Source organism: Lithobates pipiens, unplaced genomic scaffold, assembly GCF_037356315.1.
Source record: "Lithobates pipiens isolate NorthernLeopardFrog02 unplaced genomic scaffold, aLitPip1_a1.2 Scaffold_16, whole genome shotgun sequence".
NCBI classification, from domain to species: Eukaryota; Metazoa; Chordata; class Amphibia; order Anura; family Ranidae; genus Lithobates; species Lithobates pipiens.
This window is the reverse complement of record NW_027507748.1, coordinates 562,076,375-562,364,732: the sequence shown is the minus strand read 5'-3', so window position 1 is coordinate 562,364,732 and position 288,358 is coordinate 562,076,375. Positions and strand designations below refer to the sequence as shown.

Here is a 288,358-nt window from a genome sequence, read left to right as displayed (position 1 = left end):
AGAACTGATAAGCTACAATATAGTTAATGTTTGATTTTGGACTGCTTTCATTTCCACCTTACCATTTCCTCATGACAATACCTGTGTGACAGACAGACAGACAGACTCAACATTTTCTATGGGACGCTATACTACAAAATACTCCCATAAATGCGAGCCATTGATTGCAACCAAGAGTTGTTAATTTGCACACACAAAAAATAGGATTTTTATTACAGCTTACCTGTAAAATCCTTTTCTTGGAGTACATCATGGGACACAAAGCCTAAGTAATTACTTAATGGGTTATGAGCCACCTTCAGGTGTTGACACTGGTATACTCAAGGAAGTTCACTCCCTATATAACCCCTCCTCCTTCCAGGAGCACATCAGTTTTTGTAGCAAAGCAATATACTTAAATCCCAAAAGAGGGGAGGGACCTCTGTGTCCCATGATATACTCCAAGAAAATAACTTTATAGGTAAGCTGTAATAAAAATCCTATTTTCTTTATCGTACATCATGGGACACAGAGCCTAAGTAATTACTTAATGGGACATCCCCTAGCAATGCTACTTGAGGGAAGGGAGAGACAACCTGCAGGGTAATCCCAGCATTTAGGACTTATACTGCTGCCTGCAGCACACTGCGCCCAAAGGCGATAGCCTCATATCTCCTTACATCCACCTGTTAACATTTTTGTGAATGTATGCACTGAAGACCAAGTTGCAGCCTTACAGATCTGAGCCATGGAGGCCTGGTGACACACTGCCCAAGAAGCAGTAACCATCCTGGTAGAGTGCGCCTTAACTTGAAAAGGGTGAGTCTTACCCCTTCTTAAATTATAACTTGCTGAATCCACTTAGTGACAGTGGATTTCGACGCTGCCTGTCCTTTCTTAGGACCCTCTGGACGAGGGCGTAACACCACTCTGTCCTCATGAATAATCAAATATGAATATCATAGAATATATAAACAGTTTAAAACCTAAAAACAAGAGTCCACTCCTTATATATAGCAGCACATAACTGTGCACTTCTGTTCAAAGAAGACTCCATCAAGTGCCCAAGAAATGGTGGTGATTGGATAAAGTTCTATTTGTGAAAAAGAAGGGATACCAAGCAGCTTCCACCTCACGATCCACCTCTTGTGTTCCAAAACGAGAACGCCTTTTGGGGGTACACTCACCAAATCACTGAAAATATGAGCCTTCACACTATCAAAACCAACTCCTCCTTGGCCGCTAGATGCCTCTGTGATAAATATGGGGGTCCGGTATATCTCATATAAAAAGAACAAAGTGTACCAACATAGCGTGATATTGCTTCAGACTTTTTATTACAAAACCACCCACAAAATAAAATATGCGTACCAAAGAGATAAAAACAATCGCTCAAAAAATATTGTGTACTGTGCCTTTTTTCCGTGTCCAGTGTACCCAAGGAGCAGCGGACGTCTGCTATGTAACCACCGGTTTACTTCCTGGTGCCTTTGTTCTCTGAAGCTCGAAGTCGGGAACGCACACGTCACTTCCGGTGTGTATTACACCCTGATGCGTTTCGTCACTTCCGACTTCATCTGAGGGCGTAATACACACTACCGGAAGTGTTCCTTTATGTACAGCAAGGACCAATAACTGTGCACCCAGGCGTGACTGACTGGGCCAAGTTCCAATCATAATCGTGTCCTTATCATCACTGCCATGAATGTGAACAGTGTGAAACATATGCATATAATTATATAAGCTATCCAGGATGTATGACATTTTCTTGTATTTTTACTATACAATCGGAGGCATAATATAAAAGGAAGAACCATAAACCAATTATTTCTCTAAAAAACACACATTAATATATATATAAACCTGTTCACCTAAACAATCGTCACAGAATTCCGATCTCACCATTAAATAAGTAGGGGAAACGTTTTTTCTGAGGATCACTTCAAAAGAACGTGTTGATCCTACCATAAAACTATAGAGTTATAACGCTTATCAATATTATAAATCCTCATATGGTTTTTTATATATAATTTTGTTCCCTTTCCGTATACTCATTATGATACAATCGTATTGGCCGATTGGATTGTTCCTGTGTGTGGAGACGATATATATTTTCATTCTGTCCTCAATATAATTAAGAAAACTACGATCTAAAAAAATTGACTATATATAGATGAACACTTCCTCATGATTTTGTTATGATATTGTTACATCCTTCAAATACCAGGAAAGGAAAAGATTATATTTTTTAAAAAAATCAATTTAAAAATAAAATTTATTTTAAAGATAAAGAAATATCTATATATAAATCTTCAATCGTGGTTTTCATATTATTTTATTTCAGACAACACAATCGTTTTACCTGTAGAAAAAGGATTTTGCTTTTAGATCTAATTATGGAGAAAACCTCCTCTATTAAGTTACCTCATTCCTTAGAATACCTTAATTAAAAATAAATAAAAATAAAAATAAAAAAAGAATGAAAATAAAAATAAAAATAAAATGAAAATAAAAATAAAAAAATAAAAATACCTCACCCGACCTCAATTCATTTATAGAAAGGCACCGAGCTTTGGAGACAAAATCATAAAAAAGGTGATTGATCCTCCTGAGCCTCCCCCTACATTTTGGGATAAAAATGTTTTTTTTGCCTGTCGTAAATGCAAAGCATGCCGTGAAATTAAGAATCCCATTAGAAGTTTGGACAAATTCACTTCACCTTCAAACAAACGTGAGTTTTCTATCAAACAATTTATCACGTGTAACAGTACCCACGTCGTATATGCTTTACCATGTCCATGTGGATTAATGTATATTGGAAAGACAAACAGAAAATTAAGAATAAGGATTGCTGAGCATATACATAACATCAAGATTGGGTACAAAGATCACAACGTGTCTCTGCATTTTAAACTTCAACATAATAAGGATCCATCTGGACTACAATTTTGGGGTATCAAACAAATTAAACCCCACTGGAGGGGTATTAACCTAGTACGGGAGCTCTCTAAACATGAAACTCAGTGGATATATCTAGTAGATGTTTTAAACCCAAAAGGCCTTAATATTGAATTGGACATAAATTGTTTTATTAGCGATACATAACAGAGTTTGCCATTGAGTAGCTATTAGTAATTTTTTATGTCCCAGGGTCTATAAGTGTGTGTATGTATGTATGTATGTATGTATGTGTGTATATATATATATATATATATATATATATATATATATATATATGTATGTGTGTGTGTTATAACATAACTTATATTCTCTGGTAATCTCCTTGAAATCATTCACTTCTGTGGTTTAATTTTAATATTAGCTTTAAGAGAGATTTTTGTGTTTTTCTTATTTTTATTTTATTTTTCATTTTAATTTTTATTTATTATGTTTTCCATTTTGTATTTTCATTTTTATTTTCCTTTTTATTTTCATTCTTATTTTATTTTTAATTAAGGTATTCTAAGGAATGAGGTAACTTAATAGAGGAGGTTTTCTTCATAATTAGATCTAAAAGCAAAATCCTTTTTCTACAGGTAAAACGATCGTGTTGTCTGAAATAAAATAATATGAAAACCACGATTGAAGATTTATATATATATATATAGATATTTCTTTATCTTTAAATTAAATTTTATTTTTAAAAAAATATAATCTTTTCCTTTCCTGGTATTTGAAGGATGTAACAATATCATAACAAAATCATGAGGAAGTGTTCATCTATATATATTCAATTTTTTTAGATCGTAGTTTTCTTAATTATATTGAGGACAGAATGAAAATATATATCGTCTCCACACACAGGAACAATCCGATCGGCCGATACGATTGTATCATAATGTGTATATGGAAAGGGAACAAAATTATATATAAAAAACCATATGAGGATTTATAATATTGATAAGCGTTATAACTCTATAGTTTTATGGTAGGATCAACACGTTCTTTTGAAGTGATCCTCAGAAAAAACTTTTCCCCTACTTATTTAGTGGTGAGATCGGAATTCTGTGACGATTGTTTAGGTCAACGATATGCAATTAGCGGACCTCCAGCTGTTGCAGAACTACAATTCCCATGAGGCATAGCAAGACTCTGACAACCACAAGCATGACACTCAGAGGCAGAGGCATTATAGGACTTGTAGTTTTGCAACAGCTGGAGGTCCGCTAATTGCCTATCCCTGGTTTAGGTGAACAGGTTTATATATATATATATTAATGTGTGTTTTTTAGAGAAATAATTGGTTTATGGTTCTTCCTTTTATATTATGCCTCCGATTGTATAGTATAAATACAAGAAAATGTCATACATCCTGGATAGCTTATATAATTATATGCATATGTTTCACACTGTTCACATTCATGGCGGTGATGATAAGGGCACGATTATGATTGGAACTTGACCCAGTCAGTCACGCCGGGGTGCACAGTTATTGATCCTTGCTGTACATAAAGGAACACTTCCGGTAGTGTGTATTACGCCCTCAGACAAAGTCGGAAGTGACGAAACGCATCAGGACGTAATACACACCGGAAGTGACGTGTGTGTTCCAGACTCCGAGCTCCAGAGAACCAAGGCACCAGGAAGTAAACCGGTGGTTACATCCGCTGCTCCTTGGGTACACTGGAAACGGAAAAAAGGCACAGTACACAATATTTTTTGAGCGATTGTTTTTATCTCTTTGGTACGCATATTTTATTTTGTGGGTGGTTTTGTAATAAAAAGTCTGAAGCAATATCACGCTATGTTGGTACACTTTGTTCTTTTTATATGAGATATACCGGACCCCCATATTTATCACAGAGGCATCTAGCGGCCAAGGAGGAGTTGGTTTTGATAGTGTGAAGGCTCATATTTTCAGTGATTTGGTGAGTGTACCCCCAAAAGGGGTTCTCGTTTTGGAACACAAGAGGTGGATCGTGAGGTGGAAGCTGCTTGGTATCCCTTCTTTTTCACAAATAGAACTTTATCCAATCACCACCATTTCTTGGGCACTTGATGAAGTCTTCTTTGAACAGAAGTGCACAGTTATGTGCTGCTATATATAAGGAGTGGACTCTTGTTTTTAGGTTTTAAACTGTTTATATATTCTATGATATTGGTCTTTAAACAAAGGCAGCAGCTGTAGTTTATTAATTTTATTTTTATGATTAGTGTTGAAAATATTTTTATTGAACATTTCAAATGAAAGCAATAATGCCCCGTACACACGAGAGGAATTAAGTCTGACAGACCTCCAAAGGAGTTCCGCCGGAGTTCCGACGGAGTTCTGGCGGACTTTTCGACCGAACGGACTTGACCACACACCATCACACCAAACTCCGACGGAGTCGAACGTGATGACGTACGACTGGATTCGACGTAGGAAGTTCATAGACAGTAGCCAATAGCTGCCCTAGCGTCGGTTTTAGTCCGTCGGAGTAGCACACACACGAGCGGATTTTTCAAAGGGGACCGGGTCTGGCGGAGTTCCGTCGGGAAAATTTAAAGCATGCTTCTTTTCTAAAGTCCGTCAGACTTTAGCTTCGCTAAAGTCCGTTGCAGCCCACACACGATCGGATAGTCCGCCGGACTCAGTCCGTCGGAGTTTGGATGTCGAAAAGTCCGCTCGTGTGTACGGGGCATCAGACAGTAACCATCATGAGGCAAAAACAAACAGGAACAGTAACAGGATTAGAGTCACGGGTGTCCGGCTAATGACTATCAGCCACAGTCGGTCCCGTCGGAAAGTGTGGAAAACATGGAAAACCTCCTGTTCCCGATCCACAAGGCCACAGCAGGGGAAAACACTCATGGGTTAATACATGAGACAACGTGTAATTAATATTGCAAAGAAGACAGAAAGAGAGAGAGAAGAAAAAAGGGAAGAGAGGAGCAAGAGAGAAAGGAACAGGGTGGTAGAGGGGAAAAATGAATAGTAAGATGAGAGGAGAGGGAAAGGGGGGGAGGGGAAGAGATAGGGATGGGGGGGGGGGCTAGGGTAGGAGAGAGCCCACAGCGTCTCTACGCGTTCTGGATTTGTTTCATTAAGGTGTCAGAGGAAGAGAAGCGGAGCCAGATCGACCATTGAGATATAAACTTGGTGTAAGTGTCATTGTCCAGTGCCAACATCTCCTCCATTCTCATGGTGTCATTCATAATGGATACCCACCGCGACAATGGGGGAGTAGTCGTCGTCTTCCAATAAGCAGGTATCAGTTGCCTAGCAGAGGACAGGAAAAAGCGGAGTAATCTTTGTCTCTGCGATTTAATAGACCCGGGCAGTATGGAGAGTAACGCAATTTTCGGGGAGATAGAAACTGGAGTATCAGCTAGAAGATTATAACAGTCAAAAACCTGTGTCCAGAAGGGGCGAATCCTCTCACAGTCCCACCAGACATGTATATAAGTTCTGACTGAGGCCTCACAGCGCCAGCAGGTGGCTGGCGTAGATGGGAAGATTTTGTGTAAAGTAGCAGGGTCTCTGTACCATCTGGACAGTAGCTTATAGTTTTTCTCTTGAGAGTAGCAGGAGATGGTCGACTTGTGCGTGAAGTGAAAAGAGGTTTGCCATTCCGGCACAGAGATGTCTTCACCCAAATCCGCAGACCACAGTCTAGTATAAGATGGGAGCTGATCATGCGCTAAAGTCTGTAGCAAGTTATATAAGGAGGATAGCAGGTGTTTGGGGGTTTCTGGGAGCGAGCACAATACCTCAAAGTTGGTAAGCTTGCGGTGTATTTGAGAGGAGGAGTGTAGACGTTTAGTAAATGCGGACACCTGTAGGGCCGTGAGCCAATCTCCAGAGTCTGTCAGGGGGACCGGGGTCCCCTGAGAGGGATGTACAAATGTGAGAGCTTGTGGCCACTCCGCACGCCTAAAGGGTCCTAGGGAAGCTGCCCCTGTACTTTGTGGCAGAGCAGGATGGTCAAAGAGGGACGTCAAGGGGCCCGGATCAGAGGAAAGGGTGGTGTTTAGCCCCGTCTTATACCATAATTTCAAGGAGGCCAAAGTCAATGGGGATAAGGATGTCATACTAGGGTAGTCCAGATTGTATCCCCATAGAAGAGCTCGGAGATCCACAGGGGAAAGGTCCTGTTCAACAGCAACCGAGGCCTTGCAGGGAGGACGGGGGAACCATTCTATGATGCGAGTCATGTGAACAGCCGTATGGTATGTCTCAAAGTCAGGAAGGCCTGTTCCCCCCATAGTCTTCGGGAGTGTAAGCAGTTTGAATTTAACTCTGGGGAGGCCCCTGTTCCACATAAATCTGATGGCCAGCGAACGCAGGGAGATGAAAAAAGATTTGGGGACTTGAATGGGGATGGTTTGGAATAAATACAGGAGCTTGGGCAGGATGTCCATCTTTAGAATATTAATCCTTCCGAACCAGGGCAGGGGAGATCCCCCCCATTCCTCAAGGTCCTTCCGTATACGGTTAAGCAGGGGAATATAGTTCAGGGAAAACAAATTAGCTAGGTTGGAGGGTATAATGACCCCTAGATAAGAGATCCCCTTGGTCTGCCATTTAAATGAGAAATTGGATTTTAGAAGGGATAGTGTGGAGGGGGTGAGGGATATGTTAAGGGCTTCAGTCTTAGCAATGTTGATCTTGAAGTTACTATGGATACCAAAACGTTGAAATTCTCCGAGTAGGGATGGTAGGGAGGTGTGTGGGTTCTGAACATACACAAGGAGGTCATCAGCATACAGGGAAAGTTTGTGATGTGCAGACGGAGTTTGGATACCTAGAATGGAGGGGTTTTGTCGTATGGCACAGGCCAAGTGTTCAATAATGATGACAAAGAGGAGGGGGGACAGGGGACAGCCCTGGCGTGTACCGTTTGCAATGTCAAAGGGGGCCGACATGGTACCATTGACTAGGACCGCAGCCGAGGGTCGTGAGTATAGGGACATAACTTTAGAGATGAAGGGTGATCCGAGGCCAAGTTGTTGTAGAGACAGCCGTAGGAACCTCCAGCTGACCCTATCGAAGGCCTTTTCAGCGTCAAAAGACAAGAGGCAAGCTTTCAGGCCTTTACGTTGGATCAGGGAGATAAGATGGATCGTCTTGGAGGTGTTGTCCCTCGCTTCTCTGCCAGGGACAAACCCCACTTGATCGTTATGAATAATTTTAGGCAGTAAAGGGGACAGACGGGTGGCCAGAACCTTCGCAAATAGCTTAATATCTATGTTGAGCAGGGATATGGGTCGATAGCTGCTGCATTGGGACGGGTCCTTGCCTGGTTTGGGGATAATAGAGATGTTGGCAGATAAAGATTCCTTGGAGGGGAGGTTAAGACTGTCTACCGAATTAAAGGCCTTCGTTAGAAGGGGTGCAAGTTGTGGGGCAAATGTCTTGTAGAACCGGGGTGTAAAGCCGTCCGGACCCGGGCATTTTCCCACTTTAAGGGCTTTGATGGCCTGCAAAAATTCAGAAGTAATTAGGGGCTCATCCAGGGATGTCGCGTCTGCATCATCAATAGTGGGTAAGGCAGTTTCCATAATATAATCCAGTGTGGGGTCGGGAGAGGGGGGGGACCGATCGGAGGGGTTTGCACGCGAAAGGTTATAAAGCTGCGAATAGTATTGCCGGAAGGATTCAGATATCCCAGAAGTGTTAAATATTTTCCTATGGTCCGATTGGACGATAAAGGGGATAGAATGTCGTGGGGGTCTAGGGTGAATAGTTCTAGCCAGGTGTTTACCACATTTGTTCGCCAGGGAGTAAAAGTGATTCCGCGCTTTATCCCTGGCAATTAGGGAGTGCGCGTCTAAAAGCTGGAGCAAGTCCCTGCGGGCGTTAGAGAGCTGGACAAAAACCACAGGGTCCAGCTCTTTTTTATGAAGGGGTTCAAGGTCCGCTATGGTAGAGAGGAGTTTGCGTATATCATGAGCGCGGGCCTTCTTAAGGCGGGAGCCGTGTTGTATGAGGGTACCTCGGATCACACATTTGAGCGTGTCCCATTGGTTCAAAGGGGAGGTTGTGTCAGTGGAGTGGTCACCTATGAAGTTTTTTATGGCTTTGGAGACATCCGCTATGCACACGGTGTCCCGCAGCAGATTGTCGTTAAGTCTCCAGCTCGCCCCCCGGCGGGCAACAGGAGGGCGGACTAGAGTCAGATAATTGGGGGCATGGTCGGACCACAGGAGGTTACCGATCGCCGTATGGATGGGCGTGTCTAGAAGGGATTGCGATATGAGAAAGTGATCCAATCTACTGTAGGAGTTGTGTGAAACTGAGAAATAACTGTAATCCCTTTCTGTGGGATGCTGGACTCGCCAAGCATCCACCAGATGGGAGGAATGGAGGAGCGATTTAATACGTGTCAAGGTGGAACAAGGTACAGAAGACTTACCCGAGGATGTGTCTGCGGATGGGGAGAGGGCAATATTGAGATCACCTCCAACAATAAAAGTCGACCCTCCAAAGGAGGATAGTCTGGTGAGGACTGAAGAGAGGAACCGAGCCTGGCCCACGTTCGGCACGTAAACGTTAGCTACTGTAAAGAGAAAATCGTTTAGTTTCAGCTTCAAAAATACATAGCGGCCTGAATCATCTATGAGAGAGTCCAGAACCTCCGGGTTGAAAGATTTATGAAAGGCAACAGATACCCCCTTAGATTTGGCCTGCGGATTAACACTGTGAAACCATTGAGAGTAATACCTATTGCGCAGTGCCGGAACAGCTCCAGCGCGAAAATGTGTTTCTTGAAGCAACAGAATTTTCGTGTGCTTTTTGTGGAAATGGTAAAGTGTCTGGCTCCGCTTCTCGGGGGTATTTTTATGATTATACTTATGTATTTATGCAACTTTTTTTTGATATATGTACCAATTTAAAGTTAGCTCATCCTGAAGCACTGAGGAGTGTGCGATTAGGTTTGGGTTATTTAATTTTCAGCACGCTGGTTTGAGAAATCATCAAATATGGCTCTTTACAAGAAAGAGCAGCCAATTCTGAAACCCTCCTTGCTGAGGATATAGCAACCAAAAATACCAGCTTCCTTGTCACGACTAAGGGACTATGCTGTATCAGTTCAAATGGCTGTTTTTGTAACAATGACAAAACTAAGTTCAAGTCTCAAGGGCTTAAAGGTGATTTAACTAGCGGAATAATCCACATCACCCTTTGCATAAAACCCCTGACTAAGAATGCGTAGCAAGTGGTCTTTGAAATAAAATTGATAAGGCTGAGACTTGGCCATTAATAGTACTCAAGGCTAACTTCATCTCTACGCCTAATTGTAGAAAGGCAAGAATTCTGCCTATGATATATCTCTGAGGGTGCCAAGCCTTGGATTCACACCAGGAAACATAAGCCTTCCAGACTATAATGTATATAGTTATGGAAGCTGGTTTCCTTGCATTAATCAAAGTAGAGATAACTGACCTGGAAAGCCCACGTTTCTCCAGAAAGTGGGTTTCAATAGCCAGGCTGTTAAATTTAGCGCTCGTAAAGTAGGATGGAATATCGGCCCTTGTGAGAACAGGTCTGGCCTTAGTGGAAGGGACGACGGACCATGCACTACCATCTTTACGATTACTGCATACCATGACCTTCTGGGCCATGCTGGTGCTGCCAGAATTACCGGTTTTCTTTCCAGCTTGATCCTGCAAAGAAGTCAAGGTAGCAATTGAATAGGGGAAAATGGTATTTCCAACGCATCTTTTCTGCATGCGAACTGATCTTTTGTTCTGGACACAAAGTTGACTAACTTTATGTTGAACTGAAATATATGATAGTGTACTCTGGTCCCCAACCAGAGAAACATCGAATGCTGGCCGCTTGACCCAGATTTCTACCGACACACATTCACCACCAATTGTCACTTAGGCACTAGTGAGCATTTCGTGACTTTACCTACTCGGTACACGTGCTAGATGGTTGTGTCCAGATCGTATTCTTTTGGGTGTTGTCTACATTGCTTCCTGGTCCCAATTAGATTATCATTTACAACCGTAAAGATTTTGGCCTGTCTGTGGCCAGTTTACCACCCTCAGTCGCCAGTTGAGACAATTGCGGTACCTGAGTACTTTAATGGGCTACTGTGCGGTTGATGTCTGTATTTCCTGAAGAAGCTGTAAAAGTGAAACTAGTCGAAATACTCCACCGCTTCTATCAGCCACTATTTTTGTACATGTGTTTTATGTGCTTGCTAACTTACTAATAAATATATAAATTCTTTTAGATTATTGTTTATGATACTTATACTAATTTTGCACCGAAATAGTCCACTTGCTCCCTTCGTGTTCGATGTTTCTCTGGTTGGGGACCAGAGTTACTATCATATATTTCATACTATTCGGATGATGGTGCAATGTATTTAGTATACTTTTGCTCTCTTCTATTTGCAGGCCATTGGTATATTTATGTTGAACTGGACGCTAGAAGATCTACATCCAGAGTCCCTCATCTTTGAAAAACAGCCCGAAAATATGTCAGAGTGAAGAAACCACTCTCCTGAGAATAATCTGCTGGCGACTTAAGTCGTCCGCCTGTGAATTCTCTATTCCTGGAATGAAGACTGCCGATAGGGACGTAATATTTCTTTCTGCCCAAGTTAGAATATGGTTCACCTCTCTCTGCGCTGAGAGACTCTTGGTGCTCCCTTTTGTGATTGATATAGACCACAGTGGCATTGACGGATTGGTTCCTGACAGGACAATCCTTTAACCTGGAACTCCAGACACACTGCTCGAATCTCCTAGAATGTTGATGGGCAAGGCTCTTTTGGTTTCTTGAACACTGTCCTTGGACAGTTGTCTTCTCTGTTGTTACCACTTTCCAGATAACTAGTCTGAAGGATTTACCTTTTAGCAGATTCTTTAGTAACCACCAATTGAGGCTTTGGGACACCCTTATTGGCAAATCCAAAGCTTGGATTGTTTTGTTCCAAGCAAATAGATTATTGTTTTGCAACAGTGTCGAATGGAACTGGGCTTAGAGAACTGCTTCGAATTAAGTCACCATCTTTCCTAACAACCTCATGCAAAGGCAAATGGAGAGATCTCCTTTTGACCTGACCTTTTGACTGGACAAGAACACCTTTTTCTGGGCTGTATCTATGATGAGACCCAAATACTCCAGTTTTTTTGTGGTTTTAAGGGAGACTTCTCTAGGTTGAGAAAGAAACCCAGACTTTTCCAGGTAACTGGTTGTAATACGTACACCTTACTCCGAACACCGATTGGTCTATTAGCAATAGATTGTCTAGCTATGCCAAGACTGTTTATGCCCTGTGCCCTTAACCCCTTCCCGCCGAGCGTACGCAGATCTGCGTACTCGGCTTCCGGGGGGGGTATACCGGGATGATGCCCGCACCTGCAGGCATCATCCCGGTACAGTTTTCTTCAGCAGGCGATTGGCTTTCCAGCCATAACAACCGATGCGGCTAAAGGCCGCCCGGCTGTTATGCCGGAGGAGCGGGAGGGGACGTCCCCCCTCCGGCCGCCTCCCGCCACTGTTACCGGTGCTCCCGTTCGATCGGGAGCACCGATTCCGTGTGTGATGCCTCCGGCCGCTGGGGAGCAACTGGAACGAAGCCGTAATCGGCTTCGTTCCAGTCTCCTTATAGTAAACACGGAAGCGACATCATGACGTCACTTCCCGTTTACTCGGCTGCCAATGGCGCCAGTTTTAAAAAAATATACGGTATTCAGAATCGCCTTTTTTGGCGATCTGAATACATTGTAAAGGATCCCTCCATAAAGAGTACCTGTCACCACCTATTACTGTCACAAGGGATGTTTACATTCCTTGTGACAGCAATAAAAGTGATCACATTTTTAATTTTTTTTAAAACAATTTAGTCATTTTAAAATAAATAAATAATTTTTTTTTAAAGCGCCCGCCGTCCCCGCGAGCTCGCGAAGCAAAGAAAACACATACGGAAGTCGCGCCCGCGTATGTAAACGGTGTTCAAATCATACATGTGAGGTATTGCCGCGATCGTCAGAGCGAGAGCAATAATTCTAGCACTAGAGCTCCTCTGTAACTCTGTAAAAAAATTTAAAGCGTCGCCTATTGAGATTTTTAGGTACCGTACTTTGTCGTCAATTTACAAGTGCGTGCGATTATAAAGTGTGACATGTTTGGTATTTATTTACTCGGCGTAACATTATCTTTCACATTATGCAAAAAAATTGGGCTAATTTTGCTGTTTTTTTTTTTTTAATTCATGAAAGTGTCCCTTTTCCCAAAAAGTTGTGTTTAAAACACCGCTGCGCAAATACCGTGTGACATAAAATATTGCAACAATCGCCGTTTTATTCTCTAGAGTCTCTGCTAAAAAAATATATATAATGTTTGGGGGTTCCAAGTAATTTTCTAGCAAAAAATATGGATTTTAACTTGTAAACACCAAATGCCAAAAATAGGCTTAGTCATGAAAGGGTTAAGTTGGCTAGAGGTGGGACTACCACCTTTGTGAACACTCGGGGTGCTGTAGCTGGCCCGAAGGGCAAGGCTACAAACTGAAATTCTACTTTGAACCGCAGAAACCTTTGGTGAGCGGGAAATATATGGACATGCAGATATGCATCCCTGATGCTGATAGATGCCAGAAGTTTTCCTCCTTGTAGGATATAAACTACTGACCTGATTGACTCCATAAAAAGGAGCGGATCTTTAGGAACTGATTTTGATTATTTTATATCTAGAATGGATCTGTTGAATTTCTGCGTGGATCTGAACATGTGCAGGAAACGCATGAAAAAGGCAGTGACGGTTTTACGGAACCTAAGAAGAAACAGAACTATCAGCTGACTCTACTAGAGGTAGTTTGAAAGAGGCACGAACCATCTCCGTAAGATATTTGTACCAGCAATCTCTCAGATTGCGAGGCTGGAAAAAGGTTCAACTCCAGTTGTCTCCTCCACAGAGGAGTAATCGGTTTGCCTTTCTTCCTGATCACCTGAGGGTAACCCCTCATCTTCTACCCACCGTTCCCTTGAAGGGGTCTAAGCTGGGGGAGGGGGATCTAACACGCTTCCTACCCTCTTGGATAGAAGATGTGGTTAAAGTCGCTAATTTTCCTTTCAGGCCCTGCAGGGCAGAGGAAAAATGCATCTTCAATCAATTATACAGGGGCTGAATGTTTTCTCCTGTAGAGTCTGACGTTGGAGGCCGTCGCCACTGCCTAGAGGCTAGAAATCATTTGGATGTATTTTACCAAATCCTCCCCAAATAGTCGCTCCCCATGAAAAGGGAAACTAGTCAGAAACTTTTTTGCAAAATGCTTCACCTGACCAACTTTTTAACCACAGGGTCCTACACATGTGTTTTAGCACAACCGCAAGGCGGGACGCTTGGTGGATAGAGTCTTTTTTATTGCGTCTATGGCAAAACATAGCGCCTTTGGTAGTTTGACTGACTCAAGGGCCTGTTGTGCAGGGACCTCCCTAAGGGCTTTTTTAACTGGTCCTTTAGGGACTGACGGATCCCTATTGCGATTGCAGGCTGAGAAACGGCCCCTACCAGAAAAAAGAGGATTTTAACAAAAATTCCAACTTCTTCTTATCTGTTGGATCCTTAAGCATTTGTGCAATCACGGCGGGCAGCGTTAGTTAAACCTTCAAAGACCGTGTGCCTTTTAATAGGGGTTCCACTCCTTTGAACCTGTATAGCACCCCTCAGGACAACTTTAGGTAATGTAGCAAGACCAAAAAGAGTCCTGGTTCCTAGGATCCAGCCCTCAAAGAGAAGTGTTATAGGCAAAACCTTGTTCTTCAATGCGAGGCCACAATGGCGTGGATGGATCCGGTTGTGGAGGTTTTTTTAAATCCAGCCTGGATCCGTCCTGGAGCTCCTCGGAGCACATCTTCACTCGTGACCAACACCTTAGACACTGGCAAAAAATTGATGTGCTCCTGGAAGGAGAAGGGGTTATATAGGGAGTAAACTTCCTTGATTGGGTATAGCAGTGGCCACACCTGAAGGTGGCCCAAAACCCATTAAGTAATTACTTAGGCTCTGTGTCCCATGATGTATGATAAATAATTTTTTTTCCTAACAAATTCATTCAAGATCATGTTGCAAAAACGAATACATCCCAATGAAAGTCTTAGGGGCAAAGCTAAATTTTGGACAAAAAAATCATAATTAACAAGAATTCAACCTCGGGTGAGTTAAATTATTCATTAAACAGGTGTCCAGTAGACAGCTGATTATAAAAGGGCGTTATTTAACAAACAAAAACCCTTCCCATTTCATGCTATCAGCAATGGCTCCACATGGAAAAGAAATGTCACAAGGCCTGAGAAAGAGAAAATAAATTTCTTTACACAAAAGAGATGAAGGCTACAAGAAGATCAGCAAAGCTTTACTTATCAGTCAGAATACTGTAGTTAAAGTGATACAAAAATGTAACAAAGATGGAACTGCAACCATCTCACAGAGACGTCCAGGCCGTTCACGGAAGTTACCACCTCGACAGGAGCGTCTTCTGATGAGAAGGGTTGAAGAAAAATCGCCATGCAAGTTCATTGCGATTAGCTAAAGAAGTAGAAAGCCAAACTGGGGTGATTGTTTCCCGTGACACAATACAGCACACAGTGCAGAGGAATGGCATGCATGGGTGTTGTCCACAAAGGAAACCTCTCCTTAAACCCATGCACGCAACAGCCTGCCTAGAATTTAGGGATGAGCCGAACACCCCCCGGTTCGGTTCGCACCAGAACTTGCGAACGACCCCCGCGTTCGGTACGAACGTTAGAACCCCATTGAAGTCTATGGGACTCGAACGTTCGAATTGGAAAGTGCTAATTTTAACGGCTAATATGCAAGATAGTGTGCTAAAAAGGGTTTGGCGACCTGCCTCCTGCCTCAGGGGACATGGGTCACTGCAAAAAAAAGTTTTAAAAACTACCGTTTTGGCGGGAGCACTGATTTTAATGACGATTAAAGTGAAAAAAAAAAGTGAAATATTCCTTTAAATATGGTGCCTGGGGGGTGTCTATAGTATGCCTGTGAAGTGCCACGTGTTTCCCGTGTTTAGAACAGTCCCTGCACAAAATGACATTAAACGGAAATAACACCATTTAAAACTGCTTGCGGTTTTAATGTTATATCTGGTTCCTGCAATATGGTTGAAAATCATTCAGAAAAATGGCATGGGTAGCCCTCCCTGCCCATTACCAGCCTATTTGGGTCTTGTACACATATTAAGGGGAACCCCGTACCCATATTAAAAAAAGGAAATGCGTGTGGCCCCCAGGCCCTATATACTCAGAACAGCAGTATACAGGCGGTGCAAACAAGACAGGGACTGTGTAGGTTTGTTGTGTTAAGTTGAATCTGTTTGTCATTTTCAACCGGTACATTTTTAAAGTGTAGCTCCAGTCAAAAAAAATATCTTTAAGCTTTTTGGAAAACATAGGGAAGGGTTATCAGCCCTGTATAATTTGTTTTGTCGTCCATCTTTTTTCATCTCACTTGCTGCTGTCTCCTTGCGTTTGCAAGTAGGAGATGTTTGTAAGTTGGATGTTTGAAAGTAGGGGCCTGCCCTATATTATAGCGGTATGTACTGGGTACAGAGCACGCAGACAGCACGCACTATCTCCTAACACTACTGACTGCAAGCTCTATTATTAACCACTTGTTAGCCCAATGTTTGCATAAAGTGAAAGATGAAGTTATGCTGAGTAAATAGATATCAAACATGTCACTCTTCAAAATTGCACATGCCCGTGGAATGGCGCCAAACGTCGCTACTTAAAAAATCCCCATAGGCGACGCTTTAAATTTTTTTTTACTGGTTACATGTTTTGAGTTGCAGAGGAGGTCTAGGACTAGAATTATTGCTCTCGCTCTAACATTCTCGGCGATACCTCACATGTGTGGCACATGCGAGCACATGGGGACATGGGCGCTTTAATTTTTATTTTATTTTTTTATTGTTCATTTACTATTTATTTTAGTTTGACATTTTTTTTCCCAAAAATATATTTTTGATCACTTTTATTCCTATTACAAGAAATGTAAACATCCCTTGTAATAGGAATATGGGGTGACAGGTCCTCTTTACAGTGAAATCTGGGGGGTCAATATGACCCCACATCTCACCTCTAGGCTGGGAAGCCTGAAATAAAAAATTAAAAAAAAGATTCTGGCTTTGATCGTACTGGCGAGTTGGTAGAAGCACCGGAGGGCGGTGAGGGGTGGGAGGCGTCTATGGCTGGGTACTTCAGGGTATCACCGAGTATGGCTGGGTATCTCTGAGTATGGCTGGGTATGGCAATTTATGGCAGGGTATTACAGAGTATTGGCGGGGTATTGGCGGGGTACTACAGAGTAATAGCAGGGTACTGCAGAGTATTGGCGGGTACTGCAGAGTATTGGGGGGTACTGCAGAGTAATGGGGGTTACTGCAGAGTAATGGGGGTTACTGCAGAGTAATGGGGGGTACTGCAGAGTAATGGCGGGGTACTGCAGAGTAATGGCAGGGTACTGCAGAGTAATGGCAGGGTACTGCACTGCAGAGTAATGGCAGGGTACTGCACTGCAGAGTAATGGCAGGGTACTGCACTGCAGAGTAATGGCGGGGTACTGCACTGCAGAGTAATGACGGGGTACTGCACTGCAGAGTAATGGCGGGGTACTGCACTGCAGAGTAATGGCGGGGTACTGCAGAGTAATGGCGGGGTAGTGCAGAGTAATGGCAGGGTACTGCACTGCAGAGTAATGGCGGGGTACTGCACTGCAGAGTAATGGCGGGGTACACTGCAGAGTAATGGCGGGGTACACTGCAGAGTAATGGCGGGGTACTGCAGAGTATGCACTGGTATTGCAGAGTATTGGCAGGGAATTGAGGGGTTAAATTCGGTGAGCAGCGATGTGGGCACTGCAGATGCAGCCCACATCGCTGCTGACACCGATCTCTTTCCCCTCCGCTGTACCGATCGGTACAGAAAGGGGAGGGAGGAACAGGCGTCATAACATTTGTTTGTTTCCAAGTGATCACTCCGTCATTTGACGGAGCAATCACGTGGTAAACGGCCGCTATGAGCGGCCGTTTACCGTAATGCGCCGGGTCCTATGGACCCGGCGGTCACGGATGCTCTCGAGTGCGCACACCTCGGGGCACGCGAGAGCAGAATTCTGGGAGGCCGTTAATTAACGGCCTCTCTGAGTTAAACAACCGCCCTGAAGCCGTTAATCGGCAATGGGCAGTTGTTAAGTGGTTAAAGCTAGATCACTAGCTATATAGGTGAGGTGAATATAGTGGTGTATACTGCAGTCAGGGCACAGACAACAACCACTACACAGCAGCAAGATAGGAAATCAGCCAAAAACGATTGGTGTGTACTGTGTTGAAGGTACACAGAACACCCACTGCTTCAGATGCAAAGTAACACACTACAGGAGGCCGCCTTAAAGGCGGCCTTATATAGTGTGGGGCGTGCACTACACAGTCTGAGCTATGATTGGCCACAGGCATCCTGCCTGTGGCCAATCATGGCTCTCCTCGCTGCCGGCGCTGCGATTGGCCAAGCATGCGGGGTCACAGTGCATGCTTGGCCAATCATTGGACAGCAATGCACTGCGCCAACGCAGTGCATTGTGGTCCGCGCGCGCGTCACTCGAATTTTGACGCGAACGGCCAAAACGTTCGGAATTCGCCGAACGCACGAACAGCCAATGTTCGAGTCGAACGTACGTTCGACTCGAACACAAAGCTCATCCCTACTAGAATTTGCCAGGGCCCATGCTGAAAAAGAAGATTACTGGGACTCTGTACTCTGGAGTCAGGCGATCAATACAAATGTTTTTTGAAACTGATGGCTTAAAGTGTATGGTGTTGTAAAGGTGAGGAGTACAAAGAAAAATGCATGGTGCCTACAATGAAACATGGTGGTGGCAGTGTCCTTCTGTGGGCTGCATGAGTGCTGCTGGTTTCGGGGGGGCTGCATTTCATTGATTTTATCATGAATTCACAGTTATACTGCTCTATATTGAGAGAAAAGATGCTACTATCACTCCATGCCCTTGGTCATCGTGCACTTTTCCAACATGACAATCATCCAAAAACACAAGTCTAAGGCCACTGTTGCATTTCTGAAGAACAGGGTGACCGTGATTCAGTGACCAAGAAATTCTGAAGAGACAAGTTGAGCATCACTCTCTATCCAGTATGCAGGCTCCAAAAGAAGAGGTCGTTCTTGAAGAAATGAAAAAGATAGATTTGCAATATGTCGCCACCTTGTTTATTCCATGCCTAGACTTAATGCTGTCATTACAAACCATGGAGCTCATAATACAAAATACTAGATGTAATGGTTTTAATTTTTGCATCAACTAACTTGAGCAAAACTGAATATTTTGTAACGTAAGTTATATTATTATCCTTACTTTCATGTAATGAGCCAAACACATGTTCTATAAAACTCAGTTTTGTTAAAGTTTTGGAAACTGTTCCTGTGTTCATTAAAGTGGTTGTAAACCCTTTACAACCAACTTTGACCTACAGGTAAGCCTAGATTAAGGCTTACCTGTAGGTCCAAGAAATATCTCCTAAACCTACACGGTTTAGGAGATATTTGCCGAAAGACAGGCACTGCTGTCTATGGCGCATGCGCCGTAGACAGCGGCGCGCAGGCGCACTGAGCGTGCCGCTATCAACGGCGATATGCCGCGAGTGGCGGCTCCCGTGCGCATGCGTGGGAGTGACGTCATAGCGGCTTCGCCGAATGACAGCGGCGGAGCAGCGAGACCCACCGAGAAGATGGATGCTCCGGACTATAGGGGACAGCGGTGACTTCGCTGGCTCCTGTGTCAGGTAAGTGACACATAATGGACTACTATGCGATGCATAGTGGTCCATTATGCTTTACCTTTGCAGGGAATCAAAGAGGAAGTAAACCCATCAGGGTTAACTTCCTCTTTACGATATTGAATAAAATCCTACTTTTCAAATGGGGTGTACTCATTTATTTTGAGGTGTGTGTGTGTGTGTGTGTGTGTATATGTGTGTGTATATGTGTGTATATGTGTGTGTGTGTGTGTGTGTGTGTGTGTGTGTGTGTGTGTGTGTGTGTGTGTGTGTGTGTGTATATGTATATATATATATATATATATATGATAGATATAAATACAAATTTAGTAAATGTCCTATGCAATGTGAACTGATTAAGAAGCAAGATCATAGAAGGGCTGCATTGTGGAACAGAAGTCTTCTCTGTTTACTGTCAGATTGCCACTTCAACAGTGAAAAGTTATGGCTGGTTAGGTTCTGCTGGATTGTGGGAAGACATTCTTTGTCCATTTGTTATCCAGCAGAAAACATTTTAACTACAAAAATGGTGGGTTCGCTTAAACTAGATTTTTTTCAACCATGGTTCCCATTGTCACCCTGGGGTGCCTTTTGGATTCTTTGTGGGTACCATGGCAAAATGCCTACAACATTTCCCATATATTGTCAATGAGTGGATCAAGCCTTCTTTTTTTCTGTTACACAAAGCCACAAGTTTTTGAGCCTTTGGGCACTGTTTGGGCCAGCTGTCACCCTGAAGACATCCTTGTTTGCCTCTTCCCTGCCCTTCCTGGCATTACGTCAAACCCTAGAATTCTAGTCAGTACCAGTGTGCAAAGGTATGTTGCTTTATAAAAAATGAATCACCTCTGATTGGATTGTCCTATGTGTGTGGATGCTGTCGCAATATGTAAAACTATTAGTTTCGTTTTCTACATTTTCAAACCATAAAAAGGTTAAAAAACGCTGATTTGAACTGTGCTACAATGCATCCCTAGAATGTGAAAATACCTAACCCTATGGTGCCATTTAACTGCTTCCCACTAACCTTACTGTAGAATCGCAGTCGGGTGGAACAGCTCTTGTTCTTGGAGGACGTTGTATTTTTTTGCAAAATTTTCTTTTTTTGTTTGTTTAGCAAAAAATAAAAACCCCAGTGGTGATTAAATACCACCAAAATAAAGCTTTATTAGTCTAAAAAAAAGATACAAATGTAATTTGCATGCAGTGTTGCATGATCATGCAATGTTCATTCAAATTGTGACTGCGCTAAAAGCTTACAACTGGCCTGGGCAGAAAAGGGGTGAAAGTACCCTGTATTGAAGTGGTTAAAGCCCATTCCACTTCTGACACACCAAAAAAAAAAAAGCTTTCCTACTTGACTTCAATGCATTTAGCCAAAAAAAGAAGAAAATGTCATAAAAAAAAATTCAGCTAAGCAAGAAAAGTCTCAATTATACTTCTAATCCCATTTTAACCATGTCTGCATGGTTCATGAATCTTGTTTCAGGAACTTGATTTGCTTTTTGGTGGTAACATGCAGAGATACTTCACAAAGTGGGCTCTGAGTGTAGTAAGCAGTGCTTAACCGCTTGAGATCCGTGCTATAGCTGAATGACGGCTACAGCGCGGACCTGCTTTGCCGGGACTACATAAATTGACGTGGTCCCGTGCACGAGCGGCCTGCGCGTCTGAGACTCGCCTGATCACAGATCGGAGCAAGGGATCGATTCCGACCCCTTACCACATGATCAGTTGTCAGCCAATGACAGCTGATTGTGTGATCACAACAGAGCCGGTAATCAGCTATTTTTCCTCCTTGCGCTGACAGCGCAAGGAGAAAAAGAAAAGCCGATCACCGGCGGCCGTGAGAGGGATTTCAGTCCCAATCACGGCGAGCTGGGGCCAGCTCATCAGTGCCCACCTGCTCCCTGCCAGTGCCACCCAAGTATAGGAAAAAAAAGTGCCACCTATCAGTGCCCACAGTGCCACCTATCAGTGCCCACAATCTGCCTCAACAAACAGTGCTGCACCTCAGTGCCACATATCCGTGCCCATCAGTGTCATCCATCAGTGCCCACCAGTCCTATCTATCAGTGGTACCTATCAGTGCCCATTAGTGCCACCCAGCCGTGCCATCTTATCTGTGCCCATCTTTGCTCATCAGTACTGCCTTATCTGTGCCTATCGGTGCCACCTTAACTGTGCCTATCAGTGCCCACCAGTGCAGCCTATCAGTGCCCACCAGTGCCGCCTCATCAGCGCATTTCAATGAAGGAGAAAAATGACCTGTTTTCAAAATTTTATAACAAACTATTATACATGATTTTTTATTTTGCATCTTTTTTTGTTTGTTTAGCAAAAAATAAAACTCCCAGCTGTAATTAAATACCACCAAACGAAAGCTCTATTTGTGGGGAAAAAAATGATAAAAATGTGATTTGGGTACAGTGTTGTATGGCCACGTAATTGTCATTCAAAGTGCATCAGCGCTGAAAGCTGAAAATTGGTCTGGGCAGGAGGGGGTTTAAGTGCCCAGTAAGCAAGTGGTTAAAGAGGTTGTAAACCTCCATTTTCAAGTTGCACCTATAGGTAAGGCTTACCTATTGGTACAGTAAATATCTCCTAAATGTGCGCCGTTTAGGAGATATTTACTCTGTACTGCGCCGATGATGCTGTGACTGGCGGATTCCACGTGCATGCGCGAGAGTGAGGTCACACGACTCTGGCCAGTCACAGAGCCGGGGTCTGTGGCCCTGGAAGGAAGAGGGGCGAACATGGATGCGGCCTCCAGCAGGGACGAAGTGGGCTTCGTTTGCAGGTAAGTAGCACATTATGCTTTTACTTTGCAGGGAACAAAAAAAGAAAGTAAAACCCATCAGGGTTTACTTCCTCTTTAGGGTCCGTTCACACAGGGGCGACACGACTTCCAGGACGACTTTGTGAGGCAACCTGGAGACGACTTGAACAGGACCTGGGGCGACTTACAACACGAATTTAAGTCGCCCCAGGCGACTTTTGCCGTGGCCAATCAGAGAATGAGCTCTGAAGGGGGAACTCCACAACAAATGTATGAAAAAAAATTGGCGTGGGTTCCCCCTCCGAAAGCATACCAGGCCCTTAGGTCTGGTATGGATTCTAAGGGGAACCCCCTACGCCGAAAAAAACGGCGTGTGGTCCCCCCCCAGATCCATACCAGACCCTTATCCGAGCACGCTACCCGGCCGGCCAGGAAAGGAGGTGGGGACGAGCGAGCGCACCCCCCCCCCCCCGAGCCGTACCGTGCCCTCAACATGGGGGGGTGCCTTGGGGAAGGGTGGGCGCTCGGCCCCCCCACCCCAAAGCACCTTGTCCCCATGTTGATGAGGACAAGGGCCTCTACCCGACAACCCTGGCCGTTGGTTGTCGGGGTCTGCGGGCGGGGGGCTTATCGGAATCCGGGAGACCCCTTTAATAAGGGGGCCCCCGGATACCGGCCCCCCACCCTATGTGAATGAGTATGGGGTACAATGTACCCCTACCCATTCACATGTGAAAAAAATGTACAAAAAAACACAACACACAAGGGTTAAAATAATTTATTGCACAGCTCCGGGGGTCTTTCCGTCTTCGGGGGTCTTCTCGCCGGACTCCTCTGCTATCTTCTGCTAGCTCTTTTGCTAGCGGAGGAGCCCGGCTTTCTTCTTCGTGGCCACCGCCCTCTTCTTCTGACTTCGGGGGTCTTGTCCCCCTCTTCGGTTCTTCTTGCCGGGCCACCGCTTCTTCTTCCAGCTCTTTTACTAGCGGTGGCCCGGTCTTCTGTCGCCGCCGCCTTCCGTTCTTCTTCTTCTGGAGATGTTGACTCGACGCTCTCTCCGGCCGCAATGCCAGAGACGCGGTGCGCGGCGAATCTCATATAGGGACAAGGGGCGGGGTCAACGGTTGATGTCACATGGTGACCCCGCCCCCTTACGATGTCACAGTCCCAGCATCCTCCGGCGGCGACAGAAGACCGGGCCACCACTAGTAAAAGAGCTGGAAGAAGAAGCGGTGGCCCGGCAAGAAGAACCGAAGAGGGGGACAAGACCCCCGAAGTCGGAAGAAGAGGGCGGCAGCGATGAAGAAGAAATCCGGGCTCCTCCGCTAGCAAAAGAGCTAGCAGAAGATAGCGGAGGAGTCCGGCGAGAAGACCCCTGAAGACGGAAAGACCCCTGGAGCTGTGCAATAAATTATTTTAACCCTTGTGTGTTGTGTTTTTTTGTACATTTTTTTCACAGGTGAATGGGTAGGGGTACATTGTACCCCATACTCATTCACATAGGGTGGGGGGCCGGTATCCGGGGCCCCCTTATTAAAAGGGGGCTCCCAGATGTCGATAAGCCCCCCGCCCGCAGACCCCGACAACCAACGGCCAGGGTTGTCGGGAAGAGGCCCTTGTCCTCATCACCATGGGGACAAGGTGCTTTGGGGTGGGGGGGCCGAGCGCCCCCCCTTCCCCAAGGCACCCCCCCATGTTGAGGGCATGCGGCCTGGTACGGCTCAGGAGGGGGGGGAGCTCGCTCGTCCCCACCCCCTTTCCTGGCCGGCCGGGTAGCGTGCTAGGATAAGGGTCTGGTATGGATCTGGGGGGGACCATACCAGACCTAAGGGCCTGGTATGCTTTCGGCGGGGGAACCCACGCCAATTTTTTTTCATAAATTTGGCGTGGAGTTCCCTCTTGAGAGCTGATAATGCTGTCAGAGTGGCCTCCGTATAGACGGAGATCCGACTTGGAGGTGACCTCCATTGAAATCACTGGGTACCGGTCGCCTACAAGTCGGATTCAAGTAGTACAGGAACCTTTTCTGAAGTCGGAGCGACTTCAGTAGTGTGCATTAAGACGGCTCTCATTCACTTACATTGATTTTTAAATGTTGTCCGACCTGAGGCGACTAGGGGCAACCTGAAGTCGGATCGGAGTTGCCCCTATGTGAACGGACCCTTAAAGATGAACTAGGGGCACAAACGATTTTACTGAAATACTGTATATTCCCTAATAGCCACAAAGGATATAATACAATTTTGTGCATCAAATGTGTAAATTGAGAAATACAGGATACAGGAGGGGTGGAGACAAAACCAGTCACTCTGCACAAGGGGAGAGAGCAACAGTGACCGGTGAGGTAATGTTTTGGCCTTGTTGGACAGAGCGATTCGGCATCAAGGTTCATATTACCACTGACTCATGGTCCAGCAGGCATGGTCAGGGACATTACATTTCCTCACGGCGCACTGGGTAACTCTGCTGGCAGCTGGGAAGGATGCAGGACAGGTTTCAGTGTTGGAGATTGTTCCGCCACCACAGCTCCAAAATGCTGGTGGCGATTCTGCCACATTGTCTGCTGCACCCCCTCCTCTTCTTCCTCTATAGCCTCTTCTGCTGAATTCTGAACCAGCAGTGTACCCTAAGCATTCAAGGGGCTATGCAAAAAGTCAGGCTAAAACATGCCATGCCATGCTTCAGTTGGTCTGTCTAGGAGACAGAAGCCACACTGGGGCAGAGATTCTGTCAGCTCTGCAGGGACAGGCTCAGAGATGGTTGTATGTGACAATGGCACCAACCTTCTCTCCGCCCTCTGACAGGGACACTTGACACATATTCCATGCTAGGCACATGTCCTGAATTTGGTGGTGCAGCGTTTCTTGACCAGGTACCCAGGCTTACAAGATCTTCTGAGGCAGGCCAGAAAAGTCTGTGGGCATTTCCGGCGGTCATACAATGCCAGTGCTCAGCTGGCTGACTTTTAATGGGAATTCAACCTGCCCACCAACCGCCTCATTTGTGACATGCCCACCAGGTGGAACTCAACATTAGCAATGCGAGTATGGCACCAGGATAAGCTCAGGGGAGTTTGGCTTCTTTTCGCCATGCCAGTGGCTACTGATAAAGGATGCATGCACTGTCCTGTCATGTCACCATCTGAGGAGACCACAAGGATGGTGAGCAGCGACATTGCATGCATCAGTGACACTATCCCTTAAGTCTTCCTTCTGGAGCACACACTTCGTGCAATCATGGACATGGACTAAAGGCAGAAAAGTGGAAGGAAGGGGAGGACTTCCTTTCCTCTCAAGGCCCCCTTTATGCAGATACCATTCTGTGGGTTTGCCAAACACACAGGAGGAAGAGGAGGAGGATTGTGTCAGCATGGATGTAGAGGATAACATGCAGCAGTCTTCAAGGGATGGTTTTCAGTCCCCAGAAATCCAAGGAGTTCTACGCGGCTGGGAGGAGGTAGTTCCTGACAATGTCATCCTTAGTGACCCAGAGGACATGTAATTTCAATATTTTTAACAGCAGTTTAGGCCGATATGTATTCTTCTACATATTTTTGTTAATAAAAATTGCAAAACCTCTACAAAATAGGGGATACATTTATGGATTTTTTATGTTATATATATATATATATATATATATATATATATATATATATATATATATATATATATATATTATAATTATTTTTTTTTTTACTAGTAATGGCGGTGATCTGCAATTTTTAATCGGGACTGCATCATTATGGTGGACACATCGGAAACTTGTTGATACATTTTTGAAACCATTGTCATTTATACAGCGATCAGTGCTATAAAAATGCACGATTACTGTGTAAATGTCACCGGCAGGGAAGGGGCTAACACTAGGGGGCGATCAAGGGGTTAACTGCGTTCCCTGACTGTGGGGGGAGGGGACTGACTATAGGAGATGACAGATTGTGGTTCCTAGCTATTAGGATCTGCCTCTCCTCACAGAACAGGGATTTGTGCGTTTACACACACACGTCCTTGTTCTGCCTCTCTGCCGGCTGTCATTGTGTCCGCCGGTCACAAGCTTCGGCACCGCTGCAATGCAGCAGGCACGCGCCTGCTATCTCCCTTAAAGGAGCCGACATACAGCTACGACGGGATCGTGCCAACCTGCCGCAGTATAACGATAGCGGCTGGTCGGCAAGTGGTTAAAATAAATTGGAAGCATGCATATGCTGTGTGTGTGTGTGAGAAATAACTTGTTATTCTGATACATTTGTGTAAAAATAAATAAATAATTCAATTTCACAAAAATTGTGGGAAAAAAAAATACAACCTCAAAAAACTCACTATGCCTCTTACTAAATACATTGGACTGTCTACCTTCCAAAAAGGTGTCATTAGGTGAGTATTTGCACTATGCTGACATTTCAGGGCCTCAAGAAATGAGGATGTCAGTATATCAGGTGTGATCACATTTTTATTCATTTGCACCATAGCTTGTAGACTCTATAACTTTCATAGACTAAATACTCATTTGGGTTATTTTTACCAAAGATATGTAGCAGTATACATTTTGGCTCAAATTTATGAACAAAAATTTCTTATTTCCCAAATTGTATAATAGAAAATAAAAAAGGTGTGTTTTTTTTTGTTTGTTTCTAAATTTTTGATCTTCTTTTTTTACTTATATTGCAAACAGGAAAAAACCCAGTAGTGATAAGGTACCTCAAAAATACAGCTCTATTTGTGTGAAAAAAGACAATAAAAATTGTGTTTGTATACAGTGTTGCATGACTAAGTAATTGTCATTCAAAGGGTGACAGCATTGAAAGATGAAAATTTGGTCTGGGCAGGAAGGGAGAAGTCAAATGTATTAAATACTTTCTTCAGCTCTGTGTATACAAAGGAGTATGGGGGAGTTCATGTCCAGATTTACCAAAACCATATAATATAAAGGAAAAACTCAGCAGAAAAACTGATAGTGTAGTTTAACTTTCTTTAGTCTGGAAAATAACAGAGAGTTTAACCACTTGCTTGCTGGGCACTTAAACACCCTTCCTGCCCAGACCAATTTTCAGCTTTCGGTGCTCTCACACTTTGAATGACAATTACTCAGTCATGTAACACTGTACCCAAATGAATTTTGTGTCCTTTTTTTCCCACAAATAGAGCTTTCTTTTGGTGGTATTTGACAACCTCTGAGTTTTTTTATTTTTTGCGCTATAAATTAAAAAAAGACCGAAAATCTGAAAAAAAACAAATTTTTCTTAGTTTATGTGATAACATTTAGCAAATTATTAATTTTTTTCATAAATTTTGGCCACAATTTATACTGCTACATATCTTTGGTAAAAATAACCCAAATTAGTGGATATTATTTGGTCTTTGTGAAAGTTAGAGAGTCCACAAGCTGTGGTGCGAATCATAAAAAATTGATCACACCTGATGTACTGGTGGCCTCTCTCATTTCTTGCGACCAGAACAAGCCAGGAAAGTACAAATACCCCCCAAATGACCCCTTTTTTGAAAGTAGACATTCCAAGGTATTTACTAATATGCATGGTGAGGTTTTTGATGTTGTCATTTTTTTCCCACAATTCTTTGCAAAATTACGATTTTTTTTTTCTCTCACAAAATTTTCAATGTAATAGGTATTTCTCTCACATGGCATATGTACACCACAAATGACACCCCAAAATACGTTCTGCTACTCCTTCTGAGTATTACGATACCAAATGTGTGAGACTTTTACACAGCCTGGCCACATACAGAGGCCCAATATTGAAATAGCATCATCAGGCGTTCTAGGAGCATAAATTACACATCTCATTTCTCAACCACCTATTACACTTTTGAAGGCCCTGGAGCACCAGGACAATGGAAATGCCCACAAAGTGACCCCATTTTGGAAAGCTAACACCCCAACGTATAATCTATGCGGCATGAGTCTTTTGAATGGTTCATTTTTTTTTTCCAGAAGTTTTGGGAAAATGTGGAAAAAAAATGAAAACGCATTTTTTTTTACGCAAAGTTGTCCATTTATAAGATATTTCCAACACATAGCATGTACATAGCAAAAATGACACCCCAAAATACGTTCTGCTACTCCTCCGGAGTATGGCAATACCAAATGTGTGAGACTTACACATCTTGGCCACATACAGAGGCCCAATATGCAAGCAACACCATCTGGTGTTCCAGGGACACATAGTATGCACATACCAAGAATTACACCCCAAAATACATTCTGCTGAGCAAAGCGTAAACAAAAGATTACCTGTGGTTTTAGCAGTGCAGTTGTCCACAGGATGATGGCACTGGTCCAGGCAGCAGGCAGGGACTTGGTCAGCAAAAGCGAACACAATTTACCAGGCAACAGGCAGGTATACTGTCCATAGTCAATATAGGCAGCAGGCAGGGATACTGTCCATATACAGTCCAAGGTCAGTGCAGGCAGAGATTGTCAGCAGTGCCAAAATATTGGTCCTGGTAGTAGGCAGGAACATGATCCATCCATGTGGTGTGGTCAGTTCATGTGACAGGCAGAGGCATGATGGTATAGGTCCTACAGGCAGCAGGCAGAAGTAGGGCCTTGTTCAGGACAGAATGGGGATAGGGGTAGAGGCTTCTCCCACCCAAATCTCTTTGAAGCCTCCGAGTCTCCAGACCCTAATCTAGGAATGAGAAAACAAATGAAATGGTCTTCTTCATCCAGAAAAACAATTCTGGAGCTCCTCACATATGTGAGACCCCTGTTATGAATCCCACTAGTCCACTGAGAGGGTACAAGATCAGTCCAAGAGGCAGGCAAGAGGCATGGTCAAACAGTCCAGGGTCAGTTCCAGATCAGGCAGAGGTATGTACAGAATCGGTAAGCAGAAGCGTGGTCGAATAACAGTCCAGGGTCAGTTCCAGATCAGGCAGAGGCATAAACAGAATCAATAGGCAGAAGTGTGATCGAATAACAAGCCAGGGTCAGTTACAGAGGAAGCAGAGGCATAAGGAGTGTGAAGTTAAATGGCAGGAAGTGAGGGTTATGGTTACCATACTTCACAAATAATTCACTGAAGTATGGTAACGTCAGAAACAGTCACCTATGCAGAGGCCTGGTTGGGAAGGGCATTGGGCACAATGATAAGTGGTGTCTCTTCTCAATCCTCGTTTGCTGCACACCCGACATTTTTTCTGATGTCTTCGGCCTGTTGGTCTGGAAGGGATTTTATCAGGAAAGTGGCGTTCAGAGAGTCTGCTAATTACATCAGATCGAATGTTTTCTGGTGGGCCGTTGGGGTATATAAGGGCAGTGACGATTTCCTCCTGGAAGCCAAGGAAGGGTATGGGTCTTTCTGTGGATTTTCGATAGATTACATATGTGTTGTATATGGCCAAATTAAAGAAATAAATTGAAATTTTTTTGTACCACTTGTATGTTCTTCTTGTGGCAAGGTAGGGTTCGAGCATCTGGTCGTTCAAGTCGACACCCCCCATGAACATGTTGTACTCATGGATACAAGTTGGTTTTTGTATTGGGCCATTCCTCCTGGTGATCTCAACTAATGTATTGTTCTGGATCGAAGAAAGCATGTACACATCCCTTCTGTCCCTCCACTTCACAGCCAAAATTTCCTCGTTCCGTAAACTCGCCGCTTCGCCTTTTCTTAACTTTTTGTTGACCAGGCTTTGAGGAAAGCCCTTCCGGTTCATCCTTACGGTGCCACATGCTGGAGTTTTCCTTCTATGGAAGTTGCGAAACATGAGTTCCCAAACAACTTTCCCACTCGATCCGATGTATTCGGGGCAATTAGGGGGATGTAGCTGGGTGTCCTTCCCTTCGTATACCATGAAGGAATATGTATACCCTGTGGCTCGGTCACACAATTTATACATTTTCACCCCATTGCGGGCCCTTTTGGAGTGAATAAATTGTTTTAGGCCCAGCCTGCCAGAAAATGTGATCAGGGACTCATCCACACATATGTGTTGGTCTGGGGTAAACAACTGGGGGAAGATCTCAGAAAAATAATTTATTAGTGGCCGAATTTTGTAACGTTTATCAAAATTTGGGTCATTTCGGGGAAGGCACTGGGTATTGTCGTTAAAGTGTAGGAATCTCATTATCATGAGATATCTGGTCCGGGGCATTATTGAGGAAAAGATGGGCATGTGATAGATGGGGCCGGATGACCAATATGCACGTATTTCATTTTTTCTGTTTAGTCCCATACAAAATGTGAGGCCCAAAAATTTTTTAAACTCCTCCACTGTTAGGGCTCTCCACTCGTAGGGACGGGCATAAGAGGACGTTGGGTTGCTTTCAATAAATTGTTGGGCATATAGGTTGGACTGGACCACAATCCATTCAAGCATGTCCTCGGTAAAAATTAAGTGGAAAAAGTCCATCAGGGAAAAATTGTGTGTCCACCTGGACTCCTGGGTTGGTAGTGAAAGGGGGAACGTTAGCTTCTCCTGAGTTAGGAGGAAGCCACAAGGGGTTCTGGAGGGAATAGGGAAGACTGGAATGGGACCTAACCCTTTGGGGCTGAGTTGACACACTGGTACTTGGCCTTTGCCGAGGTACTGTGGTGCTGGTGGATGGCACTGCGTTGCCAGTGGATGGCTCTGCGGTGCTGGTGGATGGTACTGCCTCCTCACCAGTACGCCTTTGTCTGACGGGCGGACTCTCATCTTCCTCCTCTGAGGCTGTCATTGTACCACTGCTGAGGACAGGCTCGTAGTCCACATCAGACTCAGAATCTGAATATGAGGAGGAATCCGAAGCGTAGAGCTCCCCGTTGCTCTCGTCGGCTGCAAGAATATAGTATGCCTCCTCGGCTGAATATAACCTTTGTGACATTTTTATTGATCACAAATGGCACTGACAGGTGACACTGATGTGGCAGATGACACTGATAGGTGATGCTGATGTGGCAGATGACACTGACAGGTGACACTGATGTGGCAGATGACACTAGCAGGTGACACTAACAGCACTGATCACAGGTGACACTGACGTGGCAGGTGGCACTGACGACACGTGGCACTGACAACACGTGGTACTGGCAGATGGCACTGGAGGCAGATGGCGCTGGCAGGTGGCACTGGCAGATTGCTCTGACAGATGGGGCTGGCAGATGTCGCTGACAGATGGCACTGGGGCTGGCAGATGGCGCTGGCTATTTGCTCTGGCAGATGGGGCTGGCAGAGGGCACTGGGGCTGACAGATTTTATACACTAACAATTTTACACTCACAGATCATCTCTCTCCTCACACTCTGTCTCTGTGTGAGGAGAGAGAGACAGGACAATGAGAGATGATCTCATATGTTTACATTTGAGATCATCTCCCATTGGCAGCTACGATCGCGCTGTAAACGGCCACTTGGATTGGATGTTTACAGTGATCTGTGTTTGCCTGTCTCCGGGGGACACGGCAAACACAAAACTTCCCTGATGCGCGCCCACGGCAGCGCGCATTGCGGAAGTCAACACGAGGTCGTCCAGGGACGGCCTCCCGGACGAGAGCGTACACTCTGTAGCCGTCATTCGGCTATAGGGCAGGTGGGAAGCGGTTAATAAAAGACCACATAGACGAGTTCTTACTGGAAAAAAAATATTTCCTGACGCATCATGGCAGCACACACATTGGGTTGTGACTCCGCCTCCACAACCTGATAGAACCGGTTAGCTATAAAGCCGCGTACACACGGGCGGACTGTCTGGCCAACTAAGTCCGTCAGACAATCCGACGGACAGTCCGTCCTACTTTTGAATGAACGGACTTGACCACACACGATGAACAGACAGTCCGCTGAAAGCTTGCGCAATGACGTGTACAGCACGTACGACGGGACTAGAAATACGACGTCCAATACACTGCAATGCAACCTTCGGCCGTGTAAATCCTTTCTGAGCATGCGCCATACTTAGTCCGTCCAACTTGCCTACTCACGAGCGGACTGTCCGCTGAAACCAAAGTTGGACGGACAATATTACGGAAATTCCAAAAGACTTAGTCCGCCAGACTGTCCGCTGAAAAAGTCCGCTGAAGCCCACACACGAGCGGACTGTCCGCTGAAATGTGTTTCAGCGGACTAAGTTGGACAGACAGTCCGCCCGTGTGTACGCGGCTTTAGATTTAAAGAGGAGCCCACCGTTGCATTCTCCTTTTTTTCCTCACCTGGTAGGACGATCGTTTGATCTGGTTCGGTTAGAAGCAAGGAACCCCCCTTACCACTGCACCCTAGCTAGGTTAGCCTCTCCTACCTGGAAGCCCAGTCCGTACAGTCTCTAAATAAGCTACAAGTCGGGAAGCCCCACTCTGATGGTCTCAGGGGCAAGGACTCTGAACCAATATCTTACAAACCTTAAAAAGGTTTTTTAAAAGTTTGCAGTGGTCATCCCATTCTACTCTTTACCTTAAGCCTCATACTTTAGTATTCAGTTTGCAGTTTGCATGTTGTTTCCCTCCTGTAGCTGTTTATATTTTTTCTTTTCCTTTTTTCTCCTCTCCCTTTCTGTCTTTTTCTCCGCTGGGCTCTGTGGTTCCTCTGCCGCTCTGCCTCCTCCATCATGGCGGCTGCAATAGCACTACTCAGGCGCTCAGGAAGTGACATAGAGCTATTCCTAGTCCTGCCAGCTTCCAAAATGGCGCTGAGTGCCTTTGAATGCTACGGCGCATGCACAACAGCGGCGTCATCACCCCTGCAATGGCGGGACATTTAAAAAGCGTTCTGCACCTAAAACAAACTGCAGACTGACATAAACATCTCTTTACAGCCTGGGAATTTTTCCATTATGCTGCTGCCTTGCTAAGCGCTGTCTGCCTGGTCCCTGGTAAGCAATGCATTGTTATTTCCTTATCCCAGCACCTGCTGCTCATACTCTGCTATTGTCTTTTTTTCTAAAAGAACCTTTCCCTCACAGGTACACTCCTTACTTTCCTTATGGAGGTTGCAGTAGACCATAAACAAAAAGAGGTAAGGGGGCATCTAAACTGGTAGGTAAGAAGAGGAGAAAAAAAGAGTGCATTGCCACTAATGCCATCCTTATTTCCTGGCAGCTCTGGCGGATCTTCACAATCTAAAATAGCGTTCACCCTCTAGGCATTCTCGGTCCCAGAGAAGCCATTCAAGAGCCTCCCACCATCACAGAAGGTCATCCTCTTCCCAACAACATAGGGATGGAAGGCATACACATCCTGCGCCCAATGCTTGCGGGGTTTGCGGGGCACAAGCTACAAATTGGTGTGTCAGGGCTGCTTAGAGGAAGCAACTCGTGATAAAGAGTCCGATGCAAGAGAGGCATCGAACATAATAAAAGAATCAGTCAAAGAATCAATTATGCAAGTAGCAGCCTCTGAACTGACTGGAACGCCTAATTCAGCCTCTACGGCCTACACCCATCAGGATCAGGAAGACTATCTAGAGGATGATGAAGCGTTACCACCAGCTGCATTTGATTTTGAGCTAATCGATCCTTTTGCAAAGGAGGTGATAGGATGGGAGGAGGAAAAAGAAGTCCCAGCTAAATTAAGAAAATATTTTCCTAACCAAAAAAAAAAAAAAAAAGACTTTGAAACATTTCCTTTCATTGAGGAGAAGAAAACAGGCCTAAACAATAGGCTGAGCAAACTCTATCCACTTAAGGAACCAACGGTGAATCCCCTTATTCTGGCTCCACTGGTGGATTCTTCGGTAATGCGATTGGCATGCCATGTTACCTTGCCATTAGAAGATGCCGTGACTTTCAGAGACGTGATGGATCGCAAAATCGATCTTGACCTTAAAAAAGCATATTCTGCAGCAAGAGGGGCCTGCAGGCCAGCGGTCACTCTAGCAGCGGTCATCAGAGCCATATCATGCTGGACTTCCAACGTGGAGAAGTTGCTAATAGAAGCAGCAGACCAAGAGAGAGTTATATCCGCCCTGCAGGAACTCAAGCGGGCACCGTGGCTCAAACCCTGGGTCGCTGATACGGCCTCCAAGTCTAATTGGTGTAAGATCCCCTACGACGGTACCAACCTGTTCGGTCCCAAACTGGATTCGGCAATATCGAAAGTCACGGGTGGGAAATCAGGTCTTATCCCGTCAGATAAAAGGCCCAAGCAGCAAAGGAATCCATCCCTCAGACGCCACCTGCCTGAACGGTATCGGGATGCAAGAGTTTATAAGCCAGGAAAGGAGTTTAAGCGGAATTGGCGGAATACGCAGCCATCCTTTTTGAGGGTTCAAAAGTCTAAGGGGACTACCCCAGGAGACCAATCAAAGTCCTTTTGATGTCACGCTTGCCCAGCCCACAATAGTAGGAGCGAGGCTGAGGCTATTTGCTCATGTATGGACGGAACATATACAAGACAACTGGACAATCTCCACCATCCAAAGCGGCCACAAATGGAGGTTCAAACACAAAGCACCCCAAAACCATGGCAGACTCACCAGGTTACCATCTTCACAACCAAAGTGGAGACTTCTGATCGAATATGTCATGTAGCTTCTACAGAAACAGGCGATTATAGAAGTTCCACAGGAACAGAGAGGTGTGGGCTTCTATTCTCCCCTCTTTCTAGTTACAAAAAAAGACAGGAGACTTGAGGCCAGTCTTGGATTTAAAGGATCTCAAACAATTTTAATCGAATCTTTCAAGATGGAGAGTCTGCAAACCATCCTACTAGCAATAGCAGTAGGAGACTGGATGCTCTCGGTCAATTTGTCCGACGCTTATTTACACATACCCGTACATCAAAAATTCCAGAAGTACCTACGCTTTGCCATCGGCCAGCTACACTTTCAGTTCCAAAGCCTCCCGTTTGGGATTACAACAGCACCCAGAACCTTTACAAAAGTTTTACTTCCCATTATAGCATACTTAAGGGAGAAAGGGCTAAGAGCCCTACATTAGCTAGACGATATTATCCTCCTAGCCGACAGTCGAGAAACACTCTTACGACATCGAGCAATTCTAATTTCCACACTCCAGCAGTTCGGGTGGATGATAAACTGGAAAAAGAGCAGTCTAGTTCCAACACAAAAGATCATCTTCCTTGGAGCCGAACTAGACACCTGTGGCAACACAGTGGGTCTCCCTCGGGAGAAAATCCTTCCACTCATCCGCAAAGTAAGAAAGCTCCTGTTCGCAAACCATCTAGCTGCAAGGTCATGTCTGAGTATCCTGGGGTCAATGTCCTCCACCTTCCTAATGATCCAGTGGTCCCAGTGGAATTCGAGAACTTTCCAGAACTCGTTTCTGAAACAATGGAACAGATATTCTATGAATCAGCAAATAGTGATTACTCAGGAAGTGAAGATCTCTGCTCGGTGGTGGACTCAGGTCAACAATCTAACACGTCGCCGTCCCATCGTACCCCCACCACCCGAGATAATAACAATAGATGCCAGTTTGCAAGGTTGGGGAGCACATTACCAGCATCACGGGGTTCAAGGCCATTGGGCCTTTCGACCGCAGGGCATAGTTTCAAATGTGCTAGAACTCAGAGCAGCGTGGCAAGCACTTATAGCCTTCAACCCACTCCTTATGGGGAAAAGTATCCTTCTACGAATGGACAATATAGTAGCAGTAAACTACGTCCACAGACAAGGGGGCACCCGAAGCAGTACACTCATGCGGGAGGTCCGGCCCATACTCGAATGGGCACAAGTCCACCTGGACTTGAAAGCGATATACGTGCCAGCAACACACAACCAGTTGGCAGACGATCTGAGTCGAACTTTCGTGTCAAACAACGAATGGTCTCTCAGCCATCAAGCTTTTGCTCTGATCGTGCGCAGATGGGGATTTCCAGACATGGATTTAGCGGCGACTCCAGAGAACAACAAATGACACCGCTTTCTAGCAAGAACAGCTTACCCAACAGCAGCAGGGATCGACTGCTTCCACCTAGGGTACATATTTCCTCCAGTACCACTGATAGCCAGATTCTTGTCCAGATTGAGGAGATCGACATCCACTGTAGTGGCAGTACTGCCATTTTGGCCGAGGAGGCCATGGTTCGTGACTATGCTGCAACTAAACACAGAGGAGCCACTTCCTCTATTCCCGGACTTGCTATCACAGGGACAGTTCCTACATCCATCTCCAGAACGGTTACACCTAATGGCTTGGGAGTTGAAAGGGAGAGGCGGCTAGACCAAGGGTGTTCACTCCGGGTAGTATCCACCCTACAGCAAGCCAGGAAGAAATCAACTAATAGCATATATAATAAAATCTGGGAAAGATTTGCCACGTTCGCTGAACAGCAGTCCTGGACCCCCCTTTATCCATCAGTTTCGCAGACCTTAGAGTTTCTGCAGCTAGGTCTGGAAAAGGGGTTCAGTTCCAGCACCTTAAAAGTCCAAATATCTGCTCTTTCTGCGATGTCAGGGGTAAAATGGGCCTCAGATCCTCTCATTACTCAATTTCAGAAAGCATGCCTGAAAATTAGGCCTCCCAGGAAGCCAGTATTCCCGACCTGGGACCTGTCAATTGTGTTGGAAGCTCTATCAAAGGAACCATTCTTTCCCCTACATTCAATTTCCCTATGGGACTTGACACTCAAGCTAGCCTTTTTGCTGGCAATAATGTCAGCCAGGAGGGTTTCGGAACTCCAGGCTCTTCTAATTAAAGAACCACATCTGGTGCTCTATCCAGACAGAATTGTCCTTAGACCAGCGGATAAGTTCATACCTAAGGTAGCCTCTACCTTTTATTTCAACGCAGAAATCAACCTTCCGGTTTTTCTCAATATTGAGGGGAATCCTCATCCCTTGGATGTAAAATCAGTCATTTCCTCCTACTTACAGGTCACTAGTACATTTAGGAAATCGGAGCATCTCCTGATCATACCGTATGGTGCAAGAAGGGGCCAAACAGCGTCTTCAAGGACGATAGCATCTTGGTTGATTAGAACAATAAGAAAAGCATACATAGTACAACGTCTCCAGATACCAGAAGGATTAAAAGCCCACTCGACAAGAGCAGTAGCGACCTCCTGGGCAGCATATTGTAGAGTGTCTCCAGAAACCATTTGCAAGGCAGCAACCTGGTCATCAAAAACCACTTTCATGACGCATTACAGAATAGACCCGGCTCAGTTAACTACAGCTGAGTTCGGCAGATAAATCATACAAACAAATTCATCCATACCTTGTACTTGAGCAAATAAATGTTTTGAAATGCAACCACCCATGTAGTGAGTTATTTCCCAATGTGTGTGTTGCCATGATGCGTCAAAAACGAAAATTGTCTACTCACCTTTCTGTAATTTTCCTTTCCTGACGCATCCCATGGCAGCACACAAGATCCCACCCCTCTAAGGTGATAGTTACTGAGAATGCAACGGTGGGCTCCTCTTCAAATCTTGTAGCTAACCGGTCCTATCAGGTTGTGGAGGCGGAGTCACAACCCAATGTGTGTGCTGCCATGGGATGCGTCAGGAAAGGAAAATTACGGAAAGGTGAGCATACAATTTTCCATTTTAAGCAACAAACAGCATGAAAGACAGACGTCAAATAAACCCTATTTTTTTTTATGAGGAGGTAAGTAAAACCTTGGACAGAGGGGTGTCTATGGATGTGGTATATTTGCATTTTGCAAAAACATTTGACGCAGTTCCCCTTATGCCGCAAACACACGACCAGACTATCCAGCAGACAAACCGCCGGAAAGTCCGCCGGACTTTCCGAATGAGCGGACCTGCCCACACACAACCAGACTTTTCCAGCGGACTAGGTCCGCCGGACTTTTGGTGGGAGTCCGCTGTACTTTTGAAATGAATGGACTTGCCCACACACGGAGGAAAGTCCGTTCATTTTGAATGCGGCTCCAGGTAGCCGGGACTAGCGAAGGAAGACAATGTTGCCGCCTTCGGCGGCGAGATTGACACGTCGCTGGCCCCGTCACCTGGTATGGCCTTAAAGTAGAAGCCCTACGCTAAAAAACGGCGTGGGGGTCCTCCCCAAGGTCCATATAAGACCCTTATCTAAGCACGCAACCCGACCGGTCAGGAAAGGGGGTGGGGACGAGAGAGCGTCCCCCTCCTGAGCTGTACCAGGCCACGTGCACCTAAACATGGGGGGTGCTTTGGGGAAGGGGGGCTGTGCGGCCCCCCACCCCAAAGCACCTTGCCCCATGTTGATGAGGACAAGAGCCTCTTCCCGACAACCCTGGCCATTGGTTGTCGGAGTCTGCAGGCGGGGGGCTCATCGGAATCGGAGAGCCCCCTTTAATAAGGGGCCCCCACCCTATGTGAATGAGTGTGGGGTACAATGTACCCCTATCCATTCACCTGGTGAACAAATGTAAATAAAACACAACACAAGGTTTTAAAATAATTGATTGCACAGCTCCGGGGGGTCTTCTTCCATCTTGGGGGGTCTTGTCCCCCTCTTCGGTTCTTCTTGCCGGGCCTCTGCTCCAGCGGACCAGCCGCCCGTGTGTGGGCTCTGGCTGACTTTTTTCCCCAACTTTTTTTTCCCGGACTTTTGAAATGAATGGGCTTTCTCACACACTAAGAAAAGTCAGTTCATTTTGAACGTGACTCCAGGTAGATGGGACTAACGAAGGGAGTCAATGTCGCCGCCTCCATCGGCGAGATTGACACCTTGCTAGCCCCGTCGCCTGGTATGGATTTAAAGGGGAACCCCAATGCCGAAAAAACGGCGTGGGGGTCGCCCCAAAGTCCAAACCAGGCCCTTATCCAAGCACGCAGCCCGGCTGATCAGGAAAGGGGGTGGGGACGAGCGAGCACCCCCCCTTCTCCTGAGCCGTACCAGGCCTCTTTCCCTCAACATGGGGGGTGCTTTGGGGAAGCTCTGTGGCCCCCCCCACCCCAAAGCACCTTGTCCCCATGTTGATGAGAACAAGGGCCTCTTCCCAGCAACCCTGGCCGTTGGTTGTCGGAGTCTGCAGCCAGGGGGCTTATCAGAATCCGGGAGCTCTCTTTTAATAAAGGGGCCCCCAGAGCCCAGTCCCCCCCACCCTATATGAATGAGTATGGGGTACATGGTACCCCTACCAGTTCACCTGAGGGAAAAAGTGTTAATAAAAAAACACAACACAGGTTTTTAAAGTAGTTTATTAGACAGCTCCGGGGGTCTTCTCGCCGGGCTCCTCCACTATCTTCTGCTCTTTTACTAGCGGAGAAGCCCAGCTTTCTCCTTTATCACCTCCGTCCGGGGGTCTTCTTCTGACTTCAGGGGGTCTTGTTTGTTTCTTCTGCCAGGCCTACGCTATCTTCTTCCAGCTCTTTTACTAGCATTGGCCCGGTCTTCTCATTCATCCTCTTCTTCTTCTTCCTTCTGATGTTGACACAACGCTCTCTCTGGCCGCAATGCCAGGGACGCGTTGCGCGGCGACTTATACAGGCATAAGGGACGGGGTCACCGGGTGATGCTGGGACTGTGACATCATAAGGGGTGGGGTCACCATATGACATCATCCAGTGAACCCGCCCCTTATGCCTATATAAGTCGCTGCGCAACGTGTCCCTGGCATTGCGGCCAGAGAGAGCGTTGTGTCGACATCGGAAGGAAGAAGAGAAGAAGAAGGTGGCAACAGCGATGAAAGAGAAGACCGGGCCAACGCTAGTAAAAGAGCTGGAAGAAGATAGCAGAGGCCCGGCAGAAGAAATGAAGAGCGGGACAAGATCCCCGAAGTCGGAAGAAGACCCCCGGACGGTGGCAACGAAGGAGAAAGCCGGGCTCCTCCGCTAGTAAAAGAGCAGAAGATAGCGGAGGAGCCCGGCAGGAAGACCCCCCTATGATCAGTCTAATAATAATAAAAAAACAACACAGGTTTTTAAAGTAGTTTAACACATTTTCCCTCAGGTGAATGGGTAGGGGTACCATGTACCCCATACTCATTCACATAGGGTGGGGGGCCGGGATCTGGGGGCCCCCCTTATTAAAGGGGGCTCCCGGATTCTGATAAGCCCCCACAGACCCCGACAACCAACGACCAGGGTTGTCGGGAAGAGGCCCTTGTCCTCATCAACATGGGGACAAGGTGCTTTGGGGTGGGGGGCGCAGCACCCCCCTTCCCCAAAGCACCCCCCATGTTGAAGGCACGTGGCCTTTTACAGCTCAGGAGGGGGGGGCGCTCGCTCGTCCCCACCCCCTTTCCTGACTGGTCGGGCTGCGTGCTCGGATAAGGGTCTGGTATGGACTTTGGGGAGACCGCCATGCCATTTTTTTCAGCGTAGGGGTTCCCCTTTAAATTCATACCAGGCAAGCAAGTGTGTGGGCACGTCTGTTCATTTGGAAAGTCCGGCAGATTCGTCTGATCGTGTGTACGCGGCATAAGTCATTAACCACTACTTTCTGAATCCTGTCTTTTAGCCAGTTTTCTATCCATTTACAAATTGATTGATTTACAACTTACTTAGTCATGCAACACTGTATACAAACACAATTTTTATCATCTTTTTTTCACACAGAGCTGTATTTTTGTGGTACTTTATCAGCACTGGATTTTTTCTTGTTTGCGATATAAGTAAAAAAAAAGATCAAAAATTTTGAAAACAAACAAAAAAAAAAAAACACACTTTTTTATTTTCTATTATACAATTTGGGAAATAAGAAACAATGCTGTGCATGTGTCTCCCAGGGGTATGCCTTCATTGTCTCCATAAAAATACTTTTACCTTTAGTCTTTATATGCTGTTTGGCCATACTATGTGTCACCAGCATCTACTAAGCTTTATGTGGATGGGATTAAGTCCTCTATTGGCCATCCCCATTGATGGTAATTTACTGACTGAGACTTCTTTCCTGCCCCTGCTATAAGCAACTATCAATTTATGTTTGTACTCATCAGAATGTGCCACTTGCTGTCCACTCTATCACAGTGTGGTTGACCGCTCCATATATTTGGATCTGTCTGATTTTTATATTGAACACTGTTATATATATATATATATATATTTTATTGAAAAATACAATATCATATTCTTTCTACTTTCCCATTTGCTTCCATGCCTTAAAAGTCCGACCTGTTGATATCTTCTTCGTTTTCCCTTGACACATTACGGATGTGGCATTGTGGGTGCTCCCTTCTTTCTATTTCTCAACCTCTGATATCACTTTCTGAGACAAGAGATCATCCAGAGCCAGAAAGAGAGACTTCCTTTTCCCTGGGTCTCTGGGAAAGTTTGATCTTAAAAAACGAGGAAACGTGAATTCTAGTATGTAACAGAGAAATTGAGGAAGCCACCCATCTGTCCTGACAATGTTCCTTTGAGGGAGCGGGGGTGCCCCTTCATAAAGAGGCTTTAGTATTTTGCTTTGCGGGCTTCCTGCCCCAAGTCCTCTTTTGGAGGACTCTTTTGGGACTGCCCTTGAGGTCTTCCTCTTGAAACTGATGGTGGAGGCCGTAGAGACTGCCTGGAGGCATATGCTCCTGGCACTGAAGAAGATGCACGTTCAAAGTAAACACTTTTAAACTTCTTATTTACTGGTAAAAGAGAACTTTTCCCATTAGAAATTATTTGGATATACTTATCCAGATCGTCTCCAAACAACCATTCACCATGAAATGGGAAACTGGCCAAGAGCTTTTTACATGGCGCTTTGGCTGACCAATTTTTCATCCACAGGACTCTGCGCATATATACCAGCCCTAGCATAAGCTGTGAGGCTTGAATAATAGAATCTTTCATAGCATCCACTGTGAAACATAGTGCTTCTGATATGCCAACCATCTGCTGGGCCCGCTGATCAGGAATAAATTTGAGTACCTCTACAAACTTTTACATAACTGAGTATCTCAGTCCATAGAGGACCAATCGCCACTAGTACCGGCTGAATGACTGAACCTGCAAGAGCAATGTTGTTCTTAAAAAGAAATTCCAACTTTTTATCGGTTGGATCCTTCAACATTTGTGCATTGGCTACAGGACAAGTCAGGTTTTTGTTAACAGAGGCTAGAGCAGCATCAATTTCTGGAAGCCCCCCCCCCCCCCCCCCCCCCAATTCTTATAGAACTATTCCTCCATAGGATAAAGTTTAGAAAACTTTTTTGGAGGAAAACTGTTTATCTGGGTGCTCCCACTGAGAAATACAGCTTTTTTAGCCATGAATGGATAGTAAAGGTATCAACAGATTGGGGAGGCTTTAGTGATCCCAAACCAGAGGTGGGCTCATCGATTGCCTGTGTTACAGGTTTTAAAAAAAAATTGGATTTTTAAAACCGCTTACATGTAAAATCCTTTTCTTGGAGTACATCATAGGACACAGAGTCTCAAGTAATTACTTGGTGGGTTATAGGCCTACTTTCAGGTGTTGACACTGGTATAACCAAAACAGGAAGTTGACTCCCCTATATAACCCCTCCTCCTTCCAATCAATATAAGTAATATGCTCTCACCCCATAAAACAGAGGGGCGGGAGCATTGTGTCCTATGATGTACTCCAAGAAAAGGATTTTACAGGTAAGCGGTTTTAAAAAATCCAATTTTCTTTACCATACTTCATAGGACACAGAGTCTCAAGTAAATACTTGGTGGGATGTCCCATAGCAATGCTACTTGAGGGGAGGGAGACACAACCCGTAGAGTAACCCCCCCCCCCCCAGACCTGAGGACTTATACTGCTGCCTGCAGCACACTGCGCCCGAAGGCAATATGCTCATTCCATCTTACATGTACTTGATAACATTTTGCAAATGTATGTACTGAAGGCCAAGTCGCGGCTTTGCAGATTTGAGACCTGGAGGCCTGGTGACGCACTGCCCAAGAAGCACCAACCGCTCTGGTAGAGTGCGCCTTAACTTGAAAAGGGGGAATCTTTCCCTTTGGGACCCTCTGGCAGAAGAAATAAGACATCAGTCTTACAACAATGGCAGGATCCATGGTTAATGTGGTATCTTGGAATATCCGAGGCCTGAATGACAAGTTTCGTAGAGCCTTAACGTTCCAATATTTGAAAACGATCACTCCGCATGTGGTGTTTCTGCAGGAGACACATCTGGATGGGAGCAGAGTTCTGGCTTTACGCAGAGCTTGGATACAGAGGGCGCTACATGCGACATACTCAACTTATTCTAGGGGTGTGTCTATTCTTATTAGTAACGCGGTACCCTGCACCATACATCAGGTCATCTCAGACCCGGGAGGCAGGTTCTTCATTGTTGTTGCTGATCTCAGTAATTGCAAGATGGTTTTGGTTAACGTTTACATACCTCCCCCTTTTCAGGTACAGATATTGTATGATCTATTAGGTAAATTGGCACCATACATACATCTTCCACTTCTTATAGCAGGGGATTTTAATGCCATACTCTCCGCTACATTGGATTCCTCTAATACATCTAGGGTGGCATCAGTTGACCTTTCTGTGTGGGCGGCTACGGCCTCTCTCACAGAATTATGGCGGTGGAAGAACCCCTCCACTAGATGCTATTCTCATTTGTCCAAAACGCATAGATCCTCTTCAAAAATCGATTTGGCTTTTGCTAATGAATCCGTGTTGCAGTTGGTGGGTGGAGCCAAATATTTGGCAGGGGGCATCTCAGATCACACGCCACTTTCAGTACACATTGTTCCTCCTTCGGTTCTTAAAGGAGGGGCATGGAGATTAAATCCGGGCTGGTTGGAGGTAGAAGAGGTATCATCCCAGGTGGCCCCACATTATAATAACTATTGGAATGATAATATAGGGTCTGCTGCTCCCACAGTGGTATGGGATGCATTTAAGGCATGTATGCAAGGCCACTATATTTCAGCCATTAAGCAGGCACGCAGGTCCCATAATCAGAAAGAGCAGGAGCTGCAGGATAGGGAAAGGGCTTGTGCACGGGCTCACGCCAACGACCAGTCTGATGTCACGTATGGGGCCTTGTTAGAGGCCAGGCGCACACTTGCACTTCACTTCGCTGACTTGACACATACCTCTAGGACAAAATCTGCAGAATCCCTTTTTGAACAAGGGGATAACAATGGTAAACTGCTGGCAATGTTGGTGGCAGAACAGAGAATACAAACCAATATACCCTGTATTAGGAATGCTAGGGGGGGATGTACTCACTAACCCTACTGATATTATAGACACGTTTGTGGAATATTACAAGACACTGTATGCTCCTATTCCGGTCTATGATTCCCAAGAATTGGATGCACTGTTGACGTCCCTTGAGATCCCAGTGCTGTCTGCAGGGGATAGGGAGGTGTTGGAGGCTGACATAAATAAAAAAGAAATTGAGGCAGCTATAAGGGCTTTCCCCCCTCACAAATGTCCTGGGCCTGATGGTTTCAGTATTGAATGGTATAGGCTGCATATGGAGGACCTAGTTCCTAGGCTTAAAACCCTGTTCTCTTACTGTCTCAAGCACCAATGCCTCCCTGATTCCTTAGCTGAAGCGCAGGTGATTCTTCTTCCGAAGCCGGGCAAGGACGTTTTGTCCTGTTCATCCTATAGACCCATAGCGCTGTTGAATCAGGATCTTAAAATCTTAACAAAGGTTCTGGCTACCAGACTCTCCCAGGTCATTACCACTTTAGTTGACATAGATCAGACGGGTTTCATACCGCAAAAATCTACTGACACAAATCTTCGCAGACTGTTTGCTCATTTGCAGATGGAACACGATAGGACGGGTACTAGGGTGGTGGTGTCTCTGGACATGGCCAAGGCCTTTGATTCTGTGGACTGGCAGTATATGTTGGCAGTTCTACGACACATGGGCTTTGGGGACGTCTTCATGACCTGGATCTCCTTACTATACAGTAAACCTCAAGCGGCCATAAAGATAGGCACCTCGGTTTGCCCTCAGTTTCCTGTGGGTAGGGGCACGCGCCAAGGGTGCCCGCTGTCCCCATCTTTATTTGCACTCGCGATAGAGCCCTTGGCCATAGCGTTGTGGAGGTCACCCGAAGTGGGAGCGTTGGAGGTAGGGGGGCATCCGGGAATGCATTGCACTTTACGCGGACGACATTCTTCTTTTCCTGCGTGATGCAGGGCCGTCATTGGAGGCGGTGTTCGGGGTGCTTGACAAATTTGCCACGTTCTCCGGACTCCGAGTTAACTGGGAGAAGTCCACGGTGAAGGCTATTGACTTGGGTGCCAGGGCTCTGGCATCAAACAGGGTCCCCATAGCTTGGGTGGAGGAGTTTAAGTATTTGGGGATACATATATCACCCCGAGTGGGTGACTTTATGTCTCTTAATCTTCTACCATTATTGACCAGGGTCAAAGTGCAACTGGAGGCATGGAAACATCTGCCGTTGTCGCTGATTGGTAGGGTTAACCTACTTAAAATGAAAATCCTGCCGTTTTTTCTCTACCTCTTGCGGAACACTCCGATTTGGATTCCTTGTTCTTTTTTTCGACGGGTTAATAGTCTTTTTAGCTCCTTTTTATGGGCCGCTGGGCATCCTAGGATAAGTTTGCGTACTTTACAGGAACCCTGGGGTCAGGGCAGATTGGCGCTACCTGATCTTTTCAAATATTTTATAGCGGGACAGATGGTGATTGTTAGGCGCTGGTTGACGAAGGACGCTGGGGACTCGGCGACAGTATTAGAGGCAACCCGTCTAGGTTCATATGAAAGTTTATCTTATCTATTTTATAGGGGCCCACAAACTGCCTCACCCTTGACTGCCTCAATGTGAGCAACAGTACGCGCATGGGATAAGGCACAGGCTTTGATGAAAACAGAGGCAGGGAGCTGGTCACAGGACACCCCTCTCTGGTTTAATCCCAGTCTGTCTCATTTTGGTGCAATTCCGGATCCAGTAATTTGGGCCAGAGTCGGCATCAAACAATTAAAGCATATAGTGGGGGGGACAAGGCTATACACATTTGACCAACTGAAAGAAAAATATAACCTTCCTAATTGGTATTTCTTTCGTTACCTCCAGTTGAGGCACGCCTTCCTTACTCAGTTTGGTTCTGATGCTTTGGAGCTGGGCGTGTCTCCCCTGGAGAGCATGTTGAGGAAAGAGGACCTGATAAAACCCCTCTATGCAGTTTATAAAGAACTATATGTGGAAAGGCCAAAAATGCTTAAAAAGGGTAGAGACACATGGAGTGCATTGGTAACGGATTTCGGGGGGGAGGATTGGGATGATATGTGGGATTACCCATTTAAGACGCTGGTGTCAGCCAGAGATAGGCTAATTCAATTCAAACTTTTACACAGGGTGTACTATACCCCGGCAAGGATAGCTGGGATATATGGCACAGATGCGGCAGTATTCTGGCGCTGCCCGGACAATTATGCTGACTTTGACGATGTGTTCTGGCAGTGCCGGCAGATACAAGTATTCTGGAAAGGGGTGACACACACACACACTATACAGACGGTGCTTTCGGTGCCGATTCCTGTTACGGTCGTGACATGTTTACTTGGGCTGGTGGAGGAGTTGACGCCCAGAAGGGCACAAAGAATTATGATTTCTCTTTCCTTGATCTATGCCCGTAAGGCTATTCTGTTGTGTTGGAAGAGACCAGAGCCACCCACGGTGTCATTCTGGAAAAGTATAATTAACAAATCACTACCAATGTATAAAGCTACCTACTTGAGTAGGAGATGTCCCAAAAAATTTGAGAAAGTGTGGCAATGTTGGCTAGATGCTAAAGATACTGTGAATTAATCCATTGTGATGGGGCTGGGTTTTGATTTCAAGCTTGCTATACTGGGCGGGGGAGTGATATGAGTATGGCATTTTTCTGTATGCGGGTTGGACGGTACTGTCATGGATGTTTTGGACATGTAATATTTGTTATAGTTGGGAATACGGAATGAGATTTAGTATTGGTTGGAAGGCTGCACAGGGGATTAAGGGGGGGGGGGGGGTGGTACATGTGTGTTGTACTGTATGTGTTGATAAAACTGTTAATAAAAAAATAAAAAAAATAAAAAGGACATCAGTCTTACAAATCGGAGCAGTTTTCTTAAATACATTTTCACTGCTCGTACTACATCACATGTAGTGACCTTTCTTCCCTGGAGCAAGGTCTTGGGGAAAAAACCCTGACAGGACAATATCTTCATTCAGATGAAAGCCTGAAACCACTTTTGACAAAAAAACCTGGATGAGGGCGTAACACCACTCTGTCCTCAAGAATAATCAAATATGACCCCTTACAAGAAAGAGCAGCCAATTCTGAAATCCTCCTTGCTGAGGATATAGCAAATGAAAATATCAGCTTCCTAGTCAGAAGGACTAAGGGAACATGCTACAAAGGTTTGAATGGCTGTTTTTGTAACACTGGCAAAACTAAATTTAAGTCCCAAGGGCTTAAGAGTGATTTAACTGGCGGATTAATCCGCAGCACTCCTTGCATGAAACCCTGGACTAAAGAATGCATAGCAAGCAGTCTTTGAAATAAAAATTGACAAGGCTGAGACTTGGCCCTTAATAGTACTCAGGGACAACTTCACCTCTACACTTAAATTGTAGAAAGGTAAGAATTCTGCCTACGATATATCTCCGAGGGTACCAACCCTTGGACTCACACCAGGAAACATAAGCTTTCCAGGCTCTATAATATATAGCTCTAGAAGCTGGCTTCCTAGCATTAGAGATAACTGACCTGGAAAGCCCACATTTATTCAGAATGTGGGTCTCAATAGCCAAGCCATTAAATTTAGCATTCGTAAAGTAGGATGGAATATCAGCCCCTGAGATAGCAGTTCTGGCCTTAGTGGGAAGAGCCCTGGACCCTCCACTGCCATCCTTACGATCACTGCGTACCATGACCACCTGGGCCATGTTGGTGCTACCAGTATTACCGATTTTCTTTCCAGCTTGATCCTGCAAAGAACTTGAGGTAGCAACTGAATCAGGGAAAAGTGCATAGATCAGTAAAAACTGATCCCACAGGGTCGCCAACGCATCTGTTCCGTATGCGAGTGGGACCCCTGTCCTGGATGCAACGTTGAATAGCTTAGTGTTGAATCTGCACGCTAGAAGGTCTACGTCCGGAGTCCCCCATCTTTGGCAAACAGCCTGAAACACCTTGGGGTGAAGAGACCATTCTGCTGGGAATAACTGCTGGCGACTTAGATAGTCCACCTGCCAATGCTCTACTCCCGGAATGAAAACTGCCAATAGGCATGGGACATTCTCTTCTGTCCAAGTTAGAATCTGGTTCACCCCTCTCTGAGCTGAGAGACTCTTGGTGACCCCTTGTTATCGATATATGCCACAGCCATAGCATTGTCGGACTGGATCCTGGCAGGACAATTCTTTAACCTGGAGGTCCAGGTTTCTAGAGCCAGATACACTGCTGGAATCTCTAGGATGTCAATGGGCAAGGCTCCTACTCCCCAGCCTGAAAAGGCTGGCATCTGTCGTTACTACCTTCCAGATAATTGATCTGAAGGACTTTGCCTTCAGCAGGTTCCAAGTAACCACCAACTGAGGCTTTGGGACACTCATGGGGACAGCCACATTGGCAAATCCAAAGCTTGAATCATTTTGTTCCAAGCAGACAGAATACTGCTTTCAGTTTTGAATGGAATTGAGCATAGAGAACTGCTTCGAATGAAGCTACCATCTTCCCTAACAACCTAATGCAAAGGCGAATTGAAGGATTTCTCTTCGACCTGATCATCCTCACCAGCTCCTGTATGGAGCTGATCCTTGCAGGAGGCAAGAACACCCCTTTTCTGGGCTGTGTCTATGATCAGGCCCAGATACTCCAGCCTTCTTAGTGGCTTTAAGGAGGATTTCTTTAGGTTGAGAATCAAACCCAAACCTTCCAGGTAACTGCTTGTGATGGCTACACCTTGCTTCAAGCAAGCCACTGACTGGTCTATTAACAATAGATTGTCCAAGTAAGCCAAGGCAGTTATGCCCTGTGCCCTTAACCTGACTAGAGGTGAGGCTAATACCTTAGTGAATACCAGAGGTGCTGTAGCAAGCCCGAAGGGCAAGGCTATTAACTGAAAATGCTTCTGTTCTACTTTGAACCGCAGAAACCTCTGGTGAGGAGGAAATATATGGACAAGCAGCTATGCATCTCTGATGTCGATGGACGCCAGAAGTTTTTCTCCTTGCAGGATGGAAATGACTGACTTGATTGGCTCCATGCTAATGGAGCGGATTTTCAGGAACCTATTTAGATTACATAGATCTAGACTTGGTCTGATATCCCCATTTGGCTTTGGCACTGTAATTAGGTTTGAGTAAAACCTCAACCCTTGCTCTTATTTGGGAATCTGTCTGATCACCCCTTGAGCCAATAATCGGTCTAATGCTTGCAACAGGGATTGACTTTTCCCTGGATCCTTGGGAACGCTTGATCTCAGAAAACGAGATGGTGGAAACTCTCAAAGCTCTAGCTTGTAACCTAGTGACACTGTGGAGAAAGTCCATTTGTCCTGAATCTCCCTTTGCCAGACTTCTGAGTACATCAGAAGTCTTCCCCCCACCTTGGTGAGGGGAGATGCCTCTTCATAAGGAGGTCACGTATTCTGCTTTGCAGACTTGTAGCCCCAGGTCTTCCTTTATGCCTGGTCTGATTGCAGAGGCTGAACAGTTTAAATGAAAGACGCTTATATTTTCTTTTGACTGGCAAGAGAGTACCATTTTTTTGAATGCATTTATCCAAACTATCATCACATAATCGTTCTCTCTTAAAGGGGAAACTAGTTAGAAGGTTCTTACAAGGCGTCTCAGCTGACTAACCCTTTAACCAAAGGGTCCTTCGCATATGTACAAGTACAAACGCAAGGTGTGATGCCTGGTGAATAGAATCCTTCATAGCGTCTACAGCAAAGCATAATGCTTTAGGTAGATCGGCCAGTTCCTGTGCTTGTTGTGCAGGGAGCTCATCTGAGAGCATCCGTGAACTGGTCCTTTAAGGACTGACAGATGCCTATAGCTGTAATTGCAGGCTGAGCACCAGTACCTTCTAAGAAAAAAAGGAATTTAACAGACCTTCCAACTTCTTATCTGTTGGATCTTTAAGCATAAGTGCATTGTCCACAGGGTAAAATTTTTTTTTTTTTTTTTTTCACATTGGAAATCGCAGAGTCAAGTGTTGGACCTTTCCATCTTTTAGTGAATCTTTCTTCCATAGGATAGAGCTTTGCGAGTCTCTTTGGAAGGGAAAAAATGCTTATCCAGATGATCCCATTCGGTATAAATAAGCTTGTTTAGTAATGCGTGGACAGGAAACGCATGTAAAGGCTTCAAAGAACCCAAGGGAGAGATCGGCCCTTCAGCTAACTCTGTTAGGGGTAGCATGCAAGTAGAGCAAACCATCTTTGCAAGCCTCTGTACTTCAGATTGTGAAGTAGGGATCCTTGGGAACTTCAAGTATTGTTTCTTCCGCAGAGAAATAATCACATGTCTTTCCTCCCGATCATCTGAGGGCAATACCCCATCCTGTCCCCATAATTCTCTTGGACCCTCAACTGACTGTAAAGAGTCTAAGGTGGGGGAGGGGGGATATAGGACGCATCCTATACACTGGATGGAGGATGCGATTAAATTAATCTTCCTTAGAGTCCCGGCTAGAATCCTGAACCGAGGGGGCCAACCCAGATCCATCTTACTGAAATTCTTGAATTATAAAGATAAAGCGGCTGTGCTCCGAAAGGCCAGAGAAATGGGTAGTATCACTTATAAAGGGGCCAAAGTTTCATTTTATTCTGATTTCTCCCCGGACTTACAGAAGCGCAGAGCAGAGTTCGCTGAAACCAAGCGCAGACTTCAGAAATTAGATGTTACATATGCTCTGCTGTACCCAGCCCGGTTACGAGTTGCAGCCTTGGGAGAGACTTTATTTTTTGATTCTCCTGCTGGTGTGTCAGCTTGGGTGGAGGAAAAGGGGGATCGGTTGATAAGGAGGTGAAGGGTTAGGGGGGGGAGAAAGGAAAGCCTCTTCCCCCCTTCCTCCTTTTCTCTGTTTTTCCTTTTTTTTTCTTTTTTTTTTTTTTCTCTCTCCCCTTTTTTTTTTTTTGTCCAGTCTGTTTTTTTTTTTTTGGTTTGTCCATCCCTTTACTCTCCTTGCTCCCTCCTGCTCTCTCTTCCCCTCACCCCTGACTGAGATCGTTGGGGGGGGGGGGGGGGGGGTGGGTTTGGACGGGGAGATATAGTGGGTACAATGCACCTGAATTACGGGCACAATGTATATACACATGCAACGGTGGGAGGTGGGACACCCACAGTATAAAGGATTACATGAATGAAATTAGGAAGGGTAAAAAAAATGAGGCACAGGTTGGGTTTAAGGGAAGTTGGGTTAGGGAGGGGGGGAGGGGGGATAAGGTAGTATGTGAATGGGTGGGGAAGAGAAGGGAGTTTGAAGGTATGGGTGAGGTTGTAACGGTCACAGGAAAAGCCCCTAGGGGTAACCCAGAAGGGTATGGGGAGGGGTGGGGAGTAGGAACAAGGAATAAAAAAGGGAAATATTGGACAGGAAAAGGGCAAAGATTGCACAGTAATAGAGGATAAATTAAAAATAACGTTGGGAATATATGAAAAGTTTATCTTTTCTCTTTCACTAAAGGGAAGTTTGGGACAGAATGGTATCACAATATTCAAAAGGATACACAAGGTTATTAGGAATTTTAGTTTGAGTAGGCTTTTTTTCTCTCCTTTTGTTCCCTCACATCTTGCAACTTTTTTTCAGAGGGGGCATAGAGAACATCCCTATGAGATCAATTATAATATTGAGATAATCCCTTTTTCCTGTCATTTTTTACTGTTTTCTGGAAAGGTATGCAGGATAGAGTTATGAATATTGGCTCCTGGAACGTTAGAGGGATGGGTACATCAGTTAAAAAAGCAGCGGTGTTTGATGCCCTCGAAAAATGTGATATCGGGTTGGTCTGCTTACAGGAAACGCATCTAACTGAGGACTCCAAGTTGGAGAACTACAGCAGGAAATTTCCCACTCAGTTTCACTCAGTCCACACCTCTTATTCAAGAGGGGTGGCTGTGTTGATAAGAAAAGAAGTAGCGTTTAACTGTCGGCAGACCAGCATCGATAAAGAAGGGAGATATGTATTTTTGCATTGTGTAATTGAAAATCGGGAGTATGTCATTGCAAATATTTATATTCCACCCCCGTTTAAACTGGATGTTTTATATAATCTAATGGAATTTATAGTAGGTAAATCTGGGATCCCAGTAGTAGCAGTGGGAGATTTCAACGAGGTTATAAATAAAAATCAGGATAGGTTCCCATCAGGGACAAATTTGCAGAGAGAGGGTGAGAGTCGGTTATCCAGGTTTATGCAAGAAGGGGGACTATTTGATTTGTGGAGAGTTCGGAATCCGGACCTCCTACAATATTCGTGTTTTTCAAGTTCTTACTCTTCACTCTCAAGAATAGATTTAGTGTTGGGGAACGAAGAAGCTAACCAAGTGGTAAGGGAAATAGTATACCAACCCAGGGGGGTGTCGGATCACTCATTGGTGACGGTATCGGTTAACTTAGAGGGGAGAAGTCCCCCGAAAGTATGGAAACTGAACCCAGTATGGCTTGAGATTATTGGGGATGCAAGCAAAGTACTATCCCAGCTAGAAGAGTTCATAGAGCTCAATAAGGATACCGCTGCAAGTGGAGTAATATGGGACGCATTAAAGGCCTACCTCAGAGGTATCCTTATTCAACAGGTGGCAAAAATTAAGAAAATATCTAGAGAATGGGAGAATACCGTTAAAAGTGAGTTAGTAGGAGCAGAAAGAGAATATATAGTAAATCCCTCCCCAGAGAAACGAAAGGTATGGTTAGATACACAGCAGAAGTATAAAGCAATGATTATCAGGAAAGCTGAGAACAAAAGACTATTCCAGAAACAAGTGGCGTTTGGGGAGGGGGAAAGTGTCGGGAAGATGCTGGCACACCTAGTGAAGACCAACTCCTCGCCATCCATCGTCCCCGCGATCAGAACAGAGAAGGGAGAAATCTCAACTCAGAATTCAGTGATTATAGATACTTTTAGATCATACTATGCAAAACTGTACAGATCGCAGGGGATGAGGGGAGACGAGGAGATGGAAAAGTTTTTTGGAAATATTAAAGTCCCTTCCCTTACCGAGGAGGAGAGAGAGACAATGGAAGCCCCATTAACATTAGAAGAAATTCAATCTGCAGTGACAGCAATGGCTAACCAGAAGTCTCCAGGACCAGACGGTCTTCCATTGGAAACCTATAAATACTATGGGAAAGTACTGCTTCCAGAGTTTCTCAGAGTGTTAAATAGGGTAAAGGAGGAAGGGAGATTGCCTACCTCGATGACGGAGGCAACGATAATCGTTCTGCACAAGGAGGGGAAGGATCCGTTGGAAACTAAATCTTACCGACCTATCTCACTTTTGTGCACGGACGCAAAAATACTAGCTAAGGTACTGGCGGCCAGACTGAATAAAATTATTTCTAGATTAATACATCCTGATCAGACAGGATTTATCCCCGGTAGATCAACTAGCATGAATATTAGAAGACTATACCTTAATTTACAGATACCAACGGAAAACATAGGGAAAAGGGCAATTATGGCTTTGGATGTAGTCAAAGCCTTTGATAGTCTTGAATGGAGATACATCTGGCGAGTTCTGAGAGAATTTGGCTTTGGCTCCTCATTCATTGAATGGATAAAAATCTTATACAATGGTCCTAGCGCTAGAATTAGGGTTAACAACGAGTATTCAGATAAGATATTATTAGAAAGAGGTACAAGACAGGGGTGCCCTTTGTCACCCCTGATCTTTGCCCTTGCAATGGAACCATTAGCCATTGCAATAAGATCTAATGCTGATATGGAAGGCTTTAAAAGAAAAGCAAGGGAAGAAAAGATCGCGCTATACGCCGATGATATTCTCCTCTATCTGGGGGACGTGGAGAAGTCAACCAGGCAGGGGATGAAAGTCCTCGGGGATTTTAGCAGCTTCTCGGGATTAACAATAAATTGGGAAAAATCATCTCTGATGCCTGTAGATACACTGGAGAGTCAAACTATATCGACAATCCCGCAGTTAGAAGTAGTGGAGAAAATAAAATATTTAGGAATATACATACAAAGTGATGCAAAAAGGTATATAAGTGATAATATCGCCCCCTTACTAGTTAAATTTAAAAATAAAATCGAAATCTGGAAGAAACTCCCTCTTTCGGTTGCAGGGAGATGCAATCTTATCAAAATGCTATGGATGCCACAGTTATTGTATCTGTTGCATAATGTGCCGTTATGGATAGATATAAAGTGGTTTAAAAAAATAGAAACACTATTTAGAGAACTCATATGGAGCGGAGGTACCTCAAGAATAGGCCTACAAATTCTGCAATTACCGACAAGGAAAGGAGGAATGGCAGTACCTCACCCAAGAAGCTACTTTTTAGCTGCACAATTGCAACATCTGGGGACGAGCAATGAGTTTAGTGGAGATATAAATAGGAAGTTAATGATTACTGGGACACCTCATAAAACCATAGTAGAGGCCTTGGAGGCAAACTCATTTCCCTATAGAACGCCCACAATAAAACTCGCTCTAAAAGTATGGAAGGCAGTAAAAGCGATAAAGGGTCTAGAAGGGATGACCAAAGAAACCCCATTATGGAATAATCTGAACCTACAGGAAATGGGAATGATAGAGAGGCACAAAGATTGGGAAAGTAGGGGGATTGACAGACTGGCCCAGTTGTATGAAGGAAGTATAATAAAAACATTTAATACACTGAGAATGGAATATGATCTACCAAAACACTCATTTTATAAATATTTACAAATCAGACACGCATTATCGAAACAATTTGGTACATCGGGGCCAGTGTGGAGCAAATCCCCCATCTATAATAGATTAAAATCTGAAGATAGTGCAAAAGGGTTTATAGCAGAAATGTATCCATATATTTGTGAAGGGAGCATAGAAACTCCAGATAAACTTAAAAGTAAAATAAAATGGGAGGAGGAAGTAGGAACATTCTCAGATGAGCAGTGGATGAGGATACTGGAGGGAGGACACTTGATATCTGTCTCACCAGCCCAGAGGGTGTCACATCTAATGCTGCTACATAGAGCCTATTATACACCGAAGAGGCTATACAGGTTTAGGCGAAGGGAAGATGATGGCTGCCCGAGATGTCAGGCGACAGGGGATCTGATGCACATGTTCTGGAGGTGCCCTAAACTGTTCCGTTACTGGTCAGAAGTTATTGCTGACTTGAATGAAACATTTGGAGTGTCGGTTGATGGGAACCCCAGAATGTGCCTATTGGGCCTGAATGAAGGAATAGGAGGGCCGGCCTGTATAAATAAAGCAGTAATGAGATGTATGTTCCAGGCAAGGAAGCTAATAGCGCAAAGGTGGCAGGCAAAAAACCCCCCATCGGTAGCGGAGTGGAGACAACTAATAACAGAGACGATCTGGAAGGAAAAAGTAGTATATGTAAGGAGAGGGAATTTTAGGGAATTTAATAAAATGTGGAAACCATGGTTAGACAAGTTGGGTTACACAGTATAAAGAACTGGAGAGAATGACGTTTGGAGGGAAGAAGGAGAGAGAGAATATGTGGTATAGGTGATAAGAAGTTAGTGGTATAGAGAGTAACACGGTCATAGTTTGGGTATGAGGGGCCCACTGCTTCTTCCTGTTATGTACGTGAGGGGGGGGGGGGGGGGGGGGAGAGGGGGAGGGAAATGTTAATGTGGAAAACGGAGTGTTTAACTGTATAAAGTTTATGAATGGAAAAATTATTATGGAAAATAAAGATTATATAAATTAAAAAAAAATTAATCTTCCTTCTAAGCCTTGCAAGGCAGAGGAAAATGCATCTTCAGTCAGCTCTACAGGGGCTGAAGTGTGTGAAGCAGTTGCACCACCGCTAGCTTCCAATGACTCAGCCTGGCTTGCCATGTCTGATCTCTCTGAAGAGGAAGACAGTATGGAGGCATAACTGGGAGGGATTCCCAGCGCCTGGGGGGTGACACCTTAGGTACCTTTATGGTAGGTCTGGAAGACATAGTGCAAAGCACAAGCAGAGGTTCTTTTGCTACTAAGTAACAATAGTTTTTCCTATCTGGAAATGCCTGTTTACACCCTTACGTGCCCAGCGCTCTGGTGTCTCTTAGTGTGACAGACTGCCTCTCTTCAGTTAAAAAGTCTTTCTGAAATGAGAGTGTCTGTGATATAAAGCCTCAGGTAGAACCTGATTGGCATCCTCAGCGCTTCCCCTCAGCTATGCGGCGAGTGCTGTGTGTGGACGTTACATCCATACACAGCGCCACGTGACCTTGCAGACATGCCCCTCTGCATTCTCAGGCCCTGCTAGGGACCTGAATGGCCAACACAAAGTAAGGTGAACGTACTATACACCTCTACAAGGTGGGAGGGGAAGGGGTTCTGTCAGAAGATTTATAGTTTTTTTTTTTAAACCACAGAAGCATAGGGCGTTTCCCAATGTTACTAGGTAGAAGTGCTGGGTTGTAATTAAACCATGCAGCTAAAGCAGCTGCGTCAATCAGCCACCACCCATATAGATGTTTATACACATCTCTGTATTAGCAACTGCTGTATTTTTTACCAAATCGCACAAGATCTATAGTAAGAACCCCCTCTGCCGCTGGGACCACACATGTTCTGAGACAGAGCCGCACTAAGACACATCATAGGTAGTGTAAGTTACTCCTTATAGAGGAGACATTTATAAGGCATATAAGGTATATTTAAGGAAAAAGCAGAGCTTCTGCCCTTACCTTGTCCTTGATGCAGGATACTGCTGATTTAACAGACAGATCCAACTTTCACCCATCACGGTGGGCTGCGTTTAAACATGCTCAAAGACTGGGGCCCTTTTAAAAGGGGTTCCGCTCCTTTGGGCCTTGTATAGCACCCCTCAGGACAACTTTAGGAAATGTAGCAAGACCAAAAAGTGTCCTGGTTCCTAGGGTCCAGCTTTCAAAGAGAAGCATTACAGACAAAACCTCGTTCTTGCATCGAGGTCCAGGTACCATCCTATAGCCTCAGTGGCGAGGATGGATCTGATTGTGGAGGTTTCTTTAAATGCAGCATGGATCCCTCCGGGAGCTCATCTTCACTTGTGACCAACACCTTAGACCAGGGATATGCAATTAGCGGACCTCCAGCTGTTGCAAAACTACAAGACCCATCATGTCTCTGCCTCTGGGTGTCATGCTTGTGGATGTCAGAGTCTTGCTATGCCTCATGGGATTTGTAGTTCTGCAACAGCTGGAGGTCCGCTGATTGTATATTCCTGCCTTAGACACTGGCGAAAAAACTGAGTGCTACTGGAAGGAGGAGGGGTATATAAACGGAGTCAACTTCCTGTAATGGTTATACCAGTGTCAACACCTGAAGGTAGGCCTATAACCCATCAAGTAATTACTTGAGACTCTGTGTCCTATGATGTACGATAAAGAAATAGGATCTTTATAATAGCTTACCTGTAAAACCCTTTTCATGGAGTACATCATAGGACACAGAGCCTTAAGTATTTACTTAGTGGGTTATAGCTACCTTCAGGTGTTGAAACTGGCACACCAGATACAGGAAGTTGACTCCCCTATATAACCCCTCCTCCTTCCAGGAGTACCTCAGTTTTTGTAGCCAAGCAATACAAAACTTCATAAAAGAAGAGGGACGGGACCTCTGTGTCCTATGATGTACTCCAAGAAAAGGATTTTACAGGTAAGCTTTTATAAAAATCCTATTTTCTTTATCGTCCATCATAGAACACAGAGCCTTAAGTATTTACTTAGGCTGCTTTCACACTGAGGCGGTATTCAGGCGTTACAGCGCTAAAAATAGCGCCTGTGTAGCGCCTGAAAAAAACCGGCCCCTTTCACTCCAGTGTGAAAGCCGGAGGGCTTTCACACTGGAGCGATGCGCTGGCAGGACGGTGAAAAAAGTCCTGCTAGCCACATCTTTGGAGCTGTGAAGGAGCAGTGTATTGACCGCTCCTACCCATTGAAATCAATGGGACACAGCGGCAATACCCGGGTTTAACCCTTTTTCGGCCGCTAGCGGGGGTTAAAACCACCCTGCTAGCGCCCGCAGACCGCCGCTAAAACGACGGTAAAGCGCCGCTAAAAATAGCGGCACTTTACCGCCGATGCCGCTCCCGCCCCAGTGTGAAAGCAGCCTTAGTGGGACATCCCATAGCAATGCTACTTGAGGGGAGAGAGACACAACCCGTAGGGCATCCCCAGACCTTGAGGACTTATACTGCTGTCTGCAGTACACTGCACCCGAAGGCAATATCCTCATTCCTTCTTACATCCACTTGGTAACATTTTGTGAATGTATGGACCGAAGAAAGAAGTTGCGGCCTTGCAGATCTGAGCAAAGGAGGCCTGGTGACTCACTGCCCAAGAAGCACTAACAGCTCTGGTAGAGTGCACCTTAACTTGAATAGGGGGAATCTTACCCCTTAAATCATAAGTTTGAATTATAACTTGCCAAATCCACTTAACAGTGCCTGTGCTTTTTTTTTAGGACCTTCTGGCAGAATAAATAAGAAATCAGTCTTACGAATTTGAGCAGTTTTCTTTAAATAGATTTTCACTGCTCTCACTACATCAAGACAATGTAGTGACTTTTCTTTCCTGGAACATGGTTTTGGGAAAAACTATGGCAGGACAATATCTTCATTCATAGCTTCATTTTACAAGAAAGAGCAGCCAATTCTGAAACCCTCCTTGCTGCCAAAAATATCAGCTTCCTAGTCAAAAGGACTAAGGCTGGATTCACACCTATGCATTTTTACTGCTTTTTGCAGATTTGCACTACAGAATGTGTTCCATAGGAAACCATGTTAAATGGACTGTAGTACAAATCTGCAAAATGCAAAAAGCACTAAAACTGCATAGGTGTGAATCCAGCCTTAGGCAGCATGCTGTAATGGTTCAAATTGCAGTTTTTGTACCACTGACAAAACTAAACTCAAGTCCCAGGGGGGTTAAAGGTGATTTAACTGGTGAATTAATCCACAACCCCCCTTGCATAAAACCCCAGACTAAAGAATGCATAGCAAGTGGTCTTTGAAATAAAACCGATAAGGCTGAGACTTGGCCCTTAATAGTACTTAGGGCCAACCTCATCTCTACGCCCAATTGTAGAAAGGCAAGGATTCTGCCTATAATATATCTCCAAGGGTGCCAATCCTTGGATTCATACCAGGAAACGTAAGCTTTCCAAAACTCTATAATATACAGCTCTGTAAACTGGTTTCCTTGCGTAGATTAAGATTGAGATAACAGACTTGGAAAGCCCACGCTTCTTCAGAATGTGGGTTTCAATAGTCAAGCCGTTAAATTTAGCGTTTGTAAAGTAGGATGGAATATCAGCCCCTGCGATAGCAGGTCTAGCCTTAGTGGGAGAGGCCAAGGACCCTCCACTGCCATCTTTATGGTCTCTGCATACCATGACCTTTTGGGCCATGCTGGTGCTACCAGAATTACTGGCTTTCATTCCAGCTTGATCCTGCAAAGAAGTCGGGGCAGCAACTGAATTGGGGGGAAAAGCATAGATCAGTGAAAACTGATCCTGCGGAGTTACCAGCGCATCTGTTCCGTATGTGAGTGGATCCCTTGTTCTGGACACAAAGTTGACTAACATCATGTTGAATCTGGATGCTAGAAGATCTATGTCCGGAGTCCCCCTTCTTTGGCAAACAGCCCAAAACACTTTGGGGTGAAGAGACCATTCCCCTGGTAATAACTGCTGACGACTTAGATAGTCCGCCTGCCAATTTTCTACTCCCGGAAGGAAAACTGCTGATAGGGATGGGACATTCCTTTCTGCCCAAGTTAGGATATGGTTCACCTCTCTCTGAGCTGAGAGACTCTTGGTGCCCACTTGGTGATTGATATAGGCCACAGCCGTGGCATTGTCAGATTGAATCCAGACTGGACAATTCTTTAATCTGGAGGTCCAGGTTTTCAGAGCCAGATACACTGCCCAAATCTCTAGGATGTTGATGGGCAGGGCTCTTGAGTTTTGACCACTGTCCCTGGACAGTCATCTCTAGTACCGCTCCCCAGCCTGAGAGGCTGGCATCTGTCGTTACTACTTTCCAGATAATTGGTCTGAAGGATTTACCCTTCAGCAAATTCTAGCTTCGTAACCTGAGGCTTTGAGACACTCTTGGGGACAGTCGCATTGGCAAGTCCAAAGCTTGGATCATCTTGCTCCAAGCAGAGAGTATTCTGTTTTGCAACAGTTTTGAATGGAACTGGGCATAGGAGACTGCTTCGAATGAACCTACCATCTTTCCTAACAACCTCATGCAAAGGCGAATTGAAGGATTTGCTTTTGACCTGACCATCCGTACCAGCTCTTGTATGGAGTTGATCTTTGCTGGAGGCAAGATCACACTTTTCTAGGCTGTATCTATGGTCAGGCCTAAGTAATCCAGCCTTCTTACTGGTTTTAAGGAAGACTTCTCTAGGTTGAGGATCCAACCGAGACTTTCCAGGTAACTGGTTGTAATACGTACACTTTGCCTTAAGCAAGTCACCGACTGGTCCCTGGATACGTTTGATCTCAGAAAGTGAGATGGTGGAAACTCCCGAAACTCTAGTTTGTATCCTAGAGCCACTATGGAGAGAGCCCAACTGTCCTGAGTTTCCCTCTGCCAGACTTCTGCTAAATGCAGAAGTCTTCCCACCACCTTGGTGAGGGGAGACACCTCTTCATGAAAAGGTCTTCGTATTCTAAAGTACTTTTTCCACTGGAAATTGTCTGGATGTATTCAAATCATCACCAAATAGTCGCTCCCCATGAAACGTGAAACTAGACAGTAGGTTTTTGCAGGGTGCTTCAGCAGACCAACCCTTTAGCCAAAGGGTCCTACGCATGTGTATAAGCACAAAGGCAAGGCGAGACGCCTGGTGAATAGAATCCTTTACAGCATCTATGGCAAAACATAATGCTCTTGGTAAATCGGCCAACTCACTGGCCTGTTGTGCAGGGAGCTCGTTAAGGGCCTCTGTGAACTGGTCTTTTAAGGACTGACAGATGCCTATAGCTGCAAATGCAGGCTGAGCAACAGTACCTACTAAAGAAAAAGAGGATTTTAACAGGAATTCCAACTTTTTATCTGTTGGATCCTTCAGCATTTGTGCATTGTGCACTGGACAAGTTAAACTTTTATTCACAATGAAAATCGCAGCATCTACTGCTGGAACTTTCCATTTGATGGATTTTTCTTCCATAAGATAGAGAACTGAGAATCTCTTTGGAGGGAGAAAATGCTTATCCGGATGGTCCCATTCGGTATAAAGAAGCTTCTCTACTAATGTGTGGACTGGAAACACATGCACTGGTTGTGAAGGTTTCAAGGAACCCAAAGAAGAAACCAGACTTTCAGCTGACTCTGTTAGGGGTAGCAAGAAAGGGGAGTGAACCATGTCCGTAAGGATTTGTACCTCAGATTGTGAAGCTGAAACTTCAACCGTTTCCTTCGCAGAGGAGTAATGGGTTTGTTTTTCCCGATTGTTTGAGGGTAATACCTCATTCTGTCCCCACTTTTCCCCTGGTAAGGGGTTTGGAGTGGGAGAGAGGGATCTAGCACGCTTCTTATCCTCTAATGGAGGATGAGATTAAAGCCGCTAATCTTCCTTCTAAGCCCTGCATAGCAGAGTAAAATGCATCTTCAACCCCTGTATACGTGACTGAAGTGGGAGAAGCAGTTGCACCACCAATTGCTTCCAATGACTCACCCTGGCTTGCCATATCAGGTATCTCCGGAGAGGATGACAATGTGGGGGCGGTTTTGGTGCCTTAGTAAGCCTTGAAGCCATAGTGAAAAGCACAAAAAGCAAAAGGTACTCCAAGAACTGTTCTTATTTGAACAATAGTATGAAAAACAGTGGAAGCATAGAATGATCTAATGCTAAAAGCTGAGGGCTTTCACACTGGAGCGGTGCGTTTGCAGGATGGCCAAAAAAATCCTGCAAGCAGCATCTTTGAAGCGCTGTATTTACCGCTCCGGAAGTACCCCTTCCCATAGAAAACAATGGGATAGCGCTGCAAACCTGCCTGCAAAGCTCTGCCGCTAGTGGGGATTAAAACTGCCCAGCTAGCGGCCAAAAAGCAATGGTAAAGCGCCGCTAAATATCGCAGCGCTTTACCGCCAGCAACGTCCCAGTGTGAAAGTAGCCTAAGGCCCAATCCGGGAAGCTCATAAAGCATCAATCTTCTGCCCCAAACTTAAAATGGTAGAAGAAAAAAACCATATATATATATATATATATATATATATATATATATATGAGAAGGATGCAATTTTTTAGATATGGATCTAGGTTGTCGTGAAACAGACCCTCTAGAACCCTTTGAGGTGTTCCATATCCCCCTTCCACTCATAGCCTGATGCACAAAGCAGAGGCACTACCAGACCGAATGCATACACTGCTTGGGCTATAGTGCAGCACAATTGCTGCTATTGATGCCCAGCCTGATGCAGCAGTAAAAATGTCAAAGGAAATGCCTGTGTCACCAAACCTGTTAATGCCACCTCTTTGCTCGTGTCGCTCCACAGCCTGCAGTAACACACAAATGTGCTTTTAAAAGTTTGCCTCCTCATGTTTGAGGAGAATGCCGACCCGCTAAGCTTCCCCCCCCCCGCCCGTGTTGCCTTTGGCTCTTCCCCTTTCTTTTTTAAAAAAAATAAAGGCTTTTCCCACACGAGCGGCAGACTACAGGTCCTCTCAGACCTTCAGGAAGACAACAGCATGTCGCGGGGGTGCAACACAAGCCGCCGAGCGGTGCGCTGATCACGCCAGTTTCTCTGCTCCCGTTTAACTATTTATTAAAGACCCCCAATGAAATACACTTACAAAATAAAACCGTAAAAAGCGGTTGTAACAAATTTACATTGGCTGGCTCACCACTCTAGTACACAATGGTGGCAGTTAGATGTCACAGGCTCGGCTCCGCAGTAGGTAGGGTCAATACATAAGCTTCCCAGCCACTACCATAACAACCCAATACAAACACAGCTGCAGCCATCGAATAACCTCATGTTAACACACCTGCTTCCACCTGATTAGTGAAACTGTCAAATTATCTCACTTCCTCTGCTGTGACACTGCATAGGAAACAACGGCAGTGTATCTTTACAAAACACTATGTATATTTCTTATCATACATCACAGGACACAGAGCCATAGTAGTTACTATGTGGGTTATAGGCCACCTCCGGGTGATTGCACGCCCCAAGACAAAAAGTGCCTTCCCTATATAATCCCAACTACTGGGAGTACCTCAGTTTTTTCAACAGTATCTAAGGTGTTGGTCACGAGTAAAGATGTGCTGTGCTAAGCTCCACTGGAGCAATTATAGCTGGGGCCGGCCATGCTGACTGGATACATTCAAAGTGTTTTTTCTGGCACTATTGAATGGTACCCGGGCCTCGTATCCGAAGAAACAAGGTTTTGCCTGTGAATGCTTCTTTTTTTTGTCTTAGAGAGCTGTACCCCACGATCCAGTACTTTTTGGTAGCAAGGCCATAAAGTTTTACTGGTGGGGTGCTGTTGCAGGTCCATGATAGTGGGTTTCCTGAAGATTCCCAGCTCCTGAAGGTTTAACGGAACAGTGAAGGGTGAAGATTGGGTCTGTTGGTTTACCACAGAAAACCCTGCGGTGGGTAAGGTAAGTGGAGTTTTCTCAGAGATTTTTAGAATTTCTTATGAATGTCTCCTTTAAAAGATCAGTAAATGTTGTCATGCCTATGTGTCACCACTGGGGCTGTATTGAGCACTCACCACCTCATGCTGAGAAGCACGTTGTGACAGAGAGCTGTGATGCTTCCTCCTCTAGCAGGAGACAGTTTGACTGATAATAAATGGTTTCAGCCAAACGCTAACCATGAGTGAAAGAAAAGTTTTTGTGTTATTCATATTCTCAGAAAAATGGCTAATAAATTATAAAATTATGCCAGGGCATGTAAACTTATGAGTGCGTGCGTGCATTATTTATATATATATATATATATATATATATATATATACACACACACACACACACTTGTTGCGCTGCACTATTAAAGTATAAATTGGTGTTGTGAGATCACCAAGTGTTTATTGTGCAACAATTTTGAGCTACTTATCCGAGTTTTATATAGTTTAGTAGGTTCATATATATGTTGAGATATATTTGATGGCGCTGATTGTCACTATATATCATATTAACACCCTGTGACCAAGCGCCAAGGTTGGGCATCCAAGCAGGATCCAATTCCTGAAGTGACATTGACCACCCAATGGTGTGGGGTCTGGATATGGCTCCCAAGGTTGCACTGTTTCTTTTGCTGGATTAGAAGACAATGAGTTGATTTAATAACCTAGTTTAGCATAGAACAGGGATATGCAATTAGCGGACCTCCAGCTGTTGCAAAACTATAAGTCCCATCATGCCTCCGGGTGTCATGCTTGTGGCTGTCAAGAGTCTTGCTATGCCTCATGGAACTTGTAGTTCTGCAACAGCTGGAGGTCCACTAATTGCATATCCCTGGCATAGAATGATTTCTCCACAGGGGAGAAGAGGTCCATCATCCAAGGTCAATGTCCAATTACCTGAATATAACAAAGTGTCTATGGATATTGAGCCTGTATTAGGTACTATACAATGAAGATACATGGTTTGCAACCTAGATGAATGTCAGATCACAGTGTAGGAGTCATCAAAGCCCCTTGACATCCACATTTGAATTCTGTTTGGCTTATAATTAGGAATATGCATGTTCTGAAAACAAAAAAAAACGTAAGCTGTATTTTGCTCCCGGCAGAAAAAAAAATGGGATTTTTGTACTCACCATAAAATCCCTTTCTCCGAATTTCATTGACTGACACAGCGCCTTTAATTCTTGACCTTAAGGTCATCATGCCACCTTCAGGAGAGGACTAGGCAGAACATGTAGCACACACGTAAAAACATCAAGACCCAGGGGGCAGTCCCTCGGGCTGTAACCCCTCACCCTGCTTCCTGCAGCTCAGTTCGTCAAAAAGCAGTACAAACATAAATAGGAGCAGTAGGTGGGTTCTGTGGCAGTCAATGAACTTCAGAGAAAAGGATTTTACGATGAGTACAAAAATCCCATTTTCTCTTTTGTTCATTGACGGGTACAGCACCTTTAATTCTTGACCTTAGGGACGTCCCCAAGCAGTGTCAAAAAACAAGGGGTGGAAACAGCAAAACATAACTTTACCCACAACAAAAGGGACACCTCAAAAGAGGAGTTGCCATCTTAAACGGCCACCATCAAAACCAGCGGCCAACTTATGCATCAAAAGATGCGTTTACAACAAAATTTGTAACCTAAAGTGTAAATTGCAACCTTACACAGCCGCCTGCAAAACTTTGCAGCGAAAGCAAGCATCCGAAGATGCGTTTATATAAACTTTGTAGAATTTAGTGAAAGCGTGAATGGACGACCAAGTCACTGCCTTACACACTTGGGAGACAGACGCTTGATGTCGGAAAGCCCAGGAGGTTCCAATTGCCCTGGTGGAATGAGCCGTTACAGGAAAAGGGGGCACCCGCCCCTTTAAGGCATAGGCCTGAACCACGATCTGTCTGATCCACCGAGAAATGGTGGATGACGAGACCACCAGACCTTTTTCCGGACCAGCCACCGAGACAAACAGAGTCTGACTTCCGGAAGGGAGCCATAGCAGACAGATACACCTGTAGAGCCCGGTCCACATCCAGGGAATGTAAGGCAACTTCATTCGGGTGTGTCGGTTTAGGACATAAGGATGGTAACAATGCCTTCATTTAGATGGAATGCCGAAACCACCTTTGGAAGGAAAGAGGGCTGAGGATGTAGCACCGCTTTATCTTTGTGGATGACCAGGGAGGGAGACTTGCATGACAAGGCCGCCAACTCAGAAACCCTCCTGGCAGATGTAATAACTTTCTCAGAAAGTAGTCTTTCTAGTGGCTAACAAGGGAATCTCCCTAATGTTTTCAAATGGCAGTTTCTGAAGCGCTGATGGCACCAGATTCAAATCCCACGGAAGTCGAAACCAGAGGAACTACGTGTCGAACCCCTTGCACAAAAGTATTCACCAATGAGTGAGTCGCCAAGGGACGTTGGGGGAAAAAAAAAAAAAAAAGAAAAAAGACAGCCAAGGCTGATATCTGTCCCTTGATGGTGCTTAAGGCAAGTTTCTGATCCATTCCTCACTGCAAAAACAGCAGGATCCTGGAAACTGAGTATGTTTGCGGACGCCACCCCATCTCCTCACACATGGAGATGTAAGCCTTCCACGTATGATGGTAAATCTTTTGGGACGATTACTTCCGTGGCCTCAGCGTAGTGGAATTTACTGAGTCCGACAGATCTCGGTCCCTTAGCACCTGGGTTTTCAACAGCCATGCCGTTAAAACCAGCGACGGTAAAGCAGGATGAAGTATCGGACCTTGCGACAGAAGGGCCTCTTGCATCGCAGCTACCAAGGAACATCAGCTACCAGTCGTACCAAGGACGTCGAGGCCAATCTGGGGCAATCGGAATCACCAGAATCCCCTTGGCCGCCACTCCGCGCAGCAGACGTGGTAGAAGTTTGAGTGGGGGGAAGGCATAAATTAGCTGTCTGACGCGGCCACCTAGGGGTCTCTTGTCCTGGACACAAACCTCTGCACCTTCCCATTGAGCAAAGAGGTCCACATGTGGTGTGTCCCACCTTAGGCAAAGGAGCCGGAATACAACGGGATGCAACGACCATTCCCCTGGGTCCAGCATCTGACAACTTAGGTAGACTGCCTGACAGTTTTCTACTGTGAGAATGTATATGGGCCGCCGTGTGCCGCTCTGCCCACTGGAGGATTTTCCGCGACCTCCCGTGCTGCAACTGAGCTCCTAGTTCCTCCTTGATGGTTCTAAAATGCCACTGCCGTAGCGTTCTCCAACTGGATCCTGCCCGGACGCCCTCCTGGACCATGCGGAGAGGCACCATCTGATCACCTGAAGCGCGCGCACATTGATGAGCAGTTGGGATTCTTCCTGCAACCAGAGGCCCTGGGCTGACTGTATGCCCAAAACCCCCAACCCAACCGGTCAGGCTGGCATCCGTTGTGATCACCGTCCAATAGAGAGGAAGGAACAATCTCCCGGACCAAAGGGCCGGAGACCTCAGCCACCAAAAGAAGGGCCAGCTTGTCTTATGCTTTTTACATTGCCTTTTTATGTACCGAGATCTCTTTTTATTGTCACATTTTGATGTGAACAAATTCAATTTTATGAATTAACCTACATTATTGGAGTCCTTCTGTTATTTTTTTTGCACCTTTTTTCCCTATACATTGAATGGAATTGCGAGTCTCCAGTCCTGATGTCTGCTGATCCGCAAGAGGGTTGTCATCCTTCATGTTTGGTTCCGGTCCTGGAGTCTGCTCTATCCTAGCGCAGGAGGTTGAGCGCTATAAGCCTGTATAACACATCGCTGTAGGGTGGCTGTGTCCAACGGATTTGGTAAGAGTACCTCATTATTTGCTTACTGTGATATCATCTGTTAATGTCTACTTCTGGCAAGTCTGTTCAAGTGTCTGCGCCTGACTACATCGAGACTCCTATAGACCTCCATTGAACACTTAGCACTTTATGGGACACTATTCTGTCTTGGGAGTAGTCGCACAGTACTGCAATTACCCCTCATATTTATTTATTTTTGCTTTTGTTATTGTTTTTTGTACACTTGAGAGTTTTGGCATGTATATGCTTTTACTTTAATACAATATTTAGCGCCACAATTTTGCGTTTGTATATGATTTAAGACTTTGTTAGTTTGATTGTAGGCAGCTTCCAGGTATTGTTTTGAGATATAGCGCAGTCTTTTTTTTTTCCCTCACCAGAGAAGGGAATCTCTGGCTAACTGGCTCACCCAAATTAGACAATCCAGGGATAATGGAGATTTGTTCTGTTTTGACAAAATCTCCTTCTGCAAGACTCGAGTGTGAAATTGAGCATACAGTACCACCTCGATAGTGGCTACCATGAGGCCCAGAACTTGCATGCAGAAGCTCAGCGACAACCACCTGTGGTTCACCAACAACTTCACCCCAGCTTGAAGAGTCCTACAGGTACTACAGGGTGTTGAATCGGCACTAACACCAACTTCTTTTGAAGCTCTCCTCAAAAGGAGTAATGCATCGCCATTCTTCTTGGGACTGAAAAAGGCCCATTGCGGACTTCCCCATTCCTTGTAGATGAACTTATCAAAATAAGTAAAATACAGAAAATTAGGCGTGTGGGATCCAAAAGGGACCGCCGCCCCAGCATAGGTTCCTGCTGCATCCTGCATCTTCAGGGTATCCTGCAACACAGTGATAAGTGCTCCAACTAGTGCTTTTTCCTGTGCTAACCCGGACACAGTCATTCTCACTGTCCTGGTCCGCATCCTCTGACACGTCAGAACAGGGGTCGCCAGTCACTGCGGGCCCAGAGTCTGAATCGGAGCTCTTCCCCAGAAGACGGGGGCGTGGGCGTGTTTTTTTTAACCCCCCCCCCTTACGCCCGCACACCACTTCCACCCTGGCAAAAAAAGGTCTCCAGGACCACCGACAAAGCATCCATAGGCACATTTTTTACAGGTGAGCCGGTTGCAATAGCAGGGATGTCTGGGGAAGAAGCGCCAGCTTCTCACTCGCCTGCCACAACTTAGGGACTTAAGGCAAGTTACAAAAATCCCACCCTCCTAGCTGCTCAGACTGAGGCTCCCCTCTGCAGGACTCACCAACCTGAACGAGTGCAGTGCTGCTGCTGACCGCTCTGCCCTGTTTCAGTCACAAAGTGCTTAGAGTGAAAACCTCGCTGTTTTGAGGTACACAGACCCGGCACTAGAGGTAAAAACATGCGAGGCTACAAGAAAAGGGCCGCCGGCCGTCCTCAGCACAAAAATCACCAAGAAAATGGCCACGAACCTTCTAAAAAATGGCTGACAGCCCATACACTACATAAGACTACAGGAAAATGGCCACTGCGGCCTCTCCTGAGGTAAACTTTACTCAGGCACCTCACTGCAAAGAAAAAAAAGGGACAGAAAAGTAAAAACGGACCCCCAACAGCCAGCACAGTGCCCTGCTAAAGCCCAGAGCCCCCCCCCCGGTACATACACCGCACCTCATGCCCAGTCACACAGCGGCCCCAGCAAGGGGAGGAGGGATAGGGAGAGCGGAAAGCGAGAGTGAGACCCCCTAGTCGACCTCCCGGGGAATGCAAAGCTGCTCTCTCCTGCCGACGCAGGGAAAGCTGTAATTACTCTTCCTGTCGGGATTGCTAGATGCATTCCACCACAGACCAATGACATGAGCAGTATGGGATGGCTGTTGGCCATGGTACACTGACGTGGACAGCAGTAGCCCAGTCATATGTGTGCCCCGGAGCATATAGCTCACCCGCCACCATTGGAGCAGAAGGGGCATGTTGTGGCCGACCCAGCGCATAGGTAGAGTCTGCTCACGCTCAATGGCCAGGCTGGGGAGACTACAAGGATCTATATTATCTAGCCTGTCACCCAGACCAGCTGTTGATTGTAGGATAACAGGAATCAAAAATGCAGAAAAAAAAAAAAAAGAAAAAATTCCCAGGACCAATGGTCCCCTCAGGGAGCCAGCCCCCTCTACACTAGGCAGAAAAAAAACTGAGTGGCAGGAAGCAGGGTGAGGGGTTATAGCTAGAGTGACCGCCCCCTGGGCAGTGCTGTGCAGTCTTGCTGTTTTTACATGTGCTACGTGTGCTGCCTAGTCCTCTCCTGAAGGTGGCGTGATAACCCTCAGGTCAAGGTCATTAAAGGAGCTGTGTCCATCAATGAAAGAAAAGGAAAGTCGATTTTTTTTTATTGCCTGCTGTATGGTTTCTTTCCAAACATTAATTAAAACCGGCCCCTCACGTTTTAGAAAATCTTTCACAATTCTTGCAAATACAAACCAGAAATGCATCTATTTTATGCACGGGGATTTTTGGTTGCCTTGGCCAACATCACAGCTGGCGATGCAAGTCACTAATGAAGATGGAAAAATATATAACCCCTCCTCCTTCCAGAAGTACCTCCGTTTTTGTAGCCAAGCAATATAAGCAATATACTCTCACCCCATAAAACAGAGGCGGGAGCTCTGTGTCCTATGATGTACTCCAAGAAAAGGATTTTACAGGTAAGCCATTTTAAAAATCCTAGTTTCTTTATCGTACATCATGGGACACAGAGTCTCAAGTGATTACTTGGTGGGATGTCCCATAGCAATGCTACTTGAGGGGAGGGAGACACAACCCATAGGGTAACCCCCAGACCTGAGGACTTATACTGCTGCCTGCAGCACACTGCGCCTGAATGCGATATCCTCATTCCATCTTACATCTACTTGATAAAATTTTGCAAATGTATGTACTGAAGACCAAGTTGCGGCCTTGCAGATCTGAGACATGGAGGCCTGGTGACGCACTGCCCAAGAAGCACCAACAGCTCTGGTAGAGTGCGTCTTAACTTGAAAAGGGGGAATCTTTCCCTTTAAAAACCATAAGTTTGAATTATAACTTGCCGAATCCACTTGAAGATAGTGGATTTCGACGCTGCCTGTCCCTTCTTAGGACCCTCTGGCAGAATGGATAAGATGTCAGTCTTACGAATCTGGGCAGTTTTCTTCAAATAGATTTTCACTGCACTCACTACATTAAGACAATGTAGAGATTTTTCTTCCCTGGAACCTGGTCTGGGAAAAAACGAAGGCACAACAATATCTTCATTCAGATGAAAGCCTGAAACTACCTTTGGCAAAAAGCCTGGATGAGGGCGTAACACCACTCTGTTCTCATGAATAACCAAATATGGCTCTTTACAAGACAGAGCAGCCAATTCTGACACCCTCCTTTCTGACGATATAGCAACTAAAAATACCAGCTTCCTTGTCAAAAGGACTAAAGCAATATGCTGTAATGGTTCAAATGGCTGTTTTTATAACACCGACAAAACTAGATTCAAATCCCAAGGGCTTAAAGGAGATCTAACTGGCAGCACTCCTTGCATGAAACCCCGGACTAAAGAATGCGTAGCAAGCGGTCTTTGAAACAAAATTGATAAGGCTGAGACTTGACCCTTAATAGCACTCAGGGTCAGCTTCATCTCTATGCCTAACTGTAGAAAGGCAAGAATTCTACCTATAATATATCTCTGAGGGTGCCAACCCTTGGATTCACACCAGGAAACATAAGCTTTCCAGACTCTATAATATATAGCTCTAGAAGCTGGCTTCCTAGCATTAATCAAAGTAGAGATAACTGACCTGAAAAGCCCACGTTTCTTCAGAATGTGGGTCTCAATAGCCAAGCCATTAAATTTAGCGTTTTTAAAGTAGGATGGAATATAGGCCCCTGCGATAGCAGGTCTGGCCTTAGTGGAAGGGGCCAAGGACCCTCCACTGTCATGCGAACCATGACGTTCTGGGCCATGCTGGTGCTATCAGAATTACCGACTTTCTTTCCAGCTTGATCCTGGAAAGAAGCTGAGGCAGCAACCAGATCGGGGGAAAAGCATAGATCATTGAGAACTGATCCCAGGGGGTCACCAATGCATCTGTTCCGTACGCGAGTAGGTCATTGTCCTGGACACAAAGTTAACTAGCTTTGTGTTGAATCTGGACGCTAGAAGGTCTACATCCGGAGTCCCCCCATTTTTGGCTAACAGCTCGAAACACTTCGGGATGAAGAGATCATTCCCCCGGGAATAGCTGACGGCGAGTTAGATAGTCCGCCTGCCAATTTTCTACCCCCGGAATGAAAACTGACGATAGGCAAGGGACATTCTCTCCCGCCCAAGTTAGAATCTGGTTCACCTCTCTCTGAGCTGGGAGACTTCTGGTACCCCCTTGGTGATTGATATATGCCATATCCGTGGCATTGTCAGATTGAATTCTGACAGGAAAATCCTTTAACCTGGAGGTCCAGATATACTGCCCGAATCTCTAGGATGTTGATGGGTAAGGTACGCTCGGTTCCTGACCATCGTCCCTGGACAGTCGTTTTCTCTAGTACTGCTCCCCAGCCTGAAAGGCTGGCATCCGTTGTCACTACCCTTCCAGATAATTGGTCTGAAGGTTTTTCCCTTCAGCAAGTTCCGGGATAGTAACCACCAACTGAGGCTCTGGGACACTCATGGGGACAGCCGCATTGGCAAACCCAAAGTTTGATTCATCTTGTTCCAAGCAGACAGGATACTGCTTTGAAACAGTCTCGAATGGAATTGGGCATAGGGAACTGCTTCGAATGAAGCTACCATCTTCCCTAACAATCTCATACAAAAGGCGAATTGAAGGATTTTTTTCTTGACCTGATCATCCCCACTAGCTCCTGTATGGAGCTGATCACCCTCTTCAGGGCTGTATCTATGATCATGCCTAGATACTCCAGCCTCTTTAGTGGCTTCAAGGAGGACATTTTTAGGTTGAGAATCAAACCCAAACTTTCCAGGTAGCTGCTTGAAACGGCTACACCCGGTCTTAAGTGAGCCACTGGTCAGTCTATTAACAATAGATCATCTAAGTAAGCCAGGACAGTTATGCCCTGTGCCCTTAACCTGGCTAGAGGTAGGGCAAGTACTTTTGTGAATACCCGAGGTGCTGTAGCAAGGCCGAAGGGCAGGGCTACAAACTGAAAATGCTTATTTTCTACCTCGAAACGCAGAAACCTCTGGTGAGGAGGGAATATAGGGACAAGCAGATATGCATCTCTTATGTCGATGGATGCCAGAAGTTCCCCTCCTTGTAGGATAGATACGACTGACTTGATTGACTCCATGCGAAAGGAGCGGATCCTCAGGAACCGATTTAGATTCCGTAGATCTAGAATTGGTATGATATCTCCATTCGGCTTTGGCACCGTAAATAGGTTTGAGTAAAAACCCAAACCCTGCTCTTCTTTGGGGATCTGCATGATCACCCCTTGAGCGAATAATCGGTCCAATGCTTGCAACAGGAATTGCTTTTTGGCTGGATCCCCCGGAATGTTTGATCTGAGAAAACGGGCCGGTGGAAACTGTCAAAATTCTAGCTTGTATCCTAGAGATACAGTGGAGAGGGTCCATCTGTCCTGAATTTCCCCTCTGCCAGACTTCTGAGAACTTTAGAAGTCTTCCCCCCACCTTGGTGAGTGGGGATGCCTCTTCATGATGAGGCCTTGGTATTATGCTTTGCAGACTTGCGGCCCCAGGTGCTCCTCTGTGCCTGGGTCTGACCCTGAGATCTTCCCGTGGGGTCCGACGGCAAAGGCCGTTGCCCCTGCCCAGAGGAGGATGCCCTTGGCCCTGGGGAAAAAGTCAGTTTAAACTGGACGTTTATATTTTCTTTTGACTGGTAAAAGTGTACTCTTTCCACTGGAAATAGTCTGAATGTATTTATCCAAGCTCGAAAAAGGCGTTCTCCCTTAAAGGGGAACCCAGTTAGAAGATTTTTACAAGGCGTTTCAGCTGACCAACCCTTTAACCAAAGGGTCCTTCGCATGTGTACAAGTACAAGCGCCAGGTGTGATGCCTGGTGAATAGAGTCCTTTATAGCATCTATGGCAAAGCATAATGCTTTAGGTAGCTCGGCCAACTCCTGAGCTTGTTGTGCAGGGAGCTATTTGAGGGCATCTGTAACTGGTCCTTTAAGGACTGACAGATGCCTATGGCTGCTATCGCAGGCTGAGTTAGGGTCCCTGCTAATGAAAAAAGGGTTTTTAACAGACCTTCCAACTTTTTATCTGTTGGATCCTTAAGCATATGTGCATTGTCCACTGGACAAGTTAAATTTTTATTCACATTGGAAATCGCAGCGCCTACTGCTGGAATCTTCCACCTTTTAGTGAATTTTTCCGCCATAGGATAGAGATTAGACAATCTTTTAGGAGAGGAAAAATGCTTATCCGCTGCAGGATACTACTAAAACAGATCCAAACTTCACCCATCACGGCGGGCTGCGTTAACACACGCTCAAAGACTGGGGCCCTTATAAAAGGGGTTCCGCTCCTTTGGGCCTTGTATATCACCCCTCAGGACAGCTTTAGGAAATGTAGCAAGACCAAAAAACGACCTGGTTCCTAGGGTCCAGCTCTCAAAGAGAAGCATTACAGGCAACACCTCGTTCTAGCATCGAGGTCCAGGTACCATCCTATGGCCTCAGTGGCGAGGAATGATCTGATTGTGGAGGTTTCTTAAAATCTAGCATGGATCCCTCCTGGAGCTCCTTAGAGCACATTTTCACTCGTGACCAACACCTTTAGACACTGGCGAAAAAACTGAGGTACTCCTGGAAGGAGGAGGGGTTATATAGGGGAGACAACTTCCTGTACTGGTTATACCAGTGTCAACACCTGAAGGTAGGCCTATAACCCATCAAGTAATTACTTGAGACTGTGTCCTATGATGTACGATAAAGAAAGTACTACAGGTACTTTATTCAATTAGAAACAGAATATTAAAAAAATATAAAAAAGTGATAGCAATGCTTTATAGCTCCGACTTCAGTTTTGAGTAGGGTAGTAATTGTTAGAACCCTTTGCAGAGAGATACATCTATCTCTATTTTTTATTTTAATCTATGGGTCCCCACTGGCTTCAGTTGCATTCTCCCGTTCTGCTGACAATCATAAAGCTTTGAAATGATAAAAAAAATAAAAAATCCCAAACTTCTCAAGAATAATACTTACCTAGCTAGATGCAGCATTAGTCCGATGTTGCATCTGCCCCCTGCCAGCTTTAAGACTGAGACCCAAGCGATCAAAGACCACTGATGACACCGTCTCTGGCTCTCTGCTCTACCCTCCATGCTCACTGGAGCACTCGGATGTGGAAGGGACGGGAGCGGCTGGCGCAGGCTTTCAGCAGGTCCCTGCGAGGCTGAGCCAAGTTGCCGGTCCAGGGTGGATCTCGACCATATGGTTGTGATCTATCCCCAGCCTGGACCAGCTCTGTGACATCTCCCAACAGCAGGCTTCAGCTAACTGCAAAGCTGTGATCCACAGGAGACATACAGCCAAACAAGCTTTGGTTGTACTTTTCCTTTAATGACCATAGTCACCAAGATAAACAGAGCTGGTATCTCCCAAGACAGACAGCAATAAAACATGACAGGGTTCTAAACCTACTTCGCGCTGTCCAAAACATTTTTGGCTACTGATAGTTTAATTCAAGTTTCTTAGTAGCTTTTTTTTCCAAACTGCATAGATATTAAATATATCACTACATGAATTCACACAGTACGATTTTCCTAGAACCAGCTTTAAAAAAAAAAAAAAAAAAACACACTGCAAAACTGTACTGTGTCCTTGGTATAACAGCGTCCAAACATAATGTATAGTCTTAGGTAGATGTACTTATCACTCTAAATCGAATTATACAGTGAACAGAATGCATGAAAACAAGACCATTGAAAACTTTATTTACAGAAAAAAGCATAAAGGCACTTTCATGAAAATTGTCAGTTATAAAATAAAGACCAGCATACAGTATATCTTTCCTGAATCTTTCTTGACCCCTGAAAAAGTTATGGTTTAACAAAATACATGAAACTATTTTTCAATCACCCCACAGAAAAGTAGCTGAATGTAACAAAGTCAGTCAGAAACAGTCTATTTTTTTTGCCTACAGTAAAGGTAAAAGCTGAACTCTAAACAGTTAAAAAAAAGACAATTAATGAACTTGTGCATTAAAAAAATAAATAAATTTTATAATTCAATCAGAAGAAATACTTAAATTTGACTTAATTTTAACAGAACAAAATGTACTTACTGAATACAGGCCTACCGTCAAGTAACCACAAAGAGAAAAGATGAATATTAGAGGAGGAAAAAAAATTGACCTTACATTCAGCTCCTGATGGTGGTACCTAGGCAAGGGTGATCTCCTGGGAACGCTGAGGATTACAAATCCCTTAAGATGATTCTGTATTACGCTGGAGCATCATCACAGTGTTCACAGGATGTTAGAGGGAATATGATATCACTCTAGTGCACAAGCCAGGTGCAAAGTTTATCTAACTTTTCAGCACATGCGTTTGTTTTCCACTGCTGTAATGCAAGATTACACATTTTTTGTGGGGTCAGTATATGATCTTACATGGGCTATTATTAATAACCTGCCAAAAAATGTAAAGGCCAAGTTCACAATTAAAAAAAATTAAAAATGAATGCACACTTTTACAGAAAGTTTTTTCGGGAGCCTGCGATCAGTAGGTCGTGGGCACAATACCAGGATCCTGCAGACTCTTCCTTCAGCTTCCTGCCCATACTGGAGATACGGGGGCTGGAGGAAATGTTATTGGACTATAAATGCAGGGGGATTAACACAATTGTACTGCATTGAGAGCTGCTGCAAGGAAGAACCCCCACCCAGTGTCAAGGGGGATGGGGGAGTTTGCTTAACATATTACAATTCTTCTAAAGGAGATTTATTTTTCCAGCAGTTTTCATCTATTATACCCTGCAGTTTATTATATAATTTTCACATAAAAGGCATGACATGAGCTAGCCTTTAAGCATGTCTATCCCGATCAAAGAGAAGCTTAATTTATTTAACCATGTGTAGAGTATATAAAACTCTGCAATGTGTGTTTCCCATTTTAGAAGGCGGCAGATACACTAGTCCAATCCGGTCCACCTGCCAGTTTTTCAGGTGGACCCTCCATTCTCCTCTATAGAGCGGCAGGTGTAAACAAACACGTCCATTTACACGACTTACATCTGATCTGAAAAAAGGAAGGATCGGAACCCCTTCAGTCTATTGGATCATTTACATCCAACCACCCATAGAGGAGAGCGGGCTGTGTCTGCTCTGCATAAGCAAGAAGCTACACCGACCAGCAAACAGATCCTACACTGAGCAGGTGGTCTCCGTCCCATGAGAAAGGGGCCCAAGTCACCTTCTAAAATGGTAAATACAAATCACAATAAAGTTCTATATACTGTACACATGGTTAAATAAAGCTTAGTTTTGACCCGGTTATAAATGCATATAGGTAATAAAAATGATAGGTTAAAGCCTAAATACGGGTGTAACTGCAAAAGATGGCTTTAGTCTTTAAGAATCATAAGTTGTCTGCAGCCATTACTGCCAGAAAATCCTTCGCAAGAACATAAAGTCCCCGATTGCCATCGACTGCTAGATTGTTACACACCTCTAAATATAATCTAAAAACAGCCCACAAAACTGCTTAAATTATATTCAGAAACTGTAAGCAGCAAATATAAATTGCATATTCTTCCACTTGCATGGACTTCCATTTTGTTATTTTATCAAAAACCCTGTGCCGCAGTGTATTTAAATTATAAGCGGTCTCCCCAGTGTAAATACACTTGTTGCAAATCAGAATCAATAGGGGGCACTACATAAATATATCAAACCCAAAAGTCCTTACTAGTAACAGAATTCCAATACCAAATGTATTTATGTAGCACACCCTATTGGTTTTCATCTTGGCATTACCATATTTTATTGCCATTTATGTATGAACATGGGGTTCCACTTTGAGAGAATAGATTTTTTGATTTGCAGGTGTGCATCTACCCAACTTTTTATTTGCTTGCAGAATTGTATAATACAGTCACTAGCATAAACCACACCCTGATAGCGGTAAACTATCGCTCATCACTAAGTGAAAAACATTTTCTCTGAAATTGGTTTCACTTTTTATATAAGCTTAATTTTTATACCAAGATATTGATGTCAGAGCTAAGCCCTGCCTAACTATCATCCACCATCCAATACAAAAAGGACAGGGAACAGTGGAGTGGGTCTTGTTCCAGGGGCAGACCTTCAAGTTATTCTTTTTTTATTTCACTTGAGAAGCAAGAAAACTTGGCTCGTTATATAAAAATAATGGTTTGAAATTCTAAAACGCCAAAAAAGCGTCTACAAAAAGATTGTAGTCCTTTTCTTACAGTAAGTAACATTTTAAAAGCAACATTTAAATATACCTAATGAACTATTATAAACGGTGTCATAGGTTTTATGTAAATTACAACTTCATTAAAGTTAAGCTGTCTTTTAAATTATTCCCCACCTCCCTCAGTGTAGGCCATGTGCATATACTAGGAAGGTAGGTGCTAAAAGTGCAGTTGGTAAATAAGGCCTTATAAATACATTTTGAGGTTCACAAAAAACAAAAAAATTCTAAAGTTAAAGCATGTGATCCATGGGCTTGGTAGATATCATTTGAATATGCTTCAAAATAGTTTTTGCTTTTAACATTTGATTTCAGAGTGAATGGGCCTTCCCAAACAAAAACATCCATTGTTGGAAATTAGTTCAAGAAAAAAAAGTTTCCATCCTGTTCCTTCTAATTGAGATCTTACTATTTTTCTGCACCCTCAATGTACATAGAGGCTTGCCAATTAAACTTTAATTTGGCTGCATTCCATGCAATGGTTTTGCCATGCTGATCCCCCAATTTGATTACATGCCTGTCTTACAATGGCTTGCTTAAGTATCTAACGGTGTTAAACATACAAAATGTTCCAGGTAGCCAGAGGCCATGAGATCTGCCAAGGATTTAGGTAATGTTGCAAAACTAAAATGCAGCGTTTTTATTCATACCAGAAAAAATGCATTTGCTTTGATAATGATCATACTTGTTCGGATTCACGTGAAGTCTACTCTAATGACTTGTCTGCTTTAAATTGGCCTGTCGTCTACAGTAAAGAAATAAAAGCGTAAGAACAGCATTACAAATCTGATATATTTAATAAAGCCAATTATACCACCCACTAGAATATAAAAATAAAATAACCCTTGTACTGTGTGACCTCAAAGAGCACCATCAAGGCACATTGGTTATTATGTTGATCTCCAAGGAAACCATATTTACCCGACTGGAATGAAAGCACTCCCTGGAAACAGTATTTTACAGGAATGCAAAAGAAAATGTCATATCTACTTGAAATGGCAAAGAACAAGAAAAAAACACAACAGAAAGAAAAAAACTCATGCAGCCCGTTGTCACGGTTCCAGGGTGCTGGTTCTACCCGATGTTAAGAGAAAATGGTTCCACAGATATACATGGTGGAGCTGCATTTAAAACCAAAGCAAACCAAGCAAGTAAATTATTTTTTGTGCAGAGGCAATACTAACAGTTTGAAGGCTTCTGCTAAAATGTCTGTAAATCAGACATTTACCAGTCACACGTGCCAAGTTATAAATGTGCCAGAAGCTTAACTTCAGCATTATACACATCTATAGAAGGGCATTTACACTGTTAAATATAAAAGCCCATATTAAAGTTTAACACTTTATCTCTTAGTCCAGTACTGGCATGAGTTATGTTTGACTTTTGCTTGGAAAGTAGAAAGTACAATCCTGCCCCCTCCTCTACATCTTCTAAGCACAAGTGTCCTCATGCATACTTATGCCGGCCATAGATGGTGCAATTTTCTTTTCTGCAGCCACAGGAAGACAATGACGCTGACCCTGCTGGTAGAACACAGCAATTATTGCTAGCGGCTGTAAATCTGACATGCTGGATTGACTTGGCCAATCCCTGCTGAACTGGCTTAGGTTCGAACCATCTATGATCGACTTTATAGTGCAGAGGAAGGGGAAGGAAGGAGGCTATTTGACCATATCTGACATCAAGACTACAAAGTGCACTGAACAGAGTGATCAAACTCTGGTGCCTTTATACTCACTGGATAACTACTATAAAATAAAAGTGGAGGCAAAACTATAAAAAACAGAAGTTGTCAGTAAACATCTATTCAAATAAATAGGAAATATGACAAAAAGAGAAGACCAGTAATATTATTGAATGTAGCTTATATGACTTGAACCAGTGAATAAAGCATCCGATTTCGATTTCTAATTTTGCATTAAGCCAGAAATAAACCGCTTATTAGCAACATGGCAAAATCTCTCTATATATATATTTTCTATTTATTCAGTCCATCAAAATTCTCCAGCAGTAGTTTTCAAAACACTTCAGTAAGTGGCTTCATGAATGTTGGCCAGTTTGTTGGTAAACGCTTTAAAATTAAAATTATGTTAACAGAGCTAAAAGGCAAAAAGAAATCCTTGGCCTCCTAAAATTAAAACAGAGTTTTGATTTAGTCTTAACAGGATTTGCAATACTGCAGTCAGATTATATACATCGGAGATCCTAATTTGATGTGTCAACTCTGAAGCCTTATGCAAAGATGTTTGTGACAAATTCCAGGAATCTCTTCCCATACTGGTCTGGATGAACAGTAGAAATCTCAGCTCCAGCCTAGAAAAAAAGAGGGAACATTGGTAAGATACTGGTTTGAAACCGATTTATAGTACTGTGATTTATAGTACTCTTCCTCTTTATAGCAACAAATGTTTTCTGTACAGTTTATACCTTTAAATTTTGTAGCTTATTGCATACTTTGCATGTGTAGATACTGTTGACCACAATGTCACCATTTTGCTTACTGCTATAATGACCATTCAAGCAGTGCTTTGTTCTGCAGCCTGCTTTCAAACATTCCTTTAGGTTTTCCTCCCCATTTACTCTGTTTCATCTTCTTTTCGTAATCCCTTTCCTCATCCATGCCCTCCTTCAATACAAGGGGCTTCCCTGTCATTACACCATCTGTGATGCTGTGTTCCCACACATGCTGCCATCAGTAATGGCGCTGAAATGTACTTACAATAAACAGTTAACAACTGTCCCATATGCGAATGACGGCTACAGGGCGGTTGCTTAACTCTTTTCCGCCCTGTGGCACGCACTCGGGAGCATCACGGATTGCGGTAAATGGCCGCTCATATCGGCCATTTACCACGTGAACGATCCGTCAAATGACAGAGCGATCACTTGTAAACAAACCGGCATCATGTTCATGTTATGATGCCGGTTCCTCACTCCCTGCAATACCCAGCCATAGTCGGTGATACCCTGCAATACCCTGCCATACTCGGTGATACCCAGCCATGCTCGGCTGTACTCGGCCTCTGTATGTGGCCAGGCTGTGGAAGTCTCACACACGTTATCGCTGTACTCAGGAGGAGTAGGAGAATCTATTTTGGGGTGTCATTTTAGGAATGTACATGCTATGTGTTAGAAATATTGTATAAATGTACAGCTTTGTGTAAAAAAAAAAAAAAAAAAAAAAAAAAAAAATGCATTTTAACAACTTCCCGCCTGCCGGCCGTCATATGGCATCCTTGAATTTGTGCAGGGATATCTGAATGATGCCTGTAGCTACAGGCATCATTCAGATATCAGCTTTTTCAGCCGGCGATTCCCTACACCATAAGAATGATCATAGCGGCTGTTCCTCTGTTTGATCATTCTTACAGGAACCAAGAGGGGACGCCCCCCCTCCCGCCGTCCTCTAGTGCTTCTACCGATTTGCCAATACGATCAAAGCCAGAATTATTATTTTATTTATTTCAGGCTTCCCAGCATAGAGGTGAGATGTCTTATTGACCCCATATCTCACTGTAAAGAGGACCTGTCATTCCATGTTCCTATAACAAGGGATGTTTACATTCCTTGTAATAGGAATAAAAACGATCAAAACATTTATTTTTTGGGGGAAAAAAAAAGTGTCAAACTAAAATAAAGTAAAATGAATAAAAAAAAAAAAAAAAAAATTTAAAGCGCCCTTGTCCTCGCATGCAGAAGCGAACACATACACAAGTCCCGCCCACATATGAAACGGTGTTCAAACCACACGTGAAGTATCGCTGTGAATGTTAGAGCGAGAGCAATAATTCTGGCCCTAGAACTCCTCTAACAAAAAATGTAACCAGTAAAAAAAATGTAAAGCGTTGTCTATGGGGATTTTTAAGTAGCAACGTTTGGCGCCATTCCACGAGCGTGTGCAATTTTGAAGGGCGACATGTTAGGTATCTATTTACTCGGCGTAATTTCATCTTTCACATTATGCAAAAACATTGGGCTAACTTTACTGTTTTTTTGTTTTTTTTAAAGCACAACTTTTTTTCCCAAAAAAACGCGTTCGAAAAATTGCTGCGCAAATACCGTGCGAGATAAAAAGTTGCAACGGCCACCATTGTATTCTCTAGGGTCTTTGCTGAAAAAACATATATAATGTTTTGGGGTTCTATGTAAATTTTCTAGCAAATTAATGATGATTTTTACATGTAGGAGAGAAATGTCAAAATTGTCCTGGGTGCTCCAGAACGCCTGATGGTGCTCCCTGCATGTTGGGCCTCTGTATGTGACCATGCTGTGTAAAAGTCTCACACATGTGGTATCGCCGTACTCAGGAGTAATAGCAGAATGTGTTTTGGGGTGTAATTTGTGGTATGCATATGCTGTGTGTGAGAAATAAACTGATGACAATTTTGTAGAAAACAAAAAGGAAAAAAAAAATCCTGATTTTGCAAAGAATTGTGGGAACAAATGACAACTTCAAAAAACTCACATGCCTCTTACTAAATACCTTGGAATGTCTTCCAATGTCGTCATTTGGGGGGACATTTGCAGTTTTCTGGCACGTTAGGTTCTCAAGAAATGAGATAGGCCGTCAGTACTTCACGTATGATCAATTTTCAGATATTGGCACCATAGCTTGTGGACTCCAACTTTCACAAAGACCAAATAATATCCACCAATTTGTGCTTATTTTTTTAGCAAAGATATGTAGTATAAATTTTGATCAAAATTTACGAAGATTTTTAACTGAAAATTTTATTTTTTTACAGAATTCTGTCTTTTCTTTTATAGCACAAAAAATAAAAAAAACAGCAATGATTAAATACCACCAAAAGAAAGCTCTATTTGTGTGAAAAAAAGGACAACAATTTCATGTGGGTACAGTGTTGCATGACTGAGTAATTGTCATTCAAAATGTGAGAGCACCGAAAGCTGAAAATTGGTCTGGTTATTAAAGCGGAGGTCCACCCTAAAGTGGACCTTCCGCTCATCGGAACCCTCCCCCCCTCCGGTGCCACAATTGGCACCTTTCAGGGGGGAGGGGGTGCAGATACCTGTACAGTACAGGTATCTGCACCCACTTCCGGGATAGCTCTCTGCGGAAAGGGGCGTAGATTACGCCCCTTTCCACAAGTGCCCGCCCCTTTCCGCAAGTGCCCCGCTGCCTGCTGGGAAACACACAGATCCCAGAGGCAGTGGGGACAGTCCTTATTGCGCAGCGCAACTCGCGCATGCGCAGTAGGGAACCGGGAAATGAAGCCGAAAGGCTCCATTTCCTGATTCCCATACCCAAGATGGCGGCGGCAGGACCCGAGAGACGATCTAGAGATCGGCTTCAGGTGCCGACATCGCGGGTGCGCTGGACAGGTAAGTGTCACTATTTTAAAAGTCATCAGCTGCAGTATTTGTAGCTGCTGGCTTTAAAAAAAATAAAAAAAAAATAAAAAAACGCGGAGTCCCGGCGGACTCCCGCTTTAAGGATTTTTAAGTGCCCATTGGTCAAGTGGTTAAAATCAGGGGCTAAATTGTCCTCACAAAAAGGACTAAGGCCTTTGACCTTTCCCAATTCTTTAGTTCCCTTCATGCTGATACCATCTATTTACAGGACACACATTTCTCCAAAGCCTATTGTCCTAGTTACTTTTCTGCTGCATAACTCCAAATTTAAACTGCAAGTGCATCATTGAAAGAATGAGGCATACTGAGTAGCTTTAACCTCCCTGGCAGTACGATTATTTCGGATTTTAGGTGCTAAAAGTGGTACAATTATTTTGCATGAAAATTTGATGTTTTATATTGTAGTCCTGTAATTCTTAGGAATAACTCACTTAAATCTGTCCAAACCAGAGTCTGGCAGACATCCCGGGTATGATAAAGTTTGAAAAATGAAATCATAAATTATAATAGAATATATAACTATAAATTATACCAAATAATAATATAACAATAACATTCAATAATGTAATCAAATCAAAAACACTGAAACTTGCTCAGTTGCAGAATTGTCACTGTCATTACTTTTCAATATTTGATGACGGATCTCCCCACAAATCGCTATCGCTCAATTCTGCGAGTGATTCCAATTTATTATCGCTGTTTTCTAGCTGGTCTAAAATAATTTTCGATGTAAAGGGACAGTTTTGGTTGCTATGGACAATCTCCAGTTTCCAGGCATAAAGAAGTTTCTATAATATAAAACTGCATGCAGGACATTGGGCAGACCACTAGGGACAAAGGGGATGTGAAATAATTATACAGCAATGTAATCTGTAAGATTACATTATACTGTATGTATACTGTGTGTTTTACTTTTTGAATTTGGCGCCGATCTCCATCCCCGTGCGTCGCAAAGCTCGCAGGGAACGGAGATCGGCTCCGTGATGAATGAAGCGGAGGACGAGCCGCTCGTACAGCGCGGGGACATCGCTGGATCCGAGGGAGAAGGTAAGTAAACGCCCTCCTGGATCCAGCGATGCGGTCCCAAGTCTGGCTCAGGGTTACCGCTTTTGGTACAAAATTTCCACCCTGAGCCAGACTCGGGAATACCGCCAGGGGGGGTTAAAGGGTCAATCCCATTTACTTGGTTTGTGGACATCTCTGATCTCAAGGTCACCAGTTTCTGCTTTTGGGGCATCTGGACTATACTTCCCAACTCCCACAAAGCTATCTTTTTTACTCATCTTTTCAGCTCATCAATCCCCATGCCCATGGTACACTCATATTGTAGGAAGGATGCACCAGCTACCAATTTAAACTTGCAGATTTAGACTTTTCAGCTGCTAAGCAAACCTTACTAACAGAACAAAACTTAGCTGCTACTGCAGCAGTACAAGTTAGTAGCTAATTAAGAAACCTTCAGCAATATTTCATGACTCTGCTCACATTTCAAAGGGTCTGGACAACATGGATAATGCACTACATGTCTTCAGACTTTAAATTATCAGACTCGACGAGTGAGCCCTGGAGCTTGTACAAAGGCAAGATCATACCACCTCAGGTCTTCCACCCTTAATTTTTCTTCCATTTCCTCCCTTTTCTATTAACTATCTTTGTGCTGTATGTTGACACAAACAAGGTTTCCTAAAGGTCAATGGACCATAAACTGCAGGTTCACGATTCTGCGTAAACAGGGTCTTACTAAATTTCACTGTACATTTATGATTAGTCCAGTATATTTTGTTGTGTTTCATGTACCCTTATGTCATAGCCTGTTATGTCCATCACTGAAGGAAATGTTACATGTGTCATGAAAAGCCTTGTTTAATTTCTATAAAACTTAATAAAGATCTACAGTACCAGAAAAGTAGATTCAGGCAAACAGGCTGCTGAAGTTCTATGCACAGTCTTCCTGCAAAGATTGACTTGGGGTAGACAGTGAGGCTGGATTCACGACTGTTCTACGACTGTCATCCTTCGTTGCCCTGCAACATCGGTCCTACTTTCATCCGACTTGAATGAACAAGATAAGATTTTGCTCCAACTTCGAGGTAGACAGACTTGCCTTTTGACCAATCAAAACAACCCCAGTGTGACAAAATCCTTTTCCTGCTGCTGTAATCACCATGTCGGATGCCACAGAAAAGGATCCGATTTCAGTGATATTCAATGGGCTGAAGTAGGGCCAAAGTCGGACCAAAGTAGTGCAGGAACCTATTTCAAAGTCGGACCGACTTGAGTCGGACCAGTTAAGATGGCTCTCACAGGGAATCACTGATTTTCACAGATCATGCGACATGTGCTCCCAATTGAAGTACTATTGTACGAAACATGTCGGGTACATAGCCTGCTGTCTGTATTTACCACGCTTTTTTCTTATCTATTTTGTTTGTACACATCTATATGGATGATTGTTACAAGCTTTTTATATCGATTAAATATTTTTTTTTGTGGAGGCTTTTTTCTTTAAGCTTTTTTTCTGTTTAATGCCTGTGGTGTGGATGACTACACCCTTATCGGTACATGAGCTTGGAAATTGGCTAACTAATGTATGACAACTCGGAGGTCCATCTCAGTACATATGATTTGATGTGCCACCATTCTGCTGGGAGGATCCATAGGAGATGATTGTCTTCCACGCCGGATTCACCACCATGTGTGTGTGTGGGTCCACATCTGAGGGTAAGAGTATCCACTATCTTACTCTGATGTTATTGTACACTGGGAGCTTCTTTATCTGAAGTTGTATACCTTCTTGGAAGAGGAAATATATACACTTATTTTGGGGTTGTTTTCTACACCTGGAGCTCCTTGTCTGAATTCTAACCTTGTTTTGAATTATCTTTAACCCTTTCATGACTAAGCCTATTTTTGGAATTTGGTGTTTACAAGTTAAAATCCATATTTTTTGCTAGAAAATTACTTGGAACCCCCAAACATTATATATATTTTTTTAGCAGAGGCTCTAGAGAATAAAACGGCGATTGTTGCAATATTTTATGTCACACGGTATTTGCGCAGTGGTGTTTTAAACGCAACTTTTTGGGAAAAGGGACACTTTCATGAATAAAAAAAAAACAAAACAGTAAAATTAGCCCAATTTTTTTGCGTAATGTGAAAGATAATGTTACGCCGAGTAAATAGATACCAAACATGTCACACTTTATAATTGCGCGCACTTGTAGATTGACGACAAAGTACGGTACCTAAAAATCTCAATAGGCGACGCTTTAAAAAAAATTTACGGTTACCAGGTTAGCGTTACAGAGGAGGTCTACTGCTAGAATTATTGCTCTCGCTCTGACGATCGCGGCGATACCTCACATGTGTGATTTGAACACCGTTTACATACGCGGGCGCGACTTCCGTATGCGTTTTCTTTGCTTCGCGAGCTCGCGGGGACGGCGGGCGCTTTGAAATTTATTTTTTTATTTTTTTATTTATTTTAAAACGACTAAATTGTTTTAAAATAAAAATAAAAAATTTGATCACTTTTATTGCTGTCACAAGGAATGTAAACATCCCTTGTGACAGTAATAGGTGGTGACAGGTACTCTTTATGGAGGGATCGGGGGTCTAAAAGACCCCCCACCCCTCCTTTACACTTCAATGTATTCAGATCGCCGAAAACGGCGATTCTGAATACCGGATATTTTTTTAAAACCGGCGCCATTGGCAGCCGAGTAAACGGGAAGTGACGTCATGACGTCGCTTCCGTGTTTACGATGAGGAGACTGGAACGAAGCCGATTACGGCTTCGTTCCAGTTCCTCCGCAGCAGCCGGAGGCGTCGGACAGGGAATCGGTGCTCCCGATCGAGCGGGAGCACCGGTAACAGCGGCGAGAGGCGGCGGGAGGGGGGGACGTCCCCTCCCGCTCCTCCGGCATAACAGCCGAGCGGCTTTTAGCCGCATCGGTTGTTATGGCTGGAAAGCCAATCGCCCGCTGTAAAAAACGGTACCGGGATGATGCCTGCAGGTGCGGGCATCATCCCGGTATACCCCCCGGAAGCCGAGTACGCAGATCTGCGTACGCTCGGCGGGAAGGGGTTAAAGGGACTGTGTTATTATCACATTTTTGTCACAGTAGTCAATTTGTGCATTTGCACAATTTCATTTAGTTACAGACTTACAGACTACCTATTTGGTAAATACTGTTGTGCACAACCTTTGCCAGATGGGTCTGATATTTTTAGGAAGCTGCTCACATAAAAAAAAAAGTGTTCTCTGCACTCCAAAAGCTAAACAGTGTTTATGTGGCGCTACCTAGATAAAGGAATCATATATAGTTTCTTATAAACATGGATGCTCAGTGAAATAAATTGTCATAAATAATAATAGTGCATCTATTAAAAAAATATATAAATATTTTACCAATATAAAGATTCAAAATTAATTATATAAATATATCAATATGTGCAAATGTGCAAAAGTGTAATTAATAAAATCCACCAAAAAAATGTGTTACTCCCAATATGGATTAAATACAATATCACAAACAATTATTTGTGTATATAGAGTATTGAATATGTGCAAAAGTGCAAAAGTGCAAAAGTGCAATTCGTAAAACACACAATCACATAAAAACTATGAAAAAAAACTGGTGTTGCTCCCAACAAACACAAACTTCAAAGTGCATATAAATCAGTCCATACAGATGTATCCAGAGTGTGCACACAGTCCAACAGGTAATAATGCAAAGTCGATAAAGGTGCAGACTATTCCGTTTCTTCACACTTCAGTGCTTAGGGTGTACCCCTTATTTCCCCCAGCCTCTCACCTCAAAGCAAGGTCCCTAAGGACCGGAAAACACTTAAGGAATACTGGGCTGACAATCTTCCACCTCCTCTTAGATATAACCACAAGGAATCAGCTTTGTATCTCCATAACTCCCAAATCGGGTTTACACCATAATGAGGAAAGAGAATAAAGGGGCCTCCAATGTGTAGTATAGTTGAACAGCGTTTATTCATAAAAATATCCACACTTACATTAAAATCCAATGAATCACGAATGTAAACAGTGATACTTCCGGTCTCAGCCGCGACCGGAAGTGACGATCGACACCTAGCTCCTCCTTGACGCGTTGAGTCACATACCACGTGACTTTCTCAAAGAGACCCCATATATATATATATATATATATATATATATATATATATATATATATTTATTTTATTTTTTAATAGATGCACTATTATTATTTATGACAATTTATTTATTTCACTGAGAATCCATATTTTTAAGAAACTATATAGGATTCCTTTATCTAGGTAGCGCCACATAAAGACTGTTTATACAGACTACTTATTGTTGTTCACTTCAGGTGGTGAATAGTGGACACTTTTTTAGTTTTTCTTTGTGCTTTTTCGTTATTTGGCTGTGATATGTCATTTATGTTTTGGGATAGCACATGATTCTATTTACACTTATTTAGGAATTTTTTACTATTTCGTGTGGATATTCCCTCCAGTAGGTTTTTCTCTTGGGGGCATATCCTAGTAGCGCTGAATTTTTATTTATATTCTTGTTTACACAATCCAATCATTGTTGATGCTGGCTGCTGCACTTTACGTTTAATATTTTGGGTTGCGCAATTATAATTCTGTTTTTTTATGTGCTCCCAATGTCTGAGCGTTTGTCAAACAAGTGTGATCCCTGTCTAAGGGGTAGATTCACTCAAAGCATAATTTTGTAATGCTCCAAGACTGAGCTCTTTCCGCTGGATCTAAAAATTCAATACCTCACCAGCACCATTAAAGAGCCAAGCAATGAAGTTTCACACATCTTGCTGCATTTTACTTTATATAAAAAAAAATTGAAATATTCAAGACAATAACCTCCTGCAGCAGTGGCAGTAGATGGTCAGAAAAAAAAAGACCCAGTTATAGACTCACTAGTAAAATGAGAGCTGCTGGGTGAATCATTTCAATGGAACTGTGCCAAAAAATAATAATAATGTACTTCTGCATTAAAAATAAAGGTGTGTTATGTATATAATATGTGTTTGTTATTCCCAGCAGGCGATTTCTCTAATGCAGTATACACAACAGAAATACTCTGACATTACCCCATGCTTTACGGTTTTCGCTGCATGAGCCGCTTTCTTCTTCGCATCATACTGTGTTAAAATATCGATGAGTCCCATAAAATAGACCTCTTTCTGTGGAGCACCTGTAAAAATGCAGACAGAGCAGAAAAAGTCAAAGTGAAGTCCAGTATGTGTTTTTATGTATAGTTTATGTTGCGCCTTGTCCCATATCTAAACTGCAGAAAGTACGGTAAAATACGATTTTTGATCTATAGCATCAATAAAACCCTTTTCTGGACTAGCGTACAGGAAACAGGATCCTTTGTTTTTAATCATGACTTAATATATGCAGCTATCTTCAGGTGATGGGACACTGGCAAAAAAAAAGCAAGCTGCAGGGAAATCTCCATTATAAGAGGGGGCTGGGGGGGGGGGGGGGGGGGGAGTTTTTTTTTTGTATTAACCACTTAAGCCCCGGACCATTTGGCTGGCCAAAGACCAGACCACTTTTTGCGATTTGGCACTGCGCCGCTTTAACTGACAATTTTTGACAAAAAGGGGTTCTGACTACTATAAGGTCTGTTTTTCAGGTTAATAGTGAAAATGGGTCTTCGCGCTACTATTCAACAAACAGTAAACAGGGTAAAAATACCTCTTCAAAAAATCAGTGTATAAAATAGTAAATGTAGAAAAAATATATAAATAATCAAAAACCAAAAGTGCACATGCAAATGTAAGGTGCAAGAAATGCAGCTGAATCTGATAGTATACACAAACTACCCAGCAAAAATAAAAGTGAATAAAGAGTCCTGCGCAAATCTATCAAAAAAGTCCTTTTAAAGTGCTAAGTGCTGATGAATAAAAAACGTATAAATAGATATGAAAAAATATTAAGCAAAAATTAAAAGTCCATAAAGTGTAATACACAGGCACCAATGGTGAAAAATTGTAGATGAAAGCAGTAATATAAATCCCAGGATTAAAGGCTCTCAGAACTCTCACCTCCAAGTATAGGAAACAGGCACATCAGAAAAAGCTAGCCAACTCCACTCCTCGTCTCCAGCCACCAGGGGGGTCCTCCACTGCAGCAGACTAGGAAGCAATATTCTCCACACCGGGCCATATAATGCATGTAAAATTATACTGTAGTTGCGGAGAAGATATTCACAGAGGTGTGCAGCTCAAATATATAATGAAAAACATGGAGAGAGAGGGAAGGCTCTGATAAAAATGAAGGCAGTCTGTATCACAATGACCATTCTCATATGATGTTTCCAGAAGACCAGTTTAGCATCTTTGAGAAAATCGGTTGACTTATGAAAACTTCAGAGATAATATAGTAAAATCGGCCATGCAGGAAGTCAATTCATATCCAACGAGTATCATCACGATCGCTATCCAGCGTTGCTGCAGCAACACCAATACTGGGGCCAGTACTTTGGGAAAGACTCAGGGGGCTGATGCAAGGCCAAAAGGAAGAGCCACAAACTGGTAATGGGCTGCTCCGACTGCCAAACGCAGAAATTTTTGATGCCGAAGGCATACGGGTATGTGCAGGTACGCATCCTGGATGTCCAAAGAAACCAGGGAGTCCCCTTGATGGAGTGCAGCGACTACTGAGTGAACCGATTCCATTCTGAATCTCTTTTTACAAAGTGATTGAGGGCTTTTAAGTCCAAGATCGTACCCCTTCCTTCTTGGGAACCACAAACAGATTTGAGTAGAACCCCTGGAAGCGCTCCGATTCCGGAACTGGTACAATCCCCCCTTGATTCAGTAAGTCCCTTAGCGCCCCCAGCAGGGCCTCCCGGCGAACCGGGGACGCGGGTATGCTGGAGGGGGAAGAATCTGTTTGGCTGCCAAGAGAGAAACTATCTTGTAGCCTGTGGTAATTAGGTCGCAGACCCATTGGTCAGATAACCGGGAGGTCCACCGGGCTGCAAACTCCCGAAGGAGACCCCCCCACCCGAAATATGTGTGGGGGCAAACCTTCATGCAGTAGCACTTTTGTTCGCAGGCTTGATAGGCTTGCGGTTCCAGGAACGCTTCTGACCGTGCATGGACGTCCTGTCGGCCGGGAACGTTTTGCCTAAGCACCGGGTGGAACGAAAAAGCCGCTTGTGAGCGGAAAAAGAGGGCCCTTGCCTGTGGCGGGGCTCCTTAGCCTTCCTGGCCTGTGCCTTGGCGAAGCCTTAAAGAGCCGGTCGCCAAGGAAGGGAAGATCCGTCAAGGCTTTTTTGGATGCCTGGTCAGCAGACCAGCATTTAAGCCAAATCAGGCGCCTCAGAACCACAGCTGACACTGAAGCCCTGGATAACAGAGGGAGAGTATCCAGGGCCACGTCACAAACGTACTTAAGGCCTTGCACTAGTTGGTCTGCTAGTTCCACGCAGACATTGGAAGCGTTTTGCTCTCCCAATTGGCGGTGCAAACGTTTTGCCCACTCAGTCAGTGTCTGCGACACCGGTGCGGATGCCAGTACTGGTCACATGGCTGACCCCACAACCGTAAACAAGGAGCGAGCCACTGCCTTGACCTTCCTGTCCGTGGGATCCTTAAATGTAGGAGTTCCCTCTACCTGGATCGTGGTTACTTTATTTAACTTGAATACTGGGGGGTCCATGACCGGAGGAGCCGACCATTTTTTGAGAAGGCTTTCCTCAAAGGGATAACGCACCACCATCTTTTTGGGAACCGAAAAGGTCCTTTGCGGCCGACCCCATTCCCTGTAGATGAACTTATCAAAATAAGCCAAACACGGGAACACCTTTAGGTGAACGTGCTGGCTTAAGGGACCGCTACCTCAGCAGAGGGATCCTCTGGCTCCTGTATCTTCAGGGTATCACGCACAGCTGTGATAAGTGCTCCAACAAGTGCTTTGTCCCGCCCGGAACTGGACGGGGAATCATCCTCACTGTCTGAATGGTCCTGGTCAGCCTCGTCTGAGCAGAGCAGGGGTCACAAGCCGCAGCAGGGTCCGAGTCTGCATCAGAGCTCTCCCCCAGAGGACGGGGGGTAGGGCCCGTTTATGTGCACCTTTCCTTACACGCACCGCCTCTATTTTTGCAACAAATTAGTTAAGGACCGCCGTCAGGATGTCCATGGGCACAGCACTATCCGCAGGTGACCTGGCTGCAATAGCCTGGCTTTCAGCGGAATAAACACCAGTTTCTGAAGCCATGCTGACCCTACCCTGTCTGCCACCTGCAAGGGGACTTAGGACAGTGAAGGTCCCACCCTCCTGCTGCCCCGGATTGGGGGGGTAGGGGTACCTAGCGCCAGACTCACCACCCTGGGGCATTCTGTGAATGTTACTAGCTGTACCTGTAGTCCCCAGGAGGTTACCCAGTTGCAGAGGGAAGAAACTGTCGGCAGCAGCTGTATAAGATAGCAGTGAAATGTTCTAAAGAGCTTGCACCAGCATTCAGGGAAGAGCCATCCAGCATCCTGTATAGACAGTGGACACAGGAAACAGCATGTTAGAGCACATGTGAGGCATAGAGTCAAAAGAGAAGTGCGGTGAAAAGAGCGCCCAGGCTTCAAGAAAATGGCCGCCATTGCAACTTATAGAAAATCCTATAGAAGATGGCTGCTGAGGCTCACAAGGGGAACCTGCTTCACCCAAAGCCAAGATAGCCGCCGGACAGCGCCATGCGGTGACAGGAAAATCACAGAACAATACTGCCTGCCAACAGTCAGAACACCTCCACAGACACCTTCTGGGACCCCCCCAGACCGGGACCAGGACAAACGCTAGCCGCACAGAGCCCTCTACAGGTGAGAGACCCAGCGACCCCCCCCCCCCCCCCACACACACACACACACACACACACACACAAGCACATGCAGCCACCCCCCGGAGGGGTGAAGGAGGGGAGATAAGGATGTGGGAGAGAATAGAAGGCGGTGAGGTGGCCCCCAAATCAACCTCCCAGGGAATGCCCAACTGCTCCCCCCACTGAAGCAGGGAGAGCCGTACTTATCAGTCCTGAAGAGCTGGGAGACATTCCCTCACAGACCTACTCCTGTGCAGTTACGGGGTAGCTGCTGGCCCGGTATACTGTGATCCAGACATCAGTAGCCCGGTCATATGTATACCCCGGAGCATTGAAGCTCACCGACCACCTCTGGAGCTGAGGCATGTCATGGCTTGCTGAGCCTTAGCTGCGACCTGCACACGCTTGATGGTCGGACTGGGGAGACTACAAGGATAATTTAACCAGGCTGTCACCCAGCCAAAAATGGACCAAAGGGCCCGCAGGGTCACTAGGTCATTCTCCTTTGCTAGGAGACCAGGGAGGGTTGTTAGCACAGGGCCCGCTCCCCGGGGCGGGACTAAAGTTCTGTGTATTGAGTTACAATTTTTGCCCAGTTCTCCTAATGGCAGGCTAACAAACCCATTTAGTTACAGAAAGGAGCTGTGTCGGTCGGTGAATATAAGAGAAATGTAATTTACCAAAACAGAAATTGTCCAAGCGAGTTTGGAATAGGTGGCTTGCTAAACTAGGTTTAGCTCAGATTTCATTAATTCTGAATAGGGCGAGTGGCCTAGTTTGGTCCAGAGGGGGAGGGGTGGGCTGGACTCGCTTGTCTCCCCTTTACTGACCCACCCGGCTGCGTGCTTGGATAAGGATCTGGTATGGATTTTTGGCATGGGGTTTTTTCATTTTGGCGTGGGGTTCCCCTTCAAGAACGTCAGAGCACAAGTTACATGCCAAAGTCAGATCAGTTCGGATGATTATCTGACTTTGATCCAACTTCAATGATATTGAATGGGCTCAAGTAGGAACAGTCAGAGTAAATCAGGGCAGGAACCCTTTTCAAATTCGGATCAACTTGTGTTGGACCAGTTCAGAGGGCTCTCATAGGGGACCATTGATTTATACAAGTCATGTGCTCCCTTAATCGCAGTATATGGCGCACCAGTGTTAACCGGGACCAAGAGTGATTTAACATATTTGGATATTTTATAATTATATTGCCTTTTAACCACTTAAAGACTAGCCTCGTTTTGAGATTTTGGTGTTTACAAGATTAAAACAGTTTTTTTTTTTTGCTAGAAAATTACTTAGAACCCCCAAACATTATAGTTTTTTTCCCCAACACCATAGAGGATAAAATGGCGGTCATTGCCATACTTTTTTCCCCACCGTATTTGCGCAGCGGTCTTACAAGCACACTTTTTTGGGGGAAAAAAAATCACTTTTTTGAATAAAGGCAATAGCCCAATTTTTTTATATTGTGAAAGATAATGTTATGCCGAGTAAATTGATACCCAACATGTTACGCTTCAAAATTGCAGAATGGCATCAAACTTTTACCCTTAACCACTTGACGCCCGCCCTATAACAAAAGCACAGTGGCATAGTGGTTTCAAAATCCTGACCGGACGTCATATGACGTGATCAGGATTTTAAGCCGCTGCGCACCCCGGGGGGCGCGCATCGCAGCGATCGTTGTTGCGGGATGTCAGTCTGACACCCCGCAACTACGATCTCGGTAAAGAGTCTCCGACGGAGACTCTTTACCCTGTGATCAGCCGTGTCCAATCACGGCTGATCACAGTGTAAATAGGAAGAGCCAGTGATTGGCTTTTCCTCACTCGCGTCTGTCAGACGCGAGTAGAGGAGAGCCGATCGGCTGCTCCTCTGACAGGGGGAGGGGGTCTGTGCTGATCGATTATCAGCACAGCCCCTCCAAGGATGCCCACACTGGACCACCAGAACACCAGGGATGCCCAGCACAAGGTATGCCACCCTAGACCACCAGGGATTCCAGTCAGTGCCCACAATAGATGGCAATCAGTGCCCATAATGGATGCCAATCAGTGCATCACCGATTTGCATACATTGTTTGGCACTGATTGGCATCCATTAGTACAGTATAAATCAATACAGTGCCGCCTATCCGTGCCGCCCATCAGTGCCCATCCGTGGCGCCCATCCGTGGCGCCTCATCGGTGCCCATCAGTGTAGCCCCATCAGTGAAGGAGAAAACTTACTTATTTACAAAGTTTTGAAAAACAAAAAAACAATTTTTTTCAAAATTTTCGGTATTTTTTTTAATTGTTTAGCAAAAAATAAAAATCGTAGAGGTGATCAAATACCACCAAAAGAAAGCTCTATTTGTGGGAAAAAAAGATAAAAATTTCATTTGTGTATAGTGTAGCATGACCGCGCAATTGTCATTCAAAGTGCGACAGCGCTGAAAGCTGAAAATTGGTCTGGGCAGGAAGGTGTTTAAGTGCCCGGTATTGAAGTGGTTAAAAATATCCATAGGCAACATTTAAAAAATTCTACAGGTTACATGTATTGAGTTACAGATGAGGTCTAGGGCTGGAATTGTTGCTCTCACTCTACAGATTGCGACAATACCCCACATGTGTGGTTTGACCACCGTTTTCATATTATAGCACCAACAGTTTGCTCAGCGCTTTACAACATGAGGGGAGACATTACTGTTACATTACAATTTGGTACAAGAGGAATCAGAGGGCCCTGCTCGTTAGAGCTTACAATCTAACGTACGTGTTCGCTTCTGCGTGCAAGCTCGTCGAGAAAGCACGTTTAAAAAAAAAAAAAAATTCCCTAATTTTACTAAATTTTATACATTTTTTCACTGTTTTTTAAAAAAAAATTTAATAAAATTGGGTCACTTTTATTCCAATCACAAGGAATGTAAACATCCCTTGTAATAGAGAAAAGCATGGCAGATACTCAAATATGAGATCTGGGGTCAAAAAGATCTCATATTTGGACGAAAATGCAATAATAAAAAAAATTGGCATTTGAAAAAATGTGCCTGTAAGAGCTATGGGCGGAAGTGACGTTTTGACGTAGCTTCCATCCTGCTGTGGTATGGAGATAGGTGGGGGCCATCTTCCCCTCACTAGTCTCCAAACCCAGGCACAGAGAGGACCTGATCGCCTCTGCCGACTGCTCCGGTAAGCGGCGGAGGGTGCCCCTCTCCCGTCGCCGATAACTGATCTCGCAGCAAATCTGCTGCTGAGACCACCATTAACGTAAATATGACCAGCTCCTGAAAAGATGGATCTCTCGGTTGTGGCAGCAACTGTTGCCGTTATCGAGATATCCATCTTCAAGGTGCCGACGTATATGTACAGGAGCCGGTCAGCAAGTAATTAACTAAAAGACTGGATTGTACGATTGGTGGTATTGTAAAAGAAATGTATAAATTAATAATTATTATTGCAGATAAAAAAAGAAGACTTTCAGGATGCGGAGCTGTCCGGATCTTTTTCTAATGCTATCAGTGGTGAGCTGAGCTGGCTGTTAGAGGAAAAAAAATGTCATCCTGTTCCTTCAAATTTTCTTACCACTGCGATTGAATACGTATGTCATTTTGAACCCAGCAACCCTTACAAAATCGAAATGAATTTGCAAAAAAAAAAAACCCCCAAAAAAAAAAAACACACAGTTGTGCTCATAAGTTTACATAACCTGGCAGAATTTATGATTTCTTGGCTATTTTTCAGAGAATATGAACAACATGAACACATTTCTTTCACTCATGGTTAGTGTTTGGGCTGAAACCATTTTATAATCCATCAGCTGTGTTCACTCTTTAAATCATAATGACAACAGAAACTACTCAAATTAACTTGATCAAAAAAGTTTACATACCCTGGTGATTTTGGCCTGATAACATGCACACAAGTTGACTCAAAATGGTTTGAATGGCTATTAAAAGGTAACCATCCTCACCTGTGATTTGTTTACTTGTAATTAGTGTGTATAAAAAAAAAGTCAATAAGTTTCTGGACTCCTGACAGATCCTTGCATCTTTCATCCAGTGCTGCACTGATGTTTCTGGATTGTGAGCCATGGGGAAAGGAAAAAGTATTGTCAAAGGATCTGCGGGGAAAAAGTAGCTGAACTGTATAAAACTGGAAAAGGATATACAATTATATCCAAGGAATTGAGACTGGCAATCAGCAGTATTCTAATTCTACTCAAGAAGTGGAAAATGAGGAGAAATCAAACCACTGTCAGGTAGATCAACTAAAATTTCAGCCACAACTGCCAGGAGAATTGTTCGGGATTCAAAGAAAGCCCCACAAATAACTTCAGGTGAAATACAAGACTCTCTGAAAACATGTGGTGTGACCGTTTTAAGAAGCACAATAAGGAGGCACTTTTAGAAAGATGGGCTGCATTGGCAAGTCACAAGAAAGCCATTACTGTGCAAATTCCACAAAGTATCCCATTTACAATATGCCAAACAGCACAGACACAAGCTTCAAACCTTCTGGCACAACGTCATTTGGAGTGACGAGACCAAAATTGGCTTTTTGGCCCAAATATACACACAAAAAAAAAATAAAAAAAAATATTATACACACATCACCTTTCTGTAAATCTTTTCATGTGACAATACTGAAGAAATTACACTTTGCTACAATGTAAAGTAGTTAGTGTACAGCTTGTAAATTTGCTGTCCCCTCAAAATAACTCAACACAGCCATTAACCCTTTTTAATGTCTAAACTGCTGGCAACAAAAGGGAGTACATCCCTAAGTGAAAATATCCAAACACGGCCCAATTAGCCATTTTCCCTTCCTGGTGTCATGCAACTCAGTGTCACAAGGTCTCAGGTGTGTTAAATTATATCATATCCAGAGGTTGTCTTTGGGAAATAGATGTATGAGTGCTGCCAGCATTGCTGCAGAGGTTGAAGGGGTTGAGGGTCAGCCTGTCAGTGCTCAGACCATACGCCACACACTGCATCAAATTGGTCTGCATGGCTATAGTCCCAGAAGGAAGCCTCTAAAGATTATGCACAACAAAGCCCTGAGGAGAACAAGATAAACTTATTTGGTTCAGATGGTGTCAAGCGTGTGGCAGCAACCAGGTGAGGAGTACAAAGACAAGTGTGTCTTGCCTACAGTCCAGCATGGTGGTGGGAGTGTCATGGTCTGGGGCTGCATGAGTGCTGCCGGTGTTCTGTCGGATAGTGGCCATCGAGAAGTGCCCGGGTTGTACTGCGCATGCACTGTACGGAACAGCCCAACAGCTGATTTTACGATCATCTGTTGTGACGGCGAGACAGTGCCTGCACAAAATAGCCGTCAGGAGAACATTTTTTGTCAGATCTGTACATGTTGGGGGCGGATTTAAAAATGAAGGCCAGTGATCCAAAGATGAGGGTGGAATTTTTAAAGATGGCCAGTGCTGAAAAAATATTTTTTTAAACTATGTGCAAATTAGAGGGTCATGCAACGCAGCTGCAACACAACATCAAAATTGGCACGGATACTGTGGCAAATGGCTTGTGTTAGCTAGCTAAAAACGGCCTGCAAAACCGGCCATCAACATAGAAAAATCCACCCTCCTTCAGTTGACTAAAAACACACCCTGCAAGCTTCCAGGATGTATAGCATATAGATTTTTTTGTACTCACCGTAAAATCCTTTTCTCTGTAATTCATCGACCGACACAGCTCCTCTCTAACTAAATGGGTTGTATAGCCTGCCATTAGAAGAAACTAGGCAAAATTGTTACACAATACACATAACTTTAAACCAGCCCAAGGGGGGCGGGCCCCCGTGCTATCAACCCTTCCTACTGCTCCTAGAAGCTTCAGTACGTCAACAAGCAGTATAACGTAGAAAAAAGGAGGGGTGGGCGCTGTGTCGGTCAGTGAATTACAGAGAAAAAGATTTTACGGTGAGTACAAAAAATCCTATTTTCTCTTATATTCACCGACCAACACAGCTCCTCTCTAACTAAATGGAACGTCCCCAAGCAGTGCCAAACGAGGGGTGGGAAAAACAGCATAAAAACGTCATCCACCATGGCAAGTGGAACTAGTGAAACTAAACCCACAAAAAAAAAAAGCAGTGTGTGGAAAAACACCACTATATAACCGGGTATCCTCAACAGGAGTAATCCCCAAGACCGCTACACTGCGGAAGTAATTAACCAAAACAGTACTGCGTTTTTAGCGAAAAACCAGGAAAAAATTCAATTGCAACTACACGGCCGCCTGCAAAACTTTGCGCCCAAAACAGGCATCAGCCGACGCACCGACGTCTACCTTGTAGAACTTGGTAAACGTATGGCCAGACGACCAGGTCGGAGCCTTACACACCTGAGCGACAGAGGGTTGGTGTTGGAAGGCCCAAGACGTTCTGTAGAGTGGGCCGTGACTGGCATAGGCGTAGGCTTGTAATACAATCTGTCTGATCCACCTGGAAATGGTGGCCGATGAGACCGCCATACCCTTCTTTGGACCAGCCACCGAAACAGTGAGTCTGACTTCCGAAAGGGAGCTGTGGCAGACAAATACACCTTCAGAGCCCTAACCACGTCTAGAGCGTGAAGGGCCACCTCTTTGGGGTACTTCGGCTTAGGACACAACAATGGTAATACAATGTCCTCATTGATATGAAAAGCCAAAACCACCTTCGGTAGAAAGGACGGTTGCGGACGCAACACCACCTTATCCCTGTGAATGACCAGATAAGGCGACTTGCATGACAAGGCCGCTAATTCCGAAACCCTCCTGGCTGATGTGATGGCCACTAGAAAGACCACCTTCTGTGAAAGGGTCAACAGGGGAATCTCCCTGATGTTTTCAAACGGCGGCTTTTGAAGCGCCAACTCCAGGTTCAAATCCCATGGGGGTAATGGTGGACGCACCGGAGGGACTACATGTCGCACCCCCTGAACGAAGGTACTCACTAATGAGTGAGACACCAGGGGTCGCTGAAAAAAAAAAAAAAAAAAAAAAAGACAGCCAAGGCTGAAATTTGCCCCTTAATGGTGCTTAACGCCAACTTCTGGTCTACTCCGTGCTGGAGAAAAAGCAGGATCCTGGATATAGAAAAGGAGCACGGATACCATCCTTTCTCTTCACACATGGAGATGTAGGCCTTCCAAGTACGATGGTATATCTTCCTGGAAGAAGATTTCCGCACCCTCAACATAGTTGGAATCACCGAGTCGACAGACCCCGGTTCCTCAATACCTGGCTTTCAATAGCCAGGCCGTTAAAGCCAGTGATGGTAAAGCAGGGTGAAGGATTGGACCTTGAGATAGGAGGTCCTCTCTCAACGGCAGTCGCCAAGGAGCGACTGCCACTAGGCACACCAGGGCCGCTGAGGCCAATCTGTGGAATCCTGAAGTACTGGAATCCCCTCTCGGCTTCCACTCTGTGAAGAAGACGTGGCAACAGTTTCAGAGGAGGAAAGGCGTAGATCAGCTGGTACTGATACCATGGAGCCACCAGCGCGTCTGCCCACGGATCTCTTGTCCTGGTCACGAATTTTGGCACCTTCCGATTGAGCCAGGAGGCCAATAGATCCACATCTGGTGTGCCCCATCTCTGGATATCTCCGGATGCAATGTGCATTCTCTTGGGTCCAGCATCTGTCGACTCAGATAGTCCGCCTGCCAATTCCCCCCCCCCCCCGGGATGTAAATGGCCGACAGGGCCGGAACGTGACGCTCTGCCCACTGAAGTATGCAAGCGACCTCCCGAGCAGCGGCTGAGCTTCTTGTTCCCCCTTGGTGATTTATGTACGCCACAGCCGTGGCGTTGTCTGACTGTATCCTGGTCTGACACCCTTGAAGACACGTCGACCACGTGTGGAGGCACAGCCTGATCGCTCTCAATTCGAGCAGATTGATCGGCAACTTGGATTCTTCCGTCGACCAGAGGCCCTGAGCCGACTGAATCCCCATCACTCCACCCCAGCCGGACAGACTGACGTCCGTAGTGACCACCGTCCATTTCAGGGGAAGGAACGATTTTCCGGACTAAATCACCAGGGACCTCAACCACCAGATCAGGGAGTCCCTGACTGGCTGGCTCACCTGGATCTGCCGATCCAGGGACAACAGAGATTTGTCCTATTTTGTCAAGATCTCCTTCTGCAGGACTCTGGTGTGGAACTGGGCATAAGGTACTGCCTCGAAGGGGGCTACCATGAGCCCCGGCACCCGCATGCAAAAGCTGAGTGATGAGCACTTGCGGTTCATCAGTAGTTTGATCGCTTCCCTGGAGTCCAATAGTAACCTCAGGTATTCCAGACGCTGTGTCGGTACCACCACCGACTTCTTTAGGTTCAACAGCCACCCAAATGCTTGCAGGGACTGCAAGGTGATCACCACATCCTCCTCTAATTCTGAGGCGGAAGAAGCTCTCAGGAGGAGATCGTCTAGGTAACCCACGATCGCGATCCCGCGTTGTCTTAACAACGCCAACACTGGAGCCAGTACTTTGGTAAGGACTCGAGGGGCTGATGCCAGGCAAAAAGGGTAGTGGGCTTCCCCGACGCCAAACGCAGAAACTTTTGATGCCGAAGGCATATGGGTATGTGCAGGTAGGCATCCTGAATGTCCAAGGACGCCAGGAAGTCCCCTTGATGGAGTGCAGCGACTACTGAGCAAACTGATTTCACTTTTACAAAGTGATTTAGGGCTTTTAGGTCCAATATTGGACGTATCCCTTCCTTCTTGGGAACCACAGATTTGAGTAGAACCCCTGGAAGTGTTCTGATTCCGGAACCGGTACATCACCCCCTGATTCAGCAAGTCCCTCACGGCCCCTAACAGGGCCTCCCGGTGAACTGGGGACACGGGTATGCTGGAGGGAAAGAATCTGTTTGGCGGCCAAGAGAGAAACTATCTTGTAACCTGTGGAAATCAGATCGCAGACCCGTTGGTCTGATAACCGGGAGGTCCAACGGGCTGCAAACTCCCGAAGACAACCCCCCATCCAAGATATGGGTGGGGGGCAAACCTTCATGTGGTAGCACTTTTGTTCGCAGGTTTGTTAGGCTTGCGGTTCCAGGGATGCTTCTGACCGTACGTGGACGTCCTGTCGGCCTGGGGTCGTTTTGCCGAAGCACCGGGCGGACGAAAAAGCCGATTGTGAGCGGAAAAGGAGGGCCCTGCGGCATGGCTCCTTAGCCTCCCTGGCCTGTGGGAGTAGTGTACTCCCACCAGTGGCATTTTTAATAATGTCATCCAACGAGGCTCCAAAGAGCCATTCGCCAAGGAAGGGAAGATCAGTCGTCAGGGCTTTCTTGGATGCCTGGTCAGCAGACCAGCATTTCAGCCAAATGAGGCATCTCAGCACCACGGCTGACAGTGAGGCCCTGGATAGCAGAGGGAGAGTATCCAGGGCCACGTCACAAATGTACTTAAGGCCATGCACTAGTTGGTCTGCTAGTTCCACGTAAACAGGGGAGGCATTCTGCTCTCCCAATTCGCGGTGCAAAAGTTTTGCCCACTCAGTCAGTGTCTGCGAAACCAGTGCGGATGCCAGTACAGGTCACACGGCTGACCCCACAACCGTAAACAAGGAACGAGCCACTGTTTCGGCCTACCTGTCCATGGGGATCCTTGAATGCAGGATTCCCCTCAACCGGGATCGTGGTTACTTTATTTAACCTAGATACTGGAGGGTCTACGAACGGAGGCGCCAACCACTTTTTGAGAAGGCTTTCCTCAAAGGGGTAACACACCTCCAAATTTTTGGGGAGCGAAAAGGTCCGTTGCGGGCGACCCCATTCCCTGTAGATGAATTTGTCAAAATAAGTCAAATACGGGAACACCTTAGGTGAACGTGCTGGCTTGTGGGACCCAAAAGGGACTGGTACATCAGCAGAGGAATCCGCTGGCTCCTGAATCTTCAGGGTATCACACACAGCTGTGATAAGTGCTCCAACAAACGCCTTGTCATGCCCGGACGGGGAACCTCACTGTCCGAACGATCCTGGTCAGCCAAGTCTGATAGGTCAGTGCAGGGGTCTCCAACCGCAGCACGCGCCGCCTCTATCTTAGCAACACAGGAGTCAAGGACCACCGTCAGGGTGTCCATGCGCACCGCGCTAACTGCAGGTGACCCGGTTGCTATAGCCTGGATTTCGGGGGAAGAAGCACCAGTTTCTGAAGCCATGCTGACCGTAGCCTGTCTGCCACCTGCAAGGGGACTTAGGACAGTGAAGGTCCCACCCTCCTGCTGCCGCCGCGTGGGAGGCTGGGGGTTACTTAGTGCTAGACTACCCACCCTGGGGCATTCTGCGATAGCCACAGCAGTGCCTGTAGTCCCTAGGAGGTTCCCAGTTGCAGAGAGGAGAAAACTGTCAGCAGCAGCAGCTCCCACCAGTGGTGCAACGATCTGCAGAGCAGCTTCAGTGTTCAGCAAAGAGCCATCCAGCGTCCTGTACACACACAGTGGATACAGGAAGCAGCAAGAGAATAACATGTAATGCTGTCAACAAGAGGCCAGCGGTGAAAAAGGCGTTCAGACTTTAAAATGGCCACCAATGTAATCAATAGGAATCCTAAAGAAAATGGCCGCTGAAGCTCACCAGGGGAATTTATAGCTTTCCCAAATCCAAGATGGCCGCCTGAACGGCACCATGCGGTGACAGAGCAAAAAAACAAAAATAAAAATGTGCTGCCTGCCAACAGTCAAAACAACCTCCATAAAAATGTTTTGGGACCCCCAGACCTGGACCAGGACCAACGCGCCAGCCGCACAGACGAGAAACAGCGAGACACACACACACTGCCCGCAGCGCATGCAGCCATCCCCCTCAGAGGGGGGAAGGAGGGGTGATAGGGACTTGGGAGAGAAGATAGGGAGGTGAGGTGGCCCCCGAATCGACCCCCCAGGGAATGCCCAGCTGCTCACCCCACCGAAGCAGGGAGAGCCGTACTAACCAGTCCTGAAGAGCTGGGAGACATACTGAAGCAGGGCATGATCTCCTCCCTTCGGAGACCTGGTCGCAAGGCAGTATTCCAACAAGATAATGACCACAAACACACCTCCAAGACAACCATTGCCTTCTTAAAGAAGCTGCGGGTGAAGGTGATAGACTGGCCAAGCATGTCTCCAGACCTAAACTTTATTGAGCATCTGTGGGGACTCCCCAAACAGAAAGTGGAGGATGGCAAGGTCTCCAACATCCACCAGCTCCTTGATGTCGTCATGGAGGAGTGGAAGAGGACTCCAGTGGCAACCTGTGAAGCACCAAACTCCATGCCAAAGAGTGTTAAGGCAGTGCTGGTAAATAAAGGTGGCCACACAAAATATTGACACTCTGGGCCTAATTTTGAAGGGGTGTACTCACTTTTGTTGCCAGAGGTTTAGACTTTAATGGCTGTGTTGAGTTATTTTGAGGGGACAGCAAATTTACACTGTGCAAATATATAAATCTCATTGGGGATGGCCTACCCATCCTGTTGGTTCTCCCTATGGATAGCAACCACCACTTTGTATTATGGCTTCCTATGATTTAGCACCAGGTATCGGGTTTCATTTTGGCAGCTCACATATTGGGTACTCAAGTCTCCTCTTGGTGGCATTGTCTCTCTATCACTCTATCTCAGTCTTATTCTTCGGTTGGGCTTTACTAACACCATCATAGTTACAGCTGCACTAACCTGCTCTATATTTGAGTACAGGATATTTGGCATATATGCTAAAATATACCATGTCCACATCTTTTTCTAGAAACCCTCCAAGATGCTTTTGGCTACACTTGTAACTACCTTCAGGGACCACCACTCCATGGATAATTGTCCTCCACTGGTGTTGCCATGTGGGGGCAACGCATGCGCCACATAGCTCTGGGAAAAGATGCCCTCAGGGGAGCTTCCGGCTTTCTGTGCTGCACTTTCTTCACATGGCGGTTGTGAGTATTTTGCAGACAATGGGACACCCCCAATTTACTCTCTCTCTCTTGCTTTTTCCTCTATAAAAGGCATTGATTTATAAACTCATTTATTTAATTTCAGATATACGCGTTATATATTATATATATATATACACTCCTGAAGAGTGGATAAAGATGAGTGGAAGGAAGGCTGAGAATGGGGCTGCCCAGGTGCCAGATCACTGGAAAAATAGCACCAAATTCAAATGGCCGACACTCCCACTCCATGATTGTGACAGTGACCATTTAAGGTTCTGCAGTCCATGTTTCTCTGACCATGGGACAAAGTTTACAGGCGCAAGCTCTGCACTTACTGCAGTAGATATCTTCACACATCAAGCAGTATGTAAGGGGCCAGAGACCTCAACCTTACTTTGCCTTCCCCCATGGGCATACGCACCTTCTGAAGGGGTCTTAAGGGCCAGGGCTCCGCAGTCAGCAGACCATAGTCCTAGACCTTTATAGCACCCTGCAGTCAACTCAAAAAAATGCACCATGTGCGAAGAAGAGTGCCCAAGCAGATAAAAGAAAAAACGTCCACAGCAAAGAGGCAAGCTTCACCTTGTAGACACTAGAAAAAGAGATTGTGGCTATCTGGGAGTGAGAGTTGTGTTATAAGGAATGACATATTTTACCAGTGTCCAATCAACATAAGATAGATGCAAATAGCATATGGTTAACCACTTCAGCCCTGTAACCAATTGGCTGGCCAAAGATGAGAGCACTTTTTGCGTTTCGGCACAGCGACGCTTTAACTGGCAATTGCGCGGTCGTGCGATGTGGCGCCCAAACAACATTGACATCCTTTTTTCCCCCACAAATAGAGATTTCTTTTGGTGGTATTTGATCACCTCTGCAGTTTTTATTTTTTGCGATATAAACAAAAAAACAAAAAAAAGCGCCAATTTTGAAAAAAAACAAAACAAAGCAATGTTTTACATTTTGCTATAATATCCCCAAAAAATATCTAAAAAAAAAACAAAACCTTTTTTTCCTCAGTTTAGCCCGATACATATTCTACATATTTTTGGTAAAAAAAAAAAATAAATCAAAAAATAAATAAATCACAATAAGCGATTATTGGTTGGTTTGCGCAAAAGTTATACAAAATAGGGGATAGTTCTACGGCATTTTTATTACATTATTTTTTTACTAGTAATCGTGGAGATCAGCGATTTTTATCGTGACTGCGTCATTATGGCAGACAGATCTGACACTTTTGGCGCTATTTTGGGACCATTCACATTTATACAGCGATCAGATGCACTGATTACTGTGTAAATGTGACTGCCAGTGAAGAAGTTAACCAGAAGGAGGCGCTGCAGGGGTTAAGTGTGTCCTAGGGAGTGATTACAACTGTGGGCGGGCTGGGCTATGTGTGTATACATATACACATTATTATATACACATACATACATATATATATATATATATATATATATATATATATATATATATACATTCTTCCTCTGACAGCAGTCACCTTTGGGTAGCAACACATTTTAGATTCTTAAAGCGATTGTAAAGTGTGTCTTTTAAAAAAAATAACAAACATGTTATACTTACCTCCTATGTGCAGTGGATTTGCACAGGGCAGCCTGGATCCTCCTCTTATTGGGTCCCTCTTTGCTGCTCCTGGCCCCTCCTCCATCCTGTCAAGTGCCCCCCACAGCAAGCAGCTTGCTATGGGGACATCCGAGCTGAGCTGCAGCTCCATGTGTCCATTTAGACATGGATTGGCCGTTTGGCCCCGCCCCCTCTTCCCGATTGGCTGACTAGGAGCCAATGACGCTGCTGCTGTGTCTCAGCCAATCAGAAGGGAAAGTCCCAGCCGGCTGAGGGACTCGTGGACATCGCTGCAGAGAGATGGGACTCAGGTAAATTCTAGGGGGTGCTGGGGAGGCTGCTACACACAGAAGGCTTTTTATTTTCATGCATAGAATGCATGAAGATTAAAAAAAAACACCTGTCTTTACAACTCCTTTAACAAAGCACCTTAAAATTTCAGGGTCTATTAATGGAAAGTGCTGCTACAGCTTGCCATGTTGCACTGTAGCCACAACGCTTCCGACCAACTGTGTCTTCATGGTGGTTGACAAAGTCACTTAAATACCGTTCACCAAAAATGAAAGCAAAGGCATAAAGAAAAAAAATAAGGGGGTTGATCCAGAAAGCTCTGGTTTGCAAGGTCCTTTGCAGAACACCCCAGATTTCAGGCTACTGGTGAGCTCTGCAAAGTGTAGGTGTGCAGTTCTCCATTACGTGCACATTTCCTCATGTTTCCTTAAAATTGCAGCACATAAACTGGAGATCCTGCCATAAATGTAGTTACCTCCTAACTTTCTCTAGTGGGGTGACAACAGTGCAATGAAATCCTAAGCAGTGCTGTCAACCCTGTCTTATGAGACACAGAAGACAACGCTTGCTTTGAAGTCTCACTTATCCGATTGAAACCTCTAATAATGGATGAATTGCCCCCACAATGATTATACAATACTTCACATGCAAAAAGAAAAATACAGCTCCAACTGCTGACTTGATGGAATGCAAGGTAATTATATTATGCAATATTGAATCATAACCTAACAAAAAAATAAAAAATAAACGAGCACATAAGCAATATATTCTAATCAATCATTTTTATGTATTCTGGTTTTTCACTAGATCACAATAGTTCTTCAATTAATGATAGCGTGAAAACACAGTAATACACTTCCTTACCATACATTTGCCAGGAGACGGATGGGATGGAACTCCATTTTATTTTTAAATACTAACAATATCCCATAAAACCAAAATCATGAGTGTCAGAAAGAAAAGCATACTTACCATCAGAGCTTTTGAATGCATAAACATCAATGTAAGGGTCAAATTCTCCAGGGCCGAGAGGTTTATGGGAGTTCAGGTATCCTGCAATTCCTTCTGGGGAAGTTCCATAAGAACCAACAGCGACATATTGTCCTGGACCCTCAGTTTCAGCATCCTCTTCTTCCATCTCCTCTTCCTCCTCTTGCTCTGCTCTGGAGACATCATGAATTCCCAGCAGCAGGCTATAGCCCATGATTTTTAATTGCACTAGAAACTAAGCACAGAGTTATCTAATCATCACATTTTGGTGAAGTGATTGGCCTCAGCTGACATACATACAGATGAAAAACACCCTCCTACATAAGTGGTACCCATTTATTGGCAGACATCTTTTCAAAGTCCAGAACTTCTAAAGCTTGTCTGAGCTTTCAGAAAAAGAATAAAAAAAAAAAAAGAAGAGGGTGCAGACCTGAAATTAAGCACAGCAGAGTTGTGAGGAGAGCTCTGAAAGCTTATTGGAGGGAAGGGACATACCCCGCTTCAAACAGCACACAGGCTGTCAATCAGCTGGAACTTCCTCCCATGTCAATTTTTTTTATCTTGGTGTCAGGAAAACTTGTGATCCATGCTGATAGAGGAATGAAGCAGCAGACAGAAATTACACTTAGACCCCTTTTACACCGGGGCCGCCCGTGTATTAGCGGTAAAGCTCAGTTTGTAAAAAAAAAAAATAAAAAAAATTCCATATTAGTGAAAAACAGTATAGGGCACAGGTAAAGTATTCATAGACCCTGGTTATAGGCTTATACCTCCAAGTGACTGGTATGGTACAGGGCACAGGCAAAGTACTCAGACCCTGTGATGTCTTCATGCAATGAATGAGAAAGGTGGTCAACAGAGTGTCACTGCAAGAACTTTGGGCATCCACCAGGTATAAATTTGAAAAAGTATGAACAGAGGAAAAGGTGGCAGCCTTACAAAGATGGGATATAGAGGCCTGGTGCTGGAATGCCTAGGCAACTCCCACAGGTCTGGTGGTAGGCAAGTCAAAGTGCAGGAGAACATTTGCCCTTGAGACCAGATTTCTTATCAATCTCACCATGGTGGACATGGAAACAGGGTGTCCTCGGAGTTTGAAGAGAAGGCCAAATAGGGAATTAGTCTTCCTGATCAAAGCTACTGCTTTGAAGTAGATTCTTATACCATCTACATCCAGGCATTGGAGAAATTTCCTTTTGGAGCAGGGCATGAGTATGGTTGGACTAGGTTGATTTAGCCGGAACACTATTACTACCTTAGGAAGAAAGGATGGTCTTGGGTGGAAGACTATCTTATCTTTGTGAAGGATGAAGAAACGTTTGTTACAAGAAAGCCACCAACTCAGAGAAACTCCAGACCAAAAAGCCATTTTGTAGTGATCTCTTGTGATCGCTTGTGAACCCATCTTGTGAATGATGGATTCACAAGGGACCTTTCTGAAGGGCAAAGAGAACCACGTTAAAATCCTAAGGAAAGCTAAACAAGAGGCTTTATGGACAGAGAATGGACAATTCCCGATTGTAGGAAGGCCACAATGTGAGGTACAGAGCAATCTCTGGGATTGAAGTTCACACCAGGCAAGGGTAGATTTCCAGGTACATTAGTACATCTTCTGAAAGTATATTTTATTACTTTTACTTAAGTAGGAATGAGAGACTCAGACCTCTCTGTCTCTACGATCTGGGCTTCAACAGCCATGCTGTTAAGTCAGAGACTAAGGAGCAGGATGAACTATAGGGCCACCAAAACGGAAGCTCTGATCTGTTGGGAAGAGGACAGGGGTAAGCTTGGAGAAGTCCAAATATGTCTTTGTACCAGGTCCTTCTGGGCCAGTTTAGTAAAATAAGAAATCACCATTTTAGTCACCCATTCTATTTTGATCAGACAAGGTAGAATTCACACTGGGGGATTTGGGGGGGGGGCACAGATTAGCCTAAACTCGCACCAGGGAATTATCAACGCATCCAAAGCTAATGCTACTGGGCCCTTGGTTGTGGCCACAAACTGATAGATTGTTGTGCAGCAGGTAACCGGCTGTAAAGCCGCAAGGCTTCAATGCCGGTTTTCCTTACAAGAAATGGCGGCGGTAGCAGCAGATGAGAGCCAATTGAAATTTCGTCTGGGGTCCCTGGACAGCTAAGCAGGTAGGCAAGTGTCCCAATATTAAAAGTTAGTAGCTACAATATTTGTAGGTGACTGACTAACATGTTGTGAACTGGAACACAGGGTGCTGCACAGCTCATCTGAAATTCAGTAAAATGCACAAATCCGGAATATTGCTGCACTCCTTCGTATCTTTATTGAAGCATTAAAATCACATTACGGGTACAGGAACATAAAAGGCAAAGTGTTTTGCGCTAAAGTCACCTTTGGAGGTTTGCGTAAGCGCTGAGTTTATTGTGCAACGTTACCTTTTATGTTCCTGTCATACCTGTGATGCGATTTTAATGCTTCAATAAAGATACCAAGGAGAGCAGCACTATTCCAGATTTGTGCATGTTGGGGACCAGCAGAGATTTGAACCATTAACCACTTTCCCGCCCGCCATATAGCAAAATGATAGCCGGAAAGTGGTTCTGTTATCCTGACTGGGAGTTATATGACGTCAAGCATGATAAGCCGGGGGCGTGTCAGTGACACACCGCATTTCCGATCGAGGTAATGAGCCTCTGACAGAGGCTCTTTACCATGTGATCAGCTCTGTCCAATCACAGCTAATCACAGTATAAACAGGAAAAGCCGATCGGCTGCTCTGACAGGGTGGGTCTCCCGAGGATGCCCACCTAGGGACACCAGGGATGCCCATTAGGGATGGCACGCTGTGCCCAGCAATGATGCCTGCCAGCGCCTCTGATCAATGCCATCCATTAGTGCCGCTTATACGTGACCTCCAGTGCCACTCTTCAATGGCAACTATGAGTGCCACCTATGAGTGCCCAGTGCCACCTATCAGTGACCATCAGTGCAGCATATAAGTGCCACCTCATCAGTGCCAATCAGTACTGCCTCATCAGTGCCCATCACTGAAGGAAAAACATTTTTTACTTATTTACAAAGTTTTGTAACAAAACGAAGAAACACTTTTCCAAATTTTCGGTCTTATTTGTAGCACAAAAAATAAAAACCCTAGGAGGTGATAAAATACCCCCCCAAAAAAAGGCTATTTGTGGGGGGGTGGGAATACATTTTGTTTGGGTATAGCGTTGTATGACCACGCAATTGTCTTTCAAAATGTGATACCACTGTAAGCTGAAAATTGGTCTGGGCAGGAAAGTGTATAAGTGCCCTGTATTGAAGTGGTTCATGGGCAGGCTGAATGTACCAAGTTGATCGATTAACTTGTGTACAGCCAGCATGCGGGATTCTCTTGCGATTATAGGAAAGAAAACCTACGTTAGACTTACCGGTAACAGTGTTTCTACGAACACCTGAGAGATGAGGGCTCCTCCCTACAGAAAACACAATCACTTGACAGCTTTGTTATAAGTCCTCGTCCTTCCCCTTGATCCTCAGTATGTAATAAAGCAATCCTGAACTGGTTCACAAGGAGCTGGTTCTACATAGGTACTTAACACCTAGCGTTTAGCTTATCTTTTCCCTCCACATAGGGCAGGAAGTAGGCCTGCCATCCTGGAAGGACTCTGAGCAGCCCTTGCTCTTTAGGATCTGGCGCTCACTAACCAGGCCATCAACTGGAAAAATACCAGGCTTGGGTGTAGTACTGGGTCTTGCCTGAGAAGGTCCGGCCTGTTGGGGAGTTTCAGTGGTTCTGCCACAGCCATCGAACTTAGGTTTGCAAACCAAGCTCTCCTTGGCCACCAGAGTGATATCAAGAGGAGCTGGCCGGGAGACTGGCTGAGTTTCTGAAGAACTCACGGTATCAGTGCTAGAGGTGGGAAGGCGTAAGAAAGGTTTGTAATGCCAGGTCTGAGTCAGAGCGTCTAGGCCTTCTGACTCTTTGGAAATCGAGAAATATCTCTTTACCTTCCTGTTTCGGCAATTGGCGAACAGGTCAATTTCTGGATTCCCAAAGTGCTGTACCAGGGTCTGAAACACCTTGGGGTTCAGTTCCCATTCCCCTCGTCTTATCGACTGACTGCTTAGAGAAGTCTGCCTCCGAATTGCTTGTCCCTTTTATGTGGACAGCTGAAATGGAGAAAACTCTTCCTTCTGCCCATTCCAGGATGTGTTTGGACAGCTCCAACAGGAGTCTGGATCTGGTGCCTCCCTGGTGATTCAAGTAGGCTACAACAGTGGCGTTGTTGGAACTCACTTGAACCCTGATCCTCTTTTGAAAGGCTTTTAGGGCTTCCCCCACTGCTTTGCGCTGCCTGTAGTTGGACGACATCCAACCTAGCGAGCTGTTCCATCGGCCTTGGGCTACCAGGTGGCTACCAGATGCCACTGAGCCCATGGCCTGCCCCCTTTAGGTTTCTGGGGATTGTCCACCACTCCAGGGAAGACAGGATCTGAGGAGTTAGTAATATCTCCTGATCCAAGGATTCCAATGTTCCAAGACAGAAGGAAGAAGTGAAGGTCTCTTAAATGGAGCTGTGCCCAGATTATGGCTGGTATACTTGCCGACATCAGACCTAGGGTTCTCAACACCTCTTTTGGAGCGTGACAGGGTTTTATCAAATCCCCCAATGAGGAAGCAAATTTTGCCACCTTTTCCTCTGGCAAGAATAGCTTCTGCAGCCTGGTGTCCACCCTGTAACCAAGAAAGGTCTTGACTTGTTCTGGTTTGAGAGAGGATTTTTCCATGTTGATTATCCAGCCCAGGATTTTTAGAACCGACATAGCTTTGTTGGTGTCTGACCTGACCTGAGTGGCTGAAGGTCCAGAGATCAGTAGATCGTCCAGGTATGGAATTAAGGATATACCCTGGGAGATGTAGGAAGGCTATTGCTTCGGCTAGGATTTTTGTAAAAATCCTTGGGCTGGCTGTTAACTCAAATGGAAGGGCCAAAAACTGCCAGTCAAAAATCTCTCCGACTGCTACTGTGAACCTCAGGAATGCCTGATGATCCCCATGAATTGGAACATGCAGGTAGGCATCTCTGTGGCCCAGAGTCGTCATGAAGGCCTCCTTCATGAGGTTTTTTTCGTACGGAGTAGATACTCTCCATAGTAAACTTTTTGTATTCCAGAAACCTGTTGAGGTTTAAGTTTACTATCAGCCGATACTTTCCTGACGGCTTGCGAATGACAAATACGTGGGTGTAGAATCCCTGGAATTTTTGTTCATTTGGTAGTGGCACCACCACTTGCTGTTCCGCCAATTCCTGGACACCCTCCAGGAGGGCAGCTTTTTTCAGGACATCCCAGGGGGGAGGAGTTAGGGTAATCACATAGGGGGGTTTTGCCGAGAACTCCAAGTGATAACCGTCTCGCAGGGTCTGGCAGATTTAACTGCTGCCCCAGATTTTTTCCCACTGAGGGACAAAGTGGGACAGCCATCCCCCTACCCTGATTTTGGTGTCACTTGGATTTTGGTGCCAACCTTGGGGAAGAAAACACACTGTTCCTTTGTTTTCCCCTACTATAGCCCCACCTCTTATTGGGCTCCTTTTTGGCTCTATGCTGTGGTTGTCCCACGGGGCTCCAAATTTTTTTTAAATTTTTTTTTCTTTCTTGGCCTTTGTTGGGAATTTTTTTTACCCTTTTCCTAAGACCTAGACAGAACATCGTCTAGGCCCTGGCCAAACAGCTAGGAGACATAATATATAACATTCTATGCCTTCCCTCAAACTGTGGGCTTGTACTGGGGAGGGAGGAAGGGTAAGGTAAAGTTCATCCTGTCACCAAGAATCTGGGGATTTTTTACCCCCTTCCCCACCTCCCTTTCCAAGGGGGTTGTACTCACCGGGCCCCGGCCTGGATCTGCCCACAGTAGATGCTTTCCCTTCCTCTTGTTCCATGAGGTTAGCAGGGTCCTGGGCTGCTGAACCACTGGAGGGGCAGGTACAGCTGGCCGACCACATCTCACCGCCTTACTCTGCTCGTCGCGCTTCTCCCGGTGTTCTTAATACATCCGGGTTGTGCTTTGATCTGGCTCCGCCCACTTCCTGTGATGCGGTCGTGCCTCAGAGCGTGGCTTGGAAGACAGGACTTTCTGAAGCTCGGCAATGAGGAGTGCATCTGGCAGTGGAGATTCAAACAGCCTCAGCGATGGCGCACACTCCCTGTGGCCAGAGCGCTGGCTGGTGCTAACTTGGTGGCGACTTGTGAGAGAGGACAAGCCTGCAGGTTAGTTCAGCCCTCTAAGGCTTCCCTAAAACCTGTCTCAACAGGGGACCATCAGACCCTCCCTGGTCATTCGGTCTTGCAAAAAACAAACATGCTGCTGTGTTCGGGAGAAACACAATCAATACTGAGGATCAAGGGGAAGGGTGGAGACTTATAACAAAGCTGTCAAGTGATTGCGTTTCCTGTAGGGAGGAGCACTCATCTCTCAGGAGAAATTAGTTCACTGTATGGCTGGCTTTAGGGAATCATTTGCTTGGAATGAACAAGAATATGGGTAGGTTGAGAGAAGGAACATACTCCAGGTCAACAAGAGTTGAGCGTTCTTGAATGAAATTGGGCGAATGGTACAGCCTTAAAGAGGAAGTAAACCCCTTCAAACCACTTTGACCTACAGGTAAGCCTAGATTAAGGCTTACCTGTAGGTCCAAGCAATATCTCCTAAACCTATATGGTTTAGGAGATATTTGCCCAAAAATGGGCACCGCTGTCTACGGCGCATGCGCCGTAGACAGCGGCGCGCAGGCGCACTAAATGCGGCAAGTCCAAGAATGGATTTGCCTAATTTGTCGACTCCCGTGCGCATGCGCGGGAGTGACGTCATCGCGGCTTCGCCGAATGGCAGCGGCGGAGCTGCGAGGCGCGACTCCCGTGCGCATGCGCGGGAGTGACGTCATCGCGGCTTCGCCGCTGTCATTGGTCGGAGCTGCGAGACGCCACCAGCAAGATGGATGCGGCGGACTACAGGGATCAGCGGCGACTTCGCTGGCTCCTGTGTCAGGTAAGTGACACATAATGAGCTACTATGCGATGCATAGTAGTCCATTATGCTTTACCTTTGCAGGGAAAAAAAGAGGAAGTAAACCCATCAGGGTTTACTTCCTCTTTAAAAAGGAGGTTACTAAAAGGCCTAGAGCTCTCACTGAGCATCTGATTGTGGGAGGTCTCTGACCTCAATTCTTGAGAGTGGGCTTGGAAATAAGAATTTTCTTCTCTGTAAGGAAGACCTTTTCTTGGAACACATCCAAGGCTAGACCCAGGTATTCCAGGCAAAGAGAAGACTGGAGAGAAGATTTGAACTGATCACCCAACCCGAAAGCCTGGAGCAGTTGAATTGTCTTGTGGACGTATGTAGATAGCTGAAAGTCCTTCAGAAGGTTGTCTAGATAATCTGTGACCTGCATGTCAAAAATTCTGAGAAGGCTAAGACAAGGTGCCAAGACCTTTGTGAATACTCCGATAAGCCAAAAGGTGCAAACTGTAAATGACTGTCTGCTTCAAGTTCAGAATAGGGCGAATACCCTAAAGGACTTTGGTACCATACACAGGTCTGATTAGAAAACTTAATTTGGTCTTGAGGGGGTACTGGTAGAACCATTGCCTGTGCCAAGCAATGGATCAGGGCATTCTGAAAATCTAACTGTCCTTTCACAGTTTAGGGTTGATTTGAGGGAAGAAAGCAGTGAGGGGGGTAGAGTTTTTGAACTCGATTTTGAAACCACAGGTATGGGATGTCTGTGACCCAGAGAGAAGCAAAACTGTGACAGACACCCCCACCCCCCACTCTTAGGAGCGAGGGCATGGTTACATAGAAAGGGGCTTTGTGGATAACTTGGGCTTCATGGTCCAAGTTTTGCACCAAAAGCAAGGGCCGAGTGGAGGTTTTGAAGTAAAGTATTTAGGTGCTCTGCATTGGGAGGAGGTAGGGGCCTCATGAAAAATTCTGGAGGGATTCAATTGTCACACAAATTGCCCATTCTATGTTCATGAATGGGGAACATGTTTATAGATTTTGCAGGGTTGAAGTAGAGGATGCTGGGGGGGAGTGGCCGGATGTGTAAGGTGCGGAGGGCGTGCGCGGAGATGTGAGTGAGGGACTGACAGGCTCTCTCCCTGTGTCTCCATTGCTATGCATACAGTGGCTGGGGAGACGGAGCGACTGAGCGGTTGAGCGGAGCGGTGATCGGCGGGGCACGGATAAAGCAAGGAGACAGGGGAGCCTTCGGAGTTTACCGAGGGGAGCCGAGGCATTCCGAGGTTCCCCGGAAGTTGGCGAGTCCCGCCAAAGCACGCCGAGTCAAGCCGGAAGGACGCGTGGTATGAGAAACACCACGGGATACGCTATGGCCGGGTATTGAGGGTCTCGGGGGACACGCTAAGAGCGTTGAGAGGAGCGGCGAATGGCTGTAGAGTGGAGGAGATTAAAATCTCTAAAGTCTTGAGGTATGTGAAGGGGGAATGGGAGGATCGGACGGAGGCAGAGGAGTCAGAATACCTAACAGCAGCGAAAGGGGCTACCTGTTGCCTCTACCCCAGACCCCAGTCCTAGCTGCGCAGTGGTAAGAAGATCTGTTTAAGTACACATTAGAGAGACGTTTTAGGGAAGATTCCAACTAATCTATAATGTGGACTGATACTTTACCATCTCTTAACACTCCAAGCTGATTAATAATGCTCAGCCCGACTTGTGAATTACAAAGTATAAGATCTGTGTGAATGCTTGAACCGCTGGGATCTTTCTTTTTTTTTTTTTTCCCCTCTTCTGAAATTGCATAAGCGAGGTATAGCGAGATATATCCTGTTTACATTGGCTTCGGCATTGAATAACGTTTTTTTTTTTTAAAAATGAAGGAAAAATGATTGATCTTGATCAGTTGGTTATCTAGTTTGCCAACCCAGCACACGAGACTTTCTTATTTGCCCCCCTTCATTATTGCCTTCCCTTCCCCCCCTCCCTTTTACCCTGGATCTCTTTTGAGACGGTAGGGGAACATTTACTTTATTTCTCTAAGATTTTCGGGACTATAATATTGGCCTCTGGGGTTGTTTTTTATTTTTATTTTTTCTTCTCGAATAAAAGATGGCGAGGCGCCGAGGAGAAGAACATGTGCTAGTGGAGAGTGAAGGGGCTCAACATCTTCGCTCCTCAAAAGAAAAGAACTTACAAGTAGCACAAGCTGCTGCAGCAAAATTAGAGCGGTACACTCGTACATCAGGTCAGTCTCCAACAAGGGGAGAGCAACTGATATTGCTGGCTCAACCTACACATACAAAGTCGCAACAGGGGGGCTCAGTGGATAGAAAAAGCCAGGGCCAACCCTCAGCATTAAATACTACTGGTGTACCAGGCCCAAAGAATACAAGTAAACGTCAAGGGGTAACCCATGGTGAAGCGGAAATCTCTGCCAAGAGTATTATCCCCGCCGAGGAGGACCCAACCTTGAGAGAGGTTCTTCAGGCGGTTAACGCATGCAAAAAGTCATTGGGAGAGTTATGCGGTCAGTTTAAGAGTATGAAGGAGGAGATTTCACTGATCAGACAGGACATGCAAAAAGCAGCAGAAAGAACAGCACTGCTAGAAACAAGGATAAGCCAAATGGAAGATGATTTGTACCCAGTGCAGCAAGAAGTCGTTAGCATGAGGAAACAACTAGTCAATCAATATACCAGAATGGATGAAATAGAAAATAGACTTCGCAGAGATAATATAAGGATGCTGGGACTACCAGGGAAGTGAAGGCCCTGATCCTATAAAATTCTTGGAATCATGTTTTATAGAAAAGTTTGGTAGAGAAAAATTCTCAGCATTCTTTTCAATAGAAAGGGCTCATCGAGTCCCTTTCAAGCCCCCACCTACAGGGGGTCGCCCCAGGCCAATGATTCTGAAATTTTTCAACTATAATGACAAAGTGGTATTGATGCGTAGGGCAAGGGACTTGGGCAACGTTATGTATAATGATGTGAAGATTTCTTTTTTTCCAGATTACTCCCCAGAATTACAAAGACGTAGGGCTGAGTTCTTAGAGGTTAAACGTACATTACGGTCCCATGGGATTACATATGCCCTCTTATACCCAACGCATTTGCGAATAGCGGCGCTGGGGGGAACACAGCTGTTTGAATCCCCGGGTGATGTAGTCTTATGGTTGGAGGCTAATAAAGAGTCATTATAGTCATATCAGGGGGGTGGGGGAGGTGTGATGGGGGAAGTGGGATTTCTTATGTTTCACTTTTTGTTACTGAGTATTTTTTTTTTGGGAGCACGGGGAGAGAGATGAGAGTGGTCTAAATGAGGTATGAAATATTGATAGAAGGGGAGATAAGGGCAAAATTTGTGGTAATTCTTGTTACTTGTTTATCATCACTACTGGTTTTTGCACTTTCCTCGGAGGAAGAAGGTTATAAGAGTGGGGAAGGGAGGGATGGGAAGGATGGTAGGGTGGAGTGTGAGAAGGCCATGTGTACCCCCTTGGGGGAGTGCCTAGATAGGTGGAGGGTTGGGGGGTGGGGTGGGGTGGGAGGGGATTATTAGAAATGGGTGGGAAGGGAGAGAGGAAGGATTGGATCAAGTAATTTTTGTGTTAGGGGATTACAAGAAGTTGAAGGTTGAACACTGTATAGAGGGAGCACAAATAGTAGTTAATTCAGAAGTTAACATCATAAAGATGACACATTTATGGGGATCTCATACTTTAGGAGGTTGGGGATGGAGCACGAATAGTGTATCCTCACCCCTCTGTTCACTTTATTGTTTTTGGATGCTGAATGATGCAGGATAAAATACTTAATGTCGCCTCCTGGAATATAAGAGGCCTGGGGACCCCAATTAAACGAGCAGCGTTTTTTTCAACGTTGGAGAGGCATGGGATCGGACTGGCTTGTCTGCAGGAGACACATTTAACAAAATTAACCATACCCCAACTTAAAAATAGGAGGTATCAAAATCAGTACCATTCTACTTATACATCTTACTCGAGAGGAGTAAGTGTGATGATAGGTACGGGTGTGAGGTTCTCTTGCAGACAGGCCAGTATTGATGAATTCGGTCGCTATGTTTTTTTATATGGTAGTTTGGAGGATAAACCTTATGTCTTAGCAGGTGTTTATGTACCGCCCCCGTTTAAGATGGAGGTGGTGTACAAACTTATGGACTTCCTGGTGGATAAGGAGGAGGCTCCAGTTATAATGCTAGGGGACTTTAATGAAGTCCTTGACAGATGGACTGATAGATTCCCCATTAAACGTCAATTGGGAGAGACAGGGCCAACAAGACTGTGTCACTTCCTGAAGGAAGTGGGACTGATAGACATATGGAGAGTGAGGAATGTGAACGTTAAGCAATACTCTTGCTTCTCAAGTTCACATACGACACTTTCCAGAATAGATTTGGCCCTGGGAAATGAGGAAGTACTACAGGACGTAAGGAATATAGAGTATCTGCCTAGAGGGATATCGGATCACTCATTATTGAAAATAGTATTGAGTATAGGGAAAAAAAAAAGAATAATAGCGGAGGGTTGGAGAATTAGCCCATTCTGGTTGGAATTATTGACGGATGTAGAAGAAATCCCAATAAATATAAAAGAGTTCCTGGTATTCAATATAGGTACGGCCCCGGATAATATAATATGGGACACATTAAAAGCGTTTGTTAGAGGTATTTTGATCAAGCAGGTAGCTAAAATCAAACAGAAAAATAGGAGCTGGGAGGAAAAGATTAGGAAGGAAGTAATAGAGGCAGAGGAGAACTATGTTAAAGACCCTACTTGTGAAAAGAAAGGGATATGGTTGAATAAACAGCAGGGGTACAGATCTGTAATTATTAAAAGGGAAGAAAATAAGCGGCTATTCCAGAAGCAATGTCGCTTTGGAGAAGGGGAGAGTGTGGGCAGGATGCTGGCTCAGCTAGTAAAATCTAATTCCCCCCCCCATCTATAATCCCAGTGATCAAGTCCATGAATGGAACAGTTCTCACAAATGGGAAGGAGATTGTAGAAACATTTAGAGCCTTCTATGAGGACTTGTATAGAGCCCGAGGTCAGAGAAATGAAGTTGATATGCGTGTTTTTTTGGAGAAAGTGAAACTCCCAACCCTCACACAAGAGGAGAGAGAGGACTTGGAAGCCCCCTTAACCTTGAGTGAGATACAGTAGGCGGTGTTAGGTATGGCCAATCAAAAATCTCCAGGGCCAGATGGCCTGCCGGTGGAGAAATATAAAAAATATAGTGAAATCCTACTTCCAGAACTACTTAGGACTCTAAAGGGGGCAAAGTTAGAGGGGAGACTACCCGTATCCATGAGGGAGGCGACCATTATTGTGATACCAAAGGAAGGGAAAGACCCCCAAGAGGTAGCCTCATATAGGCCAATATCACTCTTATGCTCGGACGCAAAAATTTTAGCTAAGGTATTGTCAAATAGGCTAAATAAGGTAATTAAGAGGCTTATACATATAGATCAGACTGGCTTCATCGCAGGGCGATCAACCAGCATGAACATAAGAAGGGCATTTTTAAACATTCAGGCACCCCCGGTGGGCGTGGGCTCGAGGGCCATCCTGTCCTTGGACATGACAAAAGCCTTTGACAGTTTAGAATGGGAATACTTGTGGCGTGTCCTGGAGGGATGTGGGTTTGGACCCACATTCATCGGGTGGATTAAAATGATGTATAGTGCCCCCAGTGCGAAAGTAAGAATAAATAAAGAACAATCTGAAAGGATAGAAATGAGCAGAGGGACAAGGCAGGGGTGCCCACTCTCCCCAATGCTCTTCGCTATTGCAATGGAGCCATTAGCGACCGCTATTAGACTAGACCCGGGGATAGTAGGGTTTCAAATGGAAAAGGGTTGGGAGGAAAGGATTGCGTTATACGCGGATGATGTTCTCCTATTTTTAGGGGACACTGATCAATCTTTGGTAAGGGCAATTAAACTAGTGGAAAATTTCGGAGGATTTTCGGGCCTAATAATAAATTGGGGAAAGTCAGAGCTGCTTCAATTAGATAAACCAGGTGTGGGAATTGCAATGGGGACCCCGCGGTTGAAGGTGGTAGAGGTAATGAAATATATTTAATAGCGGACCTAGAGCAATATGTTGATAAAAATTTGGCCCCGATAATTGGCAAATTTAAGCGAAGCTGCGATGCCTGGAGTCGACTCCCACTGTCAGTAGCGGGCAGATGTAGTCTGATAAAGATGATATGGCTGCCACAATTATTATATGTTTTGCACAATGCCCCAGTGTGGATAGGGAAAAAGTGGTTTAAAAAAATTGAGACCCTCTTCCGGAAGTTAGTTAATCTGGAGGGGGGGACAGGCGAGGATTCGACTCCAGGCATTGCAGCAGCCAATAGATAGGGGGGGATTAGCGGTGCCTAGCCCCAGGAATTATTATTTAGCAGCTCAGATGCAACACCTGGTGGGCAGCGATCAGGAGGGAGAGGTTAACCCAAATGGTAAAGCAATGCTGATAGGTGCCCCATATAAAACCATGGTGGAAGTACTAGAGGCAAGTTCTTTCCACCGTAAGGACCCCATTACAAACATGGTATGCAAAGTATGGAAAACAGCAAAAATGATGCTAGGATGTAAAGGATGGACAGATTATACCCCATTATGGGATAATATGAACCTACAAGAAGTACTGTCAATTGGGAAAATTAGTATCTGGGAGAAGAAGGGTATAACCAGGTTAAGTCAAATCTATGACGGTACAACCCTGAAAACATTTATGGATTTAAAAAGGGAATTTCATGTTCCGCAAAAAACATTTTATCGATACTTGCAGCTCCGGCACGCCCTGACAGCGCAGTTTGGCCCACAGATACCGGAACGGGATAAGACATCCCTACCCCAGAAGATAATGGAAGCAGATAAACCCCGGGGAGTTATTTCCGCCCTTTATGAACTACTATGTAAGACATCTGAAACAGAGATAGGCTTAGTCAAGCAAAAGAAGAAGTGGGAGGAGGATATAGGTGAAATCACAGAGGAACAGTGGAAGAGAATATTGCAATTAGGTCCTTGGGTATCAGTCTCCCCGTCACAGAAAGTATCACATTTAATGTTGATACACAGGGCCTATTTCACTCCTAAGAGGCTGTTACTATTTGGAAAGAGGAAGGATGCTGACTGCCCTAGATGCCGAGGATACGGGGACCTCATACACATGGTGTGGAGGTGCCCAAAGCTTTTTCGATATTGGGAAGGAATAGTAGAAATCATAAATAAAACTTTTGGGACTAAGTTAGACCTAGACCCCAAAACCTGTATTTTAGGATATAGGAAAATAACGGGGGAGCAAAAAGATACTACGTTGGCAGTTATACGGTGTTTATTTCAAGCGCGGAAATTGATCGCACAGAAATGGCAATCTGAGAGGGCGCCTCTTTTGAGTGAATGGACCCGAGGTATCAATGATATAATCTGGAAAGAGAAGACTGTACACATACGTAGGGGAAACCTCAGGAGGTTTGAGAAAATATGGAGGCCATGGCTGAATGAAATAGGGTACCCACCTGATCAATAAAAAAATGGATGTAAAATAAAGTAATTTAAAAGCTATGGAGGGTGAAATTGGAGGCCTATGTTCAATCTGGAGGGGGGGGGGGGGTGGGGTGGCAGGGGTGGGAGGGAGTAATAAAATATTGGTTAAATAAAAATAGAAAATGCTGAAATTTTCGAACAAAAGAAATATCCGTGTTACCGGTACGCAGATAACCTGTATCTACTTTATGTACTCTTATCTTTATATCTAATTTTTTTATTATGAAGTAAATTAAACAAAAATATTTTAAAATAATAGTATTAATAAAGGGTAAAAAAAGAAATAAAAAAAAGAAAAATGCATAAGATGACTCAGCAGCCCAGCCAACTTCACACAAGTGGTGATAACAAACTGGTTATTAATACTGGGCATCCGTATTACGGCTGCTGCTGAGATCAGTATAACTTGCTGGCTGTCCTCTGATGCAAAAATGCTGAGATCAGTATAACTTGCTGGCTGTCCTCTGATGCAAAAAAAAAAAAAAAAGAAAAAAATTGATTTTGCAGGCCTTTCTGTACCCAAACTGGCTAGGTGAGAAGGAGGAGAATAAAGTTCTACAATTCCAAAGCTTTTACGCTAGATCCTCAGTCCATTTTGTGCTAGAGAAGGGGTGTGGTGTTTGGAGACTTGGACAAAGATAACACTATTTAAGTTGTTCTATTTATTTAAGCATGACTGCTCATACATCCTCCTCATCTACCTGCTGGGAGCTTTCAATCCTTTGACATTTTGCCCCTGTGGGTGGGTGAGAAATCTCTGGGTCACGTGCTTTTATGAAGAAGGAAGTGTAAATGTAATATTCTGTATTAGGGAGTCTACAGTAGAGCACTACAGAATGTGAAATATAAATGAAATATGATAGCCACAGAACAGGCGCACTGGGCTCCTATTACTTTGCAGGAATTCTCTTCTGTAGCTTTAGATGTAGCATTTTATAAACCCTAGTCAGGAAACTGGTTTAACTGCATATGTAGCGCAAAAAATCTTAGGACAAAAATGGCAAGCAAAGAATTATAAAATAGAGTATATAAAAAGGAACACCATGAGAGACATGCACTAATAAAGGATACACTTTTAATTGCCTCAAAATGTTACTTGCTGCATGTTCACTCCTTTATTTTCATACTTTTAAAGTATATCCATCAAAAACTTTACAATAGTTTTGGCAAGAGAGCAAGGAAAGGTTATGACGACTGTCATTTAATGCAGTCTGCATTTTTTTGCTGGAGAGAATTGCCCTTTCATTGACAACTGTCACAGGACAAAAAGTGATGGTAAATGTTAGGCTACTTTCACACTGTAGACGCTCAGTGTTAGCGGTAAAGAGCCGCTAGTTTTAGGGCCGCTTTTTGACCGCTAGCGACACGCTTTTCACCCCTGCTAGCGGCAGAAGAAAGGGTTAAAAGCACCCTTTTGCAGCACTCCCGAAGCACTTTGGCAGTGCTGCCCATTCAGGTGCAGGGCATTTTGGGAGCGGTGTATACATGGCTCCAAAGAAGATGCTTGCAGGACTTTTCAGAACGTCCCGCAAGCGCACCGCACCAGTGTGAAAAGTCACACTGAAAGGAATGGGGAGGCAGTTTTCAGGCGTTAACGACCATTTTGAGCACTAAAACGCCTAAAAACCACCTCAGTGTGAAAGCAGCCTAAACGTTAACTAGAAACTTCAAATTTTCACTTTCAATGATAATGGTAAACATGACAGAGGATGAATCTTCCCAACAGGGAAACAGACAGCAAGAAAACCTAACATGTCCTAATCCTTTTTTGACAGTATCCAAAAAAATAAATAAAAAAAACCCCTTTGCCTCTAGTGTGTGCTGTAAAAGACCAGTAAGTAAACATAAAAGATGCATAACCAGCTAATTGATGCAACCTTTACACTATATGCCACAAATACTATTAAACACCAAATCAAAGGGTTCAGCTACCTCAACATCACGCTTCAGTTTTTCCATGAATGTTTTCTTCTGCTCTTCATCAACATACAGTTTTTGACTCTTGTTTAAGAAATCCATGTCTTTCAGAGTTGGCAACTCTTTAATCTGAAGGTTTAAAAAAAAAATGTAAGGGTCAGTCCATTTTAAATTGTCACTTCAGTAATATGCAGAGATTTGTGAACTGAATCATCCTGTCTTCTATTACAGCAAAACTAAAGATACATTGAAAAGAGATCTCTACATGACCTGAGGACTAGCATCCCAAAGCCAGAGTTCCCAAGGGAAAAAATCTGTAGGGTGGCAGTGTTTCAACATTGGCTGAAATAATATATACAGCTAATTAATGCTTTTAAAATAGCGTTATTTATACAGATTATCTATGTGAAAGGAATACTTAACAAAATCAAACCATGTATTACCTTTATAACCAATTATGGATACAGATATGCCTTTTTTGCGGTGAGCATTCTTTGTGTAAACAGCTTTTTACACGTACAGAACAAAAGTTTTAGGCAGGTGTGAAGAAATGCTGTAAAGTAAGAATGCTTTCAAAAATATATATTTTAATGGTTTATTTTTATCAATTTATAAAAGGCAAAGTGAGCGACCAGAGGAAAAATCGAAATCAAATCAATACTTGGAGTGACTACCCTTTAGCTTCAAACCAGCATCAAATCTTAGCCCTTGTACACACAGTCGGAGATCCCGACGGAAAGGATTAAAGTCAGGTGTATGATTAATATATCAAGCAGCGCTAATCATCATCGATTTCATATGTAGGTAGAACCAGTTATTAACTGAAACATGCTGCCAAGGTCAAATTGTGGGCAACAGTTTTGTGTCACAGGTCATGCACCATGAGAAGATTGAGCACAGCAACAAGACACAAGGCAGTTATGATACATGAGGAAACCAGTGAAACCCAGGTACCCCCCCCCCCCCCCCCCCCCATCTACTCTCTGGAGAAGGCTGGTCAGAAGTGGTCATGGAAGAATTGTAGCCAAAAGGCCATACCTCTGTCTTGCAAACAAGGCTAAGCAACTCAAATATGCACAAAAACACATGAACTGGGATGCAGAAAAATGGCAGCAGGTGCTTTGGAGTGATGAGTCAAAATTTGAATTATTTGGCTGTAGGAGGAGGCAGTTTGTTTGCTGATGGGCTGGGGAGCAGAGCAATAATAAGTGTCCGCAGGCAACACTGAAGCATGGTGGAGGTCCCTTGCAAGTTTGGGGCTGCATTTCTGCAAAAGGATTTGGTCAGGACCAGTGGTGTCCTCAATGCTGAAAAATCCAGGCAGATACTTATCCATCATGCCATACCATCAGGGAGGTGTGTGATTGGCCCCAAATTTATTCTGCAGAATGACAATGGCCCCAAACATACAGCCAATGTCATTAAGAACTAGCGTCTGCGCAAAGAACAAAAAGCAGTCCTGCAAGTGGTGATTTGGCCCCCACAGAGTCGTGATCTCAACCTCAAGCTTGTCTGGGATTACATGGAGACAGAACGATTTGAGGCAGCTTACATCAGTTGAGTGGTTAGTTCTCCAAGAGGTTTAGAACAACCTACCTGCTGAATTCCTTAAAAAAAAACTGTGCAAGCGTACCTACAAGAACTTCGTTTTACAAAGGGTGGTCATACCAAATATTGATTTGGATTTCTCTTCTGTCCATTTACTTTTTGTTAATTGTTAAACTAATAAATCGGAACTGCACCCAAAAGAAGCTCCACTTGTCTGCTTTCTATCCCACCTCCTCTCCGATAGCCCCCCGTCCCCAGCTTTCCCAGGTCCCAGAAGACTGGGGGAGCATTCACAAAAGTGTAGCACACCTTTTGTACATGCACAGTGGGAAACTGGCTGTGAAGCTGTCTGGACCTGAAGACAATTGAAGAATTGCTTCCGATGAGGACAGCTCTGGATCCCTGGACAGGTAATTGTCCTTTTATTAACCCCTTCCCGCCGAGCGTACGCAGATGTGCGTACTCTGCTTCCTGGGGGTATACCGGGATGATGCCCGCACCTGCAGGCATCATCCTGGTACCGTTTTTTTTTTTTACAGTGGGCGATTGGCTAAAGCCGCTCCGCTGTTATGTCGGAGGAGCGGGAGGGGATGCCGAAGTACTCCGGGTGCTGGGGAGGAACTGGAACGAAGCCATAATCGGCTTTGTTCCAGCCTCCAAATAGTAAACACAGAAGCGACATCATGCCGTCACTTCCCGTTTACTCGGCTGCCAACGTCGCCAGTTTAAAAAAAATATACAGTATTCAGAATCACCGATTTTGGCGATCTGAATACTTTGAAGTGTAAAGGAGGGATCGGGGTCTAAGAGTACCTGGCCCCACCTATTACTGTCACAAGGGATGTTTACATTCCTTGTGACAGCAATAAAAGCGATCAAATTTTTATTTTATTTTTTTAAAACAATTTATTCATTAAAAATATATATATATATTTTTTTAAAGCGCCAGCCGTCCCCGCATACGGAAGTCGCGCCCGCATATGTAAACGGTGTTCAAATCACACATGTGAGGTATCGCTGCGATCATCACAGTGAGAGCAATAATTCTAGCACTAGACCGCCTCTGTAACACTAACCTGGTAATCATAAAAAAAATGTAAAGCGTCGCCTATTGAGATTTATAGGTACCGTACTTTGTCGTCATTCCACGAGTGCGTGCAATTATAAAGTGTGACATGTTTGGTATCTATTTACTCGGCGCAACATTATCTTTCACGTTATGCAAAAAAATTGGGCTAATTTTACTGTTTCATTTTTTTTTTAATTCATGAAAGTGTCCCTTTTCCCAAAAAGTTGCGTTTAAAACACCACTGCGCAAATACCGTGTGACATAAAATATTGGAACAATCACCGTTTTATTCTCTAGAGTCTCTGCTAAAAAAATATATATAATTTTTGGGGGTTCCAAGTAATTTTCTAGCAAAAAATATGGATTTTAACTTGTAAACACCAAATGCCAAAAATAGGCTTAGTCATGAAAGGGTTAAAAGTCAGCAACTACAGCATTTGTACCTGCTGACCTATTTATTTATTTTTTAGGGGAGACTGGAGCTCCACTTTAAAACACTTCTATTTCTGAAAGCATTCTTTACTTACAGCATTTTTTCATACCTGCCTAAAAAATGTGCATAGTAGTGTATTGTCCACTATCTCTGCTCACAAAGTATAGACATAAGTGGAATGGTGGCAATCACAGGACCAAACTAGACAACATCCTCCAAAAAGATTACATTAAAATTATTGAGAAAATTAGGTGTGTTGTGTCTGTGGGGCATACATTAACACATGATACTTTCATGTTTATTTCAGTCTTGTGAAAAAATTCACACCAAGTACTGCATTCTCTAGATCTTCTTGCTACCTGTGCCAAAGTCAGTGTCCCTATGATGAAATCACACTGACACATATGAACAAGCAACAGATTCCTAAACAACTTTGAAACAAGAGCATTGCTCATGGTGTTTTATGGCTAATGTACATAGAGATAATTGTGTCATGCATTCACTTTGACCAATATGGAGGATGCAGCTACAAAATACGCCTGTCATGAAGGGTATGGGGACTGTCAATTCTATTCTTAAATTAAAGTGTAAACTATCACAGCACTACCATCATTGTGATCATTTTTCTTTATATAATCATGCAATGAGCGTTACTTGCTCTGAAAAACAAGTGCTGAAAGATGCACCAAAATCAAATTATCTGTTCTGCAAAAACTAGTTTTGCTATGATTGATTACAGGCTCACACCTCACAGAGAACTATATACGGACTCCAGGAAAGCTTTTAATGAGTTGATGTCAGATAGTAATTCTTCAAAAAGTTCTCACACACAAAAAGCAAAAAAAAAAAAAAAAAAGCTACTGGTATGGATAACTGAAATTAGTTTTTCATAAAATCTGTAGGTTTTTTTGCAGGCATGTGGCAAGGATCATGATTCACTGTGGAAAAAAAACAAACATAAATAGGACGGGCATTACCTAACATTTTTACTGTACAATAATTTATGTAAATCGTGCAATGTTAAAAATATCTAGTAGTCCACAACTGCTCTCTCTGTGGTACTGTTAATGAATCTTGTTACAAGCAAATATTAACAAAGTTACAAGCAAATAATGACAAAGCAAAAACTGTACACGGCTCCGAAGAAATGAATACCAACGCAGAAAAGTTTAGAGAGAATCAAAACAAAGAATTCTGAGAATGACCAGGAGGGATTTGAGCTTTTCTACGCACATACAACTGTAACACCCCTTTCACACCAGGGCGTTTTGCAGGCGCTATAGCGTTAGAAATAGCGCCTGCAATCAGCCCTAAAAAAGCTGCACCATTGTCTGTAGTGTGAAAGTGTGAAAGCCTGATAGTACTCCCTCATGTGAATGAGACCTAACTTAACTTCACTTCCTTTAGAAAGGCATGACTTCTGGGTGCCTTCTTTGTGAATGATGTAGGCTATGGCCGAGGCATTATTGGAGTGGACTGTCAGCGGGTACCTACTGAATAGGGAAGGTCCACATGCTGATCCCTTATTCCAAGGCGCAGATAGCGCATATGAGGCAGAAAAGGGAATGTGCAGACTTGAAGGAGCAAGTTGAGTTTTCAGAAGCAGAATAGGCCAAAGTCTTCCATTAGGGAACTATAAAGAAGTTCAAGTAAAACCTTGAAAGTACTCTGCTGGTACAGGGCTAATGACCCTTTCATACAAAAGCTGTTGAACAGAGCAAGTATTTTCTCCCAGCATGGCAGGGAAGAACACAAGTTTGAGAGCATGAACAGTGGAAAAGGGAGTGTGTAAAACTCCCGTGTTTAGCCCTTGGAAATTACTTTTGTACCAGAACATTTCAGATGCCTGGGTCCAAAAAGTGACAGACGTACCCCTACCTTAGAGAAATGGAGACGCCATTTTACTGTGTGTAAGCCTTGGATCAGGATCCAATTAACCTACCAGCATGTGTTTGGAGTTTTTCTTACTTAACTTTCTAACTTAAGGAGTGAAAACCCATTACGTGCCTCAGAACCAGGCACTGTTAACTATCGCCCCAAGGCCAGAAAGGAAAGATCAAGACATGTAAGTGCAGTAACCTCCCTAAGCATGAGGTGATGCATTTGCAGAAGCGGTTTGGGCAGGCAAAATAGCGTCACATCAGGCACCTTCCAGCATGACAATGAAACAGCACCAAACCACCAGTAACCCCAGCTATCCTGGGTACTCACACTGCATCACCAGAAGGGTGGATAGTAGATACCACAACCCAAAGGTGAGAATAAACTGGGCACCCTGGGATGAATGCTTCTAAGCTGTACTCACCACTTTTGTAGCAGGAATCAGGAACAATTAGGACCTTCCTGGCTTCACCCTCCCTGAAAAGCATATCCCTGACGGGCTCTTTACCAAGTGGTCCATGGTTCTGGACCTGCAAATCATCCTGTGCCTAGCTACACATTCTGCACTGCACACCAAGGGAAACGCCCACAGTAGGATCCAGTGCAAAAGCAACATTAGGTCAGCCCTACATCTTTCATTAGGCAGGGCCTGCCATCCTACAAAGTGCTGCCTGCCAAGGAGTCCACCAATCCGGAAGCTGCAGATTGAGCCACAGTGACTATAGTGCAAGCAAATAAATAATCATCTTGGAAAAGAAATAACCCAGAAGAGAAAAAACCTCAAGATACAAGATGGACTTCTCTCAGAGAGAAGAGGTCTATTACATAAGGGCACTAGCGGGGAGGGTTATACAGGACGTTGCTCCTGCAGTCTCTCCCCCCCAAGTATCCAGTCACTGGAAAGTAGCTGCACATCAGTCGTAATAATTTAAAGGCCAAGTACACCTTTTTTCCCCTAAATTCCAGCTCCACTATGTATCAATATAGCATTATTGTACTACTTTTGAAAAAATAAAACAGCTTTCCATTCATTCTACAGACACTTTCCTCACCGTCTTCATGAATGTTTCTGAACACCTAGCCATTACTTCTGCCTTACTTCCGGGGCAAACTGTAGTTCATGACACAGGAGGAGTTGACCAGCTGGCCTCATTAGCACACACCCTGCATCATCCACCCTCCTACCTACCCATTTCCATGTGCATGCTTTTTAAGTGAAATTCAATCAGTGATCATCAATTTCATTAGACAAGCATCGATTTTTTCTTTCTACCTTAACTTTAATTTTGCATAGTGCGTTTATTTAGCATTTTGAAGTGTGCAGGAAGTGAGAGATGAGATAACAGCCTATGTGGATAGAGCTGTAGTATCGAAAACAGGACAAGTGTGTCCTGGGTTCTGTAAAGTTCACCATACAATATGACTGTACAATATTCTTTAGATCTATCATCAACTATGTAGTGCAAAGGCCTGCCTGATTGGATACAGTGATTGGCTAGGTGGTTGTTTCCTCCTATTATATAAATCTGGTAAATCTAAAATGTGATTGTACAATCAGATTGGCCACCTATATACACCTAAAATACCTAGTTGTGCTTTCAGTGCCATATTTAATGGCACACAAAACTGAGAAGCAAACACACATTTTACCATGTGAAAAAGTGGCGGCAAATGCTGCAGAATGCTCAGTAACAGTAACAAAAAAAAAAACATGCAACCTATGACACACCAAAATGTCCCATGAGTCACATGTAGAGCAGCCCATTGAAATTGGGAGTCTGCCCTATGCGCATCACAGGAAAAACAAGCCAAAAAACGTGCGCTCCCTCTATGCTATGTGAATGGGTCCTGAAAGTGAAATTGGTGCGTTAACACAAGACCAATGAGGCTCAAGTAACATCAGCAAAATTAAAGTTAAAGTGGATGTAAACCCACTGTCATCAGTTTTAAAGTATTAGCATAGTATTTTATACACATTATATATATATATATATATATATATATATATATAAAAAACACACACACACACACACATATACATACATACACATATATATATATATATATATATATATATATATATATATATATATATATATATATATATATATATATATACACATACATACACACACACACACACATATACACACACACACAAACTATGTATATGTTTTACATGTCTCCTGCATGCATCCTTATATTTAAATAGTTATGCCCTCACCTGCTAGGAGCCCCGCAATCTTCCAGGTCCTGTGGGCATTTTAATTCTCGGCAGACAGAGTCGTGACGTTAGAGGACACCTCCGCCCACCACTACACTCCCACGGCCAGCCAGGACAAGCCCCGCGTGCATGTGCAGGAGTGACAGAGCGCATTCTGTGATGAAAGCAGAGCTCGCTCATCTTACTCCTGCGCATGTGCAGAAGAAGAAAGCTTACTCCCGCGTCTTCCTCCTCCTTCGCTCCCCCCTTGTTCCCCGCAGCCGGCTTACCTCTCCTCTACCATGGGGGAATCTGTCAGGGTGGAGAGCAGACGTAATTGACACACCGGCCCCTTTCTTTTCTGAATGGGACACAGATCGTTCATTACCGAATGCTCTGTGTCCTGTGAGAACTGAGCAGAGTAACCTGTGTGTTACTCTGCTCAGTTTATGAATGGAGAGGAGCCGCTGTCTTCCCTCCATTCATCTTCAGTGCAGAGAAAGGGACTGGGGAAATCTGTATCCTCTGTCCCTTTCTCTGTCTCAAATGGGAGATGTCAGGGGTCTTGGTTTAGACCCCTGACATGTCACCAAAGCCCTGAACAGGACTGAAATAAAAAAATATATAAAGATATATATAAAAAAAAAAAAAATTAAATTGAAAATAAAAAACTACTGACATCATAACCGCTCCCCCTCCCCCCACTGACATCCCCTTTCCCAAAAGCACTGTGAAAAGAAAAAAAATATTTAAAAAATAAAACCCCACCCTCCCATCATTGTTAGAATAGTACAAAAATAAATTGTAAAAAATTAAAGTGTAAAAATTTATAAAAATAAAAAAATCCACTGGTCCCAAAAACCTTTTGAAAAAAAAAAATGTAATTGTAAAATAAAAAAAATAGACACCATCCACTATCCTGACACCATCCTTCATGTACTACTCACCACTGTACACTCAGCATTCCTGCGATTCACACTGCATTGCTGTTCAGATCACATGCGATGTCTGTGCGATGTGATTTCAGCCATACAAACTGCATAGCTGAAATCGCATCACATTCGGACCAAACATGCACAGGACTTTTTTGGTCCGCACCAGAATCTGATCGCTTGGGTGTTCACACGAGCTGAAATGGGGGTGTCGTTAACATTATAAGACACTCCCCAGCAGTTCGCATATGGCAGTGTGAACTGTCGTGAGAGTCGGATGCTATGTGGGAAGCCGCAGTGGATTCGCAAAGGTTCCTGAATCGCATCAGCGTGAACCGAACCTTACTTTGGTGGGAGCAGTCAGGTGACATTTGTAGGCTGTATGCTTTGAGGCTCAGTTCACACTGGTGCGATGCAGGAACCCTGCAAATCCACTGTGGGTTCCCATATCCCATCCGACTCGCACAGCAGTTCACACTGCTGTTTGCAAACTGCTGGGGAGTGTCATACAATTTTAACGACACCCCCATTTCAGCTCGCATATCGCACTGCGAACTGACAGGACATGGATCAGATTGCATAGGTGCGAACACCCATGCGATTCTGGTGCGGCCCAAAAAAAGGGCCCTGTGTGAGTTTGGTCCGAATGTGGTGAGATATCAGCCATACTATCTGTATGGCTGAAATCGCCCTGCACGGACCTCGCATGTGATCTGTACTGCAGTGTGGTGCGAATCACATGCAAACTCGCACAGCGTACTGGTGTCAACTGGCTCTAAGCTCAATCCCCTTACTGGGTGTAATTATAAAAAGTGGGAAAACCACCCCCTCCCTCACATAACAAATCCTGGTGATGGAAAGGAAAGTTGCAACTGTGATCAGGTGACCTCACACTGCACTATAACAACCATCAGATCACTGGATGTTGTACTCTGCCCAGCTCTGGCTACATACATCTCCCCTAAATCACTTGTCTGTGTATATTCTGCTGGCTGTTCACTGCAGCATACATTTCCTCTCACCCTCTGTGGCTCACACCTCATGAGAAACATCCAGTCAAAACACAGTAAAGGCAGCCAATCCTGGAAGAGCTGGAGGGGAGAGGAGGGGGATGTGAATTGTGAACTTTTACACAGGATGTGCCTGTCTCAGGCTAGTGCATGAGATGTAAATCACCTGTCACTCACAGCAAGGGGGAGGTTTTGACAAAGTTTTTGTCTGTTTGTCAAGATTTATCTCACTGAATAAAAGAGGATTGCTCAGAGCTGGATTAAATCTGTGTGGCAAGACTAGTCTCAAATGATAGGAAATATTATTCTCTACATTATGACAGCAAAAAAAAAAAAATACAAAAAAAAAAATACAAAAAAAAAAATTCAGGTTTACATCCACTTAAGTAGAAAGAAAAAAAAAATGCCTGTATATTTAGTGAGAATGATGATCATGGATTAATTGCATTTCACATAAAAAACATGCACCTGTAAATGGGTGGGTTGGTAGAAGGATGCAGGGTGTGTGCTAATGAGGTCAGCTGGTCAACTCCTTCCTGTGTCATGACCTACAGCCTGCCCAGGAAGTAAAGCAGAAGTAATGATCTGATTGGGAAACATCCATGAAGATAGTAAAGTGTGTGTAGAATAAATGGAAAGCTTTAATATAGGGTGAGTGAATATAGGGGAACTTGGCCTTTAACCACATAGATTGCCCACTGCATATATACTGTGGGTGCGCAAATGCCGCTGCACGGTGGGGGAAGACAATCTGTGGGTCCGCCGGCCACCTGCAATCATTCTGCAGAGGCGGAATGGGGATCTGCCTAGGTAAACAAGGCAGATCTCCATTCTGACAGGGAAGTACACAGATCTTCTGTTCCTAGTAATCAGGAACAGCGATCTGTGTTCTTCCTGTCAATTCATCCCCCACACAGTTAGAAAACACTAGCAGGGAACGCATTTAAACCTTTGATCACCCCTGATGTTAACCCCTTCCCTGCCAGTGTAATTTTTACAGTGATCAGTGCATATTTTTAGCACTGATCACTGTATTGGTGTCACTCGTTCCCAAAAAGCGCAATTTAGGACAAATTTGTCCACTGCAAAGTCCTGCTAAAAATTGCTGATCGCCGCCATTACTAGTAAAAACATAAAAATAAAAAGTCCCTATATCTAGATCAGTTTGTAAATGCTATAATTTTTTGCACAAACCAAACGATCTATGCTTACTGTGATTTTTTTCCACCAAAAATATGTAGAAGAATACCCGGTGGCCTAAATTTTTGAAGACCTTTTTTTCGGTTATGTATTATAGCGGAAAGTAAAAAATAGATTTTTTTCTAAATTGTCTGCGGTTTGTTTATAGTGCAAAAAAAAAAAAAAAAGACGCAGAGGTGATCAAAAACCACCAAAAGAAAGCTCTATTTGTGGGCAAAATAGACATCAATTTTATACAGTACAGTCTTGCACGCCCATGCAATTGTCAGTTAACCACTTCAGCCCCGGAAGGATTTGCCCCCTTCCTGACCAGGCCATTGTTTTGCACGACCGTGCAATTGTCAGTTAATGTATCCAAACAAAATTTATGTTTTTTTCCCCCCCACAAATAGTGCTTTTTGGTGGCGTTTGATCACCTCTACGGTTTTTATTTTTTACACTATAAACAAAAAAGTGACAAATTTGAAAAAACAAAAAAATATTTTGTACTTTTTTTGCTAGAATATCCCAAAAAACATAAAAAAAAATAAAAAAATAAAAAAGCATCTCGTCATCAGTTTAGGTCAATATGTATTATTCTACATTGTTGGTAAAATAAAAAATAAAACAAAAACAAAAAAAATTAAGCGTATGACGTTTGCACAAACTTTATAGCGTCTACAAAATAGGGGATAGATTTATGGCATTTTTATTATATTTTTATTTGTAATGGATCTATGATTTTTATCAGGACTGCAACGGATACATCAGACACTTTTTTGGGACAAGTACCATTTAACCAGAGCTAAAAAATAGCCACTGATTACTGTATAAATGTCACTGGCAGGAAAGGGGTTAACAATAGGGGTTAAATGTTCCCTGTGTGTGTTTATAACTGTGGGGGGAATGTGGCTGACTAGGAGAGAGATGATAGTTCCTGCTTAGTGGGAACACACTGTCTACTCTCCCCTAACAGAACCGGGATTTGTTTGTTTACACACACACACACACACACAACGGTTCTCGCTCTGTCACAAACGAGCACCCGCGGGTGCCCGTTGATCATGCGCAATGGCTCCTGGGACATGCTGCGGGTGTGAGCCTGCTACAGCATCTTAAAGAGCCGACGTACAGCTACAATGGCTTGCCCAGGGGAGCCAACCTGCCGCAGTATAACTGCGGTGGCTGGTCAGGAAGCAGTTAAAGTAATGCAGTGCCGTATAGCAAAAAACCCTAGTTAGACTTACCGGTAACGGTATTTCTACGAGTCTTTCAGGACAGCACCTGGAGAGAGCGCAGCTCCACCCACTTACCCAGGAAACACTGCAGATTACTTTAAAGACCGGACACTTCTACCATGGCCTCAGTTGTTCATAGAGTACCTCCAGCCATGCTGAAATTAGATAAGCAGAACATAGTAATAACACCACATTTTTCAAATACAATCTAGGGTGGGTCATCTGCGCTGTCCTGAAAGACTCGTAGAAATACAGTTACCGGTAAGTCTAACTAGGGTTTTCTCCCTTCGTCTTTCAGGACAGCACCTGGAGATAATAAGAGAGTACTTACTCTAGGGTGGGACCACCGCCTGCAGAACCTTTCTGCCAAACGATTGATCTGAAGCTGAAAGCAAGTCCAACCTGTAGTGGCGGGTGAAGGTGGAGAAGCTTGTCCACGTAGCCGCTTTACAGATCCAACTCGGAGAGGCCCCTGCTCTTTCCGTCCAGGATGTTGCTACTGCCCGAGTGGAATGGGCAACTACCCCTGAGGGGGGCTCTACTCCGGATGCTCTATAGGCCTCCCTAATAGCCATTCGTAGCCACCTAGCTATAGTATTTTTGGACGCACTATAGCCCTTACGTGATCCTGAGAACACGACGAAGAGAGAGTTTGACTTCCTGAACTTACTTGTGATCCCTAGATAGTGTAATAGACACCTTCTAACATCTAGGCTATGAAAAGACCTCTCCTTAGCATTTGAAGGTGAAGGACAAAAAGGTAGGTAGAACCATTTCCTGAGTTCTATGGAAGGCTGTTGAGACTTTTGGCGGAAAACCCGGGTCAATCTTAAGCACCACCCGGTCCGGAAATATGGAACAGAAAGGCTCCACTACTGATAAGGCTTGTAACTCGCTTACTCTTCTAGCAGATGTAATAGCCACTAAAAGAATTTAAGTGACCAAAATTTGACAGTTGCTTCCTTTGGGGGTTCAAAAGGTTCTCTGGTCAATGCCTGTAGAACCAGTAACAAGTCCAATTTTGGAAAAAACTTAAATGGTATTGGCCTAGCTCTGGCCAATGCCTTAAAAAAATCGAATAAGCGGTTCTTGAGAGAACTGCCTCTCAAGAAAAACCGATAAAGCAGCCACCTGTGCCTTCAGGGTACTGGCTGCCAACCCTAGTTCCATGCCCTCATGGAGAAATTCTAGAACCGAAAGTATCTCCTGGGGAGGGCATTCCTTTGATGGGCACCAGGAGTTAAAACTTTTCCATGTTTTAAAATAAATTGACCTAGTAGTCTTTTTTCTACTCCTTAAGAGGGTTGTGACGAGCTTATCGGATAACCCCTTTCTTTTTAGGATTTGCTCCTCAGTAACCACCCAGTTAGGTTGAGTTGCTCGATATTCGGATGCTGAAGAGGTCCCTGGTTTAGATCTCTCCGAAGCAGAAGAACCCAGTGGGGTCCCACCGCCATCCTCTGTATGGTTGCAAACCATGTCCTTTTGGGCCAAAAGGGAGCAACTAGAATCAGACTTGTGGATTCCCCTAGCAATTTCTTCAGAACCAAAAGGGATCAGAAAAGGAGGGAAGGCGTAGCACAAATGGAAGTTCCACGGTTGTGCTAGGGCATCCAGTCCCCTTGCTTGATCTTGTCTATTTAAAGAAAAGAAGGCCTTCACTTTTGTGTTTCTCCGTTACGCGAATAGATCTATCTGAGGCAATCCATTTCCCTGTCAGATCTTGGAAAACCTCGGGGGTTCAGACTCCATTCTGACTCCCGATTTTTTTCCCTGCTCAGAAAATCCGCTACTAAATTCAGGTCTCCTTTTAGGTGTACTGCTGATATGGACCTCAGGTTGTTTTCTGCCCATGACAGAATCTGGCTGGCCAAGGATAGCAGCACCCTGCTTCTTGTGCCCCCCTGCCTTGTTATATAGGATACAGCTGTGGCGTTGTCGGATAAGACCTGGATATGGAGACCTTGAACCAGCTCTTTGAAGGCCCATAGTTCCAGCAGCATGTCCCTTAGTTCCCTCCAATTGGAGGATCTCCTGGCCTCTGACTGTCCAGCTCCCCTGGGCCATCTGTCCTTCCAGGTGGGCACCCCTCCCCCAAGAGCTTGCATCTGTAGTCAACCTCCGGTCTACCGGAAAACACCAAAAGTAGACCCCTGTCTAGGCTTGAGTGACTCCTCCACCACCAGAGCTTCCTCTGAACCCGAGGGGGCATCCTGAATTGCTTCTCCAGGGACTCCCCGTAGGACCAATTCCTCAATATTGCCTGTTGGAGATCCCTTGCATGGAGGCGTGCCCATTGCACTGCGGGGATGGATGCTGTGAGGAGACCCAAAACTGACATGGCTGCCCTGATGGAAATAGGCAGGTTTGTCTGGGTCCTCTTCACAGCACTCTGAACCTTCTCTATTTTCTCTACTGGGAGAATTTTTTTTTTCCTGTCTGGAGTCGATGGTGTATCCCAGGAACTTTATCGACTGAGATGCAATCATGCTTGATTTCTCCCTGTTTATCAGCCAACTGAGACCCTCCAAGTGTCTTACTGTCCTTCCCAGGTCCCTCTCCAATAGATGCTTTGTATTGGCAAAAATTAAAAGGTTGTCCAAGTATGGAACGATCGATATACCTTCTACTCTGAGGGGGGCTAGGGCCTCTGCTACTATCTTTGTAAATATCCTTGGAGATGAGGACAGACCGAACGGGAGAGCTCTGAACTGGAAATGTAGAACCGAGCCTCCCGTCCTGACCGTAAACCTCAGATATTTTTGTGATGCTATGGCAATAGGCACATGGAGATATGCATCTCTTAGGTCTATGGATGCCATAAAACAGTTTGGCATCAGAAGACTCTTCACCGAGAAAATTGTATCCATTCTGAATCTCTTGTATCTGATTGATTTGTTTAAAATCTTCAGATTCAGAATCAATCTGAATTTGCCTGACGGTTTCTTTACAAGGAAGATGTGTGAGTAGCAGCCAAGCCCTACCTCATCGGGGGGGGGGGGGGGGGGGGAGGGGCGCGGGGGTTTGGGGGGGGGGGGAACGTATATGATCAAGCTTTGCTGCATCAGTTATTGAAAAATAGAGATCATGGCTACTGATTTTTCTGGATCTCGAGGAGCCTGGGTTACATAAAACCGTGCGGGGGGGATGAGCGAATTCCAGCCTGTAACCCTCTTTTATTGTCTTGAGAATAAACAGCCTGTTTGTTACTGACTTCCACTGTGGAAAAAAGGCCTATAACCTTGCTCCCACAGTTGGAAGACCGTCACTCTTTGGGTTTAGGGTAGGGGGGCGGAATAACACTCCTGACTTGCCCCTTCCTCTCTGTGGCTTCCAGGGCCTTCTATATCCTGTCTCTTTGGTTTCCGAGGTTTTTCGAAAGGACCGAAAATTTTTAGTGCCCTGGGGGTTCACTTTCTTTTTTACAGGAAAGCCCTTCTTGTCGGCCGTTCTGTCCAGTATGGCTTCAAGGTCAGGGCCGAACACCAAATCTCCCTCGAACGGAAGACCACATAATTTGGTCTTTGAGGCAGTATCCCCTGTCCATGTTTTCACCCATAAGGCCCTACGGGCTGAGATTATCAGGGCTGAGGACCTGGCTGACATCTTAATTGATTCTTAATTGATTCTGCCGAGGCAGCTGCCATATACCCCACTGCTTTTAAGAGGACAAGCAAAGTATCGGACCTGGAAAAGAAAGGGGCCCTCTCTGGGTCTCTCCATTCCTATTTGATAGTTTCGGATAGAAACTTATGTACTGGGAACACTCTGTTTCACCACGCCCAAACCCTGAAACATTTTGTCATGCAATGACAGTTGGGCTTTATCCTCTGATATTCAGAATAGTGTGGATATTTTTCAGCAGGTCATCCACGTCCTCTAGGGATAATTTATACCGGGATGATGGAGAAGCCTCCTTTACCTCCTCTGCCTCCTCCTCAGAAGCAGAGGACCCACTGTGTTCCTCATCCTCCAAATCACTGCCCCCCCTGGATGTAGATGCTGGGGAGTGAGAACGGGGCGCTGAGCTACTACCTTCAGCTGGGCGTCTGTCTAAATAAGACCGGAAAGATTCAAAAGTATCCGATAATTCTTTCCTAAAAGAACTTAGCAGCTCTCCTTGCTGAGACGCAGGAGTAGTGAAAGCTGCTTCTTCCTTGACCAAATCGCTTATGCAGGACCTGCATAACACCTTGGTCCAAGAATCTCTAAGTACATTTTTACATGATTGACATTTCCTCTTGCTAGGAGGGGAGAAATGTTTGGTCTTTTTTCACCTTCTGAAATACACCAAAGAAAAAAAAAACAAACCTCAGTTACAACACACACATGAACAAAGAGAAAAAAAGACATGCTGCCAAATAGAACAGATTTAAAATTTCAGATCCTATTTGCTCTTCAGCCAGTGAATCCCCCCACAGACTCACTAAACAACTATTGAAAAAGCATTATTCCTAAACTGTAACATAGGAAAAAAATGCTGCAGGCTTCCCAGTGCAAGGAAGGGAGAAAAAGACCTGGCTCAAATAGTAATGACAGAGACCACTGTCCCTGCTTACCTGAGCCTGGCTGACAACCGTGGCTCCTGTTCCTGCCACCGCCGATTGATCCTCCTCCATCGTCAGCGAGGATACAAAGGCGTTTGGGCGCTCTTATCAGTTTGAATTCTGCGCCAATCCCGGAAGTGATGTCAGCCGAATGAGACCGCCCCCCTCTCCCTGCTTGCCAGCGGCCGGAACCGGAAGCCACGTCGCACCGTCGGAAGTCCCGGCCGGAATGACGCGCTCGTCCTCCGGACCCGGAAGACATGAGGCTGATACCAAACGGCGCGAGATATGAATCCCGGCCACATCTCAGACCCAGTCGCCGGTCTAGAAGAGGGGGGACTTCCACAGCCTGACCCCCCTGGGTATGAAGGAGAGCGGACACCGGAGCAACCCCCACGCGTGAAGTGAGGAAGCTGGGCCAAGTCTGCCAAAAAGAAACAAAACAACCGGTATGCCTTCAACTTTCCCCACCTGGAGAGAGCGCAGCACCCCTTGGTTCCCTGCAGCGCTTCCACCATGGCGGGAGGAAACACTACAACTGAGGCCATGGTGGAAGTGTCCGGTCTTTAAAGTAATCTGCAGTGTTTCCTGGGAAAGTGGGTGGAGCTGCGCTCTCTCCAGGTGCTGTCCTGAAAGACGAAGGGAGAAAATGGCCTGGTCATTAAGAGGGTAAATCCTTCCGGGGCTGAAGTGGTTAAAGAAGCCTGTCGCCTGTCCTAAATGATCAGGAAATTTTATTTTTATATTTAAGCAATATTACGTAACACAAAATTACCTTTTCTTTATCACTGGCTTCACGAGACACCAAGGAGCCCTGAAGAAAACAAATAAAAGTAAATGAGGCCTCAAAACACAGAGTGTCAGTTCATCTCTACCCAAATACTAATACCTGATCATAAGTTTTTTTTAATGCGAAACATTGAAAAAAAATAGGATTTTTATAACAGCTTACCTGTAAAATCCTTTTCTTTGAGTACATCATGGGACACAGGGCCTTAATTACTTAATGGGTCATGGGCCACCTTCAGGTGTTGACACTGGTATACCCAATATAGGAAGTAGGCTCCCCCTATATAACCCCCTCTTCCTTCCAGGAGTACCTCAGTTTTTGTTGCCAATCAATATACTTAAACCCCATAAAAAGAGGGGAGGGACCTCTGTGTCCCATGATATACTCCAAGGATTTTACAGGTAAGCGGTTATAAAAATCCTATTTTCTTTATTGTACATCATGGGACACAGAGCCTTAAGTCATTATATAATGGGACGTCCCATAGCAATGCTACTTGAGGGGAGGAAGACACAACCAGGGCACCCCCAGACCTGAGGACTTATACTGCTGCCTGTAGCACACTGTGCCCAAAGGCGATATCCTCATTCTTCCTTACATCCAGTTGATACAATTTTGTGAATGTATGCACTAAAGACCAAGTTGAGGCCTTAGAGATCTGAGCCATGGAGGTCTGGTGATGCACTGCCCAAGAAGCACTAACCGATCTGGTAAAGTGTGCCTTGACTTGAAAAGGGGGAATCTTACCGTTTAAATCATAAGTTTGAATAACTTCTTGTCGAATCCACTTGGCGACAGTGGATTTTCACGCTGCCTGTCCTTTTTTAGGACCTTCTGGCAGAATAAATAAGAAGTCAGTCTTACGAATCTGAGCAGTTGCCTTTAACCACTTGCCGACCGGTGCACGCCGATGTACGTCGGCAGAATGGCACGGGCAGGCAAACGGGCGTACAGGTACGTCCCTTTAAATTTGCCACTGTGCCATCGTGTACGCCGGTCGGAACCTCCGTGATTCCGATCGTAGGGTCCCGCGGACTCTATAGCCCTGGGGATACACACGATCGCCTCACGGGGAGGAAGAACGGGGAGATGCTAATGTAAACAAGCATCTCCTGGTTCTGCCTAGTGACAGTGTCACTGATCTCTGCTCCGATCACACGCCCCACAGTTAGAAACACACTCCTAGGACACACTTAACCCCTACACTGCCACCTAGTGATTAACCCCTTCACTGCCAGCGTCATTTGCATAGGAATCGGTGCAGTTGTATAGCACTGACTGCTGTATAAATGACAATGTTCCCAAAAATGTGTCAAAAATGTCCAAAGTGTCCACAATAATGTCGCAGTCACGATAAAAAAAAAAAAAATCACTGATTACCGCCATTACTAGTAAATATAAATGAATAAAAATGCCATAAAACTATCCCCTGTATTGTAAACACTAACTTTTGCGCAAACCAAATGCTTACTTTATCAAAAATATGTAGAAGACTACGTATCGGCCTAAACCAAGGAAAACATTTTTTAATATATTTTTGGGGGATATTTATTATAGCAAAATGGGGGGAAAAAAAGAAGTGTTTCTTTTTTAATTTACACTTTTTGTTTATAGTGCAAAAAATAAAAACTGCAGGGGTGATCAAATACCACCAAAAGAAAGCTCTATTTGTGGGGGAAAAAAAGGACGTAAATTTTGTTTAGGAGCCACGTTGCACGACCGCGCAATTGTCAGTTAAAATGATGCAGTGCCGAATCGCAGAAAGTGCTCTGGTCTTTGGTCTGCAAAATGGCCCGGGGCTTAAGTGGTTAAATAGATTTTCACTGCTCTCACCACATCAAAACAATGTAGTGACTTTTCTACCCTGGAACATGGTTTTGGAAAAAACAATAGCAGGATAATATCTAGATTCAGATGAAAACCTGAAACTACTTATGGTAAAAAGCCTGGACGAGGGCGCAACACCACTCTGTTCTCTTGAATAATCAAATATGGCTCTTTACAAGAAAGAGCAGCCAATTCCAAAACCCTCCTTGCTGAGGATATAGCAACAAAAAATACCAGCTTCCTTGTCAAAAGGACTAAAGGAATATGCTGTATCGGTTCAAATGGCTGTTTTTGTAACACTGACAAAACTAAATTCAAGTCCCAAGGGCTCAAGAGTGTATTAAAGAGGAAGTAAACTCTGATGCTTCTTTTCATTTAGTCCATTATAATAAGTCATTATTAGACTACAGCCACTGTAATCCAGCCCAAATCGCATATTACTTACTGTTTAAAGAAACTTTAAAAAAACTTGTTTGCAGGGGTTAGGCAGCACCATCTTAAGTATTGTTTTCTGAGTCCACAGTGGAGTGCATTTCCGCCCTTACATTGAGCACTTCCTGTACTGTTAACCAAGCCTCAATCCAACATTTCTATGGCAACCCTTCTTCTTTGTTCATAGCTTGTTTATTTCATAGTATTCACTTGTGCCGATGTCTAATGTTTCCCTTTGTCAGACTTATGAGCTTCAGCTGATAAGACTGCAGTAATGGCTGAAGTTTAGACTGTATGTGAGGTCACATGGTGAGTAGACGGAAGCTCCGAGTGATTAGCAGAGTTCAGTGTTGTGCAGTAGGAAATCCTGATAACAGACAGATAAGACAGAGTGTGCCTTGAATCAGGGGAGATCTGGGCATGCTCAGTGACTTCATTCTACTGAACAAGAAGGATTACAACAATACTAAGTAAGGAGATCTCTACAAGCAGTGTTCATTTGGGTTTTTTATGCTGATTTACATGGGACAAATTTGTGGGGGAGGGTTTACAACCACTTTAACCGGCGGATTAATCCGCATCACCCCTTGCATAAAACCCCGGACTAAAGAATGTGTAGCAAGCGGTCTGAAATAAAATTGACAAGGCTGAGACTTGGCACTTAATAGTACTCAGGGCCAATGTCATCTCTACGCCTAATTGTAGAAAGGCAAGAACTCAGCCTATGATATATCACCGACGGTGCCAACCGTTGGATTCATACCAAGAAACATAAGCTTTCCAAACCCTATAATATATATAGTTATGGAAGCTGGTTTCCTTGCATTAATCAAAGTAGAGATAACTGGCCCGGAAAGACCACATTTCTTCAGAATGTGGGTTTCAATAGCCAGGCCATTAAATTTAGAGACCGTAAGGTAGGATGGAATATCGGCCCTGTGAAAGCAGATCTGGCCTTAGTGGGAGGGACCATGGACCCTCCACTGCCATCTTATGATTTCTGCATAACATGACCTTTTGAGCCATGCTAGTGCTACCAGAATTACCGGCTTTCTTTCCAGCTTGATCCTGCAAAGAAGTCGTGGCAGCAACTGAATAGGGGGGGGGGGAATGTATAGATCAGTGAGAACTGATCCCACAGGGTCACCAATGCATCTGTTCCACATGCAAATGGATCCCTCATCCTGGACACAAAGTTGACCAACTTCATGTTAAATCTGGAAGCTAGAAGATCTATGTCCGGAGTCCCCCATCTTTGGCAAACAGCCCAAAAGACGTTGGGGTGAAGACTGCTGGCGACTTAAGTAGTCCACCTGCCAATTCTCTACTCCTGGGATGAAAACTGCATATGGACAGAAAGGAATGTCTCATGCCCAAGTCAGAATATTGTTCCCCTCTCTGAGCTGAGACTCTTGGTGCCCCCTTGGTGATCGATATAGGCCACAGCTGTGGCATTATCGGATTGGATCCTGAGAGGACAATTCTTTAACCTGGAGGTCCAGATTTTCGAAGCCAGACACGCTGCCCAAATCTCTAGGATGTGGATGGGCAGGGTTCTTTCGGATCTTGACCACTGTCCCTGGACAGTTGTTTTATCTAGTACCGCTCCCCAGCCTGAGAGGCTGGCATCTGTTACTACTTTCCAGATAATTGGTCTAAAGGATTTTCATTTCAGCAGATTCTGGGTTAGTAACCACCAATTGAGGCTTTGGGACACCCTTGGGGACAGGCGCATTTGCAAGTCCAAAGCTTGGATTATTTTGTTCCAAGCAGTCAAGATACTGTTTTGCAACAGTCTCAAATGGAACTGTGCACAGGGAACTGCTTTGAAACGAAGCTACCATCTTTCCTAACCACATCATGCAAAGGTGAATTGAGGGATCTCTTTTTGACCTGACCATCCGCACCAGCCCTCGTATGGAGCTGATCTTTCCCGGAGGCAAGAACACCCTTTTTTTTGGGCTGTGTCTATGATAAGGTCCAAATACTCCAGCTTTCTTAGCTGTTTTAAGGAAGACTTCTCTAGGTTGAGAATCCAACTCAGACTTTCCAAATATCTGGTGTAATGCATACACTTTGCTCCAAGCGAGCCACTAACTGGTCTATTAACAAAAGATCGTCTAGGTAAGTCAAGACTTATGCCCTGTGCCCGGCTAGAGGTGGGGCCAGTACTTTTGTGAACACCCTGGGTGCTGTAGCTAGCCTGAAGGGCAAGGCTACGAACTGGAAGTGCCGTTCTACTTCGAACCACAGAAACCTCTGGTGAGCACGGAATATAGGGACATGCAGATATGCACCTCTGATGTCGACGGATGCCAGAAGTTTACCTCCTTGTAGGATAGAAACTACTGACTTGATTGACTATGCGAAAGGAGCGGATCTTCAGGAACAGATTTAGGATTCCTTAAATCTAGAATGGGTCCGACAACCCAATTTGGCTTTGGTACCGTAAACAAATTTAAATAAAACCTCAAACCTTGCCCTTGTGAGGTAATCGGTATGATCACCCCCTGAGCCAATAACAGGGAGTGGGAGTGCCTAGCAGTCTGAGGCTAAAATAAGTGTGCTGTTTTTTTCTGGGACATGTCACACTGCCCACTGCTTACAGGATATTATAGCTTCACAGTACCTGTACCAGCCACTGTACCAGTTTCCCCAATTGGGGCGGGGGGAGAGGACTAAAGAAACCCCTCTTCTGCTGCTAAGACACACGCTGTTTGTAGCACAGATTGAAAGGGTATTGTAACTCCCTCTAGAGGAGACTTTAAGGCATTACAATGTAATATGAAAGAAAGTCATAGGCTGATTTTGCAGTTCCTAAGCTTTTCTCTTACCATTTCCTTGCTGCAGGATACTAGCAATTAAACAGATAGATCCAAACTTCACCCATCACGGTGAGTAGCGTAGGTAAACCTTCAAAGACCGAGTCCCTTTTAATAGGGGTTCCGCTCCTTTGGACCTGTATAGCAACCCTCAGGACAAATTTTGGTAATGTTGCAAGACCAAAAAGAGTCCTGGTTCCTGGGGTCGAGCCCTCAAAGAGAAGCGTTACAGGCAAAACTTCGCTCTAGTATGATAAGTCGGGGAACCATCCTGTGGCCACACTGGCGTGGATGGATCCACTTGTGGAGGTTTTTTAAATCCAGCATCGATCCCTTCTCAGAGCACATCTTCACTGGTGACCAACACTTTAGACACTGGCGCAAAAACTGAGGTGCTCCTGGAAGGAGGGTTATATAGGGAAGTCAACTTCCTGTATTGGTTATACCAGTTAATTACTTAAGGCTCTGTGTCCCATGATGTACGATACAGAGAGTAATGACCTGATCCTTGTTTTAAAACAGACATTTCAAATCCATACATATACATATATATATACACACACACACATATATATATATATACACACACATATATATATATATATATATATATATTTATTTTTTTTCATTCCTTTTTTATTTTGTCACATAAATGCTGGGGTTTATCTGTGAAATGTTAAGTAAATAAAGTAAAGATGCTAGGATGCATACTGTGTTCTCTTTTAAATGTAATTTCTTGCAAATACCTGGTGATTTTGGCAGTTACTAGATCCTGCTTTTGCAACCTGACCACACAAAGTATGGAAGTAGATCTATGTTGGTGTGACCATTTGGCGTATCAAAGCTCCCTTCTTAGAGAAATATAATGCAGCATGCATTTATCTCCAATCATTTGGCCACAAAGCTCCACCCCCCCCCCATCCCCCCCCCGTGATTCCGATCTGTGTGCAAAGTGAGGATGGCGAGAAAGGCTGTGCAGTCATGTGATAATAGAAATAGGTTAACGGAATGCTTATTTTTTGTGGTGGTAAAGGGGATTATAGTTCACAAATACAACTTGCCATGTTACAACTGGGCTCAGAAGTAGTGTTCACAAATATATTTTAAGGGCCCATGTTTTCGCCCATCACAATTCCAGGTTTTTTTTCTAGCTTGTTTTTTTAAATCAAGAGAACGTTTATTGAACGTAAAAAAAAAAAAAAAAAAAAAAAAAAAAAAAAAAGGGTATACATAATCGGGTACGAAGTGCAACAGGCACTAAACAAAAGGATATCACATTTGACATGAATTGCAATTAGGCATTTTACATATCTGTTCACAATAATTAAAGCATATCAAAGGACCAAGCAAGTGGACTAATATGTCCACCCAAGGGGGTGATTTACAGTACCTTCCCGCGTAGGCATGTGGAATTCAGCAGGTGACTAGTAATATACACGACAGCATACGAGCCTTAAGGCTGAGGGGTAACAGGCGAGTATTTGAGTCACCCCGAGTACGGTGCCGCAGCTGTAGGTTGGTCTTAATCTATGCATGTAGACGTGTCCCCCAGCCACCTGTCCCATATTTTGTTATATTTGGCTGGGCAACCTCTATGTAGGTACAGCATCTTTTTATAGGGGAGTGTGGAGTTCGCCGATCCCACCCACTGCTGAATGGTGGGAGGGGTTGCTGTAATCCAGGTGTGGCGATTTACATTCTGGCAAGAAATAGTGTTTCCTGTAGAAATATGTTGAGGTATTTCGCCTCTTCAGGTAGAGAGAGAATGCAGAGTGGGCACTGGCGGGGGGATAGAGATGGGGGAGAGCCTATGTGGTCATGGAGAAACCCAACTACCTGGAACCAGTATTCCTGGAGTCTTGGGCAAGTCCATAGCAAATGGCAAAATGTACCCTGGGGGTCTCCGCACTTGGGGCATGCCGGACTGTAAATGGGTGTAAATCTAGATAGACAGGTTGGGGTGAGGTAGGACCTATGCAGGATGTACAAGTGCACGAGTCTGTCTGATAGTTTAGGAGACACCGTCTTAGATGTGGTCAATGCATCCTCTCATTCCTCATCTTGCATAGCGCCCAGGTCTGCCTGCCATTTGGTCTTCAGCCGGTACGCCTGCGAGGTGGCCGCGGGCAGTACGTGGTGGCTATAGAATAAGGAGAGCAGACCTTTGGGGTCCTGCCCACGGATCACACTCACAAAAGGGCAGCGTCTCAAGCCGGGGTACAGATTCTCCAAATTGAGAGTTAAGGGCATGTCGGCGCTGGAGGTAGCAGAAGGGCATCCGATTAGGTAACCAAAAGCCATCCTTGATGGCTTCAAATGACCTGATTGGCTCGTTGCCCAGAACATGCAAGAGGAAAAGAATTCCTTTGGCTATCCAGAGGTGTTGGTCAGGGACTGTGCGTAGTTCAGGGAGTTGTCCCACAGAGGCGTACATGTTTGAAATATGGTTTTCATGGCATGTTGCAAAATTTTAAAATGATGGAATAGCATGTGATTTCTAATGTCCGAGAGCCCATGGGTGCCTCGTAGGAGAACCTGGAGTGGGTAGGCAACCAGACCTATACAAGGGGAACACACCAGGGCTGAGGAGCGGTCCCTATCTATTTGGTTGTAGTAGTAGAAATGTGACAGTTGGGAGGCAACATAGTATAGAGCTAGGTCGGGTAGAGCGGTGCCTCCCAGATGGACCGGGCACTTCAGGGTTCGCCAGGAGAGCTTGTGTCGTGATGAGCCCCATACAAATGTGCCGAGAATAGCTTCCATAGACTTAAAAATTTGGGGGGTTATGTGGAAGGGAGCTGCCAGAACAGGTAAAGTAATTTGGAGAATAATCTTGACTAAGTTTATACGTCCCATAACTCCAAGGAGGAGGTCAGGACCAGACTTGGGTTTTTGTTTTAAGGAGGGCGAACAGGTGTTCCAAATTCAGGCCTATATAGTCTGCTGAAGGCTCTCGAGCACTATATAGGAGCATGTCATCCGCATATAGGCTGAGAATCTCAGTCATCTGGCCTGCGCGGAGATCTTTAAAAAGGGGGTGGGCTCTGATGGAAATGGCCATGGGCTTCATGGCCAGAGCGTATAGTAGTGGAGATATGGGACACCCCTGCCAAGTGCACTTGGACAGTGCAAACGGTTTGGAAATCCTGTCATTGACCTGTATCCAGGCAGCGCAGGCCTGGTATAGAAGTTGTAGCCATTTGACAAATATGGGGCCAAAGCCAAATCTACAGAGGCATTCCCAAAGATAATCCCACTCCACGGAATCGAACGCCTTGGCGGCATCCAAGCTCCCCACTACCCTGGACCCAATGTCATCATGTGCAGCCTGCCTGTAGGTTCATGAAGAACCTGCGGAGATTAAATGTGGTGTTTTTGTTGGGTATAAACCCAGTCTGATCGGGATGTATCAAACTGAGTATTACTTTGTTGAGGCACAAGGCAAGGATTTTTACATCTAGCTGTAGGAGCGAGATGGGGCAGTATTACTCTGGGAGGAGGGGGTCCTTGCCGGGTTCGGGGATGAGGACAATAAGAGCTTCTCCCATGGATGATGGGAGCATCGTGAATTGAAGATGTGAGTGTACAGAGCTTGTAGTCTGGGGATGAGGGTTTCTTGAAATTGTGTGTAAAATTCTAGGGGAAGGCCGTCAGAGCCTGGCACCTTAGAGGGTGGGAGATGTGCCATTGCCTTGGCAATACATTCCAATGTGATAGCGGCTTCTAGTTGGGTCATTTGGGAGTGGGAGAGATTGGGTAAGTCAATGTCTTGGAGAAATTGGGTAAGTTCAGTTTGGGTGCGGCATGCTGTGGATGTATAAAAGGTTGGAGTAGAATTACTTGAATTCCTCTGCCACCAAGTTGTGCTCCGAGATCACGGCTCCAGAGGCCGCCTGGAGTTGGACCAAAACTGGGGGGCTGTGGTAGAGGTGGGCCATATAGGCTAGCAATTTGCTCACTCATTCACCATGTTCGAATATGCGTTGCTTACTGAAAAAGATACCGTTTTGCTTTTTCGAAGTGCAATTGATCGGTTAGCCTTGATTGTAAACGGACAAGGGAAGCGTTGGCTGCCGAGGGGTCTGCAAGAAAAACCTGTTCGAGGGAGCTCAGTCGTTCTTCAGATTGTTGCACAACTTTTTTCTCCTTATAGGGTTGGACTTTTTAGGCATAACATGCAACACAAATAATTTTATGAAAGTATAAAATATTTTTACTAAACAAATATGAAAAAATGATATAGAATATCTACAATCATAAAATTAATTACACAATATGTTCGAGGGCGTTGAAAGCACTTACAGAAAAACATGTACATTCCAAAAAGTATATATATATATATATATATATATATATATATATATATATATTACAATAAGAAATATGCATTTGATAAATCCTACGCGTTACGGAGTCTCTGTATTCCTTCTTCAGGGATATTTTGACATGCAAAATTATTTTTAGTCGTAGCAATCTAGGGTATAAGACGACACATTTTCAGCATAACACAACATCCATATTCGAAAAAAAAAAAAATAAAGGAAAAAAATTGCTGCTATACTCACATACACAAAAGAAATTGAATTTTCAAAAGATGATAGGATTTTGAAAATTGAACTGTAGGAAAAAACAAATTGAATGCAGCAGAAAGAAAAAAGCCAAAAAAAAAAAATAATAACGCTTCCCGCTTGATGAAACAGATGGAAACAAACGATCTTCTGGGTGTGAACCGGGATCGCGGTAGCAGGTAGCTGGGAATATAAAGAGGAAATACTAATAAAACTGCTAATATATATCACTATATATCACTGGTGGGTGTTTTGCATGTGGTCGGCTGCATAGGTTACTAAGCTTTCCATCTGTTTTTAGGCCTATCCGACGCTCAGGGTTGTCTGGATGACGGCGCATGCGTGTCGGTGGGAGCGCAGCGCATGACATCACTCCCTCGCCATTTTGGATGTGGGCGGTGGTGGCTTTGTCCGCCACGCACTCAGGGGACCGCAATGTTAGCAGGAATCAGTTTGCGGATAATCAATGATTACCCTCAACAGCTGGTAGAGGGGTTTCCTTCCAATCTGACTGTATAAATAGTAAGTGCTACTGAGGCTGCTCCTAGTGCGGTGCATGTGGATGAGGCAACACTAGTGGCAGACAGCAGTCCAGGTAAAAAAACATATATTTTTCACAGACATTTGATCCCTGCAGAGAGACTTTATAGATCTTTTTACTACCTGTGCAGCTGTAGTATTTGGGCTGACTACAAAAATGCAACTTTTTGATCTAATATGCATCCTTGTTGATACAGTTCGTTGGTCCGAATCCCTTTATTAATGATATTTGATAGGGGCCCTTCTGAGAGCTACCTGAAGTCACACAGCTATATCCATTGACAGAGTGACATACAATTGCTTACGGAGGATACTTTTCCACTATCCCTGTTACTTTATGATACGCTGGTTTTCATCCATAGAGAAACAGCACTCTTTGGGGGTACATGTATATAAAGAAATGTGGTGTTTGTTTTCAATACAATTTTTTCTATGTGGCTTTTATAATATGAATATATCAGCTGCACATCTATCCTCAATCTTTTTTTATATGAGGATAACAGCCATTTAATTTTGATATTTAAATAGTGATATATTTGCAGTTTTTCATTACTATTTCCTCTTTATATTCCCAGCTACCTGTACAGCGATCCTGGTTCACACCCAGATCGTTTGTGTCCATCTGTTTCATCACGCGGGAAGCTGGCTTTTTTTCTTTCTGCTGCATTCAATTCGGTTTTTCCTACGATTCAATTTATCAAAATCCTGTCATCTTTTGAAAATTCTATTTCTCTTGCATATGTGAGTATAACAGACATTTTTCCTTCACCCCCCCGAATATAGATGTTGTTGTGATGTGTGTCATTGCTGAAAATATGTGTCTTTTTATACCCTAGATTGCTACAGCTAAAAATAATTTTTGCATGTCAAAATATCCCTGAAGAAGGAGTACAGAAAGACTCGAACGCATAGGATTTCTCAAATGCATATTTATTATTTTAACGTATATACTTTTTGGAATGTACATGTTTTTCTGTGAGTGCTTTCAATGCCCTCGAGAGCATATTGTGTAATTTTATATGATTGTAGATATTCTATATCATTTTTGCATATTTGTTTAATAAAACTATTTTATACTTTTCCTAAAATTGTGTCACATGTTATTGTCTAAAGAGTCCCACCCTATAAGGGGAAAAAAGTTGTGCACCATAGCACCATATTTGAGATAGGGATGTTGGCTGTTAATTAGCAGATAGGATCAGTCGGGCATGCAGTTTAAAAGCCTCCCAGACCAACCCAATGGCGCCAAGCCCAGGTTAGTGTGGAAGAAGTGTGTACACTCCTTTTGGACAGTGTCTAGGTCCAGCAGAATGGTGAGCCAAAATGGGTTCAGCCGCCAGATAGGGGGGGGGGGGGGGGCTAGCCGCAGGGAGACCTAATGTCATCCAGTACGGGGAGTGATCCGAAAACACCCTGGTACCAAACCCCACATTGATATGGTCAGGCAGCAAGGTGGGGCAAATCAGTATTAGGTCAATACGGGACACGGCTGGCTGTGAGGGGGTGAAGCATGAGTAGGCTATATTGGTTGGATATTTATGCCTCCAGGAGTCTGTCATGGAAAACTCTGAAATTAACCTGCCAAATCTAGTGGTATACGGAGGGGATGATGTCTGGGCAGTAGTGCCAAGTCTATCTAAGCTGGGGTTGATCGTCATATTAAAGTCACCCAACCAAATTACAGGTACTGTGGGGTGTTTAGCCATGAAAGCAAGTCTCTCCTGTAGGGCATGGAACTGGAATGGTGGCGGGAGGTAGAATGCCATAAGGAGCACCTCCAGGCCACCTATGTTGGCATGAAGGAAAAGGAACCAGCCCTGGTGATCCAACCGCAAATTGTGAAGTTGGAATTGCACTGTCTTGGCAATGAGGATAGCTATACCGTGGGAGTTAGAGGTGTGCGGGGCATGGTATAGCCAGCCAACCCAGGGTTTTTTGAGTGGCATTTGAGTTTGTCCTGTGATGTGCGTTTCAACTAGGACAGACACATCCATGCGCAGAGATTTAAGGTGGGAGAGGACAGCTGCTCACTTGGGTTTAGCGCAGAGCCTGCGTACGTTCCAACTGAGTAACAAGCAGGGCCATGAGGTGTCTTGGCGGGGTTTGGGCATGCGGTCAGATCCGTCAGGTGAGGCACCCTGCAGAGGAGGCAGACATGTGACATATCATACAGCCATATAACATGTATAAAGAGGAAGGCATTACTCGTGGGGGTGCAGCATCTCCACGAACGTTTGTGGCTGGTAACAAAAGATCAGCATGGCCGACTGCACAGAGATACGCCCCCAAGGTCATAAAGCAAACAAGACATGGCATGCGATATGCACCATAGAGGTGAAGCATATAGCGTGGCAAATGTGAACATAACATATAATCTTTATAAACGATGCCAACTCTGGACCAGCGTGGCAAGATATACAAACAGCTACCCGTCATGGCCGTGGGGGTGGCAGCTGGCCAGGAAAAACAAAACTTGAGAAAATTTTAGTAATTGCCATGTCAAAAGAACAGCGGGGGGGATACACAGTTCCAGGTGTGACCATGGCAGGTTGCGGTGGCGACGAACGGGAAGACTGCAGAGCACACAACCAAGTGGGGTAGAGGGTGTGCAATTAGTCCGAGTGAGTGCCTATGGAGTGTCTGAGAACACAAAGAACAACAGAGGAGCAAGGGGAGAATCCAAGAATCTAGGGTGGGAGGAGGAAAAAGTAGGGTGCCCAGCCCGTTGACAGGCATAGAATGAGGGAGCCCGGCTGTCCCCAGGGAGTCGCTGTGGTTAAAGAGAGGAGTAGAATGGAGGAAGCAGGCAAGTATAAACTCGCGGTTCGGGTGAGGCTAGGCAGTCCAGGTCCATAGCAAATCAGTACACTTCCATGAGGTTGCAGGCAACAGCGGGATGGGGGAGAGGAGGTTCAGCGATTAACAGGGTCCGCTGCCTCTTGGTGATCCAGCCATGACAGGGTCTTCAAAAAACTGGTCCTTTCCGTTGCGGACCATCTGGAGCCTCACCGGAAACAGCATGGCATAGAGGAGGTGATGAATGCGGAGCTGACACTTGGCCTCTGTAAACTGCGCCCTTTTCTTCTGCACCTCGGCAGAGATATCCAGGAATACCGCAACGGTGACATTGCCGACTGGGATGTTTCCTCGTTCACGGGCGAGACGAAGGCGAGTCCCGGACCCTATAATTGAGGAGTAACATGGTGGGGAGAGGGGAAATTTTGGGACTTTAAATGAGGTCATAGCCTCCATCCCTATCAGATATGAGCCACAAAATTAAAAACAAGAGCTAAGCGGGACTTTAAAATGAAGTACGGGGTCTTTTATTGAAAAAAAAAAAGGAAACATTTTATTATTTGTTTTTATAGTAAGACATGATTACATGTATATTGGAGAGGTGCGCAGACAAACACATTATTAACATTAGCATTTTGCTTTATACAATCTTATTGACCAATACAGAATAGGCTATAAAAGCGCACCTCCATTATAAACTTATAACAATCAAATATAATAATAAGTCAAACAAATAATGCAATGTAGGCAACAACTTTGAACCTATGACTTCTTGGTTGTTGCAATAAATTAATAAGAAAAACATAATTGATGCAATGTTTCAAAAATTGATGCTAATTGAAATTTGGGTACCAAAATACACGGCAATTGTTAGCTCTACGCGTTTCGCGGCTTACTACCGCTCGTCAGGAGCAAGCTCGTGATTGGTCTGAAAATACAAAGTAATAGTAAATTAGTATTTGCAATGATGGAGCATGGGGAGGTTGCCACTTAATTGATAAAGTGACTTACAAAATAGCCCAAAAATTGGGCAGAACTTCCAGCAATGGGAACTGCTAGAGCTGAGATAAAACCGTCTCATCCGGGGTTGAGGCAGGGTTCAGACCATCCCCCAACAATGTCAGGGGGCAGGCCAGGGGGAACCGAAACAGACATCCTCAACACAGGTCCACTAGGTGCTAAATGTATATGTGTGTTACCCAAATCTGCGAAAGAGAAAAAAAAAGGGAAAAGTGTAATGGGTCACAAAAAAAAAAAAAAAAAAAAAAAATTAAATAAAATTAAAAAATTAAAAAATTAAAAAAAATAAAAAAACCAAAAGCAGGACACTAAGTGTGGATTGAACGTGTTGAATGAATATAACTAATTACTGAAAAGTGTATGTGAATGAAATATACATAAATGATTGGGAAATAGGAGAAGGCTAAATGTGTGTTAAATAAGTGGGAATGGATGATGGGGAAATACAAAATCATCCAATTCAAATGTGTAAAAAAGTATGTGCAGTGCTCTGAATGAAACAATGTGTGTGCAAAAAGGAAGGAAGAAAAACGAATCAAAAGCAAAAAAAAAAAAAAAAAAAAATACCTGAATAAAACTCTATTACCCATATGTAGAGTTAAGGAGTGATCTCTTCCTAATGGAGCACAGTGGAGGAGTGAACTGTCTGTCTGTCCCAGCTCATATACCCCAGGCCATGTCTTACTATAAAAACAAATAATAAAATGTTTCCTTTTTTTCAATAAAAGACCCCGTACTTCATTTAAAGTCCCGCTTAGCTCTTGTTTTTAATTTTGTGGCCTATAATTGAGGAGTTTTGCGATAAAGGTTATAAGGGGTGCACCAGCCAGTGGAGGACGAGCGCCAAGCGGTGGCCACAAATGTGGATGAGAAGGCCTCTCTGCCGTAGGTCTTTATGAGATTTTCCAGCTATGCAGGGGGATCAGAGCCCTCGGATCTTTCCGGGAGGCCAAAAAACATGAAGTTACACCTTCTGAGCACGTTTTCCACGTCATCCTGGTTATGCAGGACGACACTGAGCTGATGTTGGAGCTGCTCTGTGGAAACCTGCAGGGGGCAACATCCGCCTCCATGCGGCTCACTCTTTGCTCAGTTTCAGAGGCTCTGTCTCAGCTTCTGGACGTCCTGCCGGATGAGAGAAATATCAATTATGACCTCCTAGATCAGTGATGGCGAACCTTGGCACCCCAGATGTTTTGGAACTACATTTCCCATGATGCTTTGGCACTCTGCAGCATAGTGGAGCATCATGGGAAATGTAGTTCCAAAACATCTGGGGTGCCAAGGTTCGCCATCACTGTCCTAGATCTTTGAGGTAAGGGTAGTCTGCACAGGGAGACTCGAGGATTTTAGAGGTGTCGCTGGATGGTGGCGTCTCTCTGGCCAGGAAGGGGTCGGCGCTATATTCCACCTCGTTGTCCTGGCCCCTATGGTGGTATCTGGCCAGCTTGGTTACAGCCCGGATGCCCACTTTGGCAGCAACATGAAGGCTGGGGTGTAGGCAGACGCCATGGGCAGCAAAACAGTGCGTTTGTAGCAGGATTTCCACGAAGGATAGGGTAAAAGGATATTGTCTCAGGCGGAGCCCTCACTCTGCATGTCCTACACCATTCAACTCCAGGCCACGCTCATGAATGCTTCTTAATATGTTTTTTCACAATCAGCCATCATGTAGATTATCTTGGCTGGGAAAGAGTGGTTTCAAAAAGGCCAAGCAGCTCTAATCAGAAAATCAAGAAAAAAAAAAAAAGTATTGGACAGAAAAAAAGCTGTGGCTCAAATTTCAACCGCCTTCAAAATGTACAAGACTAAAGCCAGATCCACACTACAGTTTTTCCGTGCAATTCAGCTCCGGTTGGAGACACTTTACTAACCATGCAAGGTTAGTCCAGCAATCTCCCCCACTGAGCTATTGTGTTCCGATAGTTCGCCCCCCGGCCTTGCCAGAACACTCCAATCTGCACTCTCTGCCATTGGCTGAGAGTGCTGATTGGTAATCAGTCAGCTGCTGGTTTTCCAGCATGCACGTCCGACAGAAATGCCAGCCTAAGGGATTGCTTCTGTTTGACAGATCAGCATACATACGGGCCGAATGTTGGCCGTATTTTTCTGAACGGGCAAACGTCTCCTGCTTTACTCCGACAAAGTTGTCGTCTTTGAGCTTTACTGTACAATACTGCAGTTGGAATGCCATACAAATTTCAGGCAGCCTCTCTCGGAAGCACAAGTCAATTCTGCATCATACTGTATTGTCTAGAACAGTGTTTCTCAACAACCTTCCTTTTCCAGTCGGGGCACCCTTGAAAAAGTATTTGCAGTCTCGATGCACCTCTGTGCAAGGCTTGGTTCAGGTTACTGTGTGTCGTGGAACACGTGCAAAATCTCGCCCGTTCCTGACACACAAATACTGTGCTCTTTAGGAGTGCCATTAATTCCTAATGGTATCCCACACATTTTCAAACATGGGGTTCTTTTGGTGGGGCGCAATTTTAAAAAAATGGTCAGGACCTTTTCTCTGCCTTTGGGCGTTGGGAAGTCCATTGAAATTAATGGGTTGCCCTACACACAGCCACAAAGATGTGAACCAATGACTTGTCAGGTTAATTGGGGGGGGGGGGGGGGGGGTCACATGTCATCAGGTTGGAGGGGCGGTATAACCACATTGTTGAGTTGTTTTTGCCACCCGCAACTTCTCCCCCCCCCTTAGCTGCAGAGGCAGAAGCTGGGTGTGTACAAATGCTGTGGCTGCAGGAATAACCAGGGTGAATGGGGCTGCACTGCAACTACCCCACAACTGTGTGTATTGCACGGTTGTGGTGTAGCGATGCTGCATTTACAGGCTTAAATCAGGTGGTGAGGAGGCAACATATTACCTTTTTACTCAGTCAAATGCCTCTGAAAAGCGATCTGCTCGTGGATTGCTTTTCAGAGAAGCAGCAGTCCTTGCTGCTTTCACAAACAAGCCCTACAAAAGCAATTCTGATGGTACAAGAATTTGGGGGCGTGTTATTTTTTCTATTTTTATCTGCTGATCCAGTCAGCAAGTCTTTTTTTTTTTTCAAAGGACAAACTCTCCAGCACAATGTAGAAGTTACAGAAATGAGACAAACCATTTACCACTATCAAGGATGTTTACAATGATCAGCTTTTATGTAAAACCTTTATCCTAAAAGAAAAAAAAAGAAAATGTTTTAGCTGGAGCTGGCATCGGTTTGTTAGTGTATCCAAGTACATCTAAAACTCCCCCCCCCCCCCCCCCCCCAACAGACAATGCTGTTCTCGAAAAGTGCCCCCTGTGCATTTCATCCAGAATGGGGGCACTATAATACAGGAGGTGTGTTACTGACTAGATTAGCAGGTGAAAAATAAGGGGGGGGGGGGGGGCGGTGGTGGGGTTTAAATAACGCTTTTGTTTCTTCTTCCATTTGTCTTCTACCTCACCATGTTTGGGGGGAACCTATTCCTTTGTGACCAAGAGACATTTAATAATTTAACTAGCAATCACATTTACCAATAATAGGGGTGTAAAGGCCAACAAATATGTGTTTACCTTAAGATCATACTTCCTATGGACTGTAAGCCGATGGCTGAACATATTTCTCATTACCAGCATGTAAGAGTCTTCATTTTCTACACTTAAACGATACATCCCCAAAAACTGAGGTAAAAGCGTGCCTCCATGACATTTTACAATATGCTAGAATAAAGAGTGAAAGAATTAGATACTGTTCTATATACACAGAAAAAGTGAACAAAAAAGGCAGGGAGGATTTTACTAAATGGTGAAATTACCCATTCCTTCTCTTTGTTACAAATAAAAAAGATAAAACAAATGTATTATAAAATGTAGAAACAAATGATAGCCTGAGAGGTGAGGGGTAGTCAAATTTTCATTGGTAAGCTATAGCCTTGTTTCAAAGCTATACATTTGGCCTGAAGGACATTGAGGTTTGGCAGTCTGTTTTCAAACTAGGTTATTCATTAAAGCGGTAGTAAACCCGCTAATTTTTTACCACCTGCAAAGCAAAAGGCATAATGAGCTAGTATGCACCGCATACTAGCTCATTATGAAATACTTACCTTAGAATGAGGCCCCGACATCTGGCCCGATCCACGCCGAGGGAGCTGACATGCTCCCTCAGCGTTTCTTCCGGGTATCGCGGCTCTAACGCTGTGAGTGGCCGTAGCCGCGATATCGTCAATCCCGCGCATGCGTGCGGGAGATTTCATCCCGGCTGGGTCCGGCCACTGCCGGACTTTCAGCCGAGAATCCCGTTGTGCGTATGCGCCGCTGCAGTCAGCGGCGCATACCGAGGAGAATATCTCCTAAACCGTACAGGTTTAGGAGATATTTTTTTTACCTACAGGTAAGCCTTACTATAGGCTTTCCTGTAGGTAAAAGTAAAAAAAAATGAGTATACAACCGCTTTAAGAAATGTCACAGCAGTAAAATACTGAAGATACCATATAACCTACTATGATAAAGGTTTACTCACTTGGTGGTAATCAGACAAGATACTGTGCACATTTGCAACATCTTCACTGGATATTTCTTTAACTGCTAGGGTCTTGTCATAAGACAGAAGAAAGCGGCCATTATGTGTTTCACTTTCACTATAAGGTGAACTGCGCGTTAAGGAAACCTGGGGGAAACAAAAAAAAAAAAAAAAAAGGAAGATAAAAGGTGAATATTTTTCTGTTTTGTATATAACAAACTAGTAGTATTGCTAAACTTCTTTAGGCTCTAATGCAAAATATGAACTGGGGTCCCCTGAAATCCCATCATCGATATTAATGCCCAAAAAGCAAACAAAGGCCCCACCCAGTTGCAAAAGCTTGCTGCACTCCATCGACTGGGAAAAGGTGAGTATTCACAAATCAGAGCCATAGGTCTTATACGAGTTGCTATGATTGTTACACCACTGCCCTAAAAGCATTACCAGTGGCTACAAATTATAACAAATATATATCCCACCATCTGGTCATAATAGTATGCGTTATGTATATACATACATAACGCATACCATTATGATCAGATGGTGGGATATATTAGGCAGAAAGCAAGCATGTTATCCCTAAAGTTGATGTGTTGAAAGCAGAAAAATAGACACGCATAATGATTTCAGCAACTTTGACAAGGGCCAAATTGCAATGGCTAGATCAGTGGTTCTCAACCTCAGTCCTCAAGTGCCATCAATTTTTTGTTTTAGGAACTTCCCTTAGACAACATAGCCCTTTATCACTACCATGTCATTGATATTGATGTAAAGCAGCTGTACAAAAGTAAAGGAAAACCTGAAGACCCGTTGGGGGTACTAGAATAATACGTTTGAGAACCACTGGGCTACATGACTGGGTCAGAGAAACTCCAAAACTGCAGCTCTTGTGAAATGTTCCCAGCATTAAGCGGTCAGGAGCTAACAAAAGTGGCCCAAGAAAAGAAAAACGACAAACCACGACAGGGTCATAGGCAGAGAAAACTCACCAATGCTTGTGGGGCTTGCCTGTGTAGTCTGATCCAATAAAAGAGCTACTGTAGCTCAAATTGTTAAAAAAGTTAAAGGGGCTGTAAAGTTAAAAGTTTTTTCACCTTAATGCATTCTATGGGTTGTTTGCTATACTCAGAATCTCTCCAGGCCCCCCTCATTGCATCCCTTGAGCCCGTTGGACTCTGAATAGATGGTGGACCAGGAGTAGGTTTTAACCACTCTTGCATTGTTCTATATGCATTTTATCTAAAGTCTATTTTTGTTATTCATTCTAATAAAACTTTGTTTTAATCACTAGCTGACCAGCGCACAACTATTCACATCGGCACAATGGCATTGCTGGGCAAATGGGATGGGGACAGGTATGTCCCCTTTAAGACGCTGCACTTTTGGCGCACGCTCCATGCTTGCTGGTCCCGTGGACTAGATTCCACAGGGGTCTGCGATCACGTCATGGCGTGGAAGAACGGGGAGATGCCTTTGTAAACAAGGTATTTCCACGTTCTGCCTAGTGACATGACAGTTATCTACTGCTCCCTGTGATAGGGCGCAGTGATCGCTGTCATGTCAGTGGAAGCATTTTATAGCACTGATCGCTGTGTAAATGACAATGGTCCCAAAATGGTGTCAAGTGTCCGCAATAATGTCCCAGTCACGATATAAAAAATAAAAAAAAAAAAAAATCGCAGATTGCCACCATTATTAATAAGAAAAAATGCTATAAATCTATCCCCTATTTAGTAGGCTCTATAACATTTGCACAAACCTTGGTCCTTGGACAACACCACTTATTATTTTCCATCCTCTGTCAGAAATCTTGTGAGGATCACCTGGTTGTGGACAGTTTTTGGTGAAATGATGTTCTTTCCACTTCTGGATTAGGACCCCAACAGTACTTACCGGAACGTTCAGAAGTTTATAAATCCTTCTGTAACCAATGCCATCAGTATGTTTTGCAACAATAAGGTTGCCAAAGGTCTTTAGAGAGCTCTTTTCTTTTACCCATCATGAGAGGTTTGTGACTTTTTATATGCCATCAGTTGAGACTGAATCAGCTGATATTCGTTTGCACTGACGGGGGGCAGGATTGCTTTGTAATTACTGACAGATTTCAGCTGGTGTCTTGGCTTTCCATTTTTTTTGCACCTCCCTTTCCTCATGTGTTCAATACTTTTTCCTAGTGTCATGCTATTTCATTACACATAACTTCATTTCTGAACTTGTTTTGGTTTCTTTGTATGTATGGATTTTGCATGGGTTGTTACCGACATGTGGTGAAAAGGTCAATAGCACCTTTAGAATATATTTACCTCGAAAAATGGTGACGTGTTACTTATTTCAGTGAGTGTAGTTTGCATGGAGTTTTAAAGGGGTGTTCCGGCCACTATTTTTTTTTTAAAGTCAGCAGCTACAAACACTGTAGCTGCTGACTTTTAATAAGGACACTTACCTGTCCAACAATCACTCAATGTCGGCTGCCCCGAGGCCGATCCGTCCATCGGATCGGCTGCCGGCGCCTCCATCCTAACGAAGGGAAACAGGTAGTGGAGCCTTGCGCCTTCACTGCCCGTTTCCTACTGCGCATGCGCGGAATAGGAAGAGGCAGATGGGAAGACTGCCTAGCAACAGCATTTCAGGTAAGTGAAAATTTTTTTTTTTTTTTGGGCTGGCCCTCCACTTTAAGTTCTTCTTGGAATACCACACAAATAGTCCTCTTTGTTCTGTGAAATATTTAGAGGTTATAGAACAACTGCATTTTCCATTAGTTTGTTCAACTGCCAGTTGCCCCCCTCTCCTTGATGCAGTTCTTGTCTTACATACCCCATATTCACCATGCCTTGTAAATGCTCCTTTCTAGACCTAGCTTCAAGTTGTTTATACTATGGAAACTAGATTAGTGCAAATATAAAGTCACATGGCCAGGATTCAGTCGTCATTATCTTCTATGGGTGCTTCACTGTGCCAATTTACTCAAGAGTAATGAAACCCAAGTAGCAATTTAAGCCTGAATAAACATGGCTTCTTCAGTAGCACCTTCACACAGGGAACTTCTAGGAATTTAAAGACATTTTTGTGTTCATTCTGATAAGCAGATTTGCTGTAATAAGAGGATTTTATAGATTCTATCCCAAGCAGAAGAAAGGCTCATGAATATGAAACTACTCAGTGCATGACTCTAGAAATGTTTAAAACTCACTTAGCACACAAATCCCTGTTAAGCACTCTATCATTCAAAAGAAAAGAACAATGAGAATTATGTCACTGAAACAGCACATAGCTAGATTAGAAACACACTATATTATCAATATGCTAAATGGAGAGCTGCTGTCTTAAAAAGAGCATCTAAACCCCCAATCAAAAATGTAATATACTGCAGCTTACTAGGTCTTTGGTGTGATGGATGCAGTCACTTTCTTTGTTCGTTTTTAATTTTGCTTTATTTCCCCCCACTAACCTGCAAAAGACTGGGGGGTTGGGGTCTTTACCCATTTACTGCACTGGTCAAACACATATATGGTACATAATCTTTTCTTAGTATAAACACTATTTGCACTTTATTGTGATTTTTATTTTATTTATGCGAAGTTCCCTGCTAGGTTGGAAACTTGGTACCCACAGGGGGTTCAACTGTAATCCTTTGTCAACTGCAATTACGTTATACTTCTGGAAATATATAGTTTGGTTTTTAGAGATATAGATATATAGATATAGATATATATATATATATGCTATAAAATAGGGTCCTGGATACCTATACTGTCAGTTGAACATTCATTATAAAAATCCTTAGCCCCATTGTTGTATTGGAAACATTTAGGGTATAAAAATAACATACAGGCCCATATACCAGGTAGCACCAACTACCCCATTATAGTATACAAAACAATCGCCCAACATAACAGCATATAGGGAGGGAATCCCTGCTGTCCTGGAGGACTCCTAGAAACAGAGTTACCGGTAAGTCTAACTCTGGTTTTCTCTAGTCTGTCCAGGACAGCACTAGAGGATAAATTAGAACTTGCAAGATTAGCTGGGGGACTACCGCTTGGAGGACTTTTCTCCCAAACGCTTGGTCTTGCACTGAGGATGAGGGGGAAGGACATTCCATTTTCATAAATTTGTAAGCTTCCACAATAGCCTGTTTAAATCCATCTCGCAATTGGGTTTTTTGAAGCTTGGGACCCCAATTTTTTACCCACATGTAAAATAAAAAGTGCATTTTATTTTCTAATGCTTTTCGACATCTCCAGATACTGTAAGACACAGGCTCTCACATCCAGTTGGTGGAATTCTACTTCCTTTGGATTGGTGGGGGACCCACAGAACAAAAGGCATAATAATTTCCTGGGTTCTATGGAATTTTGTCACCAATTTGGGCAAAAATCCTGCGTCTGTGCGTAGCACCAGCCTGTCTTTAAAAATGTGCAAAAAAGGCTCTTTAATGGAAAGTGCCTGAAGCTCGCAAATGCATCTAGCTGTGGATATACCTACAAAGACAACTGTTTTGAGCGTGATCCATTTTAACCAGTTGCCGACCGCCGCACGCCGATGTACGTCGGTACAATGGCACGGGCAGGCATAAGGACATACATGTACGTCCCTTGCCTCCCGCGGGTCGGGGGCCCGATCGGGCCCCCGCCCGGTGCCTGCGGCGGTCGGTATTCGTTCGGGAGCGATCCCGGACGAGGGGACGGCCATTCATTCATGGCCACCCCCTCGCGATCGCTCCCGACGAATAGAAATCCCCGGTGACATCACTTCCTCTCCTGTAATGTAAACACAGGAGAGGAAGTGATGTATTCTCTCCTCCGTGTCGGTATTTTTCGTTCCGACACGGAGGAGAGCGGATCAGTAAGTTGCACCAACACTCACACACACAGTAGAACATGCCAGGCACACTCACACCCCCCCTTTACCCCCCGATCACCCCCCCAATTACCCCTGCCCCCCAGTCACAGTGACACCAATGTCATTTTTTTTTTTTTTTTTTTTTTTTTTTTGCATTGGTGTCATTTGTGACTGTAATAACTGTTAGGGCAGTTAGAGTTAGCCCCCTTTAGTTCTAATGTACCCCCCTAACCCCCCAATAAAGGTTTAACCCCGTGATCACCCCCCGTCGCCAGTGTCACTAAGGCTGGGTTCACATTGCAGCGGTTTATGAGAACGAATGTGATTCGCACCGCACTGCAGTGCAAATCACATCCGATCTCTGTGCGATTCGAGTTCAGCCATTCGCCGCACCCGCCATACCCGCCGCAAATTCGCACGGGACCCTTTTTTTGGCCCGCAGCAGAATCGGATCGCATGGGTGTTCACACCATGCGATCCGAGTTTGCAGATCGCACTGCGATATGCGAACTGATCTGGGGGTGTCAGTAACATTTCACTGACACTCCCAGCAGTTCGCATAGGGCAGTGTGAACTGCCGCCGGGAGGCATGCGATGCGGGAACCCGCCGCGGATTCGCGGCGTTTCCGCATCGCTCCAGTGTGAACCCAGCCTAATAAGCGATCATTTTTCTGATCGCCGTATTAGTGTCACAGGTGACGCTAGTTAGGCAGGTAGGTATTTAGGTTCGCCGCAGCTTTTTATAGCGCCAGGGACCCCCATATACTACCGCATAAAGCCCCCTGATTGCCCCCTAGTTAACCCTTTCACCAGTGATCACCATATAACTGTTACAGGTGACGCTGGTTGGTTAGTTATTTTTTTATAGTTTCAGGGCACCCGCCATTTATTACCTAATAAAGGTTTAACCCCCTGATCACCCGGCGGGTGTCATTTGTGACTAATAACTGTTAGGGCAGTTAGGGTTAGCCCCCTTTAGTTCTAAGGTACCCCGCTAACCCCCCCAATAAAGGTTTAACCCCGTGATCACCCCCCGTCGCCAGTGTCACTAAGGCTGGGTTCACATTGCAGCGGTTTATGAGAACGGATGTGATTCGCACCGCACTGCAGTGCAAATCACATCCGATCTCTGTGCGATTCGAGTTCAGCCATTCACCGCACCCGCCGCAAATTCGCACGGGACCCTTTTTTTGGCCCGCAGCAGAATCGGATCGCATGGGTGTTCACACCATGCGATCCGAGTTTGCAGATCGCACTGCGATATGCGAACTGATCTGGGGGTGTCAGTAACATTTCACTGACACTCCCAGCAGTTCGCATAGGGCAGTGTGAACTGCCGCCGGGAGGCATGCGATGCGGGAACCCGCCGCGCATTCGTGGCGTTCCCGCATCGCTCCAGTGTGAACCCAGCCTAATAAGCGATCGTTTTTCTGATCGCTGTATTAGTGTCACAGGTGACGCTAGTTAGGCAGGTAGGTATTTAGGTTCGCTGCAGCTTTTTATAGCGCCAGGGACCCCCATATACTACCGCATAAAGCCCCCTAATTGCCCCCTAGTTAACCCTTTCACCAGTGATCACCATATAACTGTTACAGGTGACGCTGGTTGGTTAGTTATTTTTTTATAGTTTCAGGGCACCCGCCATTTATTACCTAGTCTCACTAGTGTACCCCTAAATTTAGGGGTGTCTACTTTCCAAAATGGGGTCATTTGGGGGGGGGTTTGTGCCATCTTGGCATTTTATGGCCTTCAAAACTGTAACGCCCTTAGAAAGCCTGAAGGCGGTGCTTGGTTTTCGGGGCCCCGTACGCGGCTAGGCTCCCAAAAAGTCCCACATATGTGGTATCCCCATACTCAGGAGAAGCAGCAGAATTTATTTTGGGGTGTCATTTCACATATGCCCATGGCATGCGTGAGCAATATATCATTTAGTGACAACTTTGTGAAAAAAAAAAAAAAAAAGTTTGTAATTTTCCCGCAACTTGTGGCAAAATATAAAATATTCCATGGACTCAACATGCCTCTCAGCAAATAGCTTGGGGTGTCTACTTTCTAAAATGGGGTCATTTGTGGGGGTTTTGTGCCATCTTGGCATTTTATGGCCTTCAAAACTGTAATAGGTAGTGAGGAGTGAAATCAAAAAATTACGCCCTTAGAAAGCCTGAAGGCGGTGCTTGGTTTTCGGGGCCCCGTACGCGGCTAGGCTCCCAAAAAGTCCCACATATGTGGTATCCCCGTACTCAGGAGAAGCAGCAGAACTTATTTTGGGGTGTCATTTCACATATGCCCATGGCATGCATGAGCAATATATCATTTAGTGACAACTTTGTTAAAAAAAAAAAAAAAAAAAAAAGTTTGTAATTTTCCCGCAACTTGTGGCAAAATATAAAATATTCCATGAACTCAACATGCCTCTCAGCAAATAGCTTGGGGTGTCTAATTTCTAAAATGGGGTCATTTGTGGGGGTTTTGTGCCATCTTGGCATTTTATGGCCTTCAAAACTGTAATAGGTAGTGAGAAGTGAACTCAAAAATTTACGCCCTTAGAAAGCCTGAAGGCGGTGCTTGGTTTTCGGGGCCCCGTACGCGGCTAGGCTCCCAAAAAGTCCCACATATGTGGTATCCCCATACTCAGGAGAAGCAGCAGAATTTATTTTGGGGTGTCATTTCACATACGCCCATAGCATGTGTGAGCAATATATCATTTAGTGACAACTTTGTGTAAAAAAAAAAAAAAAATTTTTTTTTTGTCATTATTCAATCGCTTGAGGCAAAAAAATAAAATATTCAATGGGCTCAACATGCCTCTTATCAATTTCCTTAGGGGGTCTACTTTCCAAAATGGGGTCATTTGGGGGGGTTTTGTACTGCCCTGCCATTTTAGCACCTCAAGAAATGATAGGCAGTCGTAAACTAAAAGCTGCGTAAATTCCAGAAAACGTACCTTAGTTTGTAGATGTGACAACTTTTGCGCAAACCAATAAATATACAATTATTGACTTTTTTTTTACCAAAGACATGTGGCTGAATACATTTTGGTCTAAATGTATGACTAAAATTGAGTTTATTGGATTTTTCTAATAACAAAAAGTAGAAAATATCATTTTTTTTCAAAATTTGCGGTCTTTTTACGTTTATATCGCAAAAAATAAAAATCGCAGAGGCAATCAAATACCATCAAAAGAAAGCTCTATTTGTGGGAAGAAAAGGACGCAAATTTTGTTTGGGTACAACATTGCATGACCGCGCAATTACCAGTTAAAGCAGCGCAGTGCCAAAGTGTAAAAAGACCTCTGGTCATTTACCAGCAAAATGGTCCGGTCTGAAAGTGGTTAAACACTTCAGCCCCGGACCAATTGTCAGCCTTAGGACCAGAGGTCTTTTTACAATTTCGCACTGCACTGCTTTAACTGGTAATTGCGCAGTCATACAATGTTGTACCCAAACGAAATTTGCGTCCTTTTCTTCCCACAAATAGAGCTTTCTTTTGATGGTATTTGATTGCCTCTGCGATATTTATTTTTTATGATATAAAAGAAAAAAGACTGAAATAAAAAAAAAAAAAAAAAAAAAAAAAAAAAGATATTTTCTACTTTTTGTTATAAGAAAAATCGAATGAACTAAATTTTAGTCATACATTTAGTCCAAAATGTATTCAGCCACATGTCTTTAGTAAAAACAATGTCAATAAGCGTATATTTATTGGTTTGTGCAAAAGTTATAGCGTCTACAAACTAGAGTAAATTTTCTGGAATTTACACAGCTTTTAATTTATGACTGCCTATCTCATTTCTTGAGGTGCTAAAATGGCAGGGCAGTACAACCCCCCCCCCCCCCCCCCCAAATGACCCCATTTTGGAAAGTAGACAACCCAAGGAAATTGCTGAAGGGCATGTTGAGCCCAATATTTTTTTTTTTTTTGTCCCAAGTGATTGAATAATGACACAAAAAAAAAAAAAAGTTTACAAAAAGTTGTCACTAAATGATATATTGCTCACACATGCCATAGTTATATGTGGAATTGCACCCCAAAATATATTCTGCTGCTTCTCCTGAGTACGGGGATACCACATATGTGGGACTTTTTGGGAGTCTAGCCGCGTACGGGACCCCGAAAACCAATCACTGCCTTCAGGATTTCTAAGGGTGCAAATTTTTGATTTCACTCCTCACTACCTATCACAGTTTCGAAGGCCATAAAATGCCAAAATAGCACAAACCCCCCCCCCCCCATGACCCCTCTGGAAAGTAGACACCCCATATTTACTGAGAGGCATGTTGAATCCATGAAATATTTATATTTTGCCACAAGTTGCAGGAACATTAAAAAAAAAATTTTTTTGCACAAAGTTGTCACTAAATGATATATTGCTCACACATGCTATGGGCATAAGTAAAATTACACCCCAAAATAAATTCTGCTGCTTCTCCTCGAGTACGGTGGGATACCACATGTGGGGGACTTTTTGGGAGCCTAGCCACGTACGGGACCCCAAAAACCAAGCACTGCCTTCAGGATTTAAATATAAAAACGCTACCAAAAAAAACTGTTAGCGATCGCAGGGATCAGACCTGACTCTGCGATCGCTGCAGTTATGCGTTTAGTGTTTTGTAAGTGACAGTGATCGATCGATACTGCACTTGGATGGGCTGGGCGGAGGGGCAAAAGGCAGGTGCTAGCAGGTATCTGGGCTGATCCCGCTAACAATGCATTTTTTTGGAACCCTAAACTGCTGGGGACGCTAATATAGATCTGATCAGATATTGATCTGTTCAGATTCTATACCACTACGGGAGGTTTATGCTTTGAGCGTGGGTGTCGGTATCGGTACTGGCACTAACCTAGCGCTGCCTGGGGCGACGCAGACCCTGACTCTAAAACCTAATTGATGGATTAAACCTTTATTGGGTAATAAATGGTGGGTGCCCTGATGCTATAAAAAGCAAACTAACCAGAGTCACCCGTAACACTTATACGGTGATCACTGGTGAAAGGGTTAACTAGGGGCAATCAGGGGGTTAAAATCTTTATTAGGTAGTATATGGGGGTCCCTGACGCTATATAAAAACCTGACGGGGAACATAAATAACTAATTGGCTAACCAGCGTCACCAGTGGCACTTATACGGTGATCGCTGGTGAAAGGGTTAACTAGGGGCAATCAGGGGGTTAAAACCATTATTGGGTAGTATATGGGGGTAGCTAGCGCTATAAAAACCTGGCGGTGAACCTAAAAAAATAACTAGCTACCTAGCGGCACCAGTGACACTAATGCAGCGATCAGAAAAACGATCGCTTAGTGACACTGGCAAAAGGATTAACTCTAGGGGCAATCAGGGGGTTAAACCTTTATGGGGGGGGGGTAGGGGGCTACGCTGGACCTAACACTAACTGCCCTGACAGTTTTTACTGTCACAACTGACACTAAATGCAGTGATCAGTAAATAAATGATCATTGCAATCAGTGACACTGACGGGGGGAGCATGATCGGGGGGATTTGTGTGCCTATGTGTACCTACATGTCAGCGTAGTGTTTGGTGCACTTACTTTCTGTGTTCTCCTCGCAGCCCGGTCAACAAGACCGTCCCGAGGAGAACGACATTACTTCCTCCCTCCCTGTGTTTACAATACACAGCGGGGGAAGCTTCTCATTCGCCAGGAGCGATCGAGAGGGGGTGGCCAGAAACCAACAGCCATCCCCTCATCCCGGATCTCTCCTGAAGCAAAACGGACCGCCGCATCCAGTGGGAGGGGGTCCTATCGGACCCCCCCACCAGCTGGAAGGCAAGCACGTACATGTACGTGCTTGTGCCTGTACATGCCATTCTGCTGACGTACATTGCCATGCGGCGGTCCTTAAGTGGTTAAGAAGGGCTCTTCTTCCTGTGACCATTTTACCCATCCCTGTAGTACAGTTGACAGGTCCCATTTGGGTAAAATTCTAAAACAGAACAGGATTAATTCTGGCTAAACCCTTAAAGAACCTACTAACTAGCGGGTCTAATGACAGGGGTTGCTCTAAAAGAAAAACAGATAGAGCCGCAACTTGTACCTTCAAAGTGCTAATGGCCAGTCCTTTATCCGTGCTGTCTTGTAGAAACTCCAAGACTGCTGGGAAACTTAGACACCTTCTTGGCATCTAACCATGAACAAAAAAACTTTCCAAAATTTATCATAAATTGCTCGGGTTACCTTCTTTCTACTGGAAAGAATTGTATTTACCCCCCTGTCAGAGCCCTTTCGCGATTTCAAGAGGCTTTCCTCAGACACCAAGCCAATAACTTCAGAGTCCGTATTTCTGATAACAGAACTGGGCCCTGGGACAGCAGATCTTCCCTCTCGGGCAGCATGAGGGGAGGCTCCTCTGACAGGCGTACTGCGTCGAAAACCACTGCCTTTTTGGCCAATATGGAACCACTAATATGCTCGTGGTCCCTTCTTGAAGAAATTTCCTCAGGACTAGAGGAATAAATTTGAATAAGGGAAAGACGTAGCAGGTGAGAAAGGTCCACTTTTGTGCCAAGGCATCTATCCCTTTGGCCCCTGCTTCTCTCTCTAGTGAGAAGTAAACTGGAACCTGGGCGTTTGTTCTGCTAGCGAATAAGTCCACCACTGGGAGACCCTACTTGTGCACTATCAGCTGAAAGATTTCCCTGTTTAGGGACCATTCTGATTCGCACACTTGGTGTCGACTCAGAAAATCTGCCAGGCGGTTCAGCCAAGACCAACCCTAGGTTTTTCTCTGCCCAATGCAAGATCATCTCTGTTAGTCTGATTAAGGAAGGGTATCTCGTTCCTCCTTGTTTAAATATGAGACTGCTACCACGCTGTCCGAGAGGACCTGTACGTGGTGGCCCTTCAGATCTCTGGCAAATGCTCTTAATGCTTCCCAGATGGCCTGCAACTCTCTCCAGTTGGCTGACCTTTGGGACTGTGCTTTCTCCCAGCGTCCTTGGGCTATTTTTGACCCCAAATGGGCCTCCCAGCCCCAAGCACTGGCATCCGAAGTGATGAGAACAGACTTGAAGAGACCACCATAGACCCTGTACTAGGTTCTCCTCTTTTCTCCACCACCACAGAGACCTCCTGGTAATTGAAAATAGATGGATAGTCGTATCTAGGGATTCTTGTGCCCCTTGCCAGCTGTTTAGGATGTCGGCATAAAGGCAACTGAAATGGGAACTTGCCCAAGGAACCGCGGGGATTGTTGCCACCAGCAGACCCAGTCCCGACATAGCTGAGCGGAGGGAAATTACCCAATTGGTTTGTAACCAAGTTGCAGTCGCCTTCACCCTTTCTACTTTCTCCTCTGTGAGAAAGATTTTTTGCGTTAACGAGTCCACCAAGAAACCCAGGTACTGTAAGGCCTGTGTCGGGATTAGGTGCAACTTTTCCTCGTTTATCAACCAACCCAGTACTTTTAGGAAGGAGATGGCTGCTCACACATCTCCCTGTAGTTGGAGATTGTAGGGGGCAAAGAATAAAAGCTTGTCCAAATATGGTATGACCTTGATCCCCTTCAGTCTTAGGGGAGCCAATGCTTCTGCCAGGACTTTTGTAAATATCCTGGCGAGGAGGATAGGCCGAATGGCAGGGCACTGAACTGAAAATGATGGGTCTGCCTTCCCCACTGAATCGCTATCCTCAGATATTTTTGAGAGTCCTCGTGAATGGGGACGTGTAGGTAGGCGTTCCTCAGATCGAGGGAGGCCATGAAACAGTCTAGGGGAAGGACTGATCTTACTGTAAGGATTGTTTCCATGCGGAATTTTTTTTGTTACCCACTTGTTTGGTAACTTTAAATTCAAAATTAGACGGAATTTGGCAGACGGTTTCTTTACTACAAACACATGCGAGTAGAAACCGCGGCTTACCTCCTGTCATTGCACTGGAACAAGTACCTGTTGGTCTACCAAATCACCAATTTGTGACAGTAAGGCCATCGCCTTCTGAGGATCTCTGGGAGTTTTGGTCACACACATCCTCATAGGCGGAGTGTGCTCGAAATGTATTCAGTAACCCTGCCTGATTATCCTCAGAATAAAGGTATTTGGGGTAGTCTTTTGCCACTGTGGGAGGAACTGCCCCAGTCTTCACCCCACGGGAACCAAGTGGTTTTCTTAGGAGAGGAAAACAGAACGCCCTTCTGTTTTCCTCCTCCCCACCGTTTTTTTTTTTTTTTTTTTTTTTAGGAACTGACCCTTTAGAAGTTTGTCCTTGTGACTGTCCCTGCCTTTGGGGAAAAAAAAAAAAAAGTTTCACTGGCGCCTTTTTAGTCTTGGTAGGGAAGGCCTTCTTGTCAGCAGTGTGATCCAGAACCTTCTCTAGATCCTTTGCAAACAAGAGGTCACCCTCAAAAGGAGATAACACATAGCCTCACCTTCGGGGCCGGATCCCCAGACCAGGATTTTAGCCATAGTGCCCTGCGAGATGAATTTACGAGGGCAGCGGTCTTTGCTGACAGCTTGACCGACTCTGCAGAAGAGTCTGCCATGTAGCCTACTGCTTTGTGCAGTATAGGAAGGGAATCCAAAATCTCCTACCTTGAGGTCACACTTTCTAAATGCCCTTGCAATTGTTCCAGCCAGACCTCCAGATTGCAAGCCACTATTGTTGTGGACATCACAGGTTGTAAATTGGTCATGCTACCTCCCATGACCTTTTTAACTGCACCTCCATCCTTTTGTCCATGGGTTCCTTAAGGACACCCATGTCCTCAAATGCAAGGTCTGATGATTTAGCGCACTGGGACAAGGATGCATCTACCTTAGGAACCTTGTTCCAGACACAGGCGGGGTCCTCACTGAAGGGGAACCTCCTCTCCAGACTTGGGAAAACCAGAGTTAGACTTACCGGTAACGCTTTTTTAGGAGTCTTCGAGGACAGCCTCTGAGACATAGGGCTCCTCCCTCCGACACATTAAACACATTCACCCAAATGGTTAAAAGGCAGTCCTCCAGGCCTTCCCCTTCAATTTACACTAGAACCGCCGGAAGGCTCTGAAAGACATAACACACTGGCACAACATTAGTATATCCCTTTTACTTCCGCTAAAAAACTCTGGGTGGGAAACAAGGCTATCCTGGAAGACTCCTAGAAAAAGTTACCGGTAAGGCCAACTTCGGTTTTCTCTTATCGACTTCCAGGACAGCCTCTGAGATGATAAGCAAGAAACTTACTCTGTTAGGGCGGGACCACTGCCTGAAGGACCTTTCTCCCGAATGCCTGATCCTTAGCAGCCAGGTCCAAGCGGTAATGCTTTGCAAACGTGGAGTAGCTGGACCACGTCGCTGCTCTGCAGATCTCCTCTGGAGTGGCACTGGCCTTCTCTGCCCATGAAGCTGACACCGCCCTAGTTGAATGTGCCTTAACTAGAGGCGCTTGCCTTCCTGCCAACCTGTATGCCTCTAAAACCGTCATCCTAATCCATCTGGCGATTATGGATTTAGATGCCTTAAGTCCTTTGCGTGACCCCGCAAAATTCACTAACAGATTCTCACTTGCTGAACTCTTTGCTAATTTTTTAATAAACTAAAAGGCCACACCTAACACCAACTAAACTAAATCCTCCTTCCTCATCACCCACTGAGGAGTAGAATGTTGGCAGGATAATGTCTTGAGTTCTGTGAAAAGCAGAAGAAACCTTGGGGAGGAAACTAGGATCTATTTTAAGCCTATCCTCAAAAATTAACAAAAAAGTCTCTCTAATAGAGAGCACCTGCAACTCACTCTTCTGGCTGAGGTAATTGCAATCAAAAAAGCGGTTTTTAAAAATACCCATTTAGCATCAGATTTCTCCAGAGGTTCGAAGGGACTCCTTGTGAGAGCACCAAGGCTAAGTTCCAGGAGGGACACACTTTGACCTTCACTGGCCTGGACCTGGAGAGGGCTTTAAAGAAATTCTGTACAAAACGATCTTGCTGCAGGGGGACCTGAAGAAAGACGCTTAACGCGGCAGCCTGTACCTTCAGGGTGTTGACAGAAAGCCCTAATTCCACCCCTGCCTGGAAGAAGTCCAGCACTGCTGGAATACCTGGATCTTCCTGCCCCTGTTCAACCAACCAGGAATTGAACCTCTTCCACACCTTGGTGTAAATGGCCCTGGTCACTGGCTTACGGCATTCTAAGAGAGCCTTAATGACCCTCTCTGAAAAACCTTGGGCCCTTAATAGCTGTTCCTCAGATACCATGCTGTATGCCTGAGGGTCTTTATTTGGGGATGCCGGATAGGACCCTGTGTGACTAGATCCTCCCTCCTCGGAAGATTAATCGGAGGATAGATTGCCAATTTCTGTAGGACTGCAAACCAAGCCCTTCTTGGCCAAAACGGGGCTATCAGAATGAGATCCGTTACCTGGGTCTGAAATTTCTGAAGGACTGCCGCCACAAGCCTTACTGGGGGGGAAGGCATAGCATAGCTTGAAGTGCCACGCACTGGCAAAGGCATCTATCCCTTTGGCTTGATCCTGCGAGAGGAACTGAGCAACCTTCTTGTTGCTTTCTGAGGCGAACAAATCCACCTCTGGTATGCCCCAAATCCTCACCACCTGCTCGAACACTTCCTGGTTGAGTGACCATTCATACCGTTTCACACACTGGTGACTGAGAAAGCCTGCCAGCAAGTTCTGAGCTCCCTTTAAATGAACCGCTGACAGTGACGCTAGATTCATCTCGGCCCAAGAGAAAATCTCTCCCGCTATCTTCTGCAAAGCAGGGCTCCTGGTCCTCCCCTACTTGTTTATATAGGCGACAACAGCTGCATTGTCTGATCTTACTTGGAGGTGTTGTCCCCTTATTTTCCACTGGAAGGCTGCCATTACCCTCTGTACTGCCAGCAACTGCCTCCGATTTGATGTCCGTCTGGCTTCCCCCTGAGACCAGGATCCTTGAGCCAGATCTTTTTCCAGGTGTGCACCCCAGCCGAAAGAGCTGGCGTCTTGTCAGCACTCGAGCTGTTGGTCTGAACCACAACAGACCCCTGTCTAAATTGTGACTGGTTCGCCACCACCACAAAGTCCTTTTAACCCTTGTGGCATGGGTAGATCCAAACGCTGTTGGCTGCCATCCCCATAATGCAGCAAAAGAGCCTGCAGCGGGCGCTGGTGGATCCTTGCCCAAGGGACTGCTGGGAAACAGGATGTCATTAAGCCTACAACTCATGACATCTGACCTGGGCTTCCTGATTGGTCTGAAGCCGCGCTACTGCCAGACCTACCTTCTCTATCTTCTCTGATAGGAGAAACACCTTCCCCTCTACAGAGGAAATTCTGAAACCCAGATACAGTACTACCTGGGTTGGGATCAACTGTGACTTGTCCTGATTGATCAGCCAACCAACGCAGGAAGTGTTGCGCCTCCTGTAGATCCTCTTCTAGCTGCCAATAGGACCGGGCGACAAACAGAAGTTCATCCAAATAGGGGATCACTGTAATGGCCCGACACGTAGCGGAGCTAAAGCTTCTGCCAGGACTTTTGTAAAAATCCTGGGAGAGGATGCTAGGCCAAACATAAGAGCCCTGAACTGGAAGTGGAGGATTTCCGAGTTCACCCTTACAGCCAACCTGAGGAATTTCTGGAATTCCTGATGTATCGGTACATGCAAACATGCGTCCCTGAGGTCGACTGTTGCCATAAAGCATTCGGGAAACAGGAGGTTAGTTATCGTAAAAATAGACTCCATCCTGAACCGCCTGTACCTGATAAACCTGTACAGGGGTCTGAGATTGAGGATCAACCTGAATTTGCCTTATGGCTTTCGACCTACGAACACGTGGGAATATACCCCCTGTCCGTGTTCCGCATCTGGTACTCGGATGATGACCTGTTGATCTAACAACTCTCCCAAGCGCAGACTCAGAGCCTCTGCCTTCTCCCGGTCTCTGGGTAATTTGGTTACTAGGAAGGCAGGTGGGGGAATGGCACTGAACTCCAACTTGTAACCGTTTTTTATTATTTCTAATATAAACGGGCATTAAGTTGCGTTTGTCCATTGTGGGAGGAAATCCCCCAACCTTCCTCCCACTGGAACAGAGGAGTCATTGGGATTTTGAGGTAGTTTGAGGAGGATTGAATAATATTCCTCCACTGCCACGCCCCTTGTGACCCGATCAGTGTTTCTCTCATCAGTGTTTTCTCTCTCCTGCTGGGACTGTTGCCTAAGCCCTCGAAAAAGACACCTGCTCTCAGGCTTCTTCTCAGGAAAGGCTTTTTTGTCCTGGTACGTTCCAGGGCCTCCTAGAGCCCAGGACCAAAAAGGTCGTCGCCTGAGAAAAGTAATCCCCAAAGCCTTTTTTTTCGATGCTGCATCTCCCAACTAGGCTTTCAGTCATACGGCCCTTATTGCCGTGTTAACCAAAGCCGCTAGCTTTACTGACTCCGCAGAAGCATCATCTAGGAACCCAACTGCCTTAAACAATAAGGGAAAGGACTTTAACAGTTGTTGTCGGGACGTGCCTGCAGAAATATGTGACTAACTGGGTTAACCAGCACTCCAAATTTATAGCCACACAGGTGGTTGCAAGGGCAGGCTTGAGTGCAATAGAGGAGGCATCCCAAGCCCTCTTCAACTGCACATCACCCTTTTTGTCCATTGGGTCCTTAAGGGATCCTAGGTCATCGAAGGCCAGATCAGTCTTTTTGGAGACCTTTACTAGCAGCGCATCCAACCTAGGAACCTTGTTCCAAGGCTGGGCCGCGTCTTTCTCGAAGGGAAATCTGCATTTGAGACTGCTCGAAAAGAATGGTCTCCTCTCAGGGTGCTCCCCCTCCAGCAAGATCGCTTCCACTAGAGATTTGTGCACAGGGAAAACTATTTCTGAGCAGACACCCCCTGATACACGAACTCATGCTTATAAAGCTACTCCTCTCTAATCTCTAGGGTGTCATAGATCGCTTTTAACAAATCCCCCACATCGTCCAATGTCAATTTGTACCTGGACCCTCTGGAGTAATCTTCCTCAGAGTCAGACCCCGAGTCCTCCTGGGCAGAGGCCAGCGACCCGGGCTCCCTCTCCCTATCCTCCTGACCGGGCTCAGACAGGGAGGGCAAACTTGCCACTCTAGATAAGGGCACAGAGGGACCCTGCATCCTATCCATCATTCCTCTAAACGATTTGAAGGTGGACGCAATCTAGTCTTTAACTGACGAAAGGATCTTCTGACACTCAGTCACGGAGTCATCCTTAGATAAACTATTGACACATTCAGGGTAAATCGGCTTCTCCCAATTGGGCTCAAGTTTTGTCCCAAAAACTGTACACTTTCTCCTTGGAGGCTGTATCTGAGCTTTGTCCTGTACTTTACCCTGAAAGCAAGAGAAAATAAAAGAAACCATGAAAGCCTGTTCCCAACCGTTGCCACCACGGTGCTCAGGGGAAGGAGAGAAGTGCCCAGCCCTTCACCTGTGGTTGCCCACCCAGGGAAAGGCCTTGGTCACAAGGATCTTATTTTCCCTCCCAGAGTAAGCCATGGTCTGCCCTCACCATGCTTACCTGAGAGATGCAGGTGCCAGAAGAACCGGAGTTGACCGCCTGAACTGCTGCAGTGCCCTCCATGGCTCCTTAGTGTCTGTCACAGCCTCTGCTGGATCTACACAGGCTCCGGACGCCTACCAAGCCACACATGCTGCGCCTGGAAACTGGAACCTTCATTTCCTGGCGCCCTCAGATGAAGCGGTTCCGCCAGAAGTAGCGCCATTTCAGTTCGTTGGAACGCAGAAGCCCCTCCTCGGACACACGTACGTTCTTAACTATACCCGGAACGGACGTGCCGCATGTCTCGTGGACGCCGTTCATACTTGGATGCCATACGTTACTTTCCGATGAAGCACAACGGCCGGACTGTGCGACCAAAATGGAGGTAGGGAATCCGCCGCTCTTCAGAGGTCCAACTCTCCCCGAGCTTATAGGCAGCGGTGTACAAGCAGCCCTCTTCACTGCACTTAAAGGGCCGTTTCGGACAGAGGAGAAGGTACTTCAGAGGCTCCCTCCCAGGACAATCCTGGAACATGAAGCTCCCCAGGTTCCTCACATGCTGCCTTCCCGTCCAGCAGGAAACACAAAAACTGAAGGGGAAGGCCTTGAGGACCGCCTTTTAACCATTTGGGTGAATGTGTTTCCTGTCCCGGAGAGAAGAGCCCTATGTTTCAGAGGCTGTCCTGAAACACAAGAGAAAAAAATAGTTTTTTCTCCGGTTCCACCCATTCTCTCTTAATAGAGTTCACTAGTGCGCTATGAACCAGGAAGACCCTGGTTGGATCCTCTTTCAGGATTTGATACATCCGGTCATGCAAGGACAGGGAGACTTGCTCTTCTTTAATTTTGAGCATCTCATAAATCACCCCCCAATAAGGCATCAACGTCCTCGAGTGAGGAGCTTGTCCCTTGAATCGGAATATCTCTGGATGATGCCGTCTCACTCAGGCCATCCAGAGAATCTAATTCTTCCCCCGATTCGTCACCCTCCTCTGGGGTGGAAGCGGGGGAAACTGCGGCTGGTTTTGGGGTCTCAAGGTTGGCTAGCATTATCTTGATGAGTGCATTTCTTTCTGTACCCCAGAAATCAGTTCCTTACAGGCTCCTGTAGCCTCCTTGTAAACCAACTTATCGATGCAGGGTTTACAGAGGGGCTTAACCCATCCCTCCCCCGACTTCTCGGGTTCTTTGGGCAGAGCCCAAAACAAGAGAAGAGAAGAAAAAGGAGGGGAAACACAGACAAGCTACCATCAGCGTAACCTTAGTAAAAATAGGATGCCTTCACCAAACACCTATGTGCACCCCCACCAGCCACCAACAAGAGCCGTAAGACACATTAGTTTGGATCCTGTTTAAATAGGGGGGCGGATCCAATCTGTCCATCACTCCCCCACTCTGTTCCAGCCCCATGGTACAAGACACCCTTGTGTTTGCCTACCTGGGCTGGTTTGGCTCCACTGCCACATTCTGCTGCATCCATGCTTCTTTTCGGAAGTTTCCTGACCGCCTGGAGGCTTTTCCCCTTAAGCCTGTGGTGCAGCACATCTATCTTGTGGCTGGCGCTTTTCAAATCAGGCGCCCTTGGTTCCACCGCCCACACTCGCCGCGTGACCCAGAACCGGAAGTGGTCCGCCAGAAGTCCCCGCCCTCCTCCTGCATTCCACAGGCTGGAACTCAAAGCCTGTGCACTCCCCTGCCAAATTCAATTCAGCCGCCAGGCGGGGAATGCCAGCCCTCCCCGGGGTATCTAGGAGGAGAGCTCCAGTCACAGCTGTGTTTAACCTGACCGGGGGACCCCAGATGTCTCATCTTGTTTGCCCAGGTACACAGACCTCCTTCCCCTTCTCACATGGGCCACAGTTTCAGGGGAAGGAGAGCGCCAATCCAGCCTCCTCCTCTGGTGGAGGAAACACAAAGACTGAGGGAGAAGGGACAGGTACCACCCTTTAAAGGTCTGATGATGCGTTTCCTGCCTCCGGAGGTGGAGCCCAATCTCCCTAGTGCTGTCCTTGACAGATGACTAGAGAAAAACCAAGCTCCCCCGGTGCCATAGTCACACAGGTGCACATTGATGGCACTCTGCTGCGTGTGCAGCTGCTGCAGCATGGCCAATGTTAAGTTCCACCTGGTGGGCATGTCACATATTATGCGGTTCTTGGGCAGGTTAAATTCCTTTTGAAGGTCAGCCAATCAAGCACTGGCGTTATATGACCAGCGGAAATGCACACAGACTTTACAGGGCTGCCTCAGGATCCTGTAAGCCCGGGTACCTGCCCAAGAACCACTGCAGCAGTTAACCACTTCAGCCCCGGACCAATTTTCAGCCTAAGGACCAGAGGTCTTTTTACAATTTCGCACTGCACTGCTTTAACAGGTAATTGCGCGGTCATGCAATGTTGTACCCAAACGAAATTTGCGTCCTTTTCTTCCCACATATAGAGCTTTCTTTTGATGGTATTTGATTGCCTCTGCGATTTTTATTTTTTGCGATATAAATGGAAAAAGTCTGAAAATTGAGAAAAAGATATTTTCTACTTTTTGTTATAAGAAAAATCGAATAAACTCAATTTTAGTCATACATTTAGGGCAAAATTTATTCAGCAACATTTCTTTAGTAAAAAAAAATGTCAATAAGCGTATATTTATTGGTTTGTGCAAAAGTTATAGCGTCTACAAACTAGAGTACATTTTCTGGAATTTACACAGCTTTTAATTTACGACTGCCTATCTCATTTCTTGAGGTGCTAAAATGGCAGGGCAGTACAAACCCCCCCCCCAAATGACCCCATTTTGGAAAGTAGACACCCCAAGGAAATTGCAGAGGGGCATGTTGAGTCCATTGAATATTTTTTTTTGTCCCAAGCGATTAAATAATGACAAAAAAAAAAAAGTTTACAAAAAGTTGTCACTAAATGATATATTGCTCACACATGCCATAGTTATATGTGGAATTGCACCCCAAAATATATTCTGCTGCTTCTCCTGAGTACGGGGATACCACATATGTGGGACTTTTTGGGAGTCTAGCCGCGTACGGCACCCCGAAAACCAATCACTGCCTTCAGGATTTCTAAGGGTGCAAATTTTTGATTTCACTCCTCACTACCTATCACAGTTTCGAAGGCCATAAAATGCCAATATAACACAAACCCCCCCCAAATGACCCCATTTTGGAAAGTAGACACCCCAAGCTATTTACTGAGAGGCATGTTGAGTCCATGAAATATTTTATATTTTGCCATAAGTTGCAGGAATATTAAAAAAAATTTTTTTGCACAAAGTTGTCACTAAATGATATATTGCTCACACATGCTATGGGCATAAGTCAAATATCACCCCAAAATAAATTCTGCTGCTTCTCCCCGAGTACGGGGATACATGTGGGGGACTTTTTGGGAGCCTAGCCACGTACGGGACCCCGAAAACCAAGCACCGCCTTCCGGATTTAAATATAAAACGCTACCAAAAAAAAACTGTTAGCGATTGCAGGATCAGGCCTGACTCTGCGATCGCTGCAGTTATGTGTTTAGTGTTTTGTAAGTGACAGTGATCGATCGATACTGCACTTGGGTGGGCTGGGCGGAGGGGCAAAACGCAGGTGCTAGCAGGTATCTGGGCTGATCCTGCTAACAATGCGTTTTTTTGGAACCCTAAACTGCTGGGGACGCTAGTATAGATCTGATCAGATCAGATATTGATCTGTTCAGATTCTATACCACTACGGGAGGTTTATGCTTTGCGCGTGGGTGTTAGCGGTACTGGCACTAACCTAGCGCTGCCTGGGGCGACGCAGACCCTGACCCAAAAACCTAATTGATATCACCCGCCGGGAGATCAGGGGGTTAAACCTTTATTGGGTAATAAATGGTGGGTGCCCTGATGCTATAAAAAGCAAACTAACCAGAGTCACCCGTAACACTTATACGGTGATCACTGGTGAAAGGGTTAACTAGGGGCAATCAGGGGGTTCAAATTTTTATTAGGTAGTATATGGGGGTCCCTGGCGCTATATAAAAACCTATATAAAAACCTAAATAACTAACTGGCTAACCAGCGTCACCAGTGACACTTATACTGTGATCGCTGGTGAAAGGGTTAACTAGGGGCAATCAGGGGGTTAAAACCATTATTGGGTAGTATATGGGGGTACCTAGCACTATAAAAACCTGGCGGTGAACCTAAAAAAAATATCGGGGGGCGATTGGGGGGGGGGGGGGGGTTGTGTACCTATGTGTGCCTATGTGTTAGTGTAGTGTTGGTGCACACTTACTTTCACTTCTCCTCGTAGTCCGGTCAATAAAACCACACCGAGGAGAATGACATCCCTTCCTCCCTGCCTGTGTTTACTATACACAGAGGGAGGAAGCTTCTCATTCGCCAGGAGCAATCGAGAGGGGATGGCCAGAAACCAACGGCCATCCCCTCATCCCGGATCGCTCCTGCAGCGAAACGGACCACCACATCCAGCGGGAGGAGGTCCGATCGGACCCCCCACCCGCTGGAAGGAAAGCACGTACATGTACGTGCTTATGCCTGTACATGCCATTGTAATGACGTACAATGGCATGCGGCGGTCCTTAAGTGGTTAAGGACGTGAGCCAAACAGGGCACATGGGCCAGCTGTCACTGTCGGAGAGGCGGGTGCCGTTGTTGCAAACCACCATTCCTGGCTTAAGCTGGCATGGTGTCAACCACCTCTGAGCCTGCCCTTGCAGAGCTGACAGAATCTCTGCCCCAGTGTGGTTCCTGTCCCCCAAGCACACCAGCTCAAGCACTGCATGCCATCTTTTTGCCTGCGTACTTACACAGGCCCTTGAACGCCTATGGAGCACCGCTGGTTCCAAGGACAAATCAGCACAGGATGAAGCCGTGGAGGAAGAAGAAGAGGAGGGGTGGAGGAGAGAGGGGTGGCAGAATCACCACTAGTAGAATTTTGTAGGCGTGGTGGCAGACCACCAACACTACTGCACCCTGTCCTGCATCCTTCCCAGCTGCCAGCAAAGTCACTCAGCGCACGGTGAAAGATAGGTAATGTCCCTGTCCATGCATGCTGGACCATGATTTAGCGGTAATATGCACCTTACTGCTGCCCATCCTGTCCAGCAAGGCATGGACATTGCCTTTTACATGGCGGTAGAGAGCCGGAACAACCTTCCGTGAAAAAAACCTGCCACTGAGGTACCGCACATTCAACAAACTCACGGAAGGGGGGAGAGTCTACCAACTGAAAAGGCAGCAGTTGATGTGCTAGCAATTTAGCCAAGCTAGCATTCAACCGCTTGGCATGTGGATGGCTGGGAGCGAACTTTTCGCCGCCGGGGAAATCTGCCTGCTAGAATCGGACGTTGGTGTACCGATAGCAGATTTCCTGAAAGGACTTGGAAAGTGACACACCTAATTGTACACCTTTATTCCTCTCAGTGCAGGTTTCTGAGAGGACTGAAGGGATAGTGGGGTTGAAGATCCCAGCTGATGAGGAGCAAGGAGAGGTGCGCCTTGTTCTTTGGTGTGGGTCTTTTAGGTAGTGTTGCCAACGGGCTGCATGGGAGCTTGACATATGTCTGATTAAGCATGCGGTGCCCAAGCGCTTGCTGTCTAGTCCATGCTTGATACGCTTCAGACATATGTTGCAAATAGCAACGGTGCGATCTGCTGCATGTCTCAAAAAAAGCCCACACCAAAGAACTTTTGGAATAACGAGCGGAGTCACCTGCACCCTGCACTTCGAGCTCTGCGGTGTGATGCAGTCGGTTGGCTGCCCTTAAGTTGGCCCCTGGAGGGCATCCTGCCTCGTTGGAGATGTGCCTCCTCCTCTCTATCAGGCACCTACATAGAGTCAGTGAGCTCATTAACCCCTCCCTGTCACTGGAGCAAACCTTGCAGTATGCTGCAGCTGGGGGAACATCACTGCCAGTTTGTTGGAACATGTTGTCCTTCTTGGGCAACCCCCCTCTCTGGGCTCACGTTACTGCCTTCCTCAAGCTGGGTACCATCATTGGAGCCTTCAAAACGCTGCACATCCTCCTGCAGCATGTACACGACACTGTGGTTGAACAGTTCAGGGGACTCCTCCAGTGGGGCTACCGAAGGATTAACTGATGATGACCTTGAGTCCAAGGAATAGGCCACTTTGGCACCTGCATTGGCAGCCTGGGTAACAGAGGATGAGGACGGCCTGGTCATCCACTCTAACAACTCTAAGGCATGCTGTGGCTCAACACAGCCAGCTGGCAGGAAAAAGGACAAGAATGCCCCACAGCTACGTACTGATGAGGATGCACCGTGTCCACTACCAGCACTGTTGCCTCTAGACACAGAGCTTGTCCTTTTATTGGCCTGAGACTGTCTGCCTCTCCTTGTTGGCCTTCCAGACACTGTCTTTGATGTATCTGAATAGGTACACAAGGAAATGCCTGCAGTGAGATGCAGCTACACAAAGCTAGGATATAGAGAGATAGATATATATATATATATATATATACACACACACACACACACACACACACACACACACACACAGATTATACTGCGGCTAGCTGAATTGCCTGCAGTATTAGGAAGAAAACATGAATTGTCTGCAATGAGCTTTAGTTGCACACTGTGCACAGGATACAGTACACTGACTGAAAATACTGCAGCTGCCTGCCTATAAGTATATTAGGAAGAGAACAGGAACGGATCTAGCTAAACTGAATACAAAATACACACACAAACACCTGGGATATTTTATATATATATATATATATATATATATATATATATATATATATATATATATATATATATATATATATATATATATATATATATATATATATATATATATATATATACACACACATACACACACACACACACACACATATATATTATACACACTCGAAGCTCATCACTAATCGGGTTCTAACAACTAGGTACAGACATTGGAGTAGAAGTGGCATGGAATTGTGAATTAATGAAATACTTGTATAGCGCACAATGCGAACTGAATCGCCTCAAGGCACAAAATTCTGCTTTTGTCAGGTAGCCCACTTGTTGCATGCCTAACGTATAGCTAGAATTGGATGCAGAGTCCAGCTTTAAAGCCGGGTTCTACTCCGATGCAGGGAGCGCATCATCAATTTGAGAAAAAGTGTTGAGTGGGCTTCCATTAGATTTTAAAAAGGCCAAAATCAAGTCGGATACAGGTACAGTTCTTACACAGCTTTCATTATAGAAAATGCATTTAATGATATACAGAATTAATGGAAACAGAAAATGCATTCGTGTTCATCTGCCTTGATTTCAGCTTTAACTTTGGTCATGCAAGCAAATCCAACTCTATCAAGGCTTTACCTGGTAATCCTGGTCATCTATTCCGAACCGCTCTCTGAGATTTCGAAATACTTGTGGGCAGTAGTCCTTTAATTTAAAATGACTGGGCAAGTTCTCTCTGGGGAAAGAAAAAAAATATATACACATGAGATTACATACTGTATTTACATAGTATACACAGTACTGCATGTGTTTGAAAACACAAGTTAGACATTTTATCCTACAGTGGGAGATAAACCATTTAAAGCAGAACTACACTGCATCCGAGCACCACAAACCAAAAATGCAATTCATTTAATTTTTAATATTCAAAAGTAAACTCAGTTATCTATACAAGTCTCCATGCTTTATTTTGTTCAAAAATCACTTTTAAAAACACTCCTAGCAATTCTAGACACAACCATCTTGAGTAAGGGAAGATGATTCATGTAGCATTTACTTCATGGAATCCATCTGCCCTTAGCTCAGGCATGCACACAGGAAGGTGCGTTTAGCTGAGAAAGCCCCTTTCTCCCCCCCCCCCCCCCCCTTTGAAAGGCTCGTGGGATGTATATCTAGGCTAACCAGAAAGTAACTGAAGAGATGTGTTAAAAAAAAAAAAAAAAAAAGATTATTATACAAGATTTATATGGCGTCAACAGTTTACGCAGCACTTTAAAACATGAGGGCAGACAGTACAGTTACAATTAAATACAATACAGCAAGAATCAGAGGGTCGTTAGAGCTTACTTTCCTATTCATTTACTAATGCTAGCAGAAGGAGGATTAAAAATAGTCTATGTTGATTTGGAGAGTGAAACGCCGCTTGAAAATTACTTAGTAGTAAAGAGACCAAATAAGCTGTAGAAGACAGCCAAAAGTCTAAAGCTATTAGCATGTACACAGTGGATCAACTTCTGTACTACTGCCCGGTTGAAATTTTCCCTGCTTGAGCAGCACTGCAGGCTACAAAACACAGGTTATTTTGCAGAACACAGAAAAGGAATCTCAGTAACTGAGTATGAACAGCATGTAATACAGCAGGGGTGCTCAACCTGTGGCCCTCGGAGCCCCCTATGTGGCCCTTAACCTCAAACCAGGGAAGCAACCTAATATTATATCTTGTGGGTTTCGTGTGCTTTCTGAAAGTGCACAGCGACCGCAAGATACAAGTCTATGGCAAAGCAAAGCTGACCCACAGGTGCACTGCGCTGCACCCGTGGTGTGGGTAAACCACAGCACATCATCATGAAAAGTAAATAGGAAAGGTAGTGGTGCGCTGTACGTTGGAGGGGTATATCTATCGATAAATGCAATGTACTGAATCCACAGTTACGGGGTATAAATAAAAGTTTAGAAATCAATACAGATATGGTAAAAAAGTGTGCCTGTGTGGCCAATTAAACAATAATACTAATTGCTGCTAATATATAATCTGGAACATAAATACATAAAATAGTGAAGAAAAATAAACAATATAAATTCCAAAGTGCAGCGTGTTGCGATCATAGAAATCGCATAAAGTGCAGGTGCTCTACTGTGATGCGCATAGGCAAACCTTCAAGTATAGGCAGTAATAAGGTGACAAACAATATTAATGTATCAGACAAAAGTCAGTTTCAGGTGCAAGGTGCTGCGATTATTCCCATAATCGCACAAGGTGTGACTCCTTCAACATGATAATTTGTGAACATTGTGGAAATATTGCAATGGAGACGGCAGTGGTGCTGGTGAGAGGGAATATATCTGTGACAGCGACCGGAAGTGACGTAGACCGAGCCCGCAGCTCGTTTATACATTGTTTGTACAGACTATGTTTGTGAGTATCTTTAAAACTTTTTAAATAAATAAACCTGTTGAAACATTTTACACTATGGAGCATCCTTCCTCCATCTCTGCTTAAACCCATATACACGCCACACTATTGAGGAACCCTGACTGCAATACCTCAGAGGAAATCCCCTTAAAGGGACCACAACATTGGTCAGGACCTGGGAACTCCACATTAAAGGGAAATTCCGCTAAAGGATCCTAAAGACCTCTATACACGCTGTTACCTTACAGCGGTAAGGGGACATCCATCATTGGCATACACGGAACCATGAAGGATATATCCCCTCTCACCAGCACCACTGCCGTCTCCATTGCAATATTTCCACATTGTTCACAAATCATCATGTTGAAGGAGTCACAACTTGTGCGATTATGGGAATAATCACAGCACCTTGCACCTGAAACTGACTTTTGTCTGATGCACTAATATTGTTTGTCACCTTATTACTGCCTAGAAGGTTTGCCTATGCGCATCACAGTAGAGCACCTGCACTTTATGCGATTTCTATGATCGCAACACGCTGCACTTTGGAATTTATATTGTTTATTTTTCTTCACTATTATGTATTTATGTTCCAGATTATATATTAGCAGCAATTAGTATTATTGTTTAATTGGCCACAAAGGCACACTTTTTTACCATATCTGTATTGATTTCTAAACTTTTATTTATACCCCGTAACTGTGGATTCAGTACATTGCTTTTATCGATAGATATACCCCTCCAACGTACAGCGCACCACTACCTTTCCTATTTACTATTCCTCCGGGTTCAGATATTTCCCTTCCAGTGTATGCAGCAGTACTTTATTTCCCTTCTATTGCCTTGACATGGCGCAGGAATAATTCCCTTTACTAACATCATCATGAAAGCAGCCTTACAGGGGCTTAGGACAGTAAGAGCTTAACATTTGCGGTTTGTGGGGGGGGGGGGGGGGGGTAGTAAAACCCCATAGTTGAGACTAGAGGTCGACCGATATGGGTTTTTCTCTGGCCGATGCCGATATTTAGAAATCATGGCGGCCGATAGCCAATATATGATGCCGATTTTTTTTTGGGCCGATATGTTAGGCCGATTTTTATTTTATTTATTTATTTTTTTCCTTTTTTATTTATTATTATTATTTTTTTAATCCCCCTTGATCTAACACACCTTTCCCATTGGGAGTTTTTCAGGCGCTTTTGGGCTAAAAATAGCGCCTGTAAAGTGCCTGCAAAATGGCTCCCCTGCAGTCTGTGTGAAAGACAGAGTGCTTTCACACTGAGGCGATGCGCTGGCAGGATCTTAAAAAAAAGTCCTGCAAGCAGCACATTTGGAGTGGTGTATACTGCTCCTCCACCACTCCTGCCCATTGATATGAATGGGCACCACTGCCGAAGCGCATGCAATGCGATTTGGCAGCAGTGCTTCATGGGCGCATTTAACCTCTTCCTCGGCCGCTAGCTGGGTTATATGTGCCCCACTAGCAGCCAAATAGCACCGCTAAAATGATGGTGAAGAGCCGCTAAAACTTGCGTTTTACCATCAACGATCCAGTGTGAAAGCAGCCTTCATAAGTGATACAGAAAATTTCTTACATTTAAACATTTATTAAACAAAACAGACCTCCAATCAGTTTACTTGTATGATTTAGATTAAAAAAAACCAAAAAAAAAAAACCTATGTATTAAAAACAGGTAGTCAAAACTTTTGGACGAAAAAAAAAAAAATGGGCTAACTTTATTTTTTTTATTTTATTTTTAAATAGTGTATTTTTTTCCCCAAAAAATGCATTTGAAAGACCTCTGTGCAAATGCCATGTGACATAAAATATTGCAACAACCGCCATTTTATTCCCTAGGATCTCTGCTAAAAAAAATATATATAATTTTTGGGGGGTCTAAGTGATTTTCTGGCAGAAAATACAGGATTTTTACTTGTAAGCAACAAGTGTCAGAAAAGATTTAGTCTTTAAATGGTTAAACTGAGAACTTCTACACACAGAGATGACTTCATTCATTGAAGTGTAAACATTGTATCATTTAGTTCTTTTCTTGGCAGTCTGCCCAGAGAGGAGGAAAGTGTTGCTATGACGACTCAGGCAACTTACACTGACTTCTATACAGAAGTCATTTCAAAGTCCTGCTGTAGTTCTAAATTGGCTTTTTATCAGCACAATCGGCCCATGCCGATTATTTAAAAAACTGCAAATATCGGCCGATATATCGGTCGACCTCTAGTTGAGACATGCTTTTACCACGCCCGATCCCCAAACACTGGTCAGGTGTTGCAATAGTAAACCTGCCCAATGCTCCAGGGGGCCATTGCAGCCTCCGTCACATTATTTTTTTATTGTATCATGCCAAGTATAAAAAGGACAAGCAGATGCGTTTCAGTACAAGGCTTGTGCCGAAACGCATCTGCTTGTGCTTTTTACGCTTGTGATACAAGACAGACAACAGATGATATATATCCAGAGTGCCGGCTTTTCTTTAGTTATCTTCAAGTTTGCCTGTTTGGATGTAAGGAGGACATCTTGAGCCTCAGAGCACCTGAATTTTGGACGTGCCGAAGTTACCAATTATCTGCTATCCAGATATCGTAGTTCAGAGCAGTGTTACTTTGCGTTGTCACATTCTTTTCTATACTTGGATAGGAGGGGCAATGGGGGAGGCATATACAGTAAACGATCCTCTCCATTTTCCTCTTGCAAATGCTGAAAGCCCACTAATCCTCCTCTCTCTACCACCGGCAGGAGGAAAATGTTCACTATGCGATTTAAAATAAAAATTCTAAATTCCAAGCCATTTCATTTAATCGTGACCTGCAACCAGTTACCAAATAATTTAAAGAGGTAGTAAAAAGGTTTCTCAATGGTGCCAAGTTGAAATATTTAACCTGGACTCCCAAACAGGAAAGCAACACTGTGAACCCTTGGCTGAATGTTTACAGGGCTTTTGCTCTGTACTTGCCACATCTTGGAGTGTCTCAACATTTTTGGCTAGGTTCACACCTGTGTGTGGCGAGGGCATGAGAATACATACATTAGAATGAACTGCGGTGCCCCGCAGCACAGAAGTCCCTGCACGGGAATCGAGGTTCCCAGTACGGGGGCCATTTCCAGTGTGCCTGTAGGTCCCACATTTCTGTGTGGGTGGTTGAGGCTGCTAGTATTTGTGCAGGTCTCACAACAGCACAGAAGTGAACCTAGCCTCTGTCAGCAGAATCTTTAAATGAAGGAACATCTTCTATAGGTACAGTAAGATGTTTAAGATAGAAACAGTAGGGTCTACTATCAGAACAGACCACTTTTTTTGCATGGTGAGATGAAGGAGAAATTAGCATATCAACATAGGCAAGCATACTGCATGAAGCCAAAAACGTCAGGAATAAAAAAAGCCTGAGGGTGGGAAACCTTCTGTAGCCTCCTCCAACAGTGCTTCTGGGACCTCTGCATTCATGTCAATGTCTATTTAAGAATATCAGGATCCAACTCCTAGAGATGAGGGGGGTGAAAGAGCCTGGCACTTTTGAGTTTTGGACAGTGATCATCCCCTTCAGACAGGGCAGATTCCATTGTGATCAGCAGGGAATCTGAACTGATCGCAACGAACTCCACAGTCTGTTTACACCTCACTACCTCCGATCCGTATCGTCTGAATGGAAGAAGATAGAGCCCTCCCCCGTTTTATTTATTTTATTTTTTTTGCGACAGGCCTGTTCAGACCCGGAGGTAGCCGGGTGTTAAACGGGCAGGTCTATTTATGCCTGCCTGTCCATAGGGAAAGAGGGACCTTCTGATCAGGTCCAGTAGAAAAAAAAAAGAAAAGAAAAGAAAAAGCAGGCAGACCTGATCAGAATGCATGTCTGAAAGGGGTAGTAAAGCTGCTAGTTATTCTATGAATGGTGACAGTTGCAGAAAAGTCTGCCTTAACCACCGGAAGATTTACCACCCCCTTCATGACCAGGCCATTGCAACAAAGCACTGCGTTACTTTGACAATTGCGCGCTTGTGCGACACTGTATTCAAATAAAATGTATGTGCTCCCCCCACAATAGTGCTCTTGTTGTGCGGTTGTGTGACACTGTATCCAAATAAAACGTATGTGCTCCCCCCACAATAGTGCTCTTTTTGTGCGGTCGTGTGACACTGTATCCAAATAAAACGTATGTGCTCCCCCCACAATAGTGCTCTTTTTGTGCGGTTGTGTGACACTGTATCCAAATAAAACTTATGTGCTCCCCCCACAATAGTGCTCTTTTTGTGGAATTTGATCACCTCTGCATTTTTATTATTTTGCGCTAAACAGAAAAAGCCTGACAATTTTGAGATCAAAATAAATATTTTTTATAAATAGGGCCAATACCATGCTAATGTAGCACAATTAAAAATTACATACCGTATTTATCGGCGTATAACACGCACTTTTTCCCCCTTAAAATCGGGGGAAAATCATGGGTGCGTGTTATACGCCGATTCCCCCGCCGATCTGCGCTCTGTGGAGCGCCGCCAACATTTACTGAGCTGAGCCGAGTGTACTGTGTACTCGGCCCCGCTCTCAGTCACGCCCAGTCTCGCCTCCTAGCCTTTACGTCCCGCCATTGGCCTAGTGTTGTGTCCATCACAGGAGCCAGGACAAGGGGCGGGACGGGGGCTTTACTGCGAGCAGAGCCGAGTAGCCGAGTACCCTCGGCTCAGTCTATCTCGGCTGCGGGAGGAGCCGAAGATCGCGGCGGGAGGAGCAGAAGATGGTGGCGGCGGCAAATTTAAAACCAACCATACTGCAATTTTGTGGAAGGCTGCAGCGGGACAGTGGAGGGCTGCAGGGGGACAAGGTAGGCCATGTGTGGCATGCCTAAACTACAGTCAGATGCAGAGACTGGTGTTAAAATATGGTCCTGTTCCAGTGCAAAGGAAGCATCGTCAGTCCAAGTAACTCAAGGTTTTGTAGGCCTTCTGCAGAGAAAAGTTTTGCTTGAGGTTGCTACGTTTCTCCTTGCACCTGTTTTTTGCCATTGCCATCAGTGAGATTACCCTATTGGGTACTCGCCAAGTAGAGTACAGAAATTAGGCAAGTGTGTGAGAAGGCATATACAGCAACTCGGTGGGTGGTCATCCTGTAGCGAAGTCCCCATGGCAAAAGGGAGGAAGAAAGCACCAGAATACCTTATTTAGGGTTCTAGGTGGAAGTGGGGGTAAAGTATGTGACCTGTGGCGTGATGCAACCCCTGGTCATCCATCTGAGATGGAGCTCTAAGTAGTTGGATTTTAGTTCCAGGTTTGAAAAGTTTAAACTGTATTGAATAAATGAATATGATTCAAAACACAATCCTGGTTTCCTGATGTATAAACCTGTACTAAATAGGCATGCACAAATAGTGTAAAGCAAGCAATATAGATATTGTCTCATATCTGAGGTGGGACTTTAGTAGTGGTCAAAAGAAACAGATGACCCCTTTCTTACCTGTTCACATCACTGGTCCTTACACAGGGTTCAGGATTCGCACGTCACATTGAGCCTACCGTCAAAGGGGTTTTCACTGTTCAGGTTCAACTAGGGATGGACCATGGCCCTGGATCTGTATAGCACCATGCAGATAATTACACACATTGCATCAAGTGCTGAGGTGAATGCCCATGCAGGATCCAGTGCCCGCAGCAACATTGCAGGCTGTACCCATGGTGTGGGGTCTGGCTCCCAAGGTTTTACAGAAGTTGCACTGATCCAGATACACTGCTTCTATTGTTGTATTAAGCTCTGGTTCTAACTGCGACTTGTCATGCGACTTGAGAGTTCAAAGTCGCATGACAAGTTGTGCCCCATAAACTGGAAAAAAAAAAAAAACATTCTAAATTGGTGCAACTCAAAATGCTCCGACTTAGAAAAAGGTTTCGGCACTACTTTTAGTGCGACTTCAACACACCTTGCATTTTCTAATTTTAAATAAGTCGTATGCAAGCCTGCGTAGGTCTGCATACCAGGGACACTAAGGCTAATCTGGGGTAATCAGAATTAGTGGAATCCCCTCGGCCTCCACTCTGCGGAGCCAATGTGGTAGTAGTTTTAGCGGAGGAAAGGCATAGATCAGTTGATACTGACCCCCACGGAGCCCCCAGCGCGTCTGAAGCGTCTGCCCAAGGATCTCTTGTCCTGGACACGAATCTCAGCACCTTCCGATTGAGACGGGAAGCCAGAAGATCCACGTATGGTGTGCCCCACCGCAGGCACAGCTGCCTGAACATCTCCGGATGCAGCGCACATTCTCCTGGGTCCAGCATCTGGCTACTTAGGTAGTCCGCCTGACAATTTTCCACTCCCGGGATGTAAATGGCTGATAGGGTCGGTACATGTCGCTCTGCACACTGAAGGATGTGAGCGACCACCCGTGCTGCAGCCAGGCTTTTTGCTCCTTCTCGATGATTGACATATGCCACCGCTGTGGCGTTGTCTGACTGGATCCTGATCGGACGCCCTTGAAGTCTCATTGACCATGTAGAGAGGCATAGCCTGATCGCTCATATCTCGAGCAGATTGATTGGCAATTTGGATTCCTCCCTTGACCAAAGGCCCTGGGTTGACTGTACTTCCAGTACTCCACCCCAACCGGTCAGGCTGGCGTCCATTGTGATCACTGTCCGATGTAAAAAATCATTCACTAAGTGCTGTAGCACAAACCTCCTGGCAGACATTCAAATCATTTGGTCTTTTTACAGCACATTGTGTATAAGTGAGTGAACTGGAAAGGGCATATTTGATTCCTTAGTTTATGGGAAGAGATCCCATACTGGAGACCTTTGGTGCAACAGGTGTCAATGGTTCTAGTTTTAAGCATCAGTACACCTCACTGGCCAAGCCTTAATGGTTTCCTACAGTTTGGGAGACATCAAGGGAAGCCCCACTGCCATGATCGACATATCGGACAAAGATTTTGGAGGGCGATAGGGGTGGGCAGACTGGTGGTGCTTATGCCTTGCACCTCCTTCAGTCTCTATGAGAGCAGGAACCTTCCCCCACCAGATTTAACTAATCTTTGGTGAAAAGGGAAGAATGGGAAACACCTGGGGAGTGAAGGGGAGATTCCAAGGCATGGAGACTAAGGTCCCAAGTATTCAGATGCCGTATTTTGGGAAGAACCCTGCACACAGTTTATGTTGACCAGCTCCTCTCACCCATTTCTTATGTCCTCCATGAAGGTAAGAAAGTGTAAAGGCTGTTGCCATAGAGCAGAAGGGGTACAGTTGTCCTATGTCCCATAACTGAGGATGCTTGATAACCCAAGTCACCATCTGCTGAAGAGTAGCAGCCAAAGCTGTGGTGTACCCATCTTCTACCGAGCAATATTTGCTCATGGTGCTGGAGCCGGGGGGGGGGGGGGGGGGGGGAGGCTGGGCAGCTCCTACAGAGGGTGGGACTATGCACCCAGAAAGGACATTGCAAGCCTGAATGTGTCACAAAAATGATGGCACGCTATGCTATGGCCATGACAGACAAGTTGCACACACTTAGCCATGCTGTGACAAAATATGAAAAGCAGTGCAGCCCTACAACAGACTGCTCACAGCCCAAGTTGCTCTCACTGTTCTGGCCCCCATAATACTGCCCAAGGGGGCCTTGTGTCTAGGGACTACCTCCAGGCTGGAAGCTGCAATCTTACTGTCTCAATGGTGACGACGCAACCAATTGGAGAACACTAGCAAAAACCGAAGACCCCTGGAGTGCAAAAGTTTTCTATGGGCTGTCCTAACAACTTTGTTTGCTGGTGTCCGCTCACCTGAACATGGCAGCATATAACCTATGACAAAGATACAAGGAGCCTGTGTCCTGTAACGAATGATGATTAGTAAAATAAGATTTGTGACGGGCCAATGACAGCTACTACACACCACTACTCTAGCTAAATGACATCCCTACGTAGATGACAATTCACAGCATATATTCTACTTTCAGGCAACGTTTGCATTTCACTAATAACTATTTTGTTTGGACTAGACAGCCAATTAAAAGCTGCAATGTGATGCAATTCTTATTATTCCAACATTGAGACTCAATATGTAATTTACAGCAAAGGCAGGGTCTCCCAAATAAAAACATTTTTTTCAAAAGTAGTGCACTAATATGGCATTGTTCAATAGCAACAGAAAAACGCAATAAATCAAAGATCTAATCTACACAAAATAGTAATGTACTTCAGGGCAAATCAAAACATATGCAGTAACTGCAATACATGCACATTTGCTAAATGTTATTAAAAGTACAGAAAAATACCGGCTGATCTACCAAATATGCACTATGCTGCTATTTCCCATCCTCTGACTACACACATTTTTTGTGGACTAGAGTAGTAGTTTCAGCCCTGCACAGTTTTCTTGTGCTAAACTATTCAACCACTCTCACGTCAATCTCCACAACATAAAAGCTAATCATTTTTAAAGCGGCTCTTCACCTAGTTTTTGGAGTTTTACCAGAAATCTACAGTGAGACAGAGCAATTAGTCATCCGGGGTGGGGAATGTGTGCACGAGAAGGAGTTGGCTTCCAGTCTACAGCCCAAGGTTCTGCTACCTGCTGTAGGGGGTAGGAGCAGTTTATTGTGTGCACCAATGGTGGCGGCACCACCTGCAGACGGGCGGTATGAGCAGTACACTGTGTGGGGAGGGAATGTTACGAGCTGTATACTGTGTGTAGCAGTGGCTGCTGTGGAGGGGGGCATATGAACAGTATGCCGTGTGCAGCAGCGGTGGCTGCTGAGGAGGGGGCATATGAACAGTATGCTGTGTGTAGCAATGGCTGGTGCTGGGTAGAAGCAGAGAAATTATGTTTGCGTGTGAGTGTGCATGTTTGTTCCAGGAACAAACAGTTATAGTTTTATGGCTTACGAGGGAAGAGATAGTCCCATAGTGCCAGAGAACTGCCCAGATTATAGGGAGTGCTGGCAAGATTGTGTGGGACTTGGCATCACCCTTATTCGGAAAGGGGTACCACTTGTATGTGGACATTAAATGAGCGTGCCACTTTTTAGTCACTTGTTTGAACATGGAATTGGCGCATTTGGCACCGTGCGATCTAATCGCCAGGGCTTACACCAGCGGCTTGTAGATTGCCATTTTAGGGGAGAGCCTGCTTGAAGTGTAATAATTTGCTTGCCGTTAAGTGGAGGGATAAATCGGAATGTTTTCGTTCTGTCCTCCCTTCACGGCCCAAATTCCTACGGCAACTGGTGGAGAAATATCTCTCTGTCCAAGAATATAACCTTAATATTGGAGTGGTGTTTGTAGAAAACGCAGACATAGGCGTGACACCCGATATTATTGTCCTGACCATCCTGGTCTTTGCAATGGTGAATGTTTTGAATGCTTTTGAATGCTACCACACACTAGTGGAGTATTAGCGTAGGGTATAGCAATGCACAGACTAGAACACACTTTTACAGGGTCTCCAAAGATGCCATTGCATTTTGGGAGACCCGAACCATTACAGTTAAAAATAAAAGTGTAAAAAAAATAAAAAATAAAGAAAAATTATATTAAAAGAAAATTGTTTTATTGTTCTGTCGTTTTGCTCTTTTTTTTTACTGTAGTCTACAATGCAGTACTTTATTGTTACTATGTTTTATCATGTTTGCTTTTCAGGTATGCAATTCTTATTTACTTTACGGTTTCCTGTGTTTTATTGTTAAACTTTGTTTTCAGGTACACCATTTAGCTGCAGCACTGATTAAAAAAAGAAAAAAGCATATATGCTGAAGCATGGGAGCAGGAGTGGAGGAGCGATTTGCCTCTAACATTAGGGATTGTCCCCATGCTTCGGGCTTATGTTTTTTTAGGCACAGATTCCATTAAATGTTTTATTTTTAATATGTTTTATTGTATTTGCTTTGTAGATCTTACTGTTATACTGTAATGTTAATATTACTTTGTTTTATTGTTAACCATCATTTGCTTAGCAGGTACGCCATTCAGCTGCAGCACTGATTTATCTTGACAGTAACAGCGTTTGCTCCCATGATATGCAAATCAGCAACTACAGCGCTGTAAGAGTTAATTTCACCACCACAGTGAAAAAAAAAAATGGTGCATGTATGCCCATCATTAGAAGTGGATGGATGAAGGGCAGCATTCTAAAGGTGGGCATACCCACCGATCAATCTCTCTTTTTCGCTCAGCCCACAGGCTGCATGAAAAAACAAACAAACACACGAACATTACAATGTATGCTCAACAAGGGCCAGCAACGCACCAGTATGTTGCTGGACCGAGTGGTTATACCAGAATGATGCCAGCAGGTTTAGGCATCTAGGTATCATTCTTTACAGCCAGCAGTCGGCTTTCATGGCGATTGGTTTTTGGGGTCCTGTACATGGTTAGACTGACAAAAATTCCCACACAGGTGTTATCCCCATACTCAGAAGCAGCATAATGTATTTTGGAGGTGTAATTCCACATATTACCATGCCACATTTGAATATATATATTAGGCCTGTTACTGATTAAAATTTTCGTGTTCTATTAATCGTTTTTTTTATTTTTTATTTTTTTTATAGATTAATCGACTAATTTTGATTAAATTATAGTGCACATACAGATCCAACTACTTTTAGCTTATCTCCTTGCATTGCAACTCTGCATTAGGCCGCGTACACACGGGCGGACTGTTCGCCCAACCTTGTCCGCTGAACAGTGTTTGGGCGGACAGTCCGCTCGTGTGTGGGCTTTCAGCGGACAGTTTCAGCGGACAGTTGGACGGACAAAGTCTTTCGGAAATTCCGAAAAACTGTCCGCTGAAACTGTGTTTGAGCGAACAGTCCGCCCGTGTGTGGGCCTGTCCGCTGTACTTTCGAAATGAGCGGACTGTTCCCGCTCGGAAAGTCCGCCCATTTCGAGCGCGTGTACAGGTATGCGGGGCCCGCGAAGGAGACGTCGCGGGCTCCGCCGCCTGGAATGGGCTTAAAGGGGAACCCCAACGCCGAAAAAAATCGGCGTGGGGGTTCCCCCAAAGTCCACACCAGACCCTTGTCCGAGCACGCTACCCGGCCGGCCAGGAAAGGGGGGCGAGCGAGCGCGCCCCCCTCCTGAGCCGTACCAGGCCGCGTGCCCTCAACATGGGGGGTGCCTTGGGGAAGGGGGGGCCGCGCGGCCCCCCCACCCCAAAGCACCTTGTCCCCATGTTGATGAGGACAAGGGCCTCTTCCCGACAACCCTGGCCGTTGGTTGTCGGGGTCTGCGGGCGGGGGGCTTATCGGAATCCGGGAGCCCCCTTTAAGAAGGGGGCCCCCGGATACCGGCCCCCCACCCTATGTGAATGAGTATGGGGTACAATGTACCCCTACCCATTCACCTGTGAAATAAAGTACAAAAAAAAAACACAACACAGGGAAAAAATATTTTATTGCACAGCTCCGGGGGGTCTTCCATCTTCGGGGGTCTTCTCGCCGGACTCCTCCGCTATCTGTGTGTAGCTCTTTTACTAGCGGAGGAGTCTGGCTTTCTTCCTCCCCGCCGCCGGCCTCTTCTCCCGACTTCGGGGGTCTTGTCCCCCTCTTCGGTTCTTCTGCCGGGCCACCGCGCCTTCTTGTAGCTCTTTTACAGGCGGTGGCCCGGTCTTCTGTCGCCGCTGCCTTCCGTTCTTCTGTCGCCGCCTTCGGTTCTTCTGCCGGGCCACCGCGCCTTCTTGTAGCTCTTTTACAGGCGGTGGCCCGGTCTTCTGTCGCCGCTGTCGTCGCCGCCGCCGCCGCCTTCCGTTCTTGTTCTTCTTCTTGTTCTTCTTCTTCTTCTCCTGGAGATGTTGACTCGACGAGCTCTCCGGCCGGAATGCCAGGGCCGCGCTGTGCGGTCACTTATATAGTGACAATGGGGCGGTGTCACATGGTATATGTCACATGGGTTGGTCACATGGGTTGATGTCACATGGGGACTATGACATCGTAAGGGGGCGGGGTCACCATGTGACCAACCCATGTGACATATACCATGTGACACCGCCCCATTGTCACTATATAAGTGACCGCACAGCGCGGCCCTGGCATTCCGGCCGGAGAGCTCGTCGAGTCAACATCTCCAGGAGAAGAAGAAGAACAACAAGAAGAAGAACAAGAACGGAAGGCGGCGGCGGCGGCGGCGACGACAGCGGCGACAGAAGACCGGGCCACCGCCTGTAAAAGAGCTACAAGAAGGCGCGGTGGCCCGGCAGAAGAACCGAAGGCGGCGACAGAAGAACGGAAGGCAGCGGCGACAGAAGACCGGGCCACCGCCTGTAAAAGAGCTACAAGAAGGCGCGGTGGCCCGGCAGAAGAACCGAAGAGGGGGACAAGACCCCCCGAAGTCGGGAGAAGAGGCCGGCGGCGGGGAGGAAGAAAGCCGGACTCCTCCGCTAGTAAAAGAGCTACACACAGATAGCGGAGGAGTCCGGCGAGAAGACCCCCGAAGACGGAAGACCCCCGGAGCTGTGCAATAAAATATTTTTTCCCTGTGTTGTGTTTTTTTTTGTACTTTATTTCACAGGTGAATGGGTAGGGGTACATTGTACCCCATACTCATTCACATAGGGTGGGGGGCCGGTATCCGGGGGCCCCCTTCTTAAAGGGGGCTCCCGGATTCCGATAAGCCCCCCGCCCGCAGACCCCGACAACCAACGGCCAGGGTTGTCGGGAAGAGGCCCTTGTCCTCATCAACATGGGGACAAGGTGCTTTGGGGTGGGGGGGCCGCGCGGCCCCCCCTTCCCCAAGGCACCCCCCATGTTGAGGGCACGCGGCCTGGTACGGCTCAGGAGGGGGGGCGCGCTCGCTCGCCCCCCCTTTCCTGGCCGGCCGGGTAGCGTGCTCGGACAAGGGTCTGGTGTGGACTTTGGGGGAACCCCCACGCCGATTTTTTTCGGCGTTGGGGTTCCCCTTTAAGCCCATTCCAGGCGGCGGAGCCCGCGACGTCTCCTTCGCGGGCCCCGCCTACCTGTACACGCGCTCGAAATGGGCGGATTTGCCTCCTCCTTACGTGGGCGAGTCCGTTCATTTCAAAAGTTGAGCGAACTGTTTGGCAAACAGTTTGCTGAAACAGTCCGCTCGTGTGTGGGCAAGTCCGCTCATGCAAATTTTGAGCGGACTGTTTGCCGAACAAGGTTGGGCAAACAGTCCGCGCGTGTGTACGCGGCCTTAGTCAGTGGTAAATGTGGTATACACTATATGCAATCACCCGACACTAGTTAGTTTCCACAATCCATGACTTAAACTTCACAGGTCACACAAATACATTTTAAATTCAAACTTTAGCAATTTTTTTTCCCACAGTAGCATGACAATCCCTCCACCTCCAGTCTAACGAATCACTCTCACCTTATGGCATGGACCCCTGTGCAAACAGGTGGTCATGCAAGCAGGTATCAAAAGGACTAACACGGACCATAAACTCCTCTCACGTCTCCTTAGATTTCAGCAAGGACGCCAGGTCACGGGTAGAAAGAAAAGATCTAAGTGCTCAAGTTAAGTAAAAGATTTTATTTGTGTGTTCAAACACAAACTACTCCCATAAAGATGATAAAAACACAGTATATAAAGCAGACAATCATGTAAGTTCCATAGGGCAGCAGCGCGTGACGTCATACATACGCGTTATGTTCAGACGTCACCAGACTCCACCCCCCTTCCCTTAGGGAGTAGACGAAAGGCACTTGGGGAAGAGGGGAGGACCTCAGACGGAACTCCCTGAAGACCCAGAAGCTGGCAGAGAGGTGAGTACCGATCAAAAGAATTTTGATCGATCAAAAAAGGAAGCGACTAATCAAGGAATTAATCTTTAATTTCCACAGCCCTAATTATAGATCAGAAACTTGTGGCAAAATATAAAATATTCCATGGGCTCAACATGCCTCTCAGCAAATAGTCTGAAGAGTGTTGTTTCCAAAATGGGGTCATTTGGGGGGGGGGGGGGTGTTCTGCTATCTTGGCATTTTATGGCCTCTGAAACTGTGATGGGTATTGTGAAGTGAAATCAAAAATTTACTTCCTTAGAAATCCTGAAGACAGTGCTTGGTTTTCAGGGTCTTATAGCTAGGCTCCAAAAAAGTCTCACAAATAAGGTATCCCCATACTCAGGAGAAGCAGCAGAATGTATTTTGGGGTGTAATTCCAAATATAACTGTTGAATTGAATTCATATAATACTTCTGGTATTTCACATCCTGGCTGAGGCAGCCACTTAGCCTCAGTTGAAATGAAACACATGAAAGCTTTGTAATCAGAAGAACAATGGCTTGGCTCAGGCCCACCTGCTGTGATGGGTATGATTGCAGGCTTCAAAGGGAATAAGAGCTAGCTAGATGGCTCAGGGCTAATAGACACACTGCCCATAGTGGACAATACAGCATGCTTCCTGAAGAATGGGCAGACATGTGAAGTATTGCCTCTTGGTGAAATCTATTGGATGGAAGGCAAATGGGGGTGGCTACGAGTGGGCGTGTATGTTTGAATGAAAGGATCACACACGCAGACAATGCTCTCTCCCTCTGTTCGCTGCAAAGAACCTCTCATGAGGCTGTGTTTGTGCTAACCTGATGATTCGGCCATCTTGAGGCCTACACCTCATGGTGAAGGCCCTCTCCTGGTCTGAGCCTAGCCAATGCAGCAAAGCCTCACGGAGGACCGTGTGATAAGCATCTTTCATATTCTTGTATTATATGTTCTGATTGTATGCTTTGTGATATTGTAAAGTCTTTTTAACACTTTATGTTAGCTTTCCTAATTTCACGGGAAATAAGATAGCAGCAGTGTGTGCGTTTTCATAAGCAACTTTATATCAATGTGCCTAGTAGGGTTTTATAAACTAGATAACTATGGGAAGAGACAATTTAATAGTAGTTTGTAGAGTACTTAACCCTTTCCCGCTGAGCGTATGCAGATCTGCGTAGTCGGCTTCCGGGGGTTATACCGGGATGATGCCCGCACCTGCAGGCGATTGGCTATCCAGGCATAACAACCGATGCGGCTAAAAGCCGCTCGGCTGTTATGCCGGAGAAGCGGGAGGGGACGTCCCCCCCTCCCGCCGCTGTTACCGGTGCTCCCGCTCGATCGGGAGCACCGATTAGTGATCCGACGCCTCCGGCTGCTGGGGAGGAACTGGAACGAAGCCGTAATCGGCTTCGTTCCAGTCTCCTCATCGTAAACACGGAAGCGACGTCATGACGTCACTTCCCGTTTACTCGGCTGCCAATGGCGCCGGTTTAAAAAAAATATCCGGTATTCAGAATCGCCGTTTTCGGCGATCTGAATACATTGAAGTGTAAAGGAGGGGTGGGGGGGTCTTTTAGACCCCCGATCCCTCCATAAAGAGGACCTGTCACCACCTATTACTGTCACAAGGGATGTTTACATTCCTTGTGACAGCAATAAAAGTGATCACATTTTTATTTTTATTTTTTTAAACAATTTAGTCATTTTAAAATAAAAATAAATTTTTTAAAGCGCCCGCCGTCCCCGCGAAGCAAAGAAAACGCATACGGAAGTCGTGCCCACGTATGTAAACGGTGTTCAAATCACACATGTGAGGTATCGCCGCGATCGTCAGAGCGAGAGCAATAGTTCTAGCACTAGACCTCTGTAACCTGGTAACCGTAAAAAAAATTTAAAGCGTCGCCTATTGAGATTTTTAGGTACCGTACTTTGTCGTCAATCTACAAGTGCGCGCAATTATAAAGTGTTTGGTATCTATTTACTCGGCGTAACATTATCTTTCACATTACGCAAAAAAATTGGGCTAATTTTACTGTTTTTTTTTTTTTTTTATGAAAGTGTCCTTTCCCAAAAAGTTGCGTTTAAAACACCACTGCGCAAATACCGTGTGACATAAAATATTGCAACAATCGCGGTTTATTCTCTAGAGTCTCTGCTAAAAAAATATATATAATGTTTGGGGGTTCCAAGTAATTTTCTAGCAAAAAATATGGATTTTAACTTGTAAACACCAAATTCCAAAAATAGGCTTAGTCATGAAAGGGTTAATATCCTTCAATAACCATGGCAAAAAAAAATAAAAAAATATTCAATGGGCTCAGCATGCCTCAGCAATTTCCTTGGGGTGTCTACTTGCCAAAATTGGGTCATTTTGGAAAGTTTGTAGTGCCCTGTCATTTTAGCACCTCAAGAAATGAGATAGGTAGTCAAACTAAAAGCTATCATTTCCAGAAAACGTACCCTAGTTTTTAGACGCTATAACTTTGCGCAAACCAATATATATATATATATATACATATATATATATATATATATATATATATATATATATATATATATATATATATATATATATATATATATATATATATATATATACACATATACACACACACACACATACACACACATATACACACACACAAACACACTTGACTTTTTTTTTACCAAAGACATGTGGCGGAATACATTTTGGCCTAAATGTATAACTAAAATTGAGTTAGATTTTTTATTTTTTTTCTAAAAGTAGAAAATAAAATTTTTGGAAATTTTCGGTCTTTTTACGTCTATATCGCAAAAAAGAAAAATATCGCATAGGCAATAAAATACAATCACAAGAAATCTCTATTTGTGGGGGGGGGGGGGGGGATTAAAATTAAATTTGGGTACAGCATCGCATGACCGCGCAATTACCAGTTAAAGCAGCACAGTGCCAAATTGTAAAAAGTGCTCTGGTCATTTAGCAGCTAAATCCTCAGGGGTTTATTTTTGATGTTTGTCTACTTTAATAGAGCAAGTGGTGTCAATCTCCTGGCTCAGCATTGAAACACAAGTGAAAATTTTGCAGGTAAAAAACATATCCCTTATATGCATTTCATCTGTGTAGTTAGATATTTGCCTTAACCGGCTCCTGACCAGCTCCCATCTTTTTACAGGGGCAGAATGGCACCCCTGCACGAAAACGGGGTTCCCTTTAAGAGCCATGAGAGGATGCGCACACCGCCGGCACTCCTGCTGCACAGTGGGGAACTCGATGCGGCGATCGCGTGTTCTGTCAGGGCAGAGGAGACATGTTTGTTCCTACTAAGTAGGAACAACGATATGTCTCCTCTCCTAGTCAGTCCTATCCCTTCACAGTTAGAACACACTGAGGGAACACATTTAACCCCTTGACCGCTCCCTAGTGTTAACCCCTTCCCTGCCAGAGACATTTACACAGTAAACATTGCATATTCATAGCACTGATCACTGTACAGATGTGATCCCAAAAATGTGACAAAAGTGCCCGATCTGTCTGTCGGAGTACAGCTAAAAAATCGCAGATCACCGTTACTAGTTAAAAAAAAAAAAAAAAAAAAAATAAAAAAATTAAAAATGCATAATCTTTCCCATAGTTTGTAGTAGATACTATAACTTTTGCGCAAACTAATATACGCTTATTGCGCTTTTTTATCAAAAATATGTAGAATACATATTGGTCTAAAAAAAGATTTGGGGATGTTATAGCAAAAAATAAAAATTCTTCAAAATGGTCGTCCTTTTGTTTATAGCGCAAAAAATAAAAATCGCAGGAGGTGATCAAATGGCACAAAAAGAAAGCTCTTTTTGTGCGGGAAAAAAAATAACGCAAATTTCATTCGGGTACAGCGTTGCATGACTGCAATTGTCAGCTAAAGCAACGCCGTACCAAATTGTAAAAAGTACTATGGTCAGAAAGGGGGTAAAACCTTCCGTTGCTGAAGTGGTTAAGCAGTTGAATGCATTTTAGGTACTCCTGGGAACCTTCAAGATGTACGTAGTAGTCAATTCAAAAGTCCTTCTTCTGCTGTAGCGTGACATGTCACACAAACCTCTAAAGCTGTTGGTTTAATCTACAGTGAAGAGAGGCTGAAAGCCCAACTTTAGTTCATCTCTGAGCACATTTTATTTGCTGTGCCTATGCCAAGCTGCCTACGTTAGTCATGTGTGGAATCCAGATGCTAAGGACAGTATCAGAGCTGTTGGATGATCATAATTTGTGCTTGATAAATGCTGTAGGCAATCACAAGATGTCCTTGAGTACTTTCATGTGATTCATTGTTGGTTAGCTGCCAAATAGCACTGCTAAAATCTTTGGTATCTCGTTTATTGCACTGTATAATTGGTAGAATGTTCCCTTTGCTTGATCTCTAGTTACTAGATGGCCTTTCTGCAGTGTGCATACTTTGGGTAGTGGTGCATTAGGGGAATAAAAGGCAGTGTGTACTCAGCAAGTACCCAGTTTTAAGCCTAGGTAATCTACAGTCCATTTCTTAAATTATATCCAATGGTACCCAGAATTGTTAAATATTTCTACAAAAAAAAAAAAAAAAAGCTATTGCAATTTGTTGGTAGTAGATGTTTTTGTGCAGCTTTAGAAAGCAAACATTGCAGCCCCACTGCTTGTTACTAGTGAAACTGATTTGGGTGGTCTGACAAACCTTTTTGAGGATCAGATATGCAGTATACATCAGTCATGACTGACCACCCACCCAAATATTGAGGCGGCTTCTTTTGCCATCAAAATAGACCAGACCTGTCCAGGCATTGATGTCACTAGACCTCTGAATGTATGCGGTGGTATCTGGAACAAGGCCATCAGTAGCAGATCTTTCAGTACTGTAAAATTTGGGCCTCCGCGAATTGGATTTTTTTATTCAGTACATCTCCCAGATACTCAACTGGATTGGGAGCAGGAGAATCTGGAGGCCCAGCTAACACCTCAAACTCGTCATGTTACTCAAACCATTCTTGAACCATTTTTGCAGTGTGGCAGGGCACTCTTTATCCTGCTGAAAAAGGTCACTGCCATCAGGGAATACCATTTCCGTGAGGGGCTATACTTACTCAGCAGCAATGTTTAGGTAGGTGTCAAAGTAACATCCATTGGGAGGACCCAAGGTCTACCAGGAGAATATTGCCCAACACGCTGGCACTGTCAGCTTTCCTTCTTTGCATACCATACCCTGGTGCCATCTCTTCACCAGGTAAGCGATGCACAAGCACCAGACCATCCACATGATATAAAAGAAGACCTTAGTTAGACTTAACGGTATTTCTAGAGTCTTTCAGGCGAGTGCTTGGAGAGAGAGCAGCTCCATCCACTTTCCCAGGAAACACTGCCATCAATGTCTTTAGGACACTTCCACCATGGCCTCAGTCATAATCGAGAAACTTCCAGCCATGCTGAAAGACGGAATCAGAAAAACAGACAAACACAACATAACAGTGCAAGTCACAACAGAAACCATTAGGAAGGGTAATAGCTGCTGTCATGAAAGACTCCTAGAAATACCGTTACCGGTGAGTCTAACAAAGGCTTTCTCAAAATATCTTTCAGGATAGCACCTGGAGATAAGCGAGAACTTACTGTAGGGTGGGACCACCGCCTGCAGGACCTTCTGGCCGAAAGCCTGCTCTAAGGTTGACAGTAAATAGACTCTATAATGCAGGATGAATGTAGAAAAACTCATCCATGTTGCTGCTTTACAGGTGTGCTTGGGTATGGCATCAGCTCTCTGCCCAGGATGTTGCTACTGCCCTAGTTGAATGGGCCAAGATACCTTCCGGGGTTATCTGCCCTAAGGCAGGGTAGGCTTCTTTAATGGCCGTCCTAAGCCATCTTCCAATGGTGCTTTTGGAAGCACAATCTCACTTAAGTAATCCTGAAAAAAGCACAAAAAGAGAATTTGATTTCCTAAATTGCTTAGTTGTCTCTAGGTATCGTAGTAGACATCTCTTCACATCCAGCGTGTGGAAAACGCCCTCTTTAGGACCGGCTGGGGATGCACAAAACATTGAAAGAACCGCTTCTTGTGATTGATGAAAGAAAGGAAGGAAGAGACCTTTGGCAGAAAGCCTGGGTCCACCTTTAGAACTATCCAGTCTGGAAAAATAATTTAGAATGGTTTGACCATAGAAAAAGCCTGCAGCTCACCAACTCTTCTGGCAGAGATGACTGCCAACAACAGGACTGTTTTCAAAAGTCCAATGCCTTATTGTAGCATTTTCTAGAGGTTCAAAAGGTCATAGTTAGACCCTGCAGAACCACTGGCAAGTCCCAACTTGGAGAGGATTTGATAGGCGCTGGTCTTCAACTAGCCAGGGCCTTAAAAAACCTAATCAACAGATCTCATGATAACTGCATTTCCAAAAGAACTGATAGCACAGCTACCTGTGCCTTCAAAAGGTGCTAACCACTAACCCCCTTCTCCATTCCATCACAAAGAAATTCCAGGATGGTAATGATCTCCTGCGGCAAATACTGCTCTAGTAACTTCTTCCTGCTTTTTAGCAGCGTATAAACAAATTTGTCCGATGGACTCCTTTTCTTCAGGATCTGCTCTTCAGAAACCAGACTGCTAACCTGAGCTAGCTTTTGTTTGGATGAAGGATGGGCCCCCGATTCAGTAGATCATCCCACAGAGGCAACATCCAGTTAGGTTCTGAAGTGTCGAGAACTATATCCTCTTGGGCCATAAGGGGCTACAAGTATTAGATTTGTGGATTCTGCCTGAAATTTTGAGGACCAGCATAACAAAAAAGAAGTCCCAAGGCTGGGTCAGAGCATCCAAGCCCCTTTACCGACTCCCCTGTTCAGGGAAAAGTAAGCCGGAACCTTTGCGTTCCAGTGAGTCGCAAACAGATCAATCTGTGGATTGCCCCCCTTTGATCACCATCATCTGAAAAACTTCCACATTCAGACTCCACTCAGATTCAGAAATTTTCTTCCTGCTTTAATCTTCCAATTAAAACTGCCCTTCAGATGCAAGTTGACAGGGATGCCAGATTCTCCTCTGCCCAAACTAGGAACTCCCGAGCTAAAGTCAGGAGAACCCTGCTTTTGGTACCTCCCTGCTTTGTCACATAGGCGACCGTCGTAGCGTTGTCACACAAGATCTGAACATGTTGGCCACTGATAGTCTCCTGGAACCAAAGGAGCCCCATCAGAATTGCCTTTAGCTCCTTCCAATTGGATGATCTTTTTGCTTGTAAGCTTGATCAGGCTCCCCTGGGCAAAAGGAGCCTCCAGATGTGCTCCCCACCCCAGGAACTTGCATGTGCCGTTGGCCTACTTGAGACAGGGAACACCCAAAGTAGGCCCTCGTTCAGATTTGACTGGTTCCTCCACCACAATTTTCATCCTCACCTGTAAGGGAATCGTGAATCCTTTTTTGCAGAATTATCTGCTCTAGCTCCCTTGAGTGGAGGCAGGCCCATTGAACAGCCCAAAATAGAGGATGTTAGGAGACTCAATGTTGACATAACCAACCAAACCGCAACTGTCGAGCGTGTCTGAATTTGTTTTACCACTCCCAGGATCTTTTCCCTGCTCTTCTGGTAGGAAGATCTTTTACTGAACGGAGTTAATGTAGCCCAAAAACCTTATCACTTGGGAAGGAAACAGATTCGACTTCTTGTTTAGGAGCCAACCCAAGCTTTGCAAGCTGTGTTCTTTTCACATTTGTCAGCAGCTATTCTTTTGTGTTGGCAAACAAAAAGGGGATAGTCTAGATACGGAGCGATCACAATTCCCTGAAACCTCAATGACGCCAAGGCTTCCACCATGATCTTGGTGAAGATACTCGGGGCTGAGGACAACCCTAAAGGTAGGGCTCTGAACTGCAGATGAGATATTGTGTCCTTTTGGCTGATTGCCAAACGCAAAAATTCAAGTTAGACTTACAGGTAACTTGTTTTAGAAGAAGTCTTTCAGGACAGTACCTGAGATTGTGACTCCACCCACTGGACCACAGGAAACACTTCCTTCCTCCAGATATTTACCTGCTTCCGGACCAGTAAAACTGCGGCAGGTTGGCTCCCCTGCACAAAACCATGTAACTATACGTTGGCTCATGAGGTCCGGATAGCAGGTGCGAGCGCCCGCTGCACAGCAGGGGTGCTGATGCTCATGGCCGACGGTCGTGATGACCCAGCAGCCACGAGCGATTGTGAGCAGGAGACAGAACAGGGACGAGTGTGTGTAAACTCTGTTCTGTTAGGAGTGACAGATCATGTGTTCCTATTAGCTAGGAACCACGATCCGTCACTTCCTCTAGTTAGTCTTCCCCCCCTTCAGTTAGAATCACCTCCCAGGAAACACAGTTAACCCCTTCACTGACCGTGACATTTTTACAGTAATAAATGCATTTTTAATGGCACTGATCACTGTATTAATGCCAATGGTTCCAAAAATTGTCCGATGTGTCTGCCATAATGTCGCAATCACGATAAAAAAAAAAAAAAAAAAAAGAAGAAGAAGAAGGAGCTATAAATCTATCCCCTATTTTGTAGACGCTATAACTTTTGTGCAAACCAATCAATTTACTCTTCCCAAAAATATGAATACATATCTGCCTAAACTGAGGGGAAAAAAATTGTTTATATATTTTTGGGGGATATTATAGCAAAAGTAAAAAAATATTTCCCAAAATTGTCGCTTTTTTCGTTTATATTGCAAAAAATAAAAACCACAGAGGCGATCAAATACCGCCAAAGAAAGCTCTATTTGTGGGGGGGGAAAAAAAGGACGTAAATTTTGTTTGGGTACAACGTTGCACGACCAGGCAACTGTCCGTTAAAGCAACGCAGTGCCGAATCGCAAAAAGTGCTCTGGTCAGGAAGGTGGTAAATTCTTCCAGAGCTGAAGTGGTTAAAGGGAGGCAATTCCCTATCACACATCAGTTGTAGAAGAGAACCTCCGGCCCCAGCTGGAACACAAACACGTTAGTCACAGCATAGCACATCAAACTAATAGGGCGGGTCGCTGCTGACCTAGAAAACAAGTTACCGGTAAGTCTAACTTAAATTTTCCCAAAGCGTCTTTCAGGATAGCACCTGAGAGGATAACAGAGACTTAACCCCTTAGGGCGGGACAACAGCCTGCAGGACCTTCCTGTCAAATGCCTGATCGCTGACAGATGTGAGGTCCAGCCTGTAATGTTGCACAAAGATGCGAAAACTTGACCACGTTGCCATCTTGCAAATTTGTTCAGGGGTGGCACCAGCTCTTTCTGCCCAGGTGTAAAAAAATGGGTAGTGGCACTGCTAAAAATAGTATGAGATTTAAGTTTAATTAGTCCATCAATAAATCCTTGAAGTGTATACTCCGTATATTTGGAGGGAGAGAGATGAAGAGGATTACTTTAGCAGTCCAAAACAAACTTGGCAGCCTTTGAGGGGGTAGTTGAAAGCAGACTCCAGATATGCAAATAAGAAACACAGGCGCCTCTAGGTTAGAGCTGCAAACATTTTAATGAGATACGGGAGCATTATCCACTTACATGGAGGTTAAGGAAGGCACAAGTCCATCCACACTGGCATGGCGTTCACTGCACAGCGACGTACTGAACAGCTGATTTTTCTGCCTTTGGGGGAGAAATCCTAGCCAGCAGGATCTCTGGGACCACAGCGATGAAACTGAGGCTTGGATCAGGTCGATGCTGAGGGCTGGAACACAGAGCCGGGGCGCGATTAAGTCACTGGTGGGTTGCAATAGCGTTTCGGAGCATGCGCACTGGTAGAGGGGACGCAGGGCGCACTCCTTTATCAAGAAACTGAGACTCTGGCTGATAACAGCCTTATATATGCCTTGGAACACTGCCATCTATTGGAAAGGATGTGACACTTTCCAACATGAAGTACACAGAGCTAAAATAATAATAGATAAACAGACCGTTAACCGCCTATGGTTCAACAGAAAACGACATTACATATCAACTTCAGTTCTTGAGGCAATTCCAATTAAGAATAGGCAATATATAAAGAAAATTTGAGCATAAAATCAATGCAATCTATTGCATTAATTTCTTTGGATTAAATGGATTCATTAACATGCCCTTAATAGTATACGTGTAGGGGAGGGGGACATTTAAATGGGAGGATGCAAGAAATGACTACTATGAATGCATGTAAATAAAGTGGAAATTAATTTCAAGAATGTGTTTACACTGTGTGTATATCGCACAGAGGCCAGTAGTACCTAGATAACTTTTGCAAAGCAATGATTTTTATAATAAATTTATTCGAAAATAGAATTTATATGCACCAATAGTGGTATCTAAGGTAATGTTTTTTGTGATGGGGTAATAGTGAGGTAATTGCACCTTAAGGGGCTATTGGGAGCAAAAGGAGGGAGGGGGGATTTTTTGTGTAGGGATGAAGGGGGGGGGGGGGGGGATTAGACAGTAACATTATGTTTACTTACTATTGGGATGAACCGCCCACCACCCCAAGACAGAAAAGTAAAAAAAAATACCTGCGGAAAAAGAGGGGGCAATTATTAATATCACTAGAGATAAAGTGATAGCCTTCAACCCTCTCCAATTTGAGGACCTAATCGCTTCCTTCTTGGACCAACTTCCCAGGGCAAAGTTTTCCTCTGGGAGGCCCGCCCATCCACAAGAGCTGGCAACTGTTAGTCTTCTTTCGATTGGGAAGCCCCAAGCCAGGCCCCTTGCTAGGATCTCCTGATTCCTCCACCACCATAGGGACCTTTCAAACTTGGCTAGAATTCTCACCTTTGTGTCCAGGGATCTTAAGCTGTGATCCCATGACCTTAGGAGAAAGGCTTGTAGACTCCTGAAGTGCAGTTTTGCCCACTGAATAGCTGCCATTGCTGATGTCAGGACCCCTAATGCTGACATTTGCCTTATTGTTATCGGTTGGTCTGCGGCATAGCAGCCACGCACTGAACCTTGTCCTTTTCTTGCAGGAGAAAAATTCTGTTCTACTGAATTGAAACCCAGAAACCGAACCTCCTGGGACGGGTCTAGGGAGGACTTCTGAAGGTTCAGAAACAAACCCAGAGACTCCAGATGGTTTCGTGCTTTGACCAAGTCTTGCTGTAACCCCTCCCCTGAGGAAACAAAGAATAGAAGATTGTCCAAGTAAGGAATTACTGCGATTCCCTGAAGTCGAAGCAGAGCTAGTGCTTCTGCCATTACTTTGGTGAAAATCAGTGGTGCGGATGACAGACCGAATGGTAAGGCCCTGAACTGTAGATGGTGAATCACACCTTCCATATCTACAGCCAACCTGAGATACCTCTGGGACTGGGGTTCTATGAACACCATGTAACATTCTTGGGTCAGTAGACTGGGTCCACCTTGAACCTTCTGGCCTTCACGGATTTGCTCAGAGGTTTCAGGCTGAGAATCAGTCGGAATTTTCCTGTTTTTTTTTACCAAGAAAATGTGAGAATAAAATTCCTGTTTCGATCAGGACCAAAGAGATTTTGTTTGGGTGAATCTGCTAATACATGAGCTTTTAGCTGGTTAACCTAATATTCCATGTTTCTAGCTACACATGGTAGCCATGGCTGGCTTTAAATTGCTCATGATCGATTGCCAAGATCTCTTGAGCATAAAATCCATTCGGTTGTCCATCCCTTAGGATCCCCATGTCTTCAAAGGCTAGGTCGGTGGCCCTAGAGAGCTGGGAGAAGGCTGCATTGAGCTTAGGGACCTTGTTCTATACCAGAGAGGGGTCTTCCTCGAAAGGAATGAGTTTTGTGAGTGCTCAAAAAAAATGTTTTCTCCGGATCTTGCCATTCCTTCTTTATGGAATCCGAGATGACAGAACGCACCGGAAAATGTTCGCCCCTTAGACTCATTTAGACCTGCGTACATACGGTCATGCAGTGCATGTTCCTTTTTCTCTTCGCTTAGGCCAAGAGTAACATGTCTGGCTCTAAGGAGACCATCAACTTCCTCCAGGGATAATTTTAACTTGGAGGGGGCCACTTCCCCACTATCATTGGAAGGTGTGGGGCATTGTTTTCCCCTGGTAGACAGACCCTCAGACAGCTTCAACCACCGGGACAGAAAGTCAACCCTGGGACGACTGATGTGGAGGGCTGACTCGCAGCCGGATTAACGGAGTCACGGAATGATTGAATCGTGGCATCGTTTTTTCTTTATAGAGGCAACCAAGTCACACAATGAAGCAGATTACTCATTCACTAAAGTAGTAATTCAAGTACTGCATAAGGCTTTTTTCCAATTTTCTCCCATCTTGGCCTTGGGTCAGAGGTTTTGACCTGAGAGAGAAAATACAAAAAAAAAAAAACCCAGAGGAGTCTTGGTGAGGCCCAGCCTGTGGACCACCCTATAAGGTGCACTAAGAGGGGAGGAAAGCCTCCAGTGCCCAGACAAGCCTCCGCCACCAGGGGGAAAGAAAAAAAAGAAGACCAGAACCACAGGAAAAGGAAACAGACAGACTTAGTTAACTGCTCCCTATCTGAGCCTTGCTGGTGCTTGTCCCCACCACTGTAGACGCCATGTCCTCCATATTGGGTGTGCAGCATTCCACTTGTGGCTTCCGGACTTCCATAGTGCTGCTGCACCAGAGCAGAAGCAGAAATAGGCACCAGCTCCTTCCCTTTGTGCCCAGCCCCTGGAAATGATGTCATTCACCAATCAAAGGAGAACACAGTGCTGTAAAGAGCTAGGAGGGTGCTGCTCACCCCAAGTAGATACAAATAGAACTAGTTCCCCCACAAACGGGGTTTTTAGGCAGCAAGAGACAGTAATAGAAGCCAATAGAAGTAGTATAAAAGGTATTTTAATATTAATTGGTAAAAACAAACATGAGCTTCACCTGAACACTTGAATAACAGACAAAATCATGTATATAAAGTACATATAATGTCACATGGAAGTAAAATAACAGACACAGCTATGTTACACTGTATGGGTAGATAACAGTGAGAGCATAAAACTAACGCGTTTCAACCCCAAAGGGGGTCTTCTTCAGAGATGGTGGTCTGTTACAAGAAAAACAAGATTACACTGAATAAATGAATCCGGTGTTACACATGTTAGGGATACCCAATATTAATTTAAAATGGTTTACCCAATAATGTACTTCCAGGTAGGTAAGGTGGATAATAGTGCTTCGGATAAGATTCCCCCATAGGGCAATGTCTCTATTTCCTTTACGCATCTTGAGTAGTACCTGGTCCGTGTGTGTTGCCAAGATGCCAGAGGGAAGAGGAGGCAGCGTCACAAACCCACTGGCGTGACTCGCGGGAGGTCACTCTGTTACCTTGCCCCCCAGAAGAGGAAACTCCGGGGGGGGGTAGGTGCGAGTAAGGGTACACCGAGGATATGGCGAGTCACACCTGCAGCGAGATCCCAACAACAGGAAAAAAATTAATTAATTAAAAGCGAGGATTATTTAATATTGGAAGCATGGAGTGCATATGTGATATGAGGTTAATGATATCATATCCTCATTATGTATGCCAAAGGTTGTATATATATATATATATATATATATATATATATATATATATATATATATATATATATATATATATATATATATATATATATATATATATATATATATATATGCACCCTCAATTGTCCAAATATCCATATAGCATGCTTTCTAAGGCCAGGACAGAGAAAGAAAAAAGGGGGAGGGGGAGGGGAGGCCATGCCTGGGAGTCCAAGGAGCCTGGGAAAAAGGGGAACGAAGGAAAAGATAGCCAGAAATGAGTGAGTGTGTAAATGTGTGCTGCTGTGTGAGCCATGACACACAAGAGAAGGGGGATGGGGAAAAGAGGAAAGGGGGAAATGAAAAGGTGATGAGAAGTGGACTAGTGAAAATGGTGTGAGTGTACACTCAGGCAGAGAAAGAAAGAATGCGCAAAGGAATAGTGAAAGAGTGAAGAAAAATATATAAGAATCATGCAACAATAAAACACCGCATGTGAAGGTGTGCAAAAACAAGATGCGCTGAAATGGGTGACAGTAGTAGGGGGCATAGTCAATAAGAGTGTCAAGTGCATGATGATGTATACATACAAAAAAAGTGTATGTGTAGTGTGTGAGAAAATACCAAACAGGTATATTAGCCTCATTAGAACAGCCAGGCAAGTGGTGAGATTATTACCTGGATTGTAAGACCTAATGGGAGACTGTTCCAGAAGGTAAAGATGAGGGACGGCGACTTAGGCGTTAATCCACAAAGGGTAACTGGCGCAGTCCCTACAACGTATTTCCTGAAGTCCGATCTATAAATTAATTAGATCAGTCCGCATATTAAACAGCCAGTAAAAAGGCTTATTTTGGTGCAGTACGTCACCAAATATAGGTCAAATACAAAGGGAAAATAAGTGCTCACCAAACAACAGGTACAAATTTCTTTCCTCCTGGATGAATGTACACCTCCTATGAAGGCAGGTTTATATATAAAGCCTGGAGATTGGTGGGCGTATGCACCTGTAGCCAATCAACCGGTGTATCCCGAACGCATTGGCTGCCTGAATAGGATCAGCCGCGTGTGGCCGCCCCGGCGTCCTGGAAGGCCGGAAACCGGCCCCGAAATGACGTAGCTTCCGTCGCAAACGCGTGGCGTCACAACGTCACGCCCGTTCGCTTGATCGAACGGACGCGCGCGAAGTATATGTCACGCACGTTCGCCCAAACGAGCGGACGTGCCTGAGGTGCGCGCCCGGAAGTGTCCGAGGATGCCGCCGGCAAGGGAATATGTGTCCACCATCCCTCAACAATGGGGGGAGGGGGAACCAGTGGAGAGGCCTGTCCGTAAAATACAGGCAGAAACCACTCCTACCCTTGCCGGGGAGTCAGTACAGGGGGCAGATCCAATTGTCCCCGCCCCCCCCCCCCCCACCTCTGGACTGTAAATTGACAAATTTACAGTCATTCACCGACCTAGTGACCCGCTCATAGGAGCGTCACTGTTGGCGCTCCCCAGTCTCTACTCGGCCTCCGCAAAAAATGGTGGCAGTGCACATACAGCCGCCGCTCCTGGAACAGGGTCACCGGACCACATGGCTCTCGCCGAGCACCTAGGAAGAAAAATTAGAGTTACGCTTACCGGTAACGTCTTTTTCAGTAGTCTTTCAGGACAGCCACTATGAGAGATAGACTCCTCCTCTTCCTCTGGAAACACTGCGCCAGCCCATAAATTCTTACTTCCCCTGCCAGACCTCAGTTTATATCGAGAATACCTCCGGCCAGCTGGGGAGACACAAGAACACATTAATAACATATTTATCAAATACCATTATCTTGCTGCGCTCTGGTCTTTTGTAAGACTCCCCCCAATTTTCGGGTGGGAACTAGGGCTGTCCTGAAAGACTACTGGAAAAGACGTTACCGGTAAGCGTAACTCTAATTTTCCCTAATCGTCTTTCAGGACAGCCACTATGAGAGGATAAGTGAGCACTTACCAGTTAGGGTGGGACTACAGCTTGCAAAACCTTTCGCCCAAAGGTTTGCTCACCTGCCGACACCAAATCCACTCTGTAGTGTTTTACGAAAGTGGAATAGCTGGACCATGTTGCTGCTCTGCAAATCTGCTCTGGCGTTGCTCCCGCTCTTTCTGCCTGGGAGGCTGCCATAGCTCTAGTGGAGTGTGCTTTAATACCCACTGGGATTTCTTTCCCTGCAACTAAATAAGCCTGCTCAATGGCTACTCTGAGCCACCTAGCAATAGTGCGCCGGGACGCTTTACAACCTTTTCTGGCCCCGGAAAATAAAACAAATAAGGAATCTGACCTTCTGAATGCCTTGGTCAGTTCCAGATAGTGTAGGATACATCTCCTAACATCTAAATAATGAAACTTTAGTTCCTTCTCACCGGAGGGATTGGGACAAAAGGAGGGCAAAACAATTTCCTGGCTTCTATGAAAGCTGGATGCCACCTTCGGCAAAAAGGCTGGATCGGTCTTTAAAACTATCCGATCCGGAAAGATAACACAAAAGGGAGCCCTGACTGATAAGGCCTCCATCTCACTGACCCTCCTGGCAGTTGTTACTGCTACCAGGAACACTGTCTTCAGAGTAAGCTCTCTCAGAGAACACTCCTTTAAAGGCTCAAAGGGGGGTCCAGTTAAGCTCTGCAAAACTAAAGATAAATCCCATCTGGGAAAGGACAGACCCTGGACCGGTCTCTGTCTGGACAGGGACCTAAAGAACCTGACTACCCATGGGTTGGCAGCCAAATGATCCTCCAAATAAACACTGAGGGCTGATACTTGACCCCTAAGGGTACTAATGGATAAGCCCTTATCTGCCCCGCATTGTAAAAATTCCAACACTGCGGAGGAGCTTCGTACTGGGAAAAAGCTCTCTGCGCACCACTTGTTGAAACGTAACCAGACCCTTTCATAGATCTGGCGAGTTTCCTTCTTCCTACTGTCCAGGAGGGTAGAAACTAGTCTCTCTGAGAATCCTTTAGATTTTAATAAACCCTCCTCAGTAGCCAGGCCGCTAACTTCCACTGGCGTACCTGTGGGCATAGGACTGGCCCCTGAGAGAGGAGATCCTCCCGAGGGGGCAAGAGCAGGGGAGGTTCTACCGCCAACTGCTTTAGCACTGAGAACCATGCTCTCTTTGGCCAATGTGGAGCCACCAGAATCAGAGATGTGCTTTCCATCTGAAACTTTCTCAGAACTGCTGGCAACAACACTGGAGGTGGGAAGGCATAGCAAGTTCTGAAATGCCAATTCTGGCTCAAAGCGTCCACCCCTAGAGCTCCCTCTCCCCTTTTTAGGGAGAAAAAAACAGTGGGTTTTTGCATTGTTTTTGGACGCGAACAGGTCCACCTCTGGAGACCCCCATCTCTTTACTATGAGATTGAAGACCTCCTGGTTGAGAACCCAATCGCCCTCCCTCAGCCTCTTTCGGCTGAGAAAATCTGCTACTACGTTTTCCTCTCCCCTCAGGAAAACGGCTGAGAGCGAAAGGGTGTAGGTTTCGGCCCAGGACAGAATCTCTGTCGCTAAAGACAACAGGGCTCCGCTTCTGGTGCCACCCTGTTTGTTCACATAGGCCACTACGGAAGAGTTGTCCGACCGCACCTGAATGTGGTGACCCCGGAGATCTTCTTTGAAGAATCTGAGGGCTAGTCCCACTGCCCTTAGTTCTTTCCAATTGGACGATCGAGTCAACTCGCCGTCCTCCCAAGTGCCCTGGGCTAGAAGGGAACCCAAAAGTGCCCCCCAACCTTTTCCACTTGCATCTGTGGTTACTACCCGAGAAACCGGGATGAGCCACAGACGACCTTGCGACAGATTTGTCACTTTCCTCCACCACCAGAGGGATCTCTTTACCTGGTGGGGAATATGTACTAGGGTGTCTAGGGCCTCCTGACTGTGGTCCCACACCCCTAGGATGAAGGTCTGTAGGGGACGAAAGTGTAACCCTGCCCACTGCACTGCTGGAAGGGTGGATGTAAGAAGACCCAGTACTGACATCAGAACCCTTATGGAAACCAGCTGGTTGCTCTGAAGAGAGGCCACCGCACTGTCCAGTTTTCGTACCTTTTCTCTTGGCAGAAAAACTCTCAACAGTGTTGAGTCCAACAGGAAACCTAGATAGGAGATCTGTTGTGAGGGGATCAGGCTGGACTTTTCCAAGTTCAGAAGCCACCCCAGGTCTGTAAGGACCCTTTTGGTTAGATCCAGGTCCTTGACCAACTGTGTTGGGGATGCTGCAAACAGAAGCAGGTCGTCCAGGTAGGCAATTATACATACCCCCTGGAGCCGAAGAAAGGCCATGGCTTCTGCCAGGACTTTGGTAAAAATGCGGGGTGCAGAGGATAGCCCGAATGGCAGGGCCTGAAACTGAAAGTGTACTGTTTCTCCGCCCAGATCTATGGCAAGGCGTAGAAACTTCTGCGAGGCCTCCGCTATAGGGATGTGTAAATACGCGTCCCTTAAGTCCAGAGATACCATGAAGCAGTTGTGGGGGAGAAGCGCTTTTACTGAAAAGATCGATTCCATGCGGAATCTTTTGCATGTCACTGAAGCGTTCAGGGGCTTTAAGTTCAGAATCAACCTGAACTTCCCTGAGGGTTTTTTCACTATGAAGATGTGAGAATAAAACCCCCTTCCCTCTTCTGCTTTTGGGACCCTGAGAATAACATCCTGATTCTCCAATTCCCTCAGAGCTTCTAGCAAGGCCTCGGCCTTTATCATGCACCTGGGTAGATGCGTGACAAGGAGCCTTTGAGGGGGTGGTCTTAGGAATTCCAAGAGGTACCCCCTTCTTATTACCCCTAAAATAAATTGATTGGAGGATATTGTCTCCCACTGTGGAAGAAAGGCCCCCAGTCTTCCTCCCACTGTAGCTGGAAAGTCACTGGGTTTTACGGGGCTGGATAGGAGGGCGAAAAATCGCCCCTCCTCCCCTGGCCATGTTTTTAACCAGAGGGCCCTTCTGGCCGAATTGGCTAGAGCCGCCGTTCTGCCCGACATGCGGACGGACTCAGCAGAGGCATCAGCTATGTAAGTGATCCCTCGCAGCATAGTAGGGAAGGATGACAGAATGGTTTCCTTATCTGTGCCTGCCTCAATATGTTGTTGGATCTGTGAGAGCCAGTGCTCTAAATTGCGAGCCACAACTGTAACTGCCATTTCAGGCTTTAAATTGCCGATAGCCGAGTCCCACGTCTTTTTAAGCAGGGAGTCAATCCTTTTGTCCATGACATCTGCCAAGGCCCCCATGTCTTCAAACGCCAAATCTGTGTGTCTGGAGACCTGGGAGAACGCGGCATCCAATTTGGGACTTTTATTCCAAAGGCATGCCGGGTCCTCTGAAAATGGGAACCTTCTTTTGAGGGATCTAGATAAAAAGGGTTTTCTCTCCGGATCCTTTTCTAACTGTTTCCATTAAAACTTCGTGTACTGGAAACACCCTTCTTCTTGGCTCCCCTAAACCTGAATACATTTGGTCATGCAGGGTTAGGGGCTTTTTATCCGTCTGGATACCGAGGGTTGCATAAATTGCCTTTAAGAGGTCCTCTACCTCATCAAGGGATAACTTATATCTGGAGGCTTTCCTGGACCCGTCCTGGTCCTCCCCCTCGGAACCCTCCTGGGAATCGGAAGAGGAACTGTCTGGAAGTTCCCTACCTGTCCCCGAAGGGCCTGCAACCTCTGTCCCCCCTGTACTAGCAGGTTGGACTGGAGCAGAACTCTGTGCTAGAGGTGGGGTTGTATCCTGGGGAGATGGACCCGTGGGAAGCTGACATTTTTCAAAAAGGGACCTAAAAGAAGAGAAGGTGGACGAGAGCTCCTTGACTGAAGCTGCTAGTCCTGACTCCTGTTCAGATTCCCTTTCCCTAACGAGGGAGTCAATACAGCCTTTGCACAACACTTTGGTCCAAGATTCCCCTACAATGTCCCTACAGGAGGCACACTTCTTTTTAGAGCTATGCGTAGACCTAGCTTTTTCCGTAGCTTTCTAAAAAAAAAAAAAAAAGGAAAAAAGAAAAAAACAGAAAAGACAAAGTCAATCAAAAGCTCGGGATACAACCCTGGGAGTGCACTAGACCCTTTTTTAAAAACGAAGGGATCTGAGCCTCCCCTCCCCCCTGGCCACCCAGGGGGTCTGCCCCCCCACCCATGATAGAACCATACATTGGGGTGGGGGGATCCTAGATAGAGAGTACCCCTCCCCAGGGCGCTCTTACCTTAGGAATGCTGGAGATAGAGTCTGTCGTTTGAGCCTCAGCTTCCGGCATGACTGCAGGTGGCTGCTTACTACAGAGTTCCACGTTGCCTGTGCACGTTCTGAACTCATCTCCAGCTTGTGCCCGGCCCTCCTATCAGCTCCACGACCCGGAACCGGAAGTCGATCGTATTTCGAGGTCAAGCCTTCGTTTCCGCCGGATACGACGTCGCCCGTCGTTCGGCCCGCTTGGTTCAAAGAAAAAAGGGGCGGACTGTACCCATGTACAGGGAAATCATCCGAACGGCTTGCCAGCTGCGTCCCTGTAGACGCGATAGGAGTCCCCCACGACCTGAAGCTGCGCTCGACTCGGAAGGGGTGGCAGTACCTGGTGAGGTACGTAAACCGTTCGACCCGTCCGACACGCGGACGTTGGTTTCGAACGGTTTGAACCCAGCTTTCTCCAAACGAAGCCCCTGCTTCTTTCAACCGGGTTCTTTTAACGACAAAACGGCCACAGCCTCCCCAGCTGATCGGCCTGGTTCCTTGCACAGTGTCTCCCCGCCGGAGAAAACACTAATAACTGAGGTCCGGCAGGGGAAGTAAGTGTTTCCAGAGGAAGAGGAGGAGTCTATCTCTCATAGTGGCTGTCCTGAAAGACGATTAGGGAAAGAGGAGCCCGTCCTTACCGTTGTAAAGACCCCGGTAAAGCGGGAGGGCTGGGTTCTTAGAAATGAGGAAAAAAAATCAAGGAAACCCCTGACTCTCAGGACTGCCCTAAGAGATCATGGCTCCCCCACAAAAGATGTTCCCTTCGGGCTGGAGGAAACAAAAACTGATGCGTGATAGGGAGTCACCTCCCTTTAAAGATCTGGAGCAAGGTGTTTCCTCTGGTCCAATGGGTGGAGTCACTATCTCTCGGGTGCTGTCCCGAAAGACGCTTTGGGAAAACCTTTGAAAAGCTACTGCTATTGGGATGTGAAGGTAAGCATCCCTGAGATGGATGGACGCTATGTAACAGCCCACTGCTAGAAGCTTAAATAATACATCATATCTATACAAAACTTTGTAGTGAATGGATCAATTTAGCAATTTTAGGTTCAAGATTACCTAAAACTTTCCTGATGGTTTCTTTACCAAAAAATAAAACCCTAGCCCTTCCTCTTCCTGAGGAACTGGAATAATCACTCCCTGCTGCCTCAGGTCTTGTAAAAAGGACATTATTGCTAGGTCCTTGTCCTGAACTCTGGGGATCTGGGTTACAAATAAATGATATAGAGGATTTTCCAAAAATTCCAGTTTGTGTCCTTTGGAAATGACATTGAGCACAAACGGACTGGATGTCACTGCTGCCGACTGAGGAAGGATAAGCGTCTCCCTTCCCACAGCAGGACCACCATCACTGGCTTTTAGTTGGCTCCTCAGGCCACTTGAACAGCACTCCAGCCCTGCCTCACCCCCTTTGCACATTCCAGGGCTTCCTATAGCCTGCTTCTTTGGACGCCACGGTTTGCTAAAAAGGAAGAAAATTATTTTTAACTAAGGGCACTTTCTTTTCCTTTGCTGGAAAAGCTTTTGTCATCTGTAGTCCTATCCAAGATAGCCTCTAAGTCAGGGAAAAATAACAGATCCCCATTAAAAAGGGAGCCCACAGAGCTTCTCTTTGGAAGTGGAGTCTCCAGACCAAGTCTTTTACCAGAGGGCCCTTGGTGCCGAGTTCTGGTGGACATCCTGATTGACTTCTGAAGAGGCATCTGTTACATACTCCACTGCCTTTTGAAGAACTGGAATGGTGTCCAAACAGATCCTCTCGGGAGCTACCTCCTTATATGCTCCCTTAACTGTTCTAGCCAGTGCTCCAAGTTTCTGGCTACCACAGTGTAAGTCATGGCTGGTTTGAGATTGGCCATTGACAAACCCCATGCGTTTATCCATGGCATCTTTTAAGATGCCCATGTCCTCAAAAGCTAGGTCAGTATTGGGAGAATTTTAGGAAAAGGCTGCATCTAATTCCATATTATATATATATATATATATATATATATATATATATATATATATATATTTTTTTTTTTTTTTTTTTTCAATTTTCATATAAAAAGTACAAGATTTGTTGGTGCAGGAGTAGTCTACCAGAAAAAGTAATAAAAAACAAAATATGACATAGTGAGCAGGATAAAACTGCGTGGTTTGAAGCCTACAAATAATACAGTATCTGGTCTAACAAGAGACACTAACTGGAGGTTTTGCCAAAGGACTGGAAGCTTGTGAACATCCACTCTGAGAATGGGTAGAGAGATCACTACCATTATGAAGAGATATCAGATATTTCACATCAAATAATGTACAACCTAAACTGATAGATTAGGAGGAATGCCTGGGGGGGGGGAGATGTGTGGAGTTAATGTATTAGAGACGACCTGGATCCTAAGTTTGCCCAGTGTATTAGCAAAATCTGCTCGCAGGGACCAGTCCATGTAGCGGAAGGGAGTCATATGGGAAGAGATTTCTTCTGGAGAGGAAGTGTTCCATGAAGCGACGCCATCTTGCAATGAAGCGTTTCAGTGATGTAGAATGTTGGGTGATAGTGTCCAGTTTCTCAATGTGAAATAGCGTTAAGAGTGATTGTTTAACCAAGGCAATTTGAGGCAGGGAAGAGTTGATCCAAGCTTGCATTGTTGCCCTGCAGGCTGCCAGAAGGCAGATATAGACCCAGGTAGGCGTTTGTAAGGAAGCTTGCGGGGTGTTGCAGCTAAAAAGGCATATCAGTGGGTCCTTAGGTAGATGTAAAATGCTGAGATCTATGAACATAGTCCAACATCTAGTCCCAAAAGGTGGAGACTGCTTGATAGGTCCATAATCTGTGGAACAGGGATGGTCTTGGAGTACAGTACCAAGGGCATGCGGAGATGGATGAGTAATTTTTGCTGTGGCGGAACCAAAGATACACCCGATGGGAGATTTTAAACTGGTAATTACGGTAAGTCGCATGTGTGGAACTGGTAATTTGTTCCACACATGTGACTCATCCTCGTCAAAAGAGTTTCTCTCTGGGTCCTTCCATTCTCGTTTGACAGCCTCTGAAAGGACCTTGTGAACGGGAAAACCCCTCCGTTTAACATCCAAGGCCCTCAAACATTTCATCATGCAGGGATAAGTCAACCTTATCCTCCTGACTGCTAAGGGTGGTATGAATGGTTTTAATCAAAACATCCACCTCCTCCAAGGATAGTTTGTATCTAGATGATCTTCTATCTGCATCCCCCTTATCCTCATCCCATGATACTTTAGGGGAGCTGGTCCTGTATACGCCCTCTACCTCCGAGTCACTCTCCTCTCTGGATAATGGACGGCAGAGGACTGGATGGTACATTGGCCTGACTCCGAGTGATGCGCTGGGTGCTTGCCCAAAAAGGAGCGGAAAGACTGAAAAGTATCTGTAAGCTCCTTTTGTAAGGAGACCAATAGATGTGAGCTTTGAGGAGATTTTTTTTATTTTTTTTTACTATTAATGGTGCCAATCTGCAATTTTTAGCGGGACTGCGACATTGCGGCGGACAGATCAGACACTTGACATTTTTTGGGCCATTGACATTTATACAGCGATCAGTGCTATATAAATGTCATTGGCAGGGAAGGGGTTAACACTAGAGGGCGATCAAGCAGTTAAATGTGTTCCCTGGAAGGTGCTTCTAACTGTGGGGGGATGATACCGACTGGGAGGAGGCAAGAGATCGCTGTTCCTAATCACTAGGGACAGCAGATCTGTCTCTCCTCCCCTGACAGAACAGGAACCCGTCTGTTTACATTGACAGATCCCCGTTCTGGCTCTCTGTGGAGCGATCATGGGTGGCTGGACATCAAAGCAGCTGGCCACACGCAACGCTCCAGCGCCACAGCACGCACATGCCACCCTATTGCTCTTAAAAGTTCTCAACGTACACCTACGGCAATTCGCCCAGGAGAGCCAACCTGCCGCACCATAATGATGGTGGCTGGTCCTTAAGCGGTTAAGACATTGATCGCAGCATTTCCTGGGAAAGTGGGTGGAGCTGCTGCATTCTCTAAGTGCTGTCCTGAAAGATGTTTTGAGAAAACACAAATTCATTAGACCAAGCCACCTTCTTCCATTGCTCCATAGTCCAGTTTGATGCACCCATTGTAGGCACTTTTGACTGGACACAGGTCAGCATAGGCACGTCCGCAACGATACAGTCCTACACACAACTGCGGTGCCCATTTGTTTTCTTTCAACACATCAACTCCAGGACCAACATGTACACTTGCTGCCTAATATATCCCACTGACTTAGAAGCCGTTGTAATGAGATAATTAGTGTTATTTAACCTGTCAGTGGTTAAAAATGTATGGCAGACCATATTGCAGATCCTTAGTGCATCTAAACCCTAACAGTTCTTATTTTGTTTGTTACAGTGCAACATTACCCATAACAAGTATAGTTCTTTAGCAAGAAGCATACATTCCACATTAATAAATATGCTATCAAAATCCGTATATATGCTGTAAATTACCTCCAGCATTGCTCCTGTTTCTTCTTGCTGAAGGCTGCCATTTTTCTTAAAAGTGATTGTAAACCCTCACATATACTCAGTGAAGTGAATAGCCTCAGAAACAGAGATTAAACAAATCTCCCCACATAAGTTTTAATAGTATATCTGCCGTCTTTCCCGTTCTACACTCTTTGGAAAGTGCAAATTATGTTAACAATCTTTCTTCTTTTAGCAGCACATAGGGGCGGGTGGGAATACTGGATTTACACTTTGTGAGAGCTGATTGGTAGAAGGACACACCCCTCTCCGCATAGGCAGAGGAGCAAAAGAACATGCAGAGCTGCAGTCTGAATAGACAAGTTGCCTGCTCATCTTCCTCCAAGCTCCTTCCCTGACACAAATTTTCAGCTACTGTTATCTCATGTGTGGTATAACTTATCAGAATTGACTTCTGCTGATAACAGGAACTGGAGCACAAGAGAGAAATGGCACTTAGAGCTTTGGAGAGAGATAAAAGTAAACACTACATATACTGGTGCATCTCTCAAAATTAGATCAAGTTAATTTCAGTAATTCAGTTCAAAAAGTGAAACTTGTATATTTTACTATAGATGTGTTACACACAGGAGGTATATATTTCAAGCATTTCTTTTAAATTTTGATGGATTATGGCTTACAGCTTGTGAAAACCCAAAATTGAGTATCTCAGAAAATCTGATTATTTTTCCCAGCAGCCTCTACGCATTTTCCGCAAATACAATTGTGTCATCTGATCTCTGACCTTTACGCGTTTTGCAAATACAATTGCGTCATCTTATCAATAATCGCTTATTGCGATTTTTTTTACCAAAAATATGTAGAAGAATACGTATCGGCCTAAACTGAGGGAAAAAAATGTTTTTTTTATATATTTTTGGGGGATATTTATTATAACAAAAAGTAAAAAATAATGAGTTTTTTTTCAAAATTGTCGCTCTATTTTTGTTTATAGCGCAAAAAATAAAAACCGCAGGGGTGATCAAATACCACCAAAAGAAAGCTCTATTTGTGGGAAAAAAAGGACGTCAATTTTGTTTGGGAGCCACGTCGCACGACCGCGCAATTGTCAGTTAAAGCGACGCAGTGCCGAATCGCAAAAAGTGGTCTGGTCTTTGACCAGCAAATTTGTCCGGTCTGAAAGTGTTTAAAATGAAATTTTTTTGAAGGAAGACATGGTTTCTTTTTTAAATAAAAAAAAATTTGATGCAAATCTGATATTTACCGGATTCACCCTTTAATAGTATATACCCTCTAATAGCATATACAGTATATCCCCTCTAATAATATATACAGTATATATCTCCTCTAGAAGTATATATAGTATATCTGTTCTGTCTGTTATTCTCAGAGTGGGTTAGATATTTTGCTCCCTAACCATATAGTTAGTTATTTATATTTACCACTCCATAGAGATATTTAAGAATAAATTGTCTTTTTTTAAACTTTACATATTAACTAAATTATACACCACAATTTTTTTAAGGTTATTAACCGATTAATCAAAACAATAAATCAGACAACTAATTGATTATTAAAATAATTGTTGCGGCTATATAGAGATATCTATATTACTGTGTAGTGTAACAGGAGTGGTATAATTTAATATTACACAAGGGTTAGCGCAGTCAACTTTTTTTGTTCCATATTTTCCCTCCACCCAAAAGGTGGAATGCATTTTTGACTGCAGCAAACAAATTTATTCTCACATTAGACAGGTTTTATATATATTTTGTTGTATTTTTTGCACCAGTCGCTCACATATTTTGTAAAAGCTGTAATTATAGCAAAAGGTGGCTCAACAAAATACTGACACAAGGGGGTGATCTTTTTTCCAAAAAAACATTTTATGCAAGGTTGGTGTTCTATCTTTCACTTGGATATTATAACTTACACAGATTAAATACAGCTGGATAAAACAAAAACTGTCTTCAATTCAGGCTGCAAAGTAACAAAATTCGATTTAACCTCTTGCCAACGAGCCGCTGTTATATTGCGGCAGGTCGGCTCTCCTGCACAAACCGCTGTAGGTGTATGTCAGTCTTTGCACAGGAGGTAGCAAGCATGCCAGCGGGTCTGATGTTCACCAGCAACCCGCAGTGTACAGAGGCAGAACGGGGAACTTGCCTATGTAAACAAGGCGATTCTCCATTCTGCCAGATGACACGTCAGATCTTCTGTTCTCAGTGATCGGGAACAGCGATCTGTCATGTCCCCGTTAGCCCACCCCCCCTACAGTCAGAACACACACAGGGAACACACTTAGCCCTTCCATCGCCAACTAGTGTTAGCCCCTTCCCTGCCAGTGTGATTTTAACATTGATCAGTGCATTTTTATAGCACTGATTAATGTAAAAATGTCACTGGTGAGATTTGTCTGCGGCAATCGTGCTTTAACCACTTGGGATCCGCGCTATTGCCGAATGACGGCATTAGCGCGGACCTAGATTTCTGGGACTACGTCTATTGACGTCGTCCCGGTTACGAGCGGCCTGCGTGCCCCCTTAGGGGCGCGCGCGGCGCGCTCTGTGATCGGCGAGTCCGTGAGACTCGCCTGATCACCGATCCGTGTAAGGGGTCGATCCCGACCCCTTATCACGTGATCAGCTGTCAGCCAATGACAGCTGATCATGTGATAGAACGGAGCCGGTAATCGGCTATTATTCCTCCTCGCGCTGACAGCGCGAGGAGAAAAAAAAAAAGCCGATCACCGGCGGCCGTGATCGGGACATCAGTCCCGATCACAGCCAGCAATGCAAGGCACCACATGCCACCTGCCAGTGCCCACCTGCCTCCCGCAGTGCCATCCTGAAGTAGAACTAAAAGTAAAAGTGCCCCCCGTCTGTGCCCATAGTGCCCACAGTGCCACCCCCACAGTGCCACCCACAGTGCCACCCAATCTGCCTCAAAGGTGCTGCACCCCAGTGCCGCCCATCAGTGCCCAGCAGTGCCGCCTATCAGAGCCACCTATCAGTGCCACCTATCAGTGCCCATCAGTCCCATCTATCTGTGGTACCTATCAGTGCCCATCCGTGCCACCCATCCGTGCCACTTATCCGTGCCACCCATCCGTGCCATCTTATCTGTGCCCATCTTTGCCCATCAGTGCCGCCTTATCTGTGCCCATCGGTGCCGCCTTATCTGTGCCTATTAGTGCCGCCTTAACTATGCCTATCAGTGCCCACCAGTGCAGCCTATCGGTGCCCACCAATGCAGCCTATCAGTGCCCACCAATGCAGCCCATCAGTGCCCACCAATGCAGCCTATCAGTGCCGCCTTATCAGCGCACTTCAATGAAGGAGAAAAATGACCCGTTTGCAAAATTTTATAACAAACTATTAAAACATGATTTTTTTTTTTTTTTTTTTGCATCTTTTTTTGTTTGTTTAGCAAAAAATAAAACTCCGAGCTGTAACTAAATACCACCAAAAGAAAGCTCTATTTGTGGGAAAAAAATGATAAAAATGTAATTTGGGTACAGTGTTGTATGCCCGCGCAATTGTCATTCAAAGTGCATCAGCGCTGAAAGCTGAAAATTGGTCTGGGACTGAGGGGGGTTTAAGTGCCCAGTAAGCAAGTGGTTAAAAAAAAAAAAAAAAAAAAAAAAAAAAAAAAAAAAAAATCGCAGATCACCGATATTAACAGTAAAAACAAAAAATAAATAAAAGTCCCTAAATCTATCCCATAGTTTGTAGACTTTTGCGTACACCAATGTCTACTGCAGTTTCTTTTTACCAAAAGTATGGAAAAAAAAAAAAATGTGTGTGTGTGTATATAATTATATATATATATATACACACACACACACACACACACACACACACACCCCTAAACTGATTAATATTTTTTTTTGAATTTTTGGGATATGTATTATAGCAGAAAGTAAAAACATATATATATACACATACATATACATTTTTCCTCTTCAAAATTGTAGGTCCTTTTTGTTTATACAGCAAAAAATAAAACCCGCAGAGGTGATCAAATACCACCAAAAGAAAGCTCTATTTGTGTGAAAAAAAAAATGTTGTTAGAGTACAGTGTTGCACGACCACGCAAGTGTCAGTTAACCAATTAAGCCCCTGACCATTTTGCTGGCCAAAGACCAGACCACTTTTTGCGATTCGGCACTTCGTTGCAGTCGCGCAATGTGGTTCCAAAACAAAACTGATGTTTTTACCCACAAAATAGAGATTTCTTTTGGTGGTATTTGATCACCCCTGTGGTTTTAACTTTTTGCTCTATAAACAAACAAAAAAATCAACAATTTAAAAAATAAAAATAAAAAAAAATAAAAAAAAAACATTTTGCTATAATAAAGAGCCCCCAAAAATATATAAAAAAAAAAAAAAAAACATTTATTTCCTCAGTTTAGGCCGATACAGCATTTACAAAAAAGGTGATAGTTATGGCATTTTTATTATTAATTTATTGTTTACCAGTAATGGCGGCGATCAGCGGTTTTTATCGTGACTGTGACATTATGGCGGACACAGACATTTGACACATTTTTGGGACCATTGTCATTTATACAGCAATCAGAGCTATACAAATGCACGGATTCCTGTGTAAATTACACTGGCAGTGAAGGGGTTAACCACTAGGTGGCAGTGTAGGGGTTAAGTGTGTCCTGGCACGTTTTTCTAACTGTGGGGGGCGTGGCTGTGTGTGACACATTACCGATCTCTGCTCTCGATGACAGGGAGCAGAGATCAGTGACACTGTCATTAGGCATAACGGGGAGATGCTAATGTAAACGAGTTCTTCCTCCCAGGTGAGACGATCGCAGGTATCCCCACGGCGATTGAGTCCATAGGACCCTGCATCCGACTCGAGGTCACGACCGGCACCCACGCAATGGCATGGCGCCAAATTTAAAGGGACGTACAGGTACGCCCATTTGCCTGTCCATGCCATTCTGCCAACGTACATCGGTGTGCACTGGTCGGGAAGTGGTTAAAGTGACGCAGTGCCTTATCGCAAAAAATGGCCTGGTCATTAAAGAGGCGGTCCACCGGAAAAAAAAAAAATATTAAAAGCCAGCAGCTACAAATACTGCAGCTGCTGACTTAAAAAATGGACACTTACCTGTCCCAGGATCCAGCGATGTTTGCAGCCGAAGCCAACGCTCAGCTCTCGGCAGCTGCCACCAAGATCCTCAGTGAGGGAATCAGGAAGTGAAGCGTTGCAGCTTCATAACCCGGTTCCCTACTGTGCATGCACGAGTCGCGGGGGGGACGGGAAGAGGCATAGACTACCGTGGTAGTCTATGACCGGAAGTGTGTGCAAATACATGTCTTAGAGAGGTATCTGCACCCTTTCCCCCGTGAAAGGTGCTAAATCTGATGCTGGGGGGAGTTCCAAAAAGCGGAGGTTCAATTTTTGTGTGAACCTCCACTTTAAGGGGGCAAATCATTAAAAGGGCTGAAGTGGTTAAGGGGGGGGGGGGGGGGGGGATGATTCTTTTCTATATCCACTGTAGAAGCCCTTTAATCTTACCTGTTAAAAAGGTGATTTGTCACTTTAATTTTTGAATTGGCTTTAAAGTCATCTGGCAAGAGCATCACTGGAACTGGAACTTGATTAAGTTCATTGATCTAAAAAAAAATAAAAAATAAAAGTTTAAAAGAAAAGGAATGACAACTCTTACAACTTGTGTCAAGTCATTAGATTGTTATTACTAGGCACCAGCTCACAAAAAATGCATACATGTTCTTCTATTGCAAAACCAAATCCTTAAAAAAAAAATATCCGACCTGAAAGTCTTGTGACTTTGATGCGACTTGAAGCAACGCCTGTGTAATCTTGAGGTCTGTAGACCTCAAGTCGCATCAAAATCGGACCAAAGTAGTGCAGGGACTACTCTGAAGTCTCACAGATATTAACAGTACTCATTGGAAATCATTGGGTACGACTTGTCATGCGACTTTGCAGTCCCAAGTCGCAGGACAAGTTTCTCACAATTTAAACCACTTGCAATAAAACATAATTAAGCTTGGTGCTTCCAAACTAAATTACTTTACAACATGTAGATTGGAACACACAGCCGCCAGAGCCGTCAGGTACCTCTGCCAATGACATGCTACATAGGATAGACAGCGCATGCGATCAGCTACACACACAGTTGGCGCCACTGGGGAGACTGAGGAGGAGAGCGGAGGAAGAGTTTACTCCGGTTGCCAAGGAGACCTGTTTGTGACAGCCGAAAGCGGCTGCGAGAACAGGAGGTGGAGTCTGGCAGCTGCTGCGCGGGCCACATGACAAGGCATGGAGGGCCGGATTCGGCCCGCAGGCCTTGCGTTTGCCACCTGTGCCCTAGAGAATAAAATGGCCGTCACACCATATTTGTGCAGCGGTCTTACAAGTGCAATTTTTTGGGGAAAAAAAAATCACTTGAGTTAAAAAATAAAAAACACAGTAAAGTTAGCCCAATTTCTTATATTGTGAAAGATAACGTTACACTGAGTAAATCGATACCCAACATGTCACGCTTCAAAATTGCACCCGCTCGTGGAATGGTGACAAACTTCGGCCCTTAAAAATCTCCATTGGCAACATTTAAATTTTTTTACAGGTTACCAGTTTTGAGTTACAGAGGGGGTCTAGTGTTACAATTCCTGCTCTTGCTCTAAAGATAGCGGCGATACCTCACGTGTGGTTTGAACACTGTTGTCATATGTGGGCGCAACTTACATATAAGCTCGCCTCTGCGCGTGAGCTCAGCGGGACTGGCACTTTAAAAAAAAAATAAAAATTAAAAATCTTCTTTTTACCATTTTACACTGTCAAAAAAAAAAAAAAAAAGGGGGTCACTTTTATTCCTATTACAAGGAATGTAAACATCTGTAATAGAAAAAAAAAATCCAGTCGCAACATGACTGAATCACCGATGTTACACAGTCAAACATGATATTGCTTCCAAGAGTTACAAATTATTCCGTCACCTGCGATGCCGGACGATACCCTCCTATATCTTTTCTTTCCTGATGAGTTAAATGGAGAGAAAAATTGGTCAACACCACTACACAATCCAAATTTTAGGGCAGGCGAGCAGCGGAGTTCTCTCATATATATACCCTGCCTCTTACTAAAACTTTCCTTTCTGACACTTTCCTTCTCCTCGTAAATATCTTCATCATCCTTGTCACTCCCTTACCCCCCCCCCTTCCCCAATAGGCACATATTCAATGTAAAGCATACAGACACACTCTACTCCCTTCCGTCTCCCTCGTTTCTTTCTATAGTAATACATCTGTTCATCCTGTTCTAAGTCATACAGAACATGGTTAGATTTATCAGCATAGCTCATGCCCCGATATTATGGTGAGCTGCAGAGTGATCCTCTGGACATTTGTAATTTGCTATTGTACCCTCCAATGGTTCTATAATTTAATCCTTCTTTATGATGTGACCAATGTGTTATCTGATATCTTTCTGTAACAAGTGACTGTCATATGGCATATATATGTTCTGTATTCTGATATTACACTAAAAAATTTTTGGAAAAAAATAAATAAAAAAAAGCGCATGACACAACCTCTTAAATGTAAGATCTTCGGTCAGAAAGACGTCAGATCTCATTTTCAGTAAAATGCAATATAATTAAAAAATTCCCTTTTAAGAGCATTGGGCGGAAGTGATCCAGGCAGTGAAGGGAGCGGACGTGATCAACTCTGCCACTACCGACAGCTCCGGTAAACAACCGGAGCATGGCCACGGATAAAAGGAGAGGGGGTGTGTGCGCCTTTCCTCCAATCTTCACTGCAGTGCTTACCAGTAAGAGAAAATCTAACAGGATCTGAACATTCTAAAAAATATATAAAGATAAAGACAGCAGATATACACGTAAAATGCATGTAGGGAGATTTGTTTAATCTCTGTACCATCTGAGGCTGTTCACTTCACTGGGTATATGAGGGTTTACATCCACTTTAACCATTTAAGGACCAGGCCACTTTTTCAGACTTGGTGTTTACATGTTTAAAACAGTTTTTTTTGCTAGAAAATTACTTAGAACCCCCAAACATTTTATATTGTTTTTTTTCTAACACCCTAGAGAATAAAATGGCGGTCATTGAAATACTTTTTTTCACACTGTATTTGCGCAGCGGTCTTACAAGCGCACTTTTTTTTGGAAAAAATTTACTTTTTTGAATAAAAAAATAAGACAACAGTAAAATTAGCCCATTTTTTTTATATTGTGGAAGATAATGGTACGCCGAGTAAATTGATACCCAACATGTCACGCTTCAAAATTGCGCCCGCTCGTGGAATGGCGTCAAACTTTTAGCCTCAAAAATCTCCATAACCGACATTTAAAAAATTCTACAGGTTGCATTTTTTGCGATACAGAGGAGGTCTAGGGCTAGAATTTTTGCTCTCGCTCTACCGATCGCGGCGATACCTCACGTGTGGTTTGACCACAGTTTTCATATGCGGGCGCTACTCATGTATGCGCTCGCTTCTGTGCGCAAGCTCGTCGTGACGGGGTGTTTTAAAAAAAAAAAAAAATTTCTTATTTTAATTGATTTTATTTATTTTTACACTGTTTCAAAAAAAAAATAAAAAATGGATCACTTTTATTCCTATTACAAGGAATGTAACATCCCTTGTAATAGAAAAAAGCATGACAGGTCCTCTTAAATATCTGGGGTCAAAAAGTCCTCAGATCTCATATTTGGGCTAAAATGCAAAAAAAATAAAATAAAAATAAAAAAAGAAAATCTGACATTTAAAAAAAATATACCTTTAAGAGGTATGGGCGGAAGTGACGTTTTGATGTCACTTCCGCCCTCCTATGGTATAGAGACGAGTGGGGACCATCTTAGCCTCACTTGTCTCTATGCCCAGCAGATGAAAGGACCCGATCGCCTCCGCCACTACCGACGGCTCCGGTAAGTGGCGGAAGGTGCGGGAGGGCGGGTGGAACCTCTCCCGCCGCCGATAGCGGTGATCTCGCGGTGAATCCACCGCGGAGACCACCGTTATCGTACAGCCGACCGCCGCCTGAAGAGATAGATATCTCGGTTGTGGCAGCAGCTGCTGCCGTTACCGAGATATCCCTCTTCAAAAATAGGACGTACATCGTCGTGCGGCGGTCGGCAAGTGGTTAAAAACTCTAAATAAAAGTCCCATCCAGCAATGGATGGGATAGGTGTTCTAAAGTCTCTCTTTTTGGGGCAGGCCGCAGGCGCCTTCTAATAGCCAATTATCTAATCGATATTGATGTATTTTTATAACATATATAGGGGCAGCCTCTCAAATATATCATGTGGGTTGAGGAGAGATAATTAAGAGCACTATATAAATAATAATAATAATAATAAAAAATATATGTTGTTGTAAAGTGATTTAGGCCGGGTTCACACTGGTATGACACGACATGCACAACTGTCATCCTACTTTGCCCTGCAACATTAGTCCTAATTCCATCTGACTTGAATGAACAGGATACAATTTTGCTCTGACTTTGGGATAGTCCTTTGATCAATCAAAACAATCCCAGTGTGACAAATTCCTTTTCCTGCTGTTCTCACCATGTCGGATGTCACAAGTCGAGGTTAGGATGAGGATCTGACTTAGATCCAACTTCAATTAAAATGAATGGGCTGAAAAAGGACCAAAGTCGAACTAAAGTAGTGCAGGAACCTTTTCTAAAGTCGGATCGACTTGTGTCAGATCAGTTAAGATGGCTCTCAGAGGGGACTATCGATTTGTACATGTCATGCGACGTGCTCCCAAAGTCGGAGCGTATGTTGCACCAGTGTAAACCAGGCCTTAGTGTGGCAGTGTTAAGTCAAGCCTCAAAAGTTTAAAAGGGTATTTTACTTTGATAAGCAGAAACGTTTTGTAGTCATGCTCAGCACAGTGGCTTCTCCACAATGTTCTCTTGTACTTACAAAATGTTATCCAGTAGTGAACATTTTTCAGCAACTGAAAAGTTGTACAACATTTATAATTCATAATCCAAGAAGTGTCAAGTACCCCCAGTCATCAGAACACTGACAGGTTTCAGAAGTGTGTGGCCTTCATCCTTGTGGATAACCAGATAGGGCGACTTGCAGGACAAGGCTGCCAGTTCCAAAACCCTCCTGGCCAATATAACGGCCACTAGAAAGACTAATTTCTGGGAAAGAGTCAACAGAGGAATCTGATATTTTCAAATAGCGTTTTTTTGCAGCACCGATAACACCAGGATCAGATCCCATGGGGAGAACGGTGGACGCACCGGAGGGATATGTCGCACCCCTTAAACAAAAGGTACTCACCAGTGAGCGAGACGCCAGGGGTCGTTGAAAAAAAAAAAAAAAAAGACAGCCAAGGCTGATATTTGTCCTTTAATGGTGCTTAACGCCAACTTCTGGTCTACTCCTTGCTGAAGAAACAGCAGGATCCTGGATATAGAAAAGGCACGTGGATGACATCCTTTCTCCTCACACATGGAGATGTAAGCCTTCCAGGTACGATAAATCTTCCTAGAAGAGGTTTTCCGTGCTCTCAACATAGTGGATCACAGAGTCTGACAGACCCCGGTTCCTCAACACCTGGCTCTCAATAGCCATGCCATTAAAGCCAGCAATGGTAAAGCAGGATGGAGGATTGGACCTCAAGACAGAAGGTCCTCTCGTAATGGCAGTCCTCAGGGGGTGTCTGCCACCAGCCACACTAGGTCTGCGTACCAAGGCCGATGAGGCCAATCTGGGTCGACCAGAGTTACTGGGATCCCTTTGACTTCCACTCTGCAGAGCGGACGTGGTAGCAGCTTTAGTTGAGGAAAGCCATAGATCAGCTGATACTGACCCCATGGAGCCACCAGTGCGTCTGCCCAAGGATCTCTTGTCCTGGACACAAATCTCGGCACCTTCAGATTGAGACGGGAGGCCAGAAGATCCACGTATGGTGTGCCCCACCGCAGGCACAGCAGCCTGAATACTTCCGGATGCAACGCCCATTCTCCTGGGTCCAGCATCTGGTGACTCGGATAGTCCGCCTGCCAGTTCTCCACTCCCGTGATGTAAATGGCTGACAGAGCCGGAACATGTCACTCTGTCCACCGAAGTATGTGAGCAACCTCCCGTGCGGCGGCTGAGCTTCTTGTTTCTCCTTGGTGATTGACATACGCCACCGCAGTGGCGTTGTCTGACTGGATCCTGATTGAACGCCCTTGCAGTCTCATCAACCATGTGGAGAGGAATAGCCTGATCGCTCTCTGCAGATTGATTGGCAATTTGGATTCCTCCGTCGATCAGAGGCCCTGAGCCGACTGAACCCCCATCACTCCACCCCAGCCCAGACGGATAGGCTGGCGTCCGTTGTGATCACGGTCCATTTTAGAGGTAGTGAAACAAACAAGTGTAGCGCTGAGGAAGTGAATATAAACACACTAGATACAATTTATGAGCAAATGTAAACAACCTGTGTTAAACCACAGAGGAGTTGCACACTTGTTGTGAAATCAGTGTAGGCAACACTGTGTGTACTCTATTGTCCTCAATGGAATATACATACAACTTATATGTGAAAAAAAGTAATAAAATAACGTGATACAAATCCAAAAAAATTAGGTAGTATTCAATATATCAGTCTATACTGGAGTTCTCATATACTATTTAAGCAAAGTCAGCCAATTTTCTCTTGGAAACCTTGAATTAAGATAGCAGAAAAATCAACAACAGAAATCTGCTCGTCTGTGGTGATATCTGAAGACACCGCACTCAATAGAAATAAGGTGGACACCCTTACCAGAAATGTTGGATCCACCTGCCGTTCGACAGTGGGTCTAAAATGCGTATCGTCCCAAAGGGACTGTGCTCCAACTCTTCATGGAATGGGTCCCAGCATCCAGTCCTCCCATGGACATCCTCAATCTCAAGTGGAGGTAGATGATCCAAGATGTCGCCAACCGATGTTTTCCACAATCGAGGGTAATAGTATTTCCAGGGCCAGATATATCCAAGCTTTAGTTTCGGATAAAAACTCAAACGGATGGCATAAAAACCGAAGAAAAAGAAAAAGGGGGGCCCCGGATAGTGTAGGTCAAAATAAACCAGTTGGTTTTATTAAAATTATACGTATTTGACAAATATAAAAAGTGATCACAAAAGACAAAATAGAATATAAAAAAAAAAGCAATGTGGGGTGCAAGTAATACTGACCGACGCGTTTCGACACAAGCGGTCATCAACAGGGGCAACAGCGCCCCCGATTGTGGAAAACATCGGTTAGTGACAGCTTGGATCATCTACCTCCACTTGGGATTGAGGACGTCCATGGGAGGACTGGATGCTGGGACCTATTCCATGAGGAGTTGGAGCACAGTCTTTGAGACCATACGCATTTTAGACACACTGTCGAACGGCAGGTAATTCCAACATTTCTGGTAAGGGTGTCCACCTTATTTCTATTGAGTGCGGTGTCTTCAGATATCACCACAAACGAGCAGATTTCTGTCATCTTAATTCAAGGTTTCCAAGAGAAAATTGTTCGACTTTGCTTAAATAGTATATGAGGACTCCTGTATAGACTGATATATTGAATACTACCTAATTTTTTGGATTTGTATCACGTTATTTTATTATCACTTTTTTTCACATATAAGTTGTCTGTATATTCCATTGAGGACAATAGAGTACACACAGTGTTGCCTACACTGATTTCACAACAAGTGTGCAACTCCTCTGTGGTTTAACACAGGTTGTTTACATTTGCTCATAAATTGTATCTAATGTGTTTATATTCACTTCATCAGCGCTACACTTCGTTTCACATTCTTTGTAACTTTGTTCGAGTGTTAGCTGCTAGTTGTATTACAGTAGCGCAGTGTTTTCTTTTTTGCTTACATTTTAGAGGTAGGAACGACTTCCCAGACTGAAGCACCAGGGACCTCAGCCACCAGATCAGTGAATCTCCGACTAACGGATCCAGGGACAATGGAGATTTGCCCCACTTTGTCAAAATCACCTTCTGCAGAACTCTGGTGTGGAACTGGGGGTATGGTACTGCCTCGAAGGAGGCCACGAGTCCCAGGACTCGCATGCAGAAGTGAAGCGATGACCACTTGCCGTTAATCAACAGTTTTACGGCAGTTCTGAGAGCCTGCAGCTTGTCTGAAGGGAGAAAAACTCTCGCTTCCCTGGAGTCCAGCATCAAGCCTAGGTACTCCAAATGCTGGGTCAGTACTACCACCGACTTCTTTAGGTTTAACAGCCACCCAAATTCTTGCAGGGTCTGCATGGTGATCGCCACATCCTCCTCTAATTCTGAGGCGGAAGATGCCCTCAGGAGGAGATCGTCTAGGTATTCTACAGCAAATGCCAAACCAAAAGGGAGAGCCACAAACTGATAGTGGGCTTCCCCAACTGCAAACTGCAGAAACTTTTGATGCCGGAGGCATATGGGTATGTGCAGGTATGCATCATAGATGTCTAAAGACACCAGGGAGTCCTCTTGATGGAGTGCAGCGCCTACTGAGCGAACTGATTCCATTCTGAACCTCTGCACTTTTTACGTCTGTGTAAGGTATTACGAAACATGTCGGGCTGTTTATGGTGATACCACCACGTTTAGAATATCCCCCAGCACGGGTGTAGATTTGTTCTTAATTTAACCGGTTTTTATTTATTTCTCTTTTATTTATTGGAACCTGGCCATTTTGGGTCATACCTCTGGTCTTCTGTAAATATTTTTTAATCTAATAAATTTGTCGATTGTTTAATGGTATGTTCACGATCAGAGTCCTTTTGTTTCCCCTTCCCTTCGCTCGTGGCCGGACAGCCCGAGCGTCTTATGTCTTACTACAAGTTTGCTCACTGAGGAACCTTCGTATATGATAGCCTTTTGGAGAGCTCTGCAAAACTCCGGAAACTAATACACACGTAGCCGACTATCCGGCGGACTTAGGCTGGCAGACTTCCCTCCAAACTGTCCGCACGAGCTACTTGCCCACACACGGCACTTTTTCAGCGGACTAATACGGCGTACTAAGTCCGCCAGACTATCAGCCGGACTTTTGAAATGAATGGACTCGCCCACACACGCGGAGGAAAGTCCGCTTATTTTGAGCGCGTCTCCAGGTAGCCGGGGCAAGCGAAGGAGGAGTCGCTGGCCCCGTCACCTGGTATGGACTTAAAAGGGAACCCCTACTCCGAAAAAATCGGCTTGGGGTTCCCCCCTCCCCAGGTCCATATCAGACCCTTATCCAAGCACGCTACCCGGCCGGCCAGGAAAGGGAGTGGGGGACGAGCGATCGCCCCCCCCCCCCCCCCCCCCCCGAGCCGTACCAGGCCGCTTGCCCTCAACATGGGGGGTGCCTTGGGGAAAGGGGGGCCGCGCAGTCCCCCCCCCACCCCAAAGCACCTTGTCCCCATGTTGATGAGGACAAGGGCCTCTTCCCGACAACACTGGCCGTTGGTTGTCGGGGTCTGCGGGCCGGGGGCTTATTGGAATCTGGGAGCCCCCTTTAATAAGGGGGCCTCTGGATACCGGCCCCCCACCCTATGTGAATGAGTATGGGGTACAATGTACCCCTACCCATTCACCTGTAAAAAAAAAAAAAAAAAAAAACACACAGGTTAAAACAGTTTATTGCACAGCCCTGGGGGTCTTCTGTCCGTCTTCGGGGGTCTTCTCGCCGGACTCCTCTGCCATCTTCTGCTAGCTCTTTTACTAGCTGAGGAGCCCGGCTTTCTTATTTGCCGCCCTCTTCTTCCGACTTCGTGGGTCTTGTCCCCCTCTTCGGTTCTTCTTATTAAAGGGGGCTCCCGGATTCCTGGTACGGCTCAGGAGGGGGGGGGCGCTCTCTCGTCCCCACCCCCTTTCCTGGCCGGCCGGGTAGCCTGCTCGGATAAGGGTCTGATATGGACCTAGGGGGGACCCCCACGCTGATTTTTCGGAATAGGGGTTCCCCTTTGTCCATACCAGGTGACGGGGCCATCGACGCCGCCTTCGCTGGCCCTGGCTACCTGCAGATGTGCTCAAAATGAGCGGGCACGAGCGGAAATTTGACTCATGTTTTATATATAATCTATATTGGATTTCATTACTTTTTACACTATAGATTTCACGTATATTAAGTGCAACTTTCCACAACTTTTTTTGATCTGATCCATAATTGATATTTGATGGTTTTTAGTTGCAGCTTTTAGGTTTTGCCCCAGCGCAATATTTTTGTTGTTTTTTGTTTATACTTTTACACTGTAGCTGCTCCGTGTTAGCGGTAAAGCACTGCTAGTTTTAGCAGCGCCTTTTTCCCCCCCAATAGCAAGGCACTTTTAAACCCCCGCTAGTGGCCGAAGTGTTAAAAGCACAAGTGTTGCAGGGCTTCGGCAGTGCTGTCCATTCAATTCAATGGGCAGATCATTTTTTTTTAGCGGTGTATAAACCGCTCCTAAACCGCCCCGAAGATGGTGCTTGCAGGACTTTTCAGAACATCCCGCAAGCGCACCGCCCCAGTGTGAAAAGTCACTTTTTGGTAAGGAAAGACAATAAAACAAACGTCACTGTAAAAATATAAACTTAGCCCATCTTAAAAGACAGTGTCAGCATAGCAGTACATAGTGTCAGTAGGGCAACAGATGGTGTGTGGACACTGTCAGTCAGTAAAGCAGAGGACTTTTTCAGTAGGGCAGTGGACAATGTCAATAGTTTTTTGTATTTTTTATTTTATTACAATTTTTTTTAGCAGACCTGTTGGGGGAGTTTTGGAGAAATATCAGGGGTCTAAACAGACCTCTTGTCTCTTGAGACAGAGAAAGGGGGTAGAGGACGCACACTTTAATCTGCATTTCTTCAGCCTCAGTTGCACAGAATGAACAGGAAGAGCTCGGCATTACAGCTGCCACAGGGGGAATCATACAGAGGATCAGTTCCAGTAAAGGCCACATCTTGTCCAGGGGGTGGAAAGGAAGGGACGTGATCTACTAGTCACCTGCATGCAATCGGCGGGTTGTCGCCCCCTGCTATAACATATCAAAAGCAAACGTCCACATAGCAAAAACTGTTTTTCCATTAAGGCCCAGATGATCAATCCAATTCTCAACCTATATGTACATTTGCATTCTGTAATCAGGATCTCCATCCTCTTTTTGGCATATAAACAGCCAAAGGAAAAAAAATATGAGGCTTTGAAATAAGATTAGTAAATGGGGTGTTCTAAGGGAAGGTTTTCAGTGACTTGGGAATATACAGTGCCTTACGAAAGTATTCGGCCCCCTTGAACTTTTCAACCTTTTGCCACATTTCAGGCTTCAAAACATAAAAATATAACATTTTAATTTTTTGTGAAGAATCACCAACAAGTGGGACACAATTGTGAAGTGGAACGAAATCTATTGGATAATTTAAACTTTTTTAGCAAATAAAAAACTGAAAAGTGGTGCGTGCAAAATTATTCTGCCCCTTTACTTTCAGTGCAGCAAAATCACTCCAGACGTTCAGCAAGGATCTCTGAATGATCCAATGTTGTCCCAAATGACTGATGGTGATAACTAGAATCCACCTGTGTGTAATCAAGTCTCTGTATAAATGCACCTGCTCTGTGATAGTCTGAGGGTTCTGTTGAAAGCGCAGAGAGCATCATGAAGACCAAGGAACACACCAGGCAGGTCCGTAATACTGTTGGAGAAGTTTAAAGCTGGATTTGAATACAAAAAGATTTCCCAAGCTTTAAACATCCCAAGGAGCACTGTGCAAGCGATCATTTTAAAATGGGAGTATCAGACCACTGCAAATCTACCAAGACCTGGCCGTCCCTCTAAACTTTCAGCTCAGACAAGGAGAAGACTGATCAGAGATGCAGCCAAGAGGCCCATGATCACTCTGGATGAACTGCAGAGAACTACAGCTGAGGTGGGAGAGTCTGTCCATAGGACAACAATCAATCATACACTGCACAAATCTGGCCTTTATGGAAAAGTGGCAAGAAGAAAGCCATTTCTCAAAGATATCCATAAAAAGTCTCGTCTAAAGTTTGCCACAAGCCACCTGGGAGACACACCAAACATGTGGAAGAAGGTGCTCTGGTCAGATGAAACCAAAATCGAACTTTTTGCCCACAATGCAAAACTATATGTTTGGCGTAAAAGCAACACAGCTCATCACCCTCAACACACCATCCCCACTGTCAAACATGGTGGTGGCAGCATCATGGTTTGGGCCTGCTTTTCTTCAGCAGGGACAGGGAAGATGGTTAAAATTGAGGGGAAGATGGATGCAGCCAAATACAGGACCATTCTGGATGAAAACCTGTTGGAGTCTGCAAAAGACCTGAAACTGGGACGGAGATTTATCTTCCAACAAGACAATGATCCCAAACATACAGCAAAATCTACAAAGGAATGGTTCACAAACGTATCCAGGTGTTAGAATGGCCAAGTCAAAGTCCAGACCTGAATCCAATCGAGAATCTGTGGAAAGAGCTGAAAACTGCTGTTCACAAACGCTCTCCTTCCAACCTCACTGAGCTCGAGCTGTTTTGCAAGGAAGAATGGGCAAGAATTTCAGTCTCTCGATATGCAAAACTGAGGCCGCGTACACACGCGCGGACTGTTGGCCCAACTTTGTCCGTCCAACAGTTTGAGCGAACAGTCCGCTCAAACTTAGCATGGACGGACATGGCCACACACGACGAACGAACAGTTTGCTGAAACCGTGCGCGATGACGTGAACGGCACGTACGACGGGACGCAAAATACGACGTCCTATACACTGCATTATAACTTTCGGCTTGAAAATCCTTTCTGAGCATGCGCGGAACTTAGTTTGACGAACAAGCCTACACACGGGCGGACTGTTCGTTGAAACAAGGTTTCAGCGGACAGTTTTTCGGAATTTCCGTAAAACCTTGTCCGTCCAACTGTCCGCTGAAACTGTCCGCTGAAAGCCCACACACGAGCGGACTGTCCGCCCAAACACTGTTCAGTGGACAAGGTTGGGCCAACAGTCCGCGCGTGTGTACGCGGCCTGATAGAGACATACCCCAAGCGACTTGCAGCTGTAATCGCAGCAAAAGGTGTCTCTTCAAAGTATTAACGCAAGGGGGCCGAATAATTTTGCACGCACCACTTTTCAGTTTTTTTATTAGTTAAAGTTTCAAAAATCCAATAGATTTCGTTCCACTTCACAATTGTGTCCCACTTGTTGGTGATTCTTCACAAAAAATAATTTTTTTTTTATATTTTAAATGTTTGAAGCCTGAAATGTGGCAAAAGGTTGAAAAAAATCAAGGGGGCCGAATACTTTCGCAAGGCACTGTATGGTGCTACCGGCATACACAGCAAGTCTGGAAGGGCTCTCTCCTCTAACCCTAGCCTGTCACTGCCTCTTTAGGTGTGTTCAAGTGACAGCTTGGGCACCAGGTTCAGTGTCCATCTTAGCGGATCTTTAGAAAAGAGGTTGCTAAGCTCACAAAAGCACCATTCGAGGGGAACTTATAGCAATCTCGGCCAAACGAAAGAAAGATAGAAATGCACTTCTCACCACACTAACAGCGCGGATACAAGACTTAGAATGCACTCACAAAAATTCCCAGGCATCAGCAGCCCTCCCAGAACTGCTTCAGGCCAGAAATGATCTACTGGAACTCCTAAACAAACGTATAAGACGAAACTATATTCTCTCCCGTAAAGCTTTTTACGAAAACAGAAATAAGTCCGGTAAGCTCCTGGCAAGAGCACTTAGAACCAAAAAAGCCACCACGACTATACACTCCCTAACGGACCCACAAGGCCACAAGTTGGTGTCAAATGACCACATAGCGAACCAATTTGTTCGATACGATACCCAATTATATAACTTACACCAGACCAATACCCAGAAAGATGACACCCCCAGACTGCAAATAATCAGAGACCTCCTTGCCAAATACAGCCCGAACCATATTCCGGATAATGACGCCATTGAACTGGAACAACCTTTCGCCCACTGAAGTAGACACGGTACTTAAAAAAACAAACCCGGCAAGAGTCTGGGACCGGATGGGCTGACGACTGCGTACTATAAAACTTTCATAAATATACTGAAACCCCATTTCTTGACCGCCTTTAACTCCCTATCTTCGGACAATCCCCTGCCTCAAGACTTATTGACGGCCCATATCACCGTGATTCCTAAACCAAACAGATACCTCTCTGGTGACCAATTATCGACCAATTTCCCTCCTAAATGTCGATCTTAAAATTTACGCAAAAATCCTGGCCAACCGCCTCATGCCCCTTCTTTCCTCGCTTATTTCATTAGATCAAGTTGGTTTTATACCAGGAAGAGAGGCAGGGGACAACACTACTAAAGCCATTAACATCCATCACTGGCTGTCCTCCACCAAACAAGGATTCTTTGTTTCCCTCAATGTGGAAAAGGCATTCGACAGAGTGGCCTGGGACTACATGTCAGAGGTGCTCAAAATGATTGGCATACGAGACCGTATGCTCCAACTTATCATGGCCCTGTATTCCTCACCCACCGTGAAGGTCTGGGTTAACGGTCACCTGTCGGATGCCTACTCCATATCACATGGAACTCGCCAAGGATGTCCCCTTTCCCCCCCAATATTTGTTCTTACCCTAGAACCACTACTTCAAAGAATACGAGCCAACCAGTGACAATTGCAGACACTACATACAGACTCTCTGCCTTTGCGGACGACGTCCTATTCCGCACAGACCCACACACCACGCTTCCCAACCTACTCGCGGACTTGACCACATTCAAAGCCCTCTGGAACCTCCAAATTAATTACGCTAAATCTGAAGCCCTGAACATTTCCCTGCAGCAGGACACACTTGAACTTTGTCAAGCTAAATTCCCCTTCAAATGGAATCGAGACGCCATCACTTACCTAGGGATCAATCTTCCGTCCCATTTATCTAACCTATACTCTAAAAACTATATCCCCATACTTCAACGTATTCAGAAAGACCTAAAAGACTTGGTCGGCTGGCATCTTTTCTTGGTTTGGTAGGGCAGCAATACTCAAAATGAATATCCTTCCGAGGATACTGTATGTCTTACAAAAACACTACCCATAAGATTGCCCCAGGCTTTCTTCAACTCATATCGGAAAGCATGTAGTGAATTCATCTGGAGCAAAGATCGCCCTAGACTCAGCTATGAGAGACTGTCTCTACCCAAGCTAAAAGGGGGAATAGGCCTCCCAGACATAACTAGAAACCACTGGGACTCCCAATTGACAAGAATCGTAGACTGGAACGTTCACTCTCGTTAGAAAGCCTGGACACAAATTTTTTAACAAATTCACCCCGATCCCAATTCGCCAATTACCTTGGATTGCCCCAAATAATACACCCCAAAATTGCAAACACCCCCCATTAATTGGTAGTACTTTACAAACATTTCAGAAACTAGGCCGAACCCATCGCATCTCTACAATACAGGGTCCACCAACACCCCTCCGACACAACCCAGACTTCCCAGTTGGCCTATCGCACACTTTTCTTGGCAGACTTTTGGCCCCATGACATTCAGGCAAGGCACTTCTCTGGAGGCTCCTTTCTAACCTGCCCCGACATACCTTCACGGATGCCTGACTGACCATGCCCGCAGTGGACATAATTCCAAATTCGACACTTCCTCAATGACCTCCACAAGCGCATTGACCACGCCAGACAGCTTACGCCATTCGAGAAACTATGCATGAAAACAGAACCACAAAGGCATATGATCTCAGACATCTACGCCCTGCTATTTGCAGACCATGACTCTAAATCCAATACAGCAACCCAAAGCTGGGAAAGGGATCTATTGTCTTATCTTCAGAAGAATAGGAAAATATCTACACCTTCATTCACAAGGGGTCGACCAACGTGATAGCACAAGAAAATGGCTTCAAAATTTTCTCAAAGTGGCATAGAACCCCGACCAAGCTACACAAACTTTCCCCTAACATTTCTCCCAAATGCTGGAGATGTTCTGATGGTGAGGGCTCTATGTTGCATATTTGGTCGTCCTGCCCATTACTCCAGCCTTTTTGGAAGGAAGTCCAATGCATTACCTCCAAGATTACTACATACAACTTAGAATTTTCGCCCGCTCAAATGCTTCTCTACTATTCCTTTCAGGCATTTTCACCGCTCCCTTGCGCTACACTTAATAAACGCGGCAAAATTGTGTATCTCCACTCTCTAGATACCTCCTAAACCACCCACAATTGCAGACTGGTTCAGCTGTTTATCTAAAGTTGCGGAGTTGGAGGAACTAATCAATCCAAAGATACACCCACGAAATACAGGAACGTCTGGTCTTGTTGGCATCACTTTCAATTATCAGATGAATATAAATGCTTACTATGGCAAGAATTGACCCTACCTCTTCAACCCCCAAGTGTAGGAGGAATTATCCATCCCCAACCACACGCAGTCGTGTAAACTCCTTTACCCCCTTCCCCGCATTACATAATGCCCTGTCAGATCTAGGAATGTTATGCGCCCCGATAACATGACAGACTTTCTCCCATCCCCACTCTCCCCCTTACCCATACCCCCACCCAACCCTTTATCCTTCGAACCCCAAACTGTCCATGAGCCCGCGCCTCACAGATAATCCCCATTCAGGGATGCCAGTGGTCCGAGACCGCATCCCCGTAACAGATCTACCATACAGTTAGCAGGTAGGCACCGGCATATTATCTCCCTTCCACAAGCGTGTATTGCACCAAATAAGACAATTGAGAAATACGAGGGGACTTTCTAGATTCCACTTCTTAAGGGCCAGTAGCCCCTAATCACTTAGGTCAAACGGTTTTATGTTTAAGGTTCAGATTTACTGTTAAATATCCCTGAAAACTGGTTATGCCTCAGAGCCGGTTCACACAGGGGCGACTCAGATCCGACTTAAGTGAATGAGAGCCGTCTTAATGCACGCTACTGAAGTCACTCCAACTTCAGAAAAGGTTCCTGTACTAGTTTAATCCGACTTGTAGGCGACTGGTACCCATTGATTTCAATGGAGGTCACCTCCAAGTCGGATCTCCGTCTATACGGAGGCGACTGACAGAATTATCAGCTCTCAAGAGGGAACTCCACGCCAAATTTATGAAAAAAATTTGGCGTGGGCTCCCCCTCCAAGAGCATACCAGGCCCTTAGGTCTGGTATGGATTCTAAGGGGAACCCCCTACGCCGAAAAAAACGGCGTGGGGGTCCCCCCCAGATCCATACCAGACCCTTATCGGAGCACGCTACCCGGCCGGCCAGGAAAGTGGGTGGGGACGAGCGAGCACCTTGTCCCCATGTTGATGAGGACAAGGGCCTCTTCCCGACAACCCTGGCCGTTGGTTTCGGGGTCTGCAGGCGGGGGGCTTATCGGAATCCGGGAGCCCCCATACTCATTCACATAGGGTGGGGGGCCAGTATCCGGGGGCCTCCTTTTTAAAGGGGGCTCACTGATTCCGATAAGCTCCCCGCCCGCAAACCCCAACAACGGCCAAGGTTGTCGGGAAGAGGCCCTTGTCCTCATCAACATGGGGACAAGGTGCTTTGGGGTGGGGGGGGCCGCGCCCAAGGCACCCCCCATGTTGAGAGCTCGTCCCCTTCCCTTTCCTGGCCGACCGGGTAGCGTGCTCGGATAAGGGTCTGGTATGGATCTGGGGGGGACCCCATGCCGTTTTTTCGGCATAGGGGGTTCCCCTTAGAATCCATACCAGACCTAAGGGCCTGGTATGCTCTCGGAGGGGGAACCCACGCCAAATTTTTTTCATAAATTTGGCGTGGAGTTCCCCCTTCAGAGCTCATTCTCTGATTGGCCACGGCAAAAGTCGCCTGGCTTGGGGCGACTTAAAGTCGTGTTGTAAGTCGCCCCAGGTCGTGTCTAAGTCATGTTCAAGTAGTCTCCAAGTTGCCTCACAAAGTCGTCCTGGAAGTCGTGTCGCCCCTGTGTGAACCGGCTCTCAGGGAATATATTTGTGATTTGTATTGTTACAAAATGTCAATGTTTTTTCTAAGAACGTACGCAACATTGTGATGTTATGCATGCTGTACTTACTATTTCTAATAAACTTTTTTCTGGAAAAAAAGAAAAGAGGTTGCTGCCAGAGCCTTCCTCGTACAGTTACCCCTCTCAACCCAGTCACACCCCCAATCTCTTGTACATTCCATCTTACCTATGGAAATCACACAGCCAACAGGAATGGCACCCACATCACCTGGTGCTGACATCACTCCACAATAAATGTTAGAGAAGGGAAGTCGCTCCACTTTCCCCGTAGCTATTGGCTGAAATTTATATTTGCCTAGTCTCTTTTGGCATTAATTGAACAATGTTGTGGACATCTGCGAGTAAGCGGTGGCTGCACCTTTCTCCTCCACAGAAAAAGCGCACTTTTTTTTGTTGGTTTCCTCTATATCGCAGCAAGACCATGTGAATGGAGGTACCTCAGCCTTGAGGGCGACTCGCACACAGCAGGACATACATGGATTTCCTTTCAGGCTGTCGCTTGTGCTTGAGGCTTAAAAGACACTGGGCTCCATTCACATAACCAGATCGCATGCGGTATGTAGGTGTCCAGACACAATTTTCCTTAAATACTGCAAGCAATCCTGAAACTGTAAATTCACTATACCGTTCTGCCATTCTGCATTTACCACAAAATCCTAAAAAACGCTCAGTAAATACTGCATGAACAGGTGTTAAACTCAATTCACAGAAGGAAATAAAGGGGTTTTAAAGGGATTTTTTTTTTTAAATAACATGTAATACTTACCTCCACTGTGCAGCTCTCGTTTTGCAGAGTGGCCCCGAACATGGTCTTCTGGGGTCCCTCGGCAGCTGTCTCTGCTTCCCCACCCAAGTACTTCTCACGTTCATGGGAGCTCCCTCGCATGGTAAGTACTTGTGGGTGCGCTCCCGTGATACAGCCGGCAGCTATAGCTGCTCACTTTATCACTCGACCCAGCCCCCCGACGTGCCGCATCATTGGATGTGATTGACAGCAGCGCGAGCCAATGGCTGTGCTCTGCTTTCAATCCATCCACTCTAGCCAATCAACGGCCAGGCTGAGCGGCGAAGAGGATGTCGGAGGCGAGCACGGGACTTGAGGGGTCAGGTAAGTAAAACAGGGGGGCCGGCACTGTCAGATGTTTTTTCACCTTAATGCATAGAATGCATTAAGGTGAAAAAATGTTTACCTTTACAACCCCTTTAAATCCATATGGTATAAGGAATTGACCGAGTTATACGGTTAAGAAGCAGGCAACCGTCAGTGTCCTCCTCAACCTGCAACCGTCATGATTGACAGGAGTGGGCGGCCGTCACAACCGATGAGTCATCAGCTGCCCGCCTGGTTCCGACTCAACAAAAAGAATTACCGGCATTAAAGAAAACAAAACAAAAAAAAAAAAAAACACACACACACACACACACACACACACACACACACACACACACACACACACACGGAAAAACAATGTGGTTTTGTCCCCCCTTCCCCCCCATACCAGGCTTTGAGTCTGGTATGGATTTTGAGAGGAACCCCCACGCCAAAATAAACAGAAAAAACGGCATGTGGGCCCCCCAAAATCCATACCAGACCATTCTGAGCATGCAGCCAGCAGGTCAGTAAAATGGGGAATGAGCAAACACACCAACCCCCCCCCCCCCCCGCACCATTCCAGGCCACATGCCATCAACATGGGCCCCCCCACCAAAGCACCGTGTCCACCATGTTGATGACAAGGGTCTCTTCCCCACAACCATGGCCGGTGGTTTTGGGGAGGGGGAGGGGGGGTCTGTGTCTCGATCTGAATCTGGAAGTCACCATTAACAAGGAGGCCCCCAGATCCTAGCCCCCCTTTCCCCATGTGAAGGAGTATGGGTACATAGAATCCTTACTCATTCAACAAAAAATGTAGTGCAAATAAAACACAGGAGGCAGTTTTTGACAAGTCCTTTATTAAAAAAAAAAAAAAAAAAAAAATTCCCTGGTGTAGAGATACAACCAAAATTCCCACCGCTGCCCCAGGAAAATAAAATAAAAAATACAGCTCTGACCCTAAGGGGAGGTACCACTGCTGATTTAAATGGTTGGCCACACCCCTTGTAATGTCACGATCATGGCATGCTTATTTAGGAGGGTTCGGTCATTCAGCGAAAGCCTTCATGGGAAGCTGACTTTTTTTCCCCCCAGGTGGGCGGTGGTAGCAGGCATTGTGACTGACATTGGATCTACACCAGGACAATTTTTTATTTTTTTTGCGTTTTCATTAAAGCACTTGTCAAAAACTGCCCTGTTTAATTTACACTACACTTTTTTGGGTGAATGAGAAGGGGCTTCTAGATTCCGATACGCCCCCACGGCCAGACCCCCATATGTTGAGTGCATGTGGCCCGATATGGTTCGGGGGGCAGAAATGGATGGATCCACACCCCAGGCCATGAGGGCCTCTGGGGGCTGGTCAGGAGGACCAGGACCCCTGGAGTCAGAACATACTTCTGGACAGGAATCCAGAACCACATGACCTCAGCACCTTAAGTACCCTCTCTCGGAATACACAGCGAGACAATGCAACTACCGATTTCCTCCGAGAGATTGGTACCAAATGCGTCCAACCAGACTGCGTTCCAATGCCTGTCAAAGGTGATACATGCACCGATGACCAGGAAGAACACAATACAGTCCAGCCAAACTGATGCCAGGATCACAATTTAAGGACATAAAGACGGGAGCACACGTCCTCATTTACATGAAGGGCCGAAACAACCTTCTCAAGAAGAGAAGGCTGATGACGCAGCACCACCTTATCCTTGTGAAGTACCAAGTAGGGAGATTTGCATGACAAGGCCGCCAACTCAGACACCCGCCTTGCAGATGTAATAGCCACTAGAAAGACTACTTTCTAAGAGTGTCAATAACACTCCCTAATGTTTTCAAAAAGCGGTTTCTGAAGCACTGAGAGCACCAGATTCAAATCCCACGGGGCAGCGGCGGTTGTTCCGGAGGAGCCACATGCAACCCCCTGAATAAACGTACGCACCAATGAGTGAGTTGCCAAAGGTTGCTGAAAAAGGAGAGACAAAAGCCGATACCTGCCCCTTAAATGGTGCTCAATGCAAGTTTCTGATCCACTCCTTGCTGCAAAAAACAGCAGGATCCTGGAAACTGAATATGTACGCGGACATCTACTCACACACGGAAACGCAGGCCTTCCACGTATGATGATAAATCTTCCGAGGACAACTACCGTGCCCTCAGCATAGTGGAAATCACCAAAGTCAACAATCCTTGGTCCCTCAGGCCCTGGCTTTCAACAGCCATGCTGTTAAAACCAGTGACTGTAAAGCAGGATGAAGTTTTCAGACCTTGCGTCATCAGGTCCTCCCACATCGGCAGCTGCCAAGGAACATCCGCCACCATTCTTACTATGTCGGCGTACCAAGGATGTCGAGACCAATCTGGGGCAATCAGAATCACCAGAATCCCCTCGGTCTCCAGCAGGAGTCTGAGCGGGGGAAAAGGCATAAAATCAACAGATAATGACCCCATGAGGCCGCCACCACATCTGACGCATCCACCCAGGGATCTTTTGACCTAACCACAAACCTCTTTACCTTCCGATTGAGCCGAGAGACTAAGAAACCCACATCCGGCATGCCCCACCTTAGACAAATGAGCCAAAACACTTCCGGATGCAGTGACCATTCCCCTGGTTCAGCAGCCGATGACTGAGGTAGTCCGCCTGCCAGTTTTCTACACCTGGAATGTATATGGCTGACAGAGCCAGCACGCACCACTCTGCCCACTGTAGGATGCGAGACCTCCAGCACTGCAGCTGAGCTCCTTGATTGACATACGCCACTGCCGTGGCGTTGTCCGACTGGATCCTGACCAGAGGCCCCTGCAGCCTCATGTGGATAGGCACCACCTGATCGCCCGCAGCTCCAGCACATTGATTGGCAGGTGGCATTCTTCCTGCGTCCAGCGGCCCTGGGCCCACTGGATGCCCCAGCCGGTCAGGCTGGTGTCCTTCGTGATCATCGTCCAATGAAGAGGAACGAACGACTTCCTGGACCGAAGGGCCAGAGACCTCAGCCACTAGAGAAGCAAGTCCTGACTAGCTGGATCACCCGAATGCGACAATCCAGGGATGTCGGAGATTTTTACCATTTGGACAGGATCTTTCTGCAAGACTCGAGTGTGGAATTGAGCATACGGTACCGCCTCGAAAGTGGCTACCATGAGACCCAGAACTCACATGCAGAAACGCAGCGACAAGCACCTGCAGGACATCAGTAACTGCACCGCAGATTGAAGAGTCTGCAGCTTGTCTGAAAAGAGAAAGACTCTCGCCTCTGAGGAGTCCAGAATCAACCAAGTATTCCAGGCATTGAGTCGGCACCAACACCGACTTCTGGAAGTTCAACACCCAACCAAACCCAGACAGTCTGTATGGTGATCGCCACATCCTCCCTTAATTCTGAGGCAGAAGCTGCTCTCAGGAGGAGATCGTCCAGGTAACCCACATTTGCGATCCCTCGTCTCAGCAACGCCAGAATTGGGGCCAGCACCTTGGTGAAGACCCTTGACGCCGACGCTAGGCCAAAAAGGGAAGAGCTACAAATTGGTTTCTGACGCATATGGGGACATGCAAGTATGCATCCTTGATGTCCAAAGACGCCAAGAAATACCCTTGATGGAGTGCAGCGACCACGGAATGAACCGATTCCACCCGGAACCTTCACAAAGCAATTGAGGGCCTTGAGATCCAGGGCCAGACAGACCCCTTCCTCCTTTGGGACTACAAACAGTAGAATCCCTGAAACTTTTCCGACGTTGGTACAGGTACTATTACCCCACGCAGTAGTAAGTCCCGTACTGCCCTAACCAGGGTCTCCCAAAGAGCCAGAAGATGGAAGGTTGGAGAGAAAACAAATCTGTTTTTGACGGACAAGACAGAAACCCCCATCTTGTATCCTTATGAAACCAGTTTGCAGACCCACTGGTCGGAAAGGAGGGAGGTCCACTGGACTGCAAACTCCCGAAAGGTGACCCGAAGGTGAACCTTAATGCGGCAACAGATTTGCTAGCAGGCTTGTGAAACCAGGCACCTTGTCGGACTGGAAACGCTTACCTGCTGACCCGGGCAGAGGAAAAATCCACTTCTGAGCTTTCTGGACTGTGGGAGCAAAATACTCTTTCCCCCAGTAATATTCTTAATGTCATCCAGCAAGGCTCCCGATAGCGCCTAATCTTGGAAAGGCAAATCCACCATGTTTTTTTTTTGTTTATTTAGATGCCTAGTCTGCAGACCAGCATTTAAGCCAAATCAAGTGACGCAGCACCACCTCTGATACTGAGGCTCTAGAAACCAAAGGGGCCGTATCAAGGGCCACATCACAGACATACCAAGTCTGTGCAACAACTGGTGTGTCAGTTCCACACAGACCGGGAAACTTGTTCCTTCCCCAACTCATGGTGCAACATTTGTGACACCAGGGCCATGGCCAACACCGGTCGCAATGCTGACGTCACCACCGTAAACATGGACAGGGCAACCACCTCAGCACTTCTGTCGGCAGGGTCCTTGAAAGCAGGGGACCCTTCCACCAGAATCGTGGTTACCTTATTCAACCTAGATACCGGGGGGTCAACAATCGGAGGAGATGTCCATTTTTTCAGGAAACTCCTCAAAGGTGTAATGCACCACCATTAGTCTCGGGACTGAAAAGGCCTGCTGTGGGCTTCCCCACGCCTTGTAAATAAACATATCAAAATACGGAAACACCTTAGCAGTGCGGGCCGGCTTGTGTGACCCAAAGGGGACTGACACCTCTGCAGATGCCCTGCCGTATCCTCTATCTTTAAAGTATCATGTGATAAGTGTTTCTACTAGTGCTTTCTCCTGCACTAAGCCGGACGTGGATTCTTCCTCACTGTCTGAATGTTTCTGGTCAGTGTCCTCTGAAAGATCAGAACAGGGGCCACCTGCCACAGCAGGACCCGAAGTGTGAATCAGAGCTCTCCCCAGAAGACCTATTCCACCATGGCAACAAATGATTCCAGGACCGCCGACAGAACGTCCATATGCACCGCAGTTGCAGGGGAACCGGTTGCTAAAAACGGGTGCCTGTAGAAGCGCCAGCTTCTGACGCCATACTGACCCACGCTCACCTGTCACCCTTAGGGACCTAAAGCAAGCAATAGCAAATGTCTACCCCTCCTAGCTGCCATAGATTGAGGGGCACCCCGCAGGACTCTCCACCCTGACCCACGTGCTGCCGTTGTCCGCTCTCCCCTCTATCTGCCACGAGGTGTCCTGTGTACATTTTTAACGCTGTATCAGTCTAAACCAGCTGCTCAGCGCTAGAGCACAACAGACCTGAGGCTATCAGAAAATGGGCGCCTCAGCAAAAAGCATGTGAAAACGCCAGGAAAATGGCTGCCGGGCTACAAGAAAAGAGCCACAGTTCCCGCAGCAATCAGTCCCCCCACATGGCAGCACACAAACCCCAGAAAAGGCACAAAAAACAGGAAAAAAAAACGAGCGGACCACCAACCACCCAGTGCAGCCCCCTGCCAGGACCCAGAGACCACCAAGAGGACCCTGGCCAGGTACGTGCACCGCACCCCCTAAGCATGGGGGGGATTGAAAAAAGACAGGGAGAGGGAGAGACCCCCGTAATCGACCTTCCATTAAAAGCCCAGCTGCTCCATCCTGCCCAAACAGGTGGAGCCATACTTTATCCTCCTGCAGGGTCTGCTGAACGCACTCTGCAGACAGACCAATCACCCAAGCAGTACGGGGTGACTGTCTGTCATGGCACACTGACTCAGACAGCAGTAGCCCGGTCATGTGTGTGCTCTGGAGCATATAGCTCACCGGCCGCCCCCGGACCAGAACGGGGTCGACCCAGTGCATAGCTAAGGTCTGCACGCTCTCGATGACCAGGCTAGGGAGACTACCAGGATCTATATTATCCAGTCCGTCACCCAGCCCAGCTGTTGATTGTAGATCACAGGAACCAAAAAAGAAAAAATTCCAAGGACCATTGGTCCCCAGAGGGAGCCAGATCCTTCTAGACTAGGCAGAAAAAAAAAACGAGCGGGTAGAAGAGTGAGGGGTTATAGCCAGTAGGACTGTCCCCTGGACGGTGCTGTGTTTATCTGTTATGCCTATGTCTCTCCTGAAGGTGGCGATATAACCCTAAGGTCAAGATTTAAGTGCTGTGTCCGTCAATTAACGCAAGAGAAATTAAAAGCAAGCAGCTGCACATATTGCAGCTGCTAGCATTTAATAATCACTTACCTGTCCTGGAGTCCATGTTGGCATCAGCTGTCGGGTGCTGCTGCCTCCATTGCAAGTAAGGAAATCCAGCTGTGTATCCTTATGGCTTCACTCCGGGAACCCTACTGCACATGCTCCTCTCTACTAGCCCGGCGGCCTGTGAAAGACAGGTATCCTGCCCCCTCCCCCCCAAAAAGGTGCCAAATGTGGCACCGGAGGGGTGAAAGAGTACAATGAACAGAAGTTCCACTTTTGGGTGGAACTCCGCTTCAATGCATTCAGGCAAAAAAAAAAAACTTGTGTAGCAGTCACCCCAGCCCCCCCTTAATTACTTTTCTGAGCCCTCTCTCTCTCCAGTGACGTCTACGATGTCTAAGCTGTCTGGGACACTCCTGATTGGCTGAGCCACAGCAACGGCACCATTGGCTCCCACGGCTGTCAGTCAGCCAATTAGGGGAGAGGGGGTGGGGCCCGGGCTGTGTTTGAAAGGCACACAGAGCTGTGACTTGGCTCCAGTGCCCCCGATAGGAAGCTGCTGACTGTGGGGGCACGTGATAGGAGGGGCTAGGAGCAGCAAAGAGTGACTCGAGGAAAAGGAGGATCCGGGTTGTTCTGTGCAAATCCAACTGCACAGGAGGCAAGTATAACAGGTTTTTTTTTTTTAAATGAACCTTTACATTTACAATAACTTTGACTTCGTTCTGTAAATGAGGTCCGTTTAACCACTTAAAGACTGAAGCTCCATTTTTTTAAAGCCCCTAGAAGCTATGAGCACCGTTTTCTGCTCCTAGAAGCCAAATAATGTTATTCTATGTGTCCATGCACACTACTTAGGCTATTAGTGTTTGAGCTTCACCACCTAGAAACAGAAAAAAAAAAATGGTTTTTGTAGAGCTTCCTGGAGCGTTTTTCCAGAAGAAATGCTACTAAAACACTCCTAAACGCTATCAATAGAGTTTTTTGAGCTTTGTTTTTCCCTTCTATTGCAAAAATTAGGAATGCACCAATACCACTTTAACACAGAGTATGAGTACCAATACTTTACTGTAAGTACTCACCAATAACAATTGGGATTGTGGGGTAGGAGAGTTGGAATAGGCTTTGATTGCTGTAGAAAGAGAATGGGGATGGGAGGGTCATTGGGAAAACCTTAAAATGCTGGACTCACAGAAGGCCATTACCACAGTATATGCCAGCAGTGCAAATCATGGGGCTTGCAAATGAATGTTAAAGCGGGAGTCCGCCGGGACTCCGCGTTTTTTTTTTTTTTTTTTTTTTAAAGTCAGCAGCTACAAATACTGCAGCTGCTGACTTTTAAAACAGTGACACTTAACTGTCCAGCGCGCCTGCGATGTCGGCACCCGAAGCCGATCTCTAGATCAACACTCGAGTGCTGCCACCGCCATCTTGGGTATGGGAATCAGGAAATGGAGCCTTTCGGCTTCATTTCCCGGTTCCCTACTGCGCATGCGCGAGCCGCGCTGCGCAATGATGACGGTCCCCGCTGCCTCTGGGATCTGTGTGTTTCCCAGCAGGCAGCGGGGCACTTGCGGAAGGGGGCGGGCACTTGCGGAAAGGGGCGTAATGTACGCCCCTTTCCGCAGAGAGCTAGCCCGGAAGTGGGTGCAGTTACCTGGATTATCCAGGTAAGTGGGTGCAGTTACCTGGATTATCCAGGTAACTGCACCCCCCTCCCCCCTGAAAGGTGCCAATTGTGGCGCCGGAGGGGGGGGGGGAATCCGATGAGCGGAAGGTCCATTTTACGGTGGACCTCCGCTTTAACCCTCAATCCTGCAAAGCAAAATAATCAGTCCAAAGCTGACAGTCTCCAAAGCAGAGAAGATAAACAGTGATTTACAGGTTTCCCCCACATAAGTGGGATACCTTCAGTCGCTGTAACGCAACATCCCCCACTGCTGTCTCAGCCTGCATGCGATTCTGCACCAGTCAAAGACCTTGAGAAGTCCAGCAGTTACCTTGCATGCAAACAGGCAGAGGAGAACTATCCATTGCGAAATCCGACACTGCTGGGAAGCTGGAACAGTATGAGGTCTGACAATAATGCACCTATGTATTTTCAACGTTCAGGCAGGTAAAAGGCAGCGGCTCTCAGGTGCGGAACATACAGTGCCTTGCGAAAGTATTCGGCCCCCTTGAACTTTTCAACCTTTTGCCACATTTCAGGCTTCAAACAAAGATATAAAATTTTAATTTTTTGTGAAGAACCACCAACAAGTGGGACACAATTGTGAAGTGGAACGAAATCTATTGGATTTTTGAAACTTTTTTAACTAATAAAAAAATGAAAAGTGGGGCGTGCAAAATTATTGGGCCCCCTTGCGTTAATACTTTGTAGAGCCACCTTTTGCTGCGAATACAGCGGCAAGTCGCTTGGGGTATGTCTCTGTCAGTTTTGCACATCGAGAGACTGAAATTCTTGCCCATTCTTCCTTGCAAAACAGCTCGAGCTCAGTGAGGTTGGATGGAGAGCGTTTGTGAACAGCAGTTTTCAGCTCTTTCCACAGATTCTCGATTGGATTCAGGTCTGGACATTGACTTGGCCATTCTAACACCTGGATACGTTTATTTGTGAACCATTCCTTTGTAGATTTTGCTGTATGTTTGGGATCATTGTCTTGTTGGAAGATAAGTCTCTGTCCCAGTTTCAGGTCTTTTACAGTCTCCAACAGGTTTTCATCCAGAATGGTCCTGTATTTGGCTGCATCCATCTAACCTGTCCCTGCTGAAGAAAAGCAGGCCCAAACCATGATGCTGCCACCACCATGTTTGACAGTGGGGATGGTGTGTTGAGGGTGATGAGCTGTGTTGCTTTTTACGCCAAACATATCGTTTTGCATTGTGGGCAAAAAGTTCGAATTTTGGTTTCACCTTCTTCCACATGTTTGGTGTGTCTCCCAGGTGGCTTGTGGCAAACTTTAGACGAGACTTTTTATGGATATCTTTGAGAAATGGCTTTCTTCTTGCCACTCTTCCATAAAGGCCAGATTTGTGCAGTGTACGACTGATTGTCGTCCTATGGACAGACTCTGCCACCTCAGATGTAGCTCTCTGCAGTTCATCCAGAGTGATCATGGGCCTCTTGGCTGCATCTCTGATCAGTCTTCTCCTTGTCTGAGCTGAAAGTTTAGAGGGACGGCCAGGTCTTGGTAGATTTGCAGTGGTCTGATACTCCTTCCATTTCAAAATGATCGCTTGCACAGTGCTCCTTGGGATGTTTAAAGCTTGGGAAATCTTTTTGTATCCAAATCCGGCTTTAAACTTCTCCACAACAGCATTACGGACCTGCCTGGTGTGTTCCTTGTAGGGCTGCAACTAACGATTATTTTCATAATCGATTAATCGGCCGATTATTTTTTCGATTAATCGGATAAAAAAAAAAGGGGGGGAAATATATATATATATATATATATATATATATATATATATATATATATATATATATATATATATATATATATTATATATATACACACAAGCACGCGCGCACACACACATTCCTCCCCTCGCACATGGTGTCACTGCCCCACCTCCTCTCAGTACTCCCCTCCCCCCCTCCGGTGTCTCGGGTTTTCTCACCCCTTCATGGTGACAGCGGCTCCTCCTCGGTGTGTAGTCTCAGTCCGGACCCGCCACACGAGACTCGGCAGACTCTTCCAAATGGAGCGAAGGGCACCCCGAAGCCGGGAGATAGATGCACACATGTGCAGAGCCCAACCTCCAATCACAGCAGCGCTGGAAAGCGGGGATGTGCGGGGACAGAGGAAGAGGACGGGGGATGTGCGGGGACAGAGGAAGAGGACGGGGCGTGTGCGGGGACAGAGGAAGAGGACGGGGCGTGTGCGGGGACAGAGGAAGAGGACGGGGCGTGTGCGGGGACAGAGGAAGAGGACGGGGCGTGTGCGGGGACAGAGGAAGAGGACGGGGCGTGTGCGGGGACAGAGGAAGAGGACGGGGCGTGTGCGGGGACAGAGGAAGAGGACGGGGCGTGTGCGGGGACAGAGGAAGAGGACGGGGCGTGTGCGGGGACAGAGGAAGAGGACGGGGCGTGTGCGGGGACAGAGGAAGAGGACGGGGCGTGTGCGGGGGCAGAGGAAGAGGACGGGGCGTGTGCGGGGGCAGAGGAAGAGGAGGACGGGGCGTGTGCGGGGGCAGAGGAAGAGGAGGACGGGGGATGTGCGGGGGCAGAAGAAGAGGAGGACGGGGGATGTGCGGGGGCAGAAGAAGAGGAGGACGGGGGATGTGCGGGGGCAGAAGAAGAGGAGGACGGGGGATGTGCGGGGGCAGAAGAAGAGGAGGACGGGGGATGTGCGGGGGCAGAAGAAGAGGACGGGGGATGTGCGGGGGCAGAAGAAGAGGACGGGGGATGTGCGGGGGCAGAAGAAGAGGACGGGGTGTGTGCGGGGGCAGAAGAAGAGGACGGGGGGTGTGCGGGGGCAGAAGAAGAGGACGGGGGGTGTGCGGGGACAGAAGAAGAGGACGGGGGGTGTGCGGGGACAGAAGAAGAGGACGGGGGGTGTGCGGGGACAGAAGAAGAGGACGGGGGGTGTGCGGGGACAGAAGAAGAGGACGGGGGGTGTGCGGGGACAGAAGAAGAGGACGGGGGGTGTGCGGGGACAGAAGAAGAGGACGGGGGGTGTGCGGGGACAGAAGAAGAGGACGGGGGGTGTGCAGGGACAGAAGAAGAGGACGGGGGATGTGCGGGGACAGAAGAAGAGGACGGGGGGTGTGCGGGGACAGAAGAAGAGGACGGGGGGTGTGCGGGGACAGAAGAAGAGGACGGGGGGTGTGCGGGGACAGAAGAAGAGGACGGGGGGTGTGCGGGGGCAGAGGAAGAGGACGGGGGGTGTGCGGGGGCAGAGGACGAGGACGGGGGGTGTGCGGGGGCAGAGGACGAGGACGGGGGGTGTGCGGGGGCAGAGGACGAGGACGGGGGGTGTGCGGGGGCAGAAGAAGAGGACGGGGGGGTGTGCGGGGGCAGAGGACGGGGGGTGTGCGGGGGCAGAGGACGGGGGGTGTGCGGGGGCAGAGGACGGGGGGTGTGCGGGGGCAGAGGAAGAGGACGGGGGGATGTGCGGGGGCAGAGGAAGAGGACGGGGGGGATGTGCGGGGGCAGAGGAAGAGGACGGGGGATGTGCGGGGGCAGAAGAAGAGGGCGGGGGATGTGCGGGGACAGAAGAAGTCAGGACTTTTTAGGAAAGTTGGAGGGAAGATGTGAAGTCTGAGGGCTGAACTTTATTCAATCTGCTACTTGACAAGGCAGGCTGTATGGAAAGGGTTAATGTTAGAGTAATCCCCCTCCCCCCATACACAGACCCCAGCAATGTGAGGACTGAGGAACCCATCCTGCACCGTACAACAACACTGACAGACAGCAGGGAGAACTGACCGGTAGTCCAGCCACGGGGGATGTGCGGGGACAGAAGAACACCGTGACTCCTCCAGAATTCATTCACTTGGGCTGACAGGCTGAACGCCGCGCTGGGGGTGACGTCAGCACGCAGCTCGCCGCCGCCGGGTGTACCAAGATGGCCGCCAGCTCCGAAGCTAGGCCGAAGCCGCGGTCTTTCCTAAGGCCGCGGCCCGCTCCGCGGATCACATGGTGCGGACCAACTAATCGATAATGAAAATCGTTGACAACGATTTTCATTATCGATTATTATCGATAATATCGATTAATCGTTTCAGCCCTAGTTCCTTGGTCTTCATGATGCTCTCTGTGCTTTCAACAGAACCCTGAGACTATCACAGAGCAGGTGCATTTATACAGAGACTTGATTACACACAGGTGGATTCTATTTATCACCATCAGTCATTTAGGACAACATTGGATCATTCAGAGATCCTCGCTGAACTTCTGGAGTGAGTTTGCTGCACTGAAAGTAAAGGGGCCGAATAATTTTGAACGCACCCCTTTTCAGTTTTTTTATTTGCTAAAAAAGTTTAAAATATCCAATAGACTTCGTTCCACTTCACAATTGTGTCCCACTTGTTGGTGATTCTTCACAAAAAATTTAAATTTTATATCTTTATGTTTGAAGCCTGAAATGTGGCAAAAGGTTGAAAAGTTCAAGGGGGCCGAATACTTTCGCAAGGCACTGTAGCTTATATCTGTAAGACACTGGGGCACAGTTAACTTTCCGCTGTCGGAGGGGAAGAGGAAGCACCCCGCCACCGAGTTGATGTAATTTCCGGTCTCAGAGCATTTTTGCAAGTACCGATACATGCAAAAATGTCTAGTATTGGCACCGATATCAGTACAACCCTAGCAAAAATCCCAATAAAATACTAATGCGTTTTTTTTTAATCCAGTGATTTTGTCTAGCTTTTTTTAGCTTAAAAAAATAAAACTTAGTCCTGAAGCTGGGAGACATTCCACGGCAGTCAACTCCTCATCAGTACAGGGAAGGCCACTGGCCAAGGCATACTGTGATGCAGACATCAGTAGCCCGGTCATAAGTACGCCCCCCCCCCCCGGAGCATAAAGCTCACCGACCACCTCTGGAGCTGGTATGTTGTGGCCTGCAAAGCCTTAGCTGCAACCTGCACATGCTCGATGGCCGGACTGGGGAGACTACAAGGACAAGTGAACCAACCTGTCACCCAGCCGGCTGTTGATAGAAGATCACAGGATCATTCATCTTGCGCAAAAAGCCAAGCTTCTGCATAAAAAAAAAAAAAAAAAAAAACACACGGACCTATGGGCCTGCAGGGTTCCTAGGTGTATCTCCTTCACTAAGCAAGAAAAAACTGAGTTCTGCATGAGCAGGCTGTGGGGCTGTGCCATAGGGACCGCACCATGGGCAGAACTAAAAGTTCTGAAGTGTTGCATTACAACTTGCCTAGTATCTCCAGTGATAGGGCTAACAACCCATTTAGTTACAGAGAGGAGCTGTGTCGGTCGGGGAATATGAGAGAGAAAAAAAAAAAAAAAAAAACGCTAGAGTGCATGGAGCCTAAACTTTTTTTTTTCTGACACTTGTTGCTTACAAATTAGAATCAATCTTTTTTGCTAGAAAATTACTTAGAATCTCCAAACAAATAGTTTTTAGCAGAGACCCTAGAGAATTAAATGGCGGTTGTTGTAATATTTTATGTCAGACCGTATTTGTGCAGTGGTCTTTCAAACGCAGTATTTGGGATAAAAAAAAATACTTCAATTATAAAAAAACAACACAGTAGGGCTGAAACGATTAATCGATATTATCGTTAATGAAAATTGTTGACAACGATTTTCATTATCGATTAGTTGGTCTGCACCATGTGATCTGCGGAGCAGGCTGCGGCCTTAGGAAAGACCACGGCTTCGGCCTAGCTCCGGAGCTGGCGGCCATCTTAGTACACCCGGTGGCAGAGAGCTGACGTCACCCCCCAGCGCGGCGTTCAGCCTGTGTCAGCCCAAGTGAAGGAATTCTGGAGGAGTCACGCCGGATGCCTTGCCTGCCCTCATTCAAAACTTTTATACAGGTACCACTACATTTATTACCTAATCTAACCTAATAACTAACTACTATCTATTAGATAGTAGTTAGTTATTATCTAATCCTAAGCCTTTCCACTTGCCTGGCACAGCCACATTGTTGATTTAAATAAAAAAAGGCACAACACTATCTTCCCCCCCCCCCCCCCCCCCAATAAAATGCAGCTTATGACAAGCATAGCATATCACTGATGATTTGCGCCAATAGGCATCCCGGGACTCATCACGGCTGTCTGTTTGGAGGAACTTTGATCAGTGGTGAGCTTGGCGCAAATCATCAGTGATATGCTGACTATGTTTTTATGTTTGTAATAAGCTGCATTTTATTGGGGGGGAGATAGTGTTATACCTTTTATTTAAATAAACAATGTGGCTGTGGGGGGCGGGGATAGTGCTATTTTTTTTTGCTGATCCAAAAATTAATCCGATCCGTGACTCGGATGCGAGGAACGATCCGAACCGTGAGTTTTTTGATCCCTTGCACCCCTAGTCTGCACCTTCCCCCCCTGCCGGTCCATTAGAATCCTGTGTATCCTCCCGTGTCCTACGCATGCACCACGTCCATGACCACGCAGCTACGCCTGCTTGCATTCTCCACCCAGCTGACGTCCTGCCAGCAACGCGACTGCACTGCTTTCGGCTCCTCCTCCCCCCCCTCTACCCAGCAGCCTTCCGATAGACCCACCGCAGAGCGCAGGAGCGTTAAGCCCTCGCCGGGCCTCTTTCCAGCGCTGCCGTGATTGGAGGTTTTGCTCTGCACATGCGTGCATCCATCTCCCTGCTTTGGGGTGCCCTTCGCTCCATTTGGAGGAGTCGGCCGAGTCACGTGTGGCGGGTCCGGACTGAGACTCCGCCCCACACCACCCCGGCACACCGAGGAGGAGTGAGAAAACCCGAGACACCGGAGGGGGGGGGGGAGCACTGAGAGGAGGTGGGGCAGTGACACCATGTGAGAGGGGAGGAATGCGTCATCTATACTGGGGGGGGGGGGGACGTGTGTGTGTGTGTGTGTGTGTGTGTGTGTGTGTGTGTGTGTGTGTGTGTGTGTGTGTGTGTGTGTGTGTGTGTGTGTGTGTGTGTGTGTGTGTGTGTGTGTGTATGTGTGTGTGTATGTGTGTATGTATGTATGTATATCTCCCCTTTCAGTTTTTTTTATCCGATTAATCGAAAAAATTAATCGGCCGATTAATCGATTATGAAAATAATCGTTAGTTGCAGCCCTACAACACAGTAAAGTTAGCCCAATATTTTTGTATAATGTGAAAGATGATGTTACGCAGTGAGAATCATGATCTTTATTCTAAGCAAAATTCTTATTTTAGCTCATTTTACCCAGAATTCTGCAGCAGCCCCCTCACACTTGCCTGAAGTCCCTCTATCCAGCGATGTTCATGAGTCTCAGCCATCTGAGATTCTCCCTCCATTGGCTGCCGCTGCAGTCAGTCATAACACACACAAAAACCGGTATAGAACACCATGGAAGAGTTACTTACTGCACAATCAAAGGCCAATATCAAAAGAAAAGAAAAACAGCTTCACAATAATTGGCCAACAACAAATCATAATGATGAATATCTCTCCAACACAGACACAAGACATTACATATAACAATAACAACATTTTTTTGCTGGAATCTGCTTTACTTAACTTTTTCCAGTTTTCTACACAAAACTATCAACAGATCAGAGGTACTTCGTACTCATCGATGTACTGTGACCAGGTACATACATGGTTACGGTACATCGATGATGTACTAATGGTATAGCAAAGCAGTATAGAGCATATACATAGATTCATTGATTAACTTAAATTGAAACGAGCTTAATATAAACATTTGATCAAACAGAAATTTCTTTCCTTGACCTATGGATAACAGTAGAGGAGCAGTTAAACACCCACACGTTCCGCAAGGAAACTGCGGCGAACACCCTCTTACATACCGATAGCCCCCATCCACACTGGCTGAAAAACGGAATCCCCGTAGCACAATTTTTAAGGATTAAAAGAAATTGTACAAAAACAGAGGACTAAATAAAGAGATGTATAAAAGATTTCAAGAAGGAGGTTATTCACATGGTGAAATTAGGAAAGCCAAAAAGAAGGCATCAGGTAGAAGTAGGGAAAGTTTATTACAAAAGGAGAACAGCCATGAGGATTCGGGACTACCAAAAAATAGTGGCCCTGTTAAAATAATAACAGCTTTTGGCTCTCAATGCAACTTGGTACGCAATATCCTAGAAAGACATTAGGCGATATTGACAAATAGTCCCAGGCTAATCGAAATGGTGGGCACTGCTCCAAAAATGGTAGCCCGCTGGGCAAAAAAAAAAATCAAAAAAAAAATCTAGGAGATATGCTAATCCAATCTGAGTTCACAAAGAAACCAGATCCTAATGGACTGTCGACATACCCTAGAACAAAGGGCATGTTCCCCTATAACAAGTGCCAGATCTGTCCCTTTGTAGACAGAACACAGACATTTATGGATGCCCAAAAACAAGAAGGTTTTGAGATCAGGGACTTAAACTGGTTAACAGCGAAAGTTATTTATAAACCTGCAAGTTTTCCTGGAGAGAATTGTATTCATGCCCCGGTGACCAAGTTTGATTTAACTTTTTGCCAAACTGGATCACATCATCACTGGAAAGCTGTGTGGCCCTCTCAGGGAACCTGCGTTCTTACCGGGATGGCCACCAAGCAGGACAAGGAGAGTGGTAGGTCTCTACTCAATAAATTTATATTAGTCAAAATATCCTAGTCTTAATAACGATCCCTTTCTCCCACATGTATATATACCGTATATACTCGAGTATAGGCCGACCCGAATATAAGCCGAGGCCCCCAATTTACCCCCAAAAAAACTGGCAAACTTATTGACTCGTGTATAAGCCGAGGGTGAGACATGCCTGTCCGTCCCTGTGTGTCCGTCCGTCCGTCCCTGTGTGTCCGTCCGTCCGTCCCTGTGTGTCCGTCCGTCCGTCCCTGTGTGTCCGTCCGTCCGTCCCTGTGTGTCCGTCCGTCCGTCCCCGTGTGTCCGTCCGTCCCCGTGTGTCCGTCCATCCCTGTGTGTCCGTCCATCCCTGTGTGTGTGTGTGTCCATCCATCCATCCATCCCTGTGTGTGTGTGTCCATCCATCCATCCCTGTGTGTGTGTCTCCATCCGTGTGTGTGTGTGTGTGTGTGTGTGTGTGTGTGTGTGTGTGTGTGTGTGTGTGTGTGTGTGTGTGTGTGTGTGTGTGTGTGTGTGTGTGTGTGTGTGTGTGTGTGTGTGTGTGTCCAGCCTACCTGTGTCCCGAGCCTCCGTCCCGTGCCTTGCCTCCTTGCCTCCGTCCCGTGTCGTGTCGTGCCTTGCCTCCGTCCCGTCCCGTGCCGTGCCTCCGTCCCGTGCCTTGCCAGGATCGCCGCTCTTCGTCGGCGCCTCGGCGGCCATACTACAATTCGAAAGCCGCGCCTCCGCCTGTGATAGGCGGAACACTGAATTTCCCAGCAGCCTGTGTTCCGCCTATCACGGACATCGTCTCATCCTCGTCCGTAGTACGAGGATGAGACGATGTGCGTGATAGGCGGAACACAGGCTGCTGGGAAATTCAGTGTTCCGCCTATCACAGGCGGAGGCGGAGGCGCGGCTTTCAAATTGTAGTATGTCCGCCGTCTGTCTGCTCGATACGCTGATCGAGCAGTCAGACGGCGATGACTCGAGTATAAGCCGAGGGGGGCACTTTCAGCCTCAAAAAAGAGGCTGAAAATCTCGGCTTATACTCGAGTATATACGGTAATCATTTTTTCCTTCCACAGTCTGTGTGAGTCTTGTGTCATTTTCACCCCTCCCTTTTCTCAACCCTTTTTTTCTTCTTTTCTTTTTTGTCAGTTACTCTATAAAGCTGAGGGTATATATTAGTGATGCCAATTAGATATCTAAAGCTGACCTTGAACTTTTCGGCTTTTAGGCCGGGTTCACACCGCTGCGATGCGGGAACGCCGCGAATCTGCGGCGTTTTCCCGCATTGCACACCTCCCGCCGGCAGTTCACACTGCCCTATGCGGACGGCTGGGAGTGTCAATGATATGTTAATGACACCCACAGATCTGTCTGCATATCGCAGTGCGATCTGCCGACTCGCACAGGAATCGGATCGCATGGTGTGAACCCCCATGCGATCCGATTCTGTTGCGGACCAAAAAAAGGGTCCCGTGCGAGTTTGCTGCGGGAGCGATGCGAATTCAGCCATACTATCTGTATGGCTGAACTCGCATCGCTACGGAGATCGGATGTGATTTGCGGTGCGAATCACATCCGGATCTCCCCCCGCAGCAGTGTGAACCCAGCCTTAATGGCCATTTTTTGAATATCAAACGTCATTCTGAAAACATTACACCTGTCCCTTTAATGGGCGGCGTACTCACCAAGTAATGATGATTAAAGTGGTTGTATAGTCAATTTTTTTACTTTTACCTACAGGAAAGCCTATAATAAGGCTTACCTGTAGGTAGAAAAAAATAAATAAATCTCCTAAACCTGTACGGTTTAGGAGATCGGCGCATAGCGAGGCGACTCTGACTGCAGCGGCGCATGAGGGGATTCTCGGCTGAAAGCCCGGCAGTCGCCGGACCCTGCCGGGATGAAATCACATGCGTGGGAGTGACGATATCGCGGCTCTGGCCACTCAGAGCGTCGGAGCCGCGATACCCGGAAGAAACGCAGAGGGAGCTGACGTGGATCGGGCCAGATATCGGGGCCTCGTTCTAAGGTAAGAATTTCATAATGAGCTAGTATGCATACTAGCTCATTATGCCTTTTCCTTTGCAGGTGGCAAAGAAAAAAAAAAAATAAAAAATAAAAACCACATTAGCGGGTATACAACCGCTTTAAAGGGAGTATTGCCATCCAATCATTGTCCAGATGAAGCTATGTTATTTCTAAACAGCGAAACATTGGCGTCACAACCATTCCATCACCTGACACTGCTTCTGTGGAGCCGAGGATGCCAGCAGTGTCGGGGAGATATCCGATGGTGCATGGCAACCAGCCGATTGCACTGAACAACAAATGGACAGGCATGCATCGGGATATGCAAGTAAGACACATTCATTACCAACTCACGGGAGGGACAACGGAGGACGAAGGTAACCCACGCATTACTCGTACTGGACGGTAAAGTACCTCCACTGTAGGTAGACTCCATAAAGCCCATAATAGGACACTTCACGCATATACTAAGTCCCCTATCCCCAGCCAAACAGGGATTTGAAGATACAATTAATACTGTACTACCCAAATCGGACTAAAATTAAATACCAATTGAGGTTCACACCATTCCAGGAGTATGCAGTGCCTCACACAAGGATCCATATCCTCAAAAAAATAAAAAATAAAAATAAATAAAAACTTACTGGTACCAGGACCTTTCATTTGCAAACTTTGCTATATCTATTGCCATTTCATACTTTCCTAAATTCCAGGGTTAAGCCATCATGGCTATTTCTCTGATGATGTGAATTGGATCCCAGGCCCCCCATCACCACACTAGCATTCCTCCTTCCTCTGTCCATAACAGAGCCACACAGGTTAAGTTGTCACTGATTAAGACAGCCATTGCTGTCTTTTTCTTAAAGATATAATTATGATGGATTTTCATCTGACAACTTATCTGTGTGTTTAACGGTGTTCGGACCTTTTTTAATTGTTATATGTAATGTCTTGTGTGTGTTTGATGAGGTATTCACCATTGTGATTTGTTGTCGGCCAATTATTGAGAAGCCGTTTATTTATTTTTTTGATCCTGGCCTTAGATTGTGCCAAAATCGGTTTTAATATAATACATTTTGAATTTTTTATAGTCTAATATGATCGATTTCTGTAGCCATAAGTAACACTTCCCTGGTGTTCTAATACTGGGTTTGTGTGTGCGATATATGCTTTCTAGATACGGTAACAGCACCCTACATGGTGAATGATCTACGAGTGACCACTTCACTAGTTGAAGTGGACAATATGTGCCAAGCATGCTCTTTTGTTTTCTTTATACTGTCAAAGTCAGCTAGCCAATCAAGAGAGAGAGAGAGGGGGGGCAGGGCTCCATATCTGAATGGGCACAGGGGGCTGTGACTCGGCTCAGGTGCCCCATAGCTAGCTAACATTTTTATAGGAAAAAAAAAAAAAAAAAAAGACTTTACAATCACTTTAACCACTTGCTGTCGGCAGGCCATCAAAGGATGGCCTCGACTTTGTGGTGGTATATCTGAATGATGCCCGAGGCTATAGGCATCAGACATCGGCATTTTCAGCCAGCGATTCCCTACACCGCAAGAACGATCATAGCAGCTGTTCCGCCATTTGATCGCTCTTACAGGCAGCAAAAGGGGACGTCGCCCCCCCCCCTCCGGTGCTACTACCGACTCACCGCAGCGATCAGCGAGTCGGAGACAGGATCCGCTGGCCCCCGGATGTCCACTATAGAAATTTCCGGCGGACCAGATGATCAGAGTCTCTATGATCGGAGGCCAGGCGCGATGTTATGGCGTTACGCCCGCCTCTGCATTAAAAACGGTGTTAAAACCACACGTGAAGCGTCACCGCGAACGTTAGAGCGAGAGCAATAATTCTAACCCTAAACATCCTCTGTAAATCAAAACATGTAACCAGTAAAAAAATTGAAAGCGTCGCCTATGGGAATTTTTAAGTACCGAAGTCTGGCGCCATTCCACGAGTGTGTGCAATTTTGAAGCGTGACATGTTAGGTATTTACTTGGCATAACTTCATCTTTCACATTATGCAAAAAAAGATTGCTAAAAACACGTTTGAAAAATTACTGTGCAAATACCGTGCGAGATAAAAAGTTGCAATGACTGCCATTGTATTCTCCAGGGTGTCGGCAAAAAAAATAAAAATATATATACTGTTTCAGGGTTCTATGTAATTTTATAGCAAAAAAAAAAAATTATGATTTTTACATGTAGGAGCGAAGTGTCAGAAATGACCTGGATGCTAAGTGGTCAAATAGGAAAATATTGCTTTGTGAATGGAGCCCAGTGCTACCTCTGGTTGGAATTATTTGCCCACGCTCTTTGCCTTTAATTAAAAATGAGGATACTCATCAGTGAGCACTGGCTGTGCCTTTCTCCTCCTTCACAGAAAAAGCACCTTTGTTTGTTTTCTTGTTGGGTGTAGATTTCACAGTATGATAGTGTGTATGGATGTGCCTCTACCTTGATGGCAACTATCTCATACAGCGCAGATGTGAGGACATACTTCTGTGCAAACTTTTGTCTTTCAGGAATACAATTGCTAATAGTTTATATTTATCAGTTAACAAAATGAAAAATACTTATAGGAGATAAACCAAAATCAATATTTGGTGTGACCACCCTTTGCCTTCTAAACAGCATCATTTCTTTTAGGTACACTTGCACACAGTTTGAAGGAAATCAGCAGGTAGGTTGTTCCAAACATCTTGGAGAACCAACTATAGATCTTCTGTGGATGTAAATTGCCTCAAATCTTTCTTCATGTAATCCCAGACAGACTTGACGTTGAGATAAGGGCTCTGTGGGGGCCAAACCATCACTTACATGTCTCCTTGCTGTTCTTACTCTGAAGATGCACTATATTACCAAAAGTATTGTGATGCCTGCCTTTACATGAACTTTAATGGTGTCCCAGTCTTCGTCCATAGAGTTCAATACTGAGTTGGCCCACCCTTGGCAGGCTGTAACAGCTTCAACTCTTTGGGAAAGGCTGTCCACAAGGTTTAGGAGTGTGAGAATTTTTGCACATTCTTCCAGAAGTGCATTTTTGAGGTCAGGCGCCGATGTTGGATGAGAAGGCCTGGCTGGCAGTATAAGCTCCAATTCATCTCAAAGGTGTTTTATTGGGTTGAGGTCAGGACATTGTGCAGGCCAGTAAAGTTCCTCCACCCCAAACTTGTTAATCCATGTCTTTATGGACCTTGCTTTATGCACTGGTTCAAATCATTTGGTAGAGAGGGAATGATGGTGTGGGGTTGTTTCAGGGGTTGGGCTTAGCACCTTAGTTCCCATGAAGGAACCTTGTCTGCATACCAAGACATTTTGGACAATTTATATGCTCCCAACTTCGTGGGAAGGCAGTGCACAAAGCAAAGTCCATTAAAACATGGATGTTTGGGGTGGAGGAACCTCAAGCCGAAAGAACACCTTTGGGATTAATTAGAGTGGAGAATGCAAGTCAGGCCTTCTCTCCAATATCAGTGCCTGACCTCACAAATGCGCTTCCGGAAGAATGGTCAAACATCCCCATACTGTATAAAAGTGTAGCGCTTCAAAAACCAGCCATGTTTAGGCCATCCTTACAAAATCATCATATGTGTATAAACTTATACCTATACATTCAGTGAAAATTCACAATGTGAAATGGTGCACATAACGTATAAGACTATTGCTATAAATCGTGTATAAACATTAATTGCTATATAAGCATATAGCTGTGACTATAAAGTGATTCTAAAAAGAATTAAAAAATAATAAATAAATCAAAAAAGAAAGTCCCAACAAGAAAATACAAAGTCTCTTGTGTATAATCCACAAGTGTGCAGGAAATATCTTACACCTCCTTCATAAAAACTCATGCATTAACCACGTGATGTTCCCGTCACCAAGTGAATTGGACGCTTACCAGAATTATTGGATCCACACAAATTTACATTTGGAGGATCACATAAACTTATGCATATATATATGCAGATTCCTTCAGCAGTGCGTTTTCCAGGGGGATCTCAAAATATAGCTAATCCTTTCGTGTGCTGGGAAGTACTTTATCTCCAGCCATACAGATCCGTAGAAGTAGTTAGGCACATATAAAGGAAAACAGGGACCAAAAATAGTGTAATTCCATTTTTTTATATAAAAAATTAAGTATAAAAGTAATAAACTCACATGTGTACAATAGGTTGAGCGCTTATCAAGATAAAACACGGCTGTAGTGGAGTCCCAAAGTGGGGACTCCACTACAGCCGTGTTTTATCTTGATAAGCGCTCAACCTATTGTACACATGTGAGTTTATTACTTTTATATTTAATTTTTTTATATAAAAAATGGAATTACACTATTTTTGGTCCCTGTTTTCCTTTATATGTGCCCAACTACTTCTACGGATCTGTATGGCTGGAGATAAAGTACTTCCCAGCACACGAAAGGATTAGCTATATTTTGAGATCCCCCTGGAAAACGCACTGCTGAAGAAATCTGCATATATATGCATACGTTTATGTGATCCTCCAAATGTAAATTTGTGTGGATCCAATAATTCTGGTAAGCGTCCAATTCACTTGGTGACGGGAACATCACGTGGTTAATGCATGAGTTTTTATGAAGGAGGTGCAAGATATTTCCTGCACACTTGTGGATTATACACAAGAGACTTTGTATTTTCTTGTTGGGACTTTCTTTTTTGATTTTTTTTTTTTTTTTTTTTATTCTCTTTAGAATCACAGCTATATGCTTATATAGCAATTAATGTTTATACGAGATTTATAGCAATAGTCTTATACGTTATGTGCACCATTTCACATTGTGAATGTTCACTGAATGTATAGGTATAAGTTTATACACATATGATGTTTTTGTAAGGATGGCATAAACATGCCTAGTTTTTGAAGCGCTACACTTTTATACAGCATTGATTATTTTACACTTTATACCCTAGTGGTGTGTTAGCAGCTCTCTTTTTCTTTTATATTTTTTATAAGAATAGCGCAGTGTTTGGTTAAAAGTTTTTGACAAACATCCCCATAGACATACTCCTAAACTTTGTGGATAACCTTCCCAGAAAAGTTGAAGCTGTTAACACCAGGAGCACATGGAGGAGCACACAGAGGGGAGCCAGAGGAGGATACAGGGGACACTCAGGAGCGAACGGTGTGGCGAGGGAAGTTATCACCCATCTCCCTGTGTGGCTTTTAATAAAGCAGCTGAAAGCGATGGAGGGGAGGGGAGAAGCGGCTGTCGTGTGCTTTATTGAAAGCCACACAGAGAGATCAGTGATTATAACTTCCCCTGCCGCCACACTGGCATTGGGAGCATTTGCAAGTACTCCTGCAAATGCTTGGCATCGCTGCAACTCTAATTCCTACACACTTGCCCAGAAAAAAAAAAAATTATATTGTACACACACACACTGCGAGTAGAGAAAAGAATCCCTCCCTCCCCCTTAACGCCGATATACGTCGGCAGAAGGGCACATACAGGCATATTAACATACTTGTACATTGCCCTTTAAGTAGCAGTTTGTGGGTGTGCGCACCCGCCGCGAGTGTGATCGATGTCCGCGGGGATAACCGCAATCGTCTCACGGATAGGAGGAACTGGGAAATGCTGATGTAAAACAAGCATTTCCCCGTTCTTCCTAGTGACACTGATCAAAGCTCCCAGTAATTGGGAACGGTGACCAGTGTCATGTCACACATAGCCCCCTCCCCCCCACAGTTAGAATCACTCCCTAGGACACACTTAACCCCTACAGCGCCACCTAGTGGTTAACCTCTTCACTGCCAGTCACATTTACACAGTAATTAATGCATTTTTAAATTTCACTGATCGCTGTATAAAATGTGAATGGTCCCAAAATAACGGCAAGTGTCCGATCTGTCCGCCATAAAGTCGCGGTCACGATAAATATCGCTGATCGCCGCCATTACTAGTAAAAAAAAAAAAAAATGCCATAAAATTATGCCCTATTTTGTAGGCGCTATAACTTTTGCACAAACCAAACAGTTATTGCAATTTTTTTTTACCAAAAATATGTAGAAGAGTACGTATTGGCCTAAACGAAGAAATAAAACAAAAAAACATATACATATTATATATATATATATATATATATATATATATATATATATATATATATATATATATATACACACATATATATACACACACATATATATACACACACATATATATACACACACACACACACACACTTTTTTGGGGGGATATTCATTATAGCAAAAAAAAAAGTTTTTCAAAATTGTCGCTTTTTTTTTTTGTTTATAGCGCAAAAAATAAAAACTGCAGAGGTGATCAAATACCACCAAAAGAAAGCTATTTGTGGGGAAAAAAGGGACATCAATTTTGTTTGGGAGCCACATTGCAGGGCCATGCAACTGTCAGTTAAAGCGACGCAGTGCCAAGTGGCAAAAAGTGCTCTGGTCTTTGGACAGTCAAACGGTCCGGGGCTTAAGGTGTTAAAATACTTACATTTTGTTGCTTTGCAGCTTGAAATTAAGACAGTTTTTGTTTTACCCAGCTGTATTTACTCACTTCAACTTATAACATCCAAGTGAAAGCTCTAACACCAATATGTCAGAAATGTTTTTTATTTTTTTTCTCTTTATTCCAAAACAGAATCACCAAGTTGGAAAAAAGGATCACCCTTTAGGTCAGTATTTTGTAGAACCACCTTTTGCTTTAAAGAGGAAGTAAACCCTTTCAAACCACTTTGACCTACAGGTAAGCCTAGATTAAGGCTTACCTGTAGGTCCAAGCAATATCTCCTAAACCTATATGGTTTAGGAGATATTTGCCCGAAAATGGGCACCGCTGTCTATGGCGCATGCGCCGTAGACAGCGGCGCGCAGGCGCACTAAATGCGGCAAGTCCAAGAATGGATTTGCCTAATTTGTCGACTCCCGTGCGCATGCGCGGGAGTGACGTCATCGCGGCTTCGCCGAATGGCAGCGGCGGAGCTGCGAGACGCGACTCCCGTGCGCATGCGCGGGAGTGACGTCATCGTGGCTTCGCCGCTGTGATTCGTCGGAGCTGCGAGACGCCACCAGCAAGATGGATGCGGCGGACTACAGGGGACAGCGGCGACTTCGCTGGCTCCTGTGTCAGGTAAGTGACACATAATGAGCTACTATGCGATGCATAGTAGTCCATTATGCTTTACCTTTGCAGGGAAAAAAAGAGGAAGTAAACCCATCAGGGTTTACTTCCTCTTTAATTACAGCCTTTAGACTAATATTTGCCCACTCTTCTTTACAGAACTGCTCAAGTTCAGTTAAATATTTCATGGTGGCCGTTTGTAAACTGCAGTCTTCAAGTCATTCCACAGATTTTCAATGGGGTTTAAGTCTGGCCTCAGATTAGACCATGCAAGGGCATTCATATTTTTCCTCCTACAACCACTATGAAGTCATTTTTGCCATGTGCTTTGGGTCATTGCCATGATGGAAGATAAACATTCTTTCCATTTACAACTTTATGGCAGAAGGTAGCATATTTTTCTTCTATCCTGACAAGTGTGCCAGTCCTTGCTGCAGAGAAACATCCCCATACCATGATAATACCAACTCCCTGATTTACTGTAGGAATGTTATTTGGATTGCAAACTGTATTGGATTTCTGCCTGACATATCCTTTGGTGTGAATGTCAAATCATTCAATTTTAGTCTCATCTGAACAGAACACCTTTTCCCATGTGGCCTCTTCAAGGTACATTTTGGCAAAGCTCAGTGGCGATTGTGCGTGGCCTTAAGGAGTGGTGTTTTTCTTGAAACCCTCCCATACAAGCCATATTTGTGGAGAACTTGTGATACGGTTGTCACATGCACACCATAATCACTCTGCCATAAATTGCTGCAACTGTTTTAGGCCTCTTGGTAGCCTAACTAGTTTCCTCCTGACTCTTTCATCCACTTTGAAGCGACGTCCTGATCCAGGGAGGGTCTGTGTTGTACCAAATACCTTTCACTTATTATTAGACTTCACTGTGCTTCTAGGGATTGATAAAGCCTTTACGTATCCATCAGACTTGTGCCTGTCCACAACATTATCCCGGATATCTTTTGACAGTGCCTTGTCCCCAAATAGTTGGATTGCTGGCTTCAGTTGCACTACCAGAGACTGACATGCTCCAGGGAAGCGTCTTTCAAGCTGAGCTAATCAAAATCACCACAGCTGAGCACAGTTGGAAGTCAAATAGCTTTGTGTACCCTTGAGAAGGCGATTAGCTACACCTGATTTGAGTTTACAAAGCATTTTTAGGAAGTGCATGGTCTTTTCTAACTCATTAATTCTGGTTGATTTTTTTCTGACATATTGGCTCTAGATCTTTCACTTGGATGTTATAAGTTGCATTGAGTAAATACAGCTGAACAAAAACTGTTTGTCTTAATTTCAGTTTGCAAAGCAACAAAATGTGATTTTAAAAAGGGGGTGGGGATGATTCTAATGATTCTTTTCTATACCCACTGAGACTTATTAAAACATTTGTAAATTCTAGCAAAAAAAAAAAACAAAGGGATCAGAACTGCCCCTGAAAAGACCAGATACGCACCACTAGTTCAGAGTTATGAATCACTACTTTGGAAAACAGCAAGATTATTTCTGCTGGATGGACACTGCAGAGGGATGGCTATTAGGGTAAAGAAAACGACATAAGCAAAAGTATTAGAATGATTCAAGTAGGGCAAGGGCAGACAATAAGCCAGTGTGTAAAAATTATATTTAGGCAGGGTTTCCCCATTGACAACTGAATGTGTAAAAAAAAAAAAAAAATGCCCCCCCATTCCTTAACCATACGAGGCAACATGCCTTCAACACTGGGGGAGGGGCGGATATGGAGGCTATGCCAGGCTGTTTTTTTAACCACAATTTTTATTTTATTGTCGGATCCATTGTTAAGGACACAGCAGCCACTCTTTAAAAGCAGTGTTCTGCCCCAAAATAAAAAATTAAAAGCCAGCAGCCTTACGGCGTCACACCGGGAACCCTACTGCGCATGCGCGTGGCCCTGCTCCCCTCTCCTACTGATCCAGTGACAGGGAGAGGAGGGAGCCCCACGGTAATGTCACGGGCCATGGTCTGGACTCCCGGAAGTGGGAACAGGATACTTGTCAAAGACAGGTATCCATCCTGCCACCGCTCCCCCCCAAAACGTGCCAATTGTGGCACCGGAGGGGGAAAGGAGACAAATGAGCAGAAGTTCCACTTTTGGGTGGAGCTCCGCTTTAACAACCAGCTATTCACTGGTTAAGGACACCAGCGGCCTCCGTATAAAGAAGGAGGGGGAAAAAAAAAATTGAAAACAGCTGGGGACTGGCATTTAGAGTTTAGAAGTGGTCAGCATTTTTTTTTGCCACAACGCTGCAGCTCCAGAACATACTGGCAAGGAGTTTCTCAACCCCCCCGACACTAAACTCTCCTTTCACAAAACGCTGCTAAAAGCCTATGTGTGCATGAATACATAGAATAACATGAAGGGGAGTTCAGAGGCTGTTGAAAAAAAATGTCTGACACCCAAAACAGAAGCTGTAAAAACACCCAGTGTGCATGAGGCCTTACTGTGAACTTAAAGAGGAGCTGCACCTAAAAAAAAAAAATATTAAAAGCCAGCAGCTACTAATATTGCAGCTGCTGACTTTTAATAATATCACACTTACCTGTCCCAGGTTCCAGCGATGTCGGCGGCAGATAATGAGCGATCGCTCGTCTCGCTGCAACCACCGCCGCCATCCTCTGTCAGGGAATCGGGAAGTGAAGCATGAGGGCTTCACTGCCCGGTTCCCTACTGCGCATGCGCGAGTTGCGCTGCGCTTCTCTTATGGTCCCCCGCTGTGTCTCTGGGAACTGTGTGTTTCCCAGAACACAAGGGGGTGGGGGGGCGGAGCCATGCAGGGGTGGGCGGAGCCATGCGGGGGTCTGGCCAGAAGTGGGTGCAGATACCTGGATTATCCAGGTAACTGCACCCCCCTCCCCCCCGAAAGGTGCCGATTGTGGCACCGGAGGGGGTGAGGGATAATACTAGCGGAACTTCCCCTTTAGGGTAAAGAACCGCTTTAATTGCAGAAGACACGTAACGTTTCTTCTGCAATAAAACACCTACCTGCTCACAGCAATCCCCAGCATCTAAACCGAGCTGTGCTTACAAAAGTTGCCCCGATCCCTTGTGTGCTGGAATAGCTAGCTCCTGCATAAAAGTAAGGACATCCTGCGTCAGCCAATAAAGATGGCTGAAAGCTGGTACACAGAAAAATATGCCAGGGGGGGGGGGATAAGGACCATTGGAGTAAAGGTGAGTATTCCTCCCTTTAGCTCTGCTTTAAACCCCCCAAAAATTGAATATATTGAAGCTTACTATTCATTTCATCTCTTCTGTCTTTTTTTTTTTTTTTTTTTTTTTTAATTAAGATTTGCCTTCTGGTTTACCTGGTGATCTAGCTAGTAACAAGGGTGGACCAAAAAAAAAATAAAGTTTAAATCTGATTTTCTAAAGATAGTTTTACATTTAAGATGCAGTAATAATTTAGTTTATTCACCATGAAATGGAGCTTAGTTATGTAGCATGAGGCTGTATATTCTGCAATATTTACATTTTTGGTAAATTCAGTCAATGAATCCAAGCTCTGCAAGCGGAGATAACATGCACTGCATTGATGCATTCACACAATTTCACAGTAACTATGAGATAAGACAAGGTTCGGGAATATTGTTTTATCCCATTGTTTTGAAAATCTATGTACACCACAAACTTTAGGATTGTTTGAAGAGAAATGCATCTGTACCAGGCTCTAAGTATGAGGAGGAAGGGCAAGCAGTAAAAATGAAAGTGAAACCTAAGCAGCTTATAAACCTTGTGATCTTTTAGCACATAGCTTGAAGTGTTTTATTCCTCCCTTGAGGAGAAAATGGCAGCAGGCCATAAAAGAGACCCCGTTTGGGAATATTTTAATGAAGTTCCTCTGCCTATGGGTAAAGCACGTATGCGTGCAAAATGCAAGCAATGCAACAAAGATAAAAGGCCTGGTGGCCCGAATGGAACATCATGAGAAAACGTGTTGTTATGAAAGGACCATGTTTGAAGTTTTTTTTTTTATGTGGACCCAGCTGATATATTCAGTTTAAATTCTTTTGTTTTTTTCAAACATTTTGTTTACGCACTTCAGTTACTAAGGCTGCTTTCACACTGGGGCGGGAGCGGCGTCGGCGGTAAAGTGCCGCTATTTTTAGCGGCGCTTTACCCGTCGTTTTAGCGGCGGTCTGCGGGCGCTAGCGGGGTGGTTTTAACCCCCGCTAGCGGCCGAAAAAGTGTTAAACCCGCCCGCAAAGCACCGCTGAAGCGGCGCTTTGCCGGCGGTATTGCCGCGGTGTCCCATTGATTTCAATGGGTAGGAGCGGTGAATACACCGCTCCAAAGATGCGGCTAGCAGGACTTTTTTCACCGTCCTGCCAGCGCATCGCTCCAGTGTGAAAGCCCTCAGGCTTTCACACTGGAGTGAAAGGGGCTGTTTTTTTTCAGGCGCTACACAGGCGCTATTTTTAGCGCTGTAACGCCTGAATACCGCCCCAGTGTGAAAGCAGCCTTAAGGATGTTTAAACAAATACAAGAATTTGCAATATAATATTGTTATAATAAAATAATTTTAGTAGTTTAACTATGTGTGATTAACCTATTAGCACCGGTTTACACCGGGTGGCTTCAAAGTCATCCGACTCTGAAGCCACCCCGTACAGCGCGACTTCGGCATGGCTTGCAAGACGACTTCTGTATAGAAGTCAATGCAAGCCACTCCGAAGTCGCCCCAAAGTAGAGCAGGAACCTTTTTCTAAGTGGGAGTGACTTGAGTGGCTCCTATTAGAACGGTTCCATTGTAATGCATGGAGCGCGACTTCTCAGCCAGCTAAATCGCATTACAGTTCGCCCGTGTGTGAAGCGGCACTTAACCTAAAATCGGTTCTGATATTGCTGTTTTACTAACCTGACAGCTGCTTATTCTAAATAGGAAACCTTTGTTTTGTTTGCAAATACTAAAGAATTCAACTACCAGCAAGAATGAGACCTTATATTTAACCACTTCGATACAGGGCACTTAAACACCTTCCTGCCCAGACCAATTTTGAGCTTTCAGCGCTGTCGCACTTTGAATGACAATTGCGCGGTCATGCTACACTGTACCCAAATGAAATTTTTATCATTTTTTTCCCACAAATAGAGCTTTCTTTTGGTGTTATTTGATCACCTCTACGGTTTTTATTTTTTGCTAAACAAATAAAAAAAAATACCGAAAATTTTGAAAAAACATGTTTTTTTTTTTGGTTTCAGTTTCAAAACTTTGTAAATAAGTACGTTTTCTCCTTCACTGATGGGCACCAATGAAGTGGCACTGATTAGGTGGCATTGATGGACACTGATGTGGCACTGATGGGCGACACGGATGGACACTGATAGGTGACACAAATGGGCATGGATGGGCGGCACTGATAGGCAGCACGGGTGGGCACTGATAGGCGGCATTGTATTGTGTTGTACTGTACTAATGGATGCCAGTGCCAAACAATAATGCATGCCAATCAGTGATGCCCATTGTGGGCACTGCCTGGCATCCCTGGTGGTCTAGGGAGGATTACCTTGTCCTGGGCATCCCTGGTGGTCTGGTGGCATCCCAGGTGGTCCAGTGTGGGCATCCTCGGGGGGCTGCGCTGATAATCGGTCAGCACAGACCCCCGTCAGAGGAGCAGCCGATCGGCTCTCCTCTACTCGCGTCTGACAGATGCGAGTGAGGAAAAGCCGATCACCGGCTTTTCCTATTTACACTGTGATCAGCCGTGATTGGACAGGGCTGATCACGTGGTAAAGAGTCTCCATCGGAGACTCTTTACCGAGATCATAGTTGCAGGGTGTCAGACTGACACCCCGCAACAACGATCGCCGCGATGCGCACCCCCGGGGGCGCGCAGCGGCTCAAAATCCTGATCACGTCATATGACGTCCGATCAGGATTATGAAACCACTTTGCAGCCGTCAATTGCCTATAGGGTGGGCGGCAAGTGGTTAAAGAGCATCTGTCATTTCAGATCCATCATGGCAGTGCCTGTTAGTGGGCATCCACTCACCTGCCACGTCCCTCACTTTGTTGTGTCACTGCCGCATCACCAGCCGTCACATTAAAGTGAATGGGACTGTCAACATTGGGTCAGAGATGACATTTTCTCTTTAAAAATTAGGATTTAAATCAAATCCACTCTGCCAGTAATCTACTTTCTGTATTAGGTTATCTACACTCTGGATAAAGGTGCTATAGATATACCTTTGAACAGCAGTATTGTCAGCCTGGGAGGAGGCTAGGATTAGATCTTAGATGTACTAGCAAATTTAGATACACTAACAAATTGAAGTTGAATTCCAACTTATACTTTGTAACTAGTTACAGCAAAAGTTTGGTTCCTTTTACATAAATAAAAGCTGATCATTCCAAGCATCCCTGTCAGGGGTAAATGTTTAGTCTCAGCCCTCTAACTGCTCCAATTGCAAGACATCTTGTTCTGTTCAAAAACTGATTTACTGGCTAGATCTCCAGGTAACGATAAAAGCAAGCAAGCCAAAAAAAAAAAAAAAAAACACTCTAAGAATTGGTATACTGTAATATAATAATGGTTTGTTTTGGGTTTAATACAGCTTTAAAATGTCAGCTTCCTTGGCTGCAAAGAACTTAGTTTTGCTTAAAAGCGCTTGGCACACACCAAGTCCTTTAGCTGCGTTTTTCGAAACACCACCGTTAGAATTATCAGTATGTGCACTACGCTCAGTGACTGCCCCCCTCAAACTGCACACAGTTTGGTCCATAAAATCAAAAAGAAGTCCCAATATCAACTGTGCTTATGAATATTTTACTCCTTCCAGTGGAATCCTATACAGTCCTCTACTCACCACTTCATGCGCCCTTATGCCCATAAGTACTCATCATGTACTCATTTCATAGAGTGGACCTCAATGTACAGAGGTCTAATATAGTTTTTGTTAACAGGCAGTTTCCATGTAGTGCTTGCTCTGTCCTAGCTCTCCATTTCCCAGTGCATTGTAGGATATCAGTGCCTCCATTGCCTCTTCCCCAACTAACACTTTCTAAATGCTTCACTAACACCACACAAAGCATTACCATTGAAATCAATGGAAGCGTTTGACAAGCGTTGATGCCTCATGAAAATGACATGCTGCCTAATTTTTAACACAATGCAACCACTCCTGTGTGAACAACATTGGGTGGTACCATTATAATGTTAATGGCAGGCGTTGAGCTCTCATTCACACCAGTGCAACTTGTGATTTGACAGTTCTAAAACACATAAGTCACATCCCACTGCCAGCAATGGAACCGTTCATGCTGTAGCGATTATGTAAAATTTTCCTGCATTACTTTTACTGGGATGACAGGGAGAAGAAAAAAAAAAAAAAAAAACACTACTGTGGCCAGTATATCAAGGATTGGCAAGGTGCATTATAAGGCAACATTCACACCGGTTGAATTCTAGCGGCATGAATATTGATACCTGATGTGGCATTAAGTGAGTAGATGTGGCTGCTGGTCCCATTTACTACAATTACAGGTCACAGCATCTGCAGGTATTTGTCTTTCCACACAGCCAGTAATTGCTTGCTGTGCAGATAGCCACGAATATCTGCAGCCACTGACAACCTATTATTGTAGTGCATGGGGCCAGCTGTTGTAGCTAGCCACAGCAGGAATCATGATTGCTGCCACTAGAATTCACACCAGCCTACATTTCCAATGCGAATGTAGCTTAATGCAATTTTGTTTTATACCACTATATTATTAAAACTTAACTTCACTTAAAGTGGTTTTAAAAGGCTGAAGGTTTTTCACCTTTATTCTATGCATAAAAGTAAAAAAAAAAAAAAAAAAAAAACACATCAACTACTACAACGTGAAGCCTATTGGATCCACACCCTGGGCACAGTGCATCCTGGAGGACTTAATGCCAACCTATCATTCACATGTTTTTTGAACGAGAGGTAACGGATCTGTGTTCTTTACTTAAATGACGATCAAACTATTCTCCTTTGACCACAGTTCTTTTTCCTCCTTTCTGACTATCTTGGCGATGATGATGAACCCATGGCATTGTATTTAGGGATTACTAGGCAATTGCGGTGACTACCCCACCTGCATTTTTCCCTGCAATATAAAGTACTTTAAGTTTCATTTTGAATTTAGCCCAACAGGTTCTCCACATTGTTATAATAGCCCTCCTGTCGACTACACATTCCATCTCCATTTTCTCATTCTCCTTCCCCACACACCTTGTTACAATACAACCCTTCCAGCCCCCCTCCCCCTTTTCCCCGTTTTTTTTTTCTCCCCTTTTTCTTTTCGCTATTTTTTCTTGCTTATTCTCTTTTCTTTAATCTTCTTGGTCTGCCTTTTTTTGTATTTTTTTTTTGTATTTTTATATTTGTTTTTATTTCTTTATTTTATATTTATTTTTATTTTATCTACGTTTATTATTATTATTATTATTTCTCTATTTCTTATTTGCTCTTTATTATCAATTATTAGTATTTATCATTTCCTCACTATTTCTTTATCAATTTTGTTTGCTATTCTCACTTCGATTTTCATGACTCTTTGGTCCCACTTATTCCTTTTCTTCTCACCGTTCCCCTTTTCCTTCTTACACGCACTCTCTCCCCTCTATCGCGTTCTCACTTCTTGGCTTCTCAGCGTGCAGCAGCTTGCTTCTTTTACTGAGGATGAGCTCAGGTGTGTTGGCATGGACCACGTGCTAAACCCGCCAGGAAGTCGGCGCAGCGCCTCGCTAATTACAGGCAGTGAGACATTTCCCGATCTCTGCAGCTGCACATCAGGGCAATGTCTCACTGCCTGTGATCAGCGCAGAGCTGCGCCGACTTCCTGGCAGGCTCAACACGTGGTCCATGTGAACACGCCTGAGCTCATCCTTATCTTTTACATTCACATCTCTCACCCACCTCCCTCGATTGGACATATACTGATCTTAGAGGCGGGGTCCGCCAATGTCACTTGTTTCCATGACATTGGCGGTCCCAGCACAGCAGTGTCCCTCGTTACTCGGCTACCACTGGCACACCTCACATGCGCGGTCGGAGGTGGCTGTTGTAAGCTCAGCACCCTCATATGCTGGCTATACTATGGCACTTTAGCTTCCCTGGATACCGCCGCTGCATTACGCAAGCTCGGCCTACGATCACTGTCATGATCTGCCCTACAGCCTCCGATCCCTGCACTGGCACCGATCCATTGCAGGATCATGCACTGCATCCTGATGTTCCCCGACAGTTGGTTTGTCCCCACAATGATTGGGGACCAACACCACAACACTGTTATAAAAAAGGTACCATAATGACATTATCAGGATGTCCTTTTTCTAATCCTTCCTTTTGTTATAGGTTTGCCTGTGATTTCTGCTTATGTATTTTAAACATTTGAAATGTTTTGGTGGGATTTGTGACGTCACACCAGTCTGGGAGTGTGAGGAGCTTTGGTTTTTATTTTTCTCTGACTGGTTGATTTTTTTTTTTTTTTTATTTGTTTTTTTTCCACTGTTACCCCACATTTTTTTTTTTTTAACAAAGGACTGTTACCCCACATTTATCACATGCCTGACGAAGGGGTACTGCGTGACTCTGAAACGTTGCACTCTCCTTGTGTTGTGATCATGCAATAAAATTACCTGGACACTATTTATGCCGTTCCATGGTGTGCTGGCAAATATCTCCACTGTGACTTGAACCAGTATCCAGCTGGTTGTTGCTGCAGCACCCAAACTTGAGAGCTCACCCAGGACTGTGTGCAATGGGAATATGAAGTATTAAACGAAAAACAAAGCCGCCTCCCCAAAGACAGACAAATGCGGGGAACACCCCCACATGGGAGATGGACGGCCTACTTACTTTAGTGGGCAGATGTCCTGCCCGGGATGTCTCCCTCCCTCCAAGCCGGGGAGTGCTGGATGGCTGAACCACTGTGGGCAAGGCATCGCGCCTGTTGGTGGGTCGGTCGTCCCCTCCGGCCGTGTATCTCCTCCCCCTTGGCCAATAAAATCGCTTCTCCTTTCGTCCAATCAGGAAACAGGTCTCACAACCCGATTGGCTGGGAGAAGAATCAGTGTTACAACATTGAATATTTAATCGCTATTGTGACACAATTGAGTGGGCTTTGGGCGCAGTGCTCTGCTCCCTGAGCCCACTCTTCTTTGAAGCCTATTAGAGCCTCTTGCTCTAATCATGTGCTAAAAAAAAACATTCCCTGCAGTTGCAACCAGCACCCTGTATATAGATTAGGGGCCAGACACATGGATAGGGGGCAGCGCCCGTGCGCCTCTAATGGGCAGGCTGCCACTGGTGTCATCATATGATTAAAGTTTACAAAAGTGAATATCACTGTTGTAAACAAAACATTTTTAATGAATAGATTCATTGTTTACTATTGTGATTAACTGATTGGCCACAGCTAATCGCATGGTATATATGGGCTGTGATTGATCCTGTCTGTATCATGCGATCACTGTGACCACAGAGATCAACATAATAGTACACAATGAATGACCTAATTCAAAGCCATTCATTGTGTACAATTGTCATGTGATCTGCTGTGATCATACGGTACCGGCAGAAGGTTATCTGTCTTCCACTGTGTCTGGGGGACAAATAGGGTGACAGGTTGTATCACGACGTGGCCCGCAATGCTGGGAAGATGTCATATGACATCCACCCAGGATAGTAGGGCTAGCATTTTGCAATAAGCCTGGTAGGAAGGGGTTAAACGTGAAAGTTCTGCTCCTCCTCTGCCATTACTGTCATTTTCTTCTGGGGGGGGGGGGGGTGTACCATTTTCTGACAGGTACCTGATCCCACTTCTGCATAGTGGAAGTTGTTCGTTTCCCCCCCCCCCCCCCACTACCCCATAAAACTGTGGGACCAGCAACCCGCCCTTAGACACAGACAAAACACGCCGTTCAACACAACAAACCCACCCTGCAACACAGACAAAACAGGACCTTGAGCACGCTATAAACCTGCGTCGCAACAGCGAGGCACAACAGGACCAATACGGTGTTTGCATGGCATTCAATTATGCCCATCAAATGGTATCTCCCATCGAAAATAAGCCCCCTACGACGTGCGCTATGGTGATGTCATACCAGTTATTTCGGGAAATCAGCTGGCGTGCCCTTCCGTTCTGCGCAAGCGCGGGCACTTTAAGACAGAGGGCACGATATCAACAAAACACCAACCTCCCACAGCCATGATAAGGACCCGAAAACCAGAACCGGCCCCAGCAAAGACTCCTGGACTGGTGATTGTTTATTAGAAGTCAACAGCTACACACTGGGCATCTGCTGACCTCTTTTTTGAAGTGGAAATTACCTTTCTATAGCCAGGAGGATGCAAACCTGACACATTAGTGGTGTAGCACCAGAAGTCCCAGCAAGCCTGAAACAGTGCCCTGCCAGGTATGCGGAGACGGGGGGGGGGGGGGGACACACAGAAAGTTCTGAGCTCAGCAACCAGAGTGACAGAACACCGAGAACTCGGGCAGGTGAGTGGGGGGAGGGCGGCCCAGCCCCCCGTCTGTCAGTCAGTCAGGGCCTTACCGAGTGGTTGACTCCCCACATGAAGACGCTGACGAGCTGGTCGCTGGCTCGGAACACCTTCACCTTCTGCTGCACGAAGTGTTTCTTCTTCGTCTTGGTCTTGGCATTAGTAGAAGACATGATCCCCACAGCCGCCGAGGAGGCAGCGGGCATAGCGGCGGAGGAGGACATTTCACCACACCGCCTCCTCCTCAGGGTCAGACGTCCGCTCAACCGCCGCCTCTCTCGGCCCCGCCCAACTCACCTGAGCGCCCTGAGCGCCTGCGCACTCACGTCCCTCCGTCACCGCCCCGCCGCAGGCTCGCGAGTCATGTGACCCGAGGGTCAGTGAAGCGGAGCGGGTTAGTCATTTGTTATTAGATGTGGTGGACTGGACTGTGTGAGCCAAACACTGTGCACTGTGTTCTGCTGGGGCTGCTATACCAGGATAGTGCGTGGCTGACAATTAGAACTTCTCATAAAGTGATGATAAACCCAACACCAAATGTAATATATTGCAGCTGACCAATCAGATGTGGTGACTGCATTTGTTTTCTTTTTTAGGCTTTATTTGGCCTCTGTTTGCACCTGGTAATCTGGCCAGTAACACACCTATACTAGACTCATTGGCGGGCTACGCGATGTGTGCCATTCAGACTGACCGCACCGATTTAGACTTCCTGCTCCGTTCCGGTGAGGTCCAGTGGTGGCTGGTGCTCAAAATTTTTTTTTTGGGGGGGGGGCACAAACAAACTGATTATGAAAAAGAACCCCATCAATTACAGCCTCATTGTACCATCAATCACAGTCACTGTGCCATCAAATGCAGCCACTGTGCCCATCAAACGCAGCCAATGTGCCCATCAATTGCCACCACAGTACCATCAAACGCAGCCACTGTGCCCATCAAATGCAGCCAATGTGCCCATCAATTGCCGTCACTGTGCCATGAAACGCAGCCACTGTGGCATCAAACGCAGCCACTGTACCATCAAACGCAGCCAATGTGCCCATCAATTGCCACCACTGTAACATCAAACACAGCCACTGTGCCCATCAATTGTCACCACTGTGCCATCAAACTCAGCCACTGTGCCCATCAATTGCCACCACTGTGCCATCAAACGCAGCCACTGTGCCCATTAAACGCAGACACTTTGCCATATCAAATGCTCCCACTGTGCCACCAAATGCTGCAACTGTGCCACCAAAGGCTGCCACTGTGCCCCATCAAATACAGCTACTGTGCAAATCTTATGCAGCCACTGTGACCCATCAAATGCAGCCACTGTGCCCATCATATGCAGCCTCACTGTGCCCCATCAAATGCAGCCTCACTGTGCCCCATCATATGCAGCTTCACTGTGTCTCACTTGCCTTACAGACAGCTCCACTCGGGAGCTGTTCGGCACTTTGGAATGTGCCACAAAGCAGGTCAAAAGCCTGCAAATGAAGCGCCTTGTCTGCAATTTCGTGATTGCATTGACGTGCCCGAACACAGTGCACTTAAAGCTTGGTATGTAAAAATGCCTAAAATGGGAGAGCAACTGAGTATGTGCAGAGCAGGGTGAGACAATGTGTTACTGGATTTTAAACAGTATAGACACTATATTTTTAATGTTTACAGTTATACTTGGAAACGGGGCCAACCTGAGGTCATTTAGCAGGCCTTCATTTTATGATTAAAGTTTTAAATACACTAACAAACTGAAGCCAAACTCCAGCTCACACTTTATAACAGTTGTATTCCTTTTGGGATAAAGGTTTTATATAAATAAAAACTGATAATTTGAAAAACTTCCTACCACC

At 45.2% G+C, this 288,358-nt stretch overlaps 1 protein-coding gene across 2 annotated transcripts; it reads right to left on the bottom strand.

Moving 5' to 3' along the window:
* Window positions 1-75,766: 75,766 nt before the first annotated feature.
* Window positions 75,767-286,819, bottom strand: PIP4K2C (phosphatidylinositol-5-phosphate 4-kinase type 2 gamma). 2 transcript variants are annotated; one of them, XM_077483610.1, is made up of 10 exons: window positions 286,571-286,819; window positions 230,939-231,036; window positions 185,740-185,836; window positions 160,090-160,236; window positions 159,144-159,290; window positions 141,574-141,612; window positions 124,774-124,887; window positions 108,252-108,504; window positions 89,771-89,874; window positions 75,767-80,603 (listed from the first exon to the last, which is right to left on the bottom strand). In XM_077483610.1, the coding sequence occupies exons 1-10, from the start codon at window positions 286,739-286,741 to the stop codon at window positions 80,523-80,525; spliced, it is 1,251 nt and encodes a 416-aa protein (XP_077339736.1). In that variant the 5' UTR covers window positions 286,742-286,819; the 3' UTR covers window positions 75,767-80,522. The 2 variants fall into 2 exon arrangements, with proteins under 2 accessions (XP_077339736.1, XP_077339737.1); XM_077483611.1 differs by lacking the exon at window positions 141,574-141,612.
* Window positions 286,820-288,358: the final 1,539 nt, after the last annotated feature.

What these genes read in the sequence shown, in the direction of transcription:
- PIP4K2C (XM_077483610.1), bottom strand. Translation starts at nt 286,741, where the DNA reads ATGTCCTCCTCCGCCGCTATGCCCGCTGCCTCCTCGGCGGCTGTGGGG. An exon ending in TGTGGGGAGTCAACCACTCG is followed by an intron (nt 231,037 to 286,570) that starts GTAAGGCCCTGA and finishes ATTTTTTTTTAG; the next exon opens with ATCAATGAACTTAATCAAGT. An exon ending in TAGATGACCAGGATTACCAG is followed by an intron (nt 160,237 to 185,739) that starts GTAAAGCCTTGA and finishes TGTTTCCCCCAG; the next exon opens with GTTTCCTTAACGCGCAGTTC.